The sequence below is a fragment of the Phalacrocorax aristotelis genome, chromosome 4 (genome assembly GCF_949628215.1).
Source record: "Phalacrocorax aristotelis chromosome 4, bGulAri2.1, whole genome shotgun sequence".
In the NCBI taxonomy this organism is placed as follows: Eukaryota; Metazoa; Chordata; class Aves; order Suliformes; family Phalacrocoracidae; genus Phalacrocorax; species Phalacrocorax aristotelis.
In genome coordinates, this window is record NC_134279.1 from 51,149,803 (window position 1) to 51,438,160 (window position 288,358).

Genomic DNA, 288,358 nt, shown 5'->3' on the forward strand with positions numbered 1-288,358 from the left:
ATAATATCAAACATCAGACGTGCTTCTAAATCTAGATTTCATTAGACTTTGATGTCTTCATTCTACACTGTTATCTATTAAGGTACTGTAGTCACATACAGAAGTAATTACTAGTACTGAAAAGCATTTGGTCACCACAACTGCCTGCATATATAGCTCTGCAGACTATAAAGTAGTTACTCATAATACCTGCACAATAATTAAATGATAATGGTGAAGAGGCATTTTTCCTTTTAAGCCAATTAATAACTTTTTGTTACTTGCTCATGTGGTGAGTATGGATGTACAAAAATTGTGTAAAAGATGCAGTCCAATGCTTTTAAGAGACTGTGAGCATTGATGGTTCCTGTCAGTGTGGTCTTATGTGTTGTCTTCCTGGTAATATCTTGTTTTGCTTTGCTCTGGTTTTGTTTTGCCAGATTGGATTATGACGAAGAAAAGACTACTGTCCCTTTTATCAGCACAGTTTTTCAGCACAGCACTTGAATTCCCCTGAGAACTTCTCCTGCTACAGACCTGATCTAATTCACACAGGAGTTTAGAGTATTTGTATTAATAATAAAAATTATATGGGAAGATATTAATTTCTACTTTTCAACCATTGATGAAAAAGAAATATAAAAGTATGAATGCAAAATTTTAGGTGAGATAATCTCAGTAAATCCCTGTAATTATGCACCAGATACACTTTATGTATATGCTAATAGCATTTTCGTATTTGGCAGTAATTAAGACTTTATTCAATGAGGCACAAACGTGACTTTGAGTCAAAGAGCTGGGATATCATGTTAATAAGTAAAATTATGGGTAGTGTAAATGTAGTCCCTATGCAGTATTGATAACCTTAACAGAGGTGCTTAGGCTAAAATTTATCTGATACCTGAACCAGTAGCTGCACTCAGAGGAAAAAAAGAGAAAAGAGGGTAAGAGTATGTTCTTGGCACACAATACCCCAATTCTTTTGGCTATAAGAAAAATAATCTGTTCCTTGGGGTTCAAACTACTTTCCAGTAATGGTTTATTTTGTGTTTTATTTCATTTTGCTTTTATGATTGTTGGGTTGCTTTGGCTTCTTTTTGTCACAGTGTATATGCAAGTATTTCTTTGGTTCCTCTCTGAATTAACCACCTTGGTCTGTATTTCTGAGTGTGTCTAACTGTCCTGTTACTAGATTCAGTGATACTTGCATAGGGAGGGGAAATAGTGATGTACTTTTTACATGTTCTCTGTAGTTCTCTGCAGCCCAAAATAAATTAATAGTAATTTCTCTTTGATAGTTTAGTTTTTTATAGTGAGTTGATTACCAAAGGGAAATCTTTCAAAGAAATAATAGTTTGACACTTTATTTGGAACCCTGGAGAGAAACACTTCTTTAATCTTAGCTACAAAAAGAGGAGCCATCCTCTCTACTTAATAATCCTTTTGCCTCAAAGGATATACCATCAAATTTTCAGAGCTTACCCTTAACTCTAGTGAATTCAGGAGATGTCTGTTGTCTTTTAGTATTGGCCTTTGACTTCTACCCTAGGAAGAGCACAGGAGATATGCTGTGCAACTATTTGTTTATGACACTTTCAAGGGAAGTTTCTGACTTTTGCAGACCATGATCTTGATGCTGGGGCTCATTTAACGGGTAAATTTGGATAGGTCTGGTATATGAGAATTTTAATTTTCATTAACTTGACTTTTCTGGCAAGGTAATCAATAATTATACTCTAAATCTAGACAGTGACAAAATGTACTAGATACTCAGGTAAAATCAGATCACATACATTGTGAAAAAGAATTCAGCCTAGGCTCAAAGTTAGAATGATCACAGGCTTGATTTCTAAATTGAGAATCTAGTTCCTCAATTTTTACTCAATTTGTTCAGTTTGGAGTGTCTAGTTTTTAAAGATCTAAATCCAAAGCTTGTTGAAATCAATGGAAGTCTGCCTCAATCTTTTTCAATTTATCTTTTCTATTTAGGTTTACTCTGAATTAAAGTTCTTCAGGATTGTTGGTTCCTACTGCTTTGATTTTTACTTGAAGCAGAATTGTTTGTGGCATATCTTCAATTCCCTTGAAGCTGGGATGCTTTTTAAAACCTACAGAGTTGGAGTCCTGTTCTGTTCAAAATCCTACTGAAGGAGAAAGCGAGAGAGAATTAATGGATTACTGTTTTGTTGTGTACAAATCTTCACCTGAAACATATTTGCTGCTGACAAGGTTAAAAACTGCTGAAACAGAATTACTGCCTATTCCTCTTTTCTTTGTTCCTTATCCTGTCCCATAAAGCAATCAAATCCTGCTTTCCCACTCTATCTTGACGTGCCAAATGTGGCACCTTGCACTTTGCCATATCGTCCGTTGCTGTGCCTGTGACATAATCTTCACACTCTATCACTTGAATGTAATGTAAAGTAAAGACTAAGAGAGGCTGAAAAACTTTGTTCTATTCTGCCTAAGAATTGATAAAAATGTATAGTATGGAATTTTCTTTCAAGTCTGCTTCATTCCAAAACAGAATGGTGCGTAGTGTTTCCTCCAAAGAGGGTGACGAATCCAAGCCGTAATTCTGTGCAAAAGGTGAGTTAAAAAGTGTAAAATAAGCAAGACTCTCCTACCCTCAGCTTCCAATCTGTAAAATAGCAATATATCCACCTAGTTAGCTCTCATGGGTATTTTAAGGATTAATATTTGTGAGAAGTTCAGGTGCAATAATGATGATAATTCCAGAAAAAAAAAAAGAAAAAGAAAAAAATTACTCTAATTTCAGAGCAGGGGTTCCATGGAACAATATGTTGAGCCCACAGGCATGAAGCTAAATAGTAACTAGTTGAGGATTTCACTCATGTATTCAGTGAGGTAGGACAATAAGTGATCATGTAGGTGAGGTACCATAATTCTTGTGGTCTGTTCCACACGTGTGGGAGGGAAGAGAAAATTTAGGTGGTGTACTCCAAATTTTGCAGCAAAGCGTCTGTTTAGTATCTTGGTTCTGTATAATGTACTAAATACTGAACTACTGCTGAACTACTATGGCACTAGGATAGGTCCTCAGAACTAGATTGTCATTTGCTACAAAACTGCACGCAGGATAGGCTGAGAAATGTACTATATCCACAGAGAAATAGTGAATTTCAGGAATTTGGGGTTCTCTCCAAGCTTGAAAATGGAATGAGCTCTGGAGAGGATGGCCTCTTCATTTCTTTGCATCCAGGAGGGGCAGATTTGTTTACTCCTTCTCTTCCAGTCTAAGTGTTATTTCTCTCAGGCTCCAGGCTTCCTGAGTACAAGACTGCTTAGCAACTTTAAAGCTAATCCTGCCTTTCCCATATCCTTGATTTCATCTCTTGTCCTGCCAGCAGCGCCAGATTCTTTCCACAGCTAATCTTTTCTGACCCAATGCTTTGCCCACAGCCTTGCTTTTCTCTCTGCTTTTTTCAGCAGCTGTCTCACTCCAGTTATCCCTGTAGGGGATCCTCAGCCTGCTTTTCCTATGTCCTTTTCTCAGCTTTCCCTAGCTTCATCTTTGTCTCAGTGTCTTTGCTCGGTCAGAATTACGGTGTTGCCATAGCTGTGCCAGGGATGATCTTTGCTCTTCCAAGCCTATTGGTTTGTAGGAAATAGAAGAGCCTTCCAAACCTCCCTCTGGTTCTTCGCTTCACTAAAACCCAGGGAAGATTCACACCAAGTCAAATGCCAGAGCCCTGTTTACTCATATTAGTTCACTAGGACCAAAGGCAGTCATGAGTGAGGAAGCACTAGTGCACAGGAATGGGCTTACTTCGTGACCTCTCTGACCTGTTTTTAAAGAGCTGCAAATGCAAAACATGTTGGCAGTGATTTACCCTGTCACATTTCCTTGTAGATGTATTTATTACTTTTCCTGCTTTCTAATAAGCTCAAAACCAGCTCATTTCTTACGTTTTTACGTACGTTGATATGCTCATCAGCATTAAGTTCCACAGTGCCTAGTGCATTCCTCATGGTTTTCTTCCCTATCAATACAGCCAAAGCCTATGTGAGCTCTTTGAAATGTGTGACACTCTGTAGGCCTTCTTTGTAAAATTTTTATTGTATGTTTTCTTACATTTGCAAGGGTCAATATGCCAGTGTTATCTTCAAATTATTTTTTTTAAATTTAAAAACACAGCATAGTTTGACACTTTTTGTCTTTTCTGTCATGGTTGACAGAAATAAACATTATTGTCCATGTACCATGGATGTACGTACCTACAACCATACCATTATAAACATTAATAAATTGCAGTTTCTTCTGATGGAGAGTCTCTGTTGGGTTCTTAGCTAATCTTGAATTTTCCATGTTTTTCCAAAGTTAGTAAATATCTGCCTGGCACTCTGATGACAAATGAAATGAAACATAACCCTATTTGCGGGTTTTCAGACTTCACATAACAGTAAGGAGCTCCCTTAAGAATAGTAAAGGATTTACTGATAAACTATGATTAATTTCCACTCTATTCTTATTGGCTTTTTTATTTTAAGAACCAGTGCAGAATTCAATATCATAGACTACAAATTTTCACCGGATTGATTCATGAGCTGGAGTTGCATCTTGTACTAAAATGGCTGAGCTCTGATAAAAGAACTCATTTTCTTCAAATCAATTTTTTTATATAATCCATGAACATTTCTGCTTTTAAAACCACTGCTATTGGTTGATCTAGTCTTTCAGAAAGATGAAGAATGTTACATCATACTAAATAATTAGCACTTATACTGTACATCCTACCATCAATATACTTTCTAAACATTAATCAATAAGTATACTAATAATGCACAACTTTCTATTTTAATATCCGCTAATTGCCTTGACTGCCTTTTAGATAGTGGGCCAACAAACACAAAGAGGCTCAGATGCTGTTCATTGAAATGTCTTTCCTTCAGAAGCTTTTATTTTCCTGAATAATGTTCAGTTTTCTTCCCTGCATCAATTAAATTTCTCCAGTACCTGTCCTCATGTATGTGGGTATGTTCCAACATGCTTCCCAAAACAATGAGGTATTGTACTTGTAGAAGTGCAAATGTGTCTTTCTTTTCTGTCTTTGTGAAAAGAGTATTCACCATGATTTTGCACCTTCTTTTCCTTTGTATTAAGCAAAGGGTAGACAGAATTCTTACGTATTACTATTAAATATAACTAGACAATGTCTACAATATAAAGCCTAAGTGATTAAGGGCTTAAGAAAAGGAATAATTGCTGAAGATCTGGGAATGCAGAATGGGCCCTGAAGAAAATCAATTTTTGACATTTATAAAATAAGTGGTTCTACTGTATTTTAGTATCAAGCTTAGTTCTTAAGGTATATAATTGCAGTAAAGATAATGTACAATTTTAACTTACTGCCTCACTTGGGATTGACTGAATTTTTTTAGTTACCATTTAAAAAAAAACCCACACCTGCCTAAGAGTGTGTTTATTTTGGGATCCTAAGAATGGATCCTAAAAATGGTTGGACCATTTCAGATATCAATCTTCTTTAAAACAAAACATCCACCAAATGCTATTGCACTTTTTAATGATCCATGAAGACCATGAAGATACCACTATAAATCATATGGGAAGGAAAAAAAATATTGTTCTTACGGTAGGAGAAAGCAAATGTTTAAGCCCAGCCTTGCGGTGCTCTCAGATAACTCTTCATCTTCTCAAGAACATATGCTGCATTTTCTGATTCCTTCTCATAAAACTCTGCCCATGTTGGTTTGAAAACTCCAGCTTGATTGAAGTCCTAAAAAATAGAGTTGTGTTTTGCTGACTTACTGTTATGCAGAAGGCTTGTTGAAATACGTGAGGTATAAACATGTCCTTACAGAAGTAAAAGAAAATGAGCAAGTCTTATCAAAACCCCTGGAGGATTTTGTGTTAACCTTTACATTCTTTTTGAGCATTGAACCAAGCCTAAGAAATGGGCTAAGTTTCAAACTGCTGGCACTGTTGTGGGCTCCAGCCCAGGGAGTTATTTGTTCATAATCTTTTACATACAGCGTGTCTCCCTTCTGCCTGTATTCAGGTAAGCCTGCCTCCTGGAGTTTAATAGCTCCTGTGCTACTTGAGCTTACTGTGAGCTACCCAGTATAACAGTTCTATATGCCTCTTTTATGGTTTTGACTCTAACATATGAGTAAAGAGGAAAAAATGTTACACAGCCAATTTCCTGGCATTACTAGGCCCTTATATTTATTGCATATGAGCTATGAATAACTGAAGAATGGATTTTGGCTGATAAAAAAATAAAAATCTTTGTCTCAATGTTGTAAAAGGGTTTTACAACCTTTCTAAAAGTTATTCCCACTGTAATTTTGACACAGGACCAAGACGTAATATACATGTATTTCCATGTGAAGTTCCCTTATTAAATTTCACTGGGAGACTTCCTTATAAGAACATGAGTCAGCCTGCTCAGGGTGCACCAAGTAATTTAAAGTGCTCCATCCTTCGAATGCATGCCAATACACTCAACATTTTCTGTAGTTAGTGCAAATGAGAAATGTGTTGTCAAGCAGTGCTTTCAGAGACTTCTGGGGGCAGGTTCGAGGCTTAAGACCCTATTGGCTGTATGGATATAACTTTAGATTCTGGAACAGGATTCTGGGATCAGGCTTTACTAATATGTACTAAAATTTTATATCATGATTTTTTAGCATGCCCCAATGGGAAGTAATGAGCTAATATTAATAATCTCTTTTCTTCTGTTGTCTCTATCATAAATTGCTGACAATCCTGCCCAACAGTCTTTTAAAATATATCAGTTATAGAAGTATTTAAAAGTAACAAGCCCCTTTAAAAGTACTCTGAAACTGGTGTGAAGTTGTGCTATTTGCAATTCTGTGATTTTATTTAACTGCCTGTGTCCGGAGAACCAGCTGGGAAGAATGATCTGGAGAATAGTATGTATAAGAATTGCGAATCAATGCTTGCGCTGGTCCATGCAGCAGAAGGGATCAGGGGCATTGTCATTTGCAAACAGTTTAGTGTCTGTCTGTGAGAAACAGAATGACAGCAGCTATCACAGTAAGTGATTTTTACATAAGCAAAGCATGATTAGCTGTTAGGACCTTGCTGGTTTTTACATCTGTAGTCTGAAGTGTTAAGGTTTTGTTTTTAGGAGCTGGCCTGCTATTTCTGGAAAGCAAGAACTTAAATATTGGTCTCAGCTTTTGAATGAGCCAGAGTGGATTTTGTGCGGACACAGCATCGTTTAAAGCACTATTTTGAATCAGAAAGCAGGTTACACTACCATAGAGTCATAGCCTTAGTTACTCAGTGGAAAAAATGGCTGTCAGGTGATAGAGCCTAAGCAGCAGGTATCCACTTTGTGACAATTGAAACGCTATTCATTGAGCAGGTGACCTATGTCACTAATGACAAAAGTAATTTCTAACTCAAAGCATACCATTATCATGGAAATTCCTTGAAAGGAAAGATAGTTACATGGTGGTAAAAATGCATATATTGTGCACAGGCTGTGATAACAGATACAAAATATTAATTAATGTTCACCAAGATGCTGGTGCAGGGAATTGAATAACATGTAATTAATTTCTCCAGTTGGAAAGCTGGTTTATGCTGGAAGCCAGTGCTGGCCTGCCATGTTCCTGAAGCACTGGGGACTGTGCTGCTACTTGCCTTACAGATCTTGATAATAAATTATGGGGGCAGAAGGAGCCACACTCACTTTTCATCTCCATTTTCTCTGCCTTCTATAAGCATAGAGCTTTCAAGTTTTTATGAAGAAAGCAACTTACTACCCTGGCATTTCACCAAAATGAGTAAATAACTTAAATAAGATGAAGTCACTGAAAGTGATTAGAATTTATTGGGTAAGACACAAGGGCCAGAGAGAACATGAGAACAGGTCTAGCGAGAAAATGGGATGGAAAGACAGAACCTTGGTGGAAAGGCAGAACCCAGAACATGCAGATGGAGGAAACAGAGGTGCTTGTGGCCGAATTTCAGAGGACTGGGCAAAAGAGGGGCCTCTGATATGAAGGAACTTTAAGTAGATAGGAAGGAAACCAAGGCTTTTCCATTAAGGACTTGGCCTGAAGGTGGCTGCTTTTTACTTGCTGACCTCACACTGCAAATGAGCAAACCCATCTAATGATACCACACAAAATAGGATTATTCAGGTATATCATAATGATTTTCTTATCTCTTGCTTCATCTGCTACTCAAGGTTGCCCATTTATTTTAAAGTCTAAATATCCTAGCTAGGGCTATTACAAACTTTCAAGCTTAACTGAGAGCCTAATTTGCCCTGCAACACCTTTATGAGAGATGATGATGCATGAGACTGAAAGAACCCATCATGAAAAAAATTGCATTTCATATGAACATCCAATAGTAGTCAATAAACTTCAGTCCTACCTATTCCATTTTATCAAGCCATCCTAAATGTAACTGCTTGTTGTAGAACTGCTGAAGTTAACTTAAACTTTTGTGTGATTTTTAAACTTCAGTTTTATAAGAAAAGTTGTACTGGACTTCAAAATTCAACATGTAAGTTCATTTTGAGGGTCAATGGAACTAAAGAGATTGGCAGATATATTCTTTCTAAATGTGCATTTTGAAATCCAAACTATGTTTTTTGGTAAGATCGAAAAAATGACATTTTATTTAATTTTAAAACAGATATTAGGTATACTGTTGTGGCCTTTATAGTTATTTGACCTTTCACCAACTGGATATGTTGGTCAGCAGGACATTGATTCTGTAAAAATACCTTGTATTATAAATAAGTAATGAATGGTTTGTGCTAATTAGGAGAAAATTAACAGATGATCAGATGAGACTCGGCTGCGTAAGTGTAGTTTGAAAAGAACCTTTTCTGTGGGAGAAGAACTGGGAATCAGTGTTGGTATTTTCAGTGCTTTTTATTTCATGGTAGGAAAGTTAAATAAAAGGTCATTACAAAAAAACCCAAATTAGATTCACAGTAGGTGACCCCAAGTGTATTTTTACCCTAAGGCCGACCTTGTAGAACTTTAATGATATTTGATTATGTGGAATTCTTTGGCTTTATAAATGCTGAGCTCACTAAATGAGAATCAGAGTGATGATACATTAAAGAAGTGCTCTTCCTTTTCCAGCACTGTGCATGCACAAAGAGCATTCTAATAGCTCATTCTGCAGCTGTAATTTAATATATTTTAATGAGTCTTTGATCTTTGACATCTGGGGACTCCATGTATTGGGAATAGCTTATAAGCACTTTTTTATGGGAATGAAAGCCAAAAATTTCTGCAGCATATCTGCAAGGCCAGAAATTGTGACCTGCTATCTGCATCAGCATCTGCATGTTGCATTTAGTAGAAAACAGATAAACACACGATTCATATTGAAGTAAACAGAAAAACTCAGTTTTGGGAAAAGAAGTGATGTGTGTGAAGTTACAGTCTATTTTTCTGAGTTTGTCGAGGTCGTTACTGTGCTAAACATGACACAAATAACAGTGCCATTTGTGGAGTTACAACGATGAGAGGCCTCTCAGACCACCTAAGCTTTTGCCTGAGGTGGTGGTTCTTATTTTATTATTAGTGAGGAGTTCTTAACATCTTGAAGTTCTAGAAATGTACAAATAATAACTTCTAATGGTTTCAGGGTCCTGCCCTGATGAGTATTAAATGTTTTCTTTCTTCTGTCCTTGGCTGTAGTCACCAGAAATCCCTGGGTGCCCGTGTAGCACACCCCCCTTTTCTGTTCAAGGTGTATTTTGTATTTCTTTATGAATCACAATCAGAACTTTTAGACATTTTTGAATATTGAACCTTATTTTTTCCCCTTGATTGGTGACAAACTTGGGCAGCATGAGGTGTCCTTCTGGCATGTCAACTGCACTGCTCAGCTTGGTGTCATCTGCAAACTTGTGGAGGGTGCACTCGATCCCACTATGACATTGATGAAGATATTAAACAGTACTGGTCCCAGTACGGACCCTTGAGGGACATCATTTGTCACCAGTCTCCATCTGCAGAGGTTCTGCTAGGAATTTGCCAAGAGACATTAAGCATGTACCACAGTCACTGCAGATACCAGGATTATGTTGCATTTCCTGAAGTAGATCTCACCTGATTCCTCTTCCCTTACAGTCATCATTAATAGCTTCAAAATTCATCTCAGTACTTAAAGAGTTTATTTGTTCTTAGTAGGCATTTGGGCATTGCATTTGCATAAAATAGCACACTTTTTAATGACTGTGTATAACTGCAGGTATTTTTTAGCATTATTTAGGGCTGCAGACTATCTCTAGGGAAAAGTATCAGGCATTCCTACAAACTGACTCACCTTGATTTTCATCCATCTCATATACTGTTGTAACCATGAATCTTCGCAGATATCTCAACTGAGTGATGTATTTATATGCTACATATCCTGGTCCTAATTTTTTGTTTTTATGGTTTATTGTCTTCTATTTGGTTTTAGCATTGTTAATTTTAAGCCTTATTTTCTTTCAATTTCCTTCAGATTTCCAACCACTCCTTTTATTGTTCTTGCACAATGATAAAATCAACCACATACTGAATTGTGACTCAACTAATTTTAATGCCTTCTATACTGTAACGCAGTTATAATAATTCCTTTGTATTTTTGTAGCTTCTTTAAACAATAAAAGCGTTAATCTTATGCTGACGTGAAATGGGGCAGGGCTTTCACTCCCTAAACGTAACGGTAGCTGATGGATCTGCCATACTATTAATGTAAATTGAGGATTTTAATGTAAATTGAGGATGCTGGATTATGTTTTAGCCATCCAAAAGCTGGCTTTTGGTAAACTATTCCATGCTTTCTTAAAAGCTATACAATCTGTATGAGTGTCATGATTATATTCTGATGATGGTGCTCTTCAATAGACTGCTGAGAGTCGCACATTTCACAGCTCTAGTATTCTTCATTGCATGTACATGCTTTGATGCCTGTTTCACTTAATCTTCCTAGTCTAGAAGACCTTCTACATAGCAAAGTCAACATATTCCTTGGAGTCAAGCAAGCCCATTACCCTTCGTTCACATCAGAAGCTAAATGTTGTCTTGCACTCTGTAAACTTCTAGGTCCTGATCCTCTCCAATGCAAAGCTGCATTTTATAAATATACTTGTCCACCTTTGGTTTAGAGATATATGAATTTCTGTGTGATGGATATGAATAAAAGTGGGTATCTTGCTCTTAATGACTGTTCTGCTCTACATACCTTGGAATGAACAATTATTGAAGGGCACGGGTGGCAGTACCAGTTTTTCAAGTTTGTCCTTGACCTTGGGTCACAACAACCTTTTGGTTCGGCTGGTGAGTGAAGCTGATTTCCCATGGCATGGGAACTATCAGACCAGACAAAAGCAACACCTTTTTTTTTTAAGGTTTGTTCGTGTATTTATTTTATTTGGCAATCTCATCTCCAAGTTTGTTGCCAAAGGCCAGAGCTGCGCTACACTCTTCAGTGATGATTTCCCTCACTCTTGAAGATCCTTGTGAGAAAGAATACTAAAAGATGTTCGTATTACTTTTAGCCACTAATGAAGTTACATTTCCAGTGAATTAAGCAGATGCAGGTGGAGGTGTCTGTTGTAGATGTCTAGCAGGGAAATGAATCACAAAAAAATATCATGCAATTGAGACAAAGATGTCTGCTGCCTTTAAACATTTCATGTACAAATTTTACTTTAATCAGGGCAGAATGTTTTTACACTGCTCCATAAAATGAGAGGTTTTAAAAAATGGTATAACATGCTAAGTAAATGTTATGAATTTAATATTCCCTTGACTATAATAAATATTTAACATGTGTTGGGATGAGAAATATGAGTTACTGGCTATATATCTGAGTTTTTGCTTTAAGTTGGCTTTGAGTATCTCTCATACAACAAGCAAGCTATTCCACTGCACAGTTAATAATTCCATATTTCACAGAAAATTTCGGAATACTTGTGCTCATCTTCATGGATCTGTATATCTCTGACTCTTGATTATATTTAAAATCTTGTTTCCATTTTCTCCTTCACCAAGGCCTGTCCTTACAGTATTCCATACGTAATGATCCCTCTTCCCCCTGTCCCTTGATATTGTAGCATGATTGTAAGCTCTTTTCACACTGTTGCTATGCTTAGCAGCAGTAGCTTCTCCTCTGAAGTCAAGTAGCCACCTCAGAACAGATTTTAAATAAAGCTATCTCCACTGGTTACTGTTTACACTTGAAGTTCAGTCTTTATTTAAAAAAAAAGATAATTCCATTAAAAAGTGACCCAGTTAAATAAAGCTGGTTTTTGTTTGTTTAAAAAATGCTCAACCTATTTACAATTTTGTAAGCCTCTTGGCTGCAAAGAAATTATCTCATTTTGACCTGCGTGTCAAACACGATGTGTTTCTATGTCTCTGTGCCTGCCTGGTTAAGGAAGTTCAATCTATTTAATTTAAAAGAGATGTTTCAAAATGTCTGATTAACATCTGAAAGTACTTTGATAGGAACCAGATTTCCAATACTAGGGAGCTAGATATCATGTAAGGACATAACATTATCTAATGATTTGTAATGAAACCCATGCAAATTCAGGTTAATGTGTCTTTTTCTCTAGGAAGAACTATGAATTGCTGGAGTAATTTGTACAAGATATAGTGGACTTTTTATGTCTTTGTTTGGACATCTTTCTGAAAGATGTCTTGAGCTATCTTAAGCTTGTAGTTACTTGCTTGAAGAATGATGGTCTGGATCAACCATTGGGTGAACCTTTATATTTATTAATCTGCCAAACAGTCCTGTAAAAAGAAGCTGATGACAATGCTAGGAAGTCCTATAAAATACTTAATCCTGAAGTGGGATTTTAATCTCTGCTGGGACACAGTAGGGTTGGATAGGTGTAATCCAGTTGCCAGGAAGTATTTGATCTTTTCAAATGAGTATGAAATCAATGTTGTCTAATTTTCTGCTGCTGCTGTAGCAATGCATCAGGCACACAAAGCAGAAATGTATGAGTGTGGTTGGTTTTATGGAGAAGTCATGATTCAGACTTTAAGTCTCATCCTATGCTTTTTCCAGAACTATTGTATTCCATTAAAATATACTGTTTCTATAAGGCACTCCAAAAGATGAACTAAATTCTTGAAAAAAGGTCTCCGGTGCTGCAGAAGCCCATAGAATATTTCTATACCGAATACATATCATTGAAGCTCTAAAACCAGGTTGAAAGCCATGCTTAAGGCTATGCTTGAATGAGAGAACTGTGTCATAAGAATAAAACCTTTGTTAAAACAAAATCAAAGGTGCACTGATTAGGCTGCAGCTGTTCTCAGAAGCTTTTCACCTGGTTGTACTAAAAATGTTGGGTTCTTTGGAATGGGCTTAGCAACTACATCCATGAGAGGTAAAAATGGACACTGAAGCTGCCTGAGGAAAATGAATTCATAATGGTTAAGCAAAAATATTTCTACCATTACTCAATGGTGGAAATTATATTTAAGGGATACCTTTACAAGTATTTAATTCAAATAAAAAGCTAAATAAAAGGTCATAGGATTAAATTTTAAGTTAGCAGCACTATTCTTTTTGTTAAAATCCCAGTTCCCTTTTGAAGTATCACATCAACATGCATTTTCTTCTTGTAAGATTCTCTTAAGATTGGTTATGAAAAGTGTGTACATTTTGGATGACATAAGTTGTGGGATGGCCTCCATTAGGTGTGTCTTTAGTTCTCAGTATAGGTGTGTTTGATTCATCATGAGTTTTGCTAGTGGCCATCTCCTTTATATAGTCTTTCTGAGCATCTCATTTAAGCCAGTGCCAGATACATTGTCTCCATAGGGACACACTGTCTTCTGTCCTTAGCCTGGAACTGTTAATTGCTCTAGCCACACGTTTTCCTTTAGCCTCTTCCCTCACCCAAAAAGTGCCACCTGCTTTGATTTTAAGGCAAATAATTCAGACAGCAGTAGCTAGAATTGACATTGACAGCTTTTCTATCCCAGGCTAATGTTTATTAGACAGCATACAGAGTTCTCGGCATATTGTGTACAAAACAAGCTGAAGTCAGAGTCCATGCTGAAAAGCTTTGTTCAGCAGTCAAATTCATGTCAGTGTAGGAAGTAAAACGAATTATTCTGAATTGTAGCAACAGTTTTAGCAGACTAGAAATGAGAATATTTTTCATAGTGCAAAAATTCAGTTACTCAATTTTCGTAACATTTTAATTTAAACTTTAAAATAACGCTTTGGGCTGAGACCAAGTATGAGAAATTTCAGCCCAACAGGGATTTTTTAAAAGTTAAGGGTGGTTAAAAGAGTGCTAAGGATGGAATTACTTCTGTAAAACATTAACGGTGAGTCTGCACTATAATGACCTTTCTTAGAGGAGGCTGTGGCATTTCTGTTTTGGAAATACCTTTACACTTTGAAGTTCTCTCTCAATTAAGATGAATTCTCTGCAGCTTCACTGTTTGGCTGAAGAGCAAGTAGGGGATGGAGTGACTTGATTTTTAGAATGAAGGCTATCCATATCTATGAGACAGGGTTTATTTTTTGAGGAAAAACTTTACAGTCTTAACCATAACTGTCTACTTTTAATTCCCAATTATATGATCTGGTATTTGGCTCTGTGGATTTTACATTACATATTTCACTGCATTCTGCTAACCAGGTAATCCAGATGGGTCTGTGAAAGTTTAATGCTATTCTTGTTATTTATCATGCTTGTAATGATCATAATGCAAATGCATTATATTATATGATAATTACAATATAGAATATATATTTATATTTTTATAATTATAATTATAATATATTATAATATAATTGCATCTTAAACATTTATGTAAACTTCGTGTGAGAACAAAGAACTGCATCAATAAATTGAATGAAGCTTTAACTCACTTTTCACTTTTTAAAGAGGAGGAGGACAACAAAATATGAGTAATCTGGTTGGAAAATTTCTTTTTCAAGTCTGCCACTGTAACATGCTATGCCCCTGCAAAAGAAGCTGTTAAGTCTTTATCACATGCATGCATTTTATACAATCTATACACCTGGCAGCTCATGCGTTCTGAACAAGCATATACAGTCTCTAAATAGTTTTGTTTCTGATTTCAGAGGGATTTATATCACATGATGAGACAACTTCAGCACAGATGCCTCATCTAAGGAAGATTAAGTTATTTTATAACAATGGATCATAAATGGTTTTTTGCAGGTTCCTAGTCACTGTCTTGATAGTGCTTATGCAGCACCCGACATAGGTCTTTGCTTGAACATTTCTGTCGTTGACCACATGGTCGTACATAGCTTTTAAAAAAACTGTATACAGGAAAAATAATTTTCAAATTTTCTTGTCTGAGAGCTGCCTTGAACACTGATACTGGGAAAAATACTTGGAGAATGTTTGCACAGATTTCTTGAGCTTTCTGTAGGCTACAATTATCTCTGTAGGTGGAGAAGCAGGCTGCATTTGTTCATGCTCAATACACTCTTTATTACTCTAGGTATGTTTTACTAATTTAACATTTTAAGTATTTAATTGTCTTTATAATGGTTCAATCAGCCAGATGCCTCAGAGGTTATACTGAGAATTTGTTTGATCCCCAGCCAATGTTTACTTTCAGATTATAATGAGCAGTTAGTGAAGTACTTGCCATCTGTTCAGGAGAAAAGAGAAATCTTCTTTGTCTGAGTGGACAAGTGGGAAAATAATTCGGGAAGCTGATTATTAGTTCATGTAAGTAGATAATGGGCCAAATTTATTTAAGAAAGAACTGAGAGAAAGCAAAATTCCTACTGCTGGTACAGACCAGCCCTGTGTATCTGTACAGGTAGAGGACCAACAGACTAGAAAATAGGTCAGCAGAAAAGGTCCTGGGGTCTCTACCAGATAGTAAGTCTGAATAACTACTGGATATCAAATTCTGATTAGATATATGGAAATTTTGACCATCCTCATGATGAAAAACATTGGAATATGTGGCCTAGGGACGCTTGACTATCCAACCTTGGTAGTCAAAACTTGGTTTGACATGGTCCTGAACAACCTGGTCTAACTTGGTCCTTCTCTGAATAGAAGTAGGACCAACTGATGACCAAAGGTCCTGTTCAACCTAAATTGTTATTTGATTCTATGACTAGTTATGTGATATCCTCCCTTCAGATTATGTCTATACAGCTGAACCACCAGAGTGGCTATTTTGTTCTGAGATGCAGTGAACCCAACACATTATACTTTTATTGCTGCTCTGGCCTTCATTATTCCTTGAAACTGAAATGTACAGAAAAAAGTAATGTGAGATTCTGTGGTAAGAACTACATTCTTATGTTATTTTGGAGGTATGAGAATGAGATATTTGTCTTATCTGATGTTAAATTTGAAAGTTTAGAACTTGTTAGAAGTCCAGTCTCCATAGGGTTATTCTACTGCCAGCGAAAGAATGATTTGGAGAACCTAAGATAACTGCTCTGAATCATCAACATCATCAACATGTTTCACTCTGATGGTATACTGACCTTAAGAGAACTAGCCACTCATATGCCTACATTTATATGATGCAAGTAGCTCCTCTTTTTGATCTCTGTGATCTTTAATATGCTTTTGTAGTGACAAAAGAAATACAGTAGTGTTTTTTTGATAGTACTGAAGTAATTACAATTGGTCCTAAGTTAAAATGCATAATTTTGTACTATAAACACCATACAGTCATCATCAGATGCCTTATTTACCCATCTAAAAAGTCTGGATATCTGCATCTCTAAAAATAAATTCAGTCCAAACTCAGATACTATGTTATTGGCTTTCTTGTATATTGTAGGCTTGGAAACAACATAACATATATGTGTTTTCTGTATACTTACTGAAATGATAATTCTGTGATTCCATTAATATACAATATTATATTTTTTATAAAAGTCTGTTCAAAAGAAAATATTTTAAAGATCATGTTTTGACTACTTATTAAAACATCATTAAAGTGCTTATATTTTGGTATTGGCAAAATCTGATTTATAAAGTATATGCAAGAACTGCAGAAATGCCTGTGTGTCATTAAAGATTTTCTAATTGCCTAGGGCTACAACAGTTGATTGACACTTTCTTCTGAGATAATAAAACACCTTCCTGAAAAGTTCCAGTGCTGCTTGCTTTGGAGTTAAGAACTGCCAAGAATGTGTTCTAGCACGTGGGTGTCATGGCGTATCTGTATATCACACAGATGATTTAGGAACAGCTGTTAGAACACAGGCTAGCAGAAGAAGTTCCATTACTGGGCAAATATGGCTTTTTTCCTCCTGCTCAGAAAGCAGTGGGTTAGCGTCCGGTATCTTGGATTGATTTATTGTGTTTCTGTGGTTTAGTTTCTGGAAATCTAACCTATGCTGTGGAAAGGGATGTTGTGTGAAATGTAGTGAATACAACTTATCTTTCTTTTCCTGAATGGTGAAGCTATGTGCTGGCTTACATTGTGTTAGGAAAATAGTTGATGATGCCAGTATTTGCTCCAAAGTGCTCAATTTGAAGGTTCATGGAATGGGAGTATCACACAACATACGATCCTCTTGTACTTTAAGGATATTCACAAACATACAGACAACTTATGTGTATATATTTGCAGACCCTAAAGGTATACAGTGAGAAGTGTTTCAATCTAAATTATGTGTTTGCATTATATACATGATACACAAGTGATCTAGCTATGAAAGAGAAATCTCTTTTTTTCTCTCAGAGAGAGGTGGTGGGTCAGACTTGTCTTTTGAGTCTTAACGTTGATTTGTCTGTTGCCTGCATGGTAGCAGATAGCAGTAACATAGGCAATAGATATTTCTGAAGTCTCTCTTTTCCTAACACTTCATTTCTTTCTTTATGAGTAGAAGTTTGTGGCTTCTGAAAATTTGAAGAGGTATAATTCATAATTCTCATGTTCACATGCATTTCAGCCACTAGAGTATAGAAAATACTGTTTTTCATAATCTGTCACATTGACTGCACAATCCCTTCTTTTTAGATTTGTACTGGACTTTCATTCTTCATTTTTTACTTTAATTTGCTCTGTATTTGACTTGTCACTATTTCTATCTTGTGAATTATATTTATCTGCAGTATATCATTATGAAAGTAAAACGGTGCCACAATCATTGGTCCCACAGTCCTACAGTCATAGCAAGTTTCTAGTTTATAAAACACAGTAAAGAACTTCCTTTCCCTGGAATTGATTTAGGACATTGAGGGGAATAGTCTTACTCGGCTCCCACACCCTGATTTTTTTGTCATATTGGGGAGGTTGTCTGACCAATTTGTGGGCATCTTGAACCAAGCATTAGTAAGTAGAAAGGAAACTACTTCAGTTGCACATAAGGATTTCTATGAATCTATACTGCCTCATCTTGGATTAGCAATTATTTTTTGAAAAGGCAAATATTTTTTGAAATGGGGAAATTGTGGCTGAACAGAAGACTTAGAAGTCAAGTGGTTCATGGAGATGTATATTTCTTCATAGGCTTTAAACATTTTACAAAACAGTAAATGGCAAAACACTTCTAGGCTTTTGTGTCAAACTTTCACCTAGATTGGCACTTGTTAGTCATAAATAGAAATTTCTTGTTAAGGGCAGGTAAATTGAGCCTGGAATATCAGGGAGAAAACAAAGCAGGAGGGTTCACCTGCAGCTTGTATGCTAAAAAGGTGGAAAGGAAGGAATTGCTCAGCTCTTTTTTTGATCTTTAACTGCTAAGAGAAAATAATCTATAACCAGCTGAGATTCATCTCCTTGCACACTGCATTTGCTCGCTAGTAGAATTCTTGCTAAGCTTAGACATTATGGTTTTATTCTGGTAGAGCTACAAGCACTAAAGCTTTTATGAGTTCTGGAGAAAGACAGTGACATTCCCCACTTGCAGTCGCTGGCTCCTCTGCTTTCTGCAGCTTCTCCTCGGACCTGAGTATTCCCACTGGACCTTCTGTCCAACAACCTGAACTACCCTGCCCTCAGGGCCAGCGTTGCCCTTGAAGAGGTCTGTATTACCAATTCTTAAGTCAGCTCATGCAGTTGTCAGGAGCCTGCCAGTCTCTAGATACCTGGGGGAATAACACTAGGGTGATGAGTTCTGTAAAGATGAAATGCATTGCTGGCTGTCAGATCACTCCAAAAACTAGATTTATAATGAGATAAAGAGTTACGAAGTATGCTGGTTTTTTTTTAAGAAAAACACCCTCGGATTTGCAATAATCAAACAGAATGTTAGACAAAGAGACAAACCAGTAAAAAGCAGGATGCACATACTGAAACAATGACCTTTGCCTCTTCTACCACCTCAGGTAGTTATTATAGCTAATTAATTATCATCTACAAGAGCTCTTCTGGCACCACATGGCTAGAACTGGGAAAACTACTTTTTTGCTCACTCATCTACTCTTAACCTGTTTTTTCTTTTCTGTGACTGCACACTGGGACTCCACGTGGCAATGTAAGGACTAGGTCTTTTCTTTCCTTCCACATTAAAGTCTCTTGTTTAACACTTCTATTTCATACCTTAATTTGTACACTTTCTCCTTCAAGGTACTTTCTGCTGTAACAGCCTTCTAAATGTGCATTAGCAAAATTACACATGCTATGAGAAACATTATATACATTGCCATTGTATTAGATGCATAATGATTCATTCTATGCATTGTATAAATACTAACCGCGATAAAACTGGATAACATTAGCAATGGATGCTATGGTTGTTCCCCCTTGTACATGATTAGTTTCAGACTCCTTTCTGGGATAATGTCCATTTGCATGTATCCCGAAAAGCAGTGTTTCTGTTCTCCCTAAACAAGTCTACCAAACATTGCCATTTTATTTTATGATAATGTAACAATTTCTATGACTAAGCTGCTGAATAAAATTGAAGCCATCTTTGATTATAATTGTCAGAGTCACATTGCATGACTCAATATCTATATTATGCTGCATGTAACCACTTCTCATAACTACGCTGCCTGTGAAGATAGTTCAGGCCATTCTTAGCATATTTGTGGACAATCTGCTGGGAGTAGAAGGGGAATAAGCCTGTAGCTCAAAGACCCAGGAGGCATTTGAGAAAGCTGATACTCATTAGAGCTAATTGTGTATTTTATGACACTATTTAGATTTCAAAAATATTTATCTATTTTCACCTAAAGTTTTATTAAGAAATAATAAATTTTGGCAAATTCAGTAAAGGAAAATATCTTAAAATGAGAAAAGATTCTGCCTCAGAAATAAACTAAGGGGCGGGGGGGGAATCACCCTGAAATAATAAAATTTTACAGTGTTCATCTTTTTGAAGGAAGAACTAAATTCAGATCCCTGATCTGTATTGTTCAGTGAGGGGACCTGAAGTTTAGGTTTCTGGAATATAGTTCAACCATCAGTTATTGGCTACTTCTGGTGAGTGTTTATTGACTATTATAGAGAGGAGAGGTCATGTCAGACCTTCTGCGCTGTATATAAAAAAAATCTGTCCACTGGAAAAAGGTTTCAGAATATCTTGGACAGGCGAAAGTGTGAAAAGGTTTTGCTTGAGGGTGTTCAAATGAAAAATGGAATATTTTTTAAATCTCAGAAATTTTCATGAAGCTTAACTTTGGAGGGAAAAGAATAAAAGACTGGCTGGGAGAGAGAACGAGCTGGGGTAATCTACTTTTTAAATATTTTCATGTGTTTGTTATTGGTCAAGGGATTTGATATTGAACACATTGTGCTGATTTCTACTCTGCTGTTGAACTAGGCAGAGTGTTTACTCCTAAATCAGGTAAGATACCTGCCTCTTGAAGCATCCTCCATCTTTTCACTGCATAATGAACAGCTGAGCAGTTCCATTTCTAAGTGTACATTTCTTAGCTGCTTTAAATACTTCAATAATTTTCTGGAGAACATTTATTTAGAACACTGATTTCAAATGCAATATTATACACATAGGTCTACTTACTATATATTGAAAGTATGATTTGGTAGGAAGAGGATACCTTGCCTGGAAACAGAGGAGTCATTTATAAATAAAGTGTTTGTAAGAAGACTCAAGCCGCTACAGACAAACTACAGGTCTTCTTTATAAAGTGAATGCCTATTTTTTAAAAAAATGAATAATAATAATAATTTAGTATAGTATTATGAATTTCAATTTCAGATTTGTATTGATGACAAGTCTGTGAAGGACAAAGATTAGTCTCATAAACTCCCTTTTATATATCTGATAAGTGAGATATTTGAAGTGACTCAGCTAAGGCAAGACAGTGAGGCAAGGAAGACCCTGTATTTTAACCTGGGATCACTTTATGACCAATTTGCCTACAGGTACAATTACACCCAGCAAGCAGTAATAAAAACATTTCACTTCTCACGGTAGGAGGATGGCATAAACAAACTGTGAGTCCTACAGCGCCAGGACCATTTAGATGAAGCTGCTAAATGTGTAATTGAGTAAGAAATACCTAGGCACCAGCATATTCTTTAGGGTTTTATTTTCTGCTATTTGCCAGTTATCACTTTGTCTTTACTAGTTTGATTTCATTATATGCATCACACTGGCATTTCCTGTCATTTTCTTCAGTGATCTCTTGGATCCTTCTAAACTGACAAAGGACCTTTTTTTTTTAAAAAAAAATATTTATTGACACTCTCTTTGTGTCTTAATATCTTTACTTTTCTACTGACTTTGATAAAGCACATTCTAGGTTCATGAATTACAGTTTATATTGGGCTATACACAAGAAAAATGCTATGAAATACATGTTTGTTATAAATCTTGAGATATTGTTTAGTTTGTAGTACTGTCAGCTTAAAACATAGTAATGGTTAAATGTGTAACACTAACCAATTAGTTTATACTTTAAGTGACGGCACAATACAATAACCATACATCTAATGTTTCCTCTTTAAAGAAATAATGTTTCAACTTTATGCATCTGAGAAGAAAATGATCCAGCTTAAACCAATTATGGTTCGTCTTTTTTATTTCCTTAAAATCCAATTTTATACATCCAATTTAAACAAAATTCAATTTAGAACATCGGTTGGCTTACAAGCTCCTGGAATAAGAATGTGGATTGGTTAAACAAATAGACTTTCTAATTTTCATATTGATTCTTAGCCATTGAAAATCTAATTTGAAAACTCGGGGTCTTTTTCATACCTCAAACAGCACTTGTAGTGGGAGATACAGACTGAGAATTAACTTTGCAAGAATGTGATGCTATACAGGACAATTTCTTAATAAGATGATAATTTATACTCATATTTTGTAAATGGTATTTCTCCTTATTAAGACTATTGTAAGAACTTTGCAATGTAGTTCAATAATTGCTGTTTAGGATGTATACGTTCTGCATGTCTCATGCACAACATTCTGACTTTCAGCTGAATTTTTTTGTAAAAAAAATGTACCCATTTCTAGCACAGAAAATTGTGGTTCAATGGAATATTCTTTATTTTACTGTGAGCTGCTCTCCTTAGAGCTTTGGTTTCTTCTGTGTGTTTGTGGAGATGATGTGTGTAAAACTTTGCTGTTAACTGAAAGTGTAAAAAGAAGCCTTAGGAAAGTTTGCAGCAAGAAACAGAACATGCTTCCTGAAGGAAAGAATTCCGTCAGTGGGAGAGAGGCAGCTCTGATGGCCATGGGGGAGAGAAGCGTTCTCTCCCTCCTGTTGGGCTATACCCATACATGGAACAGATGGCAAGGGTGGGTCTCTAATGGAGGGGTGGCTGGAAAGGCGACACGCTAGTGCTTCTGGCTGCTGCAAGGCAGGCATCTCCCTGCCTTTGAAGGAATCAAGCACTAGATAGCAGGAAGGCAATAGTCAGACTTGCCACAGGGTAGGGAGGACAGAAATCCTCACAAGTCCCTGTGATAAATCTAAGTGTGTAACTATCATTACTCCTCTGCAGTTTCTTCCATAACAATCATTCCTCTGCATTCTCTTATTACCATTACTACCTTTCTGATTTTGATGTAGTATGAATGACCAAACTAACTTCAAACTAGCTGAGTAAATATATACACCAAAGAGATGACGGAGTACCAATGTGCCCGCAATCACTGCTTACATTGTTTTCCTCTGTTTTTTTTTTCCTCTTCCCCTTCTCTGTTGTGATATTAAATGGTAGAAATGTAGAATATTTTCGATGCTCACTTGTGTAGATAATGAGCTCTGCTCTGTCATCCACAAAGGAGCAGGGTCCATTTTGTTGGCTACAAGATATATTAGCTGCTACCAGCCTGATCTTTGCTAATTGGAGTTATGGAGTACGTACTTGTGTTGGTGGCTGTGAGTTATACACAGAGCTAATTGTCTAACCGATATATCTTTGATGATGGAGGAGAAAGTTTCACGTAACCTGTGATGCCACATTTTACGTAAGTAATCAAACTATGAAAATGTTACATTGTTGATGGCATTCTTATTAGCATAATCCTTATGGAGCAGCAATTTAAATTGTTTCTTATTCTCCTAAGTTATTTACAGGGAATATTTCAGGATTTTTGAAGGAAAAATATTTTTCATATTGTTCTACAGGTGAATCCTGTCATCCTGCTTACTGTTGACAAATGATCAGGCTACTACAACAGAGAAATATAAAGAATATATGGAGTTCTTAAAAAAGAATGAAAATAGTCTTTCTATGCCATCTATAATGTTTGATTTTAAAAATGTGGGTATAGGCTCAAAGAAATGCTATAGCTGAGGAAAAAGATGAAACATTTCCTGGAAGATGTAGTGATTATCTGATGCTATTGTAGGACTGTTAAAACCTAGACAAGTTATTGTTCATGGAGATTACATGAACCAGATATATTTAAGACATAGTTGAGTTTTCTGTAAAATATCTCAGCATTGTCATATTACTGAAGAGTCACTATGGTTTATATTACTTCAGATTTGCATCATCTGTAATTGGGGAGAGAATTTTATACCACCTCTGGCAAAATATACTGCTTTATAAGTGTTTTGTTCATAGAACATAACCATCTGTGAGCTGCATGGCAAAGCAAACATATTTGAACAAAACCGTCAAATCCTAAAGAGATTTCTTCCTACAGAACAAAAAAGGCATTTATTTGAATATTCCATTTTATGTGGAGCCACTGGGGCAGAAATTGGGGATTTGGGGTCATATTTTAACTCTGATGCAAAACTCTGGTGTGACTTCCTGTTTGTTTCCCATCTATAAAACTATGGTAATAATTATTTTCTGTCACCTGTGATCTAGTTATCTCTATGATTTACAAGATTTCAAGACTGCCCCTTGTTTTATGTTTATAAAACAAGGAGCACAACTGAACCTTGATCATGTTTGGGCCCTCTAGCTGCAACTTCTCTTTCCTCTATTACTACCTACTGTATCCCTTCTCTAATGCCTTTGTTTGTGTTGTCTTTTCCTCATCAAAATTCTGATAAAAAGGCTAAAGAAAAATGAATATGAGAAAAATTGAGTAACAAATTCCATATAGAGGAACATGGAAGAATAATTTGTTCTATTTTACATTCACAGTTTGAGCAGGAATAAGATTAAAGAGACTGTGGCTTAATAAAAGGTTTTTAAAACATTTTCCCCCCCCCCATTTTGTCTGAAGTAGCTGTATGCTTGTAGTGGATGAAGATGTTTTACTTTCCTTTGGCATATTTTAATTCAAGCATGTTCTCACTCTATCGTTCTATGCCTGTTGGCATCAGCCCAATAGCAGGTATATAGAAATATTAATTCTTTTTTTCCAGTGAAAGTCCCCACTGCAAAGGAGCAGCATATCCACTCCACTTTGGAGATAATGACATGGTTTGACACTGAGTTATTGCTGGCAGTCACTGTGTTTTTGTGAAAGCCTTGTTAGCAAGTGGATACACCTAACAAAGTTTGTTTTGTCTACTACAAAGCTTATATTACTCTGTCTTTTTGACATGAGAAACACTTTTTATTTTATTATTTTTCCTACTTTGCAGAATTAGTGAACGTAAAGGGAAGGGGTAGAGGTGGAAGCAGAAAACGTCCCTTTGAGCTGGGAATCCCCTGGTGCTTCCTGTTGTGGGAAAGCTGCTGCTAAGGTTCCCATACAGGGAAGGAAGCAGAACTGCATGTAGCTGCATACTCCAGAAAGGACAGGGCATTCTTACACCTTCCTATATGTATAGCTGAACTGATCTTGGCATTTATATTTATGTGAATTCTTCTAATTAAATTACATGAGGCAAGTGGACTCCCAGAAATGGTATTTCAGCATATCATTTGGACCTACCTTTATCTAGAAGACAATATACAAAACCAGGGATATTTGATTGCTTAACTTGCCCTGATAGTTTATGATTTGCAGCAAAGCACAGGCAGAATATTTCTTTTTAAACTTGCTATATCTGAAGTTTCTTGCATTATTTTTTCTTTGGTAGAAAATCTTTGTAACTGAATCAAAGTGTGCTAAGAAACATTGTCAGTGATATTAATATTCTCAGAAGACCTCTACTGTAAATATTCTACAAGTCATCATTTATTACCAGTTAGCTTTAAATAATAAAAGCAATTGTTCCTTAAACAAGTAAGAATCTATATTTTGGGAATTTATCTTTGTGGTAAAACTGAATGACCTTTCATAAAAACTTGAATAAAATTATTTTGAGAGGACCAAAATGTACCATTACTTTTACAGAATATAATGTTCTGCTATTATGACGGGTATTTGAATATTCTTATATGAACAAGTATCAGATAAGCAAGTATTATAAAATAACAGATTTTAATCTTGTAATATAATTTTTCTTTCATGTAGCATTTTCTGTCCACCTCACAATGAAAGAAATTTAAATTATTTTACTTTTTGCAGCCAATTCTATATAGACTCATAAGTAATTGTAAAAAATCTACATGTCCAGTTATTTGGCTTGCAGGAAAAATAACTAGCTCCTTTATAAATACCAGTGTTATCGTATAGCTTAAAGCTTCAGAAAATTTGAGGTCACTTGCAAGGTTTACCTTTTAAAGATGAGTTTAATCTGGATTGATAATACTGGTATGTAATTTGACGACAACTGACTCTCATGCAGTTAATGTTCTCATTTAGTAATGGATAAAAGTAAGTTTTTCTGTGTACACATGTATACACATAGGCAGCAATATAGATAATGCATAACTAGGTTAAACTTCTCCAGTATATGGATTTGCCAATATTCTACATAGTTGCAGCTGCTGTTTTTCTTTATGAAATCAGATTTGAGACACACTGCTTTCAGTTTTATGCATCAGAGGAAATTATGAACCTCCAGACGCTTATTGTGATTTTTGCATAAAGGTGAAACATATTAAGGTTAATCTACTTGATGTAAAGATGCATTCATTAGTTTGTGTTTAACATGATGCTTTTTTAAAGTGGCATCTAATCATTGCTTCTGTGTACCAGAAATACCTCTGAGGAAATGTGTCAGCTGTTTAAGAAGTGTCTCTGCTTTCTCTTAAGAACATGCTAATTGTTCTTTGGGGCTTTAATACAAAGTTATTTATAACTTTTTACATCACTTTTAAAGGCAATCTTTTTTTTTTAAAACAAAAGAAATTGTTCTGACTGCTGTGCTAGTGGTCATTTAAAAATGGCTCTGCTTATGAAAAATGTATAACATTAGGGACCAAGTGGCATCTCAGTGAGGTTGTACTCAGAACACACACTTTGTTTGACTGTTCAGATATGCTTAAAGAGATCTCAACACATGCCAGAACGTTAAAATCTAGAGTGGGTTATGGGGATTTTCCAGTTTACCTATGAAGTATAGTCTGGAGATTAGATGGAAATAAAAAATGTATAGAAATGTTTTAGTGTTATGGTTGGGCTAGTCTATGCAGTCCATTTTCTTTAGTGTCTCTTCAGTATACAAATGCACATAACTGAAGAAAGCACAGGGAAAAATATCTAAATGTTGGGTCATAAGGTCAAGGCCAACACATATCTCCTGGGATTTATAGCTTCCATTGGTTTTTCTTAGTTCAGTTCATTGCTCTGTTTGGTTCCACCTCTGGTTTTGTACCTTTTCCTTCCACTTCTGTGAGAAAGTGGACAGTACAACATATTTCTCCTCTTATTTTTAACTTTTGTTCAGTAATAACTTCATAACATCGAGCAGAGTTACCCTGAATGCAATGGTTTTGTGCTCACACAAATGCAAATGATGCCTAGTAGCTACATAGCTTTTAACTTCTGGTTATTTATTTTAATACATTTTCTATTTTCTCACTGGTGTTTGTATGAACCCACGATATCCTTGTTTCTTTTGACATCTGTGCTTACGTTGTTATAGTCATCTTCAAAACTTTTTTGCTAAGCAATACTTCATCAAGTGACCTACTCCATAATTTACTAATGTTCTTCAGGTTTCCTAAGCATCTTTTAATAGTTGATACTGTTTGCCACAAGACCATTAAATAGTGGACACCCTGCACTTACTGAGGTGTGCTTGAAGGCCTCCTCTCATGAAAAATGTTTAAGTAAATACCTGTCAGCTATGATCTGTAATCTAGCATAATTTTTTTGGTCTGCTTCATTGTATTAATTTTATGAAGGATATAACATGTTTGGCAGTCATATTCTTTGTTCTAGAAGGGTATAAATCTGATGCCTGATAGTCTTGTGAAACTGTAAACTTAGATAAAGCCAGAAGTATTTTAAAAATCGCTAACACTTCTTTCTTTTCCTTTCCTGTAACTCAGCTTTCTCAATAAGGAGATAGAGTTTTTTGTCTGAATTTATTTGTCTGATAGATACCTGGAAAATTAGACCTGTGCTGGCATCCTAAGACTGGGATCATTTTGTAGTTCACTTCCTTTCTTTACACTCACTTGTTTCTTTTTTCTACTCTTAGAACCATGTAGATGCCAAGATGATTACGAGGCCTGATTCAGAGCTTTTAAATAAGATATGAGTTTAATATAACAAAAGGTAAATTAATACATGAATTAGGATGGCATTAGGCTGCTAAACCCTGTGACAGGAATAACAACTTTTCAACATAAATGTGCTGTTTTGTTCAGCTCCAGTTATCTCTGTGCTTCTCCCTGCTTGATTTTCTTGATACAGTTTCAGATGTTTCCAATTCACTCCACCTTATGAATTTTATTTCTCAGCCCCTCTAAGGTTATGACTCCATCCCCTTTTCTCCTTGCTTGTCCTCTACAGTTTTCTCTCAGTAATCCTGTGTAATCTTAGCTAAAACTATTGTATAAGGCATTTACTTTTCCTTGGAAGCCTAAACAGAACTACCGGGTTTAAAGCGACTGAAAGAGCAGAAATTGCATAAAATTTTCAAACTTGTCCTAGATATTATAGCATTTATGGATTTTTTTTTCACATTCACAAACAGCATGAGTGTGACTTGTTGGTCATTTGGGTTGCATACAAGGTCAAGCATACAAGCTTTCATTCAGTCAGTCCTTATGAGCCAGAAATATTTGCCCAGATATGTTGTGGAGTCTCCTTCCTTGGAGACATTCAAAACCCGCATGGACGCGTTCCTGTGCCCCCTGCTCTAGGTGTGCCTGCTCAAGCAGGGGGGGTTGGACAAGACAATCTCTAGAGGTCCCTTCCAACCCCTACCATTCTGTGATTCTGTGATTTACCTATACTTGGCTTAAAGTAAACATACTGTTAACCATTAGAATTTCTAGAATTCATGTGCCTCTACTGAATCTAATTGCTACAAAGCAGATATTCTTGTTAAACAATGTGGGCTGAGTCAGAGACCATTGATATCACTGGGAAATGACAGATGTCCTGTCTGTTTGGTCTTCCTGTGCTTGTGCTGAATTCAACACCCTGTGCTGCTTTGTGAAGAAGTAAACAAGTGATAAGAGGCTTGGACAGTTTACAGTGTCTTCTAAATTTTCCAGGGGAGTTTTCAGATTCCTTTATTTACAGATGCTTTTTCCCCTGCACAGCTTATGAACATGAAGTCTATTCAGGCAAAGATCTGCTTACACAGAAATTAACTTTTAATAAGATGTTTTGCAGGAGAGCCCACTGCACAGATCCCATTACAAGATAGAAGGAATAGCTGTTTTTGCAAGTACAAATTCTGTGAGCCAGTAAATGTGCAGATAAAGCAGCTTAAAGTGATTTCAGCATGTGTAAAAATCTAGTAAACTGCTTACTCTCAAATTTCACAAACTACTGCATATGTGCCTTACCTTTTCTCATGTGAAGCAAAAGAACAGCTAATTTTTGACACTAACCATAAAGAAAAAAAAACTGAGAAGGAAGGGCTTAATTAGAGCCCCCTTATATTAATTTAATTCACCTGTGAGCTACCTGCTTTGGTCACACTGCCCTGCACAATGAGGAGCCTTGCTCCTTCTTCAGTTCTTTCACCTGGTGAAAGTTACCCTTGCTCTCACCCATCCCGGTTTTAGTCTGCTGCTGCATCTCTACCCACTTCTTTCTAGAAGATTAAGCAGCTCCTGATAAGGAGATGGTTTTTATATTTTTCTGGGAGTTTTAAGTGTCACAGCTACTTTGAATAATGCTTTCCTTGAGACTCCCTTCCCATTCCATGCATCAGGGAAGTAAGATCCTTTAATTGCAATAACTTGAACCTTACTTTCCTTTTCTTTCTGTCAGGTCCTGAGCTGAATATTAAGGAGAATACATTGGAAGATCAGTGTTAGCTGAGAACTTAAACGGTCTGTCTTTATTCAGTGCTAGCTAGACTCTTTGGAATGGATGACTCTTTCATCACCATCGTCATCAAGACCAAAACAAGTGAACAGAGTTCCCTTCATGTCAGCATGGTCAGCATATTGCTACATAGAAATAATTAATAGAGAAGTGCTAAATTTTAGGTTAGCAACGATAGGGCTTCTTTGAGCACTGGGACTTCAAAACCTGGACTATAGATACCTGATTCCCTCTTCAGAAGAGGAAAAGCTTGTGTGTGTAAGTTACTCATGCATAGTGTACCAGTCAAGTGGTTGAAGCTTTTTTTTTTTTTTTTAAGACCACTTCTCACCCTGCTTGAAGTGATTTCAAAATGTTATTTCCATGTCCTTGGAGAGTACCCTAATGACTAGACTTCATGGTATGGCATGAAGGTGTTAAAGAAGGGAAACCACCCCCTAATGCCTCTGGAGAATCTTAGCTCTTTTGGGGAAAACAGTATGAGAGGAAGTGTGACTACAGCTTGGTGCCTAGGGGGAAGTGTGATTTAGAAACTGCTCTCACAACTCTTTCTGTGTTTTTGTCCAATAACTGTCAAAGAGTATTAATCCTCAGAGAAGAATAAGTAATATGAAAAGCTTGTTCCTGGACTTGTTCCCAAATTTTACAAGGTTCCCTTCTAGGGTTTGATAACTGATGATGTATAAGCAGTACATTTCAGACAGTTTTCACCTTGCTTGTGATAATTTCTTTGATGCTGGTTCTGCAGAGAAAAATCCTGAACTGAAGGCAACTCTTGTGTACCCACTTGAGACAGTTTTCTTAACAGATTCTGTCACTTACAGTCTCTTGTGGAAGCAAAGGCAGATGCACTCCCTCTCCCCTCCTCCCCTCAGTTTGATTTCACTGAATATTGGCAGTACTGGTAAAAACTTTTAAGTACAACCTGGAGAGCTAATGTATGTTGTATGATACAGCACAATGAATATGTAAACTATGTGGCTTTTCTTTTTTTTTTTTTTTTTTTTTTTTTTTTACTTGAAAGGGAGACTCCCTTTCTGTTGCAATGATTTCCATGCTTATTTGTTTTTATTTGGGACATAAGAAAGTGGAGTAAGGAGAGTGATTCGTGTAGCGGGTAGGTTGTTTGTTATCAAGTGCCAAGAGTTCAGACTAATTCTTCAGGCTTGAAATATGTCTACCCGAAATGTTTGAAGATATTTTTCTACTTGCCTGAGAGATCCTCTTGATCCTGGGTGTTCAGTTCTGGGCACTCTACATGCTTCCAGACAAGCTAGAAATAGTAATAGTCTGACTGAACATGGTCCATGTGCAACGCCTCTGATGACTGGCATTGTATGACAGAAAAGGAGAATGGTGGTTATGGGAAAGACCCTGTAAGAAAATGTGAAAAAGAAAGATTTTTTCCCCAAATCTTACTGTTTTTCTATTGCTTTGATTTGTTACTGTTCCTCATATTACTATGAGCTATATTTTAAAGGACATAAGGAGATGATATATTATGAAAAATAATAATTACTCATGAATTTCTATTGTTGGAAAACAGCCCTTGAAAACTGATGCAATAGTAATAAAAACTAGTGTTTGCTGTAAAGAAAAAAGATGCAATCGATAGTTCTGAATTTATTGCCATAAGTACTGGGTACACATAGGATCTGCCTTGTAGGTTTTGTTTAGATCTTGAAAGGCAGAATGTATAGTCAAAAGATGCAGAACCAATGCTTCAGAAACAGGTGAAACTCTTTGATGAATGTTGTCAATAAAACTAAAATACTTGAAGAATTTTAAGTGTTACAAAGTGCTGACATGAGGAAGAACACCTGATTATAAGGTAGCTCTGAGAAGCTGATTATAGGGTTGTTAAATTTAAGGCAGAGGATTTTGGAATGCAGATTCATGAATTGTCCTGCTAGAGAGCAGGGTTTATCATTGCTTTTGATTAGTAAGTCCTTGCTAATTTTCAATTTCATGCACTGTTCAACACTGCCACATAGTTCGTGGAAGAGCACATTATCCCCCATGGGAAAATTAACTCCTTGTGGTATCAGGTGTATAAATATCTCTTGGTTTGGGACTGTTTAAACATGGGAAGGTAATTTGTTCGTCTCAAAATCATGAGATTTTGTTGAAGGTTTTGCAATTTTATTCAAATAATATTTTGAAGTAAACTGTAGGCTTAAACTCTACAAAGAATGTTGGTATACTGATATTTGACTTTTATTAGTACAAATAAAAGATTAAAGCCCTTTGAATTACATGAGTTAAAACAAAGCTTTAATGAAAAAGCCAAACTGGGCTCAACAGAGTGCTGTATTGGACCTTTCATGAGACTCTTCCCATGTAGATTGCTAGGAATTAACATAACAAATTACCATTAATAACATTATGCAATACAATAACTCCAAACATGTCTTGTCACTCTGCTATCCTTCTATGACAAAGTGACTTGCCTGGTTGACATGGGGCAGGCGGTGGACATTGTCTACCTGGACTTCTCCAAGGCCTTTGATATGGTCCCCCACAGTCTCCTCCTGGAGAAATTAATGCATTATGGCCTAGACAAGTGGTCTGTGCAGTGGGTGGGGAACTGGCTGACAGGCCGCACCCAAAGGGTGGTGGTAAATAGCTCTTTCTCAAACTGTCAACCTGTCACAAGTGGAGTCCCCCAGGGACTGATATTGGGCCTAAGCCTGTTTAATACCTTCATAAATGATCTGGATAACGGGATCAGGTGTAGCCTGATGAATTTTGCCAATGATACCAAACTGAGTGGGGAAGTAGACACTCCAGAAGGGAGAGCTGCTCTGCAGGAAGATCTGGATAGGCTGGAAGAGTGGGCCAGCAAGAACCTTATGAAATTCAACAAGAACAAGTGTAAGGTCTTGCACCTGGGAAAACATAATCCAGGAGTGCAGCACAGGCTGGGATCTACCTGGCTGGGAAGCAGCTCTGTGGAAAGGGAGCTGGGTGTCCTGGTGGACAGAAAGCTCAACATGAGTGAACAGTGTGCTGCTGCAGCCAAGAAGGCCAACAGGATGCTGGGTTGCATCACAAAGGGCATCACCAGCAGAGAGAAAGAAGTAATTATCCCGCTCTACTCAGCATTTGTCAGGCCACACCTGGAGTACTGTGTCCTGTTCTGGTCCCCGCTATACAAAAAGGATGTGGACAGGCTGGAAGGGTTCCAGAGAAGGGCCACCAAGATGATCAAGGGATTGGGAAGCTGCCATACGAGGATAGGCTGGGAGAGCTGGGTTTGTTCAGCCTTGAGAAAAGGAGACTTCAAGGGGATCTCATCACCATGTACCAGTACTTGCGGGGTAGCTACAAAGAAGATGGAGACTCCTTTTTTATAAGGAGTCACATGGAGAGGACAAGGGGGAATGGATGCAAGTTGCTCTTGGGGAGATTCTGACTGGACACCAGAGGAAAATTTTTCACAGTGAGGACAGTCACCATTGGAACAATCTCCCCAGGGAAGTGGTTGACTCGGCCACATTGGACACTTTCAGGAGTTGTCTGGACAGGGTGCTGGGCCACCTTGTCTAGACTGTGCTCTTCCTAGAAAGGTTGGACTAGATGATCCTTGATGTCCCTTCCAACCTGGGATTCTGTGATTCTGTGAAATATGCCAGATATGCTGAAGACAGAATAAAAATACATTCTTATATAGGTTCAGGAAATTGGGTAGTATTAGCTGACTATGATTGAAATTGAGATGTGAAGGTAAAGACTGAACAGGAATTAACTAAAAAAGCACAAAGAAATATTTTTTTCTTGTGTAAGCTACGTTTAGTTTTAAATAACTCAATGCTGAGGTCTGTAATATTGTTAAATATTCTGTTTTCATGTTGCATATATTAATCTTACTTCCTGAAGTAGAATAAACACACGGCAGTGGCAAAATGTGCCAGTAAGCATGAATTCTTACACTCATACAAATGGGTGCAAAAATCAGTAATGAAATCACCCTCCCTCTTGTTTCCTAGAAGGCTGCTACAGTGTCATTTATGTTGTGCTTTTGTGGGAGGGACAAACTGGCATAGATTAGTAACTTTAGCTATTGGACTAGGAGCAGAACTCATAGGCAAAGGGCCTACTTGCAGAAATTGTTGACTTTTAAGATACAACTCACACTTCATCTTAACCACTGTATTGGTACTTAACAAAATATTTGGATTCATATGAAAGCTTCCTATGGAGTCAGTTAATTCCACCCCCCTCCTTTATACTCCTAAATAACAGTAGTATACTTACTGTCTTGCCTGCAGTGTCTTTTTCTAAAAATGGGGAAACTGAGATGTGCAGAAGTGAAGAGGATCTCTAACCTAACCTAACCTTACCTTCCTCCATGCAGTCAGGCCCTGGGAGGTTTGTTAGAAACGAACTAATGTTTATTGATTTGACTTCTGGGGCTTTGACTTCCAGACCAAGCTGTTTTCTCATTCATTTGAGCCTCTTGAATGATGTTTTTGTAATGAAGTCAGCTGTCGTGATGTCCTGGTTTCAGCTGGGATAGAGTTAAATTTCTTCACAGTAGCTCCTATGGGGCTACATTTTGGATTTTTGCTGGAAACAGTGGTGATAATGCAGAGGTGTTTTGGCTGTTGCTGAATAGTGCTTACATTGGTCAAGGACTTTTTCAGCTCCCCGTGCTCTGCCGGGTGCGCAAGAAGCTGGGAGGGGGCACAGCCGGGACAGCTGACCCCAACTGACCAATGGGATATTCCATACCATATGACGTCATGCTCAGTATATAAAGCTGGGGAAGAAAAAGGGGGATGTATGTATGTATGTATGTATGTATGTTGGGAGTAATGGTGTTTGGCTTCCCAAGTAATCGTTATGCGTGATGGAGCTCTGCTTTCCTGGGGTGGCGGAGCACCTGCCTGCCCATGGGAAGTAGTGAATGAATTCCTTGTTTTGCTTTGTTTCCACACACAGCTTTTGCTTTACCTGTTAAACTGTCTTTATCTCAACCCATGAGTTGCCTCACTTTTACTCTTCCGATTCTCTCCCCCGTCTCCCCAGGGGGAAGTGAGTGAGTGGCTGCGTGGTGCTTGGTTGCTGACTGGGGCTAAACCAGAACAGGTGACTAGCGTTTGAGTTGGAACAACTTGGTTGACCTAATTAGAGATGAGCTACCATCCTGCAAAACTGCCTATGCTTGCATTGATCAACATCACAAATATTTCTTGGTGGCAGTGGTGGAAATGTATCACAGATCCTAACGCTAGGATAAGTAAAATAATATTGGGGTAGTTTTTCCTGTGTGTGGCACAAGTTAATTCTCCAGCAGCTAACTTCAGTGGTATAATACACAGAGAGAAACCTCATCCTGCACTTCCATTTTACAGAATATGCGAGTTCCTTGCATTGGTACTTCTCTTTGTAGCTTTAAATGGGAAAATTAGAATTAAAATAAAATATATAATCCATAAATAATTTGCTAGCATTAGACTTAAAAATTACAATTCCTCTGGATAGTCAAGCCAAGCTTCTATCACACCTAATTTACTTAATAAATGATTGAGGATAGATTTGGACAGTCTGTGTTGCTACATTTCTGAAAACTTGAAACTTTATTTAAGCAGCTTTGACCTGATATGTGGCTTAACAGCCAAGAAAAATTATTTTATCTCACAACTCTAAATTGTCCTTTTGATTTAATTTTATAATGTGTGTTATGCTTCCTTGCCAAAATCTGGCAAGGTCTTGAGCACTTGCTTCTGTCTGGGCAATTGCATAGTGGATAAAATTATTGCAGGGCCACTTTCATGACTGATGTATAAGTACATGAACTGAAGGGATAACTTTGAGAGCCTGATAGGCAAGTTTTTGGGATCCCAATACGTGCATGCATGTGAATACATGTGCATATGTGCATTCTTTTTATTGTAAGCTAGAATTTGAAGAAAGTCTGGAAATTTGTATTAACTACTTCTTCTTTTGTTTCTGTAATGAAAGTCTTGTTGGTAACCTAAAATAGTTGTCTTATGCAACTGTTAACATTGGACATCAAAAGAAAGACAGTAACTGCTCAAAATATTAGCTAAACCACCCATCTGAACAAAGTAATTGTGAGCTCTGCAGCTACTCTGTGGGTGTTGCTTAGTAATGTCACAGGAAACATTCTTCTTGCTCACCTTTTGGAATAAGTCAGTTAAAGATGTGCAATGGTATTAAGACTTTGACAAATTTAGGATTATCTCTGAGGTATGTAAAAGCTGCTTGTGATGCAGCTGGATAGGTTTATGAGGATCTTGGAGGATGTTGTACAGTCTTTTTTTTTTTTTTTTAATTTGTATTATTCTCTTGGCCATAAGTAATGGATTATGCATAGAAAATGTATGAGTACTGCAACAACAAATAGATCAGCTGAGAGAACACCTTTTGCCTGAAGTATCTTTAAAACTGTGAATGTGAAGTTGGATGATGCATTGAATAGTCTACTTCAAAGGACAGATATATAGTGTCTGAATATGAAAAAGCATAAATGCATGAGAGCATGTCACAGCCATATGTAGTGCTGGCTGCTCTCAGTGATAAAACAGTTTACTACTGTCTTTGCCACCAACAAAGTATGTCAATTTAGGGTCTGAGGCACCTTCTGCCTTATTTATTGGAGTCTGTATACAGTATAACATTTTGCAATGCCTAGTGCTTGAGAGTAGAACCCCAAAATTCATCTTTGGCTTTATTAAAAAGTAAATCTATTTCCTTCAGTTCATTTCCCTGCCCCAGACCAAGCAGTTGCAGTCTTTATTTGATGCTTGCCTCTTTTAGTTTTTTCTGAACTGTATAAAGCTTATGATTTATTCTAACTTTGGTTTACTTGCAGTTGGAGGACTGAATAGTTTCATTAGCATAACTATTTAATGGAGACAGAATTTAATATTCCTCAGAAAATAATAGAATTATGTTTGGCTAAGGTTCAAATAAAAGCAAATGCTTAAATTTCTGGCTCCTGTTTTTTGGATAAAGGCTAAGCTGACTTTTGTACATCTGCTTTCTGAGTTGGATCAGGAAAAAATAAATAAAAGCAAGCCTATGCTAGATAATAAATGGTCTTCTAAAATAACAATTTATAACACCACAGAACCAGATTCATTACATGAGTAGGATAAAGCCTGCTTTTAAGAACATAGTGGACCTTGCTTGACCTTGTATAAACCATTAATCTGCCAGTAAAGTTCAACCTTTCCTCACAGTAACTTGATGTAACTTTCCACTCTCCTGTTTGTTTTTTTTTTTTTAAATTTCTTTATGTAATCTTCCTTTGTTTCTCTTTTTCTCCCCTTTCTTTGCCCCTAGGGATTATAATGTGTAGATATTGAAACACACACTGTTTTCTTCAGTTTGTATGCTTCTCTGCTGTGTTCTGCGCCTTTGCCACATTTTGCTCTTGATGTTTCATGGTTTTATCAGATGTAGTTCAGACTCTGAATTCTCCAAGAGCAGTGAGAAGGAATAAATAGGCATGGTAATTTGTTTATGTCAGCCTAAACTAACACCAGATGATGACTCTGGCAAATCAGTTATAGAGAAACCATCTTTAAATTTAGGCTGAGAGGCCAAAGGGAAAGAAAAGGAATTTTTTGCGGATCTTGGGAATATTTGGTACTTTACTTTTTCAGGCCTGATTCTCTGGAAGGTTTGAATGCTCTTAATGCCCTTTAAAAGACAAACTTGGTGAAGATAGTGATGATCATCTTCATTCCAAGTTCTAATGGTTCAGTTGTCAGGATATTTGCTTGGGGTAAAGACAGACATTCAAATCCCTTTTGTGACTTAGACAATATTTTTAGAAATTCTGCTAAAAGACTGTGCATTCAGAGCCACTACAACCCTTATAACCCTTGTGATTACTATGGCAATGTTTAGCTTCCAATGTGCAGTCAAAGGAAGTCTAAGATATTTTGTCTGCAGTTTTGTGTAACAGTCTCTGTGTTTGCTGCAACATAGACAGCACTCTACCTTGTGATGCTACTATAGTTGGGAAGACAGAAAGGTACTGCAGTGTTGTTCCCTTTCAGACATGCCCCAGATCACTACCAGGATCCCACAGCCTTTTTGATTGATCTGAATTTGGTGCCTGACCATGGTCATTGCTTCATCTTAAATATAGAGATCCCTAGAAATATACAGGTACACGTAAGAAGTATTGTACTTGTCCCTTATGTCAAATGCACCTTTCATGAGAATGTAAGGATCCATAAGATATTCGTTGGATGAATGACCACAAAAATTAAAGATTTATTGATTGTTTTTGATAAAAGTAAATGCATTTGTTACACCTAGCTATTTCTTTGATGTTTTTGGACAGCTTTTACAGGGTGGAGATAATTCATCATCTGAAATATGTCTTTAAGAGAACTAGCAGTACTGTTGATGAGTTTTAGGCTTTTTGAGAACTCCAAGCTTTGTCAAAGCAAAAGAAAATTAAGCAAGATATGTGAATTCAAAAGTATCAAATAGGTATGCAGATTATTCTGTTCTAAATGTCCAATATATTTTCAGGAAGCAAATAGTAAGCTGTGTACATGAAGAGAAGCATTTGAAAATTTGGAGTAATACAATGTGGCCTAATGAATTGCTTGTTAGTTAACTGAAAGCATTTGTATATTTATCTTTGAATATGTCAAGAATGAATAATAGGAAAGAGAAAGGCAAAACTTCCTTAAATATTTGTAGGAGGGAAAAGCTCTAAATTCAACTACCTAGATGATGTAAACTGAGAAAGACCTAAAAAGACAGTGTTTTGCAAAATTACTGTCTGCAGGAATAATAATATAAGATTTATGTTACAATTCTGAGGTGCAAGATGACAATACTAGCTGTGAAAGGTGAAAGACCAGTCAAGTACTCTTTCATAACCATTGGCAGCAGTCACGCAATTAAAGACCTTTCAGACAGCAATTCATTGTATTAATGAGCATAGCCTTAAAAGACAGCATTGTTATTTGTCAATGCTGAATTTATGACAAAGATAACGATGAATATTATACTTAGCAAATGTCTGTAAATGTACTATCTGAGAGCTTGGGTGAATAGTGTTCTCTTTGTGGATCACATGCGCTTGTCTCTTGGTCTGAAACCTTGGTAAATAAACTGATGCACCACCTTTGAAAAACAAGGGTAAGGAAAAATTCAAATAAGACTTCTTTACTTCCCTGGAATTGATACAAACAGGGTCTTTGGCTAGTTATGGGTCAAGAACAGAAGTGAAGAATAACCCTAAGAACTCTGATACCTTAGAGGAACAGGTCTCTCACAGGCTTCTCTACTCAAAGTCCTCCTTCAAGCCTTAAGCCTTCTTCCTTCAATGGATACCTGCTGTCTTCCCTCAATAAGATAAACTTTTTTCTTAAAGAATCCATGTGCTCTTCCATATAAAACAAAACAAAGATTTAAAGATCATTATTTTTTGGAGCTGTAACTGGAAATATCAGTCTTTGCAAATACCTTATTCATGCTTGCAGCAAGCAAATATCCTTTCAATAAAAGTGAATGATACTGAGTTGGAAAATTCTAGCATATGTTACTGACTCATCTACTTGTAAGACTTTTATTTAGGAATATGTTCACAAATTGGTGTTATTTTGTAATTATATAAATCACAGTGCTATGGCTCTATGGTGACACCAATAGAGTAACTAAAGAAGTTCTGGCTTTATTTATTTATTTAAGATTTTTAGTACCTTTGACATTATTCATATTAGCATTGCTGGAAAATGCTTTATAATGATTACCGCATTTGTCTGAAAAGGGAAAGAACAATGTTGCTTTATTTCCTGTGACAGGAAGGTCAGATAATAACTACCCAAATAACATATTCTATGATTACAGCAAAGCTCTATTTCCTACAGAAAATGTGATATTTCTGCAGAAAGAAGATGCAGAAAAAAAAAATTCTCTTACTGTTGGAAGCATTGAAGTACATCTCTAATTTACAAGAGCATTTGAAAATCTTTGAATTTAATAGGGGAACTTGCTTGATTCAGTACGGATCAAAACCCATCAAGATAGAAAGCTTGCATATCTTCCTTATGTATAAAAAGAATTCATTTGAACCAAAGACTCCTATCGTGAGATATGTTTCTGTCAGCATCTTAAAAAAAAACCCAAAACAACCCCCCCCAAAAAAAAAAACAAACGCAAAGAAAAGATCTTGGAAAGAGAGCATCAGGTTCTGACTGGATTGTTAGCACGCTTTTTTTAAGAGTCTAGTCTGATTTTCTTTTTTCTTTTTCCTCATCTCTTAATTTCTTCAAATGGTCTACTACTGTTTTCTCATTTATTAATATTTCAGTGTTTGTATTTGGAGGAAAATAGAAATAATTGTAAAACAACATACTACAGACAACATTCAAAGGGAATACAAATACACTTTTTGTGTTTCCTAGGGTTTATAATTCCCTCAGTTGGTGCCAGAAAACATTTTTCTTCCCAAATATTACAAACTCAGTAACCCTTTGACCTCCTTAATTTCTTTTCACTGGTCAATGGGCCATGAGTTGGAAGAGTCGGAAGCTTTTCTTTATTATCTTTCAATAGGATTCTATTCTGTATTTCGTGGATGGCTGCAGGCTCCATCTGTTCTCAGTACTAGAATTCAGACACTTTACTGTTTCTTGCCATTCATAGGCCCAGTATCTCTTTCTGGTCTGCTGTTATACCTTTGTCCACAAATTTTGAGGTGGATTTCTTCATTCTTGTTGTTTACCTTCAAGGTTTCCCATTAACAGATATTTAGGAAAATCTTGATAGCATATATATAAGACAAGCTTTCTGGTGTGGGTACTGATTTCTGTGTGGTGGATTGTAAGCTTTGAGCTGTCTTAAAACATGAACCTGATAATATTTTGGTTGTAGTGAAAGGTTCTGAATATACTTTATTTGCTGTTTACCCTGCTTTGCTTTGATACTGTTGGACCAAAGAGAACCAAATACTGCTATATCATGCTGGAAATATTCCTACTTATTGCCATCTGTCTAACTGTGTTTATCTTTCAAATTTTCCTTCTTTTTTTTTCTGCAGATAAAAACTATAGTTGTGTATTCCTGAAACATTAGAATTGCTGTTAGAGTAAGCAAACTTCTTTTGTGTGTGTTTTCTGGAAGATGATTGCTAGTTTCACCTGTTAAACCTTTTGAAATTATAGTGCTAGTGAGTATTGCAAATACTGTCTTTCTTTATTGTATGAATGGTTGACCCTGCTAATAACTTTACTTATTTTTAAACATAAGATATAATGTTTTTAGGTTTTATCAATGTTAGTTTATACTTTATGCTCAATATATAGAAATATTAACTATGTATTTTTAGTTTGTGATGAAAAACAGATACTGGGAAACATTTCAGAGTAAAACAAAAGCATGTCAATCTGTTTCTGATTACAAACATTAGATAGACAAAAATAAATGGGCAAGCCATGTTATGTTTTATAACTCCTAATGTTGTGGAATGTTTTTTATGTACTCAAAGTATAAAATATACCAAGACGAATAAAATAGGGTCTCGTCTTGCAGAAATTATGTAGTGCCTTATAGAAGCAAAACCCAGATTTAATTGTGTTGATCATATCAGGCCAAGTTATGGAATAGTGGAAGCAGATATTGCTTCATTTTCAGTCACCAGACCTGAATATGGTCTGTGATCATCTTGTTGCTGATCAATCACTTTTTATTTACTCAAACATAACATTTAATTTCTCTGTTTTGTGAGGTTGAAATAGATTGAGAGTTTACCAAAACAATGTATCTTGATAAAATAATCTTTGGCCTAATCAATATCATAGGAAGAATAGTGTAGTGGGAAAAACCAAACATCAAGTATTTGTTATTCAGTCCCAGTGCTGTTAAAGATTAAACCTATTTGATTTTTGAGTCTTGCTTTTTTTCCTCCTGACCTAAACAAAGATCTTTTTAATGCTAGTACTATTCAAGCAATATTTACTAACGAATATTTTATGTAACTTTGTAATTGGATCATGTTCTTCCAAGCATAATGGTCATATCTGGTGCCTACTAAACATGGCAAACAGAGTAATATTAGATGTCATGCACATATGTACAATGAAAATGTATGCATTAATTAAGGAAAGAAATTGTCTGTGTGTGGTTTTACTAACAATACTATGCTTTTTGGTTATTAAAGCTACTTTCTGCAAACAAGTACAAAGATTAAATAAGCAGTAAATGTAGAATTCTGGAATGCCTTCCTTGAAAGCTCAGCACTTTACTAATTAATCTTTACACCTCTGTGCAGATCATGCACTTGCTTCATGAGTGGGCATCGGTGGCTTAGCACCACATAGCTATGCTGGGAGACAGTTCCGGACAATAAGTGAAGAGAATAAGGGTACTAAAACTAGCTTTGTAAGTGAAGGTAGGAAAAATTCAGTTAACATTATTGACTCAGGCTTTGGAAGTTTCTCTTATGCTGGGGCCAACATCTCTGTCGTATGCTGGTGAAAGGAGCAGTCCCTGCACAACTCTTTATATCAAAGAAGGAAGCTTTTTCTGTGCCTCTGCTTCATTGCTTCCCAGCATGCCGGACTTTTTTCATGCCCTTTAGATAAATATGAAGTAGTCTTAGTCTTTTCTTCCATTTTACCAGTTAGAGGAAAGGGTGCAGTCAGAAATAGGTGTATAATGCAAATCAACTTCTGGCTTCATGGCTGATGCTGTCAGGAGGGTTTTGGCTTTTATAACAATAGGACATTATTCAATGACTATAGCCTGTTAGGGAGGGATGGGATCCACGTGTCTGGAAGAGGCAAGGGAATCTTTGGCAGCAGGCTGCCCAATTTGTTGAGGTGGGCTTTAAACTGAAGGACTTGGGGGTGGGGTCCAAATTGGTGACACTCATGCCATTGCAACCAACTGGGGAATAAGCCAGGACAACCAGAGCAGCGACAAATGTTCCTTAGCTGCCTCCCAGGATGAGAATCAGAAGACCAATCCATGAGGGATTCTGTGGAAAGCTTCCATGGAGGATAAAGGAGGTGACGAGTGCTGGGGGTTTTTCAAGAATACTCTCCTGGAAGCAAAAAAACAGTTCATCCCTTTTAAAGCCAAAGGAAGTAGGCAGAGCAAGAGATCCCCTTGGCTTAACTGTGAGCTTCTGAGTCTTTTCAAAACCAAAACAGAAGAATATCAGAGATGGAAAACTGGACAAATACCTGTTGAGAGCTCCAAGGCCATTGCCAAGGTGCTCTGAGATGCAGTTAGAAAAGCAAAAGGTCATCTTGAATTGAAATTGACTGGAGATGTCAAAAGTGTTCTTCAGGTACATAACAACAAGAAACAGAAGGAAAATATTGTCCCAGTGTTAAACAGGAGGGGTGAATTTGTCACCAACAACACTGAAAAGGCAGGAAAACTCAGTGATTTCTTTACCTCTGTCTTTACTGGCACTGTTGGGCCCTACGCCTTGGGAACAAAAATCCAAATTGGTGCAAACATGGACCCCCTGTCAGTGAAGGAAGAGTTGGTATGTCAGCTATTACAGGACCTTGATCCCTACAGATTGATGGGCCATGACATTATCCACTCAAAGGTGTTAAGAGAGCTGGCTAATGTCATTGTGAGACCACTGTCCATAATCTTTGAGAAGTTGTGGAGATAGGGAAGTGTCCCAGAAGACAGGAAGAAGGCTAATGTCACCCCCATATACAATAAGATATTAAAGGAGGATCCAGGAAATTATAGGTGCATCAGTCGTACTTCAGCCCCTGGGAAAGTTATGAAATTAATCCTCCTGGGGGCTATCACAAGTCAAATGAAGCATGTGATTAGGAACAGCTAGCACAGATTCACCAGGGGCAAAGCATGCTTGACAAACCTGATTGCCTTCTATAACAAAGTAACCTGCTCAGTTGATGTGGGGTCAGCGGTGGATATTGCGTACCTGGATTATCTCCAAGGCTTTAAATACGGTTTGCAACAACCTCGTTCTAGAGAAACTGATGTGTTATGGTCTAGAAAGGTAGTCTGTGCAGTGGGTGGGGAACTGGCTGACAGGTCACACCCAAAGGGTGGTGGTAAATAGCTCTTTCTCAAACTGTCAACCTGTCACAAGTGGGGTCCCCCAGGGACTGATATTGGGCCTAAGCCTGTTTAATATCTTCATAAATGATCTGGATAACGGGATCAGGTGTAGCCTGATGAATTTTGCCAATGATACCAAACTGAGTGGGGAAGTAGACACTCCAGAAGGGAGAGCTGCTCTGCAGGAAGATCTGGATAGGCTGGAAGAGTGGGCCAGCAAGAACCTTATGAAATTCAACAAGAACAAGTGTAAGGTCTTGCACCTGGGAAAACATAATCCAGGAGTGCAGCACAGGCTGGGATCTACCTGGCTGGGAAGCAGCTCTGTGGAAAGGGAGCTGGGTGTCCTGGTGGACAGAAAGCTCAACATGAGTGAACAGTGTGCTGCTGCAGCCAAGAAGGCCAACAGGATGCTGGGTTGCATCACAAAGGGCATCACCAGCAGAGAGAAAGAAGTAATTATCCCGCTCTACTCAGCATTTGTCAGGCCACACCTGGAGTACTGTGTCCTGTTCTGGTCCCCGCTATACAAAAAGGATGTGGACAGGCTGGAAGGGTTCCAGAGAAGGGCCACCAAGATGATCAAGGGATTGGGAAGCTGCCATACGAGGATAGGCTGGGAGAGCTGGGTTTGTTCAGCCTTGAGAAAAGGAGACTTCAAGGGGATCTCATCACCATGTACCAGTACTTGCGGGGTAGCTACAAAGAAGATGGAGACTCCTTTTTTATAAGGAGTCACATGGAGAGGACAAGGGGGAATGGATGCAAGTTGCTCTTGGGGAGATTCTGACTGGACACCAGAGGAAAATTTTTCACAGTGAGGACAGTCACCATTGGAACAATCTCCCCAGGGAAGTGGTTGACTCGGCCACATTGGACACTTTCAGGAGTTGTCTGGACAGGGTGCTGGGCCACCTTGTCTAGACTGTGCTCTTCCTAGAAAGGTTGGACTAGATGATCCTTGATGTCCCTTCCAACCTGGGATTCTGTGATTCTGTGTAACAAGTTTGTTCTCTTTTTTTTACAGAAAAGCTTGTTGTCTCAATGTCATTAACAGGAAAAACAGGCTGGGCGAGAAACAATTCATTATTTTTCTGAATGTCATTATATTTTTAAAGGAAACATCTTTCTTCTCTTTCACTTTAGGGGTGAAAAAAAGCAGTCCAAAGTTTTTTCACATTGCTGAGTATTTTTTAAAAATTGAGCATATAGGGAAAATATGCTTTATTTAAATTCACTGTATTTGATAACAGTATGAAAGGGAAATCTCATTTTTTTTGAGCTTGCCAGCACTTTTAGCAAGGATCTAATCTGGAAGTTCAAATAATGAATTGGGAACTGGTGATACCCCCTTTTAAATTTTTTACCTTATTACTGTCTTCTAATCTCTGCTGTGCAGCCAAGGCTTTATCTTCTCCTCTGCTTCATACAAATAGTTTCTACTGCCTGTATTCAGCTGGAACGTTCAGAGCCAGCCTTCATAGTCTACCCCTTTGCTTTCTTCCTCTTACACAAAGTACAGGCAGTGACAGTGACAAATTTTTGGTGATTCTGTTCACTGGTCAAAGAATATACTGACATCAGACTCTTCAGTGGGTCATGTCGCTGTGCTTCTCACACTTCTGCTGCAGGGAGTGCAGATTTCAAGGGGTTCATAGGAACAGGACCATATGCTCTTGTAGTGCAAATGTTGGATCTGGCAGTCTTGCATACTGGCACAAAGATACTTATTTCTTGTACTATGTCCTGTGTTATTACTGCTGCTAAGATGAGGAATAATAGAACAGGCCATTGCAACACAGAATGGTTTACATTTAAGAAAAGCAGTTTATTTTAGCTTTGTACAGTGCTGACGCTTGCAGAGCTTTCATGTAGATTGCTATTACATTTATGTAGTATTATGATCATGATTATAAGATTTGTCTGACACTGATTTCCCTTGTCACCGTGTAGTCATTATCCTCCTCTTGACTGTGAAGATGGTAAACATACAGTACAAATAATCTTTTTGTGTATGTCTGTGTAGGACAGCAGCAAGGAGTAGATGCTTAGGGAAATTGTGAAGAAACATGGTATTTCTGGAATGATCCTACTGTTAGCATATCCTTGCTCTTTCTGCCAGTTAGTGGATGAGGGATTTTTTGAGTTGATGGTGGAAGGCCAACTGTGGTGCATAATAACGTCCTACAGACTTGTATGCATTAATCTGTGGATCTTTCAGATCTCTTTTATGTTTTTTGCATCCTGTGTCCTGTGGATATGTGTTTTGTCAATTAGTTAGGTATTGTATAGTTTAAACCAAAGACAGGCTGAGTCCTGTTCCCCGATCTACATACTTTATGTGTGACCTTGGCAAATCACTGTGGATAGTAGATACAAACTAGAACTTGAACGGCTTAGATGTAGACACCATAGTGTTTGACTTTCTGACTTCCTTGTGTCAGGGTAATGTAGAGCCATCTGTAAAGTCCTTGCACTTCAGGGACCATTCTTCAAAATGGTGAAACAAAACAAAAAAAAGTCATATCAGAGATGATGAAGTGTCTCCAGCTGCGTAGGGAGGAATTTTTCATTTAGAAATACAAATGTTCTGGCAGCAGAATATTTCCTGTTCCCAGGCGGAAGTGTTGTACAAATCCAGATTTATTAAAATGTTCCACATTCTTGGATTTTCTTCCTGATTTGCTATTCCAAATTCTAAAAACTTGAATGAGCCTTAGATGTCTGGTCTCTGATCACCAGCATACTACAAAATGTTTGAAGCACACAATATCCCTTTCTGTGCAGGTATAATATTTATATAGAATACCCTGTGGTAGTTTTAGTTGGGGCCCTCTGAAAACTTTAATAGTCCACCAAAATTTATTTCCACTTGTCCTCTACAGTTGGAAGCAATCTTACAAGCTTAGTGTAAATTCAATGTAAAATGAAAAGTCTGTAGAATGAACCTGGTATGCTTGACTGAATTTTGCTTTTATTATTGATAATATGGGGTCCTGTTCCTCAGAATCTCTGTTACTTTGCTCAGAAATCGCCCAGGCTCTCTAGCCCTGCAAATCCTGTGTGCAAGGAGGCTTGTCCTTCTGCCCTTTCTTTGGCTGCACTCAAATTTTCTTCACCTGGTTTTTTTTTGTTTTGGTGGTTTTTCTTTTCCACCGATCTTTGTGCTTCAGTTTTTGCAGCTAATGAAGCCTCTTTACTGAGGTGGTTCTGCTCAGACCCACCGTGCGGCATATAGCTTTGGGCACGCCCTCTGTTTTCTGTAGCTGTATTGATTACCAAAAAGAGTTCAGTCACTCCCTCTCCTGGGTCTGCAAGATCATTCTCATTAGGTCCTGAGGTGTTGTTTGCATCCAGTTCTATCTTGCTGGCAGCCATTTGTACTTTGCAATATAGCAATAAATCAAACCAGGAAACTAAAGAGGTTGTGAGGCCTGGACAGCAGTATTCTTAGGTCTGGACAGCTTTTGTAGAGCAGGGCAGGTCTGTCTGCAAATGTCAGTCTTTAGCTGCTGCCAGAAGTTTTTTTTCCTAATAATTTTTTCCTAACCATGTCTAAGAGGGATTAAAGCAATTAGGAATAAGTCTTCATGGACAAGTATCCCCCCACAGGTAGGTGAGTGCTGTTGCTTATGAGAGATATTAATTTTTTTTTCTCTTCAGTGCCTAGAGCTCATGGGAATGTCATCACCAAAACTATGAGTAAAGGAGAGTGAGAAGAAAGGGAATACTCATTTGATGAGAATGGAAAGTGACAATTTCAGCCCTCTTATGGGTAGAGAGATGATGAAATTATTTCCTTTTTATTGTCGGTAAAGTGTTCTGAGCCCACAAGTTTTCTTGCTTTTGCTCTTCCAATTCTCTCCCCCATCCCACAGGGGTGGGGGGAGTGAGTGAGCAGCTGTGTGGTGCTTAGTTGCTGACAGGGGCTGAACCACAACAACATATTTATTGCTATAAGACATTTTATGAACTTAATGACTTCTGAGCTATAGGAATGTCATATCTGTTCAAGTATGGGTCTGCTGGTGACAAGAGGGTCAATGTGCTATCTGTTCTTGAAGGTTGTTACTTAGATGTCATTATGATACAGGTCCTTTTTTACATTGCTTATTTGTGACAGATGTCGGACTTCACCTTGAAAAAAGATTGCAAGCTGACAGAATAGGTCACTTCGGAAAAGTGGGCCACTTCTCTTTTATGTTAAGTTTAGAAAGATATGCCTGCTGTAGTTTGGAATTATCCATATTTGTGTGTAAGAGAAGTCAAGAAACCATCAGCAATTAATTGCTCTGGATATTATTTTTTATTAAAATGACTTCACTTAGAAAAAATAAACCTTCCAAACATTGTCCTAGTTTTCTCTTTTCTTAGTAAAGCTATGTCCTGCATCATGCACTCAGCCTCATGTAGAACAAATTCATTGCAGTTTCTATCTTCAAACTGAAATAACTTACACAAATTTAATAAATCATGAACTGGTACAACAGAAACCAGGCTGGCCCTGTCTGAAACTTCTCCCTGTTGAGCCCATTTTAAAGACGTGCCTTCTTCATAAGCTAACAATTATGATTTAATCAGGGAATACTCCTGGGAGCCTCTAATGCATAAAAATTTTGATGGAAACGGTGGAAAAGGGAGAATAGGAGGCTCAATTTTTTTTTTCCCAAAAGAAATTTAATTGGAAGGGATACGCTGATTAAAAAGAAGTGCAGTTCATTTCAAATATATTTGTAGGCGATATGACCTTGGAGAAGGAAAGAGAAAATTTTATTCTCAGTGATTACTCATATTTTTCAAAAGTATGGATGACTTAGTTGCTGTTAAAAGCGTAGCCCATTGCTATAGTGTTTCTGAAAATCAGACCTGCTGTTCATTTGAGTTCATAAGCTTTGAATCTTATGCAGCACATTCGCACTCTATCACTTCAGAAACCAGCTTTGTATTCTATGTAAATCTTGTTAGAAATGGATATATGTCCACAGACACACAAAGGAATTCAGTCACATGATGAAAGATCTTTTTGGATCTTATTTAACTAGTTCTGTTTGGAAAAACATTGATGATTTAGTAGTATTGAAGACACTTACCCAAAGGTACAACACAGTGTTCTGTTTTTCTGCCATCCTCATTCAGTTCCATTGAGCATATAGGGAACATTGTGGATTGTAAATGCTTTAGTGAAAAACTGCAGTGTTTTTTACAAAGCTCTTATGAATAATAGAGCATAACTGGAGTTCAGCTGTTTTAAATTCATAGATTATTAGCAGTAAGTAGGTCTAGCGAAAAAGCTAGATATATTCCCTTTGTCTCCATGTATATGAGTGTATATAAATACACACACATGCTCTCTTATTTTTCCCTAAGAAACTTTTAAAATGTTTTGTCCTTATCTGCAGGAAACCAGGATGAGAAGCAGCGAAGAATTCTAAACAATGAAGGTGAGAAATCTCAGTACTGTATCATTTTTATATCTTCCCCTGACAGTTCTCTCCCTTCTTTTTCTTCCCATCTTCCCCTCCCCCCCAAGCATAAATCAATGCCTGAATAATCAAAGAACTTCTAATAATAATCTAAACCTGTGATGTTTTATATTGTCAGTTCTCTGAAGTGTTACAGGTACTGCTTAGGATGCAGTTCTTTTTTGATGTTTTTGCTATATGTATTTATCAGATATCCTGACCATGTTAAAGTCATGTTGGCAAGCTGTGTGTATAGATCAGTGCAGTGAAATGATTTCCCTAATGTGATTATATACACACATTCACAATCTTCAGGACTATGGTACAAGATTTTTTAAAGGCCATTTATTACTGATTTACTTTAAAACACCAGCTCCCATTGCTAAACTGCTTTCAAAACAATAATTTTGTGTTTGTGTATAGGAAACCATGATAAAAAGCTGAGAAGTGGAGAGTAAGGTCTCAAAATTTACTTCTTGCTCTCGCTTTCTTTTTTCACCACTTCCTGAAGAGTGTAATAATGATACCATCTGGGCATCTTCGTTGTCTGGCACATACTGCTAATGAGTGGGTCATTTGTAATAATGATTTTCAACCTTTGTATTTTGATGTTAAAAATCCTTCTGCTTCAGAGCAATGTGTTCTATTTCCCTGCTGGCTAGAATACCAGTTTTGTCTCTGACTGATATATTGGTTAAATTATGTATTTATTTTGAACCAGCTTCTTCTCTTCTTCTTTAGTTATGAAATGAAACTCATAAAGCAAATCAGGAGAGAAAAGAACTTGCAAGGCACCATGGTATACTTGAGAAGAAAGTGTTTTCTGAAGTCTGTTGTGTTCAGCTGCGGTTGTGTGTGATTTCCTTATTTAACTATTACAGGCTCAGTGGAAACAAGCTCTCCACTACTGAAAGTTAATGCTTCCTCAACACTTATTCCAAAACTAAAACCTCTATAGATTCAAGTAATTTCTAATGAGCACACTCTTTTGTCGTTGGTGTCTCTGTGCTAATCATCCTGCATTCCTGAAGTACCCCCAAACAAGTGGATCTGGATTTAAGTGCAAAGTTAAAGTTGACTAAGCATCATAGGACTCCTCCTTTAAGATTTTTATCTCCTGAGATGGTAATTTGTATCTCCATTGTCTGTCTGTCCCTGAGCAGTTTCACTATCAGCAATTATTTAAGTTAGTAACATACAGTAACTGAATGTTATAGATAGCAATGCCGTCTTTAGAGTGGTTTATGGATAAAGATTTCACCTAGAGAAAATGCCCTCAAAGAAGCCACAGTCAGATTGGATTTGTGTTGGAAAATACACACTTAAAAGGCAAAATGATTAATTCCTAAGAGAGGAAGGAGAAGAAAAGTCTATGACCTACGTTCCTGATGTGGATGAGTTTACAATGCAAGATAATGGAAGTTTTCTTGTTGGTGGTGGTTTTGACTTTTTGAAAGTCTTTTGGTGTACAGAAATATATATTTTAAATTGTCAGTTATGTTACAGTCCTCTGATTTTGCTCTTTAAGAGCTGGTGACTTGCACCTTCTAAATTTTTCAGTTTTCATCTCTGATACAGCTTATCTAGCAGATGCAAGGGGCAAAAGATGCATGTTTGATGGAGAATAATACAAACAGAAGTTAGTGACTTGTGTTACCTATTTCCAGAACAGTTTATATGAAAATGTCACTGTAAACTTTGAACAGTTACATAAAATCTGGTTTTGTTTTTTTGGATTTCCTTCAGTTTTAGGATTTCTTTCAGAAAAAAGGTTTCCAGGAGTTACAACACCTTTTGAAATTTTTTTCCAGATTTTCTTTTAGGGGAAAAAAAATCATTAAAAGAAATTGTCCAAACTGTCCAAGAATCTGATGAAGGAAAATGCTTTACAATTATGGTGTTAATACAATCTATCTAGTCCAGTAGAGGGAGTTAGAATGCTGTTCTACTTTCTTTCTCTGTATTTATACTAAAGATAGTTGTTTATCTAATATAACTATAATTAATTTCAGTGTGACTTTTATCTTTAGAACTCTGAATTATTTTAATAATAATTGTGTTTTAGAACAGCTAGACAGAGAGAATTGGTGTTCTTTTACTTTTTCTGTCTTTTCTATATCCTTTAGTGTTAATTTTCCTATATAAGTAATTCTTTGTATCCTTTAACAAGGGTTATGAAACAAAACCTGTAAGGATTAGCAGCCTACAAAACTAATCCTAATCTCTTTACCTAAATCATGAGCACATGTACACAGTATACCTGAAGAAGAAAATATACTGAGTAGAACACCTCTGAAGCAAGTATAAAGCCAGCAAAAGAAATGACACGACGGTAGGTCTGTTGTATCACAAATCTGAGACTAATATATGGTTTTTATGGTTCATTATATGGTTTTTATTATGCTCAAGTGTTGTTTGTTGGTATTTCTGGGTTTCGTTTGGTTTTGTGTCTTGGCAAATTATCTGCTTCTATAATAATTTACTAAAGGATTAGTATCTAGTCTTTGATCTAAACATCCAACAGTGCTAAAGACTGATGTTTTCAATACATATATATGTACTTTGTAGTGACTTTTTTTTTCCCAGAAAAATTATTTTTATTGTTACATGCTGTTTTGGCTTGCAGCTTGGGATGGGAGGAAGAAAATCCATACTCTTCTTAAAGCTGCAAAACCCTTTTGTATAATGTCTTGATGAAAAGTATTTCAATTATAACTAAAATTATAATGAAAACATACTTTTGCATTTTTAGTGTCAAAATGAGTCAGAAATATTTTTGATAGTGTTGTGGAGAGTACCATTCACAGAATAGATGAGGTTGGAAAGGGATCTACGGAGGTTCTCTGGTACAGCCCTCCTGCTGTACCAGACAGGTTCACCTAGATCAGGCTGCCCATTGCCCAGGACTCTGTCCAGAGAGCTTTGAAATATCTCCAAGGACGGAGACAGCACACCTTCTCTGGGCAGCCTGTGCCAGTGCTTAGTCTCCCTCACAGTAAAAAAAGTGTTTCCTAATGTTCAGATGGAATATTCTGTACTTCAGTTTGTGCCCATTGGCTCTGGTACTGTCACTGGACACCACTGAAGAGAAACTGGGGATTTTGTTGTATTTGTTAATTTTTTTTTTTTTCAATGAAGGTTTAGCTGAAACAACCCTGGAGTCTCAGATGGGAAAAAACCCCCAACTTTCTTAGCAAGCATCTGATGAAAAAGAAATTGGCTTAGAACAGTAATTAACGGTTTTGGAAAGGGGATTGTCCTATGTATACTATTTGCTGTTTTTGTCAAAATTTTATCCCAGTTTGGTCAAGGTTTGTGGGTGATGGTGTTTGAGTTGCACATGGTAAGTAGAATCTTTTGAGCTGTTGGAAGCTTTCCAAAGATGTTATTTGCATTCAGGGTCATCTGTTGCCCTAGCTCTTATATTGAGCAGGTGTTATAAACACATCCTCTTCACAAAATCAGTAGGGTGTGCATCAATGTAGGGATGTCAAGATTAAGTGGGATCTTTCCCAGTTGTTTTGGGTCTGTATCTATATATGTTTGACATCTATATGATTTTTAGTTTTGTGAAAGTTTTGTAAGTTAAGGCTTTATAAATTAGCACTTTGAGTGTATATGAGATGAAGAGGAGATATGAAGGGAAGATAAATGGGAATAGCAAAGGACAGGAGATGGTAGAGGTAATGAATTTTTCATCTTCTTAGCTAGAATTGACCTCAGAAAATATTTAAATTAATATTTGTAGCTAAGGAGTCTGAAAAAGCCTCAGGCTAAAGATTAGATCTACTCTGGCTAGAAACCAGGTGACAAATTAAGTACATCTACTTATATTTGTAATAATGCAGCTTTATATTAGTGATTAGGTAATAAAGAAAGAATTTTCCCTGAAGCAGTGCTCCCATTGCATTGAATTATGTTTCTGCTGATGTTACTACATGCAAGTGCAATGACACGTTCATTTTCTCACAACCCAACCTCTAAATCTTTTAAAGTAAGGCTGGCAACTAATTAGTTTCTTAAAGTCTTAAAACATAAGTGTCAATATTCTTTTCTTTCTGCTTAGTCTAAAAAATTATGTAGCCTATATATACATATATTGCCTGTGGGGTTTTGTGTGTTCATTTTCTTAAAAAAATCAGTTATAGAGTATAGAAGATTTCTTTAAAAAAATCCAGAATACCTAGGTATTTTTTCTGGTGCCCTGAAGTCTGTTGATCCCAGGACATGTCAAAGGGTCAACATTAGTCACAGAGAGTGAAAGGAGAGCAAGCTGACTCAAAAGTGGGACTCAGGTGTGCGAGGGGGAAATATAAAGACCAGAAAAAAAATCACAGTTGTTTGGGAAAGAGGAAGGGTAAGAACAGGTGGTAAAGGGCAATGCTCAGGCATCAGTCAGGGAAGAAGACCAAGTGGATAACGGTAGATGAAAATCTGAGCAGAAGGTGACAGAGAATGGCTGGAAATTAGAAAGATGGGGAGCTAATTTTGTGAAGAAAGAATAAAAAGCCTGAAAGTTCAGAAGGTTACCACCACAGCATAAACTCACCCCGTGAACGTGGAATTAAGTGTAGGCTTCCTGAGTTTTAATATGCCTTTACTTCCACAAGATTTTTCATGTAATCTCTGAAAGCCTCCACTCTTCCTTTTTTTTCTCCCAGTGATTAATATAGAGGATATGTGAAACAGGATGTAAAGGGATGAATAAAAGGTAACCCATGGTACTGTAAGTCTTCTTGCACTAAATACTCATCCACCGTAACATCTAATGACTCAGTGATTTAGCCATTTATAAGTCTGGAACTGTAGCTGATGAGGTCACACTGAGAAAAGTTTTGTTACTTAAGCTTTGCATAATGGCATTTAAAAGAATGATGCGATAAAGCAAAATTTTAAGCACTAAAGCAAAAACTGCATAAATCTTGTGCTGTGTTGAAAAAAGCGTAAAAACTGATACTGCAGTATTTTCTCCATATGGCAGAAGTAATAAATTTACTTCTTCCATTTGTTTAGCAAGCTTATGTTTTTAACCAAGGGACTTTTTTCCCACCTTAAAGTAGTAACAGACTTGTGCTCTATTTTTTTTCTTCATACTACTTCTTTTGTTGCCTCAGCTGAGAGTTTTCTAAAAGCTAACCGCCCATTATCAGGATTAAGCACACATTAAAAGTATAGTTCTTTCCCTCTTGAAGGAGCTTGTACACTTGCAGAGGGGACAGCTTGCTTCTTCAGGTGTAAACCTCCCTGTCATTTAAGGGTTGTTCTGCAGCAATTCCTATTAGGATGCTTTAAGCTTTAAAAAGGTAGCAAATTAATATGACACTCTGATAATCTGCCAAGTTCAGTCTCTTGGGGTTTTGCTGTGATATTATTGCAGTGGTAGGTATTTTATCATGGAAAGTTTGATGCTGAGGGTCTTGCAAGGACTACAGGTGGGCATGAAAGTAGTCTTTGATTTGCTGTTTTTCAAAGCACGCTTGTTATCTGGGAAATTGGCAGCAATGTTGAGGTAAAACCTTAAAAGTCAAGGTTATCTTTCTTTTATTTCACTGCTTCCATTTCAGGGCTATTGAGTGAGTGCAGATAAAATGAGCTTAATTTACAGGGTACCCAGACATCATTCTACTGACTAATTTCTACTGAGCATCTAAGCTGTGAGGCATGTTGTACCTACTGTCCCTTTGCAGAAGTATGATGCTAGACCTGAAAGTAGGCCAAGCTTGTGATTTGTTGTTCCAGTATATACAAAGAAATTGACTGGAGCTGAAGCTATGGAATAAAAGGCAACAAGTATAGAATCCATTCTGTAACTTTGTGGAACATCTCTCAAGTTTTCATTTGGGGGATGGTGGTGGTAAAGGTGGGGGATCAATCTTTTAGTTGTCTGTTCTTCTTTTTTTTAGAACTACTGAGAAGGACTTTAACAGTGCTGTTATGTTTCCACACATTTCCATCTACAGAGCCATTTGGGGATTTCCTGCAGATTAAGATCTGCTCTGTTTCAAAATGAAGTTACACAGAACTGGGAGCTCTCTACGCTACTCTAAGTTCATTTATAGCCTCTTCCTACCACCTCATAACAAGCAATGAAAATAAGGAGAGATACAGTACATAAAAGATGCACTGAAATAAAGCAATGCAACATTGTTTTGTGGAAGGGTGGACTGGAATACAGAAACGTTTGGATAGTGTATTCATTGAAACTCTGTGGACTACTGACAAATGAATCCTAAACCACTAGAAACACGACCATCAATTCTTCATACCATGATCACTTGTGTCAAAGAGCTGTTAACAATTACAGAATATGTCAAAAAGCAACATTTCCCAGATCAAAACAATGAGTCATTGTCTGACCTTTGTTTAAAAAGAGTTCTTAAAATATTGCTTATTGAAGAGGTTGAAACTTTGGGTAAATGATGGTATAGTAATGCAAACAGGGAAGAAGTTTCCTGAAGTTTCAGGACAGTTAGGGACATCAGACAAAGTATATGTGTTGTTAGAGTTCTGTAACACAATATATTGGCACAAAATCTTATTATGCTTTTCCAAGCAGTTGAGTGGCAGGCTATAACCAAGCAATTTATTGCATTTATACTACAAGAGAGAAAAAATTGACTTCTTTTTCTGCAGTAGTCTGTTTTAGACTGAAGCATAAGCATTTATGTGTCACTGTATCCAAAATATCAAGCAAACACAAATTTCAGTATTTCTTTTCCTACAAAATTAGCTTGACCAGAAAAACTACATTAAAATGTGTTTCTGTTCATATTCTTAAATCTATATTCCATAGTTTTATTGTTCTTTGAGGAAATGTTGTAGCCAAGGAAATGCAATTCCTTTCCAGCCTTTTGAGGCAGGCTATAAGTAAGTGAGCATAGCCCTTGCACAAATGTTGCACACCCTAGACCTGGTTAAAAAAGTTTTGGGGTGGTCATGTTTGAGAATAATAAAAAGCAAAAACAAATGCTCAGATCAGAAATTTTGCTAATGGCTGGTGCTGATCAGATCATCTCTGATAGCTGAAACTGTCAAATGTGTACAGCTGTATATAGCTTCTTTCCTGGATGTACTCTTATGGTTTTCTGCACCTCATATCTGATGTTCATGCGAGAAAGGAGAAACATTCAGTAATCATGGCGCTGTACTTGGCCGTGGAGAAAGGCTGATGTGATGCAGGTGAAACTGCTTCTATTCTTCTGGATAGGTTTTGTGCCCATGTATTTCAAAAGAGAGATGCTTTCACTGTTGGGAGATACAGATATGCGATGTAGTATTAAAGAACTTGTCTAAAAGTCTCAAACTTGGAAAAGACCTGGTGCTTCATTAGTTCTCAGTAACATATTAAAGCTTTCCCTTGTGGTATGGCTAAGCTGTATTTATTTCAGTGTACCACTGGTTAGAAAAGATGTTTGCCTTTCCCTTTTATGGTGAATATTTTGTATGCACAGACGGACTTCTATAAGAGTTAACTTTGCTTATATTTCAGGTGGGTTTGATCTCGATGAACCTTTCTAACTATCATGACTTTAAATTTTAGGAGAATCATGACTTTAAATTTTAGGAGATGAATTAGCTAATAATACCTCAGTTTCCAAAGTGGGAGGGTTACTGTAATTGCCCAGCTTGTGAGAATGAAGATTTTCTTTGCCTTATGAGGAAAAACAGAGGACAAAGAAAAGATGTTTGTACTTTTTGTCTGACTGGTTTTGTTGCACTAGAATTTTTCCCTGGAATATTTTGTTATGGGCTTTATTATTGTTGGTTTTAATAACTCTGTACTTTCTCCTTTCTTTCACCCATGCCTAAACTGCATTAGTTTGTGTCATGGAAACAGTCTGTAAATATATGACCTTTTCAACCTAAAAATTCTCATTCAGACTCATCAATAATAGATACTTCCTTTGAATATTTGGGTGTAAAACATCACAGGTTTGGGTTCTAATTGCAGACAAAGCATTGTATGAACTTTGCGGGATGCAATATAGAGGGAAGGGACATGTCTACATCCACAGAAAAGTTTGTCTGAGAACAGCTGAGCAGATGTATAGCAATATTTGGACTCAGGTGTTACAAAAAATGTAATGTTAACACATAGACTTCCAACAGCTTCTGCCATAGTTTCTAACATTCTTCCTTTTTTAAAAGAATACACAGTTCTGCTTGCTTGCATTTTAATGAATTTTTTCTGTTTTTTATGTGCTTTCCCATTCCATGGAGAGGTAGCGCAGGTATACCGCACAAACAAAGCCAAGAAAAACAATTGATAGAAATTGTTCTCTTTCATTCTGGATATATTTATTTCTTGCACATGGAAAGAGAATAGAAAAAGAGTTTTAAAACTGTTGTGGTTTACCCCCAGCCAGTAACCAAGCACCACACAGCCACTCACTCACCCCTTCCCCCACCCCAGTGGGATGGGGGAGAGAATTGGAAGAGCAAAAGTAAGAAAATTCATGGGCTGAGATAAGAACAGTTTAATAATTCAAATAACAATAACAACAATAATATCAATATCAATATAATAAAGTGTAATGAAAAAGAAAACAAGAGAGACAGAGGAACAAAACCCAGGAAAAACAGGAGATGCAACTGCTCACCACCCACCAATATATGCCCAGCCAGTCCCCTAGCAGTGATTACTGCCCCTGGCCAACTCCCTCCATTTTATATACTGGGCATGACATCATATGATATGGAATATCCCTTTGGCCAGTTTGGGTCAGCTGTTCTGGCTATGGTCCCTCCCAGCTTCTTGTGTACCTCTTTGCTGTCAGAGCATGGGAAGCTGAAAAGTCCTTGACTTAGTGTAAGCACAGCTTAGCAACAACTAAAACATGAGGGCATTATCACATTATTCTCATGCTAAATCCAAAACACAGCACTATGCCAGGTATTAGGAAGAAATTTAACTGTATGCCAACTGAAACTAGGACAGTATCAAACATTTTTACTCTGAGTTGTCTCATTTTGTAGGAAAGGCTTCATAGAATCATGGAATCATTTAGGTTGGAAAAGGCCTTTAAGATCGAGTCCAACAGTTAACCTAACACTGCCAAGTTCACCAATTAACCATGTCCCTACGCACCACATCTACACATCTTTTAAATGCCTCCAGGGACAGTGACTCAACCACTTCTCTGGGCAGCCTGTTCCAGTGCTTGACAAACCTTTTGGTGAAGAAATTTTCCCTAGCATCCAATGTAAACCTACCCTGGCACAACTTGAGGCCCTTTCTTCTTGTCCTATTGCTTGTTACTTGGGAGAAGAGACCAACACCCACCTCGCTACAACCTCCTTTCAGGTAGTTGTAGAGAGTGATAAGGTCTCCCCTCAGCCTCCTCTTCTCCAGGGTAAACAATCCCAGTTCCCTCAGCCAGTCCTTAAAGACTTGTGCTCTAGACCCTTCACCAGATTCATTGCCCTTCTCTGCACATGCTCCAGCACCTCAATATCTTTCTTGTACTGAAGTGCCCAAACTGAATACAGTGTTTGAGGTGTGGCCTTACCAGTACCAGTGCCGAGTACACGGGAACAATTTCTTCCCTACTCCTGCTGGCCATGCTATTCCTGATACAAGCCAGGATGCTGTTGGCCTTCTTGGCTGCCAGAGCACACTGCTGGCTCATGTTCAGCTGGCTGTCAACCAAAACCCCCAGCTCCTTTTCCGCCAGGCAGCTCTCCAGTCACTCTTCCCCAAGCCGGTAGCGTTGCATGGGGTTGTGACCCAAGTGCAGGACCTGACGCTTAGCCTTGTTAATTTTCATACAGTTGGCTGTGCCCCATCATTCCAGCCTGTCCAGATCCCTCTGCAGAGCCTTCCTTCCCTCAAGCAGATCAACGGTCTTGCCCACCTTGTTGTTTTCTGCAAACTTACTGAGGGTGCTCTCGATCCCTTTGTCCAGATCATTGATAAAGATATTAAACAGAACTTGCCCCAGTACTGAGACCTGGGGAACACCCCTTGTGACCAGCTACGAACTGGATTTAACTCCACCACAATTCTTTGGGCCTGGCCATCCAGCCAGTTTGTTTACTCAGTGAAGAGTACACCTACGTCATGAGCCACCAGCTTCTCTAGAAAAATGCTGTGGGAAATGGTGACAAACGCTTTACTGAAGTCCAGGTAGACAACATCCACAGTCTCCCTCATCCACTAAGTAGGTCAGGTTAGTCAAGCAGGACTTGCCTTGCATAGACCCATACTGACTGGGCCTGATCAGCTGGTTGTCCCATACATGCCGTGTGGTGGCACTCAGGATGATCTGCTCCATAAACTTCCCCAGCACAGAGGTCAGGCTGACAGGCCTGTAGTTCCCTGCATCCTCCTTCTGGGTCTTCTTGTAAATAGGCATCACATTCGCTAATCTCCAGTCAACTGGGACATCCCCGATTAGCTGTGTCTGCTGATAAATGATGGAAAGTGGCTCGGTGAACACTTCTGCCAACTGCCTCAGTCCCCTTGGGTGGATCCCACCCAGATCCTTAGACTTGTGTGTATCTAGGTGGTGTAGCAGGTTGCTAACAATTTTCCCTTGGATTATGGGGGCTTCATTCTGATCCCCAACCCTGACTTCCAGCTCAGGGGGCTGGGTACCCAGGGAACAACTGGTCTTTACTGTTAAAGGCTGAGGCAAAGAAGGCATTAAGTACCTCAGCCGTTTCCTCATCCTTTGTCACTGTGTTTTTTCCCACATCTAATAAAGGCTGGAGATTCTCCTCAGCCCTCCTCTTGCAGCTAATGTATTTATAGAAACATTTTTTATTGTCTTTTACAGCAGTAGCCAGATTAAGTTCTAGATGGGCTTTGGCCCTTCTAATTTTCTCCCTGCATAACCCTGCAAACCCCCTGCTGCTACTTTCATGTAGAAGTATTGCCATATGTGAAGACCCGAGTCTTACAGGCATCCTGTACTGTGAAACGTCGTGGCCTGATGCTCTGTAAAGCTGTGGCCATTAGAGACTTTTTTCACCTTTAACTTCAGAAGTTTCTGTTGTCTGTAAAACTCTACTGTTGTATGTGGCACAACTGTGATGTGATATAAATCAAGTATGAAAGGCACTTATCTCACCCCACTGGCCACTTCTGTTTTATTTATTTAGCCTTCGGCATTGTCTTTTTAGTTCTTTTCTTTCTTTAATTTGGGAGGAGTATCAAAGAGGGCTGCCACATAAAAATTAATTTGTCTTAACAATAGAAAATCAGAAACTGTATTTCAATTTAATTCTCAGAATCAAGGTGAGATCTATGAGAAAGGTAGTCTGGGACCAGGATAAAGCAGCTTTTTGGTATGTTGGATAGGCAGTTTACATTTTGGAAGATATAAATAGGCTGAGTGGACTGTGGGCTGAGAACACCAACCAGAGTTTCAAACACAGCAATATTGACAATAAATTTTTACAGGAGTTTCTAATCCCTAAACTTCAAAGCACACACAAAGCAAGTTGTTCAGTGGAAATTCTAAGATGATGGATTTGTTATGCCTTTCTTAAGCTAGGAAATAAGTAAGGATAAATACAACTTAATTTAGATGCTTTGGAATTTAAACTGTGCTCTGGATACTCTGTGTTCTTGAAGACAGAAACTGCAGTGAAGTATTTTTTGTTTATGTGAAGAAAGTCTGTACCCTATTTTGTGGAATGCTAGTTCCTGCAATGTACAACACTAGAACTCTGTGTTAACTTGCATCCAGATGAAATGTTTGCATTTTTATACAGGAACAAAAGATTTTTCCCTTTCAGGGCTGTCATGGAACCTCAAAGATTAAGGAAGTCCTCCATCTCATTTTATTAGAAATAAAATAGTGTACGTAAACAAGTAAACCTGGCTGCAGACAGCCACTGCAATTCATCTGATCAGAAATAATTTCATTTCAGAGTTTCTTTGCAGAAGTTTTTAGCCTTCAAATTATGATGGAAATTATATGAGTAAATATATTTATTATATTTTTGCAAGTATTATTTTTATGTTTTTATATAAAGTTCATCTACCCACACAGGAAATTAGCTTTTAACCTCTAAAATTATTTTAAGGTCCTCTTAGTTTGCATTTGTTGGTGCTCTTCAGTCACAACTCAAACACAGTTACTTTTTTAAAAGACCACGATGGTCAAGAGTTTCAAACTCTTGAGTACTTCCAGATCACCAAGGGAGCATAAAATTCCTTTTACATGCCTGTGCGGAGGGGAATAAAGCTTTTGAGGATAAATCAGAGGATCTGAATTCTGACAGTACAAACCAATTGTACAGGTTCTGCTCCTGTGTACTCTACACTTATGATGAATAAGGACATTAGGGACCAGTACATATTCAGCTGGATCTTGGTATATAATAAGCTGTTAAAATCCACAGCACTGTAGTGCCTGTAGTGAGCACATCTGGTCTTGATGTGAGGAAGACAACCTTTGGAGAAGACGTCATTACATTTGTATGTAAGGCAAGTTAGTACCAGTACACATGTACATTTCTCCTTTTATACTTAAATTGTTTGCAACTGAAATCCAGTTAATTCCATTTTAGTATTTTTGCTTCCCCCCCCCCCCCCCCCCCCCCCCCTTTTAAAAAATGCTGCATGCTTTTCCATTTTGGTAGCTGTCTTTGAGTTACTGTTTTCTTGTCCTGGATGTGTGCTGATGTTTTCTTCCTCCTTTGCAGCATGCATTATTTGAGGACATAAAAAAATTAGTCTTCATCAATGCTACTTACCAATTTAGCTTCAAGAAACTGTACAAACTGTGAGATATATGGAAGAATGCTATGGATGAAGTATTCAGGTCATCCAGGATCCTAGTGTAGATCAATGATAATCAAAGCAGAAATATATATATGTATTTTTTTTAATCTTTATACTGTTTTCATTCATTGGTGTCTTGTGCTTTCACTCATATGACTCAGAAATAAATATACTTCCAGCCCTTTGGTGCTGGAGGTCTTGTGTCCAAACTGTTGCAAGATTTGTTTGATCTTGTACCCAAATTATTAGAGCTGAACTTATTAGAGCTTCTCGGATTTCAGATCAGACTCTTTTTCAACTGCCGCTGTTTTAAAAACTTACATTCAATAGTTCTTATGTTGCTTGAAGTACTGAATGGGACAAGAAATTAGAGCGTGGGAACTGTGAGCTGGAGTATTCATATAGGCCTCTCACTCTGTACTTTGGAGCAAACATAATTTTTTTGTAAGAAATTGAGTTTTCTTTCAGAAAGAAAATCCTTGACCTTTAATTTTATCTCTTATTATTAAGATTTGCTGCTTTTATTAAAAAATAAGAGTATCAAGCTGCTCTGAAATTCTTTTAATCTCTAAAAAAGCAAAGTGTTTTGTGACAGATGTCAACGCAGCTGGGAAGTTGAGGAAAACAAGGTGTTGGTCTAAAATAGTTCAGCAGAGCAACAAAAAAGCCTGGAACTGAGGTCAGGTTGGTGCCCGGTGTATAGTATTTCCTTGGATACGAGCCATTGTGGCCTCTTATTTCTTTTGACACTGTTTTGCATTTCAGTTGCCTGGTCTTTTTGATTGACTTGGGCTAACTTTTGAAGTGATGGAAGGGCATCTGTGGCTCTGCTACGGCTTACTATATAGGGTAGTTGAAAACTTTGTTTTGACACCATCTTTGAGTGAGAACATGGGTTTCTCAAAAACGTTCCTGTTAAAAAAAGTTCTATTTCTGTAAATGTTTTCATACTTTATTTTTAGTTAATTCTACTACTTTGTGTGAAATCCAATTTGGTTTTGGTCTTAGAACAATGGTTTTTGTCAAAGTATATTTTTAAAAGAAAAAAGTCAGAAATACCTTTTCAACTTGTAAGACTTCCTGATGGAATCTTGCTGCCATGTAGGCTGTTTAGAGAGAAAAAGTTCCAGTTCCATGCAATTTCAATGCTATGCTTCTCCTCAAGTCAATTTTTTCATTTGTACAGGGTCCTGAAACTTCCTCTAGATTCTTTTTTTAAATGGCAATATCTAACCTTAGTGTCCAGGGTGTCTTCCATATATTAAATGTTTAATTTAAATTGCTTAGGAGTCAGCAGTTGTAATGAGCCTGATCCTTATGTGTGGGGGCTGATTTGGAGAGTGTTGACTCCAATGGAAAAATGAATTAATTATTTTTTTTTTTTTTTAATTTTATTTTTTTAAGAAGGAAGTCTGGTGTCAGGCTGGCATGTTGGCTTCATGTCATTGAAGCCTTTTTATTTCAGGGAAAACTCTCTTGTTGCTTCACACCACTCTCAGCCTACACTGTGTATTTCTGATCTACGGAAGACCCTGTGTCTGTACACGTGCACAGGATATATAATCTCTTAATATCAATATTTTGTTTTGTTATCTTTCCACAGTGATGTAAGAGTGTGCATACTGCCCTTTCTGCAAGGTGACAATTGCTTCTGCTTTCTTCCTGGTAAAGAAGGGAGTTCTTACACTTTTTCTTTGTTCTGAAACAATGGATGTACTTCAATGCCCCAGTGCTGAAAAGCCTGGCCAAGCAGACAGGTGCACATGCTCTTGCTTTGGCTGCACAGAATATCAACCAACCTGAATCCTGCATTTCTTCCCACTGTCCTCTGGTCCTGAACTCCTGCTCTGGCTGCTGTTTTGACAAAGAACCATGATGTTTCTCTCCTTAAAACACTGAAATAACTGAAATGATCTTCTCTACTCTTAACTTCTTATAATACTGATGTGGCAGTGCCTGAGCAGCTGTTCTTCTGTTGCAAACTGGTTTTATGACAGTTTTGCTGCATAGATGTTCAGAAAACATAAGATGTTTAAATCTGTAAAACATGCCATGTTTTTCATTGGCAACATTTCTTTTTGGAAGTGTTTTCATTTGCCTTACAAATTTTCTACTAATCCTACAAAGAGTAGAAAATGCTAGAGTCTATTGTGATTTATATGTCCTTTGCTGTAGTTTGTTAGCTACTTTTGCCATCAAAATGATGGGATAGAATAGTGTAATCGTCTAGGCTCAGGGCTTCCAAGCTTCTGCAGAATTTGTTGTTTTCCTAAATGAAATGTAAGTACCCATAATTTCTCTGATTTTAATTCCAGTGCAGTTTGACTTTTCTTATTCCTTTTAAGTTCCTCAGGAGGTAGCAGTTGCAGTTATCATTCAGCATCTGAATAAAAATAAAAGGATGAGGGGAGAATGGAAAAGATGTTATTTAGCCAGATATAATTTTATAACCCTGGATATCTTCCCTTAGTCCAGATGTGTAGTTTTGTTTTTGGTTTCCCCCCTGCCCCCTTAACATCAGTGTGGCTGTGCTCGTGATGGTTCACAACACTCTTGCACATCAATATTCTGGTGCTGCATGTTTATTACATTAATTAACGCAGTTAATCAAACTCAACTGTGGTTTGGGTGTATGTGGGTGGCGTAAAAATGTACAATAGAAAAAAGGGGTTAGGTTCTTCAGTGGAAAAATAAATCCTCTATGTATAAACATTGTTATGTTCTGTCAGCCCCAGTAATGGTCCTGACTCCCTCATTCACATGTCCTTGAGCAACCAGTAGTATAATTTAAAAAGGTGCTCTCTTTTTTCCTCTGCCAGAATTCTACCACTTTTTTTCCTAAAGATATTTTGCTCACCAGACAAACTGATTAATGTTCACTTGCTCAGGCAAAATTACTCCTAAAAGAATTTGAAATAGTGAACCTCCAGGAAGTAGCCATATCTTATGATACCCTTCATCAGTTGCTCAGGCCGTCTAACCTAAAGATTTGTTTTGCTTTATCTTGTCCTTTCCAAGCAATTGATAAAAGATACTCTGTCAACGTTGTCAAGGTGAGAGGGATTCCAGACTTAAGCAACATGAATGGGACAGTTGTTTGGTTCATATATATGTAATTTATCCTGTACTTATGAGTTGTTATTTTAAGTTAGATTGGATGGGACGTGTCTAAATTCAGGGCAAATTCAGAGTTTATTTGAGTTATCACAACTAATATATGATTGGATCTTGTGGGAATTTATTGTCAAACCAGTGTATAAAATTTTTTGAGAGATTAAGAGGAAACATCACAACTGAACAGAACTAATTTTCTTCTCAAACAAAAGCAATAGGCCTGGGAACCACTGGCTTCTGCTTATTTACTGCAGACACTCTCTTCTAAAACTGGAGCTCAATTTTAATAGCGATTTCAACATATATCCAGCAAAATAGCTGAAAGGCTGGTTTTTATTTTTATTTTTTTAGTCCACCTGAATTTTCAGTAGACCTTCACACACTTGGTTGGTACATCTAATCTCCAGCTTGTATCCGCACCAACATCATGTCAACCCTTTCCCCATTGTCAAAAGGAATATTAATGTCTAAAACATAAAGCCCCTCAACAAAACAGAAGGTAGCTCAAGGCTGACAACAAAATGCATTGTATGAGATCAAAATGTGAGTGTGGAAAGCAACATGAAAGGCTAGGGAGGATACTCTGAGCCAAATCCTGGTCACGTTTAATACAGTGTTTTAAAAATTGCTCTTTCTTGTATTTCAGTATTGATTTCCATATGCTGCTGTATAATCTCACTGTTACCACCTACACTGCTAAGGACTGTATAAGAAAGGAGAGGTGGGATCCTTCTGTTTAGGGATAGCTCTCCATCCAGCAAGGAGGATACTTTGTCTACAAAATTATTCCATATTTCAATATCTTGCATTTATGCTATTGATTATTATTTCCTGTGACAAGTGCAAAGAAGACTCTTCTATTGAATTATTTTTCAGTGTGCTTTTTCTGTCTTATGAACACTATTTTTCATTTCTAATTTTGCACTCCAAAAGTACTTTCAGTACTTTCAGCATGGGATAATTTTTCAGATTAACAGATTATCAAATCTGAATATATAATTTATTATCCAAATATTAATAAAAATATTTAATGGTGTTTGAACCAAAAATGGATCAAATCAACTCTCTCTGTATGTCCTTTCAGATAACTGAATACATAATGATGGAATAACTTTTTTACAAGGTGAGTGTCTGTTTAAAATTAGATTATGCAGTTACCCTCATTGCCTATGGAATATAATCTGAATGCATAAAAAATCTTGCAGATATAAAGACATCCCTCATCTGTTGCCTCTGTTCCATTGGGTCATGAATTCAGGCTGGTTTGACCTGGTGGTGTTATTCATTAAGACTAGTTTTCAACAGCTAGTTTGTATGTCTGAGTAAGGATCTCTCTTTAAGAAGCAGTGGCCCTTCCAGGAATCAGCCATTGCTTTGGAGGCTCAGGGGAATCTGTCAGTATCCTGGGCTCCTTATTCACACTTTCAGTTAGGTGTACCCTGATCTATCCATCACTCACCACCTTTCCATGCTGATTCCCCACAAAAAATGGTGGTGGCTATTAGTTGTAACTTCTCTTCAGACTGCTTACACAATTGCCAATTTTTTTCCCCCTAAAACCAGACTGGTCTGTAAATCTATCTCTGTCCTTTTGTGGACTAATGAAACCTTTCAAATCCTCTTTAGACTCTTCTCTGTGAGTTTGTTGAAGGCAATAACCTCAGGATTCAGAAGAGAATTTCATTAAGCTCTAGGAACCTGAAGCTATCTTGACTTTATTTAGTAATTTTATCTTCTGTTCTTTTTCTATCTCTTGTCACAGCCAGGCTGAAGCTGGCAGTTAGGTTTTGTTGGTCTTAAAGGACATATCTCTTCCCTGTACCTCCTTCCCTGCTCCAGCATATGCACAGTTTTAATAAGAAAGTGGAATTAGAGATTAAAAATATCATCTAGTTTATCTCTTTATAGATCACAGACATGTCATCCAGCCACACCTGTCTGCAGTCTTGTGTTTTGTTAAAAGGTAAGGTGCCAGTGAGGAACAGTTTTTGAGTACTGATTCTCCTAGAGATGTGGGTTATCTGCAGAGGTATTGGATCATACATGGAAACTTGGCCACTGACTCAACCTTCCCTTTGTACAGGTCAGCAGAAGTTGTTAGCTAACAAGCTGTGGGAAAAGAGTGAAATTCTTTTCCATCAAACAAACTAAGTGCACTTTAGGTATTTAAAATCCCTATGAATAACTAATTTGCTATCTTTATTGCCTGGTGTAACTCCACATCCTCTCTGGCATGGGAAAAATGCATCGTTTGTTTAGAGGATTACTGTTTCCTGTATGTTTTTCCCATATTTGCTCAACTTAAAAAAGCATGGGAACATAAGTCAAAACTAGAATTTGATACCAGAAAATGTTTAAGGCTGAGACTAATAGTTTAAATTAAAGGTTTATAATTATTAATCATCCAGATAATTCTTATCTCTAAACCTGACAGAGACATGCACTTTTAGCTCTTTTTGTGTAAAGTTTGCCTCAAAGGATATTGAATTCATATGGTGGTCATCCTCCAAAATGTTCAGCACATATTTAGTTTATAGGCATTTTAAAACTGTAAGCCATAAATAATATAATGACTATCAAGGATATGAAATGTAAATTCAGCTAAGATTTCAGTTATTGTAATTCCAAGAGTGGTATTAAGGCCTGTTGCAATATAGCAAAAAAGTATAGCAAAAAAATATAGCAAGCAATATAGCAATCAGAAAGCTCAGATTAAAATGCTGGAAGGACTATGAAGAGAAATGTGCTGAAACTAGACCTGGAAGTTTAGTGGGACATCTTGAAATTTATAAATTATTAATACAGAGTATGAGCAATGAAAAGTTCACAAGGAAACAATAAGCTTTTTTCCACCTGGAGTCTCCTTGGGGTGAACTGCTGGTGAGTCTCTAAGTATTATTGATGCTTGGAATGACGAATGTGCTCTAACACTGAGACGTACCATTGGGACCAGAAAAAATGGCTTGGAAAGGCTTTTGCTGTAAATGCTGTTTCTGATCTAGTGTGTGCTCCTGCTGATCCAGGAGGTCATGGAGCACTGAAGATCACAGAAGCTTAAAAAAACTGCATGTTATTATCTCTAGCAGTCTGCTTACCTGATTTTCCCTTTTTTGCATCTCTCTCTCCTAACAACCCATGAAATTCCAAACAGAATTAAAAATGAATGCTAAAACTGTGAAAACAAATACAGGCAGTAGATATATAACTTATGTATAGTAATAACTTTTCAAGACTACTTCTTCCTCATTCATAGAATAAATATTTCCCAAAAATACAGGGTTCAGAAGAGAAACTTAATGGGGGGAACAATATTTCAATTAAGACCATGAGTGAAAATGACTAATACAAGTAAATGAAATCAACTTTAAGGTGGGCTACAGAAAAGGCACAGAAAGTTATACCTGAATTGATTTTTATGAAAAAAGGTGCCTGGAGGGGTTAGTCAATGAGTGGTTTTTTGACTGTCCACTGCCTTTCCAGACAATAACAGAAAATGGTATCAATTCTTCCAATAAAATGACTTATATTCTTCCTTTCTATTGGGCTCTCAAGGACTGATTTCTATATATCTGTCTTGTGTAAGTTTAAAAAAATTTCTAATGCTTATTACATTTATGAATCTATGAATTCACAGCCTCCCTGCCCTCCTACTCCCCCAAAACAACAGATCTTTGTTATACTTAGTATTTGCTAGGGATTTTCCATGGAAGTCCAACAATAGAATAAACTGAGTACTCAGTAGATAAGCCTTTCTTGAGAACAGATTTCCATATTGTCAGTGTGCATTGGAAGACCTTGCTTTACTGAGTCTAGTCTTTCTGAAAGTAATTTCACAAAACAAATACCACCTCTATTTATCAATTCCCAGGGCATGCACCATCAAAATGCATAGAAAGGCTAAGGTCTCCTGACTCATGCCAGGTTATACAAAAACTGCTGCAGAGACTGGAAGATGAAAGCAGCAGTATTAGTCAAATTGTGAAACAAAGGATTATTAAGGAAATATTTTACAGAAATGGGCATATCTAGTCTATTACCCACAAATTGCTGCCAAGCACTCAACAGCTCTCTGAAGAGAAAGCAACAGTTCACATGGATTTCTAGGAACAATTCACCTTTAGTTCTTTAGGAAAATTAGGCAAACCAAGAAGGCTGTGCTGTTTAAGATGAAAGTCATGAAAAATACCATCTTTCTTTCTTTCTCTTTTGTTCCATGTGAGATTTTTGTCCATGTGCAAATAGTTTTGCAAAATGTCTCTTTTATAGGACAATCTGTCTACATTTTCACCCAGTACTATTTCCATTGCCTGTGAAAATGTATCTTGCATAGTTTTGGTATACTTAGCTATGTTATAACTTTTGCTGTAAGGGAAAAAGATTTAAATAGATACATTTAATTTTTTAATATGGCTAGTCTTTTAGATTTGTCCTGTTTCTCAAACTGGATTAATTCCTTCTCTTAAGATGTGGACAAAAAGTTTAGATATGGCTTATGCCTTGCTGAAATGGCATAAAGGAAACTGTGACCATGGTTCAGCTTAATGAAACTAAAATAAGTATGATGTGTTGGACGCTGGTAAAAACCTACTTGAGTCTGGCACCTGATTTCCAGTATGTAAACTGCAAAATGTTTTCTTCCACATTTTTACACTTGTTTTCTTTTTGCTTCTTTTTACAGAACAATGCAATGGGAACTCTAATTTGAGTATCTTTTAAATAAACTCACTAGTCAGAAAAAAACCCCACAGGAATAGCTTCACTAACCTGGGAAAGAGAAGTTGAAGAAACCACTCAATTTTGTACCCAGTTTTCTATGTTAATAAAAAAATGCCTGTTAGTATATGTGGGAGACTTATTCATGCTGCAAGAGTCTAGCAATAGTGGGTTCAGCTGAGGTAGATAATGCATACTCAGGTAACTTTTACCAGTTGATATTCATGGAGCTTATAGGAAGTTTTTCCTGGATCCACAGATTTTTGCACCGCACCAAAAACATATGTGAAGAAAGGTCATAAATCACAACAGTAGAGGAAAGAAGAATTTCTGAGGGTGCATAGCCTGTGGGAGTTTTTAAAGCATCAGGTGTGTCATAGTTCACCAAACTTTCTCCAGGTTTTCCCAGAAAAATGCATGTGTGAGCGTCATGCAGTATATACTCAGTGAATTCAGTCTTTTGGGGGTGTGTGTGTGTTCTGTGCCCAAAGCTTACTAATCTTTAGTGAATTTGACATCACAGACTTGTTTGTCTTGCTCCGAATAAACATACTGGCTGGACTGTGTATACTAGTGCACGTATATGTATGAGTGCTTGAATTAGATCATTAGGTCTACAGTTGATGTACTTAGAAAGAGGTATGTACAGTCAAGCGGAAAAGTTTCACTGAATTTACCATTTAAGCACTGAGTGGCACAACAGGAGTAGTTTTGTACTCTGCCAGTTATTAATGAAAATTTCCTCAAATAACTAACCAGCTTGAGGGGAGCTGGACATGCTGAAATTATGCTCTGTTTGTTTTGTGAAAATTTTCTGCTTATTTTCTCATTCTCTTGTCTCCCATACCCTCTGTTTTATTTGCTTTTTAAATTTTTTTTGTTGTCATTCACCATTTCATTTGCTATTTCCCAAAAACATTTAGGTGCTTATTCCATGTACTTGGGGAAGACTTCACTTAAATCTATTTGACTCCAAAGTAGCTATTCTAATCCCTCCTCAAATTTATCTTGCAGTGCTTGAACAAACTATTTCTCTGTTTTTTTCAAGATTTTCTTCTCAAATTTCTGAATCTGTTTCAGCATAATTCCTGACCTCTCTACTCTAGTGATAACAATATTACTAAATCCTGTTGTTTGTTGTTCTGATAATGCAATTCATCAAGATTAACATAATTTCTAAAAAAAGTTTTAGTATATCTCTGAAACACAGCATCTGGATTAGAATCATCACAGAGAAACACGATTAGAAACACCAGTCTATCATTTAATGCTGCTCTAATATCATGGTGGACAGCACATGGCACATCCACTTTGTTTTGAAATCATTGGAAAAATACAAAATATATCACTTCCCAAATCAGAGATATGTAGAGTGGTTAATAATGATCTTTTTAATCAGGCTAAGCCAACTAAATTCCATCAGATCTTTTGAAACAGTCTTCAGGTACAGGCATCGAATAGCTGTTTGGCTTGAATCTTGTCAAAGAAATGCATGGAAGTAGACAATGTCTCTTAAGTCTTTTTTTTTTTTTTCCCCCTCGGGAATATTCCCACTTCTTGGAGTCTTATTTGCTCTTGGTCTGTCTGGGTTAAAGCCTTAATTAAATTAACTTTGCAATCTAGTTGGGTCTCCAAAAGTTAGGAAGAGTAGGATGAGTACACTGTCTATTTTTCCTGGAAAACCAAGGATTATTGTTGTACCCCATGAAATAGATCTCTGTACTTATAAAAGCTATTACAGCTTAGCATGTGTTTAATGGCCCCAGACACATCTGTGATTTTCACTATCCATTTAAATCAGTTTAGGATCAGGCACGCTCTGGGATGAACATCATCTGTATTTTGTACTTGTATAGTATGAATGTTGAGCAGTCTGCATCCTTTCTGTGCTCAACTTTTGCAATATTTTCCTTTGTTCATCTTTTAAAATGACCATTGCCAAAGTTTATAACTGGGGGTTGTGAAAATATTAACTTGATTATGTTGAATATTAACTTGATTTCCTCCAGCCCTCGTCTGATTTTTCATGTTTGGGAGGTTTTAAATGGAGTCTCTTGATATTTCTGTCCAGTCATAATTTGTATGAATAATTTTTCTGGTCTGGTTTTCTGCAGCTTGTATTATGTCCCCACTTCTTGTGCTTGTGATGAAGTGGGTTTTTCCTCAGATACTTTCCGGGTTTTGTTTTATTTTCTCAGATTACCTCATGCTTCCCCTTCCATGTGGTAGTCTGTGTTTGTGTTTTGCTCATCTCCAGGTCCCAGATGAAGGGTTATACATATACATATCAATATATTTATCAAGAACATTGAAGTCATCTTAATTTTGATAAATGGCTGTTCTACTAATGTCAGTAAATCTTTACTTCATTGTAAGGTAGAACAGAATAAGTTATCTTCTTTTTTATTTATGGCACTGAGGTAGAATATTCTGTTTATTCATTGTTTCCATCTATGTGACAGACCTAATAATTGCAAAATAAAGTATTCAGAGGGAATAACTGAACTTAATTGCTTCTGCTGATGATTTCTAACTCCTCATTGAACACTTAAATATACAGTAGCCTAGCAGCATGACTGTTCATCTCAGAAACTTGGAGAATACATTTCCAAATGTCTACTTCTGAATATCAGCCACTGCTCCAATGGGTATTCAAGGATTTCTTACAATTATTTTGTCATCCCTATCATAGTGGATGTGGGAAACTCTTTGCAAATAGGTTGCTCTTACAGCATTTGGATAAGTAATATAATACATAGTATTGCATTTGTGAAGATTGAGGACACAGGCAAAAAGTCCGCAGGGAAAGGTACCTCTGGCTACACATCTCATCTATCGTATTGTGTGCTTCTTTATTCTGGATATAATGGACTTTCAGAATACACTACTGGACAGAAAAGTTTATAAAAAAACTTTTTTGCTAGCATCACTAATCAGCTCTCAAGAGAGACTTTTATATTTAAAGCCTTGAATATTATTTGGCAATGAACTTACCAGCTGTAAATTTAAATGAGCTAATTGCTTTGCACCAATAAATTAATGCCTTTTTTTTTTTTTTTTAGTAAAACATAACTATTAACTTGTTAAAAGTAATCACAATCCATGAAGGCTCAGTGAGCCCAAAAATGAAGGAAGAAATATATTTGATTTCTCCTTGACTATATTTGCAATAGTCCAGTAAAATTCACAGTAAGGTTTTCTACAGATCCAAATACTTTTTCACAGTATTGAGGCAGTATGTCAGTGCTTTAAAGACTACTTGATGTAACATCCACTGCATTCCTAGCTATTTAAAATAGAATAAGCTTTTCTTCCAGTCTGCATTTGTTATGTTTTCTGTTATAATAGTGTTGTTACAAAATATTCTCCAATATTTGAACTTAGAGTATGACTGTCATCAGAGTAAAATGGGATAAAACCAGTATTGAGATATTCCCATGTGTTGCATCTTGGTGTTAATTAAAACAGTATACTCATGCAGTCAGTAGTTAAATTCTGTTTCCTGCTAAATTTGTGTTTCCTACTAAGCCATGAATACTCTGTGGGCTGAATGTGTTTTCAGTGCTTCCTGATATTGTACTTTTCTGGGACTAGTTCTTTAAAATAACTATTGAAAGATGGATTAATTCCACAACATATCTTTTTCCCTTTTATTTTGCTGGCTAGCAGTGAAAATGGAATCTGAAATCATAGTACAAATATTGCCAGTGCTCAATGTTTATGAATAGTGAGTTGTTCTTTTCTGAGGCTTATGTACATTTCAGCAATAGTAGGTCTGCATAGAGTTTTTAAGAAATGTGTGTTAAAAATAGAAAAGTACATTTAGTAGTTCATTGATTGCTTAAAACAGGGAAACATATTACAGCTTCTGCTGATGGATGTGGGTAGTGCATAAAATGTCAGTTATCTGGACCATTTTACAGTCCAGCTGAACTTACCTTCCTTGAACTAATTTATTGAGAGGAGCACATTTATTTTACTATTCTGTATTTTGTTGCTTGGTCAGTTTAAAAAAAAGTCTGCAGTCATTGCAGCTCTTTGGCATGTAATGCAGATAATAGAAGCCAATTGACAAAAAATATCTGCATCAAGTCTTAGCCACCAAGTAATTTTTCTCAATTATTTCCTTGGCAAGATAAATATGTTTTTGTATGCAAAACTTGGTGTTGTATTTAATTATCTCTGCAGATACAGTACATCAATAAGTTTTTAATTAAGAAGTTCTCTGGTTATCTCTTCAGCAATCTGTTTTGGAATAGGATTGTAACTGCTAGGTAATGAAGACACTGTTTGTGATATTTCAACTCTAATTTAAAGTCAATTTTCATGTCTCAATCTTTGGCCTTCTCTCCCAGAAGTTACCATCAGAAAGCTTACAACAAGTCTTTTAGATGAAGTTATTTTGACTTGTCAGTTCTGATAATGATAAACATAAGCTTTTGGAGATTAGGTTATAGCAACAGCAGAAGTTGGTGAACTGGTTTTTCTCATGGAGGAAAAAAAATCGATAGATTTATTAAATAAAAAAAACATTATCAAAATACTATCAGATTCTTTATTTGTGTAAAAATAAATATGTGTAAGGTATATTTTACTATATTTAATATATGATTACATACAAACAGTAATTTAAATTTTTTATTAAATCACAAAACAAATATATGGGTAGAATATCAAGTTAAAATTCCAGTGACTTCTGTAGAATCATTTTTAGTGAGTAGTGTCATATACGAAGAATACTATGAGTACTTCATTGTTAAAATAAATGCATTCTTTCTTTCGGTAATCAGTACTTATGTGCTCTGGACCATACTAAATAGCAGTGTATAAAAATGAAGGTCATCTTTTTCTCAGGACACTTTGAAAAGTGATCTGAGAACCCCAAATCAGTGATGTAGCTCTGAGGCAGTCAATAGTGTTAAAACTACCAAGCACATGAATTGCATATCCATTTTGAATCTCTATTTATCCCACAGAGGTGATCTGCAGTGCTCTTATAAATCCTGTTATCAGCACTACTAACAATATATCACATTGATGGGGTTGCAGCTTAAATGCTTGAATTTGTACTTCAAGTTGTGACTTCATTCAGGCTAAGTTATAACCCAACTAATCGCCTCTTCTCTTTGACATCATTTTTCAAACTCTGAATAAAAATGCTTATCTTGTAACTGAACTAATGCTTGCATGGGTCAAAAAAAAAGAAAAAGAAAACAGCTCATGGTACATATCAGATCAGACGATGACTATTTATGCTGCAGAAAGATAGTGAATCCAGGCAGAAGTTTTTAAAAATCAGTTTTAGTGTTGTTCCTTCCATTGCCTACCTCTTAATCTAATTTGCTTTTAGCTGCCAACAGCAGTGCTTCTGTGTTTGATTAGACACTGTTCCCAGAAGAGCCATGCCCTCCGAAACCTTTTTTAACATAGCAACTTTACAAGGCAAGACAGATTGTTACAAGGGAGATCATCAACTACTGTAATTTTTCTGTAGCTTCTTGGTATCAGATCAATGTAGCAATTATTCAAAGTCAGCACAACACGGAGCTGTGGCTCTATGTACATACCTGTGTTGACTTAGGAGTGCATGAGCCCCAGGACAATAAAGCAAAACTATATATAGCTAATGAAGTATATAAAATGGATATCAAAAGAGATGGTCCTACATTCTAATGACCCTCCTCATCCACCAGGTCACCTTGTGGAAATTCTCACAAATATAGGCAAACTGTTTTTCTCTTATTTTTTTATATTTTACTCCAAAGCTTTGCAGAGGATGAGTGATTTTCCTGGTCTATCATGTGTAGTTTAAAGTTTTATCACTGCTGAGGACTTTCTGTAACATAATATAGTAGTGGATTTTATGCCAATAAACTGATGATGTTAAATATGCACTTAAGATTTTTTTACTTATTTGTTTTAGATCTTTTGGCCTTTAACCGTGTTTTACCAGTTCCTTTGACTGTCTGCTTCATTTCCTAAAAAAAAGACCTTTTAAGGGAATTTCCTATCCAATATCCCTAGAAACAAGCATTCAAAAGGATTTTCAATCTAAATAAATTTCTCAGAGTATTTACTTATTAAGCATGTCTTGAGATAATGCTACTCTAAAGAAATCTTGTTTTATGTCTGAGTAAAAAATCTTTAAAGTAACTGTAGTACTGCAGTGATGTCTCATTATTTGTTGTATGGGGAAAAAAACCCTATTCCTTTGCAATAAATACATGCTTATAGTAATCACCAACAGTAGAACAACTACTCAGCTTCTTATGGCAGCATGGTACAAGATGGAAATGTTTCTTGATTTCTTCTTGCATATTTTAGTTACTGCCTGATGTTGCTTTACCTCAAAATAAATGTTTCTGTTACTAATGGCAACACTAACAAAAGTGGACTCAATTCCCCTGACTCAAGATATCTATATCAGTCTCTTGAAATTATGCATTGAATTCCTTATCATATGTCTTATGCTTTGGAAGAAGTTTATGTATCTTGCTCTAATTAACATTGATCTTGTTCCTGATGTACTGAGCTCTCTGTGGAGTTCATAGTCTCTTGAACTCTGTCCAGGGAATAAGAGGTGCACATAGTCTGATTAAATATTTAATCAGACCCTTAAGAATATATTCTCTCCTAATTCCCTTGCTACAAATTGGAGTTTAGTCTTGACCTAAAGATAATATGGAAAAGACGCACTGTGAAAGACAATCACTATATATGTATTCTGCTATTTATTCTCTCAGATGCAATGATCTCAGGATAGAATCAAGACAGAAGCCTAAGTCTTCCATTGTAGATTTCCATTCTGGGTAAATGTAGTCAGCACAAATTGTAGAAGAACCAAATGTGAATCAGTACCACTATATGCAATAATACATATATACGTAAAAAAACCCTCTCTTGCTTTGAAGTGTGTGCTGACTTATGCTTGTATTGCATAGAAACATTCATGCAGAGAGGGAAACACAGGGAAATCAATGAGCTGCCCTCAGTCACCTTAATGGTTGCTCGTGCTAGGATTTGGAAAGAGGAGAGGTAACACATTAAGACAAGTAGGGTGTAAATATTTTTGTCTAGTGGGTTTCCATTACTTACATTAGGTGCCAAAGAGAATGCTCAGAAGTAGTACATGGAACTTCTTGTCTAAATATTTTCTGATTAATTACACAAAGCCAATATTTATTTTCAATTGCATAAGTACCAGTTTACTGCAGGTTATGCAGTGTGGGGTGTTGACTCTGGTGGGATGCCATGTGCCCACCAAAGCTACTCTATCACTCCCCCTGCTCAGCTAGACAGGGGAGAGAAAATATAATGAAAGACTTGTGGGTCAAGAGAATGACAGGGAGATCACTCACCAATTACTATCACAGGCAAAACAGACTCAACTCGGGGAAATTAATTTAATGTATTGCCAATCAAATCTGAAAAGGATAATGAGAAATAAAACCAAATCTTAAACCACCTTGCCTTCACCTCTCCCTTCTGCCCTCAACTTCACTCCTGATTTCCATACCTCCTCCCCTCCCTGAGTGGCACAGGGGGATGGGGAATGGGGGTTGCGTTCAGTTCGTCACACATGGACTCTGCTGCTCCTTCCTCCTCAGGGGGAGGGCTCCTCACACTCTTCCTGTTCTCCAGTGTGAGGTCCCTGCCATGGGAGACAGTTCTTCATTAACTTCTCCAACATGAGTCTTTCATATGGGCTGCAGTTCTTCACAAATTGCTCCACCGTGGGTCCCCACGGGGTCGCAAGTTCTGCCAGCAAATCTGCTCCAGCGTGGGCTCCTCTCTCCATGGGGCCACAGGTCCTGCCAGGAGCCTGCTCCAGCGTAGGCTTCCCACAGGGTCACAGCCTCCTTCAGGCACATCCACCTGCTCTGGTGTGGGGTCCTCCACGGGCTGCAGGTGGATGGATATCTGCTGCACCATTAACCCCCATGGGCTGCAGGGGGACAGCCTGCCTCACCGTGGTCTTCACCACGGGCTGCAGGGGAATCTCTGCTCTGGCACCTGGAGCACCTCCTCCCCCTCCTTCCTCACTGACCTTGGTGTCTGCAGGGCTGCTTCACATATTCTCACTCCTCTCTCCTGGCTGCAATTGTTGTTGCACAGCAGGTTCTTTTTGCCCCTTCTAAACTATGTTATCCCTGAGGCGCTACCACTGTCGCTGATGGGCTCGGCCCTGGCCAGCATTGGGTCTGTCTTGGAGCCGGCTGGCACTGGCTCTGTCGGACATGGGGGAAGCTTCTATCAGCCTCTCACAGGAGCCACCTCTGTAGCCCCTCTGCTACCAAGGTCTTGCCACACAAACACAATTCATGCAGGAATAGAAGAAATATTACAGTGATCTAGGCATGCCTTTAAGTGAAGCTATATTCCTTCACTAATGACGACTCTGTCCATGTTGCCACTACAAATCCTCATTTCTGTTGGGGAAATAAAGTCATCCTGATGGAAAACAAAATAAGAGAAGACTCAAAAATGCTGAACATTGCCAGTGAACTTTAAGTTGTGCATTGCTTGTAAAATGGGCTCTGCAGCTCTAGGGTAGGTGGCCAGGCTTCTTAGGCAGTGAGTGAGTGTAGGGGTCAGTTAGATGCTGATTAGGATTAGTTTTATTTATTTTTTACAAAATATAAATTTTGTATAATATAAAAATTGTATATTTTAAAAAAATTTAATATAAATTAATTATTTTTATTTCATCGTATATTATATATAATATATAGTATATTTATTATGTTTTTAGAATTATATATTATAATTATATATATAATATAGCATTTTATTTTAATATTATCTATAATTATATGTAATAATACATAACACATATAATTATATATCATATATATAGCAAAATGTATGTATTATATAAAAATTATAGTGTTTTAAATGTAGATATATATCTTTATATATAATATGTATATATTATAATTATGATTACAATTGTAATTTATATATTATATAATATGAAATATTATTATTTAAAATATGTAATACGTATTTGATATATGAATATGTGTTTCTATATAAAATTAATTAAATGTTAATTAAGCTGATTACTCACATTAGGATGTGATTCATAACAGTCAGTATGCTGAACAGAATGATGTCTAACATGCTAAAAAATAGGGGGGAAAATTTGATGCAAGATGCGTTGTATACCATTTTGGGCATCCAGCCTGAAGATGAAGGGAGTTAACTCAGACTTTTCAGGGAGGACCCTTCTCCAGGATTTGTGTACCAAGTCCGTTTACTGACCTTGGGTATCCAGGTGATGTGTGTGCATCCTTTCATTTATAGATTGTTGTGCAGTTTGCACTGTTTCCTAGTTCAGCCTCCACATGTTCTTTTTGGTGATGTTCAAGCCAGACTTTCCTAACGACCATGGTTTAATTTGTTCTAGAAGGGGAGAACTTTTTATTTTTTAGTTACTTCCACTGAAGCTGTTTAGTTTTGCATACAGTTACAAGAGCACTGGTGAGTTGAACGGAATGTTTGGGTCACTAAATACAGATCTGTAGATCTCTTGCATTGCAGCCACAGCCACCTCACACTATCACTTGAAGTAGTTCAACCTTCATGTTAAACCTGCTTAAGGTTTTTGACCAGCACCTCATTGGTCTGATGCTTGCAAAATATTAAACATCTAGCCTAAGTATTTTGGCATACTGGACAAAGCAGAGGAAGTGAACAGTGGATCTTTAGCTGTGCTATGTTTAAGGCTTGGACTTCTATAGGAGTGCAGTAGTATACTCTGAGTAGGCCAGGCATTAGGGCCATAGGGTAGATCTGGTTCTGAGATCCCAGAGGCGAAACTGATCCCAGGTATGAAACTGGTATGAAACCGATATGAAACTGCTCAGTTCTAATTGTCCTAAGATGCTGCTGGGCATGAGGCAAACAAACATGCAGGTGAGACATGTTGAACTCAGGTGGTCCTGGGTAACCTGCTCTAGCTGACCCTGCTTGAGTTGGGAGGACGGACTAGATGTTTTCAGGAGATGTCTTCCAACATAAATGATCTTTTGATTCTTCTAAGCAAATCCAGGAAGGCATTTTGTCAACGTCTATTTTAGTGTGGGCTAATTCTTCCTCTAGAGAGGCCTGCCTCAGAATTCCTGCAAATACAAGATTAGATATCTAACTCTGAGACAAATGCCATGTCAGAGAAGTATGCTGATTAAATGTGTTTGAGGGACTGTGGTCTTTTGGATGTTAGCACTTAAATTTTGTTTTGTGAAGGAAGGAGTTTTCTGCTTTCAGTCTGTCTTGTTCTAAAGGCAGAATAAATTGGAGCTGCTATTATTTCTGCAGAGTTAAAAACTGTTTTGGCTCTCCTACTCTACTTAACTCAGAATTTTTTATTTTAAAATATTTTACTGGCTGCTACTTTGTAATAGATACTGCAGCCCTTAGGTAACTGAAGGATAACAGAGAAAATGATTTATTAAATTGAGAAATATTACTACTATACAAAGGCAACCAGCTGGTTTAAATAAGTGTATGATGTTACTTGGGAGGCAAACTTTCATTATATGTATAATGATAGCAAAAGGTCCATTACAGACTTGTGGGTTAATGAAGTATACACGCGTAATTCTATTACTAGGCTGCAACCCAGTAGACCGCTCAGTCCTTACTAAAGGTAACATTACAGTGGTAATGGCAGAGATGTGTGAATTAGGGAAACGAGATTGACTCATGTCTTCAGTCCGTTTTTGAATCAAACTTTGAATAATGCCCTGCTTTACTCTTAAAAATGACAAAATGCCTCTCTCTCTGTCGGGAATATTAAAATCTATGCCTCCTTTAGTTTCAGTATCCTTTCCACATTTTATGATCTTAGGTTGTCATGATGACATAGAGGACTGGATTAACTAATGATAAAACAGGTACCTATTATCTCCATTGAACACCAACTGCAATCAGAAACATGGTCTCCTCATAGACTGTTGGGTTTGGGTGTTTTTTAAAATAGTTTTCCAGGGCTGCAATAAAAGGTGGTAAGCCCAGGATTTCCCTTCCAAAGCTGTTACAGTATACCAGTCTTTCCCTTAAAAGGGAATATGCCTCATAAGCCAGCAGTGACTTTGAACTAAAGTCAAGTAGAAATATTTTATAGCAAAGCAATATGCAATATACCTTTGTACTTGCATTTACTACTATAATTTTTATTCTTCTGTTTTGGGGGTCTTGTTTTTAAGTTAGATGACTACATTTTGGAGGCAATTTGTTAGAAATGAAAGGAGCAGAAAATATTACTATAATACCTTTAGCAAATAACACACAGCAGGTGAGGATAATCCATCCATCCATTCATCATTTCAATACCATGTCTAATGGTATTGTCTAGCTCCTCAAGCTGTTTGACAAGCAAACAATATATCAGCTTCTCAGCCTAGGCATTTTCAAAGAAAATTTCCTAACCCCATAAGAAATATGCGTAGTGGAAAATTGTGAGATTCAGTAACATTTCTGTCATGATTTTGAGGCAACAAGAGCTGCAGAAAAGAACTAGAAAAATGGTTTTGCTGATATTTTGCAAGCAATAATTTTAAGAAGGCCCCTTCATTTTTTTTTTCACAATTTTCACAAGAAAATAGCACCTAAACAGCAAATTGTTTCCAACTTGAAATGGGAGGGTCATTGTTTTTCCTTACAGTTGAGAAAGTGACTTTTCATTTTATTTTCCAAAGCACTGAGAGAGCAAAAGTCTACTTCATCTGAAGAACAAACAATGACATGGTATTACTAGAATAAGTGAACCACTGTGAAGGCTACTGCATTGAGTCTAAACTGTCTTCTGGCACTGATTTTTGAGAGGAGATGAGGATTACAAGTACTATGTAATGGTGTCAATTGTATTGATAAGGAAAGCAGTACAGTATCTTGGTCATATGACCTGGAGAATTCACCAGCTACCAGAAATGTGAACTACAATCAGAGCAAAGCTCTATCTTTATTAAACTTTTAATCATTGTCTTAGTAACAGCTTTGTAGATTAATTTTTAAACCTCTGTAACTTTTGTTTGTAGCTTTTTATAACTAGAAGCTGCTTACTTAGTGTCTAGCATATAGAGAATTTAGGCATGTGTAACCTGTTTCTGCAGCTTCCATCCTTCTCTCAGGGAGAGGAAATACGACCCTTTGGCAATCCTCTTCACATGGAAATGTACATGGTGTCATGTGCCACTGTAAGTGAAGGATTTTACACACTGAAATATTTGCGCAGCTAGAGATGAAGTTCATCCTCAATTCTGTTTATAATTTTTCTGCCCTTGTGAAAGAAATCAGTGAAATCACATCATTCTGTTATAGAAAACAGGACTTGAAAGAGAGACTTTGCTCAAAGGCAGGATGAACTGTATTTGTGAGAAGTATTTGTTCAACTTCCCCATGAAGATATCCAGTGATGTGATTCCACAATCTCTTTCAATAGTAATTTTCCTTACTACTGAAAAGCTTTTTCTTACTATTGAAAAGCTTTAAATATCCAGCTTAGCTTAGTCTCCTTTAACTAAAATTTCCAAATTCCTTCAGTCTGTTCTCATAGGTTATGTATTCTGCATCACTGATCATTCTCACCACTCATCTGTTCTACCACCACTTGATTCGCATCCTTCAGTTACTGTGCCCAGACTGGAAATTGTGCTAGTCTATGCTTGTAAGCCTTCAGCTGGAGAGTAGGAGATCTATTTCACACTTTAAAATGATGTTTCTATTTGTGTGTATTTTAGCAGCCTGATGTTCTTGGTTCATGACCACATTGTGATTCACTGTGTCTCCCTTGCTTCCACAGGGTGTGGTGTGGAATTTTGCCTCTGTCCTTAGTAAGCTCTATCATTTTCCAGGTGCCTTCTCCCAGTGTATTTTCTGGTTTGAATCTTAATTGATCCTGTTGCCTGATGTACTTGCTTTCAGCTTGCAAATTTAATGCATGTACTCTTCCATCCAAATCATTAAAGAACATGTTGAATAGTAGCAGAAGCAGGAGTCTCCTGCAAAACCTTGTTTTGTGTATTCCCCCATTTGACAGCGAATTAGTGATGACTATTCCTGAGCAACGTTTTCATTCCAACTATTTTACCCTATCTTGTTACATGAGCCTGTTATGTTAAACAAATGTCAAAAACCTGGATAAAGCCAAAGTACTTTCCTCCTACTGCATCTACCCCTCTACCAAATTCTCTAACTCTCCTGCAGAAAGGAGATCAGTTGAACAGATTTTATCTTTGATAGTGCCCATCACTCTTTCCATTCTGTGTGCTTACAAATTATTTTTAGTTTTGTTTTTATTTTAACAATATTTTTCCAACTGGCCTATAAGTCACATGCTCTTATTCACTTTTGGTACATTTTAAGGGTAGCCTAAGTAATTTTCTGATCTTCTGTCCCCCTCTTCGCCTTTACTAGTTCTCAAAAGTAAAACTGAGATTGATTCCTCTAATTCTTACTGTTGTAGGATGAATTTCATGAGCACTTTGTAATCAACTAAGAATCATCAGCCAATTCTATCCAGTTTATAACCTGGTTCTTGCCTCCTACTGATGTTAGTTGTCAGCAAATTCGATCTTTAACAGATAGTCAGTGGAAGCTGAAGCTGATATTGATTAATAAATAAAGGTTTCATGTTCCTGGTGTTGTCTATCAATTACATTTGCTTCTCATTTAATTTCCTGCTTGCTACTGATGTGTTTGTGGAATATTTTTCCTCCTACCCTTTGTGTCTCTTGCCTTTTGTAGCTGCTTTTACGTAATATCTTGTGACACTTCTCTTACAGTAGAGAGCAATCTTTATTCAGAGATTTGTACTTCTCTAGTCTGCATTCAGACTACGGAATCCTCTGGTTGTGTGGTACAGGATTCCTGATGAGGCATTACTCCAGCAGCTGGAGAAGCTGGTAGTCTCACTAGAGGGCACAGTGTCTTAGCATTCACCCCTTCAGTGCAGTAGAGTCCCAGTGGGGCTTACTTAGCTGCAATGGAGAAGAAAAACAAATATCTCTAGCAGAAAAGAGGCCTTTTTGTTTATAAACATAGGAAAAAAAAAAAACAAAGAAAGAAAATGAAATAAGAAAATAAACTCACTGAGAAAGATGAATTCTTGCATTTAATTGATCCCACTGAATCCATTTGTCTAGTTATTTAGAAATCTTCACATATTGATGCTCCCCAGGTAATCATTCAGCAACAAGCATTAAATTTCAGTGCATGCCAATACTAGTAGGGTACTTCCTATTTTCCAAGCTTGTGCTGCTTCAGATAATTCTGAGCAGCCCCATTAATATCTGTGAAACTCTGTGAGAAATCCATTTTGAACACGGGATGCAAAAACGATATCCTTTATGACCTCCTTCAAAGATATTTTTCTACTGTATTGATTCCATTCAGTGACTTGGAATTAGCTGACAATATGTAGCTTTATTCACACTAATTTATGATTTGAAAATCTTAGCATGAAATTATGAATACAGTTTACTTCTTCAATATGAGTAAGTGCTTATGCTTTCAGCAGAGATACATTTTTATGTTAGCTAAAATACATTTAATAAACAGAACAACCACTTTATCACTAAATAAATAAAGAAATATTTTCAACACCCAGCTGTTCATAAAAATGTAGCCAGAAAATGAAGTGCATAGAGAAAGAAAAGCTTGGTGCTTTAAAATTCAGCAGTATGAAATCCTCAAGATATAATTTTTACTTGTTATATCATTTCTGTAAATTTATGAACCCTGAAGTTGGATAGTTTTAGTCTTTATGTATTCCCAGAATGCAAAATTCATCAAAGATGACCTGTTTATTGTAGAAGCCAAGGTAATGGGAGAAGAAAAAAGATAAAATCTGATGTGTGTGTGAGTACTGCTGTTTTTTGTGCTGTTGAAAGCTGTATTGTTTGTAAAATTACCTAGTACTGAAGAATTTTTCACATTTCATCTGTCATCAAAGCAAATATATTCTTGAGTTTTTCCAGTGCTTCAAACAATATAACATTCTCCCAAGAGAGATGTACTTGCTTTGAGGACCATCAGACTTTCTAAATGCATACAGTCCTGGAACTGAGTATTCTTTCATATCAGAGAATATCAACTTAAAACATTAAGGAGAGAGATAAGGGAAAAAGAGTTCATGTTTGCTTGCAGCAGAAATGGCCAGAGCAGTGACAGCTTTGGGTAGCAACTGTTTAAACCACCCCTGCCTATATCACTAGCAGTTCTGTCATGGAGACCTCACTCTGAATTTGTTGGTAGCGAAATCATTGCAGTGCACCTTTACTCTTGCCACATGCCCTGTGGAGACTCTAGTGCAAATTCAATTTACTGCCTGTCTTTGGGGCCAAACAAGGAATACTTTATTCTCAGACCCTGCCAAGTACTAATCTTCAAACTGCCTCCTGGTGTTGCTCTCAGAAGAATGTGGTGTTTGGCAGTGCACTGGGGATGGATGGGTGGCTACTCCTCCCCCCTTCACCCCAGTGGAAGTAGGATGTTGGAACAGAGATAGAAGTTACATGAATGTTTTCAGCTTTGTCTTGCTAGCATTGCCCTTGATGCTTTGCCAAAAGCACTAACACTCATTTCTTCTCAGAGGTGTACAGGCAAAGTGATGAGTATGTATGTTTAGGATTTGTAATAAGAAAAAAGAAATGTTTACTGTGTAGTTTAAATCATGTGGATAAAGCAGAGAGGATTTAATCCTTAATAAAGAGTTACACTGCAGAGAGGTGAGATTCTACACCTATTTTTATCAAACCATTACAAAATTGCTTTGTAAAATAACTATGTTTATGTCTTGTTACTTCTCCGGCCTCCATCATCAGAATACCTCCCAAGCATCTATAAAAGTATGGTTACTAAGGTAGCTTTAATGTGTGTGGCTTCAGTACTTGCAGTAGAACCAATGCCTCACAACTGTAACTTCAATCACTGCAATGCAAAATTTATAGTTGCTGCCTCCTGGTCTCCTTTCTCTGGAGCTCCTGGGCAGTATAGAAAGTGGATGTGTCAGCCTGCCATCTGGGGCACACTAATGTGTGTGTGTGAAAAAACTATTTTAAAAAGTAGTAGTGAGTACATGAAGTGTTCAGTTGTGGTTGTAGAGATTTTAATGCTTGTTCAATTGTTTTGTCTGAATCAAGTTTATCATTGTATTTCACTGCTGGGTTGAGGTGTTGGTCTTTTTGTGGTTGTTGGGATTTTGGGTTTTGTTTGGTTTTTGTTGTTTTTTTTTTTATTTCTTAAAAAATTGGGGATGCACTGTCGGTGGCATTTGGTACTTAAAAAAAATTATATCAGACATGACAGAACCCCATTCTTTTTCCCTGGACTTCTACTTCTTTGACAAATAGGCAAATTAAAAGATGAAGCTAAAAGTAATGCTAAAAGAGAGGCACAAAGACATATAGTAATTAAATTTTAGTTGGATCCTGAGGGCAAAGTAGAGCGAAATGCATTTTGTTCTATACTTTGACATACACACTCCACCTCTGTAATTGTTTAAAACCTGTAAAAAGGACTTGACAAATGAGGAACTAAAAATGATTATCACTTCCCCCTCTTCAGTCCTAGAAGATTAAAAATAAAAAAGAAAGAGTGATGCTTTGTGTATTTTTTTTGTAAATACAAATAAAGCAAAAAAAGTTAATGATTTTAGTTGTTCAAATGTTCAAATAAACAGACAATGTTTATAAATTGCTCCTGCTTTGCATTTGAAATTTGACTGACTTTAACCTTGTTAAAAAGAGGGGGGGGGGAAAATCCTCAACTCAGCTCCTCAGGGACCTTGATTTCTTCTCTACTCACTGCCTGTTGCCTGTAATGCTGCTGTTCAGGCTGTATTTTAAGCTTGAGCCTGCAGAGCTGCCATTCAAACTCAGCATTTACCAATGGTTACCGCAGAGTGGTATCTCAGATACCTTCTGAGTTTTCCTATGCTTATCTCCAATACCTCTCAGCATGAGTAAATTATAACTTTTAATGGTGAAACTAGAGTTCATCTTAAAAGGTGAGGCTGGCAATTTATATGAAAGTTGCTTAGTAATTTTTGTGTTTTCTGATTGGCTCAAGCCATTTCATATGATCATACAGGACAATCTTTCTCAGTAAAAATAATTTTCAGAGAGTTTTGCAGAGGCACGAGATGTATTTTAGCTGAGCTGTCTTACCCAGCTGGGAAAAAAGAACAGCTCTCTGTTTATTTGAATCTGATCATCTGTTTCAATATGATCTCCTTTTATTATGTGCTCCAGTGCTCATGGGGACATTTAATTTATTAAGTATTTTAATTATCTTCTGATTTTCATATGGAAAATGTTTGTTTCACTGAAATTTCCTCCTCATGGAATCGATTGAGGAAGGCTGTATAGTGTGCTTATGAAGGGAGATGTTAAGAATGTAAATCTAGAAAAAGCTTAAGCCTTCTTCTTATTCTTCCACTCTAACTTCAGATGGGGACAGTTTTAGATTGCAGTGAGGTCCATGCTGTCATTTCAGTTTTGTAGCTGCATTTTTTTTTCATAGCCTGAAGCAAAGGTCAAATGCCTCTTCATTTTGATGAAGTTTATATTGCAATTTCAGTGTTGAAACATAGTGTAGATTTTATCTAAGAACAACATGTGCATCCTTGATATTGTCATGTAATTAAGACAGACTTTTAAATTGGTAAATGGTTTTAGATTGTATAAGGTGTTATGCTCTTATGCCTTCAATTTCTGTCAAAGCATTATAGGAACAATAATATAGTAAAGGTGGCTAAGTGGAGATTTTTAGTAAGCAGATGCATAGCTGTTTATGATAAAGTAAATTTCCCAGCAAACACAGCCTCTTTCTGGCATGCATTAATTCTCATGACTTCTAAGAGGAAGTTTGTAGCAATACTATACCCTTAAATCTGTTTGTTTTTTTTTAGATTTTTTGACTCTGGCCTTAGCATAATGTTTTTCTCTAAAACAGTTCAGAGGTCACCACGGTCTGATTGTTATGGACTTAGGGCTGTGTCTAATTTCAGATCAGTCTGGGCTGTGTTCCTGATACAGGGATCTTCACTGAATGAATCAAACTCTGCCACTTTCCAAACAGGAGAGATTTCAGAATATTTTCTTGAAGAAGCTTTCCATTTGTGACCAGCTGTGTCCTCTGATTTACTCTCACTATAAGGAAACAAAGAAGGAAAAGAGTACATCCCTCTTTTCATTATGTTGAAGGGTTTTCTTAACCCAGGACGAGTTGTCTGGCCATTTGTGGGCTTAATATAGATTCTGGCATGGCAAGGAGTCTATAATGTCTATAGATAATTTTGGCTATATGTTACGGGTCAGTGGTTATTTGTGTCTTTACAAGCACAGGGGCTGCATGACAGAAATGGTGGAAAAGTTCTTTCTAGAAATGGAGGCCCAAGGATTAATTCAGACTAATTGACACTAGTTTGCTTTACTTCTGCCATGTGCAGACTCCTTCCAAGTACAAAAGTACGCTTTCGTTTCAGCAGAAACTGATCTTTGTTTCTGTACTAAAACAGATTAAAATATTCAAAGTATCTCACTAAAATGATGAAAACAAATAGTGCCTTTTATTTCCTGGTGTGATAAAGTGTGATCTAAATTAGAATCACCATTAAAAATACATAATTAGGGCAACAATTAGAATTAAGAGCAACAGATGGCTTATTACTTAAAATCCTGTTTCACAAATCAGACTGTGAGTGTTAAAAGACACTAATTGCCACACTTTAATGTTATTTGGCTGTAAAATCTGTTTAAAGTCACAATCTTGTTAACAGTATCTGGAGAGATGGTTACGAATTAAGAAGAAAAGTGAAAGATATGCATATTGTTTTAAATATACATGCAATTGCTTCCTGTAGACTAAACATAGCAGAGCATGTAAAATTATATGGTCAGAAGTAGGGTTGGTACTTCATGTCTTCTCCAGTATACCCACAACCTCCATCAGTTATGAAATGTGGTTCTAAAGAATTGCCTAACAAAACAGTCCTGGGGTTGAGCGAACAGATGGCACAAGGCTAATGGAGAATCAGCAATGATGTGGTTGACCCACCAGCCACTGATCACCTCTCTTGTGAGAGACAGACACACCCGTATCTTGGCCAAGTGTGTCTGGATATAAAGACCCCAGTTTGCTTCCCTGCTCCAAAATAAGGTTGTATGTCATCCCAATGAAGTGGCACTGCTGGCTCTAAAATGTCTTAAAGCTTTCAATAGAACTTCTATTGTGGACCGAGAAAGATTTCCTGACAGGTGATAAATCATTATTTTCTAACCAAATTATATGGGAATTTTTTACCCCAACTATAACAAATAACTGTAAGGACAATTTTTGTAAGATCATCCTAATTTTTTTAACCTTTCCCATTTTTGTGATCAAATGTCATTAAAGCTTATATTTTCATCTCCAAATTCTTTGTGTCCGAAGAGCATTCTTGACAAGGACATAAAAATTATAAAACTATCAGTGTTTTAGTAAAAGTAACAGCATAGGATTTTTAAACATATCTAACATGCAAAAAACCCCTAGGAAATACTGCAATTCTTTAATTCACTATAAGTGAAGACATAAACTATCCATCAGAGAAGAGTTCAAGGAAAAACTTAAATTCAGCTTTTTGCAGCATGTGGTCTCAGTTTACTCTTTCAGTGTAACCAGCAGTGTTCACTCTCACAGTGGGAGCTAGGGGCCAGGGAGAAAACATAAAATAAAAATACAGTTGTGTAATTACTAAAACTAAGATAAATAATCACTTTTCCCCTCCATTTTGTATTTTGAATTAAATCACTTGGCTGTATGATTACAAAAACCAGACGTCAGTAACATTTTTGTGTCCACAGCCATGAAAAAGAATATTGCAGAGCTCAGTAGGAGAAGAAATATTTGAAGCTCATAAAGAGGAAAAAGTCCTCTCTTTGCAGATAAACTCAGAATTAATTCCACTCTGCCCCTTCTATATAATGTCTTTGATTCTCAGAGGATTCTATATAAGAAAAAAAAGGCAGAAACCTACCATAAGAATTTTTCTTTTTTTTTTTTTTCTCTTCCCTTCTGATTGTAGTCCCCAGCTGCTCTGCATTTTGGAAAGTGAAAGATGTGATGTGTTGAAACATGAGCTAGTTCTTTTCTAGGATGTGCTTAGCCAGGTCTGTCCACAAGGGATTGAATTGCCAGTAACTGAACTGTGGTTTAAACCACTGTGCAAAAGTTATACATTTTACTGTTGCTTTTACAGACAAGAGAAGCATTGCTGTGTTCACTCTCAGATCTCGTTCTTAAAGCAGGAAATGTAAACCAGGCAGTAGATGGTACTACTTAACCTTTGCCTTCATGCTTACTTGCTAAAGGTGTCTGAGAGTGCTTGAGAGGAGCAGCTGCAGGGCTGGCTAAGCCAGAGCCAGAAATCCTGACTCATGGTATGCAAGGGGCTGGGCAACATGTTGGGTGGTGGTAGCAAAATGCTGGTTAAGGAAGGTAGATCAGTGATCATTTCTCAGGGAGTTTTTAATCCTGTGTGCTGGTTACAGTTGTTCCCAGTCTTCCTCATTCCTCTCTAGTGGTGATGGCAGCAGCAAGCTCAATCTCCTAACTCTAGGCTTTTCTTCTTCTTTTAGTTTCAGCCTCTCATCCCTGGGGTAACATGATTACACTGTAAATAAGTCTTGCAAACTTTGCCTCAAGGTTTGCTGAATTATAATCCCAGATTTTTATTAGTCTTGCAGTATGTGGGAAGAAAATTTTTTTCCTGTTTGCCTCACTTTCTCTGTTGTATAAGATAATATTGACTACCTGTACTCACTTTGCTGTGGGTTTGTGCAAAGTATTTTATATGCTTTATGGAACCACTGGAACTTAGATCTCATCTAAGCATCTAAATAATTTTCTTTTAAAAATACTCCTACCACTGAATAAAGCATTGGTCATTTACTGAAGAAAACTGTGTTTAAAATGGAGTAAAATAATCTGTTCTAACATTGGTGAGGTGGCATTTTTATTATTCCTGTGTGTTCTGTACAAAACCTTATATTGCAAAAGAATAATGTCAGCAGGTGTTTTATTGGTAGAGAATCATACAGATGAAACCATAGACTTTGTTTTTTGCAGGTTAAAAACATATGGTGAGTGTAAAATAAATCCTGTGAAAGCCTATTCGCATATGGAGCCTAGCTTGATTTACAGGATGTATTCTGTAGCTCCTTTACAAAGTTTGTACTCATTTTTCATGGTTAATGGCCATATGCTTCTACTGCATTTTGAGACTATGTGGGCTCCATCTGGTGGCTAATTGAACACCTGAAATTTCTTGTTACATGTTAATTAAGGATTCTTTGCAGACTAATCAATGAGATGTCTGACTGATAGAATGTGGGTTCAAAGAGAAAGGAGGATAGCTTTTTGGTAAATGTCTTACTAGTTATATGACTCTTGGGAGTGGGAGTGACACGAATGCATGGGTCAATTCTTGCCAACTGATTTTCCAAGCAAAAATGAGTGACATGGTGTATCTGATCACAATAAGGGCATGTACAAATTAAAAAAAAAAAAGTGAAATGCTTATTGAAGGGATAATAATCAACAGAACTAGAGAAATGTTCTGATTACAGACAAAAAAACATAAGAGTGTCTTTCACCAGCCCAGGGTATATAAACTGAAGGGTGGTGTTAGATTTGGCCTGCTGTGAAATATGAATGCCTATGGAATTCTAGTCAGTAAATGAAAATGGATATACCTATTTCTAATATTGATATTTTGTTCTCAAGTTTCAACTCATTAGTCTGACAGGAAAGCAGGAGTTAAATTTATTGACCTTCCTTATAATTTGTTCAGAAGTGAACGATCTGCACTGATTTTATAGATTGTACTGAAAGCCTCAGCAATTGTTCATTTAACTGTATTTCTGACAGGAAAGCGGGGGGAAACTAGCTGTCTTCTACTGTGTTTTCTTTGAGCCGCTGAGTTCTGTATAAATCTTAAGATCAGTCAAAGTCAGAAGCAGGAATTGCTACATATAAAAAATTCTCATTTGAATGGTAGTACAGTGAAAATAACAAATTTTCTCTAAAGGTTTTAGTTAAGGTTTTTGGAAAGAATATAAAATTTTTCTTATGGCTATTCAGTATTTTCTGAGGGGTCAGCTGTAATGTCCTTCAAGCATATGCTACAAAGGAACAAGAAAATCAACTAAATATTAGATAATTTAAAAGCCTACTATAAAAATCAGTAATGTAAAAGAATAGCCAAGATATAGCGTAGACATTAAGTGTAAAATATTAATTAAGTATATAATAGATATTAATTTTACAACTTTGAGGTGTTTCCAGCGTTCAGGTGCTAGCCGTCACAATGCCTTATTTGTCAGTCTGACCCTGATTATGAAGAATACCCAAACCAGTACAAAAAAGGTCTTGTCAGAGTTTGTTAGTACAGCTCTCTCAACACTACAGGAAAGAAAAGTAAAGCTGAAGTCAGTATGGTAGAGGACACAATCATCGACTTCAGGTAACTCTTTACTGGAAATGTACTGAATGTTACAGAGTGGCTTATATCTTTGTCAGGAGTTTTCAATAGCTGGGAATTTTTCTTTCACTAGCTAGCAGGACCAAGGCTTTATTTTACAGGTGTAATCTGTTGTCCAGTGTTGTATTGTTACTGCTTGTGTTATGGCTTAATTTCTGCCAAGGAATGTAGAATGATTGATGCTATTTGATCTGTTCCCACTGGCCTAAGACTAGAGTCTGCTTTATGGACGGTGTTGTAGTGAGGTGGTAAGGTCTTTGAGGGTGGTTCCTGCAGGGTTTTGGCTTTTTGGGTTGGGGCGAGAGGAGGTGTCCAAGAGTAATTTAACTTAAAAAGTAGAGATTGTGCTTGTCTCTCCTGTTGATGCTGATTCACTTGAAAAAAAAAAAAAATTACTTATAGAACACAACAAAAGCATGTGAGAATGACCATAATAGTATGGTTGTATACCTCACCAGCATGGTAAGATACACAGATTCTTTATTCAGAAGAGTATGTATAGATATCTCTACAGTTTTGACAGATTTTGAGAAAGTTGTTTACTGCAGGATAGTCTAAAGAAGCTATGCTGAAATGTTCTTTTGGAGAGTGGAGGATAATTTGAAATTCAATCTTTGCATATTTTACAAGAATTTAATTTTCAGTCTCAAAAATATGTGGTTTTGAGGAGGAAAAAATCTAAAATATTTTCATTTTGGATTTATCTTAACTAATTTTTATTATTTTTCAGTTTGGATCCAAAACTGGTAAGATTTATATGCATGTATTATTAACTGTGAGCAGGTATCTATGTAAACAGGGTACAGTCTATAATGGGTCTTTGTAGCAGAGGTACTTAGGGGACAAATTCCCAAAGTGACAAAATCTGTATCTGCAAGCACAAGACCAAACCTGTGAACAGTGGTGAGCTGCAAGAAGAGTCCTGATGACATTAGAGGACTGATGTGTCTATCACACATATAGGTGTGGTCCCGAAAGATCAATTATTTATCAGCTCTGCCTTACAAGTCTATCGGTGTGGCCATTGGATTGAGAGACAGCAATTCTCTTATCCCAGCTGTGGAACTGTTATCAACTTGACATTGAAGAGTTTAAAGTAAACCTACGGGTATCTTTAACCTGTTTGTGGACATATATTTGCTCTTTGATTTGTTCAGCATTTCAACATGTCATTTCAAGCAGGTTTTTAAAGCTATTTAACATTGTGTTAATATGTATTCGTACAGATAACCTGGCATTTACAAACTTTTTTAGTAAAAGATGTAGGAAAGTGTTATTTTGATACAGGAATGGCAGCATGCCTCAGAAATCATGGATGGTTTATTCATGTGTCTCTGTAAGAAAGCATACATTTGTCCTCATTCAACTCTCCCTCTGTCCCCCTCTCTTCTCCCTGTAGACATACACAGAAAGGTTGTTTCTGTGATAATGTATAAAATAAACTAACAAACAGGAAGCTTAGGCAGTTTCTGAACCTAGACGTGTTCACTTTCCCACCTCAAATTAGAGATTCAAAACTTTATTCCTGTATGCAGATCTGGTTTACAGGAGGAACACTCTCTTAAGGTTCTAATTTTTGTTCTTCATGTCTTTAGCCAGTGTCACAATCACTCGCTTGCTATCTTGGTGTGGATTGCTCTGTTTTCAAGTAGGCACTCTTCATACTATTCCTACAGTGACCAGCACAGTGGGACCTCATTGTTTTTTGATGGATACTCTTACAGCACAAATAACAAATGGTTGTGAGAACATGTATTTTCTATGCAATGAATTTGATTTTATAGTCTTTGAAATGTTGGCTTATGCTCTAAGGAATCAGTGAGACTCCAGAAAATATGGGATAACTCTTATGCAAATAATTCAATAAACTGCATATCTCATTTACATAAATGTCCTGGTCAGTCTTGGGTATAATTGTTCAGACTCATTATTGCATTCCTGAGTGGATGCTTAAAGGGAAAAAAAAAGCTGACAAACCATTGGAATGAACTGGAATACAGTTAATTTTGGATCGCCTCTTTCTGTAGTTCTGTAGCGTAATTAATGTTTTCTGAATGCCAACAGAAATTGTCCCTGTTGAGAGTGAAACTGGTGGCAAATGTAGAATACATGATGTATTTTTTTCCTTGTTTTCCTTCTTTGCTGATGCACAGAAGTATTTAGCATAGATAAGAGTAAAGTCTGTTTTATATGATGCACTTTTGTGATTGTACGCAATGAAGGAACTAGTAGAAAAATATAAGTGATAGAAAGTGTTTTATTTATTCTGTTTATGAAGATGTATTTCACAATCATGGTTCTTAAATATTAAAAAATCAGTTTTTACATGCTAAGAAAATATGCACTTGTAAAGTACCTAAAATCACTGCAAATCAACTATGTGTAATTTAAAGTATATGTCATGGAAACAGTGTCAACTTGCACTCCTCCCTGCAATCCCCAAATGGACTTCAGAGTTATTAAACCAACATCGATCTTTGGCTTTTTTAAAAATGGTGTGATTACCAGACACTTTTCAGGTGTCCAGCTTGAAAGCCCTTGTAGAGCCCTGTTTGACAAGGCTGGCTGTTCAGCACTCTCTGAAGGTGAGATCCACTTAGACACTCTCAAATTGCTCACTGAATTGCTCAAAATGACTAGTCAATTCTTAAACATGATGGCCATGGCCTTGCGCTTTATTTTAAGTTAGACCAAATACCAGTAGGAAGTGAATCAAGGTTTTCTGGACAAAGTATTTTGGCTGGTATGTCAATTCCTCCTTCAGTCTATCAGAGAACTACCCTGTAAAACTGTTGAAGCTTGAGGCTTTTTCATTTGGAAATAGGCTGGAGTACCTGATGCAATCATCTAGGCACTTCATGCATAGTAGGAAAGGCTTCCCTTCAGAAAGACTCAAAAAGCCTAGGAAAAGAATAAAATCAGAAAAAGAACTCAAATATCATGTAGAGCACAACAGATAGGTGCATAATGATGGTTAAGTTATCAAATAAGCTTTCTACTTTAAATAGTTAGTGCAAGGGATGTTTCCCAGACCCCTCTTAAGAGGCAGGGGAAAATACAATCCCAAAACACCAGGAAGGCAAATATCTTGCAAGATGTGAGAAACTGTCCCTGCTATAACTTTTCAGCTGAATGTAATTCAAAGAAAATTAATCCTCTTTAGCTCTTCCATCTTTTATGAAGCTTACAACAGCAGGAAGGGAAAGAAAAAAGATAAGTTAAAAAATTGATAAGCATTAAAAATGCAGACTGCAAATGATTGTGGGTAATAGTAGCAGCAGATGCTCTGTTCCTGATCAACAGTCAGTCATTTCAGATCTCTGTCTCCCTTACTATCTGTATCTTCTGCAGGTAATTTGCACTTGAAATGTGCTTCCCTATTTAGGGAAGCACATTTAAACGGGGCACACTGGTAATTTTTACATGAACAGCTAAAAAGGGCTGTTAAGGATGGATTCTTTCCCATGGTTTCTTTACAGTTACTCTTTTGTCTTAGATGAACAGTGTTCAGCATCTTATGTACCTGTCTCGTGAGGCTGCATTTTGGAGGGATTGTCTGGTATTTCCTTTCTGTGATCTTGATTTATTTCCTCTCACTCTCCCTTTTTCCCTTTTAATTCCCACTCTTCTTTCAGTTTTCCTATGGAAAAGAAGTCTTTTAAAATCACTTCCAGTCTTGTCTCACATTGCAAACCTTAAGCTTGTGATGAATGATCCAGTCTTGTACAGATAAATTTGAGCTGACCTTGCTGGGAATGTAACTATAAATTGTATTCTGAATGCAATATATTTTGTTGTGTCATATTAGAAGTAGTTGGGGTAATGCCTGCCTATGTGGGCATCCAGATTTAATTACTAAAATCTGTTTTTAAACTAAAACTACATGTCATAAACTCTCTGCTGATTTGAAAAACAACAACAATTTTCCTTGGCAAGTCAGGGGTTTGTGAGCCATTTGCACTGGTGTTCCTGGGACTGCTGTGCTATCTCCACTAGGTGGTTCCCCTTCTGGGCTGGTCATGTGTTTTCTGGGGCAAGCTCCAGCTGGACCAGCTACAGATACTTCTGTAACTGTGGTAGCCCCGGAGAGCAGCGTTCCTCAGGAACGATACCCACAGATACATGAGTGCAAGGGGAAGGAGTTTTCACAGACTTTAGATTTTTCTAATGGAAGAGATAAAGGGAACAATTTCTTCTGTCTCCTCCAGACTAAACTCAAGGCCTCTTTGACCCCAGTTACTGCATTTTGATTGCTGTTTAAGACTTTCTTTCTGACCTTATTCTCATGCGTTCAGGAGTTTACGTGAAAGATAAATTGTTAGGTTTACTCCTGTGGTATTAAATTAGTGTATACACGTTTTTCTTAGGCTCCTTGACTTGGGAGTACATAAAATTAATTACATTATAGGAATGTTGTTTTTTTATCTCATCACTACCAAGATTCTCAGTGTAGAGATTGGATCAATTGTAAAAGTAAACCTAAACACGTTAAGGCAAACAAAACTTGTGATGTGGAACAATAGTTTCAAGAGTGAGATAACCGCTTTTTAAGTGCACTGTGTTCTTCTTGCTTTTGATTTGCATAATGTCACCACATAAATATGGGCAGAGGTATTACCCTTATAAAATAGAGGCAAGTACACTGGTCTATGCTTTATAAAATTGGTAACTGGTGAATCTGTTATGTGGATACCAGAGGGCAGATCCAGGACAGCTTTTGAGAATTATGGAACCAGAGGACTTTACTCCAGCTCAGAGAGTAGGAGGAGGCGGTGACCAGATCTTTCTTTGCAGTGTTAGACAAAAATTTTAAGCCATGAAACAAAACTGGTTTCAGTATGTGCATGCACTGATATAATCATAACTGCAATAAGAAAAGGTTACATGGGCAAGAGTAAAGAAATAATGCACTTTTTATGGTGAAATTTCTTATGTTTTTAGTGAACTAATCTTGAAAACAAATAACAGTCTTGCTGAGTGTAGATCAGAGAGCACCAGAGGATTATGCTGTAATTACGGAATGTGTGAAAATTTGCTTTGTGATATAACTTTGCAGCAAAATCAGAATATATTTAAATATTCTGAGTTATACCAGCTAAAGAATCTACCAACATTCTAGAACATTAAGAGGAAAATTTTCTTTGCAGTATGGAGAAGATATTGTATGAAGAATTATTTTGCTCCAGTTAACATGTACCAAGAGATAAATTACACTGGCACATTTGATATTTTTTGATGTTTTTCTTAAAGGTTACTAATATCCATTCATGTACTTTTTAAAGTTCTTATTGTTGAACTGTGTGAATTACTACTTTTGTATGGAAAGGTGGGAAGAAAAATTTTACTTACTAAAACTTTTTTTTTTAAGGAGGGGTGTATGTGAGAGAGGTGAGGATACGTTGCTGTAGAAATTTTAGGTCTGTAGATGTCACCATCATGTTACAGCATGGGTGGAAGGATGAACCCATTGTGTATATTTGCTTTGCTGGCTCAGCATTCTCTCAGAGAAATTAATAATTCAATATATCTGACAAAAGGCTCCCTCTTCAGATCCCATTGTGATTTAGACTTCAGGTACAATCTAGAGTCTTAACTTTTCATATTGAAAGAAAAGTGGGATTCTTGGCCTTTTGGTTACTCTCCCGTTTAATACTGGTTTAATATTGGATTTCTCTTGGGCTTGGTTTAGGGATAAAGCCAATGGAACAAATCATTCTTTCTCACAGTAGACACTAGCACTTGGTGCGCTTCTACCTTGATGGCCAAGAGGCGTGCTTCCTCCCCCTTGAAAATGCCATTCTGGTAGGCATTGTGAGTTGTTAACTTTCTGGTTCCTGAAAGAATGGTTGAATCTTTTGTCCCCAAAGCTCTAAGACAAAAAAATAAAGAAAACCAACCCCAAAGTGGTTGCTGATAGGGAATTTTTTATCTTCTGAAGTATTTGAAGAAGTTCACGTATTAAATGTTTCATCTTCATTTTATTGTATTTGATTTTGAGCTAGGCAGCCATCACAAAGTGGGAGTGGGAAGAAAATGGGATAATAAATATATCAAGTAGTTTTAAATAAAATGGCAAAAATTAAGATAGAAGGATATTCATGGATCAGTTGTTTTAATTTTTGCCACAAATGGCAGCAATAACTAATGGTGGCAAAAAGATATAGTTTATTACAGAAAGGTAAACACATAAAAGATTAACAAGGTATTAAATTCTGAAGGCTATCTGATGTGGAATGCTCATGAAATAAATGAGTTTTGAAAGCCATAGTTGGGTGTCTGGAGTGTAGGTGTCCACGTCTATGCAGCTGAGATGTACAACTTATCCAGCCTCATTGTTTTGAGCTTTTAAGGTCAAAATTGCAGCTTCAATGAAATTTAGGCTTTGATTATTAACAATTGCAGAACCATAAACTGTATGGACTTGAAAGGAACAGTTGGGGTAATTTGCATTTTGAAAGAAAATGTTCAGCTATGTGTTTAAACTATGCAGATACCTCAGTCCCAATCCTGCACCTGCTTGATGTGACTAACAGGGCACGCACATGATATAGGTTGTGGACACCCTTACCATGAAGGGTGCCACCTCTGATGCTTAGAGAACTTTCCTGAAACAGTTGTATAAGCAAGGTCTTCAAAAACATGCCAGTTGTTAACTTTCATTATATTGTATGATAATTTTGATGTTATAGGTGAGAGGTTTTCCATTCCAGTATATTTCCATTACATCTTTCAATTCTCTGCTCAGATACTACTAGGCTGTGAATATTTATCTCTGTAAATATATGTAGTGTGGCCAAAATGGAATTAAAAATATTGCCAGCTGCTTTTAATACATTTTTTTGTGATATTTGAGAGTATGCTTTCATAATGGTTCCCCTTCTATGAGAAAAATGATGCTTTTAAAGGAAATATACCTCATCACAAAGATATCATATAGAGTGATTAGAGGTCCAAATAAATTTTACTTTAAATCACATTAACATGAGTTAAAGAGAAATTTTCAGGGCAATAATACAGAATAATTTCAGTTCTTTAAAATATTTTTCATATTCAACAAGTTTGAGGGTAATTAAGGAGTAGGAATATAGTTACTTATATCAAGTGGAAAGGAAAATACTATAGATTTACATGATTAATGTAGAATAATCTTATTAAGAAGTCTGTGGTTTTTTTGATTTTTGTGGGTTTTTTTTGTTTGGTTGTTTTTGTTTTGTTTTTTGTAAAGACAAAATCTTTAACTGCTTGGGCTAGGAACCAAGTAGTAATGCTTCATATTCTTAATGAATCATATTTTAGGTATGTTACAAAGTTCTAAAATGTTTGGTTTTGTTCAGGATTGTACAAATCACACATGTACCTTGAGACCTTGATCTAAGTGGTATCACAAGTTTTCTCTAACATGCCTATTGAATGGTATTATTGGATACTAAAAATATTTTTCTTCTCTGCTATTCTGACTCTAGCTTTTGAATCTATGAATGGTGGAAATAATTTTATTCTTGTCTCACTGTCAGTGACAGTAATAACTGGCCGTGCTATACATAGTGCAGGATAAGGAGGTGGGGAGATGAGGATGGGAGTGAGGAAACCTGGTGCTATATTGCCTCTGCATTTTCCCAGTCCTGTATAAAATCCAAACCAATGTACATATTAAAACAGCATTATTTATAAGCCCCACTTACAGACAATGAATAGTATCATTTTAATATGACTTCCTCCTGCCATGTCATTTTCTCTAGCACATGTTGCTAATTAAAGCTTACTGAAGAAACCTCCCTTGAGGTAGTGCATAGATTTAATCTCAGTTTGAAAAAGATTCTAGAATTCTAAGGAGTATTTTATAATTTATCATATGTGCATTGGATGTTTGTTGGCCTTTCCACATTTAAAATTTTTTACGTAGTTGCCTGTGCTTGCAGGGGCCTTGACTAGGTGGTTTTTCAGTCCCATATTCAAGTACATAGGTATTGTAATTTTGAACTGTGATGGCCCAACTACCTTCTAATTCTTTATAGGGAAAACCAGTTGTCTTTTTTTTCAAACAAATGTTTCTTACGTGACAAAAAAAAAATAGAAACACATCATGTAAGTTCTTCACAAAGACAAGGTCAGAGTAAGTTGTAATACAAAATACATGATTCTTAGAAGAATAGAGAGTTTAATCTAAACCGTGCTATGCAGTGAACAAACCCTATTTTTTACAGAACACCAACCTGTTACAGTGAATGCAGAAAGTTAAGTCAAGTGCTAGATAAGTTTCAAACAAAGAAATGATAAATGACCGTAGTATGAAAGCAGAAGAGCTAAGATAAGAAAAACAAAAGGGATGGACTTGGTGGACAAAGTAATTTTTTCCATTTCATAAGATTATATTTATGAATAAAAGTCTCCCAGGAAGGGAACCGAACACTGGCGTGAAATATGAAGAAAAGTAGAGAAAACTATAGACAAGTGGATGTAGTAAATTTAAACTTTAAGACCAGTTCACGGACTATCTCTGGAAGATGGATGTCACCCTCCAAATTTTAGATACCTTTTGCATTCTTCTCTATAGTATAGATTATAAGTGAAATGAAAAATAATGAATTTAAATAACACTTAACTGGGCCAACAATATTTCTGATCCATTGATCCCATTTCCACAATCCTTATACATCTTTTACTCTGGCAAATCTCTCACTGATATTATAATTGGCTTTCTTTACAACCCCATGAACTGAATTGTTGTAATTCTTAGTGCAGTGGATTAGACATAGTTTATTATGTTATTTATTTTACAGATGTGTTTATTAAATGATTTCTTTTTTTTTTCTGGTCAACAGGGAACCAGGTCTCTGAGGCCTCTCTGAGATTTCATTACTACTGGGAATAATTAGGAATTCTTTAGCAGGTAACACAAGTGTAACTTTTGGTTTTTTTTCAGTGCTTTGCATTTTGACATTCACTTAAACTAGCTCGAACATCTGCTGCCTGATTGGATAATATTTTGAATCTACTTTGCTAGGAGAGACACTATCTTTGCACAGATACAGGTGATGCAGATCCTGTTAGATGTAGCCAAGAGGTGCATAATGGAAGGAAATGTCTTTCATTTACTGGTCATGGTACATTGAAATGTCTATTATGTAATTCTTTTTATGAAAAAAGATTATTCTTAACATTGTATCTGCTGTGGGTATGAGAGTTTCTGGGACTGGTTAATGGAAATATGCAGTGCTCAGCATGCATGAAGAATACCATTAAGGTGAAACATACTCGTGCAAGGTTTCTTTTAGTGATGGAAGTCACAGTTTTTATTCGCAAATGAAATTTTAAGAAAATTACCTTTATAAATTTGTCTTTGATCTTCTTATTTTTAATCTAGTACTTCTTCTGTTTTGTCTTGCTCCCAAAGAGAATGCATATGAGAAATCTGAAATTAGTTGCTTTAATAGGCTTTGAATTACAGTCCTCTGGAAAATTCATTATCTATGCATGCACATGTGTGTGTGATTACATTTGGCAGACCAAATCTTGTGAACATAGGAGTTAAAGCTGGTAATGGATTCACAGTTAACATTTCAGAGTAGCATTTGTGTATCTTAGCTCTGCTTTTAGTTAAAATGATAAGAACCAATATAATTCCATCTTGAATTCTGTTATCCCAGCTTTTGTTGGAAGTAATGGATCCTAGTGACCTACTGAGAACAGTAGTGTGTGTTAGTTTATTCTAATATTTTAAAACATTACAAATTTTTATGACCTTTGTAGTGTTAAACTGAGTAATTTCTTTTTGAACCTTAAAATCATTATTGCTTCAGCTTACTAGCAAATTTTGAAATTAAATTTTCTCCATATTCATCAGTAGCTTAATTTAAGCCAAATGATCAGGGCAAGTCATTATGATTAGTGAAACTGCAACCCATTGTAGTTTTGAACAGACATAGCCAGCAGAAATTTAATAAGAGTGTCACAATCAGTGACTAAACATCTACTGTTTCTCACCTAACTGCAACAATCTGAATTATATTACATACAATTTTAAATTTATTCTTTATCACATATGGCATCCTGACTTGATTCATTTCCTTAGGGGACAGTGTATTAACTGGACAAGAAGAACCCAGGAAAATTTAAAGATAGCATTGTAAATGAAGGCATCTGCCATGATCAGTGCTGGCTCTGAATTCTATAATTACTCACCATTTGATCAAATAATTTCATAACTTCAGCGGTGCAAAATTTTCCCTCTAGTCTGTGTAAATGATTTTATTGGTCATGTGAAATTGCTGGTGTTAAAAAGACAAAGCAGAAGAGAGGTATTAATTTTTAGGTGCATTTTGTCTGCATGTAATAATTGTACTAATATTTCACTATTTCAAAGAGGTTTAGACAACATACAATGCAGATTTTAGCAAAGGAATAAGCCTTGTACAAAGTATCCACCACAATTTACTTTTAATTTACTGATTTCGGTGACTTAGTTTGAGGTTCAAAGTTGCACAAGACAGAGTGCGTTGTGTGTCATTCTCATTTTGATAAGAAACTGTCTGACATTTTGAGAAATGACCTACTCTGTAATCACAATCAGAATATATAAAAGCTCTGTGATACAGAATTGTTTTCTTATTCAAACTGGACTTCTCTTCATAAGCTATTAACTGAGTTGTGAATTTCAGCTGATAAAGTCAAGCTGAGGTTTTCACGTGAACTCGTCTTGAAGTATTGTAGAGAACCATATCAGCAGGATATTCAGGTGCACAGAATGTGAATTGTCTTGGGAAAATGTGAATAAAATGAATAGCATTATTATCCCTATAAGAAATTATTTTCAAGGGCGATTCAGATATCTGATTTTCTTAGGAGGTGGTATTTAATATTGTTGTTATCTTGGAAACAACATATTACAGTAAAATACAGTTACAGCCTGTCTGTGCTCATCAGTCAATGTAAACAGAGAGCATAGAATCATAGAATCATTTAGGTTGGAAAAGGCCTTTAAGATCATCATGTTCAACCATAAACCCGACACTGCCAAGTCTACCACTAAACCATGTTCTTAAGTGCCACATCTACGTGTCTCTTAAATACCTCCAGGGATGGTGACTCAACACTTCCCTGGGCAGCCTGTTCCAATGCTTGAGAACCCTTTCAGTGAAGAAATATTTTCTAATATCCAATCTAAACCTCCCCTGGCACAACTTAAGGCCATTATCTCTTGTCCTATCGCTTGTTACTTGGGAAAAGAGACTGACATCCACCTCAATACCTGGAGAATTACTGACCTGTCAGCATCACCTCTGTGTCTGGGAAGATCATGGAACACATCCTCCTAGAAGATATGCTAAGGAGGACAGGGAGGTGGTTTGAGACAGCCAGCATGGCTTCACTAAGGGCATGTGCTGTCTGACCAACCTAGTGGCTTTCTAGGATTGAGTGACTGCATCAGTTGACAAGGGAAAAGTGCCAGATGTCATCTATCTGGACTTTTGTAAAGCCTTTGACACGGTTGCCTCCAGCATCCTTCTCTCTAAATTAGGGAGACGTGGATTTGATGGGTCGACTGTTCTGTGGATAAGGAACTGGTTGGCTGGTTGCATCCAGAGGGTAGTAGTCAATGGCTTGAAGTCCAAATGGACACCAGTGAAAAGTGGTGTCCCTCAGGGGTCTGTACTGGGAGTAGAACTGTTCAATATCTTCATCAATGACAGGCAGTGGGATCATGTACAGCCTCACCAAGTTTGCAGATGACACCAAGCTGAGTGGTACAGTTGACCCACCAGAACGATGGGGTGTCATCCAAAGAGACCTGGAATAGCTGGAGAGGTGGGCCTTGGGAACCTTATGAGGTTCAGCAAGACCAAGTGCAAGGTCCTGCACCTGTGTTGGGGCAAACCCCAGTATCAATACAGGCTGAGGGATGAAGGGATTGAGAGAAGCCTGTGGAGAAGGACTTGGGGGACTGACGGATAAAAAGCTGGCCATGAGCCAACAATGTGCGCTCACAGCCCAGAGGGCCAACCGTATCCTGGGCTGCATTGAAAGAAGTGTGGCTGGCAGGTTGAGGGAGGTGATTCTGCCCCTCTACTCTGCTCTGGTGAGACCCCACCTGGAGCACTGTGTCCAGCTCTGGAGCCCTCAAAAGCAGAAGGACATGGAACTGTTGGAGTGGGTCCAGAGAAGGGTCACAAAAATGATTCGAGGGCTGCAGGACCTCTCCTGTGAGGACAGGCTGAGAGAGTTGGGGTTGTTCAGCCTGGAGAAGAGAAGGCTGCGGGGACACCTTATAGAGCCTTTCGGTACTTAAAGGGGGACTATAGGAAGGATGGGGGCAATCTCTTTAGCAAGACCTGTTGTGACAGGACAAGGGGTAATGGTTTTAAAGTAAAGGAGGGTAGATTTGGACTGGAAATTTTTTACAATGACGGTGGTGGAGCACGGAAACAGGTTGGCCAGAGAGGTAGTGGAGGTTCCATTGCTGGAAACATTCAAGGTCAGGTTGGACAGGGCTCTGAGCAACCTGACTGAGTTAAAGATGTCCCTGCTCTTTACAAGGGGGGTTGGACTAGATGACCTCTAAGGTCCCTTCCAACCCAAAGCATTCTATGAATCAATTTAACCTACTTTCATGTAGTTGTAGAGAGTGATAAGGTCTCCCCAAGCCTCCTTTTCTCCAGGTTCAACTACCCCAGTTCCCTCAGCTGCTCCTTATAAGACTTGTTCTCCAGACCCTTCACCAGATTCATTGCCCTTTTTTGGAATGCTCCAGCACCCCAATGCTCTACATTACAATGCACCTTGTAGTGAGGAGCCCAAAACTGAAAACAGTATTCAAGGTGTGGCCTCACCAGTGCCAAGTACAGGGGCACAATTTCTTCCCTGCTCCTGCTGGACACACTATTCCTGATACAAGCCAGGATGCTTTTGGCCTTCTTGGCTGCCAGAGCACACTGCTGGCTCATGTTCAGCCAGCTGTCAACCAGCACTCCCAGCTCCTTTTCCTCCAGGCAGCTCTCCAGCCACTCTTCCCCAAGCCTGTAGCGTTGCATGGGGTTGTGACCCAAGTGCAGGACCTGACGCTTAGCCTTGTTGATTGTCATACAGTTGGCTGTGCCTCATCATTCCAGCCTGTCCAGATCCCTCTGCAGAGCCTTCCTTCCCTCAAGCAGATCAGCGGTCTTGCCCACCTTGTTGTTTTCTGCAAACTTACTGAGGGTGCTCTCGATCCCTTTGTCCAGATCATTGATAAAGATATTAAACAGAACTGGCCCCAGTACTGAGTGTCTGGTATAAAGGTGAGATCTGAACTGACGTCTATTTGATGCAGTCCAAGTAACTCCCTCCCAGCTTCAGCAAAATTTGAATCAGCTGCTTGCTTTCTCGAAAATTGTTGTAAATATTTTGTAAAATATTAGTATACTCCAATGCAGTGGCCAAGTTACTGATCTGAAGGCCTGTTCAATACTCAAGTATAGGATGCTGGGAAATGTTAGAGGATGTTGCACATCAATAATGGTATAGGTGCTCCTTTGGCTTCCTGGATGTAGCTGGGAGGATGAGAAAACACTCTGTCCCCAGGACACTCATTGGATCTCTGTGCTAGAAGGCAGTCACTCTATCTTCATTCCTAATCTCCACAATCCTTTTGGAAATGCCGTACTTCAGATTCTTTTGATAAATCCCTTTGTTTTCTAGAGATGTGGGAAATTTGTCTGTTGTTTGCTTTTGTATGGATATATTTGCAGTTGGGAATTACATAATCTATATACATAGAAGATCATCTGAATAGAGAAGACCATCATTTGACTAAATGGCTACATTCTTTTCATTTCCTTGCTTTCAGGTCAGTTAAAAATTCTTTATATCAGTTTCATATTAGGTGATATCTTTCTAATGCTTTACTACTTTTTTTAAAATTCATGATGTGAAACTAGCAGACTGTTGTAGTTGTGAGCAAAATAATCAAAGGAATTTTGGCAACGAACAATAGACTTAATATATTTCTCCTAACACCATATGTAAGAGTTAACTTTAGTATTATTAAACTGTTTTGACTGATGAATCTTTCTTAAAAACAGTACTAGAGTTACAGGGCTGTATCAGCTGAATGCAGGAGGCAATCTTCCATCAGTCTTCTGCTGATTTGACAATAAATAGTGCTGAATAGGCAGTGTAAGCAAGACCCACTATGACTCAGAAGGACAATTACACAATTCATATGACCCAAATAAAAGAAATGTGATGGCTCCTTAAACTGGAAAATTGCTTTAGAGTCAGTGTGTGAACTTCACTTGTTAAATATATGTAACTATTGTGGTTTAGGAAGATCCAGTTTAACTTCAATATGTGTTTAAAAGATGTTTAATATTTACAATAAATGATGAAATGAAAATATTTTCAAAGACATAAAGGAAATCTCAATTTTGTTTTTTTCTTTTTTCTTTTTTTTTTTTTTTTAAATCATAGCTCAAATACCTGTTCTCCAGCCTTCTGAAAGAATGGTCTTCCACCTTTCCTTATTCTCTTTAAAGCAGAGATCCTTCAGGACCCAGGATAGGGACTGTGTATCCTGTTTAGGTATCTATACAAACGTGTAATTAAAAAGTGAAATTGTGGTAGATTCCTATTACTCAGGAAAAGATTTTCATTTTAATAACCTCAACTTATAAACATAGAAATGTCCTCCTCCTCCTTTCTCCGCCACAATCTGGAGCAGACCAATAATGTTTTGCTGTGCTTCTTGAACAGGATTACTCTTTTGTTCCTTATGCCTGGCACAGAGTTGTGAATTTTTGAGCTGTTTACTTTTATCTGGCGGTTGCCTGAATGGTTTGTTTAATTATTTTATACTTATTATCAGATTCATTCTTTGGAAAACATCAATATTTAATCTGGTACACATACTATTCCTATATAATAATTCTTCAAGAGGCATGTAAGTTTTTTGTATCTTCCAAGATGCATAGTACATCTGTAGAAACCTCTGGTAAATGATGTCAGGGCTCTTCTAGGTCAACAGTGTGTTAAGTGTCTTTCAAAACTCAATTAAGAGGTTTTGTTTCATTGTTGGCCACAGACAATAATTAGAACTTCTGTGTGTGACATTTTTCTTGTTCAAAAATTATTTGTATTCTACAGAATAAATTAAATACATTGTCAAATTTCCCCTGTGATGTCCATTATAACTAAGAACTATTATGGATGATTGTTGCTTTTGAACTATCTTGGGAACTAGAGTTTTGTCATTAGCTATTAACTGGTAATAGTATATCTCTAGTTCACTCATATTTCTGCAACAGTTTTCACAATATTGTGTGGAACTTCCTGAAAAAATACTGCTGAATTACAATAATTGCAAAGAGCGCTTTATATGGAACAAGACTAAGGAAATATTATCTATCAATTAGTAACAAATGTGTTTATGACATATCAAGCAGAGATTTATGAAGCAGAAAGTGAAAATCTGGTCCAAATAGAATTTTGAAATTATTTAAGAAGACAGACTTGACTGTTGAAAAGACAGGACTGCATATTCACCAAAGAAAACTTTTTGTTAAGCGGTCCTCCTAATCCACTGGATGTTCTAATTTCCAATAATGAAATTAAAAATAGAAACTGTAAAGAATATAGAAAAATTGCAAGAAAGGGTATTACGTGGAAATTTATTTATATAAACCTTCCTGCAGGAAACGAATATGGGTAATCAGAGTCAATGGGACTATAAAAAGGAAAAAGGAAAAAAAAAAAGTAAAAAAAAAAAAAAGAAGACTTCTTAGCACATGAGTTGAAAACCAAACCAAATCAAAAAACAACCAAAAACCAAATCCACAATACCTTATCAGTAATTGTTTATACTGCTTACCAGAAATAGATGGTCAAAGTGTAAATATGGCTATGACAAATAATAGTACTAAGCAAGTACTCTATACTGCTTTTCTGAGGTCATATTTTTATCACTCGAGGATTATAGATTTTTCTTCCCATTTCCAGCCAAAAGATATGTAGAAAAAAATTCTAGAAAAGTATTCCTAAATGATGCAAAATTCTGAAGAATGTGGTTTTACAGTGTAAGAAAAGCATTTCCATAGCTACGCATTTCCTCTAATATAGAGGGAATATTGAGTTTTAAAGGACTGTTTAGTCCAGCATGGAAAGACGTCACTAGAACGAATGGCTATTAATGGGTGAGCCACCCAAATTTATGCTAGACATTCTTCTGCTGCTTAATCATTCTTCCATAAACAAACTATAAAGGAAAATATGGGACCTTGCATTTGATGTATTCAACTCAAAACAGGATATTTTTCTGGAATATAAATCAGCTGAGGACAAGTTATGCCTCAATTAAATATAAATTACTTATTTCAGTAGCTGAGGCAACCATGTAAGATTCTTGGGTGTCAAGGTTTTTTTGCCTTTCATAGCTTTTCTATATCTGGTTTGGTGTTTTCAGTCTTCATGTGTGACGTCTGTATTTTCTTCAGTATCAGGTACATTTTAAAAGGTAATTTAAAAACATTTACTGACACACCTCTTAGGTTTCTTTTTCCAGTACAACAATATTATTATTGTGTTTTACAAGCAGCTGTAGATAAAGCATAGAATAGACAAGTGTTCAGTGATGTTCTTTAGACATGTTGGTTGTCCTGCAGTTTGTATAAAGGGCAACACTATGGCTTAATGTGCAATTCATATGTGGTTTTCCAGGCCTCCCTAATATCAGCGCTGCAGGATTGATTAATGGCCCTAATTTTAGCACAGCTGTTACCCAGTTGCACATACAAAGCCATAATGGTCCTTCTAAAATAATGCATTTGTTATATTTGGTGTCCACTGATGTCCCAGATGGTTATAAAACTGCTCTTCTGCTCATGCAAATGACCAAGCAGTGGGCATTAGGCAAGCCCACTGAACATGAAAAAAGTGTGTGGTGTTTTCATAGGCTTTGGATCAGTATGGAAATCCATGCAGTAACATGAAGAGAGACCAAGCTCAACACGACCTTGCACTTAGTCCTTTCACACTAGACTCTACAGTATTTATCTAAGAACTGTTAATTATAACTACGTTAATTATAACTAAGTTCACACAGCATAAAGTAAGAGGAAACCAAATCATTCTCCCCTCCTTTGGTTCTCCAGTTCTGTACAAATTGTCTAACCATGAATCATCATTTGTCCTTGGTGGGAATTAAAGAAACAGACAATTGCAGACCCTTAAGAAAACTCGTGAGTTAGGATTTCAGAGAATTATCCAATGACTCCTGCAGTTTGACAAGCTAAGGGACTACTTTCATTTTTCACTTATCTGAGCAGTCCTTATTCCCACGGATAATGTCAGTGAATTCAATGAACTGCAGAGCCAAATGCTATATTAGTAAGGAAGTATTATGGAGTAAAAGGCTCAGGAAAAAGTATGCCTAACTGAGGGACTAAAACTCTGATATGTTGTGAACAAAATCTCCTACTTACTGCAAAATGCATCAGCGCTAAATAAGGTTTGAGGATGTAATTTATTTTGATTTCTTTCTGTAATGTGTTGTTGGAGTCTTTTGCTTTATGTTTCTGGTGTTTTGATATTGTAGCAGATGATTATCATTACAGTGCATCCCAAACCATGTGCTACTGAATATCTATAAATTTCTGTTCTAATGTATTCTTATCGCTGCCATTATGGTTGCAAAGATCTTAGTGTCACTTTAGTTAATTGTAGAAGCTGAATGATGTTGTCTAACTTCCAGTGATGCAGAAGAAAATATGCACTTGCATGCTGTTATTATTCAAATTGAATTTTCAAGCTGAACAGTAAAAAGTCTTTAGTTCACAAATTTTTACACATAAATTTAAACAAGGTGCTGAACTGTGACATCCAGAACAAAAATATTATATGACCAGGCTGCTGAGCTTGTAATCTGAAATGCACTGGGCATTCTGATACTATAAAGTGATACAATATTATAACCAACCCTTTTACAGTATAAAAAAAAGTTTTGGTTTTTTTTTTTTTTTTTAGTCTTTGAAGTTACTTCTGGATGCATGAACAAATTCCTGGTCTACTCAATGTTGTGAAGGGAGCACGCCAAGGAGATTTTTCTACCTTGCAGCCACCTATGTCAGTTTTCATCCTATTCTCTCACCATTTTTACTTTCTTTCACAAGCAGTGTGCACGGAACGAATGAAAAATAACTTTTAGATGCTATCTGTTACATTTGTGATGATTTTCAACAGTTAGGCTTCATCTAAACTATGTGAGAAAACAAAATCTTTCCTTTAGATTTGTGTTATCTCTTGGATACCTTTAAGGGATGTGGTAAGCCTTACTATCCTTTTGGTCAAATCCAGATTTTGCTAGTGCTACTTTGAAATTACTTATCTTATAAATCAGCACTTCCTGGACACCATCTCAATACTGCATATGAAATCTTCTTTCCTCAGCTTTTTGTCTTGTGGTTGATAGTCTTCTGCAAACAGGGACTTTAAAAATGCCAAAACAAACTTCCCACATTGCCTTTTTTTTTTTTTTTCAACAGCGACCTGCCAGTAGGTGCTACTTTTGGCTAGATCAGAAGACATAAACAATTATTTGTGTGTTGATAAAGAGAATACCGAAGAATTGGCTGTATGTATACTAAGATACAAATACTAAGAGGATTCATATGTTCTGAGAGTAAGAGTTGCGCTCACACAGTTCAATCAGGTTTGATTTTTTTTCCTGCTGCTTGAAAAATATGTGAATCATCAGTTCTGGATAGCAAACTTCCTTTATGATTTGATAAGAGAATTTTCGGGGATTAAGTATAACCAGTAAAATCAAAATGCTATTTAGGAAGTTAGCTACAAATCCATGAAACTTTGTTCCTGACTCTTTTTTTGTGTCACTAGCCCAGTCATTCAGTTTCTACAGCTAAAATATGTTTTGAGTGTCAGTACAAAGGCAAAGGTAGTTTGAGGCATAGCACTGTGTTCAGCTTGTACATTGCTTGCTTGATACTGTAAACCTTGATCTTGTTTACAAGTAAACCTCATTCATGACTGAGGTTTTTCTAGTCAGAAGGGTCTACGCCTTCTTTTTTTGTCTTCCAACTGTGGTGAACTTACAAAACTGGAGAGGTGGCTGATGTATGCAATGGTACTACCTTGTATTTGCATTTGCCTAGTTAATTAATCCTAACAATGTAGGAGAAGGTCCCTTCTCCCTGTCAAGGCTAGCAGGTGTAACATTGTTTCAGTTTGTAGATGACAGAGGTATTTCAAGACTTTGTTTTGATTTGCAGTTAGTTTTTGTGAGACAGAGTAGGACACTCTTACTGACTCTGACACCTTCAGAAGACCACCTTCACGCTTTTGAATGACGTAGAACACTTTTTAATGGAGTGAAATCAGTTGTGTGCTTTGGTATGCTGAATTATTGTGCACTATTGCCTCTACAGCATTCTTTATTGTCATAGCTATGACTCAAAAGAGACACTCAAACCAAAGTTTTCATTTTTTGAAATGGAGAGTGTTTTTGAAAGGTCATTCTCCTTTGAAGCAGTTTGTGACTCTCTTCCACCTAACTGGTTCACACTTTCTGCCAGCTGGCAGTTTATCATCAGAAAGATTGTTCTTTGATGATGTATTTAATGTAATGCATTGTCCAAATGCTGTCTCCTTAGTGACATACTGCTGTAATGCATCATACTGCCATAATACGTCAAAGCCTTTCTCACTTTGATGATGTCGTATAACCACCAATGTGTTTTTGTGAACAAAAGAATGAGTCTTCATTAAAGTAGATGTATAATTCTACTTTTTATGAACTGCCTGCAAATGCAGATGACAGTTATTGCATATCTAGTTTTTATTTGAAAAACAAACTGCATAGTACCGTCAATGGCTTTTAAAATTTACTTGATTGCGCTATTCAAAATAGATTGGCATGATGACTGGAACACCTACTCCTACTCCTTTTTTAACACGGCAGGTTTCTGTTAAATTCTGTTTGCCACGGAGCTGGCCTGGATGTACGGCTGCATTGAGCTGTGCCAGTCTGCATTTTTTCAGATGTTTTGTTCTCCGCTCTGTATGATAGTGAGAAAGCTATGCTTGCCTTAAAGTGAACTTATTGTATCTTTTATACTTTCTCCTGTGTTCTTACAGCAATTGTAACTGGATAATTGCTGTTCCTTAGACATAGTGTTGTAAGAGATGTAATCACATCAAATCCGTTGAGTGATTCTGTAATTATGTTTCATTTATTGTCCTCACTGATATGTAGCATGAATATGCATAATCTTGCTTTCCTTGATGAGGTGTTTGACCAATGTTGTTTCATAATCAATAGCTAAAATGAGAATTAGAAAGTTTTAAAAGAAAATGGACAATATATTCTTGTTTTTGGAAATCAGCATTCCAGCGGGGTAGTAAAGGAAAATGGGATTATAAGCTTGTAATTAGTAACTGGATATATATTGCTGTGCAGCTAAAGGAAAAGAAGTAAAAATATATGATAGGGTAAAGAACTTAAAACACACACTTGCTAAAACCACCTATCATCACAGCATGGTTTCGGGGGGAAGTAATAAAAAGCCCTTAAACAAAACCAACAAATCTGTGTATGTGGAAAAGGAAAGAGAGAAGGAAGTGACACTTATCACTGAAACCATCTCTGAGTTTCTGTCAGAAGCTTGGGTCTGGATTTTGTAAAGCTCTTAATTGTTCAGAAGTTCCTGAATTAGACATTTCCTCTTTCTGTACTGCTGAACTGTTCAGTCTGAAGTCTATCAATAGAAATAATAATTGAGAAGATATTTTCTGGCAGGCTTTGGTGTTCTCTTTCCACTAGGTTTGTGCTAACCTATCTCTGCTGGCCTCTGTTGCCATGAGGAATCTGAATTAGAAAGAATAAGGTAGTATCTTAAAAAACTGTTGATATAACAAGGGGTAGGCTTAAGTTGCATGACTTACTGCTTTTGGATTTAAAATTCAGTGTGCTGTAGTCTAATAGCATTACCTATTAGCAAGTCAAAGTCAGTTGAAGTCAAATCGATGGTGCTTGGAACACCCTCTACAGCATACATGGAAATCTGTATATGGAAATAATAAAAGAGATAAAATAGCTACATATTTGCATTTTAGTTTGCACATTACAGAGATGTTCCCTGTTTACTGTTTATACAATACAATATTCTCGGTCTACCAAGGTCGTCTTGGTAATTTTTTATAACTAAGATGATGACTGTCCTGCTTTGTTTCACATTTGTGAAATGCTGTTTGTTGTTATTTATGAAACAGCAGATTTAGTCTTAGTATGCTTTTAAGGCATTTTTTTCTAGATTTACATCTGAAATAATTATATTGAATTCAGACTATTTCTATGAGATCTAAAGTAGTTCTTATTCTAACAAAATAATGATATTTGAAAAAAATGTAGAAATTATTTTAGCAAGCAGCTTACAGTATTATTAAGGATGCTTACCACATGAAACCAATTCCAAAAACCTCACTGGTGATCTATATAAAAGGATCATTAAATTAACCATGGAATGGACATCTGTTTTTCTGTTCTGTTTACACCAAAAGAAAAATGAAAAGAAAAGAAGGGAGGCAATAGTGGCGTTTTTAATCTATAGCACACTTAATTGGCTTTAAATTCATTCAGGTTAGAGACATTATTTTAGTTGCATGACAGTGTTACGCCTGCAGTGCTCATCCCTTTACTCGGCAACAGAGATTGTGATTTGTATCTAGTTAAACTTGTGTCTAATACCTGAAGATGTTAGATCTTTGTGGGAATTAATATGTAGCATGTCATTGGAAAAATCTTGTGCAACCCACCTACTTTGAGACCTTATCAAGTTTTTAATAGTGGGGAGAAAAGAGGAAATAGTTACCACAGCAGGAATCCATCAGTTTTCTTTGGTTTTTGCCCATTGAAGACCATGCTATATTTCTTGTATTTCCCTTTTAATCTTCCTGGTGAATATATAGTACAAGAATTAATTTAATTCAGTTTGCCTTCTAAGCCTTGTTTTTATGTATAAATTTCTATCATCATCTCCTTATGGTTCAGTTGCTTTCGTCATTGATCTCTTCCACTCCGTGTATTTAAATAATCTTGTACTGTTCCCATTCACTTCTAGAACAGTACTATACTCACTGACAACTTTACTTTCCTAATTAGATTTTACAACATTTCTACTTGGCTTCATTGTAGTCTTTTAAAAATTATGTATACTCAATTCCGTCATTCACTAGCTTCTGCGTAACAGCAAATACACCGTGTCCCAGTAGGAATTCAGCGGTTACAACATCTGATTGGTCTTAAATACTTTATTGCTTTTAAATAGCTAGAAGCATCCTGAAACAGAACATGTATTCTCTGTTAAATCCCGTATTTTCTTCAAAATCCATATTAGTAATTTCATTATCTCAACCAATTCTTTTCATTAATGTCAATGTCTTTCTGATATTTCCTCTCTCAAATTCTTGTGTTCTCAATTTTTTTCCTAAAACAATAGATATATTTATTCAGCTATACAACTTAGTATTGTTTCTGAGTTCCAGTTGCTGGAAAATGAAAAATAGTTCATGGACAGTGTAAAAACATCAAGCTTGTACTGCTACAATAAAGGTCATATTGTGGAACAGTTATATGCAAGCCAGTGAGCTATTTAAATAATATTTAATGGTAAGTAATCGATCACATACAGCATCTGAAAGCTGTGCAGTTTTAACCTTGAACTCGAAGGCAGGAAAACAAATAGCTGTTCTGCTTGATCTCTGTTGTTCAAAAGCAGAAATGTTGAAAGAAAACTTCATTACAATTTCTTCATCAAATAGGTGATTAACCATGAAAAAACCTGAATATTTAATAGGTTCATTATGTCCAAATAAGCAAAAGTTAAGATATTCACTTCTCAGGCTTCTAATTCCATATCAGGATTTTTCCTGAAACATACAGTTCCTGGGCAGGATACTGTCATAGTCAGTTCTTGCAGTAGATCTAATGTTCCTCAATTTGATTAAACAGTGGATGTAAGAACTCACCACCATAGTCCAAAATACAGTCCCTAGAGATGAACTCTGTTTCCAGTTGTCCTGGTTTCAGCTGGGATAGAGCTGATTTTCTTTCCAGTAGCTGGTATAGTGCTCTGTTTTGGATTTAGTATGAGAATAATGTTGATAACACACTGACCTTTTAGTTGTTGCTAAGTAGTACTTGCACTAGTCAAGGACTTCGATAGTTATGAGTGGCAGCATATGTGGGGCAAATGCCTAGGATGGTGGGCACCTCCAGAGTTTTGGAACATCACCCCTGAACAAATACAGAAATCTGAAAAACTAGTAGAGTATTTGGAGAAAGTGTGCTGTCACCTCGGCACCTCCAGGGAGACACAAATCACTGCAACGTGCTGGGGCCTGGCCCATGCCAACCAAGCCCTGCTCAACAGTGTTCAGTGCTCAGAGGGGGAAGAGAAGGCCTCTGGATCTGAAGACAAAATGACAGGCATTGTGGCCACTCCAAATCCCACAACAGGCACTGCAGTTGAACCAGAGAACCAACCTGTGCTAGTATAAGTCACCCCTATACACAAGAAATAGTCTTGGAAGCAAAAGTCAGCTCATTTAGAAAGATAATGGAAGAGCAGGGCCATCATGAGGAGAGGAGGAGGAAGAGGAAGAACTTATAAACAAGAGAGTGAAGTGTGAGATATGTAAAAAGATTTTGGCCATCGTTCAGATGAGCACATTGTCACCTGGCTGCTCTGATGCTGGGATAATGGGGCCAGTAGCTTGGAATTAGAGATTAGGGAAGCCTAAACAACTGCGATCCCTTTTTAGGGAAGGGGCCATTGACAAAGCAATTGGAAAAGGGGCACAAGCCCTCAGCCTCTGGAGGCAACTCCTGTCCAAAGTGAAAGAAAGGGATCCCTTCAAGGAAGATGTTTCTATATTGCCCAGGAAAATGGACCACCATAGAGAAAGGAATCCAGTACCTGAGGAAATTATCCATGCTTGAGGTGTTAATAGTGACCTGGATAACAAGCAGATCTGGAGATCCAGATAAAGCCCAGTGGACACGATCCATGTGGCAGAAGTTTGTAGGGTGCGCACCATAGTTGCATGCAAACTCATTGGCAGAAATGTCCTGGAAACATAAAGAGGCACCAGTGGTGGGAGATGTGATTGGCAGACACCAGGATTACAAAGCAAATATCTCTTCCTCCCTCATCTCAGCTGTGGAGAAACTGTCCTCGGAGTTCCAGCAGCTCAAAGAAGATAGGTCCTACACCCCACTTGTACGGACCAGTATCTCAGCCATTAGGAGTAAGTGTTCCTCTGCTCAAGAGGGAGGATATAGGGGGTACACACTACATGCCACCCTATGGTTTTACCTGTGTGACCACAGAGAGTACATGAGGAAGTGGGATGGAAAACCTACCTTGACCCTAGAGGCACAGGTACCTGAGTTGCAAGGAAAAACAGTCACTTGGGGGTTCTGCCAGGAAAGCTGCTGCTCCAGTTTCCAGTGAGCAAGTCCCCCAACAGAGGAGTAGAAGCACTGATTTTATTTCTGATCTTAATACAGGGACTTTTGATTCGTGTTTACAAGGAGTGAGAAACAGATATTATGACCAGGACTAGAGGGGCCCTGCCTCCAGCCAGGTGGAGGAAGGGGAAAATAGTCTTTTTTGGACTATGTAGATTTGATGGTCTGGCACATTGTCCCCACAGGAGTAGAAGGCTTTAGTGGACACCAGTGCACAGTGCACCCTAATGCCATCAAGCTATACAGGGGCAAACCCCATCTGTATTGCTGAGTGACAGCTGGATCCCAAGAGCTAATTATATTGGAGGCCGAAGTGAGCCTAACCAGGAATGAGTGACAAAAGCACCCCATTTTGCCTGGCCCAGAGGGTCTGTGCATCCTTGGCATAGACTACCTCAGGAGCGGGTATTTCAAGGACCCAAAAGGGTACAGGTGTGCTTTTGGTTAGCTGCCTTGGAGATTCAGGAAATGAAACAGCTGTCTACCTTGCCTGGTCTCTCAAAGGACCCTGCTATTTTGGGGTTCCTGAGGGTCAAAGAACAACAGGTGCTGATCGCCACCACAACAGTGTACCTGCGGCAATATCACACCAACTGAGACTCCCTGATTCCCATCCGTGAGCTCATCCTTTGACTGGAGAGCCAAGGAGTCATCAGTAAGACCCACTCACCCTTTAACAGTCCCATATGGCCAGTGCGGAAGTCTAATGGAGAGTGGAGGCTAACAGTAGACTATCATGGCCTGAACGAAGTCACTCTGTCACTGACTGCTGCTGTGCCAGACGTGCTAGAACTTCAATACGAACTGGAGTCAAAGGCAGCCAAGTGGCGTGCCACAACTGATATTGCTAATGTGTTTTTCTCCATCCCTCTGGCAGCAGAGTGCAGGCCACGGTTTGCTTTCACTTGGAGGGGCGTCCAGTACACCTGGAATTGACTGCCCTGGGGCTGGAAACACAGTTCTACCATTTGCCGTGGACTGATTCAGACTGTACTGGAACAGGGTTGAGCTCCAGAACACCTGCAAAACATTGATGACATCATTGTGTGGGGCAACACAGCAGAAGTTGTTTTTGAGAAAGGAGAGAAAATAGTCCAAATCCTTCTGAAAGCTGGTTTTGCCATAAAACAAAGTAAGGTGAAGGGACCCGCACAAGAAATCCAGTTCTTAGGAACAAATGGCAAGATGGATGTCGTCAGATCCCAATGGATGTGATCAACAAAATAGCAGCCACGTCTCCACCAACTAGCAAAAAGGAAACACAGCTTTCTTGGGCGTTGTGGGTTTTTGGAGAATGCATATTCCAAATTACAGTATGATTGGAAGCCCTTTCTATCAAGTGACCTGAAAGAAGAATGATTTCAAATGGGGCCCTGAGCAACGACAAGCCTTTGAACAGATTAAACAGGAGATAGTTTATGCAGTAGCTCTTGGGCCAGTCTGGGCAGGACAAGATGTAAAAAATATGCTCTACACCACAGCCAGGGAGAATGGCCCTACCTGGAGCCTCTAGCAGAAAGCACATGGGGAGACCCGGGGTCGACCCCTAGGGTTTTGGAGTCGGGGATACAGAGGGTCCGAAGCCTGCTATACTCCAACTGAAAAAGAGATATTGGCAGCATATGAAGGGGTTTGAGCTGCTTCAGAAGTGGTTGGTACTGAGGCACAGTTGCTCCTAGCACCCCGAAAGCCGGTGCTGGGCTGGATGTTCAAAGGAAACGTCCCCTCTACACATCATGCAACTGGTGTTACATGGAGTAAATGGGTTGCACTGATCACCCAGCAGGCTTGAGTAGGAAACCCCAGTTGCCCAGGAATCTTGGAAGTGATTATGGACTGGCCAGAAGGCAAAGACTTTGGTATATCACCAGAGGAGGAGGTGACACATGCTGAAGAGGCCCCACTGTATAATAAACTACCAGAAAATGAGGAACAATATGCCCCGTTCACTAACGGGTCCTGAGGTCTTGTGGGAAAGCATCAGAGATGGAAGGCTGCTGTGTGGAATCCTATACAACAAGTTGCAGAAACTGCTGAATTTGGTCAGTTTGTGGAGGTGAAAGCCATCCAGCTGTCTTTAGACATTGCTGAACAAGAAAGCGGCCAGTACTTTATACTGACTCATGGATGGTGGCAAATGCCTTGTGGGGGTGGTTACAGCAATGGAAGCAGAGCAACTGGCAGCACAGAGGCAAACCCATCTGGGCTGCCGCATTGTGGCAAGATATTGCTGCCCGGGTAGAGAACCTGGTTGTAAAAGTACGTCACTCACATACCCAAGAGTTGGACCACTGAAGAACATCAAACCAGCAGGTGGATCAGGCTGCTAAGATTGAAGTGGCTCAGGTGGATCTGGACTGGCAACGTAAGGGTGAATTATTTATAGCTTGGTCGGTCCATGACACCTCAGGGCATCAAGGAAGAGATGCAACATAGAGGTGGGTTCATGATCGAGGGGTGGACTTGACCATGGACACTATTGCACAGGTTATCCATCAATGTGAAACTTGGCTTGCTTGATTGCAGAGCATGTGGTTAAAGCCTCTCTGGTATGGAGGATGATGGCTGAAATATAAATATGGGGAGGCCTGACAGATTAATAATGTCACACTCCCACAAACCCGCCAAGACAAGTGCCATGTGCTTACAATGATGGAAGTAACGACCAGGTGACTGGAAACAAATCCCATGCCCCATGCCACTGCCTGGAATGCTATCCTGGACCTTGAAAAACAAGTCTATGGTGTTATGACACCCCAGAAAGAATTGAGTCAGGCCACGGGACTCATTTCCAAAACAACCTCATAGACACGTGGACCAAAGAGCACAGCACTGACTGTGTATAACACATCCCCTATCATGCACCAGCCTCTGGGGAATTTGAACAATTGAGGCTAAACAGGAAAGAGCATATATACTTCTCCTTAATATTGTCATAGAATCATAGAACCATTAAGGTTGGAAAAGAACTCTAGGATCATCAAGTCCAACTGTCAACCCAACACTACCATGTCTCCTAACCCATGCCCTGAAGTGTCACATCTACACAATTTTTGAACACCTCCAGGGATGGTGACTCCACCACCTCTCTGGGCAGCCTGTTCCAATGCCTGACCGCTCTTTCAGTGAAGAAATTTTTCCTAATATCCAATCTAAACCTCCACTGATGCAGCTTGAGACCATTTCATCTCGTCCTATCACTAGTAACTTGGGAGAAGAGACCAACACCCACCTCACTACAACCTCCTTTCAGGTAGTTGTAGAGAGCGATAAGGTCTCCCCTCAGCCTCCTCTTCTCCAGGCGAAACAACCCCAGCTCCCTCAACCTCTCCTCACAAGACCTGCTCTCCAGACCCTTCACCAGCTTTGTTGCCCTTCTCTGGACACACTCCAGCAACTCAATGTCCTCCATGTATCGAGGGCCCCAGACTGAACACAGTATTCAAGGTGTGGCCTCACCAGTGCTGTGTACAGGGGCACAATCACTTCCCTGCTCCTGCTGGCCACACTGTTCCTGATACAAGCGAGGATGCTGTTGGCCTTTTTGGTCACCTGGGCACACTGCTGGCCCATATACAAAGTCTGTCAATTTTCAGACTGGAAATTTCTGGGTTTGTGAGAGGCTCTGTAGTGCCATTAGTAAGTCAGTTTGTTTATCCCTGAGTTAGGTTCAGGTCTGGGGATTTGTTAATGTTCATTCTGTCTATTGGTGACATAGCATCTTCCACAGCTATTTCAGCTTTAAGCAGATCTCTGCTAATTTTCCTGTCTTTTTCCTCTCCTCCAACTTCCACCCACCCCCTTGAAAAAAAAAGGAATCTCCCTAAAAGTTTTCACAGTTTATATAACTGTAAATAATCAATTTAACTTTCCTACAATTGTTTTGTTCTTTCTGAGTGTGTTTATATATCCTGGTCACCAGCTGGCCCTAGAGATTCCCTGACTAGTTTATTTGTGATATATTAGAAGGATTAGTTTTGATTCCTTTAGAATAATTACTTCCTAAATTCTCTTTTAGCAATTCTCACTATGTTTTTACATTTCTCTGCTGCATTTCATGATCTGTTGTCTTCATGTGCATACAACTGCAGTACTTTGATCCTGCGTCTTTCATAACCCTGATGTTCTCCTTCACTTAGCCTTTACTGAAGCCTTTTTCTAATAAGCGTAGTGCACACACACTGTGCTTTCACATGGTGTCCTTCAGTAGTCTCTACACTGCTTCTATGGATTTAATACTCCTATCTCCACCTTAACCAAATATTTATAAACTTCTTATTTTCCATTATTTTATTTTCTGATGATTAGCACACTTGTTCTTTCCTCCTAGAATCTGCTGCATGTAAGATTTTATGTTCACTGTTACAAAGCTGGCACTTTTGAATCAGATATTTGAAAGTGATATGAGATTTTTAACTAGATCCCACATATTGCATAGATCCAAGTCAAGACTGAGTAACCAGCTCTTCTTCGATACAATCCCCAGTAACATTTACCAACTTTATCTCTGCATAATGGTGTCCTGATGTGACATTTGTCCAGATTACAAAAGAGTGAAGATTACCTGGCAGAATTTATTTGCCTCCCTTGGTGCCTCACTGATTTCTGTGAGCATATGGCATATGCTGTGTGTGTGTGACATGGATGGTTTGTTGATGGTATAAACCCCAAATCATATTTTTCAAATTTTGGCTTGGAATTTTACACCATGCAGATTTTGTGTTAATTGACCACTAGGTTAATTTGTTAATTTGATTTAATACTAAACTTTCTTTAAGACAGAGTATTACTGATCCTATAGTTCAGGTTACTCTGTCTTTCCTGTATATTTTGTATTCTGCTCTCATACTGTTACATTGATTGTCTGACTTCCATGAGCTTCCGACATGTCTGGTATATTAATATCTTAATTTGGATCACACATTCCAATTTCTCCATCTTATTTCTTAGGCTTTGTCATGGTTTAGCCCCAGTCAGCAACCAAGCCCCATGCAGCCGCTCGCTCACTCCCCCCTCGTGGGACGGGGGAAAGAATCAGAAGAATAAAAGTGAGGCAACTCATGGGTTGAGATAAAGACAGTTTAATAAGTAAAGCAAAAGCTGCGCACAGAATCAGAGCAAAACAAGGCATTCATTCACTACTTCCCATGGGCAGGCAGGTGTTCGGCTGTCTCCAGGAAAGCAGGGCTCCATCATGCGTAACTGTTACTTGGGAAAACAAACGCCATCACTCCAAACATCCCCCCCTTCCTTCTTCTTCCCCAGCTCTATATACTGAGCATGACGTCATATGGTATGGAATATCCCATTGGTCAGCTGGGGTCAGCTGTCCCAGCTGTGCCCCCTCCCAGCTTCTTGTGCGCCCGGCAGAGCCCGGGGAGCTGAAAAAGTCCTTGACCAGTGTAAGTGCTACTTAGCAACAACTAAAACATCTCCACATTATCACCACTGTTTCTAGGACAAATCCAAAACTTAGACCCATACGAGCTATGATGAAGAAATTTAACTCCATCCCAGCTGAAACCAGGACAGCTTCCAGCATTTACAAAGTGACAGACATACTATTGATTAGTTACATTTCTTGGCACTCTTTTAAAATGGCAATCTGTTTGTTTCCTATTTCCATATTTGATTATTTCTATCCCCTGACCTATTCTTCTCTTGAGAATACAGAATTTTTGTGTCTTTGTCTTTATAATTGTTATCTTAAACCCTGTGTACTTCTGTGCCTGTCAGCTTTCCCTCACTCCTCAGTGTAAAGTTCACTGTCAACCCTGTTTATTTTATTCATCAGCACCTTGGTTCCTTACAACTGAGTTGAGGTCCTTTCCTTATGTCCAGAAGTGCCCTCAACTACTGAAATATTGAATAACCCTCCTTCTTACAACAAGTTCTGAAACTGCATTTCCACTGCTGTTCCTGGATGTGTGTGGATACTAACAACACTTCAGAGATACTAGCAGAGATCCTAGTTGTCTTTTCCAGAATTCTGTATTTTGCATCTGAAATTTGTCTCTTGCCTATTTCATTAATATACATGGAGAAAACAATTACAGGACTCCTCCCAGTGTTTCCAAGCTGGTTCCTTTTGAGGTCTGTACCTTCTTGCCTGGTAAGGTATATTTTCCTGTCTGGGCGCAGAAACACAGAAGCCTGTTTGCCTGAGAAAGGTGTCTTCTGTCAAATCAAACGTTTTTCTGCTTCCGGAAGGGTATTCTCAGACCTAGATGTTACCCAGTGGAGATGCCTGCGCCTTGTGTTTGTTCCCCCTTTGCTAGCCTCTGATGTTTCTGAACTCTTCCCTGAACCTCTTCTCCATTCCCTTCCTGAGCAGGACTGCATCTACCAGTTGGATCTGATCAGCTCTGCTTCCTGGTCACTGCTCATGCTGAGGCTGAAGGGTTTACTTGACCTTCTGCGTCTGCCTAAGTTCTTCCAAATGAAACGAGGCTCAATTTCTCCCTCAGGGGACCGTGTGGAGCCTGTACCATTCATTTATGCACATATACCCTTTTTCCTGAATGAGGTAGGCATCGATTACAATACTTGACACAGTAACCCATGTGCTTCACCCTACTGATGTTTACTTTTTCTTTAATGGACACAAAAGCATTTATCAAAGTTGTCTTCCATCTCCAGTGGTCTGTTCGCTTCTCCTCCTGATGTTCTTCTTTGGACTGAAAGTTGCAGAGCCATCTGGCTCCTATTACCTGTCACTGAACTCCTCTTGCAGTGAAACTGCTATTTACCTGATCATTTTGTTTAGTCCTGGGTCTCTGCTCATTCACTGAAGCTCTCTCTGCTTCAGGAAGGTACAGAATATTTTTGTTCTGGGCAAAGGAGAATTTATATTGACAATTAGTCACAGGCTTTGCATATGATTGTATAACGCAGTAACTTTTTTAAGGGCAGATTTTTGTTATACGAATGCCATTTGCACAGCTTGTCTTCATGCACCACCTTACATGTTAAAGCCTTACTCAGCAGGTGATCTGTGCATGGCAATCTTGCATGTGAAACGACTGTAGAATTAGGGCTAGAGGAGAAAAATAACTCATTCAAGCTTCAAATTCAAAGTAACATAATGGGATAAATTGCTGGCGACTTTGAGTCCCAACAGCTTTTGCTCCACTTTTTTTATTTACCTTTGAAGATAGTTGCTGTCTTTAAGTTTTCTTTGTACTTGTATGGAGTGTTTGAAACTCACAACCTATAATGATGTTTTCTTCTGTTTAAATAGGTGGGTTTTAGTGGTAACAATTATTTTTAGAGTTTTAAATGTACATATTTATTTGCATAGACTTCCTAAGTCATAAATGCTGATTGCTACAGTGTCTAAACAAATTAGGGATTATTACACACCATAAGTATGATGTATGTGTATACTAATACTTGTTCTGAGTATCATGTCCATTTATGCACAAAAAACTGGTAGATATCTGCCTCATTGTGGCGTATCCATATGGTATCATTTTGCACCTACGTAACAGCAAAAAGCAAGAATTTTCCAACTTGCAACCAGGAAATTATGATACTTTATGCAAAAAATAAAATACCATTTTTCAACTGCATTTTTTCTGTTGCTTTACAATTATATAAAGTGAATGTGAAGTAAAAATGTAATATGTGATATTGTTATAATCTCTTTTTAAAACCATGCAGACACATAAAAGACTATATAAGGTGCAAAACTGATATTGAATACTACGTAGGCTTTTGCTTTGTGAATGTGATTATATAAACTGCTTTATATGATAACATTAATGTAAATAATTACATCAAAGTATACATTTTAATCAATGATGCAAACCCCTGGTGACTGTGATACCTGGCCGCACTTGTGAAAATGTCAACAGATACTTTCTTGCCACAGTGTTACTGTCTCATAAAAATCCTTGTTGAAAATATAATGTAATGTAATAATAAAGGTCCTGGTAATATACTACCTGTTGTCAGAGTTTGTATTTGAAGGACAACGGAAACAATCCTAGGATCTAAACTTGCACATGAAAACTTTTATAATCTTATTATTGCACCATAGGGGTTTTTTGGTTTTGTTTTTCTGGTTTTGTTTTTTTGTTTGTTTGGTTGCTTTGTTGGTGTTTTTTTTTTTTTTTGTCCCTGTCCTTCCTGCTCAACTTTGTCAGTCCCAATTGGCAGAACTGCTCATTCTGGCAATCATCATCAGTGGCCGGTCAGGATAGTTTCAACAGAATTTGCCATTTTTAAAAATGATTGGAAAAGCTTTTTGCTTTTGGAAAAAGGCTGACAAGGAGGCATGTCTCCCCTCCATACTGCTTCTGTTGCAAATGTTATGCAAAAGCAATCAAATTAATAAGATTTATTTGCAACATTTTTTTTAAGTAATTCCTAAAACCAAAGAAAAAATACTTCCAAATATCACTTATGCCAAGAAGTTTTGTCACTGGGATATAGTATGTCATGTTGAGATCTTTGACATATAAAAAGACATTAGAAATCCCTACATCCTAGTCAACTTATACCAAGTGATTAACATCTACGCTTATTAGATAGACATAATTGTGATATACTCCTTGGTAGCAGAGTCATTAAAAAAACACGGTTTCTGTTGGCCTGTTCTCCAAGTATTACTCCGTTGTAGACAATTTCATTTTGAAAAGGAAATTCTAGTCTACAAAATCATGCAGTTATAGACGTCTCCTAATGAGGACGTGTAGAGGAACAGTATTCGCTTTTATGTGTGTGCACATTCAAAACAACGGGGACTTTCTTCAAATATATGTCTATGTAACATAGGAGTGACTATGCTCAAATGTATGTGGGTTTTTTTGTTTGGTTTTTTTTTTAGGAAACAAAATCACCTATGCCATGTTTGTATCTTTTTAAAAAAAATTATTTTCCTATCAAGAATAAATGAAATAATAGGATTCATAAGGACTCTTTTGGAAAGTAAATACTCTGTTTTCATAATTGAGGAATTTTATGCAAAGACTGAATGTCCATCATGTATGTAGGACAGAGAGGGACACAGTTTGATGCCCTAAACCTTTCCACCATTTGACTGACAGAATTGAGCACTGTAAGGAAGAGCACTTATCCTTCTTGATTAGCATGTGAAAATTAAGTACAGACAGTTACAAAGTATCCTTGTTCTTCATAGTGTGCCTCACTACAGCTGGAAGGAAGGTGTTTCTTCTTTTAGAAACTGGAGTTTACTACCAGTGCCATTCTTTGGGTCTCTCTTTGAGATTTACTCTGTGCTTCATCTATTGTCTGGCGATGCCCTTTTCAATATCTGTTGCAGTATAAAACCTGGTCAGGGTTACTGATTATCCAAAGCTGAATTCAGAATGGCCTTTCTGGTGACATTTCAAATTTCAGCAAACTTCAACAAGCATCAGCTTTTAACAACTGCAGTAGCAAACTCATCAAGCTAATCCAGAAGCCGCACTACATATTGAGTTGCACCAGTGATAAACCCACTGACTTCATGGCAGAACTAACTCACATTTTTGTACATGCCAATTTTTTAAGGGACAATGGCTGAAAAATTTCAAATATTTCCCTTCTGATAGTGTTCCCTACACTAGGTTTTATGACGGCTTCCAATATGTACATGAAAGTTGTTTGCAAAAAACTTATAGGCTACAATCAGTTATGTCCATTTTCTGCTTCTTTTTCTGTCAGTGTTGCCACATGCATGACAGTAGCTGAAATTGCATGGAACATTTTGAAAGAGAAAACAAAATAAATCCTTTATGTGTCTGGCCATCAGCGCTTAGCATTAGCAGCACCACTTTTGTAACCTTTCATTTGCTTCAGTCACCTGAGAAATCCAAAAGTTACCAAACAGCATTGAAAGATTAAAACCTTCCAACGGGGATTTCTTTATGTGATTTTTTTTAGAAGGAAAACTTTCCACAAACCTTATTATTTAATGAATAAATGTATGAAAGAGGCTTCAGACCATGGACCTTTCTAATGAAGTAAAGTAATCTTAATTATGCCGATGATCATTTGTAACAGCAAAGAGATGGTGAGGCTTCCTACAGGGATAAAAATTGAACTGGCAGTTGGCCGGAGCAGAAAGAAAGGAGAGAGAATTAGGGTTTGAAACTCCCTGACCCACCCAATTCCCCATTGCTTTTTAGACACAGTTTGTGATCCCTTCAAGTGGTCTAAATTAATCACCATTTGCAGAAGTTAGAACAGGGCTTGCTCAACACTCCAAATGAAGTCTTAAAAAAATGAAAGAATTAGCATGTGAAACCTGGCTGCTAGGTAACATGGTGTTACTGGATAGTTCTGGGGCTGCAGAGCCCTTTATTACAATTCACTCTACAAGGCACTCTGAAAAATGAGTGTTGTGGTTTAGCCCCAGTCACCAACTAAACACCACACAGCTGCTCACTTACTCCCCCCACCCCTGTGGGATGGGGAGAGAATTCAAAGGGCCAAAGTAGGAAAACTCGTGGGTTGGGATAAGAAAAGTTTAATAATTCCAATAAAACAGTATAATGAAAAGGAAAATAATGAGAGAGAGAGAGGTGAAACCTCAGAACGAGAAAAAAAAACCCCAAACAACTTGTGATACAACAGCTCACCACCTGCCAACTGACGTTGCCAGTAACCAAGCCGTGAGCGCTGCTTCCCCGGCCAACTTTCCCCAGTTAATATACTGGGCATGACATCATATTGTATAGAATATCCCTTTGGCCAGTTTGGATCAGGTCTCTTGGCTGTGTCCCCTCCCCTCCCAGCTTCTTGTTGACACAGCAGAGCATGGGAGGCTGGAAAATTCCTTGACTAGTACAACCACCATCTAGTTGTGGTGATTTAGCCCCAGTCAGGAACCGAGCACCACACAGCCACTCGCTCACTCCCCTCTGGTGGGATGGAGGAGAGCATCAGAAGAATAAAAGTGAGGCAACTCATGGGTTGAGATAAAGACAGTTTAACAGGTAAAGCAAAAGCTGCGCACAGAATCAAAGCAAAACAAGGCATTCATTCACTACTTCCCATGGGTGGGCAGGTGCTCAGCCGTCTCCAGGGAAGCAGGGCTCCATCATGCGTAACAGTTACTTGGGAAGACAAACGCCATCACTCCAAACATCCCCCCCCCCCCCCCCCCCCCCTTCCTTCTTCTTCCCCAGCTTTACATACTGAGCATGACGTCATATGGTATGGAATATCCCATTGGTCAGTTGGGGTCAGCTGTCCCAGCTGTGCCCCCTCCCAGCTTCTTGTGCGCCCGGCAGAGCCCGGGGAGCTGAAAAAGTCCTTGACCAGTGTAAGCGCTACTTAGCAACAACTAAAACATCGCCGCATTATCACCACTGTTTCTAGCACAAATCGAAAACACAGCCCCATACGAGATACTGTGAAGAAAATTAACTCTATCCCAGCTGAAACCAGGACACTAGTAACAACTAAAACATCAGCATGTTATCAATATTATTCGCACACTAAGTCCAAAACACAGCACTATACCAGCTACTAGAAAGAAAATTAACTTTATCCCAGCTAAAACCATGACAATGAGAGAGAGAAAAAAATATCAGCTGACAAACCCAGCAGTAATTGATTGAAGATATTTAACCTTTTATGCTCATTTTAAATTTTGTTTAATAAGAACTCTTTTTTTCAGTCTAAGACTATTGCCTACGTTCTAAGAAATTACTTTTATTCCAAAGCAAAGGAAAAGCCCCAGTGGGCTGTGTTTTGTTTTATATGACATTGCCTTTCTCTTGTAGTCACAGTCTGGTTGACTGCAAATTTCTTTTTACAACAGAGGACCAGAGAATAGTGACTCTGAGTTTTGTTTTATTCTAAGTTTATTCTAACTTGGACATTACTGACTCTTATTGACTCTCCCCACTCCAGGAGAAAACTTGATGTAGTGTCTTTCTCTTTAAGAAAGCGACTCGCATAGGAACACAACAGTTCACTGATATTTGTTTCTCTCTTTTCTCACAAAACTAGAGAAGGGCTTCCTTTTAAAATCTAATTAATTAAAATAAACTGTAGATTTATATTGAAAAATACTTTTTTCTACTTCAATCTGCCACCCTTCTGATAGCAGTACTGTTATCAAAGTACATTTGTGCAGAATATATATATATTACTTTTGTAATATTTTGGAAATTGCATGTGTATTTTCCTCTGTGTGACTTCATTCTGAGATTCAGAACTGGTCCTGAGTTCCTGCAAATGTAAATTCTGCTGGTTTAGTTTATCATCTTCCTGCTGGAACTTCTAAATGTCTCTCCCCCTCTTGTGCTTCTTTAGATCTGCTCAGTTACTTATCTTGTAATTTATTCAGTGGGAGTCTGAGCATACTCAGTGACTTCTTAGGGGCATTCCCTTCCCTTGTACTTTAGTCCATTGAGTTACTATTTTGGTAAGAGCTTATTTGGTATGTGTGAGTTTGAAATTGTCCCTATTAATTGTCTTGTCTGCAGGAAAGAGACGATACCAATTCTGTTATAATTGCTGAAACTTCTTGCTACAGAAAAAGACTTGATCTATTTAAAAGAAAACCACAGTTACAAAACAATCTCAAAAAATAAATAGAAATTTTACTCACCAAATGAAGTTTCTAATAAAAAAAAAAAAAAAAGCTGCTGGCATTCATTGTGGGCATCTTTTCTGCTCCACTTTAGACCAGGTGGAAGAATGGGGGCGATAGCAGTGGAGAGCGGACGGAGGTCTAGCCAATACCTGCCTGCTGGAGCAGGTGCTTTCATGGACTCCTTGTGGACAACTCAAATTCCACTGGGAGTTGTTGAGTCCTCACTGTGTCCCAGTTTGCCTGTTTGTTTGTCTATTGAAAAATACAGTCTGAAGGTATGTGTAATGCTTTCAAAACAAGCCAAGAATTTTAATTGTTTTGGACTCATTTAAGCCTTCTGAGTGCTGACAAAGGAGGAGTGAGGGGAAGCCCTAACTTAAAACAGCTGATAGAAGTTACTGGAAATGAAAATACATTTGAACCAGATTCTCATACATTATTATGAACTTGGAATTGATTTTCTCAGAGGGAAGATACAGGAACATGTCCAAGGAAGGCTTCTAAATCCTAAATCAGAAAGCTGATAATCCTTTATTTTTATTTGAAAAAAATCTGAATTTTGCAGGGCTGTGCAATTTAGAAGAGAAGACTAAGATATCTGTAGTGGTAAACATGTAACGTGGTACAACATAAACTCTGTGTTCTCTTTTATTCTCTCAAAACAGTTGTAAAACATAAGGTGACCAAAGGAAGACTTCATTTTGCAGATAAAGGTGGGGAATGAATGTATGTCATATTCAGGGAGAAAAAGGATTTTAATAGGTTTATTATTTTGCTATCAGTCTTAATCTTCATAATTGTAAGTTTGGAGAAATGTGTTGCATAACTGTTTTTTCTTTCACATAGAACTGTGCATTTTCAAAAAGGAGGGGGAAAATGTTACAATAAAAATACAAATAAATAAAATAAAAATTCCATACCTGACACTGCTTGACTAGGCTGTGTCAAAAACCTTTTTCTTCCTCCAAAGTATACTGACTTCAGAAAGTGTCTTTACCTTTCCCAGGCCTTTGTATCAAGCCTTCCAGGAGGTTGTTTCTCTGAAGACTTCTAAGAACTCCACAAGAAAAGGTAACAGATAATAGCCTGTGGCAAGTTACTTTCTAAAAGTGTAAAATAAAGTAGAAGCTCATTCACTAAGGCAAAATAACTGGCATCTGCACTTTACATTTTTAGTTTCATATACTGACTTCCAAAGCGGTGCCTTAGTTGTCAGAATAGCAACATACAGAAATTTATTTCTATGGGAATCGACGACATATTCTCAAGAAACTAGGTCACTTAAAAATATATTTTAATTTATGCTTAACAATAGATGTGTAACAGATCTTTTATTTACATCTTAGCCAGAATGTCAAGGGCTGCAGTAAAAGTGTGGGTTTTTTGTAATGATCTGACATGCTACAGTAAACATCAAGAATCATATACCCAGTTTTCAACAAGACTGTAGTGAATCTTTCTTTAAGAGTTTTTCATTGTGTAATATATTTTAGATTTCTTTTTCTAAGTTTTTTACTCTCATCTCAATTGGCTTCAATGATAACCCATCAAAAATAACCCTTGATTTTTAAAAGCAATCGTATTCCCAAAGTTCAAAATTCAGTGACTCAATAACTAAAGAGCAAAATTTGAATAAGACAAAAGTAATTACCTTTTTGTATGGAACATTCCAGCATGGAAGATAAACTATTCATAGAGTTAAGAACAGCTCTCATTGTTTGACTTAAGTGTAATTTGTTACAATTTCTTTTTCCTAAAGTTAATATGTGCCATTTACTTTAAGTATATGCATATTTCTATGTACATTTTGTGGATCTTTTTTAACCATTTGAGTTTAGCTCCAGCACACTTTTGCATGAAGTATGTGGTGTGGAGTAATTTATAAAATGGTGTCCAAAGACTGAAGCAGACTGTCGAAGCAAAGAATTGCTGTTAATGAAATTAATTATATTATTTTAGTCATCAATATAAAATACTTGTATTTCATCCTAGAGCTTGGCATGCCAACACTATAAAGCAAATTTTCTATCAAGAACAGCATTTATCAACAGGAACATTAAAATCTCATTTTAAATGTAAGCTCTTCCCTTTGTATCATCTGTTCTTTTTCCCAAAGCGTTAGTTTTTCTGGTTTATTATTCACCTTTTCACAATTCAAATACTTGGTGGTTTCAGATCCTATTTTTCATGTTTCCTCTTGGTATTTTTCAGACAGTTGGTGCCATAGTGTCTTGGATCATTAAATGCATTAAATTCTCTTTGCTCAGAAAAGACAACCCACTGTAGGAAACAAATTGCATTCTCTTTTGTTACCTAAACACATTTGCAGAAACCGTTTTGAAGAAGATGTATTTTATCTTATTGGTTACTCCTTCTTTTGATATGCTTTTCTGTTCTTTATCTTTAGGTCATATGAATGATTTCTACAGGTGTGTTTTTTCCCCCCATTCACTACTTTGAAGTATAGCACCGATTGTGGCTTTTCAAAAATTATTTTTAAGTCTCTATTGTTTTTAAAAACAAAACCCAAACTCCATAGCACTCCTTCCTTACTAGAAAGAGGTCTTCCTCTTGGATCTTCATCTTCATTGCATCTTCAATACAAATTAAAATTTCTATTCATTCACTACTGTTTATCCAGCAACCCTCTCTAATTACTTGTCAATATATTCCATCTGGTTTTCTGTCTTTTTTCTTCTTGCTGTTCACATTTTTTCAACTTAAAACATAGACTAAATAATGCTGTCTATATAGTTTAGCTTGCCTTTACCTTTGAATGTGGTAAACCAACTCCTTAATGCTGACCTAACTTTACCCATTCATTTGAGAAAAACTGTCAGGGTGAGGTTTATTACCATATCTAACCAGATGAAAGATGTGTCCTGGCTATGCTCTAACATGCAAGGATGACTTTGCAACATACCACCAGTTCCTTGCAAAACATTTACTTGATGGCTCTAGGTGTGGTACCCAGACCATAAAAGCAAAACCTTGTTAAAACACAAACATCTCAACTACAGGAAATGAGCTAACGAGCAACCAAGATCTGAAGGCTCAGAAGGAATACAGGCTTCCTAAGGATTTTAAATCAATAGGAAAATAGTAATTGCTGTATGTCAATGGCTGGGAAAACAGCTGGGTAATTGAAAAAAACAATAACCCTGAAACAGCATCTGCAGGTGCTATCAGTCTAAGCTCATGGTAGTTTCTACTTCCAGTGTGAACTGTCATTTTACCAAGTAAATGACAAGTAATACACATTGATAAATGGGGTATAAAAATCTCAAAATATATTTTGTATTGCTCTTGGCTTCATCTGATAATAAATTGAATTTTTGTTAAATTCAAAGCTCACTCAATACTTTCAGAATTCCTATTTTCAGCATGAAATAGTATTTCATATGTGAAGATGACAGCTGCTTGTTTACCATGATTATATACACCGAAGAACAGCTGGTTTGGTTTAGGATTAAGTATTGAGGTATATTCAATCTTACTGTCTGTTTTTAAACTGTATCTACCTTGTACTAGAAGGAGAAAGTTTACCAGCAGGTACTGTATAGTTAAAGTGATAATGACAATACATCATATAAATAAGTGAACACAGGCACAGAAGGCTTTAGTGCAGTTGAACTGTGAAAGAAGTTGTGGTACAGACAAATGTTATATATAAATGGCTCTTGAATAAATGTTTTTTGCAATCCTTAAGTTATATGGCCTTCCCATATAACAGTGAGCCTATGCTGCGGTTTTCTTATCAGTGCTCAATCATCCCTGGTATCATAAACAAGCTGGTATGAAATAAGCAGGATCTGGTTTTGAGCACTGTGGAACACTGTAACACAGCACAGAAATTTAGGTATCCTACCAGGCCTCTCCTTTTTCCTGCCCATGCTGTTGCTTCAGCTGCTATGTGCTGCTTTTCACACTGTTGCCAGTTATTAGTGAATTTGCTTCCTCCCCATCAGTTCTTCTCTGGGACCCACTTATAGATGCTCTTTTTGATACAAGATCAGGAGCTATGCCTGCAGCAGTAAAAAGGCTCAATCCAAGACTTCACTCACCATTCATTTGAAGATGATGGTGCTCCACAACCAATGTGATCTTAGCAGTATTCCTGGGAAAGTTTGGGTGGTTTCAGAACAGTCACTGAAAAGGGAGCATGCAAAGCTGAGGAAGGGAGGAGTTCAGAGTTTTCACAGCATGTAGAGATTAAATGACCAGAGGGAAATACTGGGCCTACTGACTGAAAACACTCAGTTTACAGACCTGAGCCACTGCAAATCTTTTGCTGTTTTTATTTGTTAGTCCATCACTTCTTACATTCATTTAAAATAGCAGAAAAATAAACATATTAATGGTGATGTAGTTTGGGCTAGCACAACATTAATCATTGTAACTGTGAGGTAAGTAGAATACTGAAACCAGGCAGTTAAGGAGGTGAGATACTTTCCTTGCTGGTCATTTAAAAGGTGATCATGTTCATTGCAGCTGAATGAACATGAGGTTCTTGCTTACCCTGACACTTCTAAAACTTGGCCAAAATGAAAAGACTTGTGGTTGGGTTTTATAACTTTCTCTACTCACCTATCATTTCTTTGCCTAGTAGGATGGATTCTTTCTTCACATCTATATGCCTGTCCTCCCCTTCAACACTGGGGGATGTTGAACATTATCACCCTTTGGAGATGCTCTCCTCACTTCTCCAAACATCCCTGCATTTTACTTGTATCCTAGAGCAGGAGCTAGGAAATTGTGTGAAGGCTGCTTTCCTCTTTGCTGCCTAGCTGTACCTTGTTTGGCAAAACTGGAGTGTCCAGTACTGTTAGAAAAACTTTTAACAGTCCATCACACACATGGACTTAATCTTCAGTTTTATTCTCAGAAGAAACAGGAGGGGGGGAAAAAACCACTGCAAACCCTTTATGCATTTCACATAATGCAGTATAAATACTGCTTGTAAGTTTTCTCAAAGTAAAGGACATGTTGCATGATTCAAGTGAAAGGGAGTAAAGTGTAAAACTGTTTAATGACTGATTATTTAAAAATTACAGGAAAAATGAGTGCAACAAAAGAATTTTCAGATGCTAGGAACTGTCAAGTTCAGTATGTGAGACTGAGCTTTGTGCAACAAAATAAAATCATGCAGTGACATATTTTTCTCCTTACATGCTTGAAATACTCCCATAAGGAATTTCAGTGATCCAGAGTGTTTTCAAAGTTTCTTTGTTCCCCCTGCATTTACAGCACTTTGCCACAGATTTAAATAATGAATCCCTTTCCCAAATTCTGGAATTTATAGATATTACAATATGTATTATGATAGTTTTGTGAAGAGTTGTTTGTATAATAAGAGAACATTATATCTCTTACTAAAGTGGAATATTATATTATATCATATCATATTATATCATATTATATCATATTAGTTGGATCATCTTATATCTCCAACAGAGAGCTACCAAGATGATCAGGGCACTGGAGCATCTCCCTTATGAGGAAAGGCTGAGACACTGGGCTCGTTCAGCCTGGAGAAGAGAAGACTGAGGGGACATTTCATCAATAACTATAAATATCTTAAGCGTGGGTGTCAGGACAATGGGTCTAGGCTCTTTTCAATAGTGCCCAATGACAGGCCAAGGGGCAATGGGCACAAGCTGGAACAATGGAAGTTCCACCTCAATATGAAGATACACTTCTTTCCTGTGAGGGTGCCAGAGCAGTGGAACAGGCTGCCCAGGGAGGCTGTGGAGTCTCTTTCCCTGGAGACATTCAAAACCCACCCGGCCGCGTTCCTGTGCCCCCTGCTCTAGGTGTGCCTGCTCAAGCAGGGGGGTTGGACAAGATGATCTCCAGAGGTCCCTTCTAACCCCTACCATTCTGTGATTCTGTGATTCTGCCATAAATGCAGTGAAACACAGAAATCACAAAAAGTGATAAAATTAGTCAAGCAAACACCTTCCTTCATTCAAGTCTTGAGACGCAATAGTACAATCTGGGTATAGATTAATATAGTCTTTACTTCTGTTAATCAATTATTTCCATTTTAAGAAAACATTTCTTGATACCAGCCTAAAACAGGTGCTATATTATGAACTAAAGCCTTATTGGTTAGATTTATTCTTGATCTTTCTGTTTTAGGATGTAGGTTATACGCTGGCTATATAAACCTTTACACCTAGTAAGAAAATCATTCAGTATAAAATCCATTAGAAAGAAATTACTTTATTCAGGACATAAAACTATCCCTCATTCGTTATTTCTACAAGGCTACTGGGCAGAATACTTAAATCTCCTCAGGTCAATTTCTTTCTTTAATACTAACCCACAGCTATAAACATGTATTATTAGAGAAATGAAGTAATGGAAAATCACCCTGATGTGAAAGCATATTAGAAATCATAAGTGAATAGGCTTGCTTGGGGCACTTGGATAACAAAGAAATGCACTACTGAAAGCTGGCAAAAATTCAGCTCCTTTAAGGCTCATAGATTTCCTGGATTTTGGTTCATTCGTAGTATCTGACTAAACAGGTTTCACTTTCTATTGCTGCTGAGATTTGTCACCAGATAATTAGTTGCAATCATGGTTGTGAATCTATAGAATGTCTTGTCCAGAACTAGATAAACAGTAGAACTAGGAAGATCTTATTAATTTGTTAGTAATTTTAGTTGCTATGCTAAGCTCAATTTTGAAATCAGTATGAGCTGATTTTAATAATTAATCAAAGCTAATATGCAATTCTTTAGCATATGATTTGCAAAAACAAATGTATTTTTAAAAATGGTTCTTAAAGTACTCTAAGAACTGTTTGGAAGTTTAAATGGATTTTGAGAACTTCTGTAACTCCTGTCATGTACGGCATCCAAAATAATATGAAAGCATACCACATTTTTATAGTGTAAATGTGCAACATATCCTAGTTTTCTTCATCATCTGAAAAAGATATCTGCTTTTCTTGAAAGGTGATGGCACAAAAGATGACAGCAAATTATTATTTGCCACAGTAATGTCTGCAGAAAATCTGCTCAGTCATAGAGAAAAAGATAAAGTTGGTGAACTATAGGTAAAAAACCGAACCAATCTCCAGTCACATTACGATTCTCAAAATGTCATATTAAAGTGACAATGCTACATGAAAAACGTAACTAAAGACATAAATAAATTGTATCAACTGTGTTGGCCAGCTCCTATGGTATTTAATACATTAATTGCATAACATTATGTATATTCTTGCACAAAAACTAAAATGAAAAACACAGTGAGTCATCTGACACTATAACTCCTCATCCAAGGGTTTTGAGACGCTTGGAAAATGCAGTCTAAAGTAAGTTACATACAGAAAATTGTATAGTAAAATTGAATTTAGACTCTGAGGAAATGACATGTTTTACTTGCTTGGGAAATGAGTTTTCTGAGACTTCTTTACCCTATTTGGCAAAATTTGTTAAAATGAAGGCTCATGACAGAGTTAATAATTATGTGAAACTACATCTTCACATAAAACCCTTCCAAAGTAAGTCAATGCAAAGCTCTTCATGATTTACAGTGATACTGTTAAAATTATAAGCTAAAATAAATCATGCTGGCTTCTAACAGATTTTGCCGAGTTGGGACAAATAAGGTCGATTTTCTGCTCCAGCAACACCTATGCTCAAGATCCAAAAACAAAGGCACAAAACTCTGCAATGATAAGGCAATACACCTGTTCAACTCAAACTGGACGTCGTTAAGGAGTGCAAAACTGAAACATCAGGCCCTGCTATACTACTCTGATAGGGCAAGAAAGGCTTGAGATGTGGATCACAGAATCACAGAATGGTAGGGGATGAAAGGGACTTCTGGAGATCATCTTGTCCAACGCCCCTGCTTGAGCAGGCACACCTAGAGCAGGGGGCACAGGAATGCGTCCAGGCGGGTTTTGAATGTCTCCAGGGAAGGAGACTCCACAGCCTCCCTGGGCAGCCTGTTCCACTGCTCTGGCACCCTCACAGGAAATAATTTTTTTCTCATATTTATCTGGAACTTCCTTTGTTCCAGCTTGTGCCCATTGCCCCTTGTCTTGTCATTGGGCACCACTGAAAAGAGTCTGGTCCCATCCCTTGACAACCATCCTTTAGATATTTTTACAAATATCCATTGATATTTATATTGATGAGATCCCCCCTCAGTCTTCTCTTCTCTTCTCCAGGCTGAACGAGCCCAGTGTCTCAGCCTTTCCTCATAAGGGAGATGCTCCAGTGCCCTGAGCATCTCGGTAGCTCTCCGCTGGACTTGCTCAAGCATTTCCATGTCCTTCTTGAACTAGGGGGCCCAAAACTGGGCACAGTACTCCAAATGCCTTCTCACTAGGGCAGAGTAGAGGGGGAGGATAACCTCTCTCAAACTCCTGCCCACACTCCTTTTAATGCAGCCCAGGATATTGTTAACCTTCTTGGCCACAAGGGCACATTGCTGGCTCAGGGTCAGCTTGTTGTCCACCAGCACACCCAGGTCCTTCTCAACAGAGCCGCTTTCCAGTAGTTCAGCCCCCAGCCTGTACTGGTGCATGGGGTTGTTCTTCCCCAGGTGCAGGACCTTGCACTTGCATGGATATCAGATATTGTTCAAGGTGTTTGTTGTTCAATCATCATTCCGTTCCTTTATTTGGCACTGTAACATACAGTGCTCCCCTTGTTTCACAGTAAGTCTTTTACAAGTAAAGGTTCTAATAGTGAACTATGAAAATCAATGGGTGTTTTGACTTCTGCTTCAGTGGGAGCAGGATCAAGGTAAAAATTATTACAGAAGTCATGCAGTGAGCCTTGGAAAGCAGTCAGTGGCTGCTCTCAAAAAGAAATCAATTGCTAGGGAGAAAATACGAATTTATGTACACAACAGAGTGCAGTTGAAGACATACCAGCTGGGAAGAAGAAAGCATCATGGGCAGAAATGCAGCATATTGGTATTCCTGTAATATTTTGGGGTATGAGATAATCTTAACATAATTATGGAAACAAAGTCCCTTCTATAAGCTGTGGAAAGTGGGCTGAAAGAAGATATCACAGATTTTAAAATTCTGATTGTGATGTGGGAATCAAAATCTGGCAGCTGTGACTACGGCTATGTGAATAGTTCATTTTCAGGCAAATTCTACACAATTTCCAGATTCCTATTTCTCATGAACCGCCTGGCAATAGCAAAAAAACCCCTCATCCGCTGCTTGACTTATGAAGTGAAATAGCTACTGAAATTGCTGTTGTTTCTGTGAAATAACTGCTAAAATTGCTTTTGTTTTTAAGCAATGTAACCTTGCATCTGGTAAATTAAAGGAGGAAACTGTTAGATGACTGTATCCAGGTCTATATGACTGTTGATGGGAATAAGTCTCTTCATTATTGTGAAGGGGCAAAGAGTCAGAAATGTTCTTTTCTGTTCACATTTTATATTTCTGGAACATGTCTGAAAAACCATTTTTTAAATTCAGCCGGAGAACCAAACCCACTTGCTTTAATAACTTGAGAATACTGTAGGCCAGAGGGTAGGATAGCTTTGCCTCTGTCTTGAATTGGATTGCATGTACCATCATTTAAGAAAAATAGAATTAAATTAATCTGTCCAAGAGTTACATTTTGTAATTTCTACATTTGTGTGCTTTGAGCAATTTGGAAGAATAGGTATATACACTGAACAGGTAAAATTTGAAATGCTGAAAATTTGGTTCTGACCTTTGAAAAGTTTAGCTTCATATTCCACCCCCCCTTACCACAAAGATTTTGTGAAGCCAGGATAGTATAACTCTTTCTGCATCCATTATAATATGTTACCTTGTTAAAGAACTATTGAAGTGCGTATAAAACAGGCTTTGTAATATGTTGCTCTTGCCTCTTGATTATCATGTCACTATTGCATCTGATTGCGCTGTACCAGGTTTATTTTGAAAATGGGTTGTGTGTTCCATAATTATTATTATTGTACATGTTTCTAGAGCGTTTGTTCAACATGTTAGAACTGAATATATTAATCACTTGATGATTATGCAGCTAATTTCTGCTCTTGGCTGTGTGTTCAAAATCCACAGTACCTCCATTTGCTACTCTCTGACCAGAAAATGGCATACCAATATTTTTCCTGTAATGTTCAGAGTACTGTAAGGCTTGTTTGATCTGCCATAATAGCTATTCTCTATTTATATCGTTATAAGTGTTCCCAGCCAAACGATGCCCTTATTTAAATGCAGGATATCATAGAAAGGGTCTTAATAGTCCTGATGGTGCTGTGCAGCTCTAGAACATTAAGAATGTCCTTGAAATACTGGGGAAGCTCATGTAAATCCTGGCTCTGTGCCTCTGCATGGCAATACCTTGGGTGTGTGAATGTTGCACTGAAAATATCTTGGCTTATGAAGTCGAGGCTTTGCTCCCACAGAGATAGCTTTAAAGGAATAAGCAATTGTGTTTGATCCTCAAATGTATATTTACAGTAGTTAATGTTGTTATTTTTTCATTTTATGCTTATGTCCTGATCAGAACAAAAGCATTTGTTGTAAACATTGTAATGTTCAGATACTAATATTCATTAAGATTTGTAAAACAAATTGTGCCTGAGAAAGAGCACAAAATGCTTATCATGAGAATAAAGATTTAGCTGAGCTTTACCAGAAATATGACTTTGGAATGGGAAGGGGAAAGGTATCTTTCAATTAATTTATTTTTTTTTAATTCTCCAGGACTGAAAGCAGCTGAAGACCATTTCAATATCTAAGCTAATATAGGCAAGTCTCAAAAAACAGAAGGCCTATGGCATCAGCCATAATCTGCTTCTAAAGTTAGTATCCTATCAGCTTGAGGTTTGGCAATGTAGTGTGTGTTAATGTGTCTGTGGCATCTATCTTCTGTTGCTATAAGCAGGGGAATTGGTAGAAGCTGGAGCTCTACTAAATGCATTGAGACACCATGTTGCGCTGTTGCCCACCATTCACCTGTGCTAAGAAAGCGCTGCCTGTTTGTTTTCAGATTATAGGAAATGATAATGGCAGGGCATGGGAGCATGATCAGTAAGAATCTGAAAAGATGAAGGGGAAGGAATATAATGAAAAAACTACCCAAAATGTGGAAAAAATACCTGTCACAGGGAACACCATCACACCTCCTTGGATACTTCACATTCTGGTCTCCCTTCAGGAACTGCTGGTATGGTACTGTGTGAGCAAGATGGATCCTGGACACCAGGTATATGCATGCAGGACAGTATGAGATTTTTATATGTTACCCTTTTTTCTATCTAAATATTGGTTTTAATTATAGCCAAACAAATTAAAAGCCCTGCTGCTAAGTTTTAAATTAGCCATCAGTTTCAGTCTCTCCTGAAAAATCAGCTTTTCTCCAGTTTTACTGCTTGGCTATAGTAAATGACTCCTAAATACTTTCTGAAATGTCATTAAAATGTGGGAGGAGTTACAAGGTTACTTTGCATCCTAGGTAAGACAAAACCTGTTGTAATGCATTAAAGGATACTTCTTTTGCCACCTGCGCAGCCTGACACTTCTGTGCGGGCTGATGCTTCATACAGCTAATTTTTTCTGCAGTGAAGTGTGTAAACAGTTGAGTTAAATTCTGTTCAATGCCTGGGCTTCTATTGTATGTGATGTTATTTCTCCATCAGATTATCTCTGTCTTTTCTAGATTGTGTAAATCACAGTTTATCAAAAAGGACAATGGAAAGACATTTTGTACAGAGGGTATTTGGTATGCAACAATAATCTCATGCAGACTAAATGCTGCATAATACAAATTATATGTTTAGTCACAGGATGTTTCTGATTCAGATGAACAGAATGCAATGTACTCATGATGCTAAACAACGGACAGACATTATAGACATTGTTTGAATTGCAGAGTGAGAAGAAAAGTATGTGAGATGGGGAGGTGGAAAAATAGTTGATATACACCAATCCCTAGCAGAGGGACTGACATGATGGTTGTCTCCTCTAAACACTAGCTAAAATGAATGTAATGCAAGGTAAGAGTAATTTCATTAAAGCTACAGGTTGGCTTCTGTACTTTCACTGAGGACAGGACAAGTCTGTACCCTGTAAGGATATGCTTTTTATGTGATACTGGCAGATCCCACATGCTTGCTTCTATGCAAAAGCACTATCTGCTGTGGCAGCAGTTTGTGGGCTTTAAAAAACCCTGTATACTACTTTTCATAGCTGCACGCTTTGAATGTAAATTTTATTCTCCCCCTAGCAATATTTTCAAATAAACCCTGGGAAGTGTACTCTCTGCCTTAGGGGAGCAATACTTACAATCTGAAGAAACTAATAAAAACAAAGGGAAAAGAGAAACGTTAAAAGGCAAATAACTCTGTGAAAAATTTTTGTCAGCTAACATGAGGAAGTTTTAGGAAAAGCCCAAACAAAGAGTTGGAATGTGAAAAGAAACAGTACAAAATGGAAGATACTCATCTTGTCCAAAGGCTTACCTCGCTTTTCCCAACTTCTGCCTATCCTTCAGATGAAGAGAATTTGGAAGAATAAAATTATGGCTAAAGTTTTGTCCAGGAACTAATACTTCTTCAGACCCAACTGGTGACTAAGATTTAGGCCCACTGGATTCTTTGGGGCTGGGAATAGAAATTGATACTTCTATCTTTGACAATTTTCTAATTTTAGTTTAAAAAAATAAAGAGGTTTGCCCGAAGAATTGAACAAAAGAAGGCTTTTCTACTGACTTCACTTCCAAATATCCTATAGCCAGGTACTTGGATAAATTTTTTTTCTCGTTGACTTCCATTTTCTTCTAGGACACGTTGCGGCTATTGATTTCTATGTAGGTTGTTTTGGCTTTCTCTCATCTCCATCCAGCAATACCAAGGAACAATTCTCTGTTTACCTTTACCCATGTCCCACTTGAAGTGAATACCACTATTGTTTGTACTGCCTACTTCTATCAAGAGTTGAACTATTATAACTGTCCTGAAAATAAGAGTTGCTGGCCACTGAATTGTGTTATCAGTTCAAAACCTGCCTTCATGTAATAATTTTGCAATCTCTAGGTGTACTCCTCCTGTGTTAATCTATATCAGGCCTGGGTGTGTTATTACTAAAAAACCCTATTATCTTTGGAGATTCCTGCTGTCTGCCACCTATTTTTAATCCACTGACCATGAGGCATAGCTAATGATGTGCTTGTTATTTGTGTTAGAAAATTAGAGTTTTTCCCGAGTGTCCTTATTCCATTTATTTCAAGCTTTCTCCAGAAAGCTTCTGAAGTGTAAGACCAATTGCTTCTGCTCCAAGGCCATTTACGATGGTTTAAGGGGCCTCAAGGGCATCATGTGCAGACTGCTATAAATCCTCACTTTTGCAGGAATCAGAAAGTTTGCAAAACTTGCCCTATAAAAGAAATCTCAGAACTATGTTGAGCCTTTGAGATTAGATATCTGATTTTCACCTTGTTAAGACAGAGGTTATGAACAGAGAAAGAAGTCAAAAGAAATAGTTTTGTTGCCTGCGTTAACACAGAGCATAGGTTTTCTGCTTATGATGTGGATTTCAGTCTTGGGGGGCTATTGGGTCCTTAACTCTTTCTGCTCACAGGTTATTGGCAAATGTGTCAGTGTGTGTCTAAAATCGGTGACATAGGTCATTGCTTATTTAAGTTTTACATTTAAAAGCATCAGGGGGAACCATATTCAGAAATTTCTGAAATAGAGATTAGGCAATATAGAGTGATGGCAGTATCTATACCACTCTAAACAGCCCTGTGGTGCAGCAAGCAGAGTGCACATTGCTTACTTGGAATAGCAATAAAAGACAACATTTCTCCAAGGTACACCTTGCATGGGCCTCTCATGGACTAGGAGTTTGTGATTGCTTTACCATGGCACTTGAATGAAAGGCCCAATGAGGTGGTTCAAGTAAATTTCATTAATCTTTTTTATCCAAGAGGAGATGAAGAATTTATTAAACGCTCTCTACTGATTTGTCGCTGTAATATTTCAAGTTAATCAGAAGCTAAAGGAAAAGAATGTCAACCCCTGCATTTGACTGATATTTTAATAGCATCACTTCACTACTAAAAGATCATCAAAGTTTGCCCTCATGCTGAAAAAACATCTTGGGGTATAGTTGAATCAGGATTTTAAAAACATTTGGCAGAGACTATTGAGATAACACCTTCAGTTGCAACAGATGTCTTTCTAAATGATGAGTGTTCTGGAGGTCACCTTGCTTAACCTAAGGTTTTATAATTTTTTTTTACTAAATAAGAAAAGATATTTCTTTGAGACTGAATCCAAAACCTACTGGGGGAAAACAATGTTTTTGATGAATTGTAATCTCTTGATTCAGTGTTTTACAGGAATTATATATGGAAAAGAATAGTAGGGAACTCCATGAAATTATTGTGACAGCTGAAATCAAAATAGCAATAGCTTTGAAAAATATATTTTTGAAATATATGTTTTCTTTTCAGAGCTGTGTGAACATACTGAGTGAAACACAGAGTTTCATGATTTTCAGTGTGTAATCAGTGAACTCTCTTAATTCTGCACATTTGACACCTTCATTCATGTTTACAGAGAGCTTACCTCTAATTAGAGACAGTCTAATTAAACAGCCTAATTAGCATTAGAGTTTCAGCAAAGATTGTACAGTTTTTATTGTGTGCTTATTTTTGCCAAGTAACAGATGACTTTTTCTTTCATCATCTTAAGGTTATGAGCAAAACCACTGGAAAGCTATAAGAAAGTAAGAGAGGAAAAATGTACCATATTTGGCCTTTCTGGAACTCAGGGTTTTGCATTATAGTGCAGCCCCAGACAAGAACTGCAGATTTCTGAAGATCAGGTTTTCCTTCTGAATTCAAGGGTTTCCTTTGGAGATGGGAGCCACTTCAGGCTCCTAAGAGGAGGTGGCTCACCTGTGAGATAAGAGATTTCTATTGAACTTCCAAGAATTTTGGACCGGTTATACTCCTTTGAGTACCTGGAGAGCCTTGCAAGGCAGAAGAAATGCTGATAAGAAACTCGGGTCCTCTTTCTCCTTGCCTGTGGGAGATGGGAAAATCAGTCCCTGAGATGAGAGGAGACACTGCCTTGATGTGCTTAGGCAGCAGCGAGGAGATGCAGCTCTCCCACTTGTGGGTCTGTGCCTGATCAGAGCCTGGGGGGCCAGCTTTGCTGTGCACATCCCATGCTCCAGTAAGTTTTAGTGAAGGGTACTTTGATTGTACTTGCCCCAGGTTTTCAGTGTTCTACAGCAAGTAGCAGATACCTTTGTGACAAGGAACCTTACCTCACCCCGCTTAGGTGTTTCTAAATTACCCTGTGCAAAGCCTGAAGTTTTGAATGCTAAGCCTGAAGTTTTGTTTCCAAATCTTCGTAACCGCCTCTGTCATCAGGACTGGAAAAGGAATAAGGTGACAATCTGCTTAAACAATGCTGTTCCTAGCAGTAGGTGATTATTTTATATCCTGATGTGTAAAATGACTAAGAGCATTGTGTTATTTTTCATAACAAAAAGTCGCCTGAAGCACGTTCATCTGGTTTGCTTAACATTATCCACTACTCAGAGTTTGAACTGAATGGTGAGCTTGTGAACGTTCAGACCTTCATATGCAATTACTTCGGCACAGGATAAGAGAAAAATATTATGCAGGGTACTGATCCTGCTTTATATTTGAACACAGAATAAAGTCCTTTTGTTTAAGCATAAAGTACAAATGTTTACCTTGGAGCCTTGTATAATTTTAATTAAAAGACAAAGTCATGCCTTTGAACCTTTATTGTGTTCTACCTCTAAGTCATATAAAATTAAATCTCAAAATTAAAATTTCTGGGAATATTAGTTTGTTTTGCTCTATTGCTAATCTTAATAAACACACTGCAGGTTAGTCCCATTTATATTTTTCTGTCTGATCTTCTTAAAACTCATTCTGTGATCAGTTTTAGTCATGTTTCAGCACCTAGCTACTTCTGATTAGCATTACAATCTGGTACAATAAAAGCAGTTTCATCAGAAATTGCAAATGAACCTCAACCAAATCTAGTATAATCAGTTATTTTGCTGACATTGCTTCAGCAGCAGGATTGTCAAGCATGGAATGAATTAGTGGTATGTATGAATGGCTTTAGGACATGTTTGATACTGATTTAGAGGAGAATTTGCATAAACAGCAGTTAAAACTTAATTAAAAGTAAAAACCCTGTAGTATGCTTCTAAGGGTGAGCAATTTTTGCTAAATTTAATGATGAGAAAGTTTGTCCTCAACAAATCCTTTCCACTTTCTCAGTCTGTCATAAGCACAGCCTCTTGCATTGATTATTTAGACAGTTATAGGTTCTAACCATCACAATACATTTACAGTAAGCCTAATCACTAAATATCCATGGTTCAGCACTTCATTCCTTTTTTTCATTTTAGGGTTGACAAGTTTACTTTGGCATGGAGCATCTTCTCCTAATTGAGGATTACTTAGCGCTGATGACCCATTACTATAATCATACGTTTTATGATACTCAGGAGCCTGGCTGATGAACAGTAGGCAGAAATTTTAGTTTATTTAATGTAGCAGACTTAAAAACAAAGAAACAGAGTGCTAAGCATTAGAGAAACCTAACAAACTAGAATGATAGGCTAGTTTGAAAAACATTCGATAATGAGTCTGGATAACATGTTGTTTTCAAATAATAAGAACAAAAATTCGGCTTAGAGGCTAGCCTATACAAATAATTTCCTTTGCCTTTCTCCCTGCTGATCTAAAGAAAAAAATGTTCATTCCTTAGTAATATTAATGTTTTAGTTAGGCTTATTAATGCATCCATCTGGATTCCTGAATTTGGGCTGCCAGAGCAAAATATCTGAAAGTAAAATGTTGTCTGCACTTAAAATCTAGTGACATTTATGGCAAAATTCCCAATGACTTTAGTAAATCCAAGTACAGGTTATCCTTAATGAATCAAGCTTAGCTAAATATACAGGAAAGGATCCCTTTCAGAGTCTAATATTCTCCAGGGAGTTGGCAGAGGAAGGAAAGTAGAATGACTACTGAGCAATAGGCTACACATGATTATTTAGAACATAAATGAAAGTCAACACAACTGGGACTAAACTCCCCTATTCAAATGCTCAAAGCCTCCCATAGCACTGCCATTATAATTCCAAAAATCACACCAGAAAAAAACCTGAAAATAAAATATTAACATTGACAACATTTTAATGAGATGGGATAAAAATATTTTAAATTGAGAAGGATATTCTCCCTACAGATAAGAAAGTTAATACACAGATATTTTAACAGAAATTCTGAAATTCTAAAATACAGTAATATTCATTAGGAAACAGCCTTTTCCAAAGAAAATATAGTTTAATTATTTTTATAACACAATCTGTAGTGAAGCAGAAAAGATCCCAGCTGTGCAGATGGATTTCAAAATTTACACAAAGTAATATCCAGAATTGAACTGATGAGCTGCATTTGGATGGTACAGCCAAATCATTAGGCAACGGTGTAATTAAATAGGGCTAAGAAAAAAAATACTTCCTTCTCCAGCTTATAACATCAAATATTGTCCTAACTAATTTGCCTGAATAAAAACGAAAGAGAGAAAAGGAAGGGGAATAGGCCAATGCGTATTGGAATGATTGCAAGTTCTTTAATTTTTCTTTCTGTTTTCTTTCTCTTGATGCTGAAACAAGTCAGAGGATTGGGATTTGTTCTCAGTCAGTTCTCCTCACTCTGCCTTTTTTTAGTTTTGTGAAACAAAAGCACCATGCAGTTTAGTGCCAACTGAGAAAAATGTCTGTGAAGAACCTGGATAGTTTCATTTTATTCCTGTATTATTCTAAAAGTGACCTGAATCACTAGTTCATAAGTGTCAAGACCTATGTAGTATAAATTGCAATCTAGTAGGTTCTTTTGGCAGGAGGTTGATATGGCTGTATATTCTTCTCCAGTCTTTTCTATTACACTTGATCTCTTAGGCAAATAATACTAGAAAATCAAAAGTGCTAAATTTCTCTTCCTATCGCCTTTGCTTTCCAATGTAAATAAAATAAACAAAAAGTAACAGGAGGGAAAAAATCCTCAAATAGTATAATTTATATCAGGACCAGGAGAAGATGAAGCCACTGTATAAGTAAAGCAGAGGCTATTTTGACCATTTCCAGCATATATAAGAACAATTTGAAAACTGCACTTACTTACACCAAGATTTTCATTTGACTTGCAAAATTTATTGTGTGATTCTTTTAGTAGCTCTTGCCTTTCATCTTTTTACTCTCAGTAAGTTTGATTGTTTATGTTCATTGTGTCTTTGTGTTCCAACACAGTAACTTTTGATTCAATTAAATTCTATATCCTGTAGGTCTTGAAAATACAGGTGATGTATGAGCTTAGTACCCACAACATTTTTCATTTTAAAGGAAAAAAATAGCCAGACTTGCACATCCGGTCTTTTTGGATAACTTTTTTTGGATACTTCCTGATAACTTTTATGTATGTATGCTTATTTGCTATAAATACTCATTAGAAAAGTAAGCATAATGATATCTTACTATCCAGATAGATGTATATATAGAAACTTTTCAATATTAATTTCATGGCTAGTTCTCCACTCAGCAATCAGAGATGTAAAAATAGCGATACTAATCAAAAGTAGAAGACTTCTATGCTTTTTTGGCCTAATACATTAATCACATCTTAGGGTCTGACATGTTATTTTAGTTAGGACAAAAAGGTGATGTTGACATCTTTGTTCTTTTATTTATTCTGGTTTTGTGGTAAGATGTCTTTTCCTGGAGTTGGATTCTTCAGTGCTTCTCCTCACTTTCTCTGAGCTTTTTCTCATGGTCTGTTCCAAGAGAGTTTTTGTATTTGTACCTAGAATTGTCTGGCTGTTTTATCTCAGCTTTTTTCATTGTCCTTTATCTTACAAGTCTTCTAGAGAAATACATACACCTACATGCGCTCTACAGATACTTTTGTCTGTAAAGCAGGCTATGGGCTTTTCTGGTGGGAGTGGGGTGGGTGGGGAGGGAGAATAGAAAGAAAGGGGGTAAACCTGTTGTGCCAGTTACCAATTTTACAAAAAAAAAGCTAATTCCTTCTCTTTTATACGGAGTGAAGAGCAGCTGGTTAGCCTCTTGCTTTCCCCATGCACATTTTCAATGAAGTTCGACACAACTGAAAGCAGTATCAGCCGGTATGCTATTAACATAAAACAGAGTACAAATCATAATGTTGAAATGTAGTACAGAGAGAAAAGAAAGCAACCGGGTACTGATTGACTCATCCACTTAACTATTAAAATTCATGTGACTTTTCTTTTTTCATCTTTTAATTTCATTCTGCTAGATAATGGAACTTCATTCCTTCTTTGTTATGTAATGTAGTCCAATCTCTTTGAGGTTTGAAACATTTCCTGCTAATAAGAATGAGCAGATAATTTTCCTTTTTGTATCTGTAATATTTATAACAGAACGTTTCTATCTTAGTCTGAATCTTCCTGTCATGCTTATTCTAAAGCAGAAGAACTGATACTTTATCAGCTAATCCACACTGCTTCCTTTAATATACTGTTGCATGATTCTAAAGAGAAAGTTTGCTGTAACCATTTAAGTCAGTAACTTTTCCCAATTAAGAAATGATTTCTCAAACATTGCCATTTACTAATTTTTGGAATCTCAAAATTTTCTATGTAGTGGTGAATAACCTATTTGGTTTGTTAGTATTTTGCTTTAATCATAGTCCAAGGATATTTTGAATTTGAATTTAAAAAAAATTTCAAGTATGTATACATATGTACCTCACTATTAATAAGATATTCATACAAACATGTCCTTAACACCAAATTTTCTTGAATGTTTTTTCAATTTGTTTACCTAAAAAATATTTTGAATTTTTATGACCATAAGGAATCAGATTTCTTTCAATCAGACAGGGGACGGTAGCTATATGAGTATTCTTTTATGATCATTATGCCAATTATTTGTGTGATATTGATCATTATTACATGTTTCTGTAGTAACTTCTCTTTAAAGTATTGAAGAGAGAGAACCAGAGAAAACATTGTATTCTTACAACAGGCATAAGTCTCTGAAAGATTAACAGATACTCAGTACCCATGAAACAAAATAGTTTGGGTTTTTTAGTTGTGTTACGTATTATGATACTTGCTTTGTAAGTTTGCATCAGGAGAAGGGTTCTAATATTATTATAGGTTTATTTACAGAAGTCTATGAATACTTGATAGTATTAGTTATTTGTAAAAACATATGAAAATGGAATGGAGGCTGTTGCAGGTATGGTCCTTAGGAAGGAGGGAGCTCTACCTGTGGACCGTTTAATTAAGAGGAGAGACTAAGAGCTCGTAAGGTTTGTTCTCTTCTGGAATAGGCTTACATTGCTTTTAGTTTTATTTTGGAGCAGTTTGATTTGAATGCTTTTGCCTACAAACTGGCAAATCTTTTCTCTGAGACAAAAAGGAAGGCTTTTCCCACTGTGACTGTGAGACAAAGAATCTGATTCTCCCAGATATTGCTGTTAGAGTTGAATTTGATTGCACATCCAGCCCCTGTTGGGGAGCAGGTGGGAGATACCTTAGAGTACCCCATCACGGAACTATTAGTCAGACTGTGGTCTCTAATGCCCATTTTAATCTTAATTAGGTTTTTTTGAGATTAAATTCTATTCACATATTGCAGTTGGCCAAGGGCCCTCATAGTTAACTAGATATGGACAAATGATGAAAAAAACAGATATGTTGAGCAATTTATTCAGGAAATACTGCAAGACTTTGGAAGGAAAACTACTGAGTGAAAAGTCGAGTAAGTTTATTTTACTCAAACTCAAAGTTCTTGTTAACCATATGCTGATTTTGATAGTGGTAGGTGTAAATCAAGCATCATAGTGGTGATCTGCAAGATATTTACATAAAATATGTTGCAAGATAATTATTTTGTTTCTTATAAAGACACTGGAGCTTATTAAACAAGAATCAGTATACCTCCCCTATCTTCCCCAGTGCCCTTCTGCATTGGTACTGGCATTAACCTGAAATGATTTAGGGTATCTTCAGTGATAGTTTAATTATTAATTTCTGTATTAACCCAGGTTTCTTTTTTGAATTTTCCACCTAAAAAAATTAAACATTAGCAGTATATCCACTAGTAAATAATGAATTTTACTGAATTCTGAAGCAGAAGAAGCTGTTTAAATCAATTTTTAAAATATGTAGGTGAAACTTTACCATCATTATCATAATTCTTTCATAGCAATAGTAATTAGAATTTTGTGGAAAGAAAAATAGATGGGGATGTTTGTCTTATCTATCACTTTTGTGATGAGAGTAAGTTTAACAGCCAAGTAGAAGAGCTAGTGAAGTAGGAGACAGCTTTGAAACTTCTCTAGAATTACTTGTGTGCCAGTTTGAAATGATTGCAAAACCCAGTAACTGTGTCTGCACAAGACATTTTATCTTCATTAACAATAAATCAGCAAATCTAATTAAGAAGTGTGTCACAACACAGATTTGACAAGAAAATGTAGTTGGCTTTCCGTTTTATAGAATCAGCATCTTTAAACACAAATAAAACAAGAAAAAGTAAATTATTCAAGAAGTATTCTGTAAAATGCCTTTCTAGTTAGTGGAAAGGATTTGTCTGAGGAGCTGAATTGTTATTCAAACTGTGCAACTTTAACCAAAAGCACACTCCTAGGCACCTGAACTCTATTGTAAGATAAATAACTAAACCTTTCTGGGTTTGGCAAAATTTCACTGGAATTTTGTGGGTTTTATGATGTTCTGCAAGACTACTTACCTGATATTTTAGAGAGGGAAGAGCCTTATGAATAATGTTTCTCAAAATTGCAATCCTTACATCAGAAGAAGCACTGAATGCTTCTTCTCCTAGGTTTAGGGCACCACACAAACCACGCTATATAATACAGCTTTCAGGATTGTACTGATAGGACTATATATGACTTGAGGTACTTGAAGAGCAGTTTGGTCAAGTGCAGCTTGATTTTTTTTTTTTTAAATCATGTCAAAAGGCTCTTAAGGTGGTATAGCTAGATACTGTTCTTAATAAATAACTTATTTGAAAATCTGAATAAAAACCATGAAAACGCTGTCATATGCAATGGATAATTTCTTCTTTTCCTCTTCTGACCACTAAAGTTAGAAAGTATAATTATTATATTTTAAAGTATTTGAGAATACTGTGGATTACTTGCTTATAACATGAGACGTACACTTGAAAAATAATCTTTGGTTCCTCTCTTACAGATTTATAATGTCATAATAAATGTATGCAATCATAAATATCAGAACAGATGCTTGAGGGAAATTAGTATATAATTACAAACTTGTCATTCCTGAGTAAAAATACAAATGATTAAATTGTTTTTTGAATTAAATTTATCGTTGACTTGTCCATTTTAATGTGGAGATTCTGAAATAGTGTGGATTTGTTAAATAAGGTTCACTGAGGAAAAAGCATTTAAAGAACTGTGAATTATCTAAAACAGATAATTTATATCACAGTAATTCTTTTGTACCAACCGCTTAAATCCAGGGGAAAACAGAAAGAGTAAATAACTTTTGCCTGTCTGATTGAATAAAAGCCCTTGGTATTTGTTTTGTTGCAAACTGATGGAACATTTATGCAGAGATCTGAGTGTAAAACTACATTTAAGAATTGTTTATTGAAGTTAATATTGTAAATGACCTCTTCCTCAGAGAGCTTTTTTATTAAAATAGTCTGACAAATAAAGTTGTATGTGCTCAGATGATTTATGTATATTTTAATTTAACCAATAATCTGAAAATAGTAATTTGAATCTCAGAACAGGGATTTGCTATTAATCTAAGCAGGTTGCAAGTGAATGCACTAAGTCCATAACGTTCCTGGAAAGGTAGTTATTATTGCAGCAGACTGAATTATTTATGGGAAATGGAGCATCTGATGAATGTACCTGTGGGTTTTTTTTCCATTTACAAGCTAATACTGACTTTCAAATTTCTTTCTTGTTTCCATGTATCTGTTGAACAGATTAAGGCACCAGTTAAGCATGCACCTATGTACTCTAAGTTCTTAAATAATCCCAAGGGGACACCTGTTTTATTACACTGCTGAATGTGGACTTTGCTAGTTGAAAAAGTTGTCACTGATTTTCTTAAAGTTAATCATACATTAAAGTACTTGGCCAAACAGAAGCATAAGTTTGATATTTTCAAAGTGTATGAAGGCATTGGAGGTTGATACAGGTGTTCTTACTGTACCATGAAATGCTATGTGGTCCACAGAAAAGAGATAGCGATCCCCAAGCTGCTGTGCCATGGTGCTCCATGTTCCCTTACACTGCGTCATGATGTCACTAGTCCTTTGCCTAAGTATTACACCAGGCTTGGAAGCAACAAAACCGCTTTGCTGTTTCCCTGCTGTAATAATTTTTTTACCAGTTTCCGTGATCTCCCCTCATACATAGTACATCTGCAGAAGGACACTGTGTAGTGACTAACACAATGTACAGCAAAAAACTCCCTAGAGCAGATTCAGCTCTCAGTTATTTTTGACTAAAATCATTTATGTGAATGAACTCATCTCCATATTATGGTCTCAGGCCTCTCTTAGAATTTTTTTCCCTTACCCCAATAAGGATGCACGTTTTCTTTGCCTCTCCATTTTCTTATTATGTACTTGCTGTACTAGTAGAAATAGCTTTATCTAACTAGGACTTAATACCTTCAATCTGAGATATTTTACATAAATATAGTTGGTTTGTTTGCATAATAATTTCATTCACCATGCAAGAAAACATGAACCCTCATGCTTTCATCTGCACCATGTACTTACCTGAATTTTTAGCTGTTCCTCTAGAACACATGAATATATTTACTCTGTCAACTTGGGAGCACAAGGACACATGTTTATTAGCAGCATGAATATATGAAGTAAAGGAGTCTGGGGTGTTCGGCCTTCATTGTTTTGTGGGACAAAAGAGGACTAAACTAGACAAGTTTACACAGATAACTGTAGAAGTTTCTTGCATTTCCAAAGCAAAGCAGTGCTGGACTTTATACCGTTATGTTCCTTGGAAATCCTAGAGCATATTACTAAAAAGGAGAGAATTTTTGTGAAACTGATCTCACTAAGATGGTCCCACAATTGTGTCCTTAAGGAATGACGGTGGCTCACCTCCACTCCAAATAAGATACAGATGTGCTTTCACACCAACTTTCTTTATCTGACTGAGCATATCTTGTGTGCTGAAAGTATACATTCAGCAGAGCTAAACTCTCAGTACGGTTAGTGAAGGTAAAACTCTCAGCATTTTTTCAGATGATGGGGACCATAATAATTTCAATAACCTCCTAATTAGAAATTTATTAGGTAACAATTAGATTGATCATCTCTGAATTTACTGTCTCATATGTTATTTTGGCACTGCTAATAAAGGAATTTTTTATTGTGAATAATTTTGCTGCCAGAACAAGAAATATTTTTAAAAAACAGCTCACAAAACACAGAAGAATAAGAGACTTTTAAATATAGAAGTTAACAGATGCTAAAAGGTTAATACTTCAATAGAAATTTAAAAATCTTATTTTGAGAAACCGTCATAAAGCTTGATATTAAGCATTTCATGTATCTCTGAGTGCAGCTGGCATAAGAAAAAATACAGTTTTTAAACGCAAGTGAATTCTTTGTCTTCAAAGGAACCAAAAAATGTAGAGTGAGTTAAAAGTCTTACGGTAAAAAAATGTTATGATAGCAGTACACAAAAATAATCTTTGTAAAGAATTCTTGCCTTTAGACTATGAATTTTCATTACTAAATTTATCTTTCTGAATTACTGAAAATTACCTCCTAAATTTCAAACTCATCTCTGACTAAAATTATTTACTGTCTTTATTAACACCAGACCAGAAGTGCAATTTTGATGCTGCTGCGATGTAGCTAGTATAGATCTTTGATATGACAGTTATTTTAAAACAGGAATAGAAGCTTAAAACATTTAGAGAGGAAAAGGCTGGATATATCTATGTTTTTGCTTTATTTCAATAACATTTACTTTGCATCATGATAATTAGGTGTGGATAAAGTGACCGTAACAACATTTTTGTACACCGAGCTCTAGCTTGTTACTAACTTCCAGTGCTTCATGCTAGGATGAAGATATTTATCTCAACCAAGTTGATTAATGATTTCTATAATTTAGGAAACTGTGCTGGAACTCATTATCCTTTTCAAGGACTGTAAATGCAACTCTCTTGGGACCCTGATACCTATTACGATGTTATTCCTTACCTAGTACAATGGTGTCAAAGGGATGACTTGTATAATCTGAGTATTACAGAAAATGGACCTTTCTTCAGAGGTTCTATACCTGAAATTGGGAATTTAGTATTAGAAGAAAACTTTTTTTGCATCTTATTCTGTCATATAAATTATTTCATAACCTTAACTTTGAAGCAACATTTTTCTATGCGTATACTTTTGAGATGTAATATCATCCTGCTGACCCTTTTTTTCACTTCAAAAGATTATTTTCTTCCTGTACCAGGTAGCCAGTACAGCATATGTATTTCCTATATAGCCTAATAGGAAGTGTGCAGTAACAGCATTATGTTTTCTTTTATTATAGTCTATCCGTCTACACATTCACAATAATGTTTTGATTGCCTTTTTTACTGCTACTGTGCTTTGTGTTGCTGGTTAAAATGATTTTCTGTAATAACCTTCAAATTGTTTTCCTGATCAGTGTGCTAAATTATTGGGCCATTTGCCACATATTGTATAGCTTGTTTTTCTTGCTCCAAGCCTAATTATTTTGCATCTTTCTGTACAACAAAATGCCTTTACCATCTGCTATGCTGTTCATGTAAATGACCAAAATCTGACTTAGTTTGTACCATTCAACCTTATTTGTTCTATCTTGTAATCCTGATATCATCTGCAATCTTGAATGTAATGACTGTATTTCCATGTATCTCTTGAACAGATTAAGGTACCAAAAAGCAAGACTCCTGAAACCAGACTGCTACTTTTCTGCTTCATTTTTACAATTAAGAAGGATGTGTCAATGTTGACTACTTTTTTTGTTCCCTTTTTTCCTTTTGGTTTTTTTTTTTCCTTCTTACAATTTTGGATCTAGGTTTCCAATCATTACCATTATGTTCTTATTCCATAAGCCTTAATCTGAACTATTACTGTCTGGCTTCAAATCCTAGCTAATACGCTTTGTATATCTGTATGTGTGTTTTACGTTATCATGATAATATGGCCCCTGATGGGATGCATCCACGAATGCTGAGTGAGTTGGCGGATGCTGTTGCTAAGCCAGTCTCCATCATCTTCTAAAGGTCATGGGGGACATGAGAGGTGCCTGAGGATTGGAGGGTAGCCAGTGTCACTCCAATCTTCAAAAAGGGCAAGAAGGAGGACCTGGGGAGCTATAGGCCAGTCAGCCCCACCTCCATCCCCGGAAAGGTGATGGAGCAGTTCATCTTGGAGGTCATCTCCAGGCATGTAGAGGAAAAGAAGGGTATCAGAAACAGTCAACATGGATTCACCACGGGAAGATCATGCTTGACCAACCTGATAGCCTTCTACGATGGTGTAACTGACTGGGTCAATGATGGGAGAGCAGTGGATGTTATCTATCCTGACTTCAGTAAGGCATTTGACACTGTCTCCCATAGCATCCTCACAGGCAAGCTAATGAAGTGTGGGTTGGATGAGTGGACAGTGAGGTGGACTGAGAACTGGTTCAACAACAGAACTCAGAGGGTCATGATCAATGGGGCAGAGCCTGGGTGGAGGCCTGTCACCAGCGGTGTTCCCCAGGGGTCTGTGCTGGGTCCAGTCCTGTTCAACATATTCATCAATGACCTGGATGATGGGATGGAGTGTAACCTCAGCAAGTTTGCTGATGATACCAAGCTAGGAGGAGTGGCTGATACACCAGAAGGCTGTGTTGCCATCCAAGGAGACCTGGACAGGCTGGAGAGTGGGGCCAAGGGGAACCTGATGAAATTCAACAAGAGCAAGTGCAAGGTCCTGCACCTGGGGAAGAACAACCCCATGCACCAGTACAGGCTGGGGGCTGAACTACTGGAAAGCGGCTCTGTTGAGAAGGACCTGGGTGTGCTGGTGGACAACAAGCTGACCCTGAGCCAGCAATGTGCCCTTGTGGCCAAGAAGGTTAACAATATCCTGGGCTGCATTAAAAGGAGTGTGGGCAGGAGTTTGAGAGAGGTTATCCTCCCCCTCTACTCTGCCCTAGTGAGAAGGCATGTGGAGTACTGTGCCCAGTTTTGGGCCCCCTAGTTCAAGAAGGACATGGAAATGCTTGAGCAAGTCCAGCGGAGAGCTACCGAGATGCTCAGGGCACTGGAGCATCTCCCTTATGAGGAAAGGCTGAGACACTGGGCTCGTTCAGCCTGGAGAAGAGAAGACTGAGGGGGGATCTTATCAATATAAATATCAATGGATATTTGTAAAAATATCTAAAGGATGGTTGTCAAGGGATGGGACCAGACTCTTTTCAGTGGTGCCCAATGACAAGACAAGGGGCAATGGGCACAAGCTGGAACAAAGGAAGTTCCAGATAAATATGAGAAAAAAATTATTTCCTGTGAGGGTGCCAGAGCACTGGAACAGGCTGCCCAGGGAGGCTGTGGAGTCTCCTTCCCTGGAGACATTCAAAACCCGCCTGGACGCATTCCTGTGCCCCCTGCTCTAGGTGTGCCTGCTCAAGCAGGGGCGTTGGACAAGATGATCTCCAGAAGTCCCTTTCATCCCCTACCATTCTGTGATTCTGTGATATCATCAAACGTCAGTGTAATAAAATTATTAGTGTGTCCTACTCCTTACTTTTGACATCCTTCTCTCCAACATTTTTCTTCAAGACAGTAAAGATTAAAAAAATTTACCCATCTTGCTTGAATATTAACCCATGTGTGTCTTACCTATGATTGTGATAGTGTACTAATGGCATTGCTTAAGGTACCTTGACTTCATTCTGTGGGGTGTATTTTAAATACTCTATTAAATTAATTTATTTTAATGATTCTATTTATTCTATGTAATATATGCACTGCAGATGTAATGAATTTTAAGATATTTGTTCTCCAAACCACCTAAGATGTAAACATGAACTAGATCTTGTTCTAGCCTGAACTTTCCAGGTGCCACTTCATGTATTAGAGTAAGCAATTTGCTATAGTTCTGAGTAGACTGTGACACTTTGTACATTACGTTAGAAAGAACAGACTTTTACATTCTCATGCAAATACACTGGAGAAGAGAGGTGTTATAATGTAATCCTGTGGTGCATATAGATGAAGTGGAAATCATGCCACCAATGCACTTAATCTGTCACCAAATTACGCTTCTTTATACCCTCTGTGCTGTTCCAGTAAGGCAAAAGATTTATGCTTTTTCTTTGTTGATAGATGTAGGCTATCAACACCTTGCCTGAGAATGGAAAGCCCTAGTTCATGTGAATTTGATAATAGAAATTTCATGTTAGGCAGCCATGTAGCCCTTGCTTGCATCTTGTGATCTAGGTCTGCCTATTCTATAACACAGAGCAATAGTTTCCCATACTGTATCTGAAATGACTTAAGATTTGAGGAGTTGTTACCTATTGATGAAGTTATACATGAAGTTGTATAGGGATTTAGAAATGCTTAGTTTATTACTAAAGGATTTTATCCATTGCTTAGCTTTGTTTTTAACTGTTGAAAACAAGTATTTGTCTACTGTTCATCAACACACCTAATGCATTGTCACAGACATAATTAGTTCGCCCTCTGTTTCACCTTTCTCTATCTTCCTCTGAATTGTATGTTGTCTTTACATGATGACAAATGTAGTTGTTTAGGTATTTTACATCCAAAGTTAAAGAAACAAAAAAGCAATAATACTTAAATCTGCCATTGGCAGATCCAGAAGTCGATACACTGTGAAGGATGTCAAGTTGAAGAGAGAAGACAAGTAGTTACAATGTCAAATTTAATGAATCTACTACAAAAAAGAAGTTGCTGTCTAACTGAGCAGTGCCAGTGGAAAAAGCAAGTTACTCTTAACCAATAAAATGAAGAACTCAATGTGCTCAAAAAAGATAAGACAACAGAGATGAAAATACATAGATAAGAAGAATTATGCTTTATTGGATAATAAACAATCTACTTAAAGTGACAGATGTGTGGCAGAAAAGAGAATGAGATGTGCACACAATACAAGAGAATTACCACTTATAGAAGAAGAAAGATTCAATCTGGATACCAGTTCTGCAATCTTCTGTCACCAACAAATGACAAAGGAACATTTTTCCATTTTCACTTCATTCGAGGCATATGGAGAATTAATCACTTAAGGCATTAAGGTGGATAGAGAGGTGGACGGACAACTGGCTCAACAACAGAACTCAGAGGGTCATGATAGTGCCCAATGGCAGGACAAGGGGCAATGGGCACAAGCTGGAACAAAGGAAGTTCCACCTAAACATGAGAAAAAACTTCTTCCCTGTGAGGGTGCCAGAGCAGTGGAACAGGCTGCCCAGGGAGGCTGTGGAGTCTCCTTCCCTGGAGACATTTAAAACCTGCCTGGACGCGTTCCTGTGCCCCCTGCTCTAGGTGTGCCTGCTCAAGCAGGGGGGGTTGGACAAGATGATCTCCAGAGGCACCTTTCAACCCCTACCATTCTGTGATTCTGTGATTAAACATGGCCCTAAAAGGAGAGCTGCAGAGTACTCCAGCAAGTTAACTGAGCACATCCTTATTTTAAGAACCGGAATACTCTAATGGAAGGTGGAATATTATTGTGCCTAACAGTAAGAATAAGCCTGAAAGCTTTGCAGGAAGTGAAAATCTAAAAGAAATTTGCACTACTGTTGCGTTAATAGTAGGAGTCTGAGTGGTGGCTAGGGGGAGGCCCTACTGTTGAGTCACAAGGTTCAGAGAGGATGCCCTTGCTTTCTAAACTCCTTCTCTGAGAGGAGTCTAGGTGTGGCTAAGTCCAGTCTTAGTCTCAGACTTGGTCAACGGTTTATTTTCTAAAGGTTGTAGATGTAACCACCCTTCAGAGTATTTGTTGTTAGTATCTAATTTGGCAGCTGCCCAGGCTGGTCACATTCAGTGAGAACAATCATAGCTAGATTAATGTATAGTGCGATTTATTAAAGCAACAGATACACAGGTTCTTTGGATTCTTTGGATTACCGCTGATAGAGTTGCTGGTTACAAGACACACACAAATACTAGGAAAATTAGTAACACTGCTAGGCTACAAGTGCTTTAAGCAAATATGAAGCAACTCTAATGCATTGGAGATTTCAAGTGAAGCTATAGAGAGGTTTCTAAGTTTTCCCAGGGAAACACTTGGTATAACCAAGTGCTCAAATCTTACCCAAAGGTGTCCCAGTGTGGGGGGAGAGAGGCTCAGCCTGTCGACTGGTCCCAGGAGTCAGTGTGGTACACGACGGTATCTTCCCCAACACCCTTTTTCTCTTAACCTAATTTATACTATTTTTTACCTTTCAGGTGGAGCTTGAGTGTCTCTAGTCACACATACCTTTATTATGATTGGTGTAAAATTTCCTTGCTTTACCCAGTGAGGTGTGGTTGTACCTTAGAGGCAGGTAGCTTTTGGGGTGGAGGTGTGTTTTGGTATTATGATGATAAAAAGGACAGCATTTCGTCAAAAGCGTGACAGACTGTTGGCTCAAGGTAGCAAATGTGCAGCGTACCCGCTCCATGGTACTGCGAGTTCCCATTTATCACAGAGCCTGGCCAAGTGTGCAGTGTACCAGCTCCATAGTCATGGAGTCCGGCCATGGTGTCTCCACACCGTTCCACCCTCCAGACAAATCCTCTCAGAGTCAGTACCCCAAGTTCTTCTAGCAATGCCAACATCTAAGGTTGTGATCCTAGGGAGCTTCCATGGAATGGATTTTTCACCTGTCAGCCGCACCCTACCCTGCAAGTTTCTTCCATGCTGCACTTTTTCTAAAAACGTAAGTTTAATTTCTCAGTCACCCCCAGCGATTATTCCACAAGTACTTTTAAGAATAAAGACTTATTTTCCTTGAGAAGAAGAGAACAATTTTTTACACATTACCTTTTGTTCTGTAGATCACATGATTTTTGGATCTGGGTACTCCTTTTTGTCCACTAATCCCTAACATGATAGTCCTGTTCATGGCTGTGTCCTGTGAATCCTAAATATTTAGTTGTGATGATAACGACATAAAATAGGAACTGATTCTTTTCAGCTTTAAAAATATGTTGTTCAAACTCAATGGCAATGGTAAAATTATTAGTTGTACTAGTATTAGTATACTCTCATGGTAATATTACAAATGTAACTGCAAGGTTAATTTGCTGATAGACATATTTGTATGACGTTTAATGTAGATTCTTTAGTAACAGCCAAATTTTTTACTTTTCTACTAATGTGGAGCCATGGTTTTTCTCACATTTGCCTGTGGATCAAAATATTGCTCATGGCTCTATTTGTGATCACTGACTGCTCTTTTTGAGCTACCAGCAATCCCTGCACATCCTCAACATGCCAACATAAAGCCATTTACAAAGTAGCATAACTCTTGCAGGGGACATTCTTTCTTTCCATGCAGTAGTATTCTGAAAAAGGTCTGCTTTTTTAATAAATACCTGAGGCAGAACCATATTCTTCAGAATATCATAAAGTGTTACTCTACTTCTCCTTATATGTTGTTTTTTTCCTTTGATGTTTGCATTGATTAACCCTCTTGCATGGCAGATCTTAGCTAAATCTTTCAATTTTTTTTTTTCTTTAGGGGTGGAACTTAGCACAAGGGTAAGTTATATGTGATAATGAATGTTCCATTTCTTTATCTTTTGACACCTAGCCAAAAAAATAAAAGGCTGTTTTTAAATATATAGATATGTAAATATGTATATATATACACATACATAAAGTGGTTGGGATTTTCTCAGCCTGCTTTTCAGCTACCTTAGAAAAGAAATTCCCTCAGACTATAGAAATAGTGAGAAAACAAACAGTCCTCTAAAAGAGAAGAGTATCAAATCTGGTGAAGGGTCTAGAGAACAAGTCTTATGAGGAGCGAGTAAGGGAACTGGTGTTGTTTAGCCTGGAGAAAAGGAGGCTCAGGGGAGACCTTATCATGCTCTACAACTGCTTGGAAGGAGGTTGTAGCAAGGTGGGTATTGGTCTCCTCTCCCAAGTAACAAGTGATAGGATGAGGGGAAATGGCTTCAAGCTATGCCAGGGGAAGTTTAGATTGGATATTAGGAAAAATTTCTTCATAAAAAGGTTTGTCAAGCATTGGAACAGGCTGCCCAGGAAAGTAGTTGAGTCACCATCCCCGGAGGTATTTAAAAGGCATGTAGATGTGGCACTTATGGACGTGGTTTATTGGTGGACTTGGCAGTGTTAGGTTAACTATTGGACTTGATCTTGAAGGTCTTTTCCAGCCTAAATAATTCTGTGATTCTATTCTATGATTCTAAAAGCCTCAACACTTCTCAAAAAAAACCCTCCAAAAAACCCTAAAGGTCCCGCAGCCTTCAAAGGAGCCAATGTTTAAAGGACTAATAACAGTTAGCCGTTTAATGCTAAGCTGATGGGAGATGTCTGCATTCTGTTGTCTGTCTGCATTCTGCACCTGAACATTTAACTCACGTGTAGGACTTTCCTGGATGTGGTCTCTACCCCTTTGATTTTTGTCCCTTCAATGTGCCTCTATTTTGGAGCTCTTAATGGGAAGTACTCATGAAAAGTGTTTCTAATATTCTCTAGCGCTATCTTTGTTAGAACTCAGCGCTACTTGAAGGTGATGTAGTGAGGTTGAGTGTTTTTTCAGATCCTACCCCAGCTTTTTAAAGTACCTTGGGATGGGAGGTGCTATTGATTCAGGTAAGTGAAGAAATACACATGCTGGCAACAAGCTGCAATGAATGTGCCTATGTTTTTTGCTGAAAAGGGCTACAATCATACTTTCAAATCTAAGAATGAAAAACAAACATAAATTTAAGTTGATGGTCTCATTGTGGAGCTCCAATGCATTAGTGTGATTTACTAAAGACAGTGGTACTGGAGTTACATTGCAGTTTTCATGTCATCCGTACAAGTAAAAATAAAAATGATGGTGCTTCTAAAATCAGAATTATCTATAGTTTAATGATATCTAGTTAAATATTAGCCAGTGTTTTAAGGTTTGAAATTTTTCGCAGGGAAAACACCAAAGCTGTCTAAATCATGTATCATAAGTATAAAGGAATTGGTACATACAAAAACCAAAATGCCAAGCAATGTATAACACTGCTCAACAAATGAGGTCAAAGCATTGTGAGAAAACATAAAACAAAATTAATTCACAGAGGTATTTCAGAAAAAAATAGTGAAGTGCTTGTCTTTTGAAACCAGTCAAGGACAATAAAAGAGCTTGCTTCATAAAAGTTCAAAGCATATCCCATAACTTTGAAGCAGAAAAAGCAAGGACCATTTTACAAAAATTGTTGGGTATCCTTTGTAATAACCTGTTTAGGTCAGGGCCACTTCTGATTTCCTGGAAGTGAATAGTGAGCCTTCTACAGAAATTTTGATAAAATCCATAAAGTATTAAAAGGATGAAATAGCAACCTTCCATGTCTGCTGGTCCAGAAGAGTCACTGTAACAAATCACAGTGTACAAATGATATGTGCTGGAATTGCATTCTGATTCTATGGTAGTATCAAGATAATATACGACACCAGAGATGAGGCAAAGTGTAAGTGCCACCTACGTAAAGCAGAAAACAGCTTGGAGCTTCTACAATATATGACCTGTCAGTTTCCACGCAACTTTAGTCTGAAGGTTCATCTTCAAAAGTGACTTGAGGACTGCAAAGTATTTTGTCCTTTCTTCACTGTGTTTGAGTTGGTAAATACCTATCATCTTGGATGTTCTTGGCTTGTTTTGTTTCTTCACTTACAGTTGCTTCTAAAGGAAAATCATTAGCTGTCAAATGTGCCTGGACTCTCCAATTTTCAGGACACTTTGTTTATTCCACAGTGCTTATCTGCTCCCTGCTTACTGTGAATCTCTTCAATAAGTCCCCCAACAGATGTAGAACTTGGAACTTAATGAAAAATCAATATTCTGCTGGTTCTGTAGCACAGATTTCTCCAAACTGCTTAATCTTTTTCACTATTTTGGGAACTCTTTATGGCAGATCATTGGCTTTAGTTTCTGAGCCCCTTTTTTGGAACCCATTTGGTCCTGAACCTACACTCAGAGCAGTGACCACATTTCATCAACACATCTTCCAGATTTGTGGGAGGGGTCACCAGTTCCCACCAGGGGTTTACACTTACTACAGTGTTTAAGACCATTTGAGATCATGCATCCTGAAAAAGTGAGGGAAGGAGAAAGTCTTGAGAAAATCAGCTGACGTGTCACAGACCAGGAAAGTGGCTAAGTCGGGCACTGCTACGGAGTTTCAAATGTCAGGACTAGGACTGTGATGGTATCCTCTCTCTTTTTTCACTTTCAGTTTGATTAAATATGATTATTTGATCCATATTAGCACTGCCAACACTTTCCTTTATATTGAGAAAGATTACTTAGTAAATAAAAATATAGCTGCTCTTCAGTTTCTGAAATGCAGATACTTATATTTTTAATTAAATATACTATAAATATACTATAAATATACTATAAAAACCACGAAGTTTTTATTTACATTTCAAATTATTTAATCCAGTTCTGATTTTTTTCCCTTCTGAATATTTCAATCAATATATTTTCAGGATTTGACATGACTTTCCCAAATATATTTACCTTGCTAACACAACACTCAGAAGTTTCTGTTTTCATAACACCAAATCATACCTCAAGATTTAAAACTATACAGTGTTACAGTGATAGGCCACATTAGTGTATTAGATTTTTGAAGTATATTTGTTCCATTTACATGCATATAAAAGTCCATTGAGTTAGACGCCAGAACAGCAATGCTCTTCTCAAAATCACATCTAGATTTTCAGGGGGAAGCCTCTCTCATTTGGAAATTAATGACAGCAACTGCTACTAAACCTTGTGTTCCTTTCTAAAGGTAGTTAGATCATATCTGACAGTGGCGCTCCATAGATATAAGTCTGTCTTAGGTATCTCCATGGTAGCTGTATATTTACCTCATATTGTCCTGAGAGAAGGAACTACTGAGTGTTTCCATTATTCATGGCAATCCTTGTTCTTTACATGGACACTGTTTTTCTTGTAGACATGTTATGTTACTTTGCTGCAAATGGTTTTGTAAACTTCTTGGTATATTTGAAAGATTTATGTCAGACTTCTCCGGTAAAGGACAGAGAAGACACTCCAAAAGATCTCTGTTATCAATATGCAAAATTATAATTGTTTAACTACTCTGGCTTCTGATGCAGTGAAATGAAATTCCTTCTTAAGCCATAAAACCAGTGCTGCGCTGTATTTTAGATGAGCACAATATACAGAAAAATTCAGTTAGAAAAATCATCTTTTCATGGATTCATAAATAGTACAGAAGTAAGAAAGCCATTGTTTGCTTATGGGAAATTTTATAAAGGCTTACAAGTAAAGTGGAAATTACTAAATATCCTTCATGATCTTTAAAATCTACCCTTTCATCAGCCCCACACTGTCCCGATAGTTCTTCACATACAGCTCAAAAAATACCAAGCAATCTTTTCTTAATTCTAAGATAACCTGCTGACTCCTACCAAAAAATTCTTCTACAGCTGTTGTTTCAGAGCAGTATGCTCCGTGTATTATAAGTCACTGTAAGGAAGGAATACATGTTACTTTCGAAAGTACATAAAAGGGAGTGAGAAATGAGTGATCGCTATAAAGAAATTTTTAAAGAACATTTATAGTTACACTGACATTTTAGAAAAAAATGTATTCATTTTAACTCTGCTTGGAAAATATTATTTATTTTTACTTTTCACTTTATTCACTTATATATTTAGTCATATTTTGCATTAATAAGCTTTTTTTTTTAAGATTGGTATATGCCCTTTTGTGGTAACAAATGTTTCCTGACCACTTTAAGAATTTCTTTTCTCTGAGCCAAGAAACAAAACAGAAATTTTGCTTCTGAAGATAAAAACTGAAGCATGTCATATATGTTTAATAATTAATGTATTCTGTATATCAGCTGCTTAATATAATTCAAAAGCTGTATGAGATCCAATGTGATTTTTGTTACAACTGAATGAGTCAGCAATATGTACTTTGACAGTAATATGTAGAACCTACTGATATTTAGAATTGCTTTTTGCTCAGCCATATTTTATGTTTACATAGTCTCAGTGGTAAAATAAACATCACAAAACATCTGTGCAAATAAATTCAGTACCACTAAATGACTTACTCTCAAATGACACCAGAAAGAAGGCTCATGAGAAAATGTTAACAAACTGTAATGTCACATCACAGCTTTTATAACTTTGTCTCAGCATGGCATGCCACAGAGCAAGCTGCCTGCTAGTTTCATTAAATTATTTGGAAATTACTTTGTGTTATGCGCTAGGGTACATTTTCAGAAGATTAGGTTGTTGCTAAAGTTGAAAACTGTTGTTATTGATTCAGTCAGTCTGCAACATGTTACTTTTAGGGAATGGTGAACCATGAGAAACACTGGAGTTCCTGTACCTTGCTAACCTGACTCCGTCAGTGCTTCCACACAAGTGATGAGCAACTGAACCAGCTGTCACTCTAAAAGCTTCCTTTGGAATGAACAAAGAAATGCAGAGAAGAAGGAAATGTAAATTTAAGGACAAAATGCAGGTTGATAATTGTGTTAATTCTAAAACCATCCTTACATTTTTATTTATATTTTTCCATTCCATTTTTATTTGTACTTCCACAAGATCTTTGATATCTCATGCTCTCAGTGGAATCTTTGAATAATTAATTCCTCTTTGTAATTTATCACCTGTTATTCTTGATATCAGACCTGCAATTGCAGATCTCTAATGTCTTCTAATATCCACTGAATTTACATTGAAGTTCGTCCATTTCAGTGGACTTCTTATCCTGCATCATTTTACTGCGATGGCTTAGTCTTTCTGAGTGTCTTTCAAACTCACTTCACTTCTGAGCTATCCAGAAACTCTGAAATCCCTCTGACTAGGAACAGCAAGGATGTTTTGACTTTTTCAAGGGTTTAGACTTGTTGTCTGAAAACATCAATATGATGTAGCAAACAAAAGAAATCTCAATGAGAACTGATCTTCTAGCTCTTATAACTTTCTACATAATCAGAGCTTTAGAGAACCGTTTTTTAACTAAAACTCTTGTGTCAAGGAAACTTCAGGTCCTGTTGTGTGTCTTCTGATGAAAAGTGTGTTGCCTTTAAGACAAGATGGGTAATAAAACTTTGCTGAATCTTCTTGATGAACATGTTGAAAATCCCTCGTAGAACTATTAAATTAGGGTCATCTATGTTAGACAAATCACATATGCCAGCGCAAGAAGCTTCTCAACCTCATTACTCTGTAAGAGGTGTGCACTGTATAAGACATGTACTGCTTCATCTTCAGGAACACCTTAGTTTGGTGTTTAAAGTACATGTCTGGTATGCGATGGCAGAGGCCGTGGCTTCTTGCACTATCGAGCTTGGCAGATAACCCTAGACTGGTGTTTCCATTATGTGTTGAGGAATTTGACTACTAGACTTCTGACATCCATAAAATCTGCAGGACTTCATCTCAAACACAAAAATCAAAAGTGTTGTAAGAACAGGCAGTGCTCTCATATGGTTACATAACCAGATGCTTTGCTGAAGTAGCAGCAATATTTGATTTGTTTTAGGAAGCAACTGGAAGTTTGCCAGACTGTGGCATGCAACTCATGTTCCAGTATGTATTTGAATACTCAATAATTCTGAGGCAATTTTGCAAACTCCAGTGTTGGATAAGAAAAATCTTGAAGCACTATTAACTTTTCTGTTATAGCTGTAAAATCAGAGTAATTACAAAGCTATGGGGGCATTATCAGAAGGCCGAGTAGACTTATGCATGGTGTTAACACCTATAGTAATGTACGATGAGAAAAAGCAAAGAAATCTTATGTTTTGGATCATGAAAGAATCATTTCAAGGTGTTATCCTGAAAAGCGGGTTTGTTTGCCTGGTATGCAAAACGCCAAACTATACACAGAGCGGAGGTACTTTATTCAAGTCATTTTTGTGCAAAGATTGGTGCTAGGCGGTAACCCACAAAGCTAGCACACTGCACAGAGAATCTACAAGGCATTTATACAGTTAAATATGTCCATCACAGCTAATATTCACGTCTCAGCTAATAATTTGTTAATTTCTTTCTCGCTTGGATGTAAAAGTACAGCTCACTTTTAATTTACCATGCATGCTCATAGATAAAGGGACTTACTAGAGGAGGGATGGTTCCTGGCCTATGGGCCTTATTTTTAGTATTATAACAAGGATATTTACCCTATTGGGCACTTTGTTTTAGAACTTACCTACATCCCAATTAGTTGTTTTCCTTGACTATACACTTTATCACCCTGTTCTCAGCAGCTTCTGAGGCGGGATGTTTGCCTTGATCAGTCTCTCAGCTCTCCTCAGTGATATAGTTGTAAAACAAGTACTACTCTATCTCTCAGTTTCTGTCTCTGGCCCTCAGCTTCTGTTTTGCCAGGCTCGCATCGTTCATTGTTATGTCTTTAGTGAACGGTTCCAAAAATTCATTTTTCTTAGGGATATCAAAGGCGTCACTGGGTAGACGTACAAGAAGTTGGATACTTGCATCCCTCTTCACTTCAGATCATTCACTAGAGGTGAAGACAATGTGGTAAATGGAAAAACAATTTGTTTGCATATTTTAGCATGGCTTTTACTATCTACTGTGTAACTCCTTACCAGCACAGGAAAGACCAGCGTGTAAGACAGTTGTTGCATATTGCTTGACTCTATCTTATTTCAAGACTGCTCATCTCTGTAGCTAGGGTAGTACCTTGTTGAAGAAGTATTATCCCATGTGGACTCTGAGTGCTCTTGAAATGTGAAGGTACCGAAAAGATTAATTTTATTGTTTTCTCAATTGCTGACATCAGATTGACTTTCAATACAGCTTAGAAAATGAAATGAAAAGAAATGAAAAGAAATGAAAAGAAATGAAAAGACTCAAAAATCCTTCAAGATATCTCTATCACAAAAGATATGAAATCAGTTAATTTGCGGTTATCATCTTTAGTAATATGAACATGTCTTTCAAGTAAACAGACTTGTCTTTTCCTGCAGGTATCAACAACAAAAATAACAAATCCAATGCTGATCCAAAGATAGATCAACAGTTTTGGACAGATCTAAAACTCTCACTGAAATCATTGTGCAAAATGAATTTCCCACCTTCAGTCTCACCAACTCCTGAAGATTGGGAGAGGTTGTACAACACTTAATTTTTTCTTTGTTGCTGACAGTGAGGTATTGGTTGCAATTATGGAGTAATGCCTCTTTTACCAACTGTTTTTTGTAAGGCAAATTCAATGACATACAAAAGACTTTTTATGCAACTCAAATATTTTTGGAAATGCATTCAAATATGTTATTTTGAGTTATAAGTGACACAGAACTGTTAAATGTAAAAGTAACATTTTTATTACAGGAGCTTCTTCCTAAGTAGGCCACATAAGACTTCTGCTTTCTCTCTGTAACATATTAATAATACAGCAGTTTTAATTGCGTATTATGCAGAAGGAGGTTAGGTCACACATTCTAATATTAAGTTGGAAGAAGCCCATTTAAAGCTAGAGGTCACTTTCATATGTTAATAAAATTCTTTTTTCAGGGTAGATGTCAGGCTTTTAGTGGAATATTATTATTTTTTGGTCATTACTGGAGAGTTTCATTAATATTTATTTTCCACTGCTTACATTAATATTGTGAAAATTGATGTATTCTCTCATAATGTGGAATGAGATAACTGCTGTGGATTCTAGAGGATATGAAACCAGATTTGTGGTTTCAAACAGATGCCTAGATGTGGAATAGCATATGTAAATAAAATTTGTTGTATAAAAACTCTAATTTTATTGAGGCACTGCTTTGGTAACACATTACAAATATAACTGACTAGAGGATACCTGATTTGTAAATAAAGTAGGACATGTAAGTGGTTAAGATTAACACTTCTGTGAACTGAAAAACAACAGACTTTCAAATCATATAAAGTATACAGTAAAAACTTACACTGTGGTTTGTAGGAGGAAATAACTGTAATGAAATTTCAGTTTGTAAAAATGAAAATGTCTGAAGGGTCATTAATTTGTTCTCTTTCTAATATTCAGGAAAAAAATGGTATTGACAGCCCTCAAAGAGCAAGACCACATTTTTATTTGCAGAAGGAAGGGGTCACAAGACCCAAAAACTAGTCTTGCCTCCGTCACAGCCATCTTCAGAGCTGAGGAAATCCTGCAAGGTTCTGCTAGCAGGGCAGATCTCATCGCCATGTATCAGGATTGATTTTCTGTGGGTTTAGTATTGTGATGAGAGATTGAGATTTTTTCCTTTTCTTTTATTTTTTTTCTTTTTGGTCCCTAAATGTTAAGTATTAATATATGAAATTCACCAGTTAGAATTATTGTTCTGTTTATGTCTTTGTAAAAGAAGACACAGTCAAGAGATATCCATTCTGTAATTGGAAATATGCACAATTTTATCTAAACCCAGAAACGTTCATTTCTGTTTAATTTGTTTTTTAAATATTATTTAAGAGGGCTTATTTGGTCATTGGTATTATCTCATACTAAAGAAAATCATTAAAGATATTACCCTTGTTTGAGAAAATATCCCTGGCCATGTCTACGTGTGAGCATTCACTTGACTTGAACTGTATTATTCAGAATAGGGAAACCTTTAAAATGCTATATTCCTGAGCTGTGCCCTACAGTAAAATATGATTAGATGTTATAAGTAGTGCTTAATATGAGAAATAAATCTGTAAATTAGGGTGGGGCTGTCATACTTTTAATGAATAGTAACCACTCCAAAAGTTTTTTGCTAAACGAAGGAACCATTAATAACATGATTTTAACCATGTGATGTATTTTCTCTGCTAAGTGACTGATCTCTAAATATTAGGTACATGAATCACCCACCAAACCTTTGAAAAGTGTTCTTCAGGTCAGTGAGGTAGTTGAATATCTTTCTGTCTTTTTATGAAAAATGAAATACTTTCAACTGATATAAAATGACTGCTCTGGAGTATGAAAGCTTTTAGGTACAGGGCAAGGTTAAAGGAAATGAAAACGGAAATGTAAACTTTGTTCAGCATAAGCCAAAGGATCTTAGCGCTGATATGAAGGATACATCAACATCTCAGGGGATCCATGATTCAGTCCTGAGGTCCATTCAGTCTGTAGTCATTTTACTGGGGTTATACTTTTGTAGTTCCAGTCAAGTAGTACAAGATAAATCCTAATATAATTATGTTTTATGATTGGATTTACCAGCTTGTCGACTTTTATCTTTTCTGTGGAGCAAAAGTAATTTACCTTCAGTAGCAAATTTTTTCTCTTCTAATGGTTTATTTCAGTCTTTAATTAATGTGCTTTTTTCTTTCTTTTATCAACTGCTAAAAACCTCAGATACTCCTATTTCTGCTCTTTCTTATTTATGTCCTGCTCTTGAATCATGATTTTGCATCTTAACTAATGAGGAGGAAGATACAATTATTTAATGTATTAAACATTAATATCTTAAATTTAGTTTTATATTAATGGATGTTACCTTCCTTATACTTAAGGGGTATATTAGGAAATACGTATTGTAGCTCCAAAGCAATAATACTCCAGGGCCAAAGGAAGGGATTTTGCTTAGTTTGGCATCTATAGTTTTGAAGACGGTTTCATTAATTGTTCCTATAATTTCTAATCTGAGCTGTTCTCAAATGTGTGTAGTAAAAGTGTCACAATCCCCCTTTGTACTATAGGCTACACCATTATTCAATTGCTTACACTGTTAATAACTTTTTCCTAATATCTCTCTAAACCTTTTTCTTAGCCTCAAGATATTATTTGTCTGTCATTTCTTGAGACTGTGACTGAGATTTTTATCACATAAACTGTCACTGTGAGGGCATTTGTAGACTGTTGAAAACGCATAATACCCCCTTAGTATTCACCATTCTAAATTATATAAATTCAGCTCCCTCAGTCTCTCATCACAGGATTTATCCCCCAGCCCTTGTGTCAGCCTCACTTCCTTTGTAATTTCTCCAGTTTTTTTCTATTTTCCTAGTGCCTTTTGAGGTTAGCAATGTGTAACCAAAGAGGTGAGTAACCTATAGCCTGCCCAACAGAAAAATACTAGGACTAAATTAAGGCAGTAAGTAAATATTCATATATTCCGAAGGACACTTTCCTGTGTTGTTTCCCATCACTCTAATAATGTCTAGTACATGGAAACTTATTTACACATTTTTCTATCTTTAATGAATTTTTGTCTTGAAATGTTGTTTCAGTTTTATAAATACTGTACAGAAGTTTGAAAGTACATTTGAGGATGCTAAAGTAGCTCGTCATCAAAATAAATAGCTCTTCAACCATGGTAATAATTGGAATTACTTTCAGATTATTTCACTCTTGGGAAGTTGAATTTACCTGATATATTGCATCTTTCATGTTTCATTAATTTTTAAAAAAATTTATCAGAAAAGTGTGTAGGTTTCTGCATTTTATATAAGAAAATACAAAACTAAGACCAAATGTGTTTAGATTTTTAAAAGCCCTTCAGCTTTAAACAAAATGTAGAAGTTATGCATTATTGGGGTTTGGCAAATTTTATGCAGATTTTATGCTGCTCCTCCAAATAAGATAGGAGCTGTTGGATTTTTGAATTCGTGCAACTCTGAGTTTCCAATATTAACTGTGTTTTACCTCTACTTTAGTCTCATCCACAATCTATTAAAAACCTCCAAAATGCCACAAATAATATTCGGACACATATACACACAAAAACACAGAAACAAGCATAAAATGGAAAAGAAGCAAAGTAATAATTATTGTAGAAGTGTAAACATAGAAACATATTTGCAGACTTGTATTGTTTCATAGAGTCAACAGTAACTTTCCCTGAGTAGTCATTAAATATATTTATGCAGTGAAAACCACATGTGGTGTGCACTATTACTGTTGCTGCTACTGGATATAGTACTTTCAGTGCTGGGTTAAGTGCAAGTTTCTAAAAACATTTATTTGGGAAAGAAATACAAAATAATCCCAACATCTTTGGGCATGATCTCATCTCAGAGTTTAGAACCAGTTCAGAGCCAGATTTGGAAGAGTTACCAAGGTAACTGCATGGTTATATACTCAAGCACACCTTGGCTGTACTCCACTACAGCAGGACAGTTGGCATCCAGTGTGTAGGAGAAAGGAAACAGGAGCTTGAGGAATAGCCTCTGGCTGCTGAAGCCAATAGATATTAAGAATGAAGGTGTTACTGACATTGAATAATCTGACCTACACAATGCAGGCATTTCTGCTTTTCTGACTTAAATTCTTGCTTGAATCCAACAGTGGTGTTGAAACAGGGAGATCTTGTAGACGAGGAAGCCATCATCTAGCACTCTGATAGAAATAATTCTTGCGTAAACATTATTCTGATCATGATCATGATCATTATACCCTCTTCAGGATTTTAAAATTTTGAAGGGAAAATAGGTTTATCTTTGATAAAGCAACTCTTTTACTGGTAAATTACACTCATACATTTCTTTTGTCTTATTGCTAATCTGAATGAATAGTTTCTGGTTCCAGATGAATAGTTTCTGGTTCCAGATGCTGGGCTTTGTTGCACCTTTTCCCCTGCTGCTCCATTAACTATTGTGCTAAACAAATTACACAGTTTCTCTGTGTTAGTAGTATTTTCTATACCTCTGATCATGCTTACTGCTCCTCTCTGACAAAACTTATGTGTTACATGAAGGTATTATTTGCAACATAGTCTAGTTTCTCTTTTAGCGGTGGCAAATCCTGGAATTGTTATGTGCAATACCACTGGCCTCACTGTGTAAAGTTAAGTTGGATTTGTTTGTTTTTCTGCTAGACCAGTCAACAGGCAGAAGTTTGAGCAGCTTGCAAGGTCACCATTCCAGATTTTTCACCCTGACTGTTTTCTGAACATCTTTTCTGCTCACAAGCAAATGACTTGAGAATCACGAGGTTTTCAAGGGGCATCAAAAGAGTCCACACTAGTGATATTTAGTGTGGACAGTCATACAGTGAGTGGATGGATTGGATGTAGATTTGTATGCATGGTATGTATGGTTATTTCAAAATAAAACTCTTTTCCTGACTCTTAAGAGCCTTGGAAATGGTTAAATTGTAGACACATTATTGTTTTGTACATACTGTTCTGTCGAAGAGAAAGTTAACTATCCTGATTATAATATCGTATCATTATGTTAACGTCTGAGTGCCTAAAATAGACTGGTATTTGACAATTCTTCTGGGCTTTCACAGAGGTACCATGTTCTCTTCTCTCCTGATTTCAGAGCACTCTGAATTAGTTCTCAAAATGTGTTGTCAGGGTAGCTGTCCTTTTTAAAGTTACCGTGTATGCTCATGGATTTTATTTTTTTCTTAACTACAGAATAAAATTTATGCACAAAGAAAAAGCTAGTGAATACAACATTGTAAATGATAAACTATTGCAATTACTTCCCATTAAAATTCAGGAGGCAATGTAATGAATTTTCTATGAGTAAGAACTTACACCTACTGACATTAAACTAGATTTGGATTTGTATGCAGATGCTCCGACCACATTAATGGCAATGATTTCTCAGTCTGCCAGGATCTTTAACTTTGTACAGAAATTAGTTTGATGCTCATGGCATTTCCTCCTATATTATTCCGCTGTAGTTAAGAACACATAACTGCTTCTATCCTAACCTGTTTTCAGCTACGGATAAAGTAGAGGCATTCAAGAGGAAAAAAAAGCCTTGAGATTTTAGTGGTGGGAATCTGGTGGAATTAAATTAAGCCTGTGAATGTCAAAACTATGTGAAAAGACAAAGTTTTGGTCAGGATGAGCCAAATCATGATTATTCCCACAGTTGTATGGTAGAGACAAAGCAGAGAAGAAAGAAAAACAAATGCACATTGTCTCCTCTGTTAATATTTTATTTTGCATCTCCTAAGTATTGGAGCTTACACACATCAAGCTGCTGGCATCTCTGGCTTCCCAGCTGGGTCTTTATCACACCCAAAGTATGACACACAGGTTGTTAAAGAATGCCTTTTCTTTAATAATTTCCACAGTTTCTGTCATCATTTTTGTATTGTATGTAAAGGTGGTGTGTATATATATATTTTGTGACTGTTCCTTAAGATATATATATATATGTACATGCAAGTGCACGAGCAAAGTATTAGATGGAGGTGTATAAATTTAGAATGCTTTCTTCCTGATCCCATCTAATATTCTATGTAAAACTAAAAATGTTTCACAAGTTTCCAGGAACTTCTAACTATTTTAAAGTGGTAGATTTACAAAATCAGAATCCAAACAAGTGATTTGAAATACATTTTGAAAAATTTAGAACCATTTTCTTTTTAAATATATATGTATTGTAACTTCTTATTGCATAATATGGGCAGAGGATCTTGAAAATTACATCTTCTCTGAGTGTTGCCTGAGCAACTCAGCAATTACACTAAGGTTTTAAATAAATAAACAGTTCATCTTAGCTTTGATATTTATGTAGATGCTGATGTTCTGGCCATTTTCAAGGCAAAATTAATCTGGGTGAATGGTAATACAGGAACAGGAGGTTCAGTGAATACATGTCTTTGTGTACATCAGTTTGATGGTTACTAATTTAATACCATGGCAATACCAATAAATTATTTAATTGATATACAAATTAACTACTGGACTGGGTCGTTAGAGTGGTTAAGACTATTAAGAACTTTTTCTAAATCTAATCTTCTTTTTTAAACTATTGGAGGTAGAAATAATAATAATCTGAGATAATGTTTAAAAGTGGTGTATACGGTGTCACTGGAATATCCAGATTGTTGCCTTGGTCATTAAAAAATCAAACTGAACCAGCTGAAGGACAAAGAGATCTCTTCTTAATAGCCCCACCTGTAAAAATGAGGGGAATAGTATATGTACAAAGGCAAAGTTATAGACATCTTATACTTAAAGGACTATTTGAAAACACATCTGTTCAGAGAAGTATTCTATTTTCAGTTCTACTTGCTGATCAAAGCACCGACATCAAACATAGCCCTGGGGTGTAACTTTCATTTAACAACACCTGAATGATCTTTGGGCAATCGGTGTAACAGTTGTGAATGTAATGGGTAAAGACCAACAACTGTCTTTCACAGTACTTTTCTAACTTAAGCCTCCCATCAGCACTTGAAAATATTCCAAGATGCATTTAAATTAACTGAAAGGTCAAAACTTGCCCTTCCAGCACCTCATTCAGTCACTTGACAGGATGCAGGTACAGATAATATAATGATATAGAAATTATGTATTATTATTGAATTTATTGCTTTTGATGACATGAATGATAGGCTGGAAGATACATTAACATTGCAGTTGAAAGCGATCCTTTCTGCTTCCTAGCTGTAAACCAATGTGAGCATGCAAGGTCCTTAATAGTTTGACTTCAGAAAAAGTAATTAAGTATTAAACCAAAATTGTATATAAAACATAGGTTACTAATAGAAATATGAAGTTTCTTTACTCCTAAAATAAGATGAGAACGACCAATAATGCTTGTTTGATGAGTAAGGATAATAGCATGAACTTATCAATTCAGGCAATATTGATTTAAAAGTCTCTGTATTTTTCTTCCTAATTGCTTTTGGATCATCAGCTTGTTTACATTTACTGTATAGTCAGTGGACCTCATGAGCCACTAGACAGTGGGTAGATGTAGAATTGTCCTTCAGACCAAAGTGAAAGCATATTTTACTTGACACAGGTAGGCATATAGCTCTTAAAAATGTCAATTTATGACCTAAAGTCCATTCCAATTTTTGCTTCAATAGTCTGCTGCCCACAAAGCCTGGAACAAGTAGATTCATTGTAAGATTTACTGATTAAAAGTGAGAAAAGACCAGGGAAAAAAAGCTGATTAACTTAGTGAGATTATATTTGAATTACTAACCATTTTTATTTTTATAAAAATAAGAACTCACAACTCGTGGAACTGCTGTTATACCAGTGTAAGAGACATCTGAACCAAACTTGCTCTGCACTTGTTGCTAAATCTTACTTATAGGTCTCATGGGAAGTTATGTTTATTTGTTCTCTAAATCGGGATGACTTTGCAATATCAAACGGTTCTTCAGACCTTTTACAGTTCCTACACCATCCTGAGAAATATTTTCATTTTACAGTTTCCCTTTGAGAATCAACTGCCACAGGATATAAAATATAATATTGGGTTGTTGCCATTTCAGCAGTTTCAGCCTCTGCAAAAGATTCAGGTTTCACCGAAAAAAAGGAAGTCCATAAACTTGCATGGTTAAGAGGCTTGATGTATGTGAATACTTGTGACTTTGATTCAATTTTCTCTTATTTAAAATCATGCCTAAATACCTGTTTGAAAAAACCAGAACATTAAGCAAAGATAATTATAATTAAAAATGGTACATCTCACAACTTCCATCAGGAAAATACACACAGCTTCTGCAATCCATTCACTTGTGGTTTAACACTGATGTGTCTTAATTAATTTTGTAATTGTTTACTGTTTTTACAGATATAGCTGTGCCTGCATTACCATTTTGATGGTTGAGTCTGGTCATAGATGCTGTATTATTGATGTTTCTCAGCAAGCTTAGATTATTTTCTTTTGCCTTTTCTACCCTAGTCTTTAACTTTTCTTCAGGGGAAAGGCAGTCCAAGCAAGGGGTTGGCTTAGGTTAGACTCTGTCTGGCTTTGAAAAGCTGCCATTGTGGAGATCTGTTACGGCAATAATTATATAGCTAAAAACATGTTGGCAGGAGGTACCAGGGTTTCCTGCTGATGTTGTAGGATGGAGGAATTTAGTTAGTGCTTGGGAAAAATCAGAGTTAAAATGGGTCTCAAGGAGGAGTCATAGGTGACAAAAAGTCTCAAGCTGAAAGGGCGAGGAGGGAAAAAGAAAGGAAGGGTTATAATAAATATTTTATTGAAAAATAAACCAGTTAAAGAATGGTATTTTTTCTTCAGTAAAACATGAGACATGGATTTTGACTGCAGTGTTACTGAAAATATGCCTATTTATTTGACCTACTTTCCATTATTTGACTTTGCAAAGGAACATATTTATCTTCTTACATGTAATACAGCTTCACAAAGTTATCGTAATGTCTATGGTAATGTGACAGCTGACTCTCAGTGGGCAGGATTGTATTTTTATGCAGTTTTGGGTTGAACTCTTGTCATTGAGACACTTTTGTTTTTCCTTGGTGTGCACCTGCACGTGTAGATCTAGGACACACAATAATTTATTTTACATCTTTGGTATCTTATAGAAAATCTTTTTGCTAGGATGTATAGAGAGCATTTAAAGGGACACCTAGTAAAGAATTTCTCAGACAAGTTGATTCTTTTGATCATCTCTAATAGCTGCCTCTTAGCTTAACTTAACTTTCCTTTCCCAGAGGACTCCTTCAATGTGATTTTTCTTTTCTATACAACAGTTAAAATTATCTGAGTGAGGGGATAGGGATATTACACTGCATGGTAACTAGAGTGGGCCAGGATTTTTCTTTTACCAAGATTTTGTATTTTTGTTTCTTTTAAACAAAAATTGATATTATTAAAAATATATATATCAAACTAATTTCCATGAAGATTTTATTGAGCCAAAAATATCATAATTAGCAGTCTAGAAGTTAACTCTAGAATGTCTATAAACACCCCCAGGTGAAGGATAAAACAGGCAAAAATATGAAATTGGAAAAGCTTAAGTTCTACCCCTCCACTTCCTGCTGTCTCAAGGGTATGTGTACAAGACCTCTATATCACAGCCAGCAGGTTTCCTTTAAATGACTGGTCCTACTGCACTAAGCACCATTCCCCCCAGTGAGTGACCACATAAAAGTTTCACTGTATTGCAGAACATGGTCCTAGAGGTTTAGTTCCTGCTTTTTTACTGATACTGAAGGGAAAAAAACGTATTCAAAGGCAGCAAAATTGGTCATTGTGGAAACTTTCCCCTGATCACTGAGAAAGCCTGAAATCATAGTATGTATTGTGTCACCTTTAATCATCCTCCACTGAGGATGGGAACATCAGGGATGCTGCCCTGTTAACCCTGAGAAATGGCTGACTCCTCAGGGGAGCGCTTTGTACTTACAGTTCAATCAGGTGCAGCCCCTAAAAATGAGAAGGGTCTTGATGACATTGCAGCCAAACCCAATTGCCTTACCACTGAAAAGTAGCTGTCTGAACTGGTCAGCGCTTAAGACACAGGACATTCACCTGCTGTTTTCTCTACCAAGCTGCTCTTTAATTCAGACATGGTTCTTCAGCCAGATCTTTTGTCACTCTCAGTCAAAAGGTAAGGTAAGCAAGAGGATGAGCTCTAGCAGAAACTTTGAGTGGTTGAGGCACTGGCTGGGATGTAAAGAAATTTTTTGGACCACTTTTCAGTCTATCAGACATTGATAGATGTTGTGTGCTCCTTTCAGCACATTTAAGGTTTTGATTTTAACTTTAGGTGGAATCGGAAATATTCACAGGATGACAAAACTGTTACTGCTGCTCCATTGTCAATAGTTTTTGCTCCAGTCAGCCTCCAGTGGTTCATATATTAGGACTATCAAAAGCACTGGATTAATTGAATAATTACTGATGGTCGATGCATTGGGAACAGAATGAAGCAAGCAATCTAGTAGATTCTTAGGACTTCTAAATAGTCCAGAAATTTGATAATGGTTTTAATATGCCACTTTACCATCAAGAATTTTGTGTGCACATGTGCCCAACCTTATAGAAATTAGTATAAATAATATTTTTCTAAAATAGCTTTTGTTTGTCTGTATCTTATTGTTTAAAAATTACAATTGTTCAGTGATTTTAAAATGAAAGGATGCCCATTTCTACACCTCTCCCAGGCCCCCGGAGGGACGTAAATGCTAACGTTAATTTAATTGTTGGCATTTCATATGTTTTGCACTGGAGCTGGGAGAGGTTACTAGTATCTGAGCATCTTCAGTAACAGATTCTGACATTTCTGACTTCTAGCCAACAAGATTTAGAAAGAAGTCACTGCTATCTCAGTGACAGAGCAGACTGAATGCTGCACAAAGTGCATATACCAAGGGTTCTTTTTCAATGTGAGACTCCATATGAGACATGACTGGAGGATAGGAACATACGGTTGCTCCATGAAGTTGTTTGTAGGAGACACATCTTTTTCCTATCACATCTGTGGCACTATCAGATGGCCTTTCTTTGTCTAACTTACTCAGCCAGAAGAATTCATTACCTGTATAATATGATCCCAGCCATGTCTTTCTAGTTCCCAGAAGAGCCAGCTCCAATGCTCCAGATGACAGTGCAAAAAGAGCAGACTATTTTTTTTCTCCCTGATAATTCTATGGTGTTCCTAGCAGAGTTGTCCTTTAAAGATTACCATTTTAGTAAAAAAAAAAAATTACATACTAAAGAGAATCTTTTTCAAAACAAATTTTTCTTGGGAAATGAGCCCCAATCAACAAACCCTTTAATTCTTGTCACCTTTGAAAAGAGCTAATAATTGTAAAATATAATGCAAATAGCAAAATTAGAATACAAAATATTGCATTATAATTACAATATATTTCTTTAAATTCACATAGCTACAGCAGGCTTTCTGTTTTTTCAGTGGGGGTGATTAGTGAAACAAGACCTTTACTCTTACAAGAGATTTCTTTTCTTTTTGTTCCTCTGAATGCACTTGAACTTTCTACAAATAAGTGAAACATCTCCTCACACCAGAAACTTGAATGCCAGTGGGTGGTTTTAAAAAAAAGTATTTATGGTAAAAACTAATTTTAAGTGAAAATACAACCTCTGAAAACCAATGTGACTGAACAAACTCTTTTGTCCAGGGAGGGTTTATCGAGAACAGAATTAGTATTAAAATAATGGCCAAAATGTTAGGTATCCAAACCAATGTTTTCTGAAGTTATGGAGAATGAAAAATGGAAGCTAAAGTTCAAACCTTTCCAAAGAAAGAAGGGGTTTCTTCTCCTTTGTCCTCTTCCTTTCTTTTGTTTTCTAAATACAGGCATATCTTAAAAGTTATTCTAATCCTTAGTGGTGCTCATATGCAAGCGTAAACTTCCTGCTCATAGCTCATCAGCAAAGATTTATCAGAGACAGTGTCCTTTGTGTTCTGGTAAGATATTAACCGTCTCTAGCCTATGAGAGTTAAAATAGTTAACTTTATTCTGTGCCAGTAAGAGTTTAGAACCCGGTAGCTATATTTCTGATCTGCCTTGTTCTTGTTATTTTGCCTACCTTTAATTTGCTTGATTTAAAAGTTATCGTGCTATTTTCCTGTCTGTATTTTTCCTGAGACTCCCTGATATGAGGTAGAATATGTGACTTCCTCAGTGTTCTGCCCACCATAAGAAAATTCTTTCCAATAAATAAACTCTGTTAAGTATCCTTTTGATGAGCAAGGAAATCTCCATTTCCAGCTACAAGATTTCCTTTGAACAAGAAAAGGAGCTATTTACAGAATACTTTTTTCTTCCCCCAGACAGTTCCTGTAATGCAAACCAAATGGCCTGGGAGAGTGGAACAATCTTCCCATATATCTAATAAGTACATTTGTAAACAGACCATGATGGTCATAGCTATGAATTGCTGGGTCATAGCTGTGAGCATGCTTACAATCCCTTTCTGCCGTTTAGGGAAATTAAGACCATTATTATAGGAATGAGAGGTATCTGTGACATATCCACACTGGGAAATTCACAGCTGGATCTTTCAGGCCAGCATTTGCACTGAGGGGCCTAAAGGATTGGAGGGAGGGAAAGAATTTTGCTCCAGTACAGTGTGAGGGCTACTGTGTAATCGCAGGATTTTTATAAGTATTAGTTTTATTGTGTACCTCCTCACACAGCATGTGCTCTTCAGGAGAGTCAAAACTTTTCTGCCTAATGTAGGAAATCATCCTGGTAGTATTTTAAACAGTGTTTTTATTTTTCTTGTAGTTTGAACATGCTTTAACACTTAAAGAAGAATGCTATACTTGGTGTTGTAAAGAGTTATCAACACATTAATATCTCGGTAATCAAAACACAAATTGGTGCATTTTGCAAAATAGTAAGAATGTAGTTAGAAATTTGGAGTAAACGCTTCAAGAGGGCAAAATATTAGATCTTGCCTCATAAAGGAAAAAACCCAACTTGTTTAAAGAAGTGCTTTAATCTTGGGAGGGGCTTATTTTTGTATTCCCAAAAGTAAATGGGAATCTGGCAAGATTATGTAATGCATAATATTCTTGGTCTTAGAAAGCTCTCAGGTGCAATTTTATTTGCATGCAAAATAAATTGACAAGAATGAAAAATATACGTGGCCTGAAGACGTATGGTTCCTTCCTTGTTTTTTAAGTTTCTTTTCCCCAAAATGAGCACAGTTTTTGGTCAGTTTGTGTGTTTGCTTTAAATCACCTCTGATGTTTGTTTCCTAACAACAGACAGACTGAAAAAGTATAAGTTCCTGGAGTGTAAACTAACCTCATCTATCTATAAGGAGCATGAAACGTCACAGTTTAGCTTTGGCTTTGGGCATTATAATGACTGAAATCCAGATCCTCTGTGGTGTAAATTAATTCTCCTTCTCTGACTTCAGTGACTTGCAGAAATTTACAGCAGCTGAGCATATGACCTTACACTCAGAGCCAGTTTGTCCATAAGAGATACAGACAGCACTGTGAAATGAAATGCATTTAGATTTTTCAGTTCCCCTTCTGACATTTTTACTCATTCATTTCCTTTTTGCCTCCTGGTGCCTTTGGGAATGAGGTGAGAGGAACGGCATTTAAGCTTGGTTCAGTGAAACTGTAGACTACAATGGTATATTAGATTCATATATTACAAATCTGTAGCTTTTATATATATTATGCTTGTACTACAGAGATCTGTTATGCCCACACATCCCTGTACTTTTAGTCTCATTTTGCTTTGCAGAGGCACACCTCAGCTTGAAAACAGAATATGATTTTAGTGTATTTTGCCAGTATCTCCTAATTTTTTATATATACCAGTGATCACAATTAATCTGCAAGTTTAGTGGCATTGTCTTTATTTTGCTACATGGTGGTATCCTGACTTCCAAGCTGAAGATATGAGTTATTTTTACATTTTCTGTGGTTTTTAAATGGATTCAGTACTCATTCAAATGTGCAAGTGAGGAAATTATCTTCCATTATATTATACATGTTTTACTGATGTTTGAATAGCAACTTCAGACAGCAATGAGATGTCAGTACACACGACAACCCCAAGTATTTTTCACCATCTGTATTCAACGGACTTTAGCAAATCTATGCTTGTATCCTTCTCTCTAAGGAACAGTTGCTGTCAGTTGAAGTAAATGTGTTTAATCCAGATAGTTTCTTCTGATTCTTAGGGAACAGATGCTCTGCCTTTGTTTAGAGTCTGTGTAAGAGCACAGGGTGATGAAAATGTGTGTCTGTGAAGCAATAGCATTAAACAAGCTTTTCCGAAGTATGTTGTTAGAGCACTTACTATTTCACATATCTACCTTCCTTTAAAAGCAGTCCACTTCCAAAAGACTGATTTCCTTTCCTGATCATGGTACTAGACAAATCTCTCTTGGCTAGATTTTTATGCAGAAGTTTTAACTGAACTACTTTGGTAATAACATTAATATACTTATCTAACTTACTGACAAGAGAAATTGCTTTCCAGTAAAATGTGGTGATATTTGTGCTTTTATTCAAAGGATTTTTTTTACAATATCTCCATGAGAAAATCGATTCAATTAAAACCCAAGTTCCTTAAACAAACCACACCTTCGTCTTCCCACTGAGTACATCCTAGAAATAACTACAGTCTAGCAGTCATAGCATTTCATAAACAAGACCAAAATATCATAGCATTTCTCTATAGAAAGCAATAAACACAAAGGCCAATTACAGTGTATAATCAGAGTTACGCAGTTCTCACCCAACCCCTTTGCTGGAATTGATTATGGTCTGCATGGTAATAACTGATTAAAACTGTTTCACACCAGTGTCCCTTGAAGGTATAATTCTTAATAATTTCTTTTTCCAAACAGCAAAACAGAGTTAACAAAAGGTTAGCTGTCAATATTATTGTAATGTTGAATTTCATACACATGTGAACAAGCAATTAAGAAACTGGAAATATTCATTTGGACTCCGAGTACCTCTGTGCTACTGAGTCCCCTGTAGGTACAAAATACCAGCACCATAGTTGCCTGGAGACAGTAAAGCTTTGGCTGCAACATGACCTGGGTCTATCTCTCTTGGGGCCCCCCTGTATTGTGGGAAAATCATCTGTGGAAACTCCAAAAAGCAGTAAAAAAAATTACAGCACGGTACTGGACCTCAACTAAATATGGCCTGATTGGACAGTATCAAATGATAAGTTAACACCACGAAGCAAGGGTTTAAAAGAAAAATTTCCTTCTTCTACTCTCAAAATTACCCAACAATCTTAGATTCATCAATTTGATACTTTCCAAACACATAACCTTCCAACATGCAAAGGTATTTTATTAAACACCCTGCTAAAAAAGTAGTGTTCTTGTTCTTAGTTGTGTGTCCTTAGTCCTTTATCTTGGAGAATTTATTGTTTTTTAAATTGACAGGTTTCTTATTGCAACTCCAGCATATTTTATGAAAGAAAATCAGATTTTAATTAATCTTAACCATTTATAAAGCACAGCATATGTTTCTAATGAAATATTGACAATAATTATTTCTACAGAAAGTCTCAAATTGCCCATGGTTTTGGTTTCGCTAGGAAAAAGAAATTTGTTGTTAGGAAAACAGGATGGGACTCAGCAGGATGGTAGGTTTTAAGGAAAGGATTACACTGGAGATCTCTCACAATCTCTTACATAGAACTGTCCATTGTATTTCTTCAACTGATTCTGAAATATGCATATAACTTTTGATATACCTGGAACATGAATGCAAGTCTATTCTTGATTCTGCCATATACAATTTTGCAATTTAATCATATGTCTGTGCTTTGGTTGCCTCATCTGTGTATAATAGAATAATAATATTTCCTCCTGCACAGAATAGAGATTTATTCATGGCTGAAAACTGTTTAGATGTCATGGAGGTTGAACGCACCTTAGAAGAAAAGAAGTGAGAGATTCCTTATTAATCAGTAACTGTTATTGGAAGGAAGACAGGAGAACAGAAAAGCAGTTCAAGGCCCCTTCTGGTACATTGAGGCCACAAGAAAAATGAATGATACCGTTACGTTTTGATCCTTGAATTTTTTCAGCCTTTTAGGAAATATAATCTATCAGTACAGCATAAATATTTCCTTAAAGCTTGAAAATACAATTTAGAGCTTAGGATACAAAAAATATTAAAATCTACCTTCACGCAGAATCAGGCTGGAGGTACTCTGAGTGCACAAGCAATGATTTACTATTTAATCAAGATGTATGGCTTAGATTTATGATGGCTTTTTCAGAAAGTTGGTTCTTCTGACATAAAGCTAGGTGAAGACCTTGTTGAAGTTGGATGAATTGTTCCTGTGAAGGAGACAGAAAGTGAAATTAGGTTTTTCAACAAGCAGGCAGAAAAAAATGTTTTATGTTATGTTAATGCCTAATTTTTATGACTCAGCAATAACCAGATGGTGACATCACATCCCACATCACTCTGTTTCAAAACTCAGCTGAATTGAGAAAGACATCCAGCTCTGCAAGACCAGGGCAGGTTCCTCTAGAAAAGAGTAAAGACATCCAGCGTAGCCTGTTACGGCAACATTGTGCTTTGGGGACCTCTAAAATCAGTGTTAATCACAGTGTCCCACGCTCTATCATTTGTAAATTTCAAAATGCTTTATGGTGTTGGCCAAAAATTAATGCCTGTGTTACCTAGTATAAAGAGGATTTTGGATTAGGTCTTCTGATACTGAGTGGATAAGAAAGCAGTCCATCAATCATTCTATTTTTTTTTTAAATTATGAGGACTCTAGATTTACATAAAAATCTCGTCTGACATAAAATCCCTAACTGATTTATGAGCGCACTTTGAGAGAAGATGGAAGCATAATTTCTGAAGTACGAATGAAATCATTTCCATTCTGGTAACCACACCAAGTAAGTATTGCAGGCTGTGTTTTACAAGTTGCCCAACAAGCTCTTCTGGTTTTGTGCTGTTTGGCTACCCCGCTGCAAGTTCCATAAAATGTTAGCAATGGTGAAAATTTTCAAAGCCCTTTGGGAAATTAGGCAAAAAATCCTCTTCAAGTTCCTTTAGAAAGGAAGTGGGAATCCAACTCATCCAAATGCCAGATTAATTTTCTGACGAACAATAACTTTCTTATTGCTATGAGAAAAAAAATTCTCTACATTACCATAGCTTTAAAGCCAGAAGACAGAGAAATTAGTGAGACAGTAAGACAAATTAAATTTGCTTTATCTGCATGAAGCACCCTTTTTAGGGACTGTACAAAACTGTAAGGTTCAAGATATGCAATCAGCCACTTAATGCAACTGATTGGTTGAATTTAAGTGCATTATAACAGTAGTTTCCTTTAAGTAGATTATGAAGAGCAAAATTTAAATAGAAGATATATATTTAATCTGTAGTTCATGGTGATTGTCACACCTACGCAGAAATAAATGGAATATATTTGTTCTGACACTACTCAGATGAGTGAAACTTGTAATATTGTGGTTGTCCCACTTCAGAACAGATAGTTAAGCATTGCGGCTAAGTTACTACTAGTCTTCCACAGATATAAAAGGCAGTAGGTAAGCATTTGCTACTGTATTACTGTCAAGATGAGGTCTTAATTTTGTAACTAATTCTGAAGAATTTTTTTTCAAATACAAGATTCTTTTTTCCAGTATCCCAATCTGCCTTAAATAACTAAAAGCAGTCAATTTATGCAGACATTTTTGCCACTCATAACAAAAAGGAACTAATCTTATTGTGTGTAGAAACTATTTTGAGTCTATATATTATCCTATTGCTAGGATACATTCTAAAATATTAAAGTACACTTGGAAAGTATTGAAATGGTCTATGTTAATAAAATATTAACGATTATTTACACATGGTGATCAGACTCTATTATTTTATGTCTGAAAAGCAATATATCTAGGTAGGATTTTCTGCTTTAGAGTAGGAGAGATATCATTAAAATCTGCCAGAAGAAATGCATCTTGGGCTGGCTTGAATTGCCCCAGGGTAGGAGTTTCAAAAGAGGATCCATTTGCTGAGTTATGCTGTTTTGTTACAGAAAAATCTTTAAACCAGCATCCATTGCAAGGGAAGATTCATGGTGCAGGCCCATTACTACTTTATTCTTTATAGATGCCGTATTCTGTTCCTCATATTAAAATCATCTCTGTATCTGCATTTGCCATCTCACCTTTACTGCCAAGCAAGGGTGAGAAAGGAAAAACAGTTTATATGAACAGATGTTTTAACTTCCTAGGATTTGGTTACAAGTAGGTGTTTCAACACTTAACCACCCTGAAGATGTTTCAGGTTTGATAGGGGTACTTTTCAACTTTAAAGAAAAAAAGCCTCCAGGATTTCTCAGTGGAGAAAGAATGATATTGAGCAGTGTTACACAATGCATGTTAGAAGGCAGTTGTGGGGTTATCTTTGTCAACAAGAAACTTAACTAATTTTCCTTTATAATCTTCAATATTTTTTTTGCATGTGTCCTTCAAATGCTCTAAAACAAGGAAGTCAAACAAACAAACAAACTGTTAAATATGACATTGCCACTGGAAAATCCTTTTCAGGTCTTACCATTACATGTTGGTGCTGTAGCTCATAAATGTAACTACAGTAAGGCCAAACTAGACTTTATTATTCTCAATGTCTTTACTGTTAGGATATAAAATATATCTTTGAATTGGCTGGCTTTTGTATTGCTTTGGCCCATTATGGCACAGATATCCACTATGGTGTAGTTGTTTTCTTAGTGTCTGTTGGTATTTAGAGTATTGGCTTGGAGAAGGGAGATAGAAAAAAATTCCTTGGCATCCAGACTCCTGTTGACTCAACTACAGCTAGGATCGAGCCTTGTGGAACAATTACAAGTATTTTCCTCCTAAGCACAGCAAATAGTTGTTTTTGTTTGTTGAACAACATAACGTGGGTTAGTACTGGCCATTTTAGTTCCTGAAGATGAGGTAAGTTTAGCAATAGCTAAATTAGCTCTGACTTCAACAAACATAGATTTGCATTCTGTGCCTGGTAAACCACAAAACATATGTGAAGGGTATGCCCTTGAATGCATACTACGTGGTGGTGAGAATCATCTCCATGTTCCCACAAAACCTGTTGTATGTACTATCTGTGACATGCAGTGTTTGTGGTAGTGATAATAGTACTAATAACAGTAATAATAATAAAAATAATAAAGGATACAGAGATGAAATGTTTGCTTTAAGAACTTTAAAATCTTGTTTTCAGAAATAAGACAAAAGCATATTTTATTAGCCCCATTAGGTAGGATGAAATATAAAAGGGAAAAGACCTGTACATTATAGGTTAAGGAATGTAAGAAATACGTTAATTTATGATCCCGTGTCAAATTAGAAATAAACTTTTCATCTTTTAAATACAGACAAATGTGAACAACCCAGTATACCAAATGGGCTGAAACTTTAGCAACATTGCAGCCTGCTTGACAGCTTCAGCAATCAATATTTGCATTAATTTCATATCCTTAAAATGCACAAAGTAGTCTGATGAGATAAAAGAGATTCTCAGAGAAAATAGCCTTATTAAACCTCAGCATATGTGAGACAAATGCCTATAGGCCATTGATTTGTGAGGAACCTTGAGGGAAAAATCTCTTTGACAATATATATGGTCTACTTTGACATACAAATTTGTAACTGTGTTGGTTGTCATATTCTTTTCCTGCTCTCTACCTCATTTCAACCATCTGACATCTGCAAATCCATTTTGAAGATATATATATCACATCTTATTTTCCTTATTGTCCCTTATTACCCTTTATAAAACATTCATTCACCTTGTAATATATATCAATCCTCAACTATAGATAATGGACCATTTTAATATAGTAACTGGTAATAAGACTGGGAAGTTTCCCTGGGTTTTGTTTGCCATTTGTGGCTAAACAATATTTCGTAATAAATGACCATCTCATAACGGTGTAGCGGAGTTTAAGTTGGGCAGCTCTTTCTAGATCCTCAAGGTGGAGTCAGGTGTAGCAGAACTTTGATGAAAAGAACAAAACAGGAATCTAAATATTATTGTCAGCTGATCACAAAAATGTCCATGTAGGTGGATGGTAGGTATAATCACTTCATGAAGCTTTGTGGAAATTTCTGGAGCTACTAGAGCTGCAATTCAGAATACAGAATTTATGTCTGTTTACTACTGAAATCTAAGCTGGGTGTTGAGAGTCATCAGTGAAAACTGTTTTACATATAGCATGTCATCTTTTGCTACTAAGATACTAGGAAAGTACCTTGGGAAAGCACCCAGGTCACTTAAACAATAAAGAACAGATGCTAGACTCATAAATAAACATCAGTGAACAAAAGAGTTTCCTGTTGTGCTTTTCTGAAAAGTGTTCTTCCTCCATGAAAGTGCTTCTGTAGTAAATCTAACCCTTTAGGCATTTAATCATTTTATGTGGATGTCTCGTAAATGTCTGTGCCTCACACTGGGAGCCAAGTGATCTTACAGTAAATATCATGGCAATAAAATGATGAATCTCTGTGTCTTGATAAAATGATGACTTGGATTACTTGATTATCACTTAGGAAAGGCATTGTAGAAAAAGCCACGATGCTGGGAATATTAATACTGACAAAAGAAAAAAGAGTAGGTAAAATACATATCAAGTTGTCCTCATCTGAAAAGAGAAATTTCAAAGCGTATGTTTGAGACAATTATCTAGGCCCTGTGCAAATTTGGAAGTAAATACTTATATTGTAGAAAAGTGCAAACGCAGCTATTAATGATCTTTGATCCCAGTGGATTCCTGCATTTCTCTAAAATATCATTGGAATAATAAAGTATACGCAGTGAAAAACAATTACTTTTAATGAAATAGGGGTATAGACTAAATTAGTATAAAAGGAGCAAAAAAACTTCTATATTCTTAGACAAGGAGACTGTAACTGCAGGAAATGGAGTATCAGTAGTTTAAAAAGTGTTTGCATATCTGAATTGTTAAATCTTAGCAAAAGTATTAGTCTTTTTCTATATTAACTATTTAAACAGCTGTATAATTTGAGAGAGAAAAAAGCATTTTCAAAATTCTAGAACTACTGTTAAGCATTAAAGCTTTAGTATGCACTCAGACTCTCATTGCTAGTCAAATATCTTTTTGCGCTCACTACTTTTGTGACAGTCACGTCGTTTTCAGGATTGATGTCTTAACTGAAGAACAGACTCCCCAGAGAGCAATGCAGTCCCCTACCAGTCATGATGAGCCAGTTAGGATCCTTTATTCACTCTGTAAAGGATTAGACCTGAGTTACAAATGAAATACGTTGGGCTACAGCCTTCCAAAGTGTTTTAGCTTCAGAGGTTTGCTTCAGGCTTCTTGCTACTCTAAGGAAATTGCTAAAAAACATCAGAATAAGGTTCACTTTTGGGAGGGGAAAAAATGAAACAACAGGATATTATGCCTGTGGAAAGAAAAGAAGGATGGAAAAGAAGGAAGGAAAAGAAGGAAGAAAAAAGATGATGGAAACCTGGCAGTGCTACCAGAAAAAAAAAGTGACAGTTTTGCGAAGTTGAACAGCCAAAAGACCAATATGAACTTGGGCTGTTTACAGAGGATAGGCATCAAACTAGACATGAGAGGACCTGATCTGTGTGGTCTGTCTCTGAGCTGCTGACCTTGGGCAAGTCATTTGTCATAAATGTATTTCCTTTCCCTTCTTTAAAACTGAAACAAAATGTTCTTTAATTCTCTAAAAAAAGCTTGGGATTGGATAAAGTTTGTATGTAGTTCCTGAGGTCAGCTAACAGTACCAGCTACAATGGGCTACTCAGCTGTATTTTTTGTTCTGTAAAAAAAGATAAATAAGGAGAAGGAAAGCTTTCAGAGCAAGACAAAACAAGTTTATCACCCATACTCAGATGGTTATCTAAATATAACATAATGTTCAGCTTTCTGCTATAATCCTTGCCAGTAGACAATTTCTCCATATAAATCATGCATCTTTTTGGGTGCAAGCTTATAATTTTCCATTATTCTAACTTCTGATTGCTGGGGCACAAGGACATCTTTCAGAATGGTAGATCAGGTCTTGCAAAGGTGGTGTTTCTCACCCACACTTGTGAAAGTAGGATAAAGGACTTTTAAAGTCACTTACTTAATTTACATCCCATTCGTGTTCTCTGGCTGACTAAGCAACTTACTCAGCACCAGTAACATTGCAAACTTTTCAGGATTAACATGTGTTGACAGTGACACAAGATCTGAAAAACACTTGCTACCTCTTGTTTAATAGCCTAGTCATTATAATACTCCTGTAGCAGTACTTGCAATTCATCTTCTTTGCAGATCACACTTTGATGCAATTATTATTGATCGTGCAAGTCCTAAAATGAAATACAGTAAAACCAAGGTGCAGTGGGTTGACCTTGGCTGGACACCAGGTGCTCACCAAGCCACCCTCTCACTCCCCTCTTCAGCTTGACAGGAGAGAAAAATATGACAAAAGATCACTCAGCACTTACCGTCACAGCCAAAACAGACTCAACATGGGGAAATTAATTTAATTTATTGTCAATAAAATCAGAGTACAATAATGAGAAATAAAACCAAACCTTATAACACCTTCTCCCAGCCCCTCCCTTCTTCCCGGGCTTAACTTTACTGCTGATCTTCTCTACCTCCTCCCCTCCTGGAGCAGCACAGGGGGATGGGGAAAGGAGGTTGCTGTCAGTTCATCACACATTGACTCTGCTGCTCCTTCCTCCTCAGGGGGAGGGCTCCTCACACTCTTCCTGTTCTCCAGTGTGGGGTCCCTCCTATGGGAGACAGTTCTCCATGAACTTCTCCAACATGAGTCTTTCATATGGGCTGCAGTTCTTCACAAATTGCTCCACCGTGGGTACCCACAGGGTCACAAGTGCTGCCAGCAAACCTGCTCCAGCGTGGGCTCCTCTCTCCATGGGGCCACAGGTCCTGCCAGGAGCCTGCTCTAAGTGCGGCTTCCCACAGGGTCACAGCCTCCTTCAGGCACATCCACCTGCTCTGGTGTGGGGTCCTCCACGGGCTGCAGGTGGATGGATATCTGCTGCACCATTAACCTCCATGGGCTGCAGGGGGACAGCCTGCCTCACCGTGGTCTTCACCACAGGCTGCAGGGGAATCTCTGCTCCAGTGCCTGGAGCACCTCCTCCCCCTCCTTCCTCACTGACCTTGGTGTCTGCAGGGCTGTTTCTCTCACATATTCTCACTCCTCTCTCTGGCTACTGTTGTGCAGTTTTTTCCCCTTCTTAACTATGTTATCATGGAGGTGGTGATGGGGTCTGCCTTGGCCAGTGGGTGGGTCCATCTTGGAGCTGGCTGGCACTGGCTCTGTCGGACATGGGGGAAACTTCTGGTAGCCTCTCACAGAAGCCTCCCCTGTAGGTGCCCCACTACCAAAATCTTGCCACACAAACCCAATACACAAGATACTAGCTAATGTGTACCTGTAAGGTAAAAAACCTGTTCTATTAGTATTTCAACAATTAAGCCATTCCATCAAATGACAAATTCATCTTGCTGGATGATTTTAAAGTGGAGAGTCATTGAATCTTAAGGCGCAGCCCAAGATAGTCACAGTGATGTCAGGAAAACTCATAGTTTATCAGAGCTAGGCAGTCATCAGCAGGACAAATATTTCAAAAAGATGACTAGGAGAAGATGATGGATGACAATGAATCAAAAGTGAACATATCCTTGATATTGTCTTTATGAATGTCTTTTCATATCTCAGTGTCACTCACTTGGCTGATGTGTGGTGGTTTGCTCATATGATCAACAGTGAATACAAGGTTGGATGTCACCATCAGCCACCAAATGCTTGCAACACATAGGGCGAAACCATTACCCTACAAACTTAGCTTGATCTGGATATTGAAAGCAGCTGTTAGCAGGCTGCCAGAGGCTATTTTATGTAATCAGTTACATTTAGAAAGTGACTGAGAGTTAGGCAAAGCACACATTGCAAAGATGTTCTCAAGAGAATTGGGCAGCATCATCTTCTCAACACAGAAGACAAAGATCATCTTTTGGTGCCAGCAAATATTATTTCTGACATCAAAGCTCATCAGCTAAACTGGAACAGTGAACAACACAGACAGTGTCAAAGACAAACTGTCCTGTCTTTGTGAAGAACTGTGATATGCTGTGACATATATGAAGACTGGACTAATTTCTCATTGATAGATACACTCTGCTGTATTATTGGAAAATGCTACAGCCCCATTTCAAGTTTTTTTTTTTTTAGAAGATATTATACATGTGTAAAGTATCATTGCCCTGATTTTTTTTGCAAGCTGAAAAGTTCTCATAAATGGGGTGACTCCCTTGAGAATACCCTTGCCATTTTTCAATTTACATAGAATTTAATCCCCTGAAACCTTAAACTACTAGATCTTACTGAGGTAAGTGCTAGCTTACTAGTTAAGAAACTGAGACACATTAAGGATAAAATGTTTTCCACAGGGTTGAAATTTATCATGTATACGGAACGTTACTGTGTCATATTAAAAAAAATAAAAGCAAAGGCTTTCTGTAGGTTTTAATATTCTGTGGTGTTCTTTCCATTTCACTGATCTTCAGTATACAATCAACAATATTGATTCTAAATGCAATGACTGAACTGTAATCGCATTAGCAATTGAACCATAATTATCCTAGTATTTATGCAACATCCTTTGGAAACAAAAAATGAAAAATTACCATCTTGACTAGCTACCTAGCCTATTTTTGGAGTGATTGCTTAGAATCTAAACCACTGTTAATATTCAAACCAGTGCATAACTCCAAAATAATCTAGCATGTCAAAAAATATCATTCTTCCAATGTCTTATTTCATTCCAGAATCAGTAAGTATGCAAAAGAACATTAGAAATAACCCCTCAGTAGAAAAATTTGTCATCTCTCTTATTTTTCCCTTTTTTTGTCTCAATTCTTCGAAGTATAGAGGTTGTGCTTTGCACAACAGAGCGAAGTGGTGAGTTTAGGTTTCTTAGATATCTGGATATATGCATAATTATATCTACGTTTATGTTTCTAATTTATGCTGAGTGGTGATATGTGCCAAGAGCTGAACACAGACTCCGAAGTTAAAATTGAGATAAATACATGGCCAGAGGGCGAGGAGTGAGTGCTTTATCATCTAGAGAACCAGGAATCCCAGACTTCCAGTAAGGTATTGCTAAGGTGTGTGACAAGATGATGGAACAAAACTTATTATCTGCTATTATTTATTTAGTTTTAGAAGTTCCACAGATATCTGAGTTATGATTTGAATTTCTGTATAAAGCTAGGTTGGTACTAAGTTCCTTGGTACTATGGAATCCAACATCTGGGAGCCAAAGGAGATAAGCTGGATCAAGCAGAATATGCACTGAAGGGTTTCAGAGAACACGACATTTTGGCATGTTTTTTTTTTAAATGTCCTCTCTCTAAATCATCTCTCTTGAGATAATTAATCACATCAAATGTAATACAAGTTCAATACAGTAAAAGACTTGGGTAGAAATGAGCTTTATTTATGAGGACACTCCATTTATTTGTTATAATATGTACAAACCAAACAAGATCAGCTCTTTTTTTCCTAAATAGTAGGTGAACACCTAGAAGAAGATAGTTAATGCTCTGAAAATCTTTTTACATAACAAAAAAAAAGCAAATTACAGATATATAAAATAATGTTACATACAGTGTGTAATAAATGTTATGAAAGGCAGAAAGGTCATGGTAATGTTATAGGGGTTTTGCTTTTTCCTTTGGTAAGAATTGATTAGGATGACATCTAGCAAATAGTGAAGAGAAAATATATAGAAGAGAAGGAGAGGGGAGGACATACAGGAAGAAACTTGAGTGGATAAAAGAATGAATAGAAAGGAGAGCATGGAGCTGAAATTAAGAGACCTAAAAATGTATGGGGCGTACTGAAGTACACAGCCCAACGCTACTTGGTGGAGAAAAGCCAGTCAAAGCCAATGACATTTTCACTCATTTATTAGCAGCCTTTGCAACTGCCATAAGCTTCTTAATTTCTTCTCCCCAGAGACTTTTTTGTAGATGGTTTGCTGGGTGAGAGTGCATCACATTTAATCTAACATCTCCTGAGGGAATCTTTCCAGTGCTTTCCTGGGATTACTGTATTAACTTACCATTTTACTGGTTGGCAGCTAGTAATAAATTCATATCTCCTTTCTTATTCTACCTTGTTCTGTTTCTTATTCTATGTGGAAGACGGCTATTTGCAGTGCATAACGTTTGCACATTTTACCATGTCTCTCTTCATACATTATTCACCAAAAATATTTTGATTGTATAAATTTGTTTGTTTTGGAACTTATTCACTAAACACTTATATACAAACATATCAGGCTATGTGTTATTCATGAACGATTTGTTCTGATTTTGTTTTGAAGTCCTGTGTCTTTGTAGCACAATTGCAGTGAATGCTACTGTATTATTATTGCTTCCCCTTCTGTTCCTAACAGGTTAAATGAGATTTCTTGCTAGCCACATGGAGAACTGTGAACTAGGCACACAGCAAATGCAAGGCTATTTTTTTTTTCTGACAAGAGAAATAAAAGGACCTCTTTAGATATTTTTTAAAATGGAAAAGGTTCTCAAGAGTGTAAAATTGAATTCATAGTTTTTATTCAAATGAATGCATATAAGCATATTTTCGCAGTATTTGCTCATGTCAAATAGTATTAATAGATATTCTCTAAGGACAAAACAGTGTTATAACTTACCCATGGATACTAGTATCCATATTTTGAGTAAAAGCAGTGACTGTGATTTCACTGTCCTGAAATTGTTGGCTGTATTTGGAAAGCACTGGGATCTGTTCTCCACTGCCCAAAGACCTTCCTCCTACGATACAGCATGGCAGTGGAGCACAGGCTTTTGCAAACTGAGGGACCATGGTAGCAGCCCAGTGGTAGCAGCCCAGTGCTGCTTTATTAATCCATAAGCCAAGTAAATGTTTGTGTTACTCTACTTCTGAAATTTGTCTGAGGAACACAGTTGCAGCTGAGAAAAACCCTGAGAATTTTGCTCCCTTCCATTAATCTGCTTGGCTTTTTTTTATCAGGTGAAAGTCTTAGATTTATGTTAAAATAAAAGAAGAATTCACTATAAATATTTTTGTCTTAAATTATGGAGAGATTTTAAAATCCATGACATCTATTTCAGAACTACTTGGCTGATATGTTTTGCATGGAACAAGGAGAACAGAGACTGAACAAAGGTAGTCTTGTAAAGAAAATAGGGGAACAGATTTAACTGACTACAGCCTCGAGTGAATCATACCAAAAAAGTAAAATGACTTTGGAAATTGATCAAATAAGAGCACAGGTTTGCTTTCTGAAGCTTTCTAGGTTTCTGAAAAATAACATTTAAAATAATTCAGCAAAGACAGACATAACAAGAACATTGGCTACAACTTACAACCAATTTAGAAATAGACACCAATATCCCATTGGAAAGGTGATAAAGCATTTTAACAAACTACCAAGAGAAACGATTAATTCTATATCTTTTCTAAATAAGAACTGGAAATTACCTTTTAGCTACATCCAAGTTGTTGTCTTCAGTACAGATGGATGTATATCTTTGTCTGCATTGCCAGAAGAGGTCATGTTATGTGATTTAATGTACTTTCTAGCTTCAAAATCAATTGCACTGTTGTATAGGTTTTCCAAAAGGATGAATAGAGGGGAAAAGGAACAACCATGATGTACCTGTGCATCCTTGACAGCTCCAATATCTTTTATTACTTCTTTGGAAGGCAGAAGATTGCTCTGCAACCACTTCTCTCTTCTTCCTGCACTGGGAAGTCTCTGCCTCCTGAACTGTTCATGGGAAAATTTGCCATTTGAGCTGTTTGTATAAGTAATGTCAGGCTCATCCAGCCTCACAAGTATCACCAGCACTGAGAGGGGCTTGTGTGGAGCCACACTGCATGTATCTGTGGCTGACTTTATTTACAGAGCAGGTAGTAGAGAGCAGGCTACACCAGCAAGCCTTTCTCATGACAGGCAGCCTCTGCATCTCTGAGAATATTTTTGGACACATACTGCCTGCATGATGTATCTTAATCTCTGCCCTTAATGCTGCTCTTTTATGTGTGAAGCAGTGGCAGGCTTCACATAAATACAACTAGTACATATGTAATAGGTTTGCCATATTTAGAGTATGTGAAAGCTAGCTGGCATATAATTTTATTTAATTTGACTAAACCCATTCATTTTCTGCAATGCAATTCCAATTTGCAGAAAATATATCAAATGACAGGCAAACTTTTAGAAAGAGGTTAAGACAAACAATTTTTTCGACAGATGAATGCTATTAATATGAGACATTGTGATTTATTTAAGAAACATGGGCCTTCCAAAATCTCTTTGTGATGCCTTGCTTCCATTTTGCTGTGCTATCGATGTGACAGTAAATAGTAGCACAGGGTAATATAAAAATGCAACTCTCAGAATCAGTATATGCAGCTACAATAGTTGCTAGAGACATGTTAGAATCAAATTGCTACTGTCCATAGCAACTTCACTACTGAAAACGGATGTTTTAGTTGTGCAGATTAGCTAGACTCCTTCCAAGCAGCTGTTGAGGTCATTGGTCAGTATTGTTGGTGAAATCCACCCATGTGCTAAGCTTCACCGCAGACCTTTGCACAGTCACCTTTAAACAGAGGAACGAAATGGATTTTAAACAGAGAATTTGTACCAAGTTTCTGCTTCTGTGTGAATTTAATTTAAAATAAGTATAAAGTTATATTTTAGTATTACGAATCAAATACTTCACCACTTTTATTCTATGCATTTTTGGGTTCTTTCAAATTGTTATGTTAAAGAAATTTATTCCAGCTGTGGATTTATACAGTTATATTGCATGCTGCTGTAAAGTTGAATAAACGTGTAACTTGTTGATGGATTACACAAATAACTAATTGCAATTATATAAACCAGAAATGAAACCCAAAGAGAACAGTCTGACTGTTTACTGAATATTTGTCTCTAGGGAAAATTTGCAAAGTATTAACCATGCATTTTTTAATAATTTTATTAGTCCACTGCTTCATTACTCACAGGTAGTGGTTACGACTGTATGTTTGGATAGACAAGAAATGCAAAAATTAGACTGAGGTGAGATAAAGAGCTGAAGGGCTGATGTTATAAAATCAGGTAATCTGATCAGCTGCTTCTTGTTATCTTTGAATATTAGACATATAATACCAAATGTATTGTCAAAACAAATTGCAGCGATTCTAATTCTAATTAGAATTAGATTTTAATTCTGCAATGTGGTTCTTATGCTCAGTTTTAAAATTTATTTTTGGTTTAGTGAAATGCACATTTAAATCACACTGGATGAAGTACAGAAACAGTCCTGGGAACAGAGATCAGAATGCAAGAACCCCCTTTCTAGTTTAGAATCCCAAATCCGATATTCTTTTTTCCTAGCTGTATGACTTTGCATTTGGCATTGAACCACATTCTTGAAAACATAAGAAAATAAGCCCCTTCATTTTTAAAATTTTTATACTGTTACCATTTGGAAACTCTTTGGTTTTTGCCTGCTATTCAGCTTAATGTTGAAAACTTCCTAAAAGGAAATTTTTGCAGTTGAAAGCCATTTAATAAAAAAAAAATCTTGACACGCTGATGATCAAGCAGTAGGACTCAAATCACCTACATAGAAAACTGTGTTGTCACAACCCCAAGTACAGTAGGGCATATAATTGATAAGGAATAGCAAGAGCAGAAAAAATTGCACCTTTGCTTGCAACTTCTTTGCTCCTAACCTCTACATCTACTCCTCAAAAGAAGGAAGGAAAGAGAAAGCATCAAGATTGATGTTACTTTGTGATGTCATACAGTTTTGTAGAAAATCCATACCAAACCTGTCTTTAAAACAGCATGAGTTTATGAACTGCTTTCGAAGCATAATAGGATGACATAAATCACTGACTTATTTCTTTCATAAAATGCCTTTTAAAGTCTACTTTATAACAATATAAATCAATTTTGGAACATCAATAAGGCAATCAAAGGCATGCACGCTAATGGCAGTTGTGCTTCTGGGGTAGTTAAAGGGACAGTCTCTCAACATTCAGGCAGCATATCCCTTCATTGTATTTCATTGTCATGCTTCAGTCTCGAGCTTCAAAAGACAAAATGACAATGAATTAACCTAACCTGCACTGCCATGGACTACTCCTAAAAATCAGTCCAAAGAATGGCTTTTGCCAAGGTTTACTTTTTCCTTGCAGGCTCTGTAAGGAATATTCAGTCTATGTTCACAGAGTATTAGGAAAACTAAAATTAATTGAGTAAGGTAGTAAAAAATGCTGTTGATATTATGGTAGCCATATTGTTATGTTTGAGGAAATGAGGGTTGTTCTTGTAGTAAAAAGAATGGTATCTAATAAGCTGTGTAATGACAATATACCATGGTCATCCCCTGTTACAGAGAGACAATAGGCTGTGATAGATTATTTCAATATATGAAGCATGCAATGTTTATCTTGGAATATTGAAAAATGGAAAGCTGTGACTTATTTTGAGACATATTTATTTACAGATGAAAACGTATGTAAAAATATTCTGTCATAACATCAAGAAAAAGAGAAGTTAACTTTTAAGAGAAAACTCCCTTTTAAGCCCAAGCCCATATTGCATTTTTGAAGGCCTCCTTCAGCTGTAGCTTGATGGGTTACTCGTAATATTCTCACTCTCTTGCTGCTTAAGCTAGTGAACATGTTTTTCATTTCATTCCACTTTCTTGCTATTAGCATTTTCTCTGTTGCTTTACAGATATCTGTAATATGATACAGCAGCAACAACAATGGGAAACTCTCTTCCATGACTGCCTACTTCTATCTTTTAAACATACTGTTGGGAGTCAACCAGTCCATAACCCTTAGCAACACATGTTGTGTACACATCTGTTACTGGCTATGCTTTGATTAGCTTGATGCTTCTACATTTTCCTGCATATTACCTAGAATAATAATTTTGTGAGGCTAGATATGTTTGCACACTAAAATTTAGCCTATTAGGTAATTCAAGTTTCTGGCCCTGAAGCCTTCTAGGGTACGATCATAATTCTACAGCATGAAAACCAGTGTCCCACTATCAAAATTTATCTTGTTTTAATGCTTATTCTCTAAAAATTTAGGTAACCATGGCACATGACTCCAGCCGTGTACCTTTCTGAATTCAGAAAATCAGTAAAGAAGCTACTGCTGTGTACTGGTGGTGTGACCAGGAACATGTTGGATGGCTCATCATCACAAACCCTGATATGATATTTCATCCTGCTTCAGTGAATGCTTCAAAGGATTTGGCGATTTTCATGGAGTGTCTGCAGTACTTGCTTCGCCTGGATTGTCTAATTATCACTGCTCCATGGCAGCCTGTAGGCTTTGCTGAAGTTCCAGAGCTGATCAGTCATGGGTCTTATTTTCTTAAAAGAGGTAGAGGAACTTTGCCATTCTGTTCAGGCTCCATGTTTCTCCTAATAAAATGGCAAAGCAAAATCGGGAAAAATGACAAGGAGTTCAAGGTTGGTTATGTTGTTACTTTTCACGCAACAGAAACCACTGATAATGAAGTACAGACAAGGCAATATAGGCAGTTGGCAAGCTGGGTCCAATCTAGTTCAGAAATAATGAGCCTGATGAAGGAATTACTTTTTAAATAACATGGCATTTCTTATGCTGCAAGTTAGAACTGATTGGTGTGATGATTTCTCCAGACCTTGAAATTTATTAATTCAATTTAAATTAATTAGAGGTGCCTATCCAGGTTTGTAAGAAGTCAACTTACTACCTCCTTAATGAAGAAATCCTATAGTATTTAATGAGGATGAAGCTGTACCGTGTAATGCATATTTAATATGATTATGCACATTTAAGAATTACTCTGTAAGACCCCCAGAAAATGGAAAATTATATAACTATTTTTGAATTCATTGCTATGCATTACTATGCAGTTTTCTGTTAAGTTTTATTGGATTGCTTTAAAAAGCTGTGAAAAACTACAACTTTCTTACAAATACCACAGGTTTTGGTCTTGTATGATGTTTGCTTCAGTTAAGGAAGTATTTAATTTTTTATTAAACTGGTGCTATATACTGTGAGTGGCAATGTAATTTTACTATATGGTATATATGTTACGTATGTTAGAGCAGTGATATGCAGGCCTGAAGTCTACTTACAGATATGGAACTGAAGAAATAGGTTTGATAGCAACCCTAGATAGAAAAATGAAGAGCAAATATATATGCGTAGTCCACAAAAGGACTAATGAAAATTGGCATGAATCAGTTTGGAAATGTGTGCAGACTGATTTTCCCAGATATGTTGCACATAGGATATGCTATGTGATAATAAATTTCAGTACTTGTAGGTGGGTAGTACCTAGGAAAAGTATGCCTGCTGATTAAAATGCTCAATAGATGCGTGGTAGAAAAAGAATAACTGGTAAAAATGCATAAAGCAATGTCCGAAGAACAAACTAAAAGTACACAGAAGGCAGCTGTGCTTTGGTTCCTTAAGAGCTGGGTATGACAGTTGGAATTTTTGGCTCCTTTAGGATTTTGACAGCTGGACTTCATAGTGTTTTGCTAGCTGCCTGTAGTACCAAGGGAATCTGATTGCCACATCAATTCCATAGTTGATTTTGTGAACCTGGGCCCCTGCTGGTGGGAGAAGCAGACTTTGGCATAGTCAATTGTAATGTGTCTATAAAAAAATGAAGAACCTAAAACTGAAATGGTTGGTCCAGTTTCTGGAATGCCAGTAATTTCCTGTGAAATCATAGTAAATTAACTTGAGTCATACATAATAATATCTTCTACAATTATTTAGTCCTTCAATACTCGTTCCCATTAAATATGTATGAGTAGTTTACTGAGTAGGCCAATGCCAAAAGTTATAGCTATGCTTTAGGACACTGGAGGTCATTAATGCTGATCAGAAAAGCCTCTTCAGTGGTCTTATTATTGGGCCCTTACCAAGAATAATGATGTTGTCTACTTGAATACAAAGCAAAATTAGTTTTCAATCTAATTATTTTTTGTATCATGCTTTCTGAAGATGGAATAGATGGAAATAGATGAAAACTGAGTTTGTAGTTATGGTTTAATATATGCAGAAGATGCTGATTTTGAAATCTATACCATGAAGAGCACCTCTATATTTATTAAATTGATCACATTGTTTTCATTTTAATCAGAATGAAACTTGAGCCTGCAACAAAACTGATATACTGAAAGAAACAGATAGTTTTGGTTTATGTGTTATCTTTCCTAGGAAACGGTATATTCTCTTGCTTGCTGATAATTCAAATTAATTATGAACAGGTTTTTTAAGTAGATAAGGTGTTTTTTTCTCTTTATTATATTTTAATCAAAAGTTTTGGAGAATTTCCTTTTAATATAGCAGGGATGGATCCTCTGGTTGCCACAGAATTAGATTTTTATGTCTGAAATTATGCAGAAACTGATTTAAGATGTGATGAAGCCTCTTCAACTTACAGTTGTCTAGTGTACACTGTGGTAAATTTTGACCTTGTCAGGTGAAGACTGTTGAATTATGATTCAGCCTCTGTGAGAAATGATATGTCTACCATATTAGATTAATTTCCTGTAAACTTCACCATTTTGCATTACTAAGCCTTGTAAATGTCATCTTTATCCATCATCATGCAATATTTTGATGTTGCTTATGGAGCAGTTCTCATTTCATTTTCAACTTTTCTAAAGAGTTCTATTCCACTGTTAAATTATGCTTTTTAAGTTCTGTATTTTTATTAGTTTTTGTCTAAGTCTGCACAGCAGCCCTTAGAAAGTTAATGAATGTGGCGTAGTTTCACTGTAAATTACTTGACAGCACTTTTCTTTGAGAAAGACTGGATTACTTTTTTCTGTTTTTCATATTTTCTCTGAAGGAAAAAAGGAATGTCTACATTATTGTTGTAATTAAAGAAAATAATTAAATAAGGAAATTCAAAGATTTAATCTCATATTCAATCTTCTTTCTAACTGGCTGCCTTTTTGTCCTTAACTTAATGTGTAGCATTACGTTCTAATAAGAACTTAGATCTATGAAAGAAAAATAAAGTAACTTATGGAAATCTGAAAATCCAAAGATGTAAATTAAAAAAAAAAACCTGAGGCCCTAAAGATAGGCCTTTAAATTTGTACTCAAAGTGCTTTCTTTTCTTCTTTGAAAACTATGTATAGACAGTATTGATGAGCAGGGTTTCCTTGCCTGATAAATTACACTGGCTTAGCCAATCAAAAACACAAAAGAAATATCCTATTTTTCAGGGCTTATATGAGGTGGAAATTCTGGTCCCTCTGCTTAAACCCTTCTGCTATTAACACTCTTAAGAAATTATGCTCTTAATGAGAATGCAGTGCTGCAGTTGAAGCTAATTTATATTACTAATTTATCTTCCTAAGCTGGATTCAGGAGACGGATTTTATCTCCTTTGTTCTTATTCAACTAGTTAATGATTTTTATTTATCTGTCATGGAATATCCATTTAATATCTCCCTTCATTTAAACCATTTAAACGTGGTGGTTTGGTTTTGTTAGCTCTGTCTCTTCAACCCCTCATATTCAAAGTTGGGAATATAAAGGTGTTACCTTTAAATGAGATTGTCCTAAATCTTATCCTGTTAATTGTATCCATCCTCAGATACACTGAGCACAAACAGTTGATTTTCTACTTCAATTTTTTAATAAAGATGTCTTTTGGAATATATTGATCAACTTGTTTAACCTTTAAACTAAACAAGCGCTATCCAAAAGAAACTTTTCTGTCTGACTTGAAAAAGTATAATCTTTGTGGGTTTTTTGGCTTCTTGTAAAAGCTTTTCATTCCATTTTTATTAAAATGTCAAAAATATGGTATTTCATTCAGGAAATATGTTTCTAAATTTATTTTTGTTTTCAAGTCATGGTTTTAACCTACTCTTGTGGACTCAACCATTGTTTAACTGCCCAGGCCCTATGAATATGGGCTACATTCTTCCCTCGTGTATTCTGTTATTAACAATGGCAAGCACCTCTCTACTCATCTGAGCTACTTCATGTGAATATTTGGTTTCTTTAATCCACTCATACATTTTTTTTATTGTAGCTGCAATCTGTTCTGTCCTCTTTTATGTCCAGTTTCTTACAGATTATTTGACACTGTTATATATTGTAATAAGTGATAAAGAACAATTAAGAAAAGACTGTACATATTTGACCACAATGTATAGGATGTCTTTGTTCACAACATTTTTCTGGCTGAAATCGTACTTTCAAGTAAAATAGCAATGAAATGTTAAAAAAATTTTGAATAAGATTGAGAAGGAAAATGAATCTGTTTTGATAATGAATACATTGCTTTAAATCTTCTTAAAATTTTTCTTCTTCTATGCCCTTCTCTGTTGTTGTTGTTGTTATTATTATTATTATTGTTATTATTATTATTAACTTCTAAATAGGTAGTTCTCATTTTCTGTGTGGATTATCCAGAAGAGGGAGCCATGGGCATATACAGTAAAACTGTATACTGCAAATCATAGTCATTAACAATAAACTTAATGTTTATGTGAGATTTATAATGCAGTTCACCAAAGTAATGGTCGCTAGGTCACACACACACACAGAATCACGGAGAATTACACAGAATCCCAGGTTGGAAGGGACCTCAGGGATCATCTAATCCAACCTTTCTAGGAAGAGCACAGTCTAGACAAGATGGCCCAGCACCCTGTCCAGACGACTCTTGAAGGTGTCCAACGCGGCCGAGTCAACCACTTCCCTGGGGAGATTATTCCAATGGGTGACTGTCCTCACTGTGAAAAATTTCCCTCTAGTGTCCAATCAGAATCTCCCCAAGAGCAACTTGTGTCTATTCCCCCTTGTCCTCTCCATGCGGCTCCTTGTAAAAAGGGAGTCTCCATCTTCTTTGTAGCTACCCCTTAAGTACAGGTACATAGTGATGAGATCTCCTCGAAGCCTCCTTTTCTCAAGGCTGAACAAACCCAGCTCTCCCAGCCTATCCTCGTATGGCAGGCTTCCCAGTCCTTTGATCATCTTGGTAGCCCTTCTCTGGACCCCTTTCCAGCCTGTCCACATCCTTTTTGTATAGCGGGGACCAGAACTGTACACAGTACTCCAGGTGTGGCCTGACAAATGCTGAGTAGAGTGGGGTAATGACTTCTTTCTCTCTGCTGGTGATGCCCTTTGTGATGCAACCCAGCATCCTGTTGGCCTTCTTGGCTGCAGCAGCACACCGTTCACTCATGTTGAGCTTTCTGTCTACCAGGACACCCAGGTCCAATTCCACCGAGCTGCTCCCCAGCCCGGTAGATCCCAGTCTGTGCTGCACTCCTGGATTATGTTTTCCCAGGTGCAAGACCTTACACTTGTTCTTGTTGGACTTCATAAGTTTCTTGTCGGCCCACTCTTCCAGCCTAGCCAGACCTTCCTGCAGAGCAGCTCTCCCTTCTGGAGTGTCTACTTCCCTACTCAGTTTGGTGTCATCAGCAATCTTCATCCGGCTACACTTGATGCCATTACCTAGATCACTTATAGAGATATTGAATAACATTGGGCCCAATATCGATCCCTGGGGGACTCCACTTGTGACAGGTTGCCAGTTTGAAAAGGAGCTATTTACCACCACCCTTTGGGTGCGGCCTGTCAGCCAGCTCCCCACCCACTCCACAGACCACTTGTCTAGGCCATAACACTTTAATTTCTCCAGGAGGAGACTGTGGGGGACCATATCAAAGGCCTTGGAGAAGTCCAGGTAGACAATGTCCACTTCCCACCCCATGTCAACCAGGCAAGTCACTTTGTCATAGAAGGCCACCAGGTTAGTCAAGCACGATCTGCCTTTAGTGAAGCCATGTTGGCTTTTCCCAATCATGTGCTTCATTTGACTTGTGATGGCCCCAGGAGGATTCATTCCATAACTTTCCCAGGGATTGAAGTAAGGCTGATGGGCCTATAGTCACCCGGATCCTCCCTCAAGCCCTTCTTGTAGATAGGGGTAACATTTGCCTTCCTCCAGTCCTCTGGGACATCCCCCATTCTCCACGACTTCTCGAAGATTATGCAGAGTGGCCTTGCAATGATGTCAGCCAGCTCTCAACATCCTCAGGTGGATTTCATCAGGGCCCACTGATTTGTGGGTGTCAAGCTCCTGTAGTAATTCATGTACTAACTCTTCCTTCACTGATGGTGGGTCGGTGTTTGGATCAACCAGCAATTTTGTTCCCAAAGCCTGGGACCCTACAGTGTTGGTAAAAACAGAGGTGAAGAAAACATTGAGGACCTCTGCCTTTTCAGCATCATTGGTGATTGACTCTCCTTTTCCGTTTAACAGTGGGCCCATGTTTTCCTTCTTTTTCTGCTTATGGTTGACATGTCTGAAGAAACCTTTCTTGTTATTTTTGACATCTACAGCCACTTTCAGTTCAAGTTGGGCTTTTACTTTTCTAACTGCATATCTGCATGCTCTGGCAATGCCCTTGTAGCTCTCAATGGATAATCCTCCACTTCTCTATCTCTGGTATGTTTCCCTTTTGGATTTGAGTAGACCCCGGAGGTCATGGTTGAGCCATGGGGGTCTCTTGCTCTGCTTACTTCCCTTTCCTTTGTAGGGGATAAATTGGCTTTGTGCTTCCAATAGAGAGTTCTTGAAGAACTCCCAGCACTCACTAGCTCCTTTGTTTTCCGTGGAAGCTTCCCATTGAATCCCTCCCAACCGAGCCCTGAGTGAACTGAAGTTTGCTCTTCTAAAATCCAGAACCCTTGTCTTAGTACTAACCTTCAGCACACTCAGCAGGATCCCAAACTCCACAATGTTGTGGTCACTGCAGCCAAGGCTGTCACTAACCAAGATATTACAAAGTAGGCTTTCTTGGTTTGTGAATAGCAAGTCCAGCAGCGCCTCATTCCTGGTTGGCACATCTAACATTTGTATTAGGAAACAGTCCTCTATGCATTCCAGGAACTTGGTGGATGACGTATGTCACCTATGGCCAACATATTGTAACCTACAAGGAAGAACAGGGACAGTGCTCAAACTACCTTGTCAGGACACTGTAAACATCTGATGTTCATGGCAGTCCTAGAAATCATTAGTCTACTCTTACAGTTGTGAATTTGGTATGTATAAGTAGTACATTTGATACCATTTCAATATCTCAGATGTTGAACTAACATCATTATTTGTGTGGTCAAAGCTGTGTTTAAATCACACTCTCTTTTTTTTGCATTATGAATATGTGTGATTAGAATTGCTTTTGAAATTCAAAACTTTTAGCTACATTGTATAGGCAGGGCAGTCATACTGTAGGAGAACTACATGCTATTTACTTTATTTTATAGGTCAACAGTATATTGGGGAATATGTTAATTTGTAAAGACTTTATGGCATATTCCAGTTTTAAGATCAACACTTTAAGGTCAGAGGAAAGGAAGGGTAATATCTAGGGCTCAGCACAGAGGCTGAGCACCAGGAAGGAACTTCCCATTTAACCCTCTTAAAATGCAGAAACCTGGAGTTCAGCGTTCTTGAAAAGAGTCTTTTGTTATTTTCTGAAGACTGTGGTGAAGATGCTGTCACTGTTCATACAGGCATAGTCCTTTCCTTTGCCCACCTGAAGGAAATCCAACAAGCAGGCAAATTTCCTGAAACCTAAGGCTTCAGGCACACTGCCATACCAGTGGTTTGATAGTCCATGATAGGTATAGAAAACTACAGTAAAAGTCTATGTGCAGTTATATAGCTTCCCCAATAAATTCCTGCTCAGACGCGCATTCATCTTTAGATTTACATCTGCATCAAGCTTAACAGTGCCGGTTTAATAGTATTTCAACATATTTCAAAGACTACAATCCACTGATTTAAAATCATTGCTTTGCCTGGTAGGTACTAGATAGCAACAGGCAACGGGACATGCATGTGGACTCCTTGCTTCCTGAAGCATGCCTGGCTTTGGCCATTATGGGTATTTACCACCTGGGCCAAAACCAATGGCTGCTTCTGTAGTGATATGCCAACATATTGGGCAAGGAGAACTAGCTGACTGTACAAAGCCTTTACATACAGATTGTATGACACACCAGAGCAGCTTTCCTTTGGAAAAAGCCCCGTTTGGAGCCTGACAGAGAAGCTGACCAATGTAGTTAAAGACAAAGGGGTGACAGTACCTCTGTCACCTCTGAGTGACACTCAGGGTCACTCAGCAGGGCTTGCTTTCTAACACTTTAATGTGTACTTCAAATTTCCAACTGTAGTGACAACCATGATTCCTAACCATCCTAATGTGTATCAAATAATTTCCAGTCATCTGATCCTGAAATTATCTCATACTGCCATCTTGGCTGTGGCATCAGGTAAAAGGGCCATTGAAATTACAGTACAGAAGAAAAGAAAGGAAACCTACTGTTATGTTCTACTATTCTAAGCATGAAAACTACCAATTATCTACAATGAGCAGATCTGAAAGTGAATGTTTAAAATATCTAATAATTTTTTGAAATATTAGGGACAACCTCAGAGTTTCCCTGTTCTTGACTCCATTCCCCTTCATTCTCTACGTGAAAAAAGTTGAAAGTAAAATTTTTGAAGTACGATGCCTGCTTTAATGCCTTATTTTTCTAAGTTTCAGTGTTGTGCGTGTTCAGTTGATGCAGCTTGTGAAGTACTTGCCCCCTGCATCTTGCATTGTTGTCATGGGGACTGTATAGATAGGCAAACAGTTATTAGATCAGATTTTGTAGTAAATGGTTTCTATTTAAGTTTGTAAAATGCTCTCAGAAACTGTGTATCTTAATCAGGCAAACAACTTTTTAAATCCATCCTTATACAAAAAAAAAGGTAAACATGCTCTAAGTTCCCCTCATTTCCACATTCTGAATGGTAGTCTAACCCTCTTTGTCAGAATGGTTTTCTGAAGCAAAATGTTACTAAATGTTACTAAATGTTACTCTTATTTTACTCTGTGCCCAGCTTATAACTGAAAGCCCAGATGATAGCAGCAGTAGAGAATAAAAGCTTCAAAGACTACTGATTTTGTATTAAATTATGCATAATGTGGGAATAATTGTTCATCAGGAGTTGTGTAGAATATGGAATGTGGTAACATTCAAAGGAGCAACAGATTTTAAAGTCCATCAAGCCTCTAGCTAGCATAAGATGACTCTGAATGACTAGCTATGTTCTTTACTTAGCGGTAAATGAATAAAAAAATCTATTGTGATGACATATGAAGTAGCAAAGGGGAAATCCATTTCCAGCTTCTTCTAGTTACGTTCAATCCTTTAGAAAATCTATATAACAGTCTCTGTCTGAAATGATTAAAAAATCAATAGCACAGTTCTTTTTTGAGAATTGTGTTTTGATAACCTTTCTACTAGTACTGTTCTGGACATCCTTCACCACTTGCCTGGACGCATTATCTGTAATTGTCTTTTAATAGACTGAGAATAAATTATTAGAAAAGAATTGCATCACCAGGGAGCAAGGGTTGTCAGATACCAGTGAGATGTAATACATCAAATGCTTTTGTGTACAGCCTTATCTCATAGGCTGTTTGTTTTTAGGAGACTTTTTTTTTTTAAAAAAAGAGCTTTTGACCCTTGTAACCTATGCTAGTTCAGAACAGGTAGAATAATGAATGCAAAACTGCATGCAGCTCCACAGAATTAATGAATCAATGGCAACAACAACATATTGGATAAAAAGTTCATGGCCTGAAAAGCAGATACCGCAAAGTTTCTTTTGAGCAGAGCATATGTTTTGCTTCTCCACAACTAAAGACAGAGTTCAGTAGGAAAGTGTAGAGCGGTTTGCTCTGGCACTGTAAGCTATTTACTGTGTTCCTCCAAAGTACTGCTCTCCTTCACTGAGAAAGAATTGAGCGACAGTTAGACAAGGCCTTGACAAGTTCTTGAATGCCTGGGTTTTATCTCTGGCTAAGCCATTTACTTACTTTGCTGTTAGAGCAAGTATGTAAGAGTTTTGAGTGTCTTATCACCTACATACAGGTATTAATAATTAACAGCTATGTCTGGGTTGTCAACATTTAATTGGAGAGGGTATTTGGATAGTGTTTTGGTATCCATCAGCATGTCTTGCTTTATGTAATTTATTTAAATTATTTTAGTGATGAGTTTTAATAATTGCCTCAACAAATGATCAAAAATAAGAGCTGGATGAGAATGGCACCCCAAATTTGCAGACAGGAAAAGGTAATTGTGCTTTATGGTTACTGTACTTTGAAGAAAGGAGCAGTGTCGCAGGCCAGATGAGTGGCTGGGCAAAGGAAAAGAAAAGGAATCCTCCTCCATATGTCAGTGCTGACTAAGTCAAATGTCACCTACACAGTGGAGGATTTTAGCAGGAACCTGAGCATGAGGGAAAGGAAACCCAGCCTTCATATGCGAGATATGTTTTGCACGTAAAGCTGATATGCTGAAGAGCAGAGAGTAGCATTGAGGAGCGGCTGCTCACACTGTGTCTAGGAGTCTTCCTTTTCTTTATGGGCAGAAGGGCTCAGAGTAAGAAAATACATGTGATGGAGGAGTGAAGGTGCATAAGACCAAAGTAGTTTCTTCTTTAGTGAAAAAAGGAGTGAATATTTGCTTCACAGGGTAGGGAACAAGATCATTTCCTTTACTAAGACGAAACCTAAGCTTTCCTCTTACTACTGTCTTGTGTGCTTGCGTGCTTAGGGACAGACAGGGAATTTGCCTTGCCGCTACGTTATGCAGTGCACTAGAGGGGAAAGCCTCTGCATAACACATAACATCATTGCTCCCCAGTGCACATATGCACAGGGTAGGATTTAGCCACGTGAGTTTATTTTAGGCTTTCAGCTTTTTTTTTTTTTTTTTGGTGCTCAATACACTGTGCTTTACTGATGACACACTCCATAAATGTTCTCCCTTAGTACTTAGATGGTTCTTGATTTTTAGAAAAGAAATAACATGAGAAAAGATTTCTTGCATGGCCAATCTGTCTGTGTAAACACAGTTGAAAATACAGTGGCTCATTCTCTGGGATTTTATTAGTGAAGAGGGAGTCTAAATTTCAGAAGCTGAGGTCTCAGGTACTTAAGGTATGAGTCTGGGGAGAATACATATATCTTGATTCTTCAGGGAAAAAAAAAGTTTAGTATAATATACTGTCCTGGTTTCAGATGGGGTAGAGTTAAATTTCTTTGTAGTAGCCAGTATGAGACTGTGTTTTGGATTTTTGCTGGAAACAGTGGTGATAATGTGGAGATGTTTTAGTTGTTGCTAAGTAGCGCTTACACTGGTCAAGGACTTTTTCAGCTCCCCGGGCTCTGCCGGGCGCACAAGAAGCTGGGAGGGGGCACAGCTGGGACAGCTGAGCCCAACTGACCAATGGGATATTCCATACCATATGACGTCATGCTCAGTATATAGAGCTGGGGGAAGAAAGAGGAAGGGGGGGATGTTTGGAGTGATGGTGTTTGTCTTCCCAAGTAACCGTTACGTGTGATGGAGCCCTGCTTTCCTGGAGGTGGCTGAGCACCTGCCTATGGGAAGTAGTGAATTAATGCCTTGGTTTGCTTTGCTTCCGTACGCAGCTTTTGCTTTACCTGTTAAACTGTCTTTATCTCAAACCATGAGTTGCCACACCAGTCCCTCCAAGGGAGAGTGAGCGAGCAGCTGCGTGGTGCTTGGTTGCTGACTGGGGCTAAACCACAATATATACTCACTACATTTTTCCAAGAACTGCCAATCAATTTAACACAGTTTTGACTTCAGGGGCCAAGCTGTTTTTACCATCAAGTTCATTGTTTATAGAATGGAAAGAGAAAACACATATTCTTTGCATAGTTGCTTGAATATATCCTTTTATTTTAAAATGTACTATTTGCTCAATCCTGAATGAAATAACAGCTTTAGGCCTATCAGTACATAAAATATTGCCATTACTCACCAAATGCAGGGGAGATAACATGAATTCTGCCACTGATCTCAGTAGTTCTAGGACCTGTCTTTCTGAGCCTTTGAGAAATGAAAGTCAGGAGCTGTGCTTCTCAGAAGATTTTAGAAAAGTATAATTAATTAAATGTACCTTTTTGTATTTAATGTAATAGTGTAGTAGTTTTTGAAAGGCATTAATGAGATTCTGGGCCCTGCTGAAATCAGTGGGAGTTCTGTGATTCACTGTCTTGGAACCAAGATTTCATCAGCTGTGAAATTTCCTAGATGTTGCTTTTGCAAGTGCTTTCAAGAACAAGAAAACAAAACTGAAAATTGAATGACATAATTACATGCTGGAACATTGGGCCTAGTGAAAGCCACCTTGCAAAAATGACACAAAATATAATTGTTATTGTTGTTCTTTCTGTGTGAAAGACATTAAAAGATGTGTACAACATTTATATTTTCTCTGACTTGGTAGTTTATGGCACTGGAAAAAAACATGCTGCAAAATAAATGTTATAGAACTCTTACTTGTTTCAATAAATTGGAAATATCACACAGGAGGGAGGGAATGGTTATTTTTGTATCAGAAGAAAGAAACAGTTATCAGTTACCCACATTACCCACATTGTACCTGTAGAATGGAACTTAGCTTGGAAATTAAAAAAAATTACAGACCAGAGCTCACAAACAAGTCTTGATTAACCTTCAGAAATCCAGAGTTTGCCTTTTCTCTAGATATTAGATTCAAGAATAATGAAGGAGATACATTTAGTACAAGTTTGATTTATGCTTCAATTTATTTTACCAATGGAAAGGAAAGACTGAAGCTTCAAATAGAATAAAATTTACAGAATTAAGTCTGAGGTGAGTCCTGAAGCCAACTACTTTGAAAAGTCTCTCCCTTAGATATGACCAGCTGATTTTGCTCCTGAAACTTCTGTGAATATTCCACTGCCAACAGCAGTTACAGACTTTACCCTGCAAGAACTATTTATTCAGAAAACCCAATTGAATTCCTGTGTTCGAAATAGCTACAGTATTAATAGGCATTTGATGTTCTTATCCAAGGAGAGAAATAAATTAGTCTTTTTATCAAGTTCAAAGAAGTTCTATGTATCTTATGTTGCCTTGAAAATATTAATTTTAATCAATTGTTAGTTCATTGTTTCCTCAAACTGTTCATGACTGTAGCTGCTCTATGTGGATTGGCATACTGTTTACATTTTGAGAGGAAATATAAACTAGAAGTTTTTGAAGTAAAAGACATAGTCCATATATAGGTGAAGGTGTGACAAGGGTGGAAATGTAGACAAGTCTTAAAACATTCAAGATCCCAAAAATAAGGCAACTGTATCAACTTTATAAGGCTGTTATCAGTGGAAGAATTAAAGTAGATGATGATTTGACCAAACCAGGAAGGTTAAAACCAGTTTTTTAAGTGACTTCAATGAAAACATGAAATGTCACTGAAATTAAGTATTAATATGATGGGGAGCTATTTGTCCAAGTTTGGGCATTTATCACGCTGTAATCTAGGAGAAAAAGCAATGAAAAGGTAAAAATCAGATAGTTGTTACAGCTTGTTTGTTGGAGGAATCTATAACGCATGGGTTGCAGGTCTGGGTCATGGGACGTCATGGGAAGTAATGACTGGACAGAGCTAGATTGACAAAGGAGTTAAGTTGAAAGCCAGAAAAGTTTTAGATGATGGTGCTGTAATTACATTGAGACAGTTTATTCTTCATGATGATACAAAGCTATTGACAATGCATGAAAGTCTCTTTTAATACAAATTCCTTAATCCAAGTGTTTCAAATGCTTTATTATAGAATTTCTATTAGAGATACAAGATTTTATATGATCCAGTGCTTTCCACGCTGGTCATAGAAGTTTGGAACAAAATAGTTGGAGACTTCTGACACATCAGATGAATCTCCCCTGTTGATTTTTTGGATGAGTATAGGGCATTGTAATGATGTATCATCAGAGAACATGCTTTCCCTGAAAAGATAACATTTCATGCAGTCACAAAACACATCTAAATGTAGCAACAATATTTCATTATCTATATTTTATGTTGGTTAAGTGAGGACAACTAGAAGTAATGGCCCTGATTAAATGAATCATGTAAGGGTACAAAGAAGAGAACTAAATGACTACTCAAAAATGCCATGGGAAAATTTGTGAGAGAGATCAAGAATGATTCCAGAACCTGGGAAGAGCTATAGGCCTCTTCCTCAACTTGGAGCCCTAAATGTTTGACTAGCTGTTCAGTGATTGTTGTTATTTTCATTCAGAAATCATTTTCAGTACAGAAATAAAGAAGGAATTATTTCGAAAGAAAGGCCATATTGAGACCGTTCTAAATAAAATTTGAAACTTTTTAAATTCCTTTTAGTCCTTCTGGCATAAAATGAAAAAAGTGCTGATGCAGAGTGAAATTTTGTTCATCTGCCTTTGATTCCATGGAAGCAGACAGTCGTTGTCCCCTCAGCTGAGCTGCCAGAATACCCTGTGAAAACACTCAGATCTCTTGGAGTACTGCTGTGGCTGTCTCTCTGGTTTTAGGTTTAACATAGTTGGATATTTGATGAGATTTGGGATGAGGTACATAGCATGTTTTGATCAAGATCTAAGCAAGCTACAAAGAGATTACTGCATATTTTATAGCTTTATATTTTTTTGCAGGAGTTGCATTTATTTTAGTTATAATGCAGAAACTCACTATAAAAATATGACTGGAGATCAGTTTATATAACCGAATCTACATGAGTCATAAGGACAGCGAGAAATTTTTTTTTCCTAAAGAACTAAGATCTGAAAGAATGTGATATAATCCTATATGTAAATCCTATCTTGATGACTGTCTGCGTATGGAGGATGTATATACCTGTGAATAAGTAAGATTTATTATTTCACTTTTGTTGTTCAGAGTTTTGATGCACTGTTTATAATCACAGTTCTCTGAGGTTTTCTCTTCTGTAGAGTCTCCTCTTTCTGCCTGTGGTGCGTTGACCTTGGCTGGACACCAGGTGCCCACAAAAGGTGCTCTAGCACTCCCCCTCCCCATCTGGACAGGGGAGAGAAAATATAACAAAAGGCTCATAGGTCAAGAGATGGACAGGGAGAGATCACTCACCAATTACCATCACAGCCAAAACAGACTCAACATGGGGAAATTAATTTAATTTATTGTCAATAAAATCAGAGTACAATAATGAGAAATAAAACCAAACCTTATAACACCTTCTCCCAGCCCCTCCCTTCTTCCCGGGCTTAACTTTACTGCTGATCTTCTCTACCTCCTCCCCTCCTGGAGCAGCACAGGGGGATGGGGAAAGGGGGTTGCTGTCAGTTCATCACACATTGACTCTGCTGCTCCTTCCTCCTCAGGGGGAGGGCTCCTCACACTCTTCCTGTTCTCCAGTGTGGGGTCCCTCCCATGGGAGACAGTTCTCCATGAACTTCTCCAACATGAGTCTTTCATATGGGCTGCAGTTCTTCACAAATTGCTCCACCGTGGGTCCCTTCCACGGGGTGCAGTCCTTCAGGAACAGACTGCTCCACTGTGGGTACCCACAGGGTCACAAGTGCTGCCAGCAAACCTGCTCCAGCGTGGGCTCCTCTCTCCATGGGGCCACAGGTCCTACCAGGAGCCTGCTCTAAGTGCAGCTTCCCACAGGGTCACAGCCTCCTTCAGGCACATCCACCTGCTCTGGTGTGGGGTCCTCCACAGGCTGCAGGTGGATGGATATCTGCTGCACCATTAACCTCCATGGGCTGCAGGGGGACAGCCTGCCTCACCGTGGTCTTCACCACAGGCTGCAGGGGAATCTCTGCTCCAGTGCCTGGAGCACCTCCTCCCCCTCCTTCCTCACTGACCTTGGTGTCTGCAGGGCTGTTTCTCTCACATATTCTCACTCCTGTCTCTGGCTACAATTGGTGTTGCACAGCAACTTCTTCCCCTTCTTAACTATGTTATCATAGGGGTGCTACCACCGTTGCTGATGGGCTTGGCCTTGGCCAGTGGGTGGGTCCATCTTGGAGCCGGCTGGCACTGGCTCTGTCAGACATGGGGGAAGCTTCTAGCAGCCTCTCACAGAAGCCTCCCCTGTAGCCCCACACTTCCAAAACCTTGCCATGCAAACATGAGACACTGCCAATATGCTCTAAATGGATTCATGCATTTAATGAGAACTTTCCCTTGAAATCAGGTCGCTGATAGTAACTACACAACACTATTACTTTCCTGTCACTGCTTGGATCATGTCATTACATTCTGTCTCACTCCCTCTCATATTAAGCTTTGTCACATTTATCAAAGAAGAGAAAAGCTGGAGACCAGTGTACTGTTTGTAAACACAGGCCATCATTTTGAATCCTGATGCATTTGTTTCGACATCTAAATACATTATTTGAATTTAAAATGAGGCATGAAAGATTAGAAATGGTGGTTAAATGAACACATTTCTTAAAAGAGATAGGATCTTTAGAAGACAATGCAAAGACCAAGACTCCCCCTAATGATGGTGAGTTTCCAATAGTTAAGGATAGCACTGCCATAGTCAGCGTGAAGGGTGGTGTACTGTTTACAGCACAGAACTATAGGCAATAAAAGCATTTATCCCAAAGCTTTGTGTGAGCTAAGCTGCTGCTGCCATTTCTTTTTCTGACATAACTTTTCCTTTTGAGTGTTTCCTGTATCAGGTCAAGCTGTTGTTGCATTGAGAGCAGAGTAGCAAGATGCTATTACAGAAACTGCTGGAGGGAAATATTTTCTGTAAATGATTACTAGTTTTTTTCAGCTGAGATTTCGAAGTTCAGAAAGCTAAGTGTTTCCTGAATTCCTTAAAAAATTCCAGCCAGAAAGAGACCTGATATTAGTACCCAATATTTGTCCTTATCAGAGAAGGTAAAAGTACATCTGCACAAATTAAATCAGTAAATATTAAATGATAGTTAAAGACAAAAGTGAAGTCAAAAGACTTAGGACCTGTGATGCTGTCTATTATTCATTGAATGTCTGCATTGCTTACAAGGGAAGGTACAACCCATGCTCCAAGGAGCTTTGCTGTCATGCTCATGATTAACGTTTGTGGCAGCTCTCTGTTTCAGAGAGCTGTGTCAGTAAGCCTGATATTTAGGGGGAAAAAATTAAAATAAAAGCAATGACAGTAAGGGTTGGAGGTTCTATGGTTTAGCTGAGGTTTTTAAAATCCATGTAATCCAAAATAAGTTTTAACAGGAGGTTTTTTTGGAACTGGATGAACTGCTGCTGAATTGTCAAGACGACATGGTAGATCATATGTTTCTGTTTCATTTTTCAGTCCTTATGGCAACTATCCACCACTTGTGTCTGCTTCCTTGACCATCAGGGTGTCAAGAGAAAGGTAGTGCTGGGAATTCCATTTTAGTGATCTTGTTTTGGCAGAAAATCCTTTGGCCATGTGTAGAATCACATTCCTTTCTCATGCCCAAATTAAAGCTAAGCCTCCTCCTCCTCTCTTTGTTCAGACAAGTTAATTGTGCAGATGGACTGCTAGATTAAAATTAAACACTACATGATTGTGAATGTTAATGGTTTCTTTTTCCAGTTCTCTTCTTTTCTTGACACAGTCCAGACATTTATCAGTGAATATATTTAACACACTTCTAAAAGATGCAGTCAAACAATGTATGAACCCTAATGCATTAGAATGACAGAAAGGTTCAGTAGTGACACAAAAGCTCTCATTCCCAGATCACAGAAATGAGGTGTGATCTGGTGTACAATCTCCATCACCTTCATTGAGCCCATTAGCTACTTCCAACAACAATTATTATTAGGGACCAGTATTCTAGCATGAATTATAGCTGTAGCATTTCTCAAGGTTATATCTGTAATATTTGGTTATAAATAGGTATTTTAAAAATAATATGTGAAAATTAATCAGAAGAAAAAGAGAACATACAAACAGCTTGAATAAAATTCCAGTCTTGGGGACAAGCACTTGCTAATGGTTTTTATGGAACAGGGATTTTGCCATGAGTGGGTTATCCTAGGTACTAAGCTCCCATCTCCCACTAATGAGGGAAAACAGGATTCAACAGGATTCCTGTCTTTTTTTTTTTTTCTGACAGGAATGTTTTGACTTCCAAGCAGTCCTCAAGGGGCATTCTCAGGGTCTTTGTTTAGCTAGAAGCAGACAGTTTCTGTTGCAGCAAGGCCAGTTAAGGACTATTTCTGCAAAGTTTCTTATTTCAGTATGGAAATGTAGAGTGTTATGGCTTAATTGCACCTGCATATATAATACCAAATAGAAACAAATCAATGTCATTTAATTTAGAAGAGTGCTAAGGAAGCATAAAATCATAGAATCATTAAGGTTGGAAAAGACCCTTAAGATCATCGAGTCCAACCGCTAACACAGAGATGATATTCAGACATCAACATTTAAAGGAAGAAAGATACCAAAGCTTTCCATTCATGAAGCACTGCTCTGAAGGCAACTCAAAGCTTGTTGCACTGAAAAGCTGGAAAGTGATCTGAATGAATTTAATGAGAGATAGATTTCATTAAAAGAGAACAACCTTAAAAAAAAATCTGTCAAGCACACTTTCATCTAAAACCTTTTGACAGATGTTTATGCAATTCAGTGAAAAATCTTTAATCATCAAGGAAAAGTGGTTGCCATCCTTCTTCCCTTCATGTTCTTGGGTAGACAGCAGCACAGTAGTGATTCTGAGCATGGCACACCTCTACCCTTTGCTTCAGGTTGGTTTGGATAGCCCAGAGTTTAGTCTGAATGGGATTGTTTGCTTTGGTTGCTTTGGGGAGAAAAGAACAAGGCCAGACGGTGGAGAATCTAAAAGCTGGAATAGGAAACAAATTAGTTTGGTAGCTAGAAGGGGGCGATCACTTCCTGAATAGAACTGATGATCTGCCAAGGACTGTCATAATGAAACATGCCAATGTCTCCTGGGGGAACACACTGCAGACTTCCCTCTCGACACGCCTTCGAAGGAATTTTGAACAGACTGATGCCAGACAGATTGTTATTGTGCTGTTGTTCCCCTTTCGTTGTAAATGCCAGAGTTATTTATTAGGAATGGCCTAGGACTGTGAAAGCTTTCTAATGTAAAATGTGGTTTTTTATTCTGTTCAAATTAACATTCTAGATGTATGCCTTGAATTGGCAAGACAGAGTGTGAGACTCTAATTTTGCCCCTGACAATCAATTAGTCAGACATTAAAAGCAGTTTAAGCAGAATAGGTTGGCTCGGTACCATAAGCACTGGAAACAAAGGTTTTCTGGTCACTTAAATGTTGTTTTCCTCCCAGGTAACAAGTGATAGAAGAGGAAATGGCCTCAAGTTGCACCAGGTTAGGTTTAGATCAGATATTATGAAAAATTTCTTCACCGAAAGGGTTGTCAAGGATTCGAACGGGCTGTCCGGGGCCGTGGTTGAGTCACCATCCCTGGAGGAATTTAAAAGAGGTGTAGGTGTGGTGCTTGTGTACATGGTTTAGTGGCGGCAGCGCTAGGTTAATGGCTGGACCTGATGATCTTAAAGGTCTATTCCAGCCTAAACGGTTCTAAGGTTCTGTGATTCTATATTTTCTATTTAAAGACTCCTCATGAATTAATTTGTCCTAGAATGTCACTTTTGCTGAGCTATTTCAGTGTGTTAGCACCTTTTTTAGTTCATCTGTAAGAAAAAAAAAAGAAAAAATTGTTTCAGATCATTTATGCTAGCACTGATAACTTAGCTGTCAGACTAATTGAGGTATACTATTGGTGCAAAGTGTTGTGTATTCTGGGGTTATTTTCCCTGCTGTTCTTAAAATTCATGCAGATTCTGTCATTTATCCTGTGGTGGCAGTGGACATCTAGACATTTTTTCCTCCCCAGATTTTTTTATCAGTTCATAGTAAATTATTTTCCACTTCAAAGTTTTGACAGTTTAATGTAGGCACTGTTTTACACTTTTGGAAAAAATCCATAATGATGATAATTTAGATAGAAGGTTAGCTTTATTTGTTTTCACTGGTGTTTAGACTAGTATTTCAGGCAATAATAGTAATCTCAAGTACTATATCTGGTTAAAAAAAAGGGAAATAATTATTTTACTGTATTTTGTACTTTTAAGCATTGTTAAAGACTAAAAGATGGGAGAAACTGCTAAATGTGGAGCATGAGACATGTGAAGTAAAGTAGATACTGAATAGGCTTTATGTACAATAATGTAAAAACCTGGCTTTGTATTTGTCTCTTTCCTGTAGCCTGAGCACAATCTTTGCATAGTCAATATCAGAGACAGCATGTTCAGAGAATGTTATTTAAATATGGCAATAAACATTTAAAAACATTCTTCAATTACAGACTTATTACTAATCCATTACTAATACTACTAATCCTATAACAATGGAATGTATCATCCCATTATAAGTGGTTTAGGGTCTTTGCCATCAATGTCTAAGCTTAGGCCTTTAGATCAGGCCTGGATGATCTCATTAAAAAAAAAGGCTTTTTTTTTTTTAAAAAAAAAGAGATAGTTTATAGATGAAACTGATTATTCCATATCTTATTAATGACTCTCTTTTTTTTGTAAAATGTTGAATTTCTCAGCATAAAATAAAATGTAGGAAATGTAGAATTTCTGTTCTGTTGTCTACCCAAGAAAAGTCTTTTATTTATTCTTTAAGGCTAACTGTATTTACCTGAGGTTTATATTATTCTCAGGCTTTTTTCCTATCTTTCCTGAGCTGTTTAAATAACAAACTGATTTTATAAGTTGTTATAGATGATATCAGAAACATTTCAACCTTTCATTAAAAATTATTTGGGGCGAGTTTTAGAGGTTTTCATTTAGTTTCAGAAAAGTCCTACCCAACTATAAGTCTCTTCTGCCTCCTCTGACATCATTAAAGCTTTGACATGGCTTTCAGGTTTTATCGCAAGTTGAATGAGTTGCTGTAGTTTCCTGTCACAAGGAAAAGTCTGTGGCATTTTCCAGGACCGAAGACTCCTGAAACTTTGTTCAGTTGCCTGAGCATATCTGTCTAGTGCCCTCTGAGGTGCCCTGGGGTCCGTTGCTGGGTCTCCAGCTACTCCTCCAGGAGGGAGGGAGTTTCCCACAGGTGCTGTACCGTATCCGCCAACCTCATTGTGGTGTTTCAGCATGGCGCTAGGTGTGTATAGATGCGCAACTGAATCCAGCTCTGGTTTTGATTTATACGCCAGGAAGCTGAAGTCTGGAATCCATGACGATAGCTATATTGTGACTGAGTAATTAAAAGGCTGCTATATCCCCTCAAAGTAATTTCTTTCACTTACACAGCCAGAAAATTTGTTAGCCAAGCAAAATCAGCATCCAGGTGTCATAAAACAAAGCATTAGAGTTTCATTATAAGAATACAGATTAAATGTGAGCTTTGTTGATGCAAACTATCAAGCTTATTTCTTATTTTCTTCCTTTTTCTAGCACATTGCCATGAATTTGCTTTTGCTTTGCCTTAAACAATACTGGATTTAGGTAAAGATAGCATTTTCCCTACAGTTTATCACCTGCTGAATTGAGAAAATGCTTATTTTTGAGTAAATAGAAATCCTGGTGAGTTTGACTTCACTAGTGAGGAAGCTAGAGGTATTGATCAGTTACTAGTAAATTATTCTAAATAAGCAATGTAGCTAAACCTTTAGAGATAGTTTGTATATCGTTGAAAACATTGTGTGGTGGAAATGCATTTTTGCATTTGATTTTGTAAATGAACTTTGTGAAACAGAGTTCTGCAGTCATGCAAGCTTGTGTGACAGACATTTCGCTGTTGCATTTATACTCTATCAAATAATAATAAAAAAAGCCTGTCATTCATGCTTTTCCTGAAGATAACAAGGGTGAATACTCCCTGTTTTTCTTACAGCACAGGAAATGCAGAGACTGTGCTTCTGGTAGAGGTGCTTATTTGTTTGTATACATAGAGACTACGCAAAAGCATATTTATTTTTAAACAGGAATAACTTTCAGAAGCCAAGAAGAAAGAACAAATGTAAAACCTCAGTGAGAGAGAAAAGGAATATAGCCTCTTTTCTTACAGACCATGGCAACAAAGCAGACACAACAGACATGGGGAGTCCTGAGGAAGAATTGTTTCATAATTGCACAATGCAATTTCAAGAAAATGCCAACATTTTTTTGTCCTAAAAGCAACTTGCTTTCCATTTTTCTTCTGAATGCTTTCAGTGACACAAACAACTTCATTTCTGCAAATTTAAGGAATATGCAGGAATTTGCATGTCATTTTCAAATTTTATCTGGAAGATGGAAGTGTATCCATCCTCCATAAGAAATGATGTTTAAACAAAGTTAGTTAAATTCTTGGCAGAAAGTAAGTAATTTGAATTTTTGGCAGAACAATTTCTTCTTTTATGAGAAAAAATAATATTATTGTTGTGGAAAACCAGAATAAGACAAATATGCCCCTAAAAATATAACATAAATGAGCAGGAAATGTAAAGGATTTCTTAAAGGATTGGGCAGATACATCCTAAACTGCAGTAGCCTAAATTTACTGAAAGAAATTGAATGGAATCAGAAAACATGTTTTTTCTGTTTTCTTCTCTTCTTTAGGGTAAGTGAGACTGGAAAATATAAGCGACAATATACTGTGTTTTGAGGACTATACCTAAATCAAACTAAGACTAAAGACTTTTTTTGGGAATGAAAATTACATAACGTCTCCTTACTTGAGCCATTTGTTTCTGACACACAAAGAGAAATTATTTATGAAATAACCTGTTCTTTTAAGTTAGTAATTCTGTTCTATCTGCTCCCTCCTACCTCTGAATGAATATGCCATCTATTTACTTGCTTTTGAGAGCTTCCTTATGCACCTGATGATGATCAAAGGATGGATTTTTTTATAGTACTTAGGCTCATGAAGATGCAGAGAAGCACCAATGAGAACTAGATACTTAGGTACCTTTGAAAATCCTATTTGATGGCTGTTGTTGAGAGCTGTAAGTTCCTTTAAATCTAGTCATGTATACTTACACCTATCCATGTTACTGAAAAGGACTGTGAATCTGGATTTATGTAATGATTTTTTTTCAGCTGATTTGTAGGCTTTGAGAATAGATTAAAATCCACTTTGATTGATTTTCCAAATGGACATTGAATCATTCTTTTATTATCCTCTTAGTATCAGCTGAATAGTTGGATAAGAGGAGAGGTACCCCATTCTTTTATTATCCTGGACAGAATCTGGAAAGCAGTAAAGTGCTGAGGAAAATGGCACAGAGAGGGGATAAAATGGTAATAAAGATGTTTCTAATCTTGTTACTCATACTCTATTGTAGGCAGACTGCTAAAAACAGGCTAGGGGGTTATTATACTAGGGGAGGTATATTATTCAAACATATACAGCAACAGAATTGCAGCATAACCAAAAATCAAACTATTTCTTTCTCCCCTTTATTTCTATTTCCCAGTACCCTGAGATCCGGGCAGAAGGCTGAGCTGTGCATGAATCTTTTTCTGTCCATGTACCGCACCTTCAGGCTGCAGCAGAGCATCCAGAGCTACATTTGTACTAATGGTGCTTAGCAACTGAAATGTTCAAATCCTGTTGCAAAGACCCGTGCTAACCATGGTCTCTGTTACGGCTGCTCCTGCTATGACAGTTTCCATGTGCTCCGTAACTATCCTGGTCTCCAAATGAATGCATGATTCACAAATAGCAGACTGACAGCTGGCAAGCTGGGTTGTGTTGCGCTTGCTGTGCAGTTTTAGGCACTTCATAAATAGAGATTTTTCCTAACAACACAATTGTATAGGAATCATGTTTGATCCTCAAAGCTACATGTTTGGATGTCATGTCATTCCTGTTCCCAGCTGGCACAGGGGTCTGTGAGATTTCTGAATCTAGTTTAATTTTAAAGCACCTTCTAGGCAATTTTGAATTATGGTTTGGCTTTTAGTGGCTTCTGCCACAGCAAGCATTAAAACTGGAAAATTAGATTAAAGCTAGTCTTCCACTCCCTTTTCCAAAATGCACAGAACTGGTATCTGCAGTTGAGGCTGTGGACTGTATGTGGTTTTTTATTACATAACTTTAAACAACTTTCATTTTATTTTAGCAGCAGCTGCAGAAAATAGAGGCAAAATATCTGCATGCTATAAAACTTGTGAGTCATTCCATGGTCTGGCCCAGTGAGTTCTACTGAGAGTTTCTCAGGTTTTCTTTTTCATTTTAAATTTATTTTATTATTATTTTAAACTCTTGTATCATTGTTAAATGCTTTTTAGTGTAATGTATTTAAAAGCTTCTAGACTATCTTTTCTGCAAAAGATTGGAGATATGTAACAAGTTTTCATTATAATACAAAAAAAAAGGCTGTGCTTCACCTTTCTTAAAAACAGGATTTTGTTTGCCCTTGCATGAAATATTAAGGAACATACAAGCATGTCTAGATTCCTAGAGGCAGGAAAAAAAAAGGAACCACACTGTTAGAGATTCACTCACCCTTCAGGACACTTTTAGTTTCAAGCCATTCAAGATATTTTCTGACTTATTCCTGATATTTTCTGACACAATCAGTCATGTCTGTGACCACCCCACCTCTCCAATGTCATGTAGCTTGCCAAACCCATTGATCTGGGTTTCTGTAACTCCTGTTACAGAGCTTGCAGAAAGTACCATCACATGGAGACATGAAAATATTCAAACTGGACATGGAAAAAAATTGACCCTTACTCCAGATCAAGCAGGCAGCAGTATAACATGGAGCTACTGTTGCTGGTACGAGGTAATGAGGTGGAAGAGCACAGTGTTATTACGATGCAATATAAAAGCTGTGTTAGATATGTGTAATTTCTCCTGTTGCTGATTTTCAGGTCATAGCTAAGAAGTGTTTTATTTCAATTCTAACTATCTGGTTCAATCCTTTGGATTACTGAAAGTCATAAAACAATCAAGACACATGCAGCAATAATATAGATGGCATAAAAATTGAAAAGAAAAGCAGGAGATGGAAGACAGGAAGAAAGAGTCTGAAAGACTAAAATAATAAACAACGATTTTCCTCTCTGATCCTCTTTGATCTTTGGCAATCTTTTGTGAATACTTGTTTTTTTTTTTCCTGAGGAAGGTTACCGCAAAAACCATTCTGCTGAAAATTCTTCTTACTGTTCCTGGTTCATTTTATTTCTGGTGTAACATTTGGATTCCTTAAGCTCCAAGGTGATTTATTCTTTGAGCAATGATGTTTTTAACATTAAACATATAAGATATACAGATTTATACTTCCTGTTACTAGAGGAACGTCACTAATGTACTTGCATATATGCTTTATTTATGCATTTCAGTGTCCCCACATAAGTGCAAAAAGCCCTTTATATTAAATCCTCAAAAATTTGTTGCCTGTTTTCAGGAAATTTAAGGAGACTGTGAGCCATAAGAACTTTTTAGATGATCTCTCTTGCCACTCCTACAAGATCTTACAGAGAACACTTGGCTATAATTCATCCTGTAATAGCACAGGAACACAATAGTGTCTCTTGCTGTTCTTTTCCTCACTGAAAGTCACATGTATTTCTTCTGGTTTTGCTTTTTCTGAACTCTCTAAGAAAAAAAAAAAAAGTTATTATATGCATGTTAAAGAAGAGAGTTTTCTTAGAGCACATTTAGTATGTGCCTGAAAATAGCATTCCAGCATTATCCCTCACACTGATTCTAACAATACAGTTTTTAATTCATAATAGAATGTTAAAACCTAACAAAAGAAAGGTTTCAGATGGAGGTAAATTGATATCTAGTATCCTTTGATGATTTGATCAAGAAAACATTACATTTCAGGCAGATCTTTTACAAATGTGGGAAGCTGGGAAACTAGGATAACTGGGAAGCATGTTTTGTCAATAATCTGTAAGCCATACATTCAAGCGGAGCAACTGGAAAATTAATTTCTGATACAGGTTATGACTTTGTTTTGTTGTTTATATTTGGTTGGCTAAGATTTCTTTTTAGCATTCAAGTGCAATATGCATCTTTTAATCAGGAATACACTACAGAAAGAATCTTGTTAGAGAGAATAGCAGTAAAATCCCCAGGAGAAATCTAGGAGAGGGTGTTCTGCTGGCGAGAAGTTAAGCTGCCTTTCCTATTTGTTTTCTTTTCAGTCCATTACCTTTTATCTGCTCATACCATTATCTTAACTTTTAATACAATTTTCTTTCTATTTCTATTATGAAAATTCATTTATCAGAGTTATATTGTATTACAGCATGTATCAAAGAAACATTGGCAATATTTAATGTAAATATATCACATCATTTTAGGCTTGATGATTAGGTAAAAGACTAAAGAAAAACTTCTATGGGGATCAAAGACATTCACATATCATTGTACAAAGAATCATTTATTTGTCTGTTTCATTTTGGGAACCAGATTTCCACATCAGCCTCTTTTTGGCAAGTGCACAGCGGCCATACTGAATAGCTTGCAGGCTAACACTCTGGGAAAGCCATATCTAAAAAAACCATCACAGCATGACCAATAAATCTGTGTTGCAGGTAGAGAGGGGGCCCAATTCATCCCTGATATAACTTCATATTGGTGAAAGGGACAAATTCTGCCTTTCTGTGTTTGTGCTTTATCTATCTGATTCATGAAAAATGAGTTGGGGATTCAGGCAGGTATTTTGTTCTCTGAGTTCCAAGAACAATAGCCAGTAAACCCTTTACTGTCTTGACAATATGGTGCAATGTATCTGAAAATATCCTTTTAAGAATAACATATGAACATTACAAGACATATATGAAATTAAAAGCTAGCAAAAAGATATACTATACTTTTACAGTAATATATTCAATGAAATAATATAAAATATATTACATTTTACACCTGCCAATATTCTCTGGTTCATAGCAATCTGTACCTGCTTTCTCAAGAACTAAAGCATGGACAAAATTTAAACATACATTACTGTCAAATAAAATATACCACATACTCGTTTCTGTTAAATAAATCAAAAGCCCTTACATTCTTTTCAAGCACACAATATAAAAAGCTTTAACATTTAAATCTTTAAAAAACCCTAAATCCGTCATATTTTCATTTATTACTAGAAATTGTATCTTTGTGTTGAAGATGGACTGCTCTACTGAAATGATATCCTCATTTTCAGTTGCTTCTATTTTACATAAAAAGTGTGATGTCTCAAAAGTGGAATCCCATGATTAATTGTCATCTTCCAAAATCATCAAATGCGATTACAATACAGTTTATTTTTGCAAACTTGACCTTTGCTAAGGGCAGTAAAAACTGTGTGACAGGAGATCAGACATAAACTAAAGAGAGACAAGAAGTGTGTATAATGTTTGCTTTACAAACAACAAAACACCAGTATTTCTTGGAAAGAAGGAAGGATTTTTTCCTTCAGTGAGGAAACACAGCAAGTTGCAGATATTTTCTGTGAATGAAGATGGAGAGAGGAAATTAAGGTTAAGGGGTAGGAAGAAAAGATTACAGATGCAGTGTATTTACAGAAATGCAGAAACTGAGGAATTGGCCCATTTTGATTTATACGTGGAGGCGGACAGCATAGTGTGTGGTAGACAAAGACGTTCTCTGTAAGCTAGAAAGAGTGCACCCAGTCCTTTTGGGCTCTCTGTGTAACAGTATTTAAGAAATATATAAGGCAAAATATTAGAAGGTGCAACTCTTATTTTCAAGTACCCATAGCTTACAAGCTATAGACTGTAACTTCAGGATGCCACATGGTACTCATGTGGTATCTATACTGAAAATAAGAGTGTATTGTGAGAAGGCACCGATCCTTTGATCTTCTTTTGCTCCCTCTTCCCAGCCCACCTTCTGACACAGGACTTATCTGAAACTACAAATGCGACATAAGCCAATGTCTGAACTAGTCTCTGCAAAGGCTTAAATACATTTTGAAACAACATTTTCTTGTTAAATTTCAGAACCTTTAGGCAAATGATTTTGTCAACATGAGTGTGCAATTCTCTGCATATAAATGAATTAATTCAGCTAGTGTAAATGAAGCGGAAGTTAATGACAGTCTTCAAATGGCTTCAATAAATACCCAGTGGGACCTAAAGGAAAAATGATTCTATGGGTAAGCTAAGTTTCTTAAAATATAAGAGGGAGAAACAATCCATAAAAAAACCCAAGTAATCTCATGGTAAATAAATTTTGTTAACATTCCTATAAATTCTGAGGATCAATCTGCATGCAGTTATCACAGATATATTTCACAAGTACACCATGTCAGCCTTCCAGTTTTGTTGATGTTCATACTTTTTAAAATAAAAATTAAAATAATCTTCGAACATTATACTGGAATTGCACTTTACCTATTCTAGAGGACATGGAGGATTTGTCAAAACTTTGGCTTTGGCTTTGAAATTGTTACCAGACACAACATTAGAGTGACAATGTTTTAGAAGTGCAGTGTGTAGGAGAGTGGAGTGTTGGCATGGAAATTTATGTGTCCTTATACTACTTTCCTGAAAATGGTAATTGTTTTTATCCTTCTGCAACAGCAAGGGATTTGTAGTGTACCATTTAATTATGTGAGTGCAATATTCATAAAGATGTTTTGCTACATCAGATTATAATACTGGTTTCATTAAACAAAAAAATAGAGATGTGTGATTTTCAAGTAGGTAGACACTGTATGATGTAATGCTCTAGAAAAGATGATTCAATATTTTGTTGTGTCAGAAGTGTGTTTTTGGAACATTACTTTTAATGTAGGTGCTGTGTGTGATTTGAATACGCACTTTCTGCCAGTTGGTAAATGTATCTTCTGCATATTATTGACCTCTGTTTTTCCCCATTGGCTTCCTCTTTGACTGCCCTTCCGTCTGTGTCCCAAGATGAGAGGTAGGATATGGGTATACCATAAAGAAAATATTACTCTAGAGGTTGCTAACAGGCTCAGTCATGACAAGGGCAACATCTGAACTTAATTTTTCATAGAAAGTTATGGGTTACATTCGTCAAAATACAAATGGCTGTGACCCTGATAGATATAACTTACTGTAAAATGAAGAGAAATTAATCTGTCCATGTTAATTTTTACGAACCAGTTATTCTCCTCCCATATTGGTTCATCCTGGTTTTGTTCTGTTTTAGGGAGTGGGGGCACAAATCTATTCCTTACACCAGATTTGGGGCCACAATGGTTGTAGTGTTTTAGTTCTCACTGATTTTGTGTTCTAATGCTGTGTTAAAACCACACAACCATGAAAAGCATTTTATTTATTACTTATTTATTATTTATCCTCACTGAATAGCAACTAACCTGCCCTTCTCAATTTTCAAAACTGAAAAGGCTAGGAGAGGGAGAGACAGAAGGAAACATCAAGATAGTAAAGGCTGGATTCAAGGAAGAAAACATTGGCAACTCTAGTATGTAAGAGTTTGGGACCTGCTAATGAAACACAGGCTTAAAGGCCCTAATTTCTTAGTCCACACCTTACTTCTCTTTTGTTCTGAATTGCTTTAAAATATTTTCCTTCAGAAGAAAATATTGTGCCGTGTGACTGTTTTTAATTTATCTACATTTTCTTCAAGCACTAGATTAGTATGCCAGAAATAGTGCAAATTTCCGTGCTTTGCAGTCCTAAGAGGAAGTCCCTCATTTTCATTCTCCCTGCTACTAAATGCTCTGCTCTCATTTATTTATTTACTGCTATATACTTTCACAAAATGGTCCCTATGGTAAGACTTCTTATTTATCCCTCTATGTGCTTTATGTTGCCCATTATCACATCAATCTTTGTAACACTTGCATTTAAATTCAGTTTCTGAGTATCTCATAGCGCACATTGCAGTACTGGATTCCATCCTACCTCCTTTCACTTTTCCACAGAAATTTCCTTGGGAGTTGAAATCCCTTATTTTCCTATAGGAAAAAAAAAGTGCAATGCTGACAGCAAGAAATATGAACCTCCTTTCTGGGGCTCTACTTGTCTTCCTAAACTGGAATGACCCTATCCAGGTTCTAGGTCAGGTGTCTCATCTCTTTTAGTTTCTTATGTTGCTGCTCCAGTGACCTGCAACTGCCATGTCTTTATCTATAGACTTTCACATTTGGATGTGGAAAAGAGGGGCTAGTTGTGGGCTTCTGAGGTCCCTGCAAGCTGGCTGATGGCTGCGGAGTGGTGGCAGGTTGCCTCAGGTGGTTAGCACCTCCTGGCCCCAGGCAGCTCAGGAGCTGTCAGTACAACTCGCTCTTCAGGAGCGAGTGTGGAGCATCAGCATGCGACTCTTAGCAGCACTGTTAATAATTTTCAATGAAATAATAGTTCCTCTTTCAAAATATAACTCCTGAATATAACTGGAAAGTAATTTACAGTGTTTATAAAAGAGGTGCTTTTAATGACCCAACTGCCATTTATATGCAACTATTCTTCACACTGTATTGTCTTGCCAGCTTTTCCAGTTAATGACATGTATGTTGCGAGGGTTAATATATGCCTAATATTGTATATAATAAGTCTCAAGTTTTGTTCTATTGATAATTAATTAGGGATTCTGTGTAGCACTTACAGCTATATACTTCAAATACTTCCATTAGTGCATTGAATAACAAGGCTTACATCTGTTGACTGTGGCTCCACACTCTGGAAATCACTGAACTCTCGAACCCATATTTTTAATTTAATGTTTGGAATCTTTAGTTTCTAACCAGCCTCATGATGTAGTTGTCCTACCTTTTTTCCTTATTTTTCTCTATTTAATAAGTTTGAAGAATTCTCTTGTTTGTTTCAGCGTTCATGGTAATCTCCTAAATTTTGGTTTCTCGCATGCAGGGTTTTCTTCCTGATTGGTCTTTATTTTCATTGCTTTGCTTATTTGCGGTAAGCTTTGTAGAGGAATTTTTATGCGCTTATATTTGACAAGGGTCTTCCTCTCCTTTTAAATGCAATATTTGTGAATCATTCCTAAATTCTTTCATGAACTATAACATCCTCAAAAAGCTCATATTCATATATTTTTGAGTACCATTGAAGTTCTCTTGTAAATTAATAAAATATAGCATCTGCTTCCTTTTTTGAACATATGGAATTTGAGTTGATATTTTTCTTAGGATTCAGATTTCAAACACTATGATCAAAACATAGATTTTGTTCATTTTCTCAGTTTCAAATGTGAAATTCCACAGACCTTCCCCTTCCAGCACAACACAGCAATACCAGCATTACAGGCAGTTATTTTGGGTTGGTTTTTTTTTTTTTTTTTTTAGCCTTGGTTTGAAGCTTTTCTCTGTAGTGTTCAAACATGTTTTTGAACTGCTGTATCCACCCTTTCCAATTTTCTGATATATTCCCTTCAAAGATTAACTGCTTAGTGTGTGAAATTCATCTATCTTCTGGCAAAATCCAGACTCTCAATTTTGACAGTTTATTCTGTATGTTTATTGTCTTCTGTATGAAATAATTCTGTTCCTATAACCCTATGTATTGTATTTACTTTCTTTTTTTACATTATCACATCATTCTTTAGTCCAGTCTTATAACCTTTATTGAAATACACTTCCAAAATCTCATGTGTGTTTTCTTTTCACTCATGCACATGCAGTATACATGCAATACCCAGGGTTTCTGGTAGAACACCTTATTCCCCAACATGTATACAGATAACGTCTGTGAAAGATCCTTGCACAGATTCTGACTTTTTTCATAATCATTGTCAGAAAACTTATTTACAGCAGCTACAATAAACCATGTTCTTTTGCTTATTTTTTTTACTGGGGGGAGAGGGATGAGAAGGGAAGACAGGGCTAAGGCAAATCTTCCTCAATCCGTTTTCAATATTCTTTTACCATTTTTCTGACAGTGCTTTTCAGGAAACCATCTAAACTTTAGAGCGCTGTAGAAGGAGGCACTCAGGCGTCCCCAGCCAGGTATAGGCACTAGAGCAAACGCCTGTATCTTCCTTCTGCTCAGCGTGCAGGGCTGCAAGAGTGACTCCCATCAGGCAGCCTGTGTGGGACTGAGCATTGACACAGCTGTCTGGCTGCAGGAGATCCCACCTGCATGCTTTTTGCCCAAGAAAATGGATGTTATTTGCTTAATCAAATCTCACTTAAACATTCCTTTGGCCCAATGTAGTATCTTTTTCAGTAGTTTGCCTCTAAAATATATTACAGAAAATATTTAAACAAACAATACTGATTTTCAGATTCAGATCATGCCATATCTTTCCACCCCTATACTTATCAACATCACTCTGTCTTCTGAAGGGTGATCTTGGAAGCCTTCTTACCTCAAGCTTATAATTCTGCTAGAAAAACTGTAATCCTGATAACTATTGGTGTGGAGCACACAAAGGAAAAACAGTCCACCAAATCTTTTTAGAAATATTCCTCTATTGATAGCATATTTTTCTGGAGTTAATGAAAATATCTTGCAGGAAGAATAAATTTTGTATTATAGAAAAGCAAAAACAAGTTTTATACTCACTGTTGGTTATACATGCAGGGATTAACTACAGAATCACAGAATGGTAGGCGTTGGAAGGGAGTTCTGGAGATCATCTCTTACAAACCCCCTGCTTGAGCAGGTACACCTAGAGCAGGGTGCACTGAAAAGAGTCTAGCCCCATCCTCTTGACACCCCTCTTTAGCTATTTATAGGTATTGATGAAATGTCCCCTCAGTCTTCTCTTCTCCAGGCTGAACGAGCCCAGTGTCTCAGCCTTTCCTCATAAGGGAGATGCTCCAGTGCCCTGATCACCTTGGTAGCTCTCCGCTGCACTTGCTCAAGCAGTTCCACGTCCTTCTTAAACTGGGGGGCCCAAAACTGGACACAGTACTCCAGACATGGTGTCACTAGGGCAGAGTAGAGGGGGAGGGTAACCTCCCTTGACCTGCTGGCCACACTCCTCTTAATGCAACCCAGGATATTGTTGGCCTTCTTGGCCACAAGCGCACATTGCTGGCTCAGGGTCAACTTGTTGTCCACCAGCACTCCCAGGTCCTTCTCAGTGGAGCTGCTTTCCAGCAGGACAACCCCCAGCCTGTACTGGTGCATGAGGTTGTTCTTCCCCAGGTGCAGGACATTGCACTTGCTTTCATTTAACTTCATTAGGTTCCCCTTGGCCCATCTCTCCAGCCTGTCCAGGTCTCACTGAATGGCAGCAGCAACACAGTCTTCTGGTGTATCAGCCACTCCTCCCAGCTTGGTATCATCAGCAAACTTGCTGACGTTACACGCTATCCCTTTGTCCAGGTCATTGATGAATATTTTGAACAGGTCTGGACCCAGCACAGACCCCTGCGGAACACCGCTGGTGACAGGCCTCCGACCAGACTCTGTCCTGTTGATCACGACTCTCTGAGTTCTGTTGTTGAGCCAGCTGTCTGTCCACCTCACTGTCCACTCATCTAATCCACATTTCCTTAGCTTACCTATGAGGATGTTATGCGATATACTGTCAAAAGCCTTGCTGAAGTTGAGGTAAACAACATGCACTGCTCTCCCTTCATCTACCCAGCTGGTCATGCTGTCATAGAAGGCTATCAGGTTGGTCAAGCATGGAGGTGAGGCTGACTGGCCTATAGTTTCCTGGGAAGACTGGAGTGACATTTGCTGTCCTCCAGTCCTCAGGCGCCTCTTCTGTCCTTCATGACCTTTCGAAGATGATGGAAAGTGACTCAGCAACAGTGTCTGCCAACTCCTTCAGCACTCGTGGATGCATCCCATCAGGGACCATGGATTTGTGAGGATCCAGCTTGCCTAAATGATCTCTGACCCAATGCTCCTCAACCAAGGGGAAGTCTTCCTTTCTCCAGATTTTCTCTCTCTCCTCTGGGGGCTGAGACGCCTGAGGGCCAGCCTTAGCAGTAAAGATTGAAGCAAAGAATGCATTCAGTAACTCCACGTTCTGTGCATCCTGCATCACCAGGGCACCCACCTCATTCAGCAGCAGGGCCACAGTTTCCCCAATCTTCCTTTTACTACCGATGTACTTGAAGAAGCCCTTCTTGTTATCGTTGGCATCCTTTTCCAGATTTAGTTCCAAGCGGGCCTTGGCCTTCCTCGTTGCATCTCTGCATACCCTGACAACATTCCTATATTTCTCCCAAGTGGTCAATCCCTTTTTCCACGTACTGTGAACCTTCCTCTTACATTTGAGTTTTCCTAGAGGCTCTTTGCTCATTCATGCAGATCTCCTGGCTCCTTTGCTTGACTTCTTCCTCCTAAAGATGCACAGATCTTGAGCTTGGAGAAGTGGTACTTGAATATCGACAAGCTCTCTTGGACCCCCCTACCTTCTAGAGCCCTAGCCCATGGGATTCCTCCTAGCAGGTCTTTGAAGAGGTGAAAGTTAGCTCTCCTGAAGACCAGAGTTGCCCTGGTTCTACCATGGCCCTACTTGTTGCCCTGCTTCTACCATAGAGGATCCTGAATGCCACCACCTTGCAGTCACTCCAGCCAAGGTTACCCCCAGCCCTCACATCCTCAACCAGACCTTCTTTGTTTGTTAGTATAAGGTCCAGCAACACATCTCACCTTGTTGGCTCCTCCACCACCTGTGTCAAAAAGTTTTCCTCGATGCTCTGCAGGAACTTCCTGGACTGTGCACACCTCACCTTGTTGCTTTTCCAGCAAATATCAGGTTCTCTATGAGAACCAGGGCCTGTGATTGTGAGGCTACTTCCAGCTCTCTGTAGAAGGCCTTGTCGACTTCCTTTTTCTGAGCAGGTGGCCTGTACCAAACACTCACAACTGTGTCACCCATATTTTCCTGCCCCTCAATTTTTAACTCTAAGCTCTTGAATCGTTTTTCCTCCATCCCTAGGCAGAGCTCGATACATTCCAATCGCTCCCTCACATAAAAAGCAGCTCCCCCACCTAACCTTGCTGGCCTGTCTTTCCTAAAAAGTATGTAGCCATCCATGACAGCATTCCAGTCGTGCAAGCTATCTCTGTAATTGCAATGAGATCGTGGCCCTGCGGCTGCACACAGACCTCTAGTTCCTCCTGTTTATTCCCTGTCTGCTATGCGTTGATGTACAGGCATTTCAGAGAGATTGGTTAGGCATGATCTCCCCTTGGTGATTCTATTTTGAATCTGGATTTGTTAGGGGTTTTTTTTTGTAAGGGATTGATTTTCTTTAAATACTGACGTATAGGAAATTAAGTTAGGTCAGCTAGTGAGTCTATGAAGCTGTACCAACGTTTTCATTTAAAAGTATTGAATAGTTAAGACAATAACAAAAAGATTCATTTAGTGAGAATTAGTTTTTTATATAAGAGAGTGACAGCAGACTGTAACCAATCCCACAGAAACTGATTTTGTGGTACAACGAAACTGATTATTAGACACAGTGTTAAGCTTAATATTATAAAAATATTATATCATAGGAATGTTGTACATGTTTGTAATTCTCCCTTGATCTCTCAACATGTTTAGGTCTTAGATGTTTATTCTTCAGAGATTTTTTCTAAGATGAGAATTAAAGACCAGTTCTCATTAAATTGCAGTGAGATTATGACACTTACCTTCTTAAAATCTTATGAATTCTCTTTATTTTCATTTTCTTCCATTGTCTTTTTGAATATAACAACACTAACAATCTACTGCCTTGTGTTGTTCTGTGCAGAGTCTAAGGTTAACACTTGGACCACAAGTGAAAAATGGCTGTTTCTTTTCTTTCTCATTATCATGCCTATTTTTTTCTCTTGGTGGGGTGCATTTTGGATGACATATTTGCCCTACTGAGAGCTGCAGGATTCTGTAAAATCTGTATGGAGACCCATTTCTTCATCATTAACTCAGTTCTAACTATTCTTATAATCACAAATGTGGCAGGATTTCTGTTGCTGCTTTCTAAAGATGAATATATTAATCTCAAGTGGGCCATTACCAAAGGTGAAAATATACCCTCATTTTTTACAAGTGTAAAATAATAACCCCTACTCTGATTACCAGAATAAATTAATTAATTGCTAGTAAATGCACACTACCTGAAAAATCATGACTATTCAGAGTACAATTACTTTTTAAGTGTGTTTAAGAAGAATCACCATCATGTCTGCATGTATCTCTCCTCTGTGTAACTCCTCACAATACCAAACCAAATTAAAATTAAGTAAATCTGACAGTTACTTTGAGTTGAATACTTTTTTGTAAGCTAGTTAAAAGTATTCCTAATAAAAAATATGTCCATTCCACCAATAGTCAGCAGTTTCATTGGCCCAGGGGAACATAATTGTTATACTTATGCAGACAGTTGCTTTACTGTCTTGAGATAATTCATTGGAAGGCTCTCACTATAGGACAGGGAGTTTGAACTACAGATGTAGCCAATACAGTGGAGTTAATAGAGGTGATGATTCCTGTCAATAGTGTCCTGCTTCTGTCATTGTATAAACCAGAGAGTGTATTTCTTTGGGTAGCAAGGAGTGAGGTGGAGTTTGAGTCCCAGGCTATGTAAGCCTATGTACACGAGTCTACGTGTATGAAGACAGCTGATTATTTCCAGTGAGTAAAATGCAGAACATTTTACTCCAGGAATCATTCACAGTTTCAGTTTATCATCATTCTTGCTTTTGCTTTACACACGGCAGTCTCTGTTCAGAAGCGGTTTTCTGACCAAGCTGAGGCAAATTACTTAGTAAAGAATTTCTTCCCCTGAACCTCTGGCATTTAAAACCATAGTAGCTGACATGAATATAATTTGCATTATGCACTAATAGCACTGTTTAAATTCTGTCTACCTTTAATATACACTTTTCTCAGTTTAAAATCTCCCACTGCTATAATAAAGAAAATATCTAATAGAATACTCTTCACTGCATTGTAGAAACATATTCTTATCCTGTTTGGTGAAAACATATGTTGTAGGGTACATTTATGCACAGATGGTTGGCAAGTAAGGCTCTCTAAGCGATATATATTCACCATATATTTCTTCACCATTTCTGTTTCAATTTCCAACATCAACTTTTATCTTTATGAAAATACCTGTACAGAAAATAGATTAATTCCTTTCTTGTCCATTATTACTGTGTATTGAGCAGGGTTCTGGCAGTAAGGAATGACACAGAATTTAATGTATAGGATAGATAGCTAGATTTAAAAGGGTGACCAATATATAGCATAATTGACAAAAGCAATAAATGCTTTTTGCTGCCTTCTCTGTCATCTGGATTTTTATCAGAGTGTGAATTTTCTTATGTCTTAAAAAACTTTATACATCCCTCCCTCCTGATCCATCCCAACTGAGGTCAGTATCTTATCTACCAACAAGTCATGACACCTGAATATCATGGGGGAAAGGAGGATATGCTCTGCTAGGTCCATCATTGTCTTGAAATATAGGTGGCTCCTATTCCTCTGGCAAAGAAGAATTATTACTGAACTAGAAAATCAGCCAGAAGAGAGGGTAAGATTTTTTTTAACTGCAGTTCTGAAGGTGTTTCTTTCCTTTTATGACTAGGAAATGCATTTGTTTTAATAAGTGACAACTCTACCTCTAAAAGAGGTATAGCAAAACATAGACTCTAAGAAAAGACAATCTGTCCAGGTAATTACCCCCCAAAACTTGAGAGCTGACATTTGCTGATGCTTGGATTGCCTCTAAAGTTTTTAATTTGTTTTCCTCTTTTTTTTTTGCAATACAGACTATGTTTTGTATTCTGTATACCTGCATAAGGCTCTAGTTAAATAGAAGATAATTACTAATGTTGTTGGGTTCATGTCAGCAGCATTCATATACCTTCTATAAATATTTTTCACTTATAGACTTCTTTTTCACTTATAAAGAGACGTCACTTTCTGAATCCATGGATTTATTGATTAGTCTCAGAGATGAACACAGAATTGCCTTTATGCTGGTAATGATTATTTCACAGTTTACTGTGTTTGTAATTTCAAAATAAATAATGCAATTGCATTTTTGTTCTCTGACAGGAGTAATTAACTACCTCTGCACAGTGTTTCCATGGCACGTATCTGCCAGTGATTTAGATTGCTTGTCTAGTCATGTTACAACATACAAGGCGGGAGGAATAAGCCATCTGTCATTTAATTTATTTCTTACTGCATTATGTATCTAAAGCAAATGCTGGCTATGCATTAACATTAGCCAGATAGAACATTTCTTAGCATATTTTTTTCTGCTTCTAAACTGTCATTTTTATAGCCTTATGTTTGGAAGATAAATAAATGCCTTCTGTCGCCTGTAGTATGAATTTCAGAGCTATGTTAGAGGGAAAGCTAATAGAGCCATGTTCAATGTATCTACCCTCTGATGGATAGATTTGCCTTATTTGTAGTGAGTATAGTATGCAAAAGACTTTATTTATTCACTTGTCATGGGATGTAGCTAATATGTGTTTCTGTCTTACAGTCTGTAAAGATTAATCCCAGCATTTCTGTCTGACACCTACCTCCTCAGGCATTAAATGGTTAAGCACTGATCCTTGACAACTGAGACGCTGTTTTCATATGACTTATTTCCCTCAATAAAATTATCATGTTATATGACTAAAATATTTTTGCTTTTACATTCTGTGAAGTTTCACAATACCTCGAGACGATCCTTCGGACGGATTCTAACGTGTTCCTCTTGATTTCAGTTCAGGTCTTGTGTCTGTCTGGTTTTGTCCTTGGCTTCATGAAAGAGAATGTACACACTGAAGTCTTCACCCATTTTTCTTTGAGCCTTGAAAGGTATCTGCCTTTAATTGCTCTATAACAAAATGAGCAGTGAACCTTTACTGCTACAGGGTAATAGAAACATTCAGTGGTATTTACAGGACCTTTTGTTTCTTTTTATGTTAGTATGTTTCTAATTATGGTTGTAATTTATATTACAGAAGAGCTGACGAATTCCAATTAGGCATGGGCCTCTTATTTATTCAACTTTGTATTGAAAAAGAATTATGCCATGCCCTGAGGAGTTTACAGTTTGATTTAAGACACAAAATTAATTAATTTAATAATTGGGGAAAACAGCTGTTATGAAGGCATTTTATTGTATCAACCTGTGTGATTTTACACTTTACTTTGAGATCCAGCTTTTAAAATCAGGTGGCTGAGCTGTGAGTTTGACTTTGTTCATTTTTTCTTTTTGCTTCTTCCCCTCCAGGAAGAATTAGTTCTTCAAGTTAGGGACAAAAGCTTAAAAACGTGAGCTCTCATGGCTGTGGTAAATATAGAACAGACAAACCTTCCTGGTATTTTGAAAACTGTTTTATGAGAATGGGGCCTTTTAATTTTTTTACCTTTTATGGCTGCCAGTAATATTCTCAGTGAACAATTCATAGCTCAGGCTGGTCAACCAGAGTTACATAATACCTAGCAGCATAAAGTGGGGCATTTTTGGTTTTAGATTCCCAGGTCAGTTTAAAAAGTAAGTCCATTAAATACTTAGAAAGGTGACATATGCACAGAGAGAATATCCAGACTGTCATTGGTTTTGACCGTCATTCATATGTCATCCCTACGTCATTCTTTTTCAAAAGGGCTTCACCAAAGTCCTAGCTCTTAATTGAAGTGCCCCAGTTACAGTGTGTATGTGGAAAAACACATAAGCAACAGAAAACCTATGTAGGAAAAGAAACAGGGCATAAAATTGTCATTCTGTTGGAAAATCATTTGCTATTTTCCCAAAGACTACTGGAGTCTTGTGTCAGTTTGTCTCCCTGGGCCCTAGGATATCTGATTAGCAGGGGAGCCAGAGCCATGTCTCAAATCATGTCCAGATGTCAAAAAACCTTGTCAAAACATATGATAGTGACCCATTTTGGATCTAAAATATTCATAGATAATTAATACTGTGCTACGCACAGAAAATGAACATAAAATCCACAGTCACTGAGTTGTTACAATTTCCTTTTTTGTTGCTTCTGGGTAGATGAAGAATCATATCATGACCTTAATAGAAACCATACTATTTCCATTTAACATACTGATTTTTTTCAGATACCATATTAATGATTTTATATCACAATTTTATTATAATAGGAAAGGTGATTTTGCCAGGCTGACTGAAAGCAGCCAAAGAATTTATTTGAATATTTCTATTGTTTATGTATGTATTTACAAAACTCTGACTAAAAGCAGCATCACTGACATAATCACACAAGATAGTGCTATTGTTATTATTGTAACTCATAGTGGTATTACCAAAAGACCAGTTACAGACCAGACTCCTACTGTTCTAATTTTTACATGTGCGCCAAGCCTTTAGAAACCAAGTATATAATCAAGACAAAACATGTATAAGATAGGCAGGAAAATGCAAAGTTTCAATGAACTAATGTAAATCAGCTTAAAGTGTAATGCCCCCAGGACCTTTTTGCCTTTCCACACCCTTTTTGTTATGTAACAACAGCCTTTAAAGAAACCTCATCAGGATTTTACAGTGAAAGTGACCCTTTCTTCTTTCATCATAAAGAAAGGCCAACAAGAGTTTCTGATAATGCTGAATATTTCCTTAATCTGCAGACTATAACTGAATGTTGAACTGTCAAGAAACTATGGTGTGACATGGAGGTATCTCTTACCAAGCAAATGTCCCTAGTTCAAGGGGCAGAGTAGATATTCTTCTGTACTCTCTGCCTTTCTTCTCTGGTTAAAGGGCTTGTCACTCCTGCTAATCCAGTATAGACCATCTGTCATCAATTTTTAGAACAGCAATATAGGCTACTATAATTTATAGCTCTAGTGCTACTTGTCTCCTTCCTCCTCTCTTCATCTCAGGTTCATATCTTCTAATTTGTCGATCAAATGTTGCTTGCCAGCCTATCACTCTAAATCTTTCGTGAGGCTGGATTTACACCAAGGGAGTGGAGGAAAAACTGGCTTCATACCTCTGGTGGTGTAGTCTCTTTTCCCTCTAAAATACAGCATCTCCAAACATGGAACAGATACAAAACCCACTGAAACTGATATAAAAGCTCTTGTCCGTAGCAAATGTTTTTGACCAGAACCTCTTGCTAAACTCTTTCTTTCTTCCTTGATCAGTGCCTGTTGCCTGATCCACCTCTATTATTTTTGTTTCAATCCTTCAAAGCAAAATGTGTGTGCTTATTGCCTTTATTGCATTTCTTTCTGTTCCTGTCCACAGAGCGCATGTTTGCTGTCAGCACATCGAATCAAAAGGTGATTCAACAGTTACTGTGGGATTCAAATGCATTTTTCTCCCAATCTCCTAATGAAGATGCAACACTAAACACCAAATGTGAAATTATGTTACTGACTTTTAATAACAATTAATATGGTAATTCACACTATTTCATTATTTTAAAACTCCTGAACCTACCTTTCTCACAGTTTCTCACACTGTTAAAAATGTTTATCTATTACAGCCAACATGCTTCTTTAGCTAATAGGGAAACATTCTACATGATATAGGACTCACAGAAAGTTTAATATCCAGTGAGATCAGCACAGAAAGGAAGAGTTTTCTGCCTTTTAATAAATCTTGCAAGTCTCCATTAGTTATGTGAAAGCATATTCACTCTGAACAGAATGTGTTGCTTTGTATTCGAGGCCGTATTTCACAAAGAACAATTTGTGTCATGCTGGGTAGATTGTCAGGCATTTCTGTTGTAACGACTCAGAGGGCTGGTCTGTGACTCCTGCACTCGGAGGGCGGGCAGGAGAGTGGCAAGGCTTGAGTGCTGGCAGCCGTCACTGCCCAAAGACAGCGCCACTGACCCTTGGTGTTTATTGGGATGTATGGAGCCCCAGCAGTTCCCATTTTTTGAATGCTGGCAGACAGTGGCATCTCCCTGACCTCAGTTTTCTTCCCCTTCTCCTTCATTTTGTCCATATAGCATTCTCAGCAAATAGTTCAGGCTTTTATGGATGGAACTAAACATATCAAAACTTTTAGAGAATCTTCTTAGAGCTTAGTTCTCTGAAATAGCAACAAACTGCAAGAAATTAAAAACTGTCTGATATTCAAGGTGCGAATGGTTAAATAATATTTTAGTGGAGCCTTATGCTTGCAACACTCACCAAACCTTTCAGTCCTGCTACTTTTTTTTGTTGCCTTGCAAATGCCCTTAGTAGTGATTTTCTTCTCTTGCCCCGTTCCCACAAAAGATGATGAAAAGAAAGAAAATTGGTTTAGTACAAACCTCTCCAGCTGACTAACCTAAAACCTGCCTATTAACCTATGAATGTTTAATGCTTCAGCTGACATTTGACACTGAAGTCTGATGTCAGTGAATATTTTCCTCAAAGGAGACTGCAGGTCTTTCAAAAAGATCTGTTTATTCCCAACAAGATAAAGTTTATATTTTGCAATATTATTTTATATTTTTAGTACTGTCAATCACATTTTTTTACTGAATTTAATCATAAATGGATTAAATTTTTTATATGCTTCATTTCTGCTAGAAAGGGGCTTGTTTTGTTGTGTTTGGGTTTTTTTTACAAACAAATTAGGCACACTCAGCAGTCGCTGAAATGTTTTACCTGTCAGAAATGCCCCACTAAGTCAGTTGTTGCAGTGGAGATGAGAGTAACCTCACTTGAAAACTTTCATATTTGATATATCTTATAACTGGTTGTACTATTTAATTAGCATTTGAGGATTAAATTTTGAAATGGAATATTTAAATGCAATTGAATTACTGCAGGATCTAGGAAAGTAAACCCATGTTTCACTTTATTTTAAGATTACTATACAGCTTATCACTTGAACATTGACATAATGTAGCATATTTTTTAGATAGGAGTAGTTCCTCTAGAAGGAACATATTCAATTTGTATTAAATACCAGATGCCAGGATCTATCACACCCTCTAAAGACAGTGATTAGAACCCATCCGGTATATAGTCAAAATAAGAAAGACCAAAGGCTGTTCAAATATTTAACTTCTATTAAATAGCTGAATACAATTACTTCTCTATTTTTAAAAGGAAACATTTTAAATTATTAAACTTTTTTTTTTTTTAAATGGCATGATGCACTGCTTTTCTCATGAAAGTTTAATATTACAGAGTAGTAACAGCCTATGCAAGAGAGAACGCTGATGTGGAATCTCTATCAAGTTCAAAATGAGGTGTATGTTGTTGAAACTTATGGAGAACTTCCTCTCATCACGTACTGGCAGGGAGTGTATTGGGAGCCTGAGGTGGGACGCAGAGAAGGGAATCTTTGGCCATCGACTGCAGTCTGAATTCTTGGCTATGTGGAGTAGGACTTCCAGGATGTCTGATAAATCTCCTTCCTTTTTTTATCTACACTTCATATTTTTGACAGAGGACAGTATTTTGCCTTTATCAAAATGTTTAGTACATAACCCCACTTTCATATCAACTGATGTATAAGTGCAATCTCTGATTTAAACTGCTCTTGAAACAGAGGCAGTAGGCTGAGGAAGAGGTGTTCAAACACTGCCCTGGAAATGAGGATATGGGGGTTCTCAGCTGTGGTGCAAGACCTTTGATTAGTTCTGTAACTTTTTGGTGTAACAGTTTTCTATTTGAAAAACAAGGATGATAATATTAATCTACTCTTTAAATGGTTTCTTATTAAAAAAAAACCCCAACATTTGCAAAAGTGAAAATGATCCAGAACTTAAAAAATAATCAAGGTGTCTTGTTAAGAGAGAAAGAGACTTTATGAATGACAGGAAGGAACTACCCTGTAAAGTGTGTCTTACTGAAAAATTAATAACAGCAAGAAATGCAGATTCTGATTTAACAGAAAAAACAAGCATTTTTCCTACATTTCTCTGTCTAAGCTGGTATCATTGTAGATACTGAGCTGCCAATAACTAAGGCTTTGTCAAAATTCTCTCTCCAGGTTAGAAGGAAAGAAAACTTCACTAATGTAATGATTTTTTTTATTTTCTGGTTCATGTGTGAAAGGAAAAAAATACGTGTGTGTTTATAGAGGTGTTGGAGAAGGCTTTCTTAATGGTGGAAACCTTTGTATTTGCCAGAGAAAGAGGAGAAGGAGCAGATAGTTATCTCTCTCTAATGTTATTGGAAGACAAGCTGCAGGAGATTTCTGTAGTTCTGTAGAGATGAATATTCTGCATATTAGAGTGTTACACAGACATCTGGAATACAAAAATTTATTTAGACTTTCAAAGACACCTAGTGAATTTTTAGGCCTTCTAGATAGTATGAAGCATTTGCTTTCTGAAAATACAATGAATTTAATATGGTTTTTGTTGTCACAGGACTTCGGCGTAGCATGTTTTGGTATATTAGCTGCAGTATGGCTACTGTTCATCTATGTCCTTTTTTCCTTGTTACCTTGCTGCCAGGGTGAGGTGGCTTCTCTCTCTGTCATTGTAAACTAAGAAAGATAAGCCACTTAGGCTATTCAGCATTAATTAACCTTAGATTACATTAGTATTCATGAAGACACTGAGATTGAAAGCCTTAAGGCACATGTTCGTGTGTAAGTTTAGGAATTCAAAAGATGGCATATCGTGAGGAGGAGCTTTCACACAAAATTACGTATCTGGATAAATATTCTGACTCTGTCAAGTTGTTTTGCCCTGTCTGGGTAAGAATTGCTTCCACTATGGAATTGCTTTCCAGTAAATAGTATAATATTTTGCTAATTTCACAAAACTGAAGAGTAAAACCAGGAGCCTAATGTACTGAAATGTACTGTGTAGCAGTTTTCAGAAGAAGAAAACTGACTTTTTCTTGACTTTCTCATTTAGAAAAGATATATTTCTTATTGTGCATTGACAGTTTTTGTCATTGACAGTGAAATTTATCTGCCCTACCTGACCCCACATGACCATCTGTCTGTTTTGGCTGAACAGTGATGCCTGTAAGCCCAGAGCTGAACTCAGCCACTGGCACACTATGGCCAAGGTCATTAATCCAGCTGGAAGGCTTGCAGGATTGATGTTTGTAATATTGAGCAAACTTTGTTGTTTTTAAGTTACTAATAGTTATTCTAAAAGGACTTTTAACTGTACAGATATGTTTATATGTATAAAGATAAACAAGCCAAATGTTAACTCTTAGTTTTTCTCTTCTGATTGTGAACTGAAAATATAATTCTACTAAAATTATAAATAATCATGCTGCTTTACATCTTATATCTATTAAGAAGCCTTTTTTTTAACCAGTGCAGTTTATAAGTAAGCAATAAATGGAGGCAAGTATTTTAGCTTATTTACTTGTGAACACAGTTTTAGAACAAAGTTTCTTGGGACTGTTATAGTACCTCTGAATTTTTGTGTGATTTTTAGAAAAATTTCTTTATCTTGAATCCTTAATATCCTCAGAGAGATAATATATTCCCAATTCCCTGGACCAGGACCACTTAATTAAGAAGTTGCCTGATGATGTCCTTGCTGACTTCTTCCAAATTGTTTAATTAATGATTCTGCGTTTATCCATTTAAAAAGGTTCTCTATCCAAATCTTGTCCATATTACTGTGGGTACCTGCAGTATTTTCAAGCTTAGTGACACACAGTATTTTAGTCTTGACTGCCCTGAGTCCTAAGTGATTTCCCCCAGTCTTCTCAGCAGAAAATGCTGTAGAGTTTGTTATTTTGGTTCTACTGAGCCCATTTTTTCCCAAAGGAAAAAGTTAATTCCTCACCAGAATGGAATTTTTCTGTCTTCTGGTGGATCACTGAGGGAGAAAGAAGTATACTCTCAAACACCTGAGTGGGGAAGGACTTAAATAGAGGGAGATGAAATTTCCAATGGAAATGGTGAAGCACATAATCTATAAAATATCCCTAGCAGAAGGAAATTGAAAATCTATCTTTCCTAGTGAGCTTAGTTACTGCTGGCCCTTCTATGAGAATTGACACTATTTTTAAGTATTTAAATCCTTGCTGCTTTAATTATTTTGACTGTTGGCAGAAAGTATTTTCAATATTCAGCTAGCTCTTCAATATGTCCATATCAATACATATAATAAGTAGTTAGTAATATTCTGGACTTCCTTAGTCAGGACATAGGCAAAATACTTCTTATTTAAAAAACCAGAAGGAATGGTAGAATTTCCCTTCATGTCTGCTTGTTTTCAGCTTCAAAAAGAGTCAACCAGGTAGGATGGTGGATATGTATGATTACCTTTGTTGCCTCCTCTTTGCTTGTTTTTGCTGCCATTTTTTGCAGTCACTAGGCAAGTAAGCAAAACTTGCTGTTCATTTTTTTAGAAAATAAGCTGTCTGTAATGAATAATATTAAACAATAGACTTATTAGTTCCTGTTTATACCACAGATCATTTTTACAGAACTGAAGAAGAGTTACAGGGTGAGTTATGAATATGAAACCTGCAGGATGATGCAGTTGAGCATGATGCTGGAGCTCATTTTCATTATACTGTCCAAGACCCAGCTGTGGCTGTTCTCCACCTGTCTGTGCCACTGCTCCCAGGCAGCTTGGCAAGCCACTCTGTGTTCTTCTCTTAGAGCAGCGTACCAATGCCCCATTGCTACGCGAGCTGACATCCAATGGGCAGCTGCTAACGACGGCACAAAGGTGCTGAGGACAGTGGGGTGTTCTGTGCCTCAGTGAGCCACCCACATCATGCTTCTTCTCAACCACAGTACTACTGCTATGAGAAAGAAACCACACTTTTCCCAGATGAGGATAAACAAAGTCTTGTCAATGTGTCAAAGAAACTCAGAGTCTGGTTTGAATAGAACTTTGCAAAGTGTTGATACCCAAAATGGTGGATGTGTGGGAAGAGACAGAAGAAAAGGAAAGGGACTTTTATTGACTTCTGTGACATTGATACTGGGCACATTTTTTAATCTAAACAATTAAAAATAAAATATCATAGTGTAGATTTTAATTTTTAAGTTCAAAGAAGCATTCAGACTTATTTTGCAATAGAAAAAACCTGTTCTGTGATACCTGTTTTTCTAAAACATTGAACTTTATGATTATGACTAACATTTTGTCTTTGTACGTCTTTTAGGAGGATGGAAGTGTCTGAAAAAAAAAAAAAAAAACAAAATTCTGAATTGCATTCTATATTGAACTTTTTTTCTCCTAACATGATGTGACCTGAGACAACAGCAAAGGTAAGTTTTATTCGCCTCCTTCTGGAGAGGATTCAGAGAAGTGTGAAAGTAGCGTTCACAGGGATGACTTTTATACAGAGGGGGTTAACCTGTCAGTGAGTGTGTCTCATGGGATAAGTGGAGCAATGACAGAAGGCCAATGGGAATTCCTGAATGTACTAAAGCAGCATCACTGGATTAGAAAATATCTTGCCTTCCAGGAAAACATATTATTTCACTTTTTTTTGTGGAATATGATCCCCAGAGTAAACTATTTTTGTGAAAAATGATGATACATACCACATCACAGTGGAAAGTATTTAGCTTTTCATTTCTGAACCAGATCTAGCAGCAAAAGTGCAATTCTATGCTTAATAAAGCATACTTCACCTTGGTAAACTTGTGCCTATTGTGCACTTAATTTTATGAAATATTTCTTTCTCACTAGCCCATTTTCTTCTCCCAGGATCTCTGGAAGGGATGCAAAAGTATCTCATTCATTTCAGCCCATTTATTCACCAGCCCTTTTGGTTGCAGGTTTCTCAATAATGCAGGGATAATCAGTTAAGTATTCAGTTGAAGTCATGAGCCTCTCTCAACCTCTCTGGGTGAAGGGGAATGAATGAAGAGGATTAGAAATCCATGGAGAAAGCTAAGAGAGATGAAATAATATCCTTTCTTTTGCCAAGGATAAAGATAGGAAAAGGTAACTATGGCTCTGCCTTGAAACTTCTGGATGAAAATTATTAATCTTGGATATTCTAAAGTGTTTTATCTTAAGTCAGCAGACTTCCCAAGCTATTGCCCGACATATTTCATACCCCCTTTTAGCAAGCACCTGCCATCTTGACTTTTCAAAGCTTTGGTGAAATTAAGCAGATGGGGGTCTGGCTGCTCTCTGCCCATGGTTGTCAGGTGTGTGCAGTACCCATCTCTAGGGGCAATATTTCCCCACAGCTGGAAGAGCACAAGTACAAGAAACAACCTAGATCTGTTGAACAGCAGAAAAATTGGTCCTTCTTCTCTCGTGGTTTGTGAATGCACAGTACAGTACAATAAATCTGGGAGAAAGTCCTTTAACAAGCTGGCAATATAGTTACTTTCCATTCATGGGCTTAGAGGGAAGTTTCTTTTTCAGTGATGTCTAGAAGCAGAATAACAAGGGAACAGATAGCATATTCCACCTAAGACGGTCTCACAGTCAGTTTTTTTTCAGCTAAGATATTGTTTTCTAGTTCACATGCATTTTGTGCATATTCATCGGGCAGGATTAGCTCTTGATGTAAGCCTTGCTGATGTCAGTGAACCTACACCAGCAAAAATTTGGCTAAACTGCTTTTCCATGCTTAGACAGAATGACTTCAACAAGCCCCTGAGAATTAGGGCTTTCTCATTTCTGCGTTGCTTATGAAATCAAAATAATGCCTTCAATAAAATGAAAGCTTTTAAAAGAAACACAAGAAAATACTCCACACAGTAGCAAATAAGAGCAAACAAGCTACTTTTAATGTCGACATTGATTGATCAGAAAACATTTCATTTCATATGAACTGTAATAGCTGACTATTAACTCTGACAAACTTCTAAAAATGTCTGGTTTTCTTCCTGCTCACATTAGCACCCATTTCACTAGTACTACAGAACCCACTGTGTCTGCCTGGCATGAATAATAAGCATCTGTCAGGATATCTGCATCTGCAATTAAATCTTGAAACTGCTGCATGGTTTCTAAACAAATAGAAGCCGAAAATCTGGCTGTTTCTATCCTGAGAATTATTTTGGGAATTTGATTGCCTGCAGTCCACAGGGGATTTAATCTTGCCCCATTGTGCATCACAGAAGGCACTTAAGCTGCATGACCATTAATTTAATCACCCTGAAGTTTACCACTGGGAAAAGGAGGGCGGAAGGGGAAGGAGACCTGAGACTCACACAGCAGTGATCTGTTGGTCATCCATTCCACGGAAACCATCATCACAACAGGCATTAATTGACTCCCTTGTTGGCAGTCTCTATAGAAGATTGAATTCACTCCAAGCCTAAGCTGGTCTAATAAAAGTAGACAGACCTTGACTCCTACACTGAAGCAGGATTTCTCTGATGGGGGTGATCCCTCTCAAGTAGCCCTGAGGTTAGGTGATTTACAGAGAGGTTTAATGTGACTACACATGCAATGGAGGAGCAAATGAAAACTTGCTCTCCACTGTTGTCACCCCAAAACCTTTCAGGGCATTCAGTTCATGTACCAAAACTTCATCATGATATTTTCCCTTCCAAATATATTTCAAGTGAAAAAAGTCATTAACAGAAAGAGCTCAATTTAGGTACCGAGACACAAATTATATACTTCAATTATCACTAAAAGTCAGTTATCTTTTAGTAGCCTAAACGTCATTCCACTTTTTTTCTTCTGAAATGTGTACTAGATTTATATCTTCTCACTCATTATTCTACCTAAAGAGCAAATTTTCAAAAGTACAGGTATAACACCTGTGATTTTTTTACTGAGAGCTTTTCATGGATTTTTACACTCTAAAAGGTAGAAATATCCACCTTATCTGATGATCGAACCATATGCTACACAGTTCTTCCAATTACACTTGTGTTAAACTGCCACATTTCTGTTTGGCTAAAGTATATTTTAAAGAAAGGCAATCTCTCTTGAAAAGTTGACAAGAAATGGAGAACTGTTCTTTACCTCAGTAATTTATTTTGAGGGTGGAATCACTAATCACTCTCCTAATGACATTTGTGTACTTTTATTTGTAACATAAATTTGTGTGGATTTGGTATCCAGGCTTTTAAAGCAGTTTTTTTTAAAAAAAAAAATCAAAGTATTATTTTTCTATTATTAAAAAAGATTGGCATTGTATTTTCTTGGAGGTATTCCAATACTTTAATTAAATAATGTCTCAGGCTTTGCTTTTGATGAAGTAAATGGATTTACCTCCTTAATTATGTCTTCTCCTTGCGTTTGTATTTCAATTAAGATTTGGGGTTGTTCTGTGATCTCTCTTCAGCCTGTCAATCTCCCCTCTCTCTAAAGTGCAGGGCATGGCATCAGAATGAGATGCAGTACTCCAATTTTGTTTTCACTGGGGATTGTGCAAATACGTATTGCCCACTTTTTTCAAAATCATTTGCTGCTCACATCAGGTTTCCTGGGTGTGTTTGGTTGTCAGTCCTTCCGGAAATTGTGCCACTTTTATATAAATTACTTGCTTTAGGCATACAAAGTTGAAAATACTGGTATTGCTCCAAGAAAGTAATCCAAAAAGGAGCTTGATGTACACAGAATCTAGTATGCCCAGGGATATCTATTGACTTTAATGAGGCTTTATACAAGCCCAAATGCCTTCTCATGTGGAAATCCATGAATCAAACGAAGATATTTAAGAGCAGTAATGGGCAAAATGAGGGTAAGAAAAGAGAAATATGGTGAAAAGAAAAATCTTTGGTAGGGAGCATTGTGATTCTTTTAGTTTCAAAATTACATTTTATTTTATTTTATTTTATTTTATTTTATTTTATTTTATTTTATTTTATTTTATTTTATTTTATTTTATTTTATTTTATTTTATTTTACTTGTGTCTGACTAGGAAACAGATGACTGATAACCTGTAGTAAGAAACAATACAATGGAACTGGAGGACAAATTCTATAATAAAATTATAAGGTCTTGATACTTGTCCCATTGATTTCATTTCTTTAGAAGCATATATGTCAGCTAAAGCCAAGGATTCAACAGTAACACTGTATTTTCATTTGGAACTTATTCATTGGTATCTTTTTTTGAAAGCAGAAATCAATTTGAAGAGTACCTCATCTATTACATTCCTCTTCAATTCCTATGGGAAAATAACTTAGAAAAATAATCAGAGATTGTGTGAAAACTTAAACCAATTTGTTAATAATGTCAAAAAATTTCTAAAATCTAAGTATGAAAATTGAACAAAAGCTTTCTGGTACTGATTTTAAGCTGCAGTTTCAGCAATCCATGGCCAGAGGCAAGTGAAAGATGGGAAGCAAAATGAAGTTTCTCAACTTGTTGTTGTCTAACTCTCTTTCATTCTGCTTCAGAAGATAGAAACGTTATATGTAAAGGAGAGAACGTGAAACAGCAAGGTAGGAAATTGCATTTACTTCACCACAAGATTTAAATACTTGCTAAGATTCATTAATGGCAAAAGAAACAAGACGGGCTTTGACTTCTGGAGTAAAGTAGTTTTTCTGGAGTAACTTTAAAAGCTGAGAGGAACAGCTTCTCTTTTTCTAAGTACTGTTTATACCTGCCACAGACCCACAATTTTTGCATGACAAAATTAACTAAATATTGAACTATCTAGCCAGTCTGTATTTTTCTTACACCAAAGTAGAGAGTCAGTGCTATGAATATCCCTCTGAAAGTGGGAACAAATTGCAGCCAAGTTTGGTTGCTAGTGGCACTTACAGTTAAGATTCATTTGCTTGGAAAAATCCTCAGCTTTAGGAAAATACATTCAGTAAACCTATGGACTAAGTGGAGAACACATTTGCTTTTGCTTGATTTAGGATGTCCCAGGAGATTTATCTACCTGCCAGAAAAAATTAAAATCTGCTTCCATCAGTCAAGAATCGTCAGAATATGTGGAGACTATGGGTAGAGGGCAAATATTTCTGCTGTAAGTGAATGAGTAGCCTATGAGTAAAAGACACTGTTGAAGTTCAAGGAAGTCTTGATTTTCCAAGGCATTTTGGGACAGCCATCTGTGCGAGCTGAGTAAACCCAGCAAGGACTACTTTTGAAAATGTCACCTGTTCTGTGCTGGCTATTTGCTCTTTATCTTATTGTAAAGATTCTGAGGTGAGCTACTCAAGCTTTGAGAAAATTGAAAGGGGGAAAATATCTAATGTTGTGGTTCAGACCCAGTCAGCAACTAAACACCACACAGCCGCTCGCTCACTCCCCCATCCCACAGGGATGGGGGAGAGAATTGGAAGAACAAAAGCAAAAAAAAATAAAACCTGTTGGTTGAGATAAGAACAGTTTAATAGTTAGAATAAAATAATAATGATAATAATATTGATTATTCTGATAATAACAATAATGATAATATAAGGGAAAAGGGAAAAAGGGAAAAAAACAGAAACACAAGCGATGCAACTGCTCACCACTCGCTGACTGTTGCTGCCTGTCCCTGAGCCGTGATTGCTGCTTCCACCCCACTCTCCCACTGGCCAGCTCCTCCCAGTTAGCATACTGGACATGACGTTACATGATAATCTGGAAATGGAAATATCCCTTTGGCCAGTTTGAATCCACTCTCTTGGCTGTGCCCCCTCCCCTCCCAGCTTCTTGTGCACCCGGCAGAGCATGGGAAGCTAGAAAAGTTGTTGACTAGTACAAGCACTGGCCAGCCACAACCAAAACTTCGGTGTGTTACCAACATTGTTTCATACTAAGTCCAAAGCACAGCACTGTGCCAGCTGCAGTGAAGAAAATCAACTCTATCCCACCTAAAACCATGGCACCTAAAATTATCCCTGACAACCAAACAACTCTATACTTCTATGTGAAATCTGAACTGATGTAAAGAATTACTTGACTTAAAATGAATTATAATAGCTTAAAATGAGGTAATGATATTGTAAATCTTTGCTTAGGAGAATAAATTTTCTTTTTCGTTTTAATAAAAATTTTACTATGAAGATACTCTCTTCTCACTTCTGCTACTCACAGCTGATACCTCAAACAATAAAAATCCACTAATAGAGCCTTTCTAATGAAAAAGGTCTATTCTTGTTGTCAGGTCCTGACCATTAGGGATGATGTATCTTATGATACTACTGTGATTTTGACAGGACATCACAAAAGTATAAGATCATTTCTACAACACATCAGAAGCTGTAGTGACCACAGAATAATATCAAATGAATCTAGAGCTAGAATTAAGATGGGGAATTGAGCTTTTCAATAATATCACTAGCAATTTCATATTAAGAGTCTGAGATCACTCTGTCGCATTGCACAATAACACCTTATTCTGCAATGTGTTACCACACATTACAGCAACATCATTTCCACTTCTTTTGGTTTATATAAATAAGCAAAAACTATTTTAAAGTCCTCAGGAAGACAGGCTTTATAATAGCAGCTTGTACTGAAGCTTCAATTTGTTACATTTATAAACATGTTTATATTTTAGTAAAGAGTGGAAATTTGTCACCAAAACTGTCAGTTTTCTTCTGTGCCACTTCTGCAAACATTTATCACGAGTGTGTTGTTAGGTATGCATGTGTTTGCTGAAGGTCGGGTGCTTGAGACCTTGGGCACGTAAGAAATGTTGTTCCAGAACAGAATAACGGTTCAGTGATTTTCATATCTTGTTCTAACAATGGCCAGTGATAGATGCTTCACATCTATTTAATGGTGCAATAATATATCATACAGATATGATTGTCCTTATCCTACACAACCCTGGCTGAAGAATACTGAATCGTCAGAATTGCTAATATTAAAGCTGTTTCAGACATTACTGTTTAGTGGTAAATCCTCTTTTGTGAATCATTCTGATTCTACAGTGTTAGTCCAGGTTTAGGAATGTATAGCTCTGCTGATTTCAGTACAGTTTCAGCAAAGGCTTGGATGTCTAGGCAGCCAAACTTCACTTTGGCAACAGGTGATGATTCTGTCATTCATTATTTCCAGTCTCCTTTCCAATCACAGATTTCTGGTGGTGTCAGTGGAAATATACGCTCATCCTTCTAAAAACAGGAATAAAAGTATAAAACTGGCAAGATGCTTTTCCATTCTACCCTCATAAAGTCTTATGTTTGTCAGCGTGTTAAAGTTGAAAAATTTCAAGTCCTATAGTGATGTACATACGTTAAAAATCAATTCTAAACACTGTAGATACCTGACATTCTCACTGTATTAGAGTTGTTAGTGTTGACAACATAGCAAATGTGGAAACCTGGAAAAGACAAACAGCAGGAACTAGACAAAAATTTAGCGACACTTCAAGAAGAAAAAGTGAATGTTTTTCAGCTATTTGGTCATGTTTCTAATAAACATTGAAAGCAGATAAATAGTTTCTACATTTTATTAGAATGAAATCCAAATTCTTATTCTAATTATTGTGAACATAAACAAACCAGCTTGCTGTTAAGCAATGTTCCTAGAGAATTATGTGCTCTGTCAACAGCTGTACTCTGCACCTAGAGCTAGAGCAGAGGTAGAACCTCAGGTGTTTTTAAGATTGTTTCATTACCAGACAAGGTGTAGGAGGCTGAGGTTGAGACTCAGTAAAACAAAGTCAAAGGAAAATGGAATGGTTATTCCACATCTCTAGGTGTACTTATTTTCTTTCTGGCAGATATTCATCTGGCCTATTGCTGGAAACCTGTAAAGATGAAGACTTCCAGACAATTTATTCTATACTTTGCTGTCCCTTGCTTTCTTTATGCAGTCTGCCCTGAAATCTAACCTTGATCTTGCTGTGTTATACTTCTTTTTCTGTCTTGGAAAGGAGAAAATACTATTTCATTTTCTCTTTGATTTCTACTACATGCTTTGAGACCATTGATTGTTCTACCTTTTCTCTCAGAGCTGGACAGGCTTTATCCAGTCAAACTCTCTTTTGAGTTATAGTGTCTGATTACTCTCGTTGCTCTCTTTTGAACTTCACTGAAGAGATTAATATTTTTTTCTTAGGTGACAGCTCAAGACTTGACAGAATGCTACAGCCAAGCCTTTTCCAGTTCTGAACAGAAAGAGGGTTTATTTCTCAAATCCTTTGGGCTATCCTCACAGTATGATGTAATTTCTTGAAATTGCTAACATATTCAACAGTTTACATAATCCCTTAGACCTTCTTTTTAGGAGCTACTGCCCAACAAGTTGTTGTCCTTCAGGCTGTGTTTCTGCAACTCAGCTCCTGAGAATATTCATTGCACATGGTCTTAACGTTTCTTTTCCTTTGTGTTAAATCTTTTTTTTCAATATGGCAGATCCATTTTGCTCACCAGTGCCTTTTCCCTGTGATACAGGGTGTAATTAGGCTGATTTGACATGATTTGTCTTGACATATCTGTTTTGGCTACACCTTATATCTTTGTCTCCTAGATTCTTAAAATGTGGGTTTTTTTCCTACAATCAATGATACTGCTTTCTTATTTTATTGCATTAGCCACTTGTTCATCCTCTTAGTGAAAACTAATGCCAAAAAGTAAAACACATTTCAACTTTCTCAGCCTTACTTCTTAGTAACTTTCCATTTTTAAATATGATAAAACTTCAAATTTTTGATTCTCTGTACTTAGAGAGTGCTTTTCTGTTGTACTTAATGTGTCCTGGTAGCTTTCTGCTTGCTCAATGGCATTTTGTACCTTGACCTTTTTGTCTTGGTCTTTGCATGTTGGTATATTTTTGTGCTATTTTATACCTGTTTGAATAATAACAATTCGTTTTCATTTGTTATGTGCTTCTTTCTTGTGTATGAACTCAATGAAGAGTTCACAATTTTGTTCTTGCTAACATTATTCTTCCTCTTCTTTGGGGTAACTTTAATTTATGGCCTTAGACCATTTCTTAGAGAGTAGCCACTTCTCCTGAATTATCCTTCCGATGCCTCCCGTGAAGTTTATGCAACAATTTTTAAGTTCATTTTGATCTGACATCCTGAAATTTTGTGTTTTCTGTTTTCCTATTTACCTTCCTGCTGCGCCTAAGAACAGTGAACTCTACTTCATGGTCACCTTTAGAGAATTTGCAATCCATCTTCAGATGCTAACTCATACTTAAGATAAAAACCTCACCTTTTTGATATCAGATGTAGTGGTAAAGTAGTACCTCTTTTCACTACCTTCTGTTTCAGAACTCTGTCACCAAACTATTCCAGAAACTTTATGGACAGCCTTTGATGTGCATCTGCTGTGTTTGAGATATTTAAATAGTTAAAATATCCTATTGTGTCATGAGCAATATGTCAGTTACTCCTGGTTTCTCTTTTTTAGATTCCCATTAATATATCTTTTCTACTTTCTTTTTATTATTATCCAAATATTTTAATGTTTGGGTCCAATTCCCTCTTCATTTCGGCTAATCTTTTCTGAATCTTTGATAGGAAAGGAAAATATTTCCCACCGCCCACACCCCCCTGTCCTTCTTAAAGAAACTTCACCTTTCAGTCTTACATACTGTTGCACCAATATTTTGGAATAACATAATATTTTTTGAGAATAAACACTTCCTTTATATTCCTAATAATCCTTGTATCTGAGAAATTCAGCAACTGACCATTATTCCTCCTTCTTGCCTGTCCTATGTTCTAACTCATATATAAATTATTGACAAAATAAAGAATTAAAATGGCAATGTTATTGTATATTATTGCATATATAAGTATGTATGCAATAATGTATTCCAAGAGAATCTGACAAACCATGGACATGTCAGCTTTATTGTGCATGTGTTGTGTCCATTTCATTAAGATTTAAAGATGTCAGTAACCTGTTCTGAATGCCCAGGTGAAAGTATACTCTTTCTTTTTGCCAGGAAAAAAGGCTGAACTCTGTGGAAATCTCGGTGTATTTTAGCCCTGGAACTCTGCAAGTCTGCTGTAATAACTGAGTAAAGCTTCAGAGAACAAGACTATGAACTAAAGAGGAAAGGCACTAAATATTTTCTGATAAATCCTAGGCACTGCATTTTTTTTTCATTCTAGAAAAAGACAGCATAAAATTGTTTTGTCTCTTTCTAGTATTTGACACCTGCACACTTCATACTTCTGGAAAGAAATGCATTTATTTAAATAGAATTCATTTTCCATTTGTGATAGTCTGTGCTGAACTACTTAGGCATTTTTCTAATCAGGATGCATTCTAAGGTTTTGCTTTGAGAGGTGTTTGGGGGGTTTTTTTTGACAGTGGTGTCCCTTACTCTCTTCCACACAGAATTGCTGCACTTTAGTAACCACTCATCTTTAGTGCCTTTCCTCTTTACTCCACCAAAACAATGCCCTGATGTAGGTTTAGGATATTCAGTGAGGTCTGGAAATTAAGTACTCCAGTTTTGATTATGATTTCCAAACAAAAATAGATTTTAGTTTCTACCACTTCTGTCTAATTGTGTCTCTGTGTTGAAAATTTCAGTTATCAAGTTGTAAGATTAACCCTCTTCTGAACAATGCAAATGAAAAAAGAAAACAAGCTTACACTTTACTACATAAATAGAAATATTATCATGTCTTTCTTTTAAAATATATTCAGGGCCTGCTGTTGAGTTCTGCTAAGGTTCTTTTAGTCAGTGGAGAGAGAAGAATGTGTAGAAGGAGACCAACAGATAACAGGAGTTCAAGGACCCAGAGGTAAGTTGTTTGTCAGATAATGAAATGTACAGGTGACAGAGTATATTTGTTAGTTCTTCAAGTCAAGTGTAGAATATTTTGCAAGGCCAGGAAAACTTTCCTTGATGAAATAAAACCTCTGCTGTATAAAAATTGATTTACTTTGGTATCAACATTGGATATAGATCCTTTTCAGTACACTCTGCCCAGCTGTTTTATAATAGATGATACAACTAGTCTGCTCTGTATTAACTTCTGGTTTCTAGGGTGTATCTAACACCCCATTGCATTCAAAAATTCCCCAAACAAACAAATAAATAACCAATACTCTGGATCCAATATTTTGTATGTATATTAATTTTATAGATCTGTGAAATGAATTTCAGATGGAGTTTTCATTAGTGTTTATTTCTTTTTCTCTTGCAGTGTAGCATATCAGAATACATCTGTTTCAATTCTATGCATGTTCCTATGTATTTTGCTCAGAGTTCTAGGAGAGTATGGGTACAGCTGAAATAAAAAAGTAATTTAAAAAAAAAATTATAACTAAATTTTTGTGGTATTTTAACTCAGAGCTTGAGAACTCAAAATCCTGGTTTGCACACCCATGTTATACTATTAAATGACTGTGGTATTAATAGCAGTGATAGACTGATTTACATGTGAGGCTCCCAGGGATGTTGGTGGGAAACTGCCCACAGATCAAGGGCAGTCTGCAGTACTAAACATTTACATGATAGACAGTGTGAAAACTCCAGTACTAGTACTACAAAGATTTATACTTGTATTTTGCCCACTGTTTAGCTTGCCATAGGTGCTGAAAAATAACTCCCTAATGATGAAAATAAGTTGTATCATCTGTTTGTGAAAAATGGACTCCTCTAAGGAAGAAAAAGAGGTTATATATATTGAAATATGGAACAGAATCAGGATTGCATTCATTAACAGTGTAAAAACAGCTCATATCCATGTATAATTAATTAGGATGTCCTTCACTCAAACCAGTTCTTATAAAAATGTTGGCCTAGGTCAGTACTAAGTTAAAGTGTATTAACTTCATCCATTGATTTTAATGGAGCTATGGTGATGTTGAGCAGGCAGGAAATTGGCTTGCCACTGTGACATTAGGAGTGAGAGCGTAGAGCCAAATCAGCATTTAATCATCTAATCTTTAACTCTAATGTAACTAAGGCAGCTCAGCTCTTCAGACTGATCCACAAAATCTCTGTCTGACTGCTTATATCCCTGATATGCCAATAGACTACTTTTGGTCAGCAGCATTAGTTAGCTCCCTAAAATGTAGATGTATGTAGACATTATTTTTTGAGCCAGACATAGTAATTTACTCATTCATCTTACACCTAAAGCCATGAAATCAAGTTGCAAATGTAACTAGACACATTTTCATTTGAAGACGAGGTGGGGTTTTTTTTTGTGAATCAACAATATTTTTCATGCAGTACAAAATTATGAAAACTAAAGATAAACCTTCCATAAAGGTCCTTTAATCCAACCTGTGAATGGAACAGATGCCCCTTTATACCAGCAGGGAATTTGGCTCATACTGAAGAAACTTACAATGACCCATTTCTTTGGTTCTAATAGGTTTCATTTATACATTTAGGGTATGCCGGGCATCATTTTTCTCCTTGAAATCCCAGCCAACAGATATTAAAGGAAGTTCAAGAAATAATGGTCATAGCAGGCAATTAAAAGAAACACGGACAGTGCTCAACTAAGGTACTGGTCCTTCCTATTTCAAAGGAAGGGCAAGTTGTTAACTGTCTGAGAAAATTCCCTGATAAAGTCAATCCTGAATAATAACTTGAGAAACTAACCTCTACAGCAACCGAAATTTATACAGCCATGTTGCTGAGTAGAAGGGGAAATATTTTCTCTTGCTTTAGTTCTTTAGAAAATGATGCAAACTGAAATATCAAGGAGGCAATTTTTAATTAGTTGGCTTTGCTTTATTCTGGCCATCTAAATTGATATGAAAATCAGGTTAATTGTCTTCTGTCCTGAACAGCCTGTCACCAGTTTCTTTCTACCAGTATGTAGGTGATGCAAGGATATAGCTACAGACAGCAGTAGCAGTCACTGTAGGATATTTTGGCAGAATACGGTCTTTGGGCATAAGTCAAAAGTTACTTATCCTAGATAAAATGCGCTTAGTGTGCATAGAAGTGGGTATGTACCTACTTTTTATTCCACAGCAGCAGAGACAAGTTGTTTCTGGCATCCATGTTTTATCCTCTGTAGGGGTATTTCTTCTGATTTTCTTTACATTTCATCTCTTTGTAAGTGCTGTTGTGACAGCTGATTCGCAATGTTTTGGCATTGTTCCTACCAAGTCTTCAGGTGTTTTCCCTGGAGTTTTGAAGTCTCATTTCCTTCCCTTCCTACATTTGGAACTGCCTATCAGTCTTCTAATTCAAAGCAGTCTGTATTGGCCCTGTTTCCTCTATTGCCAGTGTTCTCCTGATCTGTGATTTTATGGCTTTTAAATCCTCTTTGATCAACTTCCTTTTAGGTATAAAGTGTATACATCCCCTATTTAAATTAACTTTTGCCTCTTTATGATGTTTTACCATGTAAATTATAACACCACAGCGTCAGACACATACTGAGGGAAGGCAGGGTTAAGGGAATCCATATAATAAAATAGCATTACATTACAGGATGATACAAGCAACTCAGAGTATCAAGAAATCCATGCTACAGCACAGTATTTGCATCTCTGAATTTGACACTGCTTATTCTTTAATGTTGCTGAGAATGTCTACTTATTGAAGCTCGATGTCAGCTAAAAAGCCAAATTATAAAATGCTCAATTTTCATTCATGTCTGCACTAGTGAAATGAACTTTCCAAATAAAGGGCTTTCAAAGAACTGAGAAGCCATGCTTTAAAAAGCAACTGCAAGTCATTTTGGGGCAAAGGTACATACATGAGATGAAGAAAGCACAGAGATATTTTTGCTACTAATGCTGAATGAAGGAACAAGGTAAATTCAGCAGGACTTTCAATACAGCCTGTTATGTATGTATGTTCTCTATAATAAAATTTGAAAAAGACATTTCACATTCTACTCCATGGCTTCAAATGACTTAATTGTACCATTAACTCTATAACCTTGCACTAAAAGTAACTGATGGTTCATGAAAATCCCTTAAAAGAAATAATCCTAGAAACTTTTCATATAAGATGGTTTTCAAAGCTTTCCTCCAGCTATTAATTGTTATTTAGTTCAACAATATATATGACCTGTCACTACATTTAATTATATTAATTATATATAATGATTCTGACAAAAGACATACCACTTCCATTACCCAGCAAAGAAATCACTTCATCTAAGAAATGTAAAACTACAAGGTGAAAGAAAAGGACATCAAAGAAAAAAACGGAAAAGACAAGGAAAGTTAGACAGAGTGATAAGGAAAGGGAAGAAAAAAATGAAAGGAAACACATAAAGACAGAGAGTAAGGTCTTGGGTTTTTTTGACTTTTGTAATTGTCCTCTTTGTTTAATCACATTTTATCTGTAGAGAGCCACAATTCATAGAATCAGAGATTCATACAATCATTTAGAATGGAAAAGAACTCTAAGTCCAGCCCTAAACCTAACACTGCCAAGACCACCACTAAACCATGTCCCTGTGAGCCAATTGTTTGCATATCATGTACCGTTGCTAGAAGACATTCTGCTTCCTATGGACAACATTGATAATGCATCTTCATAGATATACCCCAGGGCTGAGTCATCTGGGAAGGCTAATGCGTGTTTAACTTTTCTGAATATAAAGCATCCAGTTAGCATCAAATTAAGACAAAAGGATAAATAATGTTATGATGACATACCCCAGATATTTTATTTTCTCACCCATTTTTACTGCAGTTCCAGATGTCACTCCACGTTTATAGGAACTAGAAACAGTTTGCCTCAGAACTATTTGAATGCACTTTTAACCCCAATATTCACCAGTAGGTCCCTCATTACCTAACACACTGTATATAATGGAAATGGCTTGTTTGTGACTTGTTATTTTTTTTCACTAATGATGCAACACAAGATTTGAAATTGTTCTGACATGTACTTTGGTTCTTCAGACTATCAAGTATGCAGCTGCATGTGATTGCTGCCTTTCCCTACAGCTTTTTTGTTTTCCCTGAGACCACTATCAAAATTAGCTGTTGCTCTTTTAGATAGAGGTAAATTTGTATACCTTTCCTTTGTTTTTATTTATAGCTTTTTCATTTTCAACAATATGATGCAGCTTAATGATACAACTGTTGGTAACAGCTTTGTACTATAACATTTACAGTAATATAGTCTATGTTTGTCTGAAATACATTTTTGATGGTGCAGATGAGACACATGACAAATTGGTATGTGTTTCTTGGAAATGTGATTTCCTAGGAGGAAAATGGTGCTTTTACATTTGAAATTTAGGGAAAAGGTAAGGGTTATGTTCTTGTCATATAGCTATCTACACTGGGGTCTCCAAGAGTTACCTCTTCAATGAATGCTCCATGAAGTAGTGAGTTCAGACAATGTGGTCATCTCCAAGGAATGACCCAGCTTCTTTGAAACTTGGCAGCCTGTGCTCTCTGCCATGTTGATCTAGGCCTAGGACAGTATGGAATCTTATTTTTCATAATCTCCTTCCCTCCTTTTGGAATTTGATAAAGGGAGCCTGAAAACCTGCCGCAGAACCAGAGATAAGCTCCAACCTTGCTAGGAGTAGCAGGGGTTGGTGACTACTGTACAGGGCCACCAGACTCCTAAACAATTGGCAGAGAGAGGGGTAAGGTCCTTACTAAAGCTCTTTGCATTGGTCGTCAGAAATGACTGCTTCTCATGACTGCTTGTACATGGAACCAGGTTTTGGCAGTCTTATGTGGTAAGTATCATGCATTATTCATTGCTGCCTTAAGTCTGGGCAATAGACATTTTGAAATACAGATCAGAAAGAAAAGGATAATCCAAGAAGACAACTTCTAGTTCTGTATCAACAGCTTGTTTTGCTGCTACACAGTCTAGCCACAAAGAAAACTGTGTAATCACACTTAACACGAGTATTTGCCGGTAACCAATGGGAAACGCCAAGAATTGTAAGGAAGTGCATTTGATGATATTGTTGCATGATGTCCATAGCTAATGCCTGATTGGGGTCTTGGAGTATTTTCTAGCAGTGGATAGGTAACCATCACTAAACCCATGCAGCCTGGGAGACCACATCCCATGAACTCCTGTGGTGCTCAAACTGGCTTCAACTGCAAGCACCCAAAGGGAGATAATCCAGGATGCTCAAAAGCCACATTGTCACAGTGGGTCTGCCTGAGACTGTGTGATGCGGAAACTAGTTTCACATGATAAACCCACCTTAATATCACTGCTGCAGTAAAAGTTTTCATGGGTAACAGACATGAGTTACCTTTCTTCCTTGACTACTGGCATTATTCTGCAGCTAAGTACCATGATTTATACTATTTTTCTGTTGTTTTCTCTGTGCTCACAATTGATCCGTTTTCTTAGAGCTAAAATTGAAGAGAGACCATTACAGTCTTATAGCAGTTTGCAGATAACAATAGCAACAATATTTAAAAATTCAGCTGTGTTTTTTTTCCTGGCTGTTACCTGCATTTTAACTTGGCAGAGGTTCTTGGGTAAAAAACTGCTGCTGGTGTAATATGGACAATATATGTGGTCTTTCTTCCATAACCCCTGGCAGTGTCTTCCAGCCTTCACTTTCAGCGACTCCATTAATCCAATCTGCATCTGCTCTGAAGTAAAAAATGTCAAGAGCTATAACAAACTGTGATGTGCTATTAGAGATAGTGGTGTCTACCAGGACATCTCCTTGGAATACTGAAGCCCAGTGCTGAAGCCAATGGCAGTAGATCTAAAAGGTTTTGAACAGCACAATGCTTTCACTCAGAGCTGTGTGAACAAGAGTGTGAGAGCCAACTTTGAGCATTGACAGAAAGGTCTGATAGACATAATAATAAGAGAAAACATTAAAATTGATGAAGTTAGAAAAAGAAAATCACAGCATTTCTCTTCTTATTGGATGCTGTGGTAGCTGCTGCAGAAGAGTAGATAAGAAGGAAGCCTGGAGATATTGTTTCATATTGAAATAATCAATCTATTTCTGTGGGATTTTCATATTACCAAAACAGAAAACATGCAGTGTATTTTCCATCTGTGTTTGAGAATTTGAAATATGCCTTTGGTAGTTCTGTGGAAATTAATTCTGAGTTTTCTTATTTTTTGTTTTCTGATAGTTCTTTTAAAATCAGCTTAACTTTATTTTGGACAGAAGCTCTAATCCATTTTCTGCTCTTTCATTGACAAATAGAGGTGGTAAAATATTAATAACAATTGGTAAGATAGAGCCCAGAATAATAATAGATTTGTCTTTAAACACCATTTCACCATAATGCTACTCTGCCCCTTTATGTTGTTAGCCATTTGTTAAGCTTAGTTGTGTTTACTGATGTGATGGTAGTGGCTAAAAAATTCTGAAGGAAAATTACTCAAATAGAATTTAATTTGTCTGGAGATGCTTAAAGTTAAAATACTGATATCTGTCTCCTATTCCTGTTTCAACAACTGGGCTTCAAGAGCTGGAATACTTTTAGTATCTGCGCTCTGTCAATGTTATCACTAAATATAAGCTGATGAAAGTATAAGACACCTGTGTCACCCCTCCATTTCCCTATTTCTAAAAGAATTGCCTCCCAAGCAGAAAAACACTCTCAAACACTGTTGTGTTTATCCAGACTGATACCTTTGGAAAGAAAATACTTAAGACTAATAATAAAGTTCTGCAACTAGCCCCTGACAATTGATAACTCTACAGAGCATAATTTCTTTACACTGTCTATAGGAGCTTTTAACCCACTGCCTCCTAAAGAAATTTCTCTTGGTTTCAAGGGCCAATATTTCCTTGGTGTGATTTGCTAGCTGTATTTTCTTTTCTTCTTTAGACCATGTGGCAGGGAGCCTTCTGCACTGAACCTTTGCCCATGTATCCGGCCAGTCTGGCTGGCTGGCCGGCTGGGCCAGGGATAGAAAAAAGGTAATTTTGCATTCCTCTGGTCATGTATTTATAGGCAGCTTTTTGGTTTACTGGCATAAATCAGAACCATATCAAGGACACCTTCATTCACAGCTGCCTGGAAAGTATGAGCTGTGGTGGCAGTCAGGGACAACCAGAGTCCAGCACAATTACCTTTCCGTATTCTCTTCTCTCAAATACTGCTTTTTTGGCAGGATCCATGTCAGATAATTTTAGAGGTGGCTATATCAGGTCTACTGTGATCATACCCCCATGGTTAGAAACCTGTTTGTGCCACAAAGTGTTACATTTATGATGTACTTCCACCTTCCTTTCAGTTTCCTAAAAGCACCTCTCATTCCCCTTATCCCAGCTTGTAGATAATAAGCCTTTTGTGTTTCATCGTCCCATGGTGGAATTTCTCACTCCAGTAAACATATTTGTGCTAGTTTTCCCCTCACTAGTGCAGAGAGCAGTACCATAATGTTTGACCCATACTGACACCAGTGTCTCTGGCAGGCTTTTATAACAAGTACCTAAGTCATATCACCAAGTTTTTCTGTTGTGGTTGCTCTGAGCTTGCTAAAATGAAGTTAGTTCAGCTGTGTCTATCATGCTGCAAAATGTTTCAGTAAATACACTAACAGTTAGGTCTCAGGCTACTGTATCTTTTTTATCACTCACTTTTATCCAATATGGCCAATGGCATTTTTATGCAGCAGTTTTTGGTGAATCATGGAAAATTTGTAACCAAAAGCAGCACATAAAAAGTAAATTCTCATGTTTTTGCACTTTTTCACTGAGCTGACATTGTTTTTTACAACTCTCAGGTGTCTGTGAAGAGGTGGATTTTCTTTAGCCATCCTGCTCATTTCTTGGTGATCTGTTGTAAATTATCATCTTTCAGGGGTCACATGACATAGATCAGCAACAGAATCTACATAAGCAGTCAAAAAAAGTTTTTTAAAACCTGTAGCATCTTAGATTTTTGAGTCTACAAAACAGTACTGGTGAAATTATCCACCTTTCTGACTGGAGTCAAGAGGAGGAATCTTAAATTCAGCAGGAGAAAGACACTCCTCTTTTATCCCATACCTTGGTTAAGTTGCTCAGCAAAGAAACACATTTAGTTTCCTTCCCAGACAGTAGGTACATAAATACACAAGCCTTCCACCTACCCAGGCAGTACCTCAACCACCAAGCTTTTCGGAGTCTGTCTGGCTGAGTGGCAGATTCATATGTTTAATCTTCCAGATGTACACTTGGTCCAGTAGGACAAATAAAGTACTTTTCTATTTTAATGACTATGGAAATATATTACGTAAAATAGAACAGTGATGTCAACAGCATGGCAAAGAAGGAGGAGGGGGAGTTGAAGGAAATCCCACCTTTGAATTACCAAACTACCATTTTTTTGGAGGAAATAAAAAATATGCATTCAAGTCTTCTGAAACAAATTACTCCTACTGTAGATGTATATACTAAGCAATGGGTTATTGCACAAAGGAGAAATGACTTCATCTCCTTCTTCTCTTTCAACATTTTTTTAATCTAGATAATTCATTTTCTTGCTTTTTCTGCCAGTATCTGAGAGAAATGTGCCGTGTGTCAAATGGGACATTTCACTGGTACAAATCAGGTTCATTTTCTTTTTAGAGAGATTTTTTTTTAAAGTTCTAAGGGAGAACTTAAAAAATATATAGTAAGGCCTTGTCTTACCTCGTCTCTAAAAACAGGGTGAGAGAATGGGGACCTTCTATTAGCTAAAGCCATCCAGATCTGAAAAAAAAAAGTCTTATTTTGTTTTAAACCTTCAGATTTTTACAAACACCCAAACTAAATATAATAAATTAAGGAGTAATGATTTTCTTAACCATTTTTTAGCGTCTCATTATACCATTTATATGTCCAAACTTCCTACAGGCTTTTCTGGAATTTCAGTTCTCAACATGATTAAATAGCTGAATATGTTTATTTCCTCTTGGTTTATTTATATATTTAAGTAACAAAATACTAATAAACAAATTAATATGGAGAATTCAAATACAGTATACTAATATATAAATATATAATTTAATTTGCAGAATTAAACTCATAATAAAAAATGCAAACAACAACACTATTTACAAATCAGTATTAACTTTAGTTTTATTACCTTAAAATATGGTAATTGGGTCACTGTCAGAATATGTTTTGGGGAAAATGGGTTAATTAATATGCTGGAGTTTAATGTTTGACTTTTGTCACTTCCCTAGAACTTGCAATTGGTACGTTTCAAAATGCCTAATTATAGTGCCTGCCTTGATCTGCGGTTTGTCATGCATATCTAGTTTTTTAACTTTTAATATGATTAAGTCTTCAGCAACCTCCCCTTTCTGAAACTTTATGGAATTTTTTACTGAGATCTTTTTTTCTCTCATATACTGTGACATTAATCTATGGAATTATGTCACTATAACAGTACAGGTAATGTGCCTTAATGCTCTACTTAATGAAGGAATTAACTGGTAAAGATTAAAGCATTAGAAAATGTAGCTGTTGACTGTCAGTATGATTAAAGTTAATCATTTTTTTTCTTTTTTTTTTTTCCTCTGAATGCACAGAATGGTCTATGACATGACAAAAAACAAGAGGTAATCAACCCCCAATTTTTTACTTTTTATTTCAGTTTTAATATGTATGAGGAGAGTCTCCCAGTGGAAGGGGAACAGTGGAAAAGGAATTTCATTTGGAGAATAAATATCTTTTTCTGTAACACTGAGACATAATTTAAACCTCTCTCTAATCTACCTGGTCCCAAACATAGGCAATGCTGAAAATATTACAGATTTAGCTAGAAGAAGTCTAAACAAGGGGGTAAAGTGGTGTCATTTCTTCCACTACAGCAGTAAAAAACATCTGTGATAAGGTCAGTGAACGCTTAGTACACCTTATGGTTTATAGGACAATTAATGCTCGCTTGGTATTGGAAAAGCTTATCAATATTCAGGTTGGCATAGGTCTGGATTGCTCAAGCTACCACTTTGATGACCTAACTTTCAGATAGACAATGCTAAATATATTTTTATCCCATCTTTACTGTTAGTCTAGAAACAGTAAATTTCCTGTGGAATATCCATGTACAGAGCTCTATGTGTTTATGGTGTCTAGCGGCATTCTGGAGGGTTTGCTGTGATGAAAAAAAAACAGTTTTCCAGGAGTTTTTTTTCTCAAATTTTTAAATGGCTTTATTACATAGAAGATGAGTAGCCAAGATGCAGAACTGTTACATTTACATTAGCTATTTAGGGTGTCAGAGGGGTTCTTCTAGTTGTAGATTTGCCTTGAACTTACACGTGCAATATTGTGAATATTGCGCAATATTCACTTGAGCACATCACTGGTGACATTGAAGTGATTTTCCTGCTGGGGAAACCAAGACTGAAGCCACCTAACAGGGCTCCAGCTAGAGGTGTCCACTCGAAATGAGGATGCATGATCCTCCAGAACCAATCTACACATGCATGGTGCCTGTCAGCAAGTAGCGATATATACGTGTCACAATTGACTAAGACATGAGGTGGTCTTGTGGTCCTGGGACCACAACAGCAGCAAATTAAACCATGGTCTCTCACTATTTGCTCTGTGCCAGTTAGTAAGGCAAAGGCATCCATTAACTGCTTTATTACAGCTAGCACAGATGATGATGTTCAAGCTCAAAACAACCTATGGAATCTTTAGATAAAAACTCTTCCCAAAAATGTGATGCAAAAAACCCCACTGACCTACTTTTTGCATAATTCTCTGTTTCTTGAACACTACAAAGGAAAACTAGAGCAAAGACAAAGACTGAGATGTTTTTGCCAGCCAAGCTTCTTCATAAAATGAAGATGTACAGTAGCATCCACAATATAATTGGAACTGTGCAGAGGAAAAAGTTAAGATTTGCTTTTTTCTAACAAATATACTATACAAAAATCCATGAGTCTTTGGATGTTGGGGATGCTGTGGTGACAGAGAATACATAGGAAGGGAAAGAACACAACCCTGTGACTGAACTTCAGGAGCTGAAAGGCTGCACATATTTAGGCTTAAATAAAGCAGATATACTGAGTTGCCATGAATACGTCTCACTGAACAACTTTGACAAGAGAGATGACAAAAAGCTTATGCAGTGACGTTTGCTCTATGCCTGCCTATTATCAGCCTCTCATTTTTATGAGCTGAACTGATTTACAGAGTTCAAGCTTCTATCACTTATAAATAGAATGGGTATGAGATGAACCATGCCGACAGCATTTCTCCTTAATAGATGATAAAAAGGGTGAATAGAGTACAGTGTTGCCTAGTAAAATAATAACTCTTTCAGATGGGGCTAATTAGCTATCTTCATGATACAGATAAATGGTCCTCAAGAAAGCTTTCTTGGCTTTCAAGGAAATTTTTTTTTTTTTTTTGTCATTTCTGTATACAGAAAGAAATCAAAGGGGTTAGAGACTTGAAAACAGGTCCTCAATATTCTTCACTCTGCTTTGGATATGTTGAGCGTTACTTTAATGAATAGCAAATGCATACCTTGTAATTAAACCCTAGTCTGATGTAATTTCAAGACCAAGCAAACCAATAAGAAGCCAAAGCTTTCAAACGTTGGTATTGCTCTACAAATGTGAAAAGCATTTCTTGTTTTCTTTCCTGATCTCACATTTGCAGAAGTGGAGGTGAAGAGGAAACTTAAGCAGAATGAAGCGGAATAACAGTATCTTCAGGAAAAAAAATATTGGTCAGCATTCAAAAAAAGAAAACCAAAACAAAACAGAAAAAGGTGGACATGAAAAGGGAAGATTATGTTAGCTGTTATCTGATCATTAATAGCACTTGTGGATCTAATCAGGCCTCTAAACTGTGTATGCAGAGGAGCAGAAACAACCCTACACCATCTTCTTGTTTCCTCTGACCCACAGGTTTCATTATTTTTTTATCTGAACTGAGTGTTATGTACCTATCTCTTCTAGCCATGTTAAGGTCTTTGAATATGAATGCTTGTCACAACAAAGGGAATGAGCTGGCTGTCAGCAGGACATTAGAAATGTATGGCCTCTAGATTTCTTATAAAAAACTTATTACTAGTTCTGGGTTGTACTAGTGGGATGGGGAAAGAAATATTTTGATGGGGTTCACAGAGGGCAGAAAAGGAGTTATTTCTTAACCTTAGTATCTGAGAAAAGATTGAAAGAAAAGAACAAAGCCAACTAACATGCATGAGGAACAAACAAAATCTTATATGGCACTATCATCTGAAGTCACTGATACATATATGTGACTGCACACCTGAACATCATCCATTACAGTTAGAAATTCATAAAGAGTGAAGCAAGTGTAGTCTTGGTATTTTATACAAATTGTTGTAATCAAATTAACTACTAAAATCAAATCTCTGGTAGAAAGATTATCTGCAAGACTATGGCTCCATATCAGATTATGCTATACGCTTGTGTAAGAAGTTTTTCTTCTAAAAATTGCTAAACAGTTCACATGCATCATTGACTTTGCCATCTGACAAATGAATGAGGTAGGCAAGCACTAATCTAATTTGCAGATTTGGAAATGAGGCAGATAAGTGCCTCTCTCAATGTCATACCGTAAGTCTCATTAGCAGCATAAAGAATAGAAGCTACAACTTCTTAGTTTCTCTGTTCTTTAAATTTTAAACTGCCACCTTTTATTCACCTCTCACCTGTTTGCGAACAACAAAAGGAACAGTGTCACCGTTAAGGTTTTCCGATTCAGAAACAATTTATTATTAGATAAATTTTAATTTTTAACAGCTCCAAATTCTAGAATTTTTCATGTAGGAGAACAGGCTCCTCATGACAGATGAACAGAATTTTTTCGTAATGGATAGTGGGGCAGTATCGGCAATGAATAAAGTAGTCTGTAACAGTCTGAGATAATGTGCAGAATCCAGTGGTCACATAGGTGCATCTTTTGGACAAGGGAGGTGCACATTAATTCATAATGAATTAGTTTGTACATGTTTTCTGTATTATTAGTATTTCCTAAAGAATGGCTATGTAACAATAGCAAAAGCAGGGTATTGTTTCTGCATCAGGATAAAGTAAAGCATGCCTTCTAAGTGTAGAAATAGTCCCTCTGGTCAAGGGACTCACATGCAGATGTTTAGATTTTGGAATTGTCAGCTCAGTTTGGTTCCAGAGGACAGGGGATGCCTTTACAAAATTTAATTAACTATATTTAAAATTTGGGCAACCAATCATTTCTTTAAAGAAGGAAATTGTACTTCCCCATTGTGTAATCCTACGTATTTCAAATAAGAAATCCTAAAAGGTCAACATAATCACATATATGCAAAATATGCCCTCCCATTACAGGTTCGTGCCCCACAATGGTACATGAAGGCCTCTATTTTGGATTTGAAAGCTTTGTGGAAAAATATAGTTGTAAGGACTGGAGTGTTATTGAGCTCACAGTGGAGATGCTGGTTTTCATGCTCAGGTTGATGCTGTCTAAGATTGAAGAGAAAAAAGTTTGTAAAAGGTTTATTTTTCTTTTGGTCAAGAAATTTTCATATGGGCATAAGACAGCTAAGGGATTATTTTTTAATAATTGTATTCACACAAGGATTTGGCAATACATCAAGTACAGGATATAAGCTTTAAGGTATCTGGAGCATTTTAGTTCCCATGTCTTTGGAGTAAAATTCAAAATGCAAGCTTTCAAGTCCAAAGAAAGAGGTATTCATGATCTTCTGTTTTCAGGAAACTGCCCTAACAAGCAAACTATTGGGTTTTCAAGGTAGGGGCAGCCTCTGTAATTTGATTTTTATGGCAATCTCCTGGTAAGTCTCTAGTCCTATTTTCAGGTGGGCTTGGGACTGTGATTTTTGGAAACCTAAATTACACCCATGTCTGGTTCTGTGCCCCTAAACCCCTTTTCATCTGGACCCTTTGGCTTTGAAGAAAATCTGTTCCAAGTGGCTGTTGTTACCACATTAACACTGGACAATCTCTTACATCTGTGAGGCGAGGTTAGAATGGAGGAGTGAACAGCTTAGCAACATGCTGAGTCATTTTGGTTTGAAGATGTGTAGAGGACAAATCTTTTCCTTAACAAAAAATTGTCCTTAATAATCTTGATGGGAGGTTTTCTGGCTTCTCAAGAAACAGAGATGGGAAAATAATGAAGCTGAGTAAATGGACTTTGAGTGTAAGGTTATAATAAAACATAAAGTTAATTCATCCAGTTTCAGGGTTAATTGTAAGGCTTCAGTACAACTCTGAAGCTAATGGGCCAAATTATTTTTTAATGTGAGTAGAAATAAGTTTGAAAGAATATGAAAGGTAATTGCCTCAACATCTAGATGAGACTGGAGGGTAAGTCCAAACTCATTACATAGAAAAATACTGTGTAAAATTGAGATACAAAGAGGAAAAAGAAGCACTTGTCCTGGAAAACCAGCATTTCTTCCACCCTCAGGCTGTAAATTCAGAAATTTCCCAAACAGCAAATTTTCTTTTTACATCCTCACCTACCCTGATGTTCAAGCTTAGAGCTGTGGTGATAAAATAGATAGTATTTTATTATATACTGTATTATTGACTGTGTTCTTAGCATTGTACAAACAAGCAAGAGGACACAGAGCTTACCCTAAGGACCTTGCAATGTAGGTCAGACAGGAGCAAAACAACTCAGGCACATTAAAAATTGACTGACAGCACATACCCAAGGTGGTGAGGAAATTTTAGTATCTTTATGGAGGTTAAATTTGAAAGTCTTTGTGGGGGGAAGGAGGGGAGGAGAATACTTTAAGGAGTGATTTGAGGGAGACTGATGAACTAGATAATATAAAAGAGATAGTTGGTACACAGGTCTGCAGGGACCTGATCCAGCCCTGCAGTAAATGAACCTATAAAGTGCCATGAGTTTCAGGGATGAGGGGTCAGCAGAGAAGAAGGGAATAATGCAAAAGCCTCAGAAGGGACAATGCCAGAGTGGCAGAAAGGAAATTTGTGCTATAGGTAAAATATCAAAAGAATGATGATGAAGCAACTTTGAAGGAGTAGGGTAATTGGTAAGGGTATTCTAGAGGTCTTAAAAAGCAATTAAATATGGCTGCAATACCAAGTGTAACATCTTGGCTCTTGGCTTTCTCTCTATGAACATGAAACATAACAAAAGGAGATGAAAATGACAGAACAGGTTGCATTTTGATGGGAAAAAAATTCCTTTCATGAACCTTTCATCTGTCTTGTCTCTTTATGCATTCAGCAAAGAAGCTAAATGGAATATCAAGGTTTAACCTACTATGCATTTCTTTAAATCTTTTTTCTAGGCTATGTTAGTATAAAACTGTCCCAAACCCATTCACTAATCATCTGTTAATAACCTTGTGACATCAGTTAAACAAACCTTTTCAGAAACGCTTCTTTTCCCTGCCAAAAAAAATCTTTGCTGTCTTTTGCTTAAATAACTTTCTTTATTCAAGCTGTTTTAATTTAATCAGATAAATTTCTCATTCCCATTTAATTTTGAGGCTTCAGAAATTCACCATTAGTACAAGATTTGATAGCAAAGGCTAACACATAACTGCTGGTAGGTATTATTCAGAATAAAATTTGTTTAAAGAAATGAAACCAACCTCCTTCAGAAAATTAATATATATATACACACTCAAACCAACTGTCCAAGCAAAATTCAGACCTGACAAAAATAAGATTGAAGTGGAGAAACTGAAGCTATCTTTCAGCCATGTTTTAGAAGTTAACATCACTTCTTAACATGTAGACAGATTTATACCACTAACTAACTCAGTAGGAATTTGCACACTCTTCCCATCACCTGAAAATCCCAGAGGAATCAACTGCCAAAATCAACTGGCATGGCTTGTATGGTTCCTGAGGGAATGTTGCTGTGAGTCACACCTGCTGGAGGCAGTGCTAACCCTGTTGGTCGTGGTTAACCCCCAATCCTGAAATAGCACACTGCTTTGTTTTTCAGTGTAGAAAAGGCAGGAGGCTGATAACAGTCTGAGTCAGACAATACTTTTACTCTAGACTTAACTTTTCAGTATGCTGAAGTATAGATGCTGTGGGTAGCTGGGTGTTTTGGATTATCCAGATTTGATAATGGAGACATTTTGACACTGTTGGGAAATACTACGTTGAATTCACAGTCTTTATTGTCTTTGCTGCCAAAAGGGCAAAGAAAATTTGCCCTTCTTCAGTTGCTTGGTGGGTTATTCCTTTTTCCCTTTTGAGATGCAAAGATGGTGAAGAAGTTGTCGACCTGGCCTGTGTCAGCACTCTGCAAGGCAATGCACAAAGATGTTTTGTATGGCAGTTGCTTCTTTGCCAACGCTGCAGATTTCATTCTACTTTGCCGCAGCTGTTGCCTCTCTTTCCACAACCAAAATCAGTGGAAACAACAAAGAGGCCTGAACATTACTTCAGTAACCGATGGTGGCTGCCACCGCACTGTCATTACAGGTTGGAGAGAAAAAAAGTTCTTGCTCTAAAAGTGACACAGACTTCAGATTTAGTAGAGGCCCAGAGGCAGTGCTGAATCTTTCTTTCTTACTGCCATAGAGATTATAAAGTGAGACATTGGAATTAGATCTTCTGTAGGGCTTGGCACCCCCCTGAGCTCTTTACCATGTGCGAAAGGCTCTCAGAATATCCTGTCCCTTTCCCTAATTATAAACTGGAATGGGATGAAAACTGCTTTAAATTTGTTTGTTTAGAATAACAATATGGATTATTTGCATTCTTCCTGTATTAGTAACTGTGAGCTGTGACATCCATCTCCTTTCCATGTGATCTTCCCTCTCTCTCCACTCATTATAATTTGTGGTCCAGGGACAGTTCATATTAAATCCCTAAAGCACTAAAGGGTCTATCAGGCACTTAAAGAAAGCCACCGGGGATTTGCCATACAATGGGAGCTGTTAACAAAAAAAGCCTCTATGCCATGCTCTGTGTGATCTGTGAGTGGTGCATTCATAATTCCCATGGTACTGAGTGTACTCTAAATTAGCAAAAAATTGCCTGGAATCTCCTCCAATATGAGTAGAGATGGACAACAGGACATCCTTGGCTAACTATATACCACAAGCAGTTCAAATACACTGGAGACTGACTCATATATCGTCCAAATCCTGACCTGAGCACCTAAGAACACAACACAGGAAGCAAACTACTACACACCAAGTGGCAAAGACCAACACTCTGCCTTCACTTAGGTAAATGAACCTTGGCTCCTTTTCTCAAGCACCATAGGAGAGATACAGCTGAAATATTACTTTTATCAATTCCCTTGAATTTTCTGTTAAATCTTTTACTGATACATTCAATCTCATAAAGAGAAAAAGCATGTGAGATGAAATATTATTAGGTAATTCTTTAGGGGTTCTCTTCACCTCCTTTTTCTGTCTAATTTCCTCTTGTAATTACCTACTGACCTGTGTGTTGGGTCTTTTTCTCTCATTATTGTCGTTAAAAAGACAGTGATGATACTTACTCATCAGCCAAATAAAAAATTATGATGTCAATTTATGTAATTACAAGCTGTTCTCAAATGTAAATTCCTTTAGTAATAGCAACACTCAAAAATAATAAAGAGTGGTGGTGGTACCAAGCAGAAATGAAGGATGGAGACAGATGGGAGCAGGCAGACATGTCAGAAAAATCATTTCAAGAATGAGAAAATTGTGGCTTAGTTGAGAGGATGTGAAGTGGTATAAGGTGGATGAAAATAAAGACTAAAACAGGTATATTTGAAGGGCTGAGGAGCAAGTAGGATATTAATAGATTAAAAAGCTTGATGAGAATGGGAGAAGCGTGAAGAAAAGTAGGAGAATTTGTGGGAACACCATTGAGATATTTTTAGTTTGTGTTACCTGTCAGGAGGTAAAAATCAGTGCTAGGGATTGGCTAGACCAATAAACAAAAAAAAAGTTTTATAAATGGAGTTAAGATTTTTACACATAAAGCAATCATTTTGGGAAAGAGCTAACCATTTAAATGGAGGTAAAATCATAACATGGTAATTGACAGATTCTAGCAAACTCTGGTTTTTATATGTATATGCATGTATGCAGGAAAATTTTGAACTGCACTTCTTTTACACTATATTTAATGTGAAGATTTAAGAAACTGAACCCAGCTACAAACCTTGTAATTTGAATCACTGAATTTATTCTTTCTCACAGCTTCTATCAATTCTGCCTTCTACTTTTCCTTATTGATATATTCAAGTAGAAAGCAAAATCTAATTAAAAGCACCTTCAAAAATATACCTCACACTGCACTTCCCATGATCAAAGCATATATGATTGCTTCTGTAGGAAAATGTGAGCAGAGTCTTTAAGGAAGGTTAGAAGTCATCCTAAACTGTGCAGAGGGTGTTTCCCCCCTCACCCCCCACCCCCTTTTCTATAGTAATATAGAATGACTTTACAGTTTGATAATCTTATTTCAGAGAATATCAGACTGTATATAAATAGGTGGTGTCAGCAAAAATATAGTTTAAGCTGTGAATGTTAAGAGGTAGTAGAGAGTTGGGTGTATGTATATGTCTGAAATTGAGTTTTGAACTCCCAGACTGAAGTCTGCTTCTTGCTAGATGCAACTGGTATGGGCTGGTTGTAAATTTTGAAACTGCCTGGGGTAAACAGAAGTAGCACGTCCCATTTCTTCCAGTTAATGCAGTGTCATGAGGTAGAACCAATTAGGAGCCTAATCATGCATTGTGCTTCTGCACATAGGCTGCTTAGATTGGGAAAACTGGGGACCTTTTCTTCTGGAAAGAAGAGAGTTCCCAAAAAGAAGAAGCAGTCTTGGAAAGACAGGTTGGAGGAAAGATCTCAGAAGTGGGTACAGATCCTGGAGATCAGGGAGGTGCACGAAGATGACTGTCAGGGGATGCCGCAGGACTGTGGCTAGTGATGCCCAGAGTGAGTAGCTGGGAGCAGTGGCAGAGCAGGGACTGACACAGCTTTTGAGGATTGGGTAATGTAGGGAGAGGAAGTGAGTGAGTGAGTGAGTGAGTGAGTGAGTGAGTGAGTGAGTGAGTGAGTGACTGACTGACTGACTGACTGACTGACTGACTGACTGACGGACTGACGGACTGACGGACTGACTGACTGACTGTGTGAGATAATCAAGTAGGTTAAACCTGCTAAGCTTCTTGGCTCTTAAACAAACCCCAGTACCAGATCCACTATAGTCTGTCACGTACTTTGTCTTGTCCATTGTAATGGGAGTAGAGTAAATTAGCATTAACGTTCCAACAGCAGTGAACCTTTGGAGAATATAGGCAGAAAGCAAGCCAGTAACTCTTCACATGCTTGGTCAAAATATTTCATGACAATATGTTTTTAAGATGCAAAGTATTATTTTTTAACTTTCCTTTGGCACAGCAGAACACATGGAAAAAACTGTTTCATAACTTTTCTTCTCTTTTGAAATTTGATTCCATGATAATTGAAGATACTTGTTCTGCTCAGACAGTATTGAGGAATAAACAATAAGCACAGCTTGGAGATTTGTGCAAAACACAAACGTGACAGTTTCTTACAAGCCATAGAGATGAAAATGAACAATAACACACCACTTTCTCAGTTATATAGGCAAACTGAATTCAGTTTAACTCTTCTTATAAAAGCTCTTGCAAGTCTCTTTTTTTTCCTTCAGAATAACTTTAAGATTATTTATTCACTTTCCAAATTTGATGTATCACCAAGGTTAGTGCCCACTAGATATAACACTCTGCCTGAATTTGTTTCAGGCTGAAAAACAGGATCTGACCTTTAATGACTTTGAATTTTGTATATGCAATAAATTTAAGGTGGAGATTGATTGTACAGATGTGCCTGTAGGTTTTTTACTGAAGGAGCACAAAATATCCTCTTCGTGTTGACAGAGGAAAATAATTCAAGGGATCTGAAAGCTGTTGTGAAAACCTCTGGGAAACAGAAATGTCAGAATATGTTAATGGATATATCTTTAAAAATGCATCTGATTTATGTGAGCCTGTATACCAATTTTATCCACCATTCTTAGCAATTCCAGACACAGTAGAATAGATTCAAGATAACCATTTAAGAGAAGCATTCCTTTGAATCTAACATGGCTTTCATCATTCAAAACTAGCTGAAAACATCATCCACGATAATGGATGAAAAAGGAACTGTGGATTAAATGTGAAACATTTTCAAGAACTTCCTTGCAGTTTGGCAATGAGCTTTGAGATAACCCCACTTGGGACAGACTCAGTGGGAAAGTGGAATGGGATGGACAGGACTGATTTTTCTGAGCTGTTCTCTCAGCAAGCAACATTTTCCTGCTGATGAATGAGCCACAGAGTTTAGTAATAAGCTTTGTTGATGCTGTAATATCAGAAAGAAACCCAGACTCTCTGTAATGCTGCCTTGGCTTTTGTTTCTAGTAGCTGAAGCAGTATCACACTGCCTTTCATAATTAAATATAGAAAGCTGCATGAAAGAAAAAAAAAAATCCCCTTCTTTTCTGGACTGGGGACCAGATTATTAAAAGCAAAATCCATGGAATTATGAGCCTCAGTGTTTCCTGAAATCTCAAAGGAGTTACTATTTGTGGAAACACAAGCACCTTAACAAAACAGACCCTAAGTTTTCAGTCCATAGTCAATTACACAGGGTAAAATTTCATATCGGGTAATCTGTATGATGGTGATGATAACAATTTCTGTTATCATTGTTTGTGCTATTTTATAGCTTCTGGATCCATTGTGCCAGAATCTGTAAAATCACATAGAGCAAGAGCAATACCACATTTTCTCAGCAGATTTAAATGTCTGTGTCTAGGGTTATATTGCTTATCCTGCTTGGTGGTAGGGTTCACAACAGATTCAGTCAGATCAATCGATTCTTGCTAAATATCCAACAGGTTAAGTTTTCCCTGTGCCTCAGTTATACAGAAAAAATTTTAAATGCTGACCTGAACTGTTCACTTCAGGCCATACCTAGTCATAAGAGAACATTTTATCTCCTTTAAAAACAGCAAAACTCAGGAAGTTTCAAGCCATTTCATAAGTCAAATAAAATACAGACACTTAGTACTCTGTGATACCATCTGGCCACTATTAAAATTTAAGAAAGAATAGAAAACTGACTGATGAATAATACTGTAGGGAAGAAATAATTAAATAGTATGAATCTTCTTTTCTGTCTTCCCAAAGACCTATGATCTCTGTGTAGTAGCTGAAAACATTTCCAAAGAAAACCCTTGAAAGGAAATCAGTTCTGTTCCTTGTCAAGAAACCCTCGATGCAAATCTTTGTGTCAACATGTGTTCTTCCTGTTTAGTGGCTAAGATAACAGTGAGACGGGAAGGAAGGGAGGTGAGGGAGGCTAAACACATAGGATCCTTTTTCATGTATAGGCTTCTAGTTAGTAAGAAGGCAATAAGAAATCTGATTTGGAGACAAAGCTTTGTGGCTAGAAGAAAAGTATCTTTGAACAAATCAACAAGCCTTGTCTTCTAAGCATACATGAACAGACCCTCAAGTTGAAGCAACTTTCAGTCTGTATGTGTAGATGCAAAGTGGGTCTGTATGTGTGGAGCAGAGGCAAGCAAGTCACATCTAGGAGACAGCTGATGTTCATTTTTGCCAATACACATGCAAATCCGAAAGATGATCCATTCTAAGTTGTTGTGCTCATGCACATACTGAGATTTATTTAAAAGTTAGACCTTGATCAATTTGTGTGCATTATTTTAAGATTTTCATAGCTCTGACAAACAGAACATCACAAAGTTAATGAATTTTCCTAGGTCCATACTAGAACACCTCCATTTCCTTTTTTAATATTCTTATGCTTTCCATTAGTCCCTTGTTGGATATGACTGATCTATTTTGGTTGAATTATTCCACAAAATCCTTCATGATGAGGTTACAGCTAAGTAATTTAATGTAACTGGGAAAGGGACTTTACAGAGAACTGCCATATCACCTTATTGTATTGCTGAACTTATTTAACACTAATAACATTACTGAAGCCAGGTTACACCCAATAAAAAGATATTGCTCCATTTGCTTCACTCAGATTATGTACTTGCAGAAGATTTAATACTGGTACTTCCTGTGTTACATTAATCTTTTCTGAGGTATTCAAAAAGTTAAAGTTCAAAATAAGATTTTTTTATACACTCCTGCAACTTTCAGCATATTTAATGAATGATGCAACATCAGTATAATTTTGGAATGCGGATTTATAGGGATACAATGTAATTAAATTTTGTATGGAGAGTAGTCTTATTCTTAGAGTATAAGTCAAGGTAAAATGTGAGAAGACTATCAATACCAGTCCCCTATATATTCATATAGACTGAAGAAAATATATAAACCTAGGTAGCATTTACTTCTTCCCCAGTATTGGCTTAGCAGATTAGGAAGCCTATCACAGAATCACAGAATCACAGAATCACAGAATCACAGAATCACAGAATGGTAGGGGTTGAAAGGTGCCTCTGGAGATCATCTTGTCCAACCCCCCTGCTTGAGCAGGCACACCTAGAGCAGGGGGCACAGGAACGCAGCCAGGCGGGTTTTGAATGTCTCCAGGGAAGGAGACTCCACAGCCTCCCTGGGCAGCCTGTTCCACTGCTCTGGCACCCTCACAGGGAAGAAGCTTTTTCTCATGTTTAGGTGGAACTTCCTGTGTTCCAGCTTGTGCCCATTGCCCCTTGGCCTGTCATTGGACACCACTGAAAAGAGCCTAGTCCCATCGTCCTGACACCCACCCTTTAGATATTTATAGTTATTGATAAGATCCCCCCTCAGTCTTCTCTTCTCCAGGCTAAACAAGCCCAGTGTCTTAGCCTTTCCTCATAAGGGAGATGCTCCAGTGCCCTGATCACCTTGGTAGCTCTCCGCTGCACTTGCTCAAGCAGTTCCACATCCTTCTTAAACTGGGGGCCCAAAACTGGACAGAGTACTCCAAATGCGTTCTCACTAGGGCAGAGTAGAGGGGGAGGGTAACCTCCCTTGACCTGCTGGCCACACTCCTTTTAATGCAATCCAGGATATTGTTGGCTTTCTTGGCCACAAGGGCACATTGCTGGCTCAGGGTCAGCTTGTTGTCCACCAGCACTCCCAGGTCCTTCTCAGTGGAGCTGCTTTCCAGCAGGACAACCCCGAGCCTGTACTGGTGGTTGTTCTTCCCCAGGTGCAGGACTTTGCACTTGCTTTTGCTGAACTTCCCCTTGGCCCAGCTCTCCAGCCTCTCCGGCCTATCAGCCACTCCTCCCAACTTGGTATCATCAGCAAACTTGCTGACGTTACACGCTATCCCTTTGTCCAGGTCATTGATGAATATGTTGAACAGGATTGGACCCAGCACAGACCCCTGGGGAACACCACTAGTGACAGGCCTCCGACCAGACTGTGCCCTGTTGATCATGACCCTCTGAGTTCTGTTGTTGAGCCAGTTCTCTGTCCACCTCACTGTCCACTCATTCAACCCACACTTCCTTAGCCTGCCTGTGAGGAGGCTATGGGAGACAGTGTCGAATATCTTACTGAAGTCAGGATAGATAACATCCACTGCTCTCCCATCATTGACCCAGTCAGTTACACCATCGTAGAAGGCTATCAGGTTGGTCAAGCATGATCTTCCCTTGGTGAATCCATGTTGACTGTTTCTGATACCCTTCTTTTCCTCTACATGCCTGGAGATGACCTCCAGGATGAACTGCTCCATCACCTTTCTGGGGGTGGAGGTGAGGCTGACTGGCTTATAGTTTCCCAAGTCCTCCTTCTTGCCCTTGTTGAAGACCGGAGTGACATCTGCTTTCCTCCAGTCCTTGGGCAGGGCACCTCTCCTGTCTTCCATGACCTTTTGAAGATGATGGAGAGTGGCTCAGCAAGAACTGAACATCTTTTAGTGTACAGTGCAACAAAGTATGTATTACAGAAAAGTCCAACGTGGCTTTCTGTAAGTAATCATAAAACCATAAGGAGATAAGGAAATCTATTAGAAATTTCAAAATTATTCCTGTACATTTTTGTAGTTTTGTCACAATTTTATGCTTTTTTTGGTAAGCGTTATACACAAACTCACCACAAACTACCATTGAATTTGCAGTATCAAAAAAATTCTTGTACCCTTGATTAAGGGTTTATGACAGATATATGAGCTATTTTCCTAGTAAAGTATTTTCCATTATAACAAATAACAACATACTCTTATAGAAAACGAGCCCTGCTGGGTGATGACTATTTAGACAAAATGAAAAATGCACAGTTCTTGCACATTTGTAATCTTAAATTTCCGAGATATATTTTTTCAATGTCAAATAACCCTGTCAATTGCAACATATTAAAAATATAGTCTAATCAAAATGCTGCTGGATTTTACACTAAAGAAAATAATAGAGAATTCCCTTCCTGAGGCAAAGACAGAATTAGACATCAAAGGGTATTGCATTCTTAGATAGAGTTAGTTCTCCTATATTCATATTCTAAAAATATTTTCCATGTTTTCCTTTGCAAGACGGCCCTTCACATCTCTATAAATTTTGTGAAATTGTGTTTTTAGTGCTTTATTTAAAATTTATACACAACAATTAAAATTACCATTGAATGTTTCCAAATTAATAAAGGAATGGAATATTTTTAAGGTATTGTAAAAATTGCTAATTTTTTTTTAATATGCCTTCTGAAGTGTGATTATTGTCTATTATACCAGACTAGAATTAAGCAGCTGAGTAATCCTTTTACTTTAGGCTGTTTTCCCTACTCTATTTGAGGGGTAAGTGTCTGGGCAGATTGAAATGGAGAATGAAACCACCACCTTATCCAGTCTGCAGGCATTGCATAGTCAAAAAATTGAAAACACAACTTCAGGCCAAGATTTAAAAAATGGACTAACAATGAAATTTCTAATTCTTTATGTAGAGAGTAAATAGGTATAGAGATTGTGAAACAGTTAATTCCCTAAATACATTTAATATGCAGTTTTCATGTAGCACAGAATAAATTAAATGTGCAATTTTAGGCATCTGTAATTTGAAAAGTTAAATTAAATTGACTTTGCTGAAACAAAGTTATCCCACTTACCTCTTTTGTACTGCGCTACCCCATCCCATGCATCTATATACCTTAGTAGTATAGAACTGCTAATAATTTGGGTTAGGAGGAATGACTATACAACTGGGCAAGTCAGTTTATGATCCTCAAGATATGATTAACCATAATCAGTTCCTAACCCTCAGACTGACAGTTCACTCCTACTCTGCAGCTTTTGTAGTGTTATACACCAGCAAGTGATTGAGAGACAGAGTGAACATAAGAATATAAGAATAAGAGCATAAGAATATGTAACAAAATGAGAGTTAATTAGAGGTTGTGTGATCTGAAGCAGGAGAATAGATGTGGATATAGACTGTTCTAGATGATCATTACTTATCAAAGTGGGAGATCAAGTTCTTTTTTGTGTGTGTGAAAATAACTCTAATTTTATTATAGGAAAGTTCAACAAGATATTGCTGTTTATCTCTTTGCACCCACAACATAGGATATTCTTACTTAAGAACCCACAGAGTTCATCTCCAAAACAAGAATACAGGATAAAATATTATGTTGCACATGCAACAACAAAAACAATTGAGTATAATATGTGGGATGGTAGTCCATGTTTTCTAAGCCCATGTTTCCATTTTGCTAAGATATCTGAAGGCTAGTGATATCAATCTTAATGATAGCTGAAAATCTGAATCTGTTGTAACATTCTCCTGGAATTCTGATGGTTTTGCTCATTATGCTTGGTGTGTTATGAAATGGATGATGTCTGGAATCATAAGTGTTCTTCCAGTATTGTTTAGAAAATCTCCTAGGGTGCTTCAGAAATGGAAACCAGCAAGAAGATATACTCCCTAGTGAGTGAAAGGTAAGACACTTGTCCAGAATATGAAAGTCAGAGAAATAAAAATCACTTGAAAAAATCACGATGATTAAAGATGAGGATAGCAACCTAGATATATCACATAAAAGAGGAAGAGCATGGCACCACTGATATCCACTGAGCACTTCAGGTATGTGAAAGGCACAGTCAGAGAGTACAGTGTAGACTGCTCTGAGACCACTTGCTTCAGTTACAGAATTGTTGCCCTAGTAAAACTCATAGCATTGGGAAGAAAGTGTATTGCAGTAAAGTGAAAAACAAAATGACTGCTGTATCTCAGATACAGCTGTAAGGCTGTAAGATGAAAATATTGTGAGTAAAAACCATTTCAGGAGATCTTCTGACTCAAATTAAAATACTGTGATAATTCAATACAGTTTAGCTACTGGCTGTATTAGCTATAACTACAGCTGATTGAAAAACAAACAAACAAACAAACAAAGTCAAGCTTTTAGGACACTTGAGTAGAATGTTTGCCAATGAAAGTATCTCAAGGACTAATAGTAAATACATATGACAAAGGAAATTTGATGACAAAGTATCCAAATTGAACCAGGATGTGAACTAACCTCATGCAGGCTTGATATTATTAAGGAAAAATTTTGTCCCATGTCCAAATCTAGGCACCAGTTCAAACCTGGCATGGAAGCAGGAAATGTAGTTAAGCATCAATGACTCTGTTTCTGATCCTTTAGACTGCAAGCTGGTTTTGGCAAGGACTTTGCTACTCATCTGGTACATTTTACTCTTGCAGAGCACCATAAATGTCCGTAGTTGCTGAGAGCAATGATACTTCTTGAACCATGCTACAGACAAAATGGAAATGGATGCTGAAAAGGAAGGGTGTGAAATGGGATAAAGATCAGTTCAGAAGAAAGAAACAGAAGAAACAGAATTTATAAAAGGAAAAGTGTGGAAAAAGATGGAAAAAACAGAAAGAAGCAAAAGGGGATGGACTATTGTCCCAACAACATTTTTAACACATAGAAGTCAGCTATCCATAGTATAACATCCCATAAAGTTATCCTGGCTCATATTGGGGTCTTTATTTATTATCAAAGCACAGAGTGCTGGACTGACCACTGACATGAGGACAAATTGATCAGGGATTCTGTGTCCATTCATCTCTGTAACGTAGAAGGAACAGCTTAGTAACATGTCAGAAAATAAAAAAAAAAGATTTGAAAGGAATATTTATCAAACCAAATGGATTGAGACAATTCGAAGTCCTCATTTTTTTTTCAGTAAATTCGCTCTGATTTCAAATGTTATGTACCATATGTTGCATACTCTATGACAGACAACTCAAATAATCAATTTCTTTACAGCAATAGAAATGAGTACTACTGAGTTAAGCATGGCTAACAGAGCTCTGCTTAATATTACTACTATTATTCTCAGGCCAGTAACCCCTTCTAAGACATTTGCTTAATATATCAAGGTGACATGCACTTGAAGCCTTGCTTTCCCAATATGCTTACATCTTTATTTAACCTTGTGTCTGTGATTAATGGAATGTGCTATTTCTGCTTTACTGTAATGGATGGCTACGTTGGAGCAATACACAATTCAGTAATGACATCTCATTCCATAGAAGACATTATAACAAAAATACATAGATGAACCAGAGCTGACAAATGCATTTTTACTCTGTATTTTTTCTCTCTTTCTCTTTGACATCTCTTTATAACCTAAATGGCTTTCGCTGTAAAATCTCACTGGTAACACTTCTTCTTGAAAGTTCACTTCTGACCACCCCAGGGATTACATCGCCCCAAAAAGTGAGGAAAATGTGTTGGTATATTCACAGACTTTACACCAAAGTACAGATTCAAATGTGCAACTCTCTAATTTAGAAGGCAATTGTGCACTTCAAAGGACTAACAAAAGTATGTCATATCCCATGGTTACTAAAATGTTAAAGCATTTTTTCTCCTGAAATGAAAGAATTATTAAAATCCTTTCAACTACATGTATCAAGTATTACAGGAAAATAATGTGACTTGCAACTTTTGCAATAGTAGACTAATTCATATAGTTGCATGAGTAGAGAGAAGATCATGATGACAAGACGGAAGACTAAGATGCATCTTGAATGAATTTATATTTATCTTTTGTATTTATATTTAAGACAGCAAATGTATTTTAGAAATTTTTATTTATAATATTGACAAATATTTTTATATATTAATATTATGTAAAATATTTAACAGTGTATATATATACTATATTTACATATAAAAATATATATTTACAATTCACTTAAAAGAAGGTACTTCTAAATCAAATACAAAATGCTTAACTGATCCAAATTATACAACGGTGAAATTCGTATCATCCTACCTCAAATAAATACAGTAAAACTGGAATAAATCCAGGAAATGATGGTTAGAAAGATGAGGAGTGACTTATATAACTTATATAGCATTTATTCAAGAAGATTTTAAATAATACCTAATTCAGGAAAGAGATAATCAATTGAAAAGTAATCTATGCTTGCTAAAAGGTATGACAAAGCTGACTGGGGAATGATGATTTTACTTTTCTAAAAACACAATGGGCTTTGAAGGAAATAATGAGCAGTAGGCTTAAAATAAACAAAAGGAAGTATTTTCCCACACAACAGCAACACATAATTAAACTGAGAATCCGATTGTCAGAGAAATTGAAAAAAGTAACGACAAACAAGTTTGGAAACAGATTTGCCAAATTAATGAGAAAAAAGGTCCTTCGGTGACTATAAATGCAAACATCTTAAATGCAACCTCTGGAACAGGAAATTCCTGAAGTGGAGATTGGAAGGAATATAGAAATATTCAGAAGAATATTATTCCTTATGGGAATAATTGGTTGCCAGTTGATTGCCAACACTTATTGGTGTCATTAGAAAAAATACTTGTCTAGAGAAACCCTGTGCTGACCATGTATTGTCATATTTCAGCCATTCCTTCCACTCTCTGTTGTACCTGCCTGTTATATCTTCTACCGCTTTAAAGTGTATCAGTAAAGGCTTTCTTCTCAGTTTCAAAGCTGATCTTGGAATTCATCCTGCAATGACCACAGCATGTATAGTACCAAATATCTGGAGAAGATGATTTAGAAAAGATTATCTTACATCATAAAATGGTAACTTTTATGAAATAAATGGAAGATCACGGTCCTAAATAAGTTTTGGACATTTAAGGATTTAGCAATACATATAATAATGAATACTTCAGTTCTTTTCAGTAGGAACAGGTTCAGGCTTTACATCAAAACATCTGTTAGATTGTCAAAATCGGTTTTGACTGTGTTTATGTAGGCCTGATTTTTTCCCTCAGAAGTTCCTTGAAACATAATATTTTTAAAGAATTTTATTTGCCATTTTGATTATACTCAGCATCATTCTCAAATGCTCTTGTTATTCTAAAACACTCTGAATGACAATTCTTTAGTACTGGTTATTGTTGATATTCATGCTGCAGTTAACATTAAAATATTATAGAATTACTTCAAGATTTTTGAGGAATTTTAAAGTCTTTACTGCTTTCTGAGGGTCACAGTTGCTTTTGCTATGTAACAAATTTTTGTTATGTAAAGTTATCCCTGCAGTGTCTTTTTTCTTTACTCTAAAATATGGAAGCAAGACGACAAGGTAAGGAAAACTGAAGCCTCAGTTCAGCTCTGGTTTGGTTGGTAATTACCAATGATTTGCTTGTCATGGTCACAAGATATATTGGATGTTCCCTGAGGGATTCTAGAAGCTGTCAAGGATTTCAAATATTTTTATGACATTTAAAGTTGTCTTCTGAAAGAGATATAGCATAAAGTTGTCTTCCTTCAAAATTAGATTAATTTGATAGGTGTGCTCCCATTCATCTCCTCTCTGGTCTAACATGCATTATATTTGATAATCCAGTGGCTTCTGTATCAAAGAAATAGAAATTGCTGTAAGGAAGTTTCAGGTAAATGTACACAGGACTCACTTTTTTTTGTTGAGGCAGCAGGTGATAATGCCCTCTGGAGTGTGACATTTTCTAATAGAGCCTGCAAGAGTACAAACTTACTTGGATATTGTCACAAGTCTAAGTGCAAGTAGGGTTTTTTGGATACTGCTGTTTTTCAAAATTTCATTACATTTATTACAAATAAAAGTCAGAAAAACTCTAAGGTACTCTGAGCTTCTGTTTTGTGACAATTTGTGACAGCCTCAGAAATACATATTTCTTCTAGGGTTATCGCACGAAAATATGTCAGCTACCAACTAGGAATTAAGGTAGCATGTACACAATTACAGTACCAAACTTTGAGACTTTAGGTGTCTTCAGGTTTAGAAAAACTTATATTTTGAATAAAATATAATACATTCTTCACGAAGAATATTAAACTACACCATTCTCCAGTGTTATGTGAATTAACCAAATGCAAAACAAAGACATAAATAAAAGTTACTACTAATGGCAAGCAGCCTTTACATGGGCAAAATGGGCCCAAACAACATTTTTGTGATGAGATATATCCCTCACTGGAAAGGAAGAGTTAAAATTTTCTTAATGTTGCTTTAGATCAACTGAAGACTACCTTTAGTCGACAGTGATTTAGAGATATATCCACAAGATATCTGCAGGACATCTCATGAGATTTTTTTTTTTAAAACTAGTTCCAAATTAAAGGCTAAATGGATGTTTAAAAACTATTCATTTCAGTTCTAGAGGCTGGTCTGCCTAAGCTGGGTCTGTGGAAGACACACAGACTGTCAAGTCTGTTGCTGCCTGTTCCTGTTTCACCTGTGCTGGAGCTTAAGAACTCTTATCTTTTGAGCTTCAGAAAAAAATTAAATTTGAGTAGTCATTTGTTTGCCTACTCTCACTGTTACAGTGAATCCAACACCCTTTACGTTTTATCTGCTTAACAAATGTCTCCCCACTGCATTTAAGCACAGCACAATGATTCTTGAAAACCTTTTAAGAATGAATACCTGAAATTAACCTATTTGTTCTTCCTAGAGAAATATTCTGCTTTCTTCTGTTCTTTTAAATAATTAACTTACTGTTCAGGGAAAGTTTAACTAATGCCTTACTTCCCTGACTTTCTAATTAAAGAGAGTCCCAACACTACACAGAAGACTTTCAATTCTACCTCATAAATAAATGAACATTCCCTACTCTTTCAGATAATCCTAAGCCTTACAACACTTTGGTATAATGATTTCAGAGAATATACTGTCACTACTGATGGCATAGATGATTACAAAGTTTTCTCTTCAAGATACATAAAAGGCAGTTTTGGTTCATGATCTGTCAGCAGCTTGTATTTAAGGTCCCTTCCTG